This window comes from Lepidochelys kempii, chromosome 13 (assembly GCF_965140265.1).
Source record: "Lepidochelys kempii isolate rLepKem1 chromosome 13, rLepKem1.hap2, whole genome shotgun sequence".
Taxonomy (NCBI): Eukaryota; Metazoa; Chordata; order Testudines; family Cheloniidae; genus Lepidochelys; species Lepidochelys kempii.
Window position 1 is genome coordinate 12,705,299 of NC_133268.1, and position 288,358 is coordinate 12,993,656.

Here is a 288,358-nt window from a genome sequence, read left to right on the forward strand (position 1 = left end):
GGCTCAGTATAGTGGTAGCTGGATAAAGTTTTGTGGCCTGTTGTGTACAGGAAGATGACACAGTGGTCCCTTCTGGCCTTAACCTCAATAGGGAATATATGAAGTATCTTATTAGATAAATCCATAGACCCAACATAGAAGGAAACAGACATCTTCCATACAAGATATTCTAGAATGCTGCTCTTTGAACTTGGAGAGGTTTCAAGGGAGCTCATTTTGAGAAATGAGAGCAGGAGAAAACAAAGCCTTCTTTAAAATGAAATTGACAAGGAAAATGTACTCTATTGACTTTTTTCAGCTGGAATCAAAATGCACATCTAGAAAGATTGTCATTCAAAGATGACTTCTCTTTGTTACAGCACGAATTGAACTATGCATACTCTGCCAAACAGTACATGTAAACATTCAAAGTGTCTTCGTGCATAGAGGATTGGAATGGGGTTTTCAAAAGTTTCGAGGTACTGCACTTCTTATTTGAACAGAGCTCACCAGGCTTGGATGAACTGCAACAGTTCCTGGGCCTATAGCTATGTCGCATGCAGATTTTTAGTATATTCCACAATTCCTGATGCCCAGTTTGTTATCAATACATAAAACTGTGTTCCCCATCCAATTCAGAACTTCAGCATCCATCTAATTTCAAGTCTGGTAACCAAAAAAAAAAAAAAAAAAGACTACATGCAGAACTCCAGACACTTCACTTCAAAAAAAGTGGAAGAACACATCTCAGCTACTGCTGAGAGAATAACTCAGAGAATAATCTACCCTCTTCCTGCTCATGAATATTGCATGAGTGGATGGCAATTTCCCTCCTATTTATTATGAATAAGTGGCAACACATAGTTCTGCTGCCCCAGGAACAAGGTAGGGAACGAACTCTGAATTAGTCCCTGGTTCCATTCTTGCTCAAGAGACCAGGTCCTGCCTTTGACCAGTGCCAGCTTCACTGGGCTTGCTAGTGTGTTTGAGAGGGAAGAGTCAAAGCTCTGCCCATTTCCTGCCCATTTTCCCAGGAGGGAAAATAGCAGCCCTGTTAAGGCTACTTTCTGCCATTCCCCTGATGTTATGACCTGCAGCACAAATATCCCAAGCAGTGGCATAAAGGATCACTTTCTACGCCCTACTCAGGCACAAAAAACAAGCCACAGTCTTGTCCTATTTGAATGCATTCTACACATTAACGTTTTTTTTCAAATACACTCAGTAGATTGATGATCAGCTCAGGCCACTAAGTATCTGACACTTGGTATTCAACATTTGAGCAATGTTGCTTGTATTTAGGAAGATAAGTCACATAGTATTGTTTCCATTTCCCAACTAGAGAACATACAAACACTCCAGATGCTAATGTCCATGCATGCTTTTATTAATAAAATAATTTACATTAAGAGGAGTCAGAAGAAAAAGAATAATTGAGCACATGCAAAAGTCTTACCACCATTTGCAGAAGCCTGATGAAACTTTTTGCCAATCAGGGCAGGGACCCTGCCTTGCCTTCCTTTGAGTTTAGAAAGCATTTTGCACATTGAGTGCTACCGTGGTGCAAATATTTAATTACTATGTTAAAAGTCTGTTAAGGTTGCAAAGTTAAGCATTCCAAATTGGGCAACCTTTAATTCTAGCATTTCCTAAGCAACTTTAATTTAATCTTCTTGTGCCTACATATCATAGTGATACAATCTTTAATTATAAGCTCACATATTTCTTTTCCTCACAGGAGCCTTGCCTCATTCTCTTACAAAATGGACACTGCTCACTGAATAGATATCTTCATCATTCAGTGTATGATCCCATGCATTATTTGCCACACACCATCAAAAACCTGCACTGAATACAAATTGTCAATGTCCTCATTGGCTTTTAATGGTACTCATAGCACTGTAGTATCAGAATGCTTCAAAGACATTAATGAGTTTTATCTCCACAGCACCCCAGGAGATGAGATGGTATTTTACAGATGGGAAATTGAGGCAAAAATAGATAAAGGCCAAAGTTGTCAAGCGTCTATTAGTTTTGGATCCCCAGATTGACACCCCTAAGACCCGATTTTTTTTCAGAGTTCCTAGCTCCCATTGACATCACTAGCAGCTGTGAGCTTTCAGTATTTTTTTGTGAATCAGATCCCAAGTGTCTCAAGTTGGGTACCCAGGAAGTTAGAACACAGTTAGTGGCCATCTGTGAAAATTATAGGTTAAGCAACTGAGGTGAACATCCAGCATGGGACATTTCAGACTGAATGATTCAAGTTCAGCAAAGTTATAAGCAACGGGGTTTTATAATGGAAAGTGGTAGGCCACCTTAACTCACTGCCAGCAGCACCAGGACAATACCAGCCCCGTAAGAGTAAAGTCCAGCAGTCAACTCATGTCAGGCATATCAAAGCCATTCTAATAAAAACAGAAAGCCTGTCTCCAATCTAGAGGAAGTAATATATACTGTGCCTTTGTTTTCATTCAAATGCAGTATCAAATTCTATCAAAGTAACATATAATTATACAAAAAAGCACAAGGCCCTGGTTAGCAAGGGCATTTAGTTTTCTATGAAGATAAAGTGGAAAGAATTGAAGGATCATTCTCTGCCATTTTTCTTTAAATATTCACACCCCCCTCAGCGTGCTCTATACTCCATTGATAGATCAACAAAGTGACTCCCTGCACTTACCCTGCAAACTACTCCAGGAACAATGAGGAATAATATTTTGTTGAGTCTTTGGAGCAAACAACATGACTTCCTTTTCAATATCACTTACCTCAAGGTTGGTAGAGTTAGAAATAACTGGCACATTTACTGCACCTTTAGCATTCTGGATTGTGAGGGTGAAATTCCTGCCTTCAATTGGGGTGTGTATTTATCATTCCATTTTTATTAAGCCCCTTCACTTACTGCTTTTGTTTTAGACCAGACTCTAAGCCACTACAGAGCAATAAGTGTGGCAGAAGACTTGACCAGTTGTCAAGCATCTACTTCTCTAGTTCATCACCTGCACACACCTGCTAGTCAAAACTCTGCAGGACTCAGACACAACAGCCCATCACATTCCAGCCGACAGCCATTTTCTAAGGGCTAGTCTACACTGGCGCTTTAACATGGCTTGTGTAGTCACAGCAGAGTGCTGGGAGATAAAAAACCCACCTCCACAAGGGTTTAACATGTGGGTGCTGGATGATGTTGGTAGCCTGCGATATATAGGATCAGACTAGAGAATCTGCTGGTCCCTTCTGGCCTTAAACTCTGTCTCTATGGCTATTTCTGCAGCCCTAATTTTGAATCATCAAGGCTGACAGGGTTCTTGCAGATTAATAATAGAATTATCTCAAGTAGCTGTTCTTGTAAGTGGGAGATAAATGCATAAGCTACATTTACCTCAATTACAAAAAAACCCACTACAAATATTGTGTATATCTGTCTTAAATATTTACATGGTCTCCATTGTCGTAGTAGATGCAATGTATTTACCCTCACAAAAGCCCTGTGAAGTAGGGAAATACCTATTTACAGATGGGGATGCGAGGCACAGAAAGACAAATGACTTGTCAAGGTCACACACAAAGTCTGCGGCAGAGCAGGGAGTTGAACCCTGATCTCCCAAATGTCATGACCCCTTGGGCCTCAGGAGATTCCAACCAGACAACACATCCCTGCTCTCACCCAGTGGCTAGCTACAAACCAGCTGAATGTAGAGACATGAAACCTGAAACTACTTCAGGAAGCTTCCCTCTGATCGGTCAGGGCTTCATATTTAAATCCAAAGAGAGGCACAGGAAGTTATCCTCACAACTGAATGGATGACTGACTGGCTCCCATATCAGACCCTGCCTTCTCACCTGACTCCTGGTTACTGCTTTCCTGACCTGTTCCTGATCTCTGCCCCGGTCTCTGATTCTATCTCCACCTCTGTCCCTTGGCTCAACTCAGGCTTTGACCACTAGATACAACTGCCCAAGTCCTAGTTCTGACACTAAGTTCCATATTAGTGCCCTAAACACTGCACCATCCTTCCTTTGTGAAATATTTAGTGACGACTGTACTCACCTTGTCAGCTGGATGATTTTTATTCCAGCAAAATGAGTTTTGTTTTGTTTGTTTTTTAAATGAAAGATGGCTTTTGTCCCACTCCCTCTTTTTTAATGTGGGAAAAAAGGGTAAAAAAAAAACTGAGAAATTTCCACTCACCTAAACTGAAACAAATATTTTAACAAAGACCATCACCAACATTCTCATTTCTTTCAAAATGTCTTTCAATATATATTTACCTTTTCTCAAAGCAAGTCTAACCGTGAGTACCTTTCCTTCTGTTGTCAGAGGAACTGAAAATGATGCAGTTTTATTGTATTATTTATACTATTTTTATATCATTGGAAGTTATAGATGTCATATGACTCTGATGTTCTGCCATAGGTTGTACTGGCAAAAGTTACAGAAGTTGTTTCACAATATTCTGCTTCTTAAAATTTTCAGAGAAAGAACATTGTATCTACAGAAGGAAGAGAACACGGAGAACTCAGATCAACCAGTGTTACATTCAAATAATTTCTTTTCTAATCTGTTCACGCCTGAGCCCACTGACCTCAGCAAGCTTTGGATCAATCCCTTCGTTACCAAGGTTATAGTGACTGTGATCATCTATCTATTGCCATGTAGTGTAATTAAAAAGCTTTTTATACCATTTTAAATTTGCCATAGGAACCAGAGAAGGTGAGTTACATGAAACAATAAATGCTTCAGAGCAAAATCTTAATTAGCTCAGTCTCAGGCTTGTGATCTCACTGTCTCTCGCCTTTACATAGACAAGGTGCGCTGTTAGCCCATCTTCTGTTCGTAAAAGTGCCAAGCTTTCAAGCAACATGGGTCTCTCCTTTATACTCTTTAGGTTGTCTTTCCCGTCATATATTTAGAACAAGTCCAATATCACAAAATTCAACTTTTCACTTTTAAAAAAACCCATAAATTGGTCATTATATTATGTTCCATTTGTGGTAATTTTAACAGTTTGCTGGTAAATCCAAAAACTTTACCACAGTTGTAGCGATGACTAATCACAAACAGACATGTAGTCACAGCTGCCTAGCTATTTATTTCTTGTCTAAACCCAACTATGAATAACTTAAGAACCTTAATAGAAGTGGAATAATAAATACAGTCCAAATATAGGCAGAAATCCAATCCCGCCATCACAGCTCTCTTTTAAATCCTCCATCTTTCAACAGTGTGCTAGCTGCTAGAGCTCTTACTATTGTATAACAAGAATTCAGCAAAAGTGGAGTAGGGGAAGCTGGCATAGTTACCCCAGTTACAGCTTTCACCTAGTCTTTTGTTTTCTTAAACTGAGCCTACTTATGTTCGTCACAAATTCTTTCCTCTTTCGAAGTTATAGCTACAATGGGCTATGTGGGCGAGAACCGCCCCTTGCTTTAACAGGCTTGGACAGAGATAAATCAGATGTGGGGAGTGGGCGGTGCCCCAGGGTTGCCACTGCCAGCCTGGCTTTGGGTTTTAATCTCACTTCTAGTATAAAAATAGACTGCTATCCCATGGCTGTGTCACTCCACTAAGCACCCGATCCTGAAGTCAGGAATCTAACTTCCATCAGCTTCAGTGCAAGCAAGATAAGTAAACCATTAGTGCTCTGTGGCCATGCCCACTCAGAGAGAGAGACTGGAAATGTAAAGCTTTAGAGCTAGATTTCCAGACAAGCTGATCAGTCACATGAAGATCAATGATGGTTGCAGAGCATGTTTGAGACTCTCAGCCCCGGTCACTTAGGCCTTGCCTACCAGAGAAAATTGAACTGATTTAAGGAAAGGCGAGATTTTTAAACCAATTTGGGTTAAACAGGTACAAAGGGCTGGATGCACACTCCAGCACTGCCAAGCCCAAGCATTCAAAGATCGTGATTCACATGCCAAAAAAATATATCATGAGATTGGCTTAAAAAATGTTGTTGGGGTTTTTCTGTGTGTGTGAGGGGGGGAGGGTTAATATAGATTTGGGCTTCTCTATTTACCTTCTGGGTTTTGAGCCTTTAAAATGCATTTAGTTTATGTTCTGAAATTTTTCCTTTGCAGCCACGACATCTAGAAACTTAAAAAAAAGAAAAGTAAAAAAAGTAAGATCACTTTCTCCCCATAATCACATGCCTCCTGGAGCTGGGGCTTTAAAAAACAAAACACATACACCAAATATCACGACTTTCACAAGAAAACTGCAAGAGTTAGGGCTAATCTACACTACCAAGTTGGGTTGGCTTAACTACATTGCTCAGGACTGTGAAAAACCTTACACTGTTGTAGCCTCAAACATGAACCCAGGAGCATGAATATTTGGTGGCCCTGCCTGATACCACTGGCTGAGCTTTCACATCTGTCGATGTTATCCTGTGCATGGGGGAGGGTAGTCCAGAATCAGAGAACACCATGGCGGGCAGAGAGCAAATTCTAGTAGCATAATGACTATTGGGGTGAGAACAGAAACCACAGCTCCAAGGTTATTGCTGTCTGTGGACAAGGCTTTGATGGTGGCAGTCAGCTGATGAGGAGGAGACAGTATGTCAATGTTGCAAATAAACCACAAGTGACTGGGAGTTGGCTTAGGAATAAACATCAACTAAGTTGCAGTCCTATAAATTACAGAGCTCCTTCAACTCCCATTGACTTCAGTGGTAGCTCAGTGCCTAGCCAAAACTGCTCAGCTCTGCCCAGGATCAGGGCCTAATATAACACTATATTTAGGCTTACTCCCAGTAACTCTGGGGACATTTACCTGTGCCTGAACCTTGTCAAGCTATCTGGTCCTTGCCATGGACAAAGAAGAGTCCTTTAGGACCAGCTGTAAAACCATTCCAGCACCACATCTTGGCATCCTGCCATGCTCTCTCATGTCTCTTTATATAGTACATTTCTCCCTTTACACAGTTAACTCCAAATTGTTCAATTTGTGGAGCCAGTCCAGCCCCCGGGCTGGCTTGCCAGGGTCAGTTTATCAGATCTAATGAAGACGTTTATGGGTTGATAGACAGATGCTCGATTTTTTGATGGGATAAGGGTGTCAAACTGTTATATAAGAAACCAATAAGTGCCATTGGCTCCTAAAGCAATAAAACACTGCTGCATTTCCAAGTTAATTGGCAGAGGGAAGCCAGTTTGCTTGGTGTGTATTTAACCTAAGTCTACTTTACGGATTTCTATAGCACCCCACACCCTGCTATCTAAGAGCTTGAACAGAAGTGGTTGCTATTACAATGTATTATTTTTTCTTAGCAATACATTTTGGTCTCATATATAGCTAAGACAGCAAGGTGCACTTGGAGGCATTTATGCCTTTCCAAGGTTTTGCGCATGGGAGGTTGTAGAAGAGAGCTGATATGGAGGGTGTTCTGCAAAGTTAAGGGGGTTATTCCTCTCATTTAATTGGAGGGCTTTGATCTTATCTAAAATTCTAAAAATAGTTCAGGTTTTCCCCATAAAGAGAGATCTTTAATAAGCCATACAACATGGCCTGGCCCGGGTTGATGCTAGATGCACCATTTTTATCATCCATCCTATGTTAATCCAGGAGTGTTTTGTATTTAAACATTAAAACCTGATGGGGCATGTTTTATGGGTTCATTACAATGCACCTCTGGTGTGTTGTGAAGCATGAGACCACAGGCTGAATGCCTGAGACATTAATTAGGTGGCCCCATTAAACACCTCCTGGAGTCCTTGATTGCAGTTACAATATAGTTTTCTTTTAAAATGGTTCTTTTCTTCAGCTTATCCTTCCAGATCCTCTGGACCTGAAAGCATTATCCTCTACCACTCGCGCTAAGGTTCAGCTCCACTGCTCTGAAGGCAGTCATCAACTCAAACTCTACACATAGGCTAGCCACAAGGGAGGGACAGAGATCCCCTCTGCACTACATTAGCACAGCATGCAGGTTAGACATGAGGTGGTTTATGCCCCTAGCTTCTGCTCCTTCAACTGGTGATTTCCTCAGGTTGAAGCTCTCAGCTCTCCCCTCTTGAAACTTCCAGGACCCGATTCTCCTCCAGCTTGCACCTTGTGTCATCATTAACACCTGTGGGTCTAAAATGCTACTGCCGGCATACATGAGAGAGTGAAGAATCCAATTGGGTAGCATTTTACATTCACTTTGAACAGGCTCTTAATGATGCTGCAGAGTGCAAGATAGTGGCAAATCAGGCTCACAAAGTCCACCCTTGCTGTCCTGGAGGCAGCTTCCCTAAGGCTACCTTCCCCTCAGGAAGATTCCCAGATCCATCCCCATTCCCACTGAACCCACTGCATTATATCCTGTGACATGATTTGCCAATGGTGTTTAATTTTTGCTACCAGAGGAGGTCAACTGTTAGGAAGTGACAAGATAGAAGAAAAATTCAGATTCCACTAAATCATTCCCAGCGAGTTACCCTGTTGCTACCGAATTAGGCAATGTCAATCTATATTTTTAAAGGCAACCCTGTCTGTGTAGCAGAGACACAGAGAGATGGCAGTTGAGAATGCTGACTGGATGACAGTTTTTGGCAGCAGTTTCAGCTGTCTTGTTAGGTTTTTCAGATTAATCAACCCCTTTGGAACACTGAACAGATCAGAATAATCTTTCAATCCAAGATCTTTTGTGAGGGAAGAGAAGTCACCACAAACTGAGACAGCAGCATGAAAAGTCAGTTTTCTAAAAGAAACTCATATTGGCTCCTACAAGGGCCCATATCAAGACAGTATTTGAAGTTAATGGCCTGTCCACATCATCACCAAACATATTAGATATAGACAGTAGAATATTCTCTTTGCGATGGGTTTTGTTCAGCTCATTTCTGAAAGAGCATTTTCTCTCTTCCCTCCCATCTTCTCCTGGTTTGTTGTATGATTTTTGTTTACCCATTTCTTTTGTCAGAGGTTAAAAAATGCAGTCTCCCCCAAGCAAAATGTTCACACCCTACTATTTAGAATACTGCACAGCTGCTTGATTCACCTGTTTAAAGCACATTATTCTTTAATTTTCATTTTCATAGAAATCATAGAAAAGTAGGGCTGGAAGGGACCTTGGGAGGTCATATAGTCCATTTCTCCTGCGCTGAGGCAGAACCAAGCATACCTAGACCATCCCTTACAGATTTCTGTCTAATTTGACCTTAAAACGATCCAGTGACAGGGATTCCACACCCTCCCTTGGTAATTTGGACTGTCTAGAACAGGGATCGGCAACCTTTGCCACGTTGCCCGTCAGGGAAATCCACTGGCGGGCCGGATAGTTTGTTTACCTACATCGTCCGCAGGTTCAGCTGATCGCAGCTTCCACTGGCAGCGGTTCATCGCTGCAAGCCAATGGGGGCTGAGGGAAGCGGCGTGGGCCGAAGGATGTGCTGGCTGTCACTTCCTGCAGCCCCCATTGGCCTGGAACGGCAAACCGCAGCTAGTGGGAGCTGCAATCAGCCAAACCTGCGGATGCTGCAGGTAAACAAACCGGCCCAGCCCGCCAGCGGATTTCCGTGACGGGCCGCGTGCCAAAGGTTGCTAATCCCTGGTCTAGAAAAAATCAAGTAACTTGTATTCTCTTAAAAGCCATTCACCATCATCAGGTTTTCAGAAACTCCAGCAGTCTATCTCAACCCTTTGTTATTGTAGGAGTGGAACTATTTCAGATTCAGAAATTTAAACACTGTCTCCCCGAAATTCCTATCTATTTTCGATTTCCTTTATTTCCTGTCTGCAGTTCTTGAATGCTATTCATAGAATCATAGAAGATTAGGGTTGGAAGAGATCTAATCTTGCACCACAAAGAACTGGAAGTGAAACTGACTAAATACAAATATGAAACTGACTTAACTGATTTTTATCATCCAAGCTTTAAATAGTGTAAAGCGTAAACAGACTACAAATACTGACGAGAACATTAGATTTTCTACAATTCTTTCATTTTTAATTTAAGTTTCTCTTTTGGGGAACACCATGTGACTTAAGTTGGCAGTGACCTTGTAATTAAGGACGTTTAGTTAGTAAGAGACATGTTTGATCATTGAAGCTGGGCAAACACCACAGGAAAATTATGCAAATATTTGCTCAAATAAAAAAAAAAAGGCTTCAGTTCTGGCCCTTATCTGTGCACTTTCCATGAATATTTGAGTGACTGAATTTACTGGCAGGAATGGAAACGAATTTTTTTCAAACCCTGGAGAATATCCAGACAGCAAATTTTGAGCAAGGGTTCTGCCCACCCAACTAAGGAACAGAAAGAGTGCCATGTGGCCTGTTTTTCAGATTAAAACTAACCAATGCAGCTAGAATTTCAAATATCAAATAACTAACGGGCCAAGAAAGTATTTCCAGAACTTATTCAGCAAGAAAATAAAGTTGGGGGGAAACAAATGAGTCAGCAGCTAACCAATTAAGATCGTTCTCTTGTCATTCGGGCACCCGCCTGTTTGGAACAGGTACCACGCACTCATGGCAAGCAGCCAAAGAACAACAACAACAAAAGGTTCCTTGCAACAACTTTCAGTCATTAGCAATCCAGGTCAGATTCAAGCCAGCATCCTTAAATAAAAAGGCAGTCTATCACCTGAACCAGAGAGTCTCCCGCACAAGAGATAGGTGGAAGACTCCCATAAACTGTGAGCCCTCATTTCAGAGACTCCCTTTAGCCTGGACTGAGTAGCGAGACTTTTCTTAAGTAGAAAACCCCACCTACCATGACATTTACTGACGTAAAAACATATTAAAAGCTCATGGCTCCTGCCTCAGCCAGCCAGCCATGTGGTTTTCAGAAACTATCCTTGCGAACCTGAGACTTCAGAAACATAGTCGAAACCATTTCCCTGCCTATGGGGAATTTCCACTGGCAAAGTGCACACTATCCTTGCAATTTTAGTTAAAGGGTGGGGGACCATTATTAGTTAAGCACCAGGAACGCTCCTCTAATTGTAAAAGATACAAAATAGGGACAATTTCCTGGGAAGGGAAGGCTTACAGTCTGGTTCATTCATGACTGCGCCATCATAGGACTGCAGAACAGTTACGCTTCATTGTGTACCAATTTGAGCAACCAGAAGCCTTGGCTTGGCTGCCTTTAGGGTTCCTTTTGCAATATTTTCCCAGGAGAGTTTTATTGTTGCTTTTCTGACGGATTTTCTTTGGCGCACACACGCCCTTTATTCCTTTAATGGGTTATTTCCCACTGTATCCAAAAAGTAGGTCACAAGAAAGAGGGTTGTATTATTGTTGTTTTTAAATTGACTTGAGCCTCTTTGGTGTTGGTGGATAATTCACAGGTTTGTTTGGTCTGGAGCAATGATGGGCCCTACCATTAGGAAGGGGATTCAGAATCCAAACCGGAGTCCAAGTTTTGCAAAATGATTACCTATCTCCTTTGTGAACTGATCTGGAACCTCAGGTGTCAACACCCCCAAGCTCTGGGGTGTTAGAAATCTGGTTTCAGGTTTTGTTGCTAGTGCCCATCTCTAATTTGGTGCAGGATAAGGATCTTCATAGCCCTAACGTGGTGCACATAGGCTGTGGGTGAAATCCTGTGACCAAGGAAGTCAGTGGAGCTAGGATTTTGTCCTGTATGTCTTATGAATTTTCTATTTACTCAATCTTTAGATTGAGACAAGTTGGAGGCAGCTGCAGATTGTTAGTGATACAATGTGATCTCAGAAATTCAACTTTTGTTTACTTCTTTTGTTGTTCTTTTAATATAAAAAGGTCATTCTGATTGAGAATATAGGAGAATAGCTTCTCTTCTGGTACCAGAAGAGTACCAGAATGAGTTCTCTACTTTAACAGAATTCTTCAGAGTGACTATTAGATAATACAATCATTAAAATCCATCAGCATTATAGCAGGCAGATTTCCTGGCACCCGGGAAAGCCGTATGGCCAGCATGACTCAAGCAACTCTGTAATATGATTAGACTGAAGACAGAAGACCTGGGGTTTATTCCTGGCTGTGCTACTGCCTCACTGTGTGATCTTGGTTATATCATATCACCTCTCTGTGTCCCAGTTTCAATAGCTGTAAAATGGGAATAATACTTACCCATCTTCATAGAGCACTCTGACCATGTTTTATAAAGAATGTACCTTAGTTATAGATTACTTTATTATACCTGCACTTTCCTGAAATCAAATTAGAAGAAATACTGCCACGTGTGCACTATCCTGGACAGTATAACAGTATTTACTGCAGGTAAAAATTCATTGCTACAATTTACATATTTAGATCAAAAGTGATTTTTTTCAGCAGGTTTTTTTTTTATTTAATTTGATCCCCTTCCTACTTCTTTATAATAGAAACCATATTTTGGATTTCCACATATCTTAAAGCCATCGTGGAAAAAGATCTAATGCATAACAACTGCTATGAATAGAAAACGTGTCCTTTCGACAAACATTCTTGGGATGGTTTATTCCCAAGAATGCCATGGTGCTTGGAGTTGACATCCCAAATGAAATAATGATGCATTAAGGTTTTAATCTCCTGTAATTGGAAATTATTTCCAGAAAGAACAAAGGTGTACAAATAGCACCTCCTCAGCATGAATGTCTGTTACCCAGACAGATGTCACCCAGTTAATCCATCCAAGCAACTCTGCTTTCCAGTCAAAAAAGCAGGGCAGAGTTGCTTGGGCAGATTGACAGAGCGAGGTCTGATTGAGGAGCAGACATCTGTGCCAGAATAGTAGCCTGCTCACTTCGGCTTTTTATGAGCTATGCAGTTTGATTTCCTAAACACAAACCAAAAATTCAAAATAAATATAGCCTTAGCTTTCAGTAACACCCAGGCACACTTGCAAACAATGTGGTAGGATGAATAGTTATAGCTGGAGCTTTGAATAACAGGTTATTCACAAACCCTGCCATCCAGTATTCATTAACACTGAGAATGGCACAGATAAATCTCAGAAAATGGAGATGAAGAATTTACCACATTTGTCCATATTAAAGGGGCCAAGTACTGAGACTGACCCAACTGAGGCTGACTAGAAAAATCAACATTTGTTTCTGACACCGATCTGTGCATTGGAACAGGGTTTTAATTTAGGGCAGTTTACATCAGAATAACAACATCTGTCATCTACCGTGCAAGTGCAGTAATTACTGAATCTGTTACATGGGGAAGGAATACCTGATGTTTCGTTTACACAGAAAGATCTCAGTCTGTAATCCCAGGGACACATTTGCAGAGACAGACAGTGACATTCCCACATGCAGCCCCATCTCTGGGATCCTGCTACTTTCCATCCTCCACTACTAACTCACTAATTTCCACCATTCATTCTTTGCAAATGTTCTATACAAAAGCAGAATCTGTAACGACATGTTCCTACAACCTCAAAAGTAAACACGAGTCAGCCTGTTGCTTCCAATGTCCCAACTGACTTAGAATGCAACAATACACCATTTCTCAGTCTGCATGGCAAAAAGAAGTGGGATAGGCACAATCTAGGAATTCAGGAGACATTTCATTGCATTTACAATTAAAATTATAAATTAGCCTGCAGTGTAGAATTTGGATCCAAGCCCAAGCTTCCCCCCAAAATCGGGGGATTTGTGCATAAGGGGGTTTGGTCCAGGCCCATTTCTATTTAGATTTGATTCAGAAAGCTAGGCAGCCTACAGAAGATATGTAACACTTTTACTTGCAAATACACTGGAGTCTATTACAAGGATGAAACCCATAAAAGAAAACTTTCCATCAGATTCAAACATATGTAATTGCACAGCTGAGATCCTTTTAAAAGTATCAATTTCCTGATCCTTAAAAAAAAGTAAAGGAAAATTACATGTTTGTAAAACCGCCTGTTCCAGCCTGGACTATCTTGCGAGGCATGATGAGGCCAAGAGAAGCGCCAGTAATTCCTGCATAACCTCTCACACCTTGGAGTGCAGAATTGTTTCTGTTTATTGTGTTGTTTTTCCAATTGAAGAGGATGTGGGAAATGACTTCTGACCCTTAGGATTAAATAAATACTTTGAAACTCATTTCAGCAAATCGTTCCCCCTCTTATTAGCCAGGCCCGGCACAGGTTTTGCCTACAACTGGTTTGCATTCAAACAAGTGAACATGGATCCATTTTGCATGTACAAAATCTCATGGTAGCGTACACAAGTAGAAGGGTGTCCACTTCTCCAATCTGTATCTGAAAACGGCTGTTTGCCTGCATAAAGCTAATGTGTGCTGCAGTTCATTGTGTGCACAAGAGCAGGGAAGGCGGGGTTGAATATTTGGCCTAACGTATATTTTTTTTCTTTAAGCAAACCAAACATCAAATTTCATGGACCAATGAGTCCAGCTCCTGCTAGAAGCATGATTTTTCATATCCATGGGAAATGTATGGTAATGTGCGAACATTAAAGGCCCCAATTCAGAAAAGCACTTATCTTTAAACATGTGCTTAAAATCCCATTGACTTCAACAGGACTTAAAATGGGGATAATTTCTCCCATTGGCATAGGTAACCCACTTCCCAAGAGGCATCAACTAGGTCTACAGAAGAATTCTTACATTGACCTAATGCTGTCTACACCAGGGGTTAGGTCAGCTTGATTACGCTTCTCTGGGGGGTATGAATTTTTCACAGCCTTAAGCAATGCAGCTGGATCAACTTAACTTTTTAGTGTAGACCCAGGCCTAAGTCTAGGGTTTCCAAAGAAGCCCAAGGGATTAAGGCACTCACACACTTCTGGGGGAAAAAATACAAATGCAAACACCAATGGATGTTGAATGCCTCACTCCCTTAGTCTTCATGGAAAACTTCAGCTGAAAATGAGCCCTGAGGAGTTTACAACGTAGTTTAGAAATATGATGCATGGAATTGTAGTTCAGATTCAATACGAGAAGGTCAAGAAATCAAGAGTGTGCACAGCAAGAACTGAAAGCTTTGCAAAAGGAGTGGACTGTAAGGAGATGCTTGAAGGAAGATGACACTTCAGGAGAAGCTGTTCCTTGCATAAGCAAGGGGGCATAGACTCTAAAAAATTGGAGGAAGCAGACATCTTTTTTAATCAATAGAATTAGTCATTTTATATGGGTTGTGGTTACAGTCTCATGATGTGACTGAGTTTGTAGCTGCTTATGACATTTCTGAATGGATCTCTTTATAGTCAGCGCCACTGAGAATAAGATTTATACTTTGAGATTTAGAGGGGCCAACCAGTGGTTAAGGAGGAAGCGTGAACAGTGATGGAGAAATGTCTTATTAGTAAAGTATCATTTGCACCTGCCTTTAGAGGGAAGTTTTTACGTGTTCTTCGGGAATGGGATGGTGCGTTCTTTTTACACTACAAACCTTGTAGCATTTCCCCCAAGAAGTGTATGATGGTTAATAATTTGCTCACACAGGGGCAAATCCAACCATTTAAATGCAACTGAAGTCAGTGGAGTCACAGCCGCTTAATCCAAGACTGGCCATAGGCTTTAAAACAGGTAAATATAAAATGAAATACAAGTTAATTGACATTACAAACTGAGTCCTTGTTCTTACAAAATATAGGGCCTTAAGCAATTAAATTAATTTAGATCACCATCTTGCAAATTTTGCAAGTAAACACACACCTTAACCCAGGCATCCTCCAACTTGCAGACTGAAAGAACAGCTTCATCAGCAAACAACCACTAGGAGAGCCATGGAATAATGGTAAGCCAATTTCATTGCACTGCATTGCAATATTTGCAGCTTATCATACAACACACCATCACATAGACAAGGTCTTCAGCATGGATAATGCAAAGTCAAAACACCATGACTCTCTCTGATTCTACTCAATACAACATCACGTCCTTCTCACCCTTCTGAGAGCTTTCCTCTAGAATCCTGAACTCCTGGATGCTTGAAAGGGAAGTTAGGAATTTTGGTATCTCTGGTCTTTATGATCTGTATTGTTTACTTATTTGATGGCTTCCTCAGATGAATGGAAGCAACATGATCAGCACTGTGCTCAACTCACTCCATCTCTTCTGATATCGGCACCTGAGACAGACCCCAGGGTTGCAGTCTTGTCCCCTTCAAGAATCACCTGTAGCTCAAAACTGCAAGTGAAGTTTAGCAAGAAAAACTGATGAGGCAACAATAGGTTATAAAAGGTCACCTACCCGGGCCTTCCTTTCTCCTTTGAGTAGAAGCAAACAGGAGGTATTTCAGTTAGAGTAAATCCCTCATTCTTTGAAATGTAAAATTCAGAAAGATGCTTTTATGAAAATTCTGAGCAGATGCAGCACTGTGCTGACACAGCTCATCCCACTCTCTCATCTCATGTCATGACATGACTGATGAACATACCCATGTCCTGTTGCCAAAACTCCTGGAGTCAGTTAATGCGCTAGCAAAGAACACTTCAGAAAGGTAAGACAATACCTTTGTGTGCATTCACTCTGGAAGTGTCAATGATGTAGGTTTAAGGGATGATCTGCTTGCAAGTGAAGTTGGTTGCTCAACTGAGCACACACTGTGGCAACTTTTGCAATAACTAGCAGGACCTTTTAAATTCTTCCCAGGAAGGTTAGGATTAAGTCACACCCATTTGCGTGTAATCAATTACGAGACCTTAATCTTCTCAAACAGTTTCTATAACTCATTCCACAGGTTCAGGCCTGTTTCTTATACGGCAAAGTTTAAAATACAAAAATAAATAAATCATAGAATCATAGAATCATAGAATATCAGGGTTGGAAGGGACCCCAGAAGGTCATCTAGTCCAACCCCCTGCTCGAAGCAGGACCAATTCCCAGTTAAATCATCCCAGCCAGGGCTTTGTCAAGCCTGACCTTAAAAACCTCTAAGGAAGGAGATTCTACCACCTCCCTAGGTAACGCATTCCAGTGTTTCACCACCCTCTTAGTGAAAAAGTTTTTCCTAATATCCAATCTAAACCTCCCCCACTGCAACTTGAGACCATTACTCCTCGTTCTGTCATCTGCTACCATTGAGAACAGTCTAGAGCCATCCTCTTTGGAACCCCCTTTCAGGTAGTTGAAAGCAGCTATCAAATCCCCCCTCATTCTTCTCTTCTGCAGGCTAAACAATCCCAGCTCCCTCAGCCTCTCCTCATAACTCATGTGTTCCAGACCCCTAATCATTTTTGTTGCCCTTCGCTGGACTCTCTCTAAAATAATTTTAGAGAAATAATTATGCTATAAATATGAAGAGCTAATTTCTGTCTCTATTCAGGTTTTATGCCAGGACAAGCATGAATTAACACAAGACTCTGCACCCTTGTCCAGGCCAGCTTTAGGCTCCAGCAGCAATGCTGTCAACTGGGTAAAGAGGGAAATAATCAAACAGCCATAGGGAGAGACCAGCATTAAAACACATGGACCATATCCCAGAATACCTCTCCATTGCTCAATATGCAAAAGGATCTGCTGAGGGCCACTAGAGGTGGCTATTCTGTGTGGTGCTGAGGCCAGTCTGAATAGAAACTTGGCAACATGTGAATCCACCCTTATTTTGGTAAGCTCCAAAACCTGCCAAAATTTACCTCCAAATAATGCTAAGATTTAGTAGAAGACCAAAAGATGTTTACACAGTTATTACCTGCTCCCCCATGAAGTCAGAAGATCTCCGATCCTCATCTCAGATCTCTCATTTGAACCACAAAAAGTGTTGATTAGTCTTTACTGGGCATAGTTTGTGGTTTATAGCATGAAAAGTCCAGGTATTGTTTCATGCCAAAGAAGAGTTAAAAAGTCACATCTGTATTTGTTACTTGGATCCACCACTCTCGCAAGTGAGTCATCTCCACAAACCTTAAATTACTTTTCATCATACATCAAACACTGTAAAACCACAGTATTAGGGTATGTCTACACTACAAAATTAGGTCGAATTTATAGAAATAGTTTTTTTAGAAATTGATTTTATATATTCGAGTGTGTGTGTCCCCACAGAAAATGCTCTAAGTGCATTAAGCGCATTAACTTGGTGGAGTGCTTCCACAGTACCGAGGCAAGCGTCGACTTCCGGAGTGTTGCACTGTGGGTAGCTATCCCACAGTTCCCACAGTCTCCGTTGCCCATTGGAATTCTGGGTTGAAATCCCAATGCCTGATGGGGCTAAAACATTGTCGCAGGTGGTTCTGGGTACATATCGTCAGGCCCCAGTTCCCTCCCTTCCTCCATGAAAGCAGCAGCAGACAATCGTTTTGCGCCTTTTTTCTTGAGTTACCTTTGCAGACGCCATACCACAGCAAGCATGGAGCCTGCTCAGGTAACCGTCACCGTATGTCTCCTGGGTGCTGGCAGACGTGGTACTGCATTGCTACACAGCAGCATCAATCCATTGCCTTGTGGCAGCAGATGGTACAGAAGGACTAGTAGCTGTCATTGTCATGTCCGAGGTGCTCCTGGCCATATCAGCCAGGAGCGCCTGGACAGACATGGGCTCAGGGACTAAATTTGGAGTGACTTGACCAGGTCATTCTCTTTAGTCCTGCAGTCAGTCCTATTGAACCATCTTATGGTAAGCAGGCAGGCGATACAGATTGCTAGCAGTCCTACTGTACCATCTTCTGCCAGGCAGGCAAGAGATGAGGATGGCTAGCAGTCCTACTGCACCATCTTCTGCCGAGCAGCCATGAGATGTGGATGGCTTGCAGTCCTTCTGCACAGTCTGCTGCCAGCCAAAGATGTAAAAGATAGATGGAGTGGATCAAAACAAGAAATAGACCAGATTTGTTTTGTACTCATCTGCTTCCCCCCTTCCCCCATCTAAGGGACTCATTCCTCTAGGTCACACTGCAGTCACTCACAGAGAAGGTGCAGCGAGGTAAATCTAGCCATGTATCAATCAGAGGCCAGACCAACCTGCTTGTTCCAATAAGAACAATTACTTAGGTGCACCATTTCTTATTGGAACCCTCCGTGAAGTCCTGCCTGAAATACTCATTGATGTAAAGCCACCGCCTTTGTTGATTTTAATTCCCTGTAAGCCAACACTGTAAGCCTGTCGTCAGTCGCCCCTCCCTCCGTCAGAGCAACGGCAGACAATCGTTCTGCGCCTTTTTTCTGTGCGGACGCCATACCAAGGCGAGCATGGAGGCCGCTCAGCTCACTTTGGCAATTAGGAGCACATTAAACACCACACGCATTATCCAGCAGTATATGCAGCACCAGAACCTGGCAGAGCGATACCGGGCGAGGAGGCGACGTCAGCGCAGTCACGTGAGTGATCAGGACATGGACACAGATTTCTCTGAAAGCATGGGCCCTGACAATGCATGTATCATGGTGCTAATGGGGCAGGTTCATGCTGTGGAATGCCGATTCTGGGCTCGGGAAACAAGCACAGACTGGTGGGACCGCATAGTATTGAAGGTCTGGGACGATTCCCAGTGGCTGCGAAACTTTCGCATGCGTAAGGGCACTTTTATGGAACTTTGTGACTTGCTTTCCCCTGCCCTGAAGCGCATGAATGCCAAGATGAGAGAAGCCCTCACAGTTGAGAAGCGAGTGGTGATAGCCCTGTGGAAGCTTGCAACGCCAGACAGCTACCGGTCAGTTGGGAATCAATTTGGAGCGAGCAAATCTACTGTGACGGCTGCTGTGATGCAAGTAGCCCACGCAATCAAAGATCTGCTGATATCAAGGGTAGTGACCCTGGGAAATGTGCAGGTCATAGTGGATGGCTTTGCTGCAATGGGATTCCCTAACTGTGGTGGGGCCATAGACGGAACCCATATCCCTATCTTGGCACCGGAGCACCAAGCCGGAGAGTACATAAACCGCAAGGGGTACTTTTCAATAGTGCTGCAAGCTCTGGTGGATCACAAGGGATGTTTCATCAACGTCAACGTGGGATGGCCGGGAAAGGTACATGACGCTTGCATCTTCAGGAACTCTGGTCTGTTTCAAAAGCTGCAGGAAGGGACTTTATTCCCAGACCAGAAAATAACTGTTGGGGATGTTGAAATGCCTATAGTTATCCTTCGGGACCCAGCCTACCCCTTAATGCCCTGGCTCATGAAGCCGTACACAGGCAGCCTGGACAGTAGTCAGGAGCTGTTCAACTACAGGCTGAGCAAGTGCAGAATGGTGGTAGAATGTGCATTTGGACGTTTAAAGGCGCGCTGGCGCAGTTTACTGACTCGCTTAGACCTCAGCGAAACCAATATTCCCACTGTTATTACTGCTTGCTGTGCGTTCCACAATATCTGTGAGAGTAAGGGGGAGATGTTTATGGCGGGGTGGGAGGTTGAGGCAAATTGTCTGGCTGCTGGTTATGCACAGCCAGACACCAGGCCAGTTAGAAGAGCACAGGAGGGCGCGGTACGCATCAGAGAAGCTTTGAAAACCAGTTTCAGGACTGGCCAGGCTACGGTGTGAAAGTTCTGTTTGTTTCTCCTTGATGAAACCCCCCGCCCCTTGGTTCACTCTACTTCCCTGTAAGCTAACCACCCTCCCCTCCTCCCTTCGATCACCGCTTGCAGAGGCAATAAAGTCATTGTTGCTTCACATTCATGCATTCTTTATTCATTCATCACACAAATAGGGGGATGACTACCAAGGTAGCGCAGGAAGGGTGGTGGAGGAGGGAAGGAAAATGCCACACAGCACTTTAAAAGTTTACAACTTTAAAATGTATTGAATGCCAGCCTTCTGTTTTTTGGGCAATCCTCTGTGGTGGAGTGGCTGGTTGGCCGGAGGCCCCCCCACTGCGTTCTTGGGCGTCTGGGTGTGGAGGCTATGGAACTTGGGGAGGAGGGCGGTTGGTTACACAGGGGCTGTAGTGGCAGTCTGTGCTCCAGCTGCCTTTGCTGCAGCTCAACCATACACTGGAGCATACTGGTTTGATCCTCCAGCAGCCTCAGCATTGAATCCTGCCTCCTCTCATCATGCTGCCGCCACATTTGAGCTTCAGCCCGCCACCTCTCCTGCCGGTCATTCTGTGCTTTCCTGCACTCTGACATTATTTGCCTCCACGCATTCATCTGTGCTCTGTCAGTGTGGGAGGACAGCATGAGCTCAGAGAACATTTCATCACGAGTGCGTTTTTTTTTCTTTCTAATCTTCACTAGCCTCTGGGAAGGAGAAGATCCTGTGATCATTGAAACACATGCAGCTGGAGGAGAAAAAAAAGGGACAGCAGTATTTAAAAAGACACATTTTATAAAACAGTGGCTACACTCTTTGAGGGTAAACCTTGCTGTTAACATTACATACATAGCACATGTGCTTTCGTTACAAGGTTGCATTTTGCCTCCCCCCACCACGTGGCTACCCCCTCAACCCTCCCCCCTCCCTGTGGCTAACAGCGGGGAACATTTCTATTCAGCCACAGGCAAACAGCCCAGAAGGAACGGGCACCTCTGAGTGTCCCCTGAAGAAAAGCACCCTATTTCAACCAGGTGACCCCATGAATGAGATCTCACTTTCCTGAGGATAACACAGAGAGATAAAGAACGGATGTTGTTTGAACACCAGCAAACATACACTGCAATGCTTTGTTGTACAATGATTCCCGAGTACATGTTACTGGCCTGGAGTGGTAAAGTGTCCTACCATGAAGGACGCAATAAGGCTGCCCTCCCCAGAAACCTTTTGCAAAGGCTTTGGGAGTACATCCAGGAGAGCCGCGAATGCCAGGGCAAATTAATCCTTTCACATGCTTGCTTTTAAACCATGTATAGTATTTTAAAAGGTAGACTCACCGGAAGTCCCTTCTCCACCTGCTGGGTCCAGAAGGCAGCCTTGGGTGGGTTCGGGGGGTACTGGCTCCAGGTCCAGGGTGACAAACAGTTCCTGGCTGTTGGGGAAACCAGTTTCACCACTTGCTTGCTGTGAGCTATCTACAACCTCATCATCATCATCTTCTTCGTCCCCAAAACCTGCTTCCATGTTGCCTCCATCTCCATTGAAGGAGTCAAACAACACGGCTGGGGTAGTGGTGGCTGAACCCCCTAAAATGGCATGCAGCTCATCATAGAAGTGGCATGTTTGGGGCTCTGACCTGGAGCGGCCGTTCGCCTCTCTGGTTTTCTGGTAGGCTTGCCTCAGCTCCTTAAGTTTCACGCGGCATTGCTTCGGGTCCTTGTTATGACCTCTGTCCTTCATGCCCTGGGAGATTTTGACAAAGGTTTTGGCATTTCGAAAACTGGAACAGAGTTCTGATAGCACGGATTCCTCTCCCCATACAACGATCAGATCCCGTACCTCCCATTCAGTCCATGCTGGAGCTCTTTTGCGATTCTGGGACTCCATCATGGTCACCTCTGCTGATGAGCTCTGCATGGTCACCTCTGCTGATGAGCCCTGCATGGTCACCTGCAGCTTGCCACGCTGGCCAAACAGGAAATGAGTTTCAAAAGTTCACGGTTCTTTTCCTGTCTACCTGGCCAGTGCATCTGAGTTGAGAGTGCTGTCCAGAGCGGTCACAATGGAGCACTCTGGGATAGCTCCCGGAGGCCAATACCGTAGAATTGTGTCCACAGTACCCCAAATTCGACCCGGCAAGGCCGATTTAAGTGCTAATCCACTTGTCAGGGGTGGAGTAAGGAAATCAATTTTAAGAGCCCTTAAGTCGAAATAAAGGGCTTCATCGTGTGGACGGGTGCAGGTTTACATCGATTTAATGCTGCTAAATTCGACCTAAAGTCCTAGTGTAGACCAGGGCATAGTGTCCAGAAACAGGTCAAACCAAAGTGGAAGAATGGCTTGTGCTAGGACTTAGCACAGACAGCAGGGCACATACAGTGCCCATACTTCTTGGAATTTCACATACACATAGTGTCATCAAATCACAGTTGAATGGATCAAGGTGGGCAAGGTTAGGCTTCAGTCAACAAATAAATGTTGATTTGTGACAGTTGTTTGCCAACTGAGAAAACTATTTTGAGAACTGTATTGTAAAAGACAATGGCTTTTAAAATACATTGAAAGAACATATAACTTCTTTTAACACATTTCATGCCATGGGAACTAGAATTAGAGAATGTCAGGAAGATTTTCAGAGTGTAGATGTAGACCTGTGCAAATAATGGATTTTTTCGGTTTGCTGGCAATTATGAAAAATTCAAAAAAAAATGTTTTGGGTCAAACCAAACATGAAACATTTTAGCATTTTTGACAAATTGAATTTTATATATTTCTGGTCAAATGAAATTGTTTTGACACAAATCAAAACATTTTGTTTCATTTTTAACCACTTAAGGATGTTTAATTTTTTTGAAAAACAAAGGAAATTCTCAAAAAGAAAAGGAGTACTTGTGGCACCTTGAGAATCTAACCAATTTATTTGAGCATAAGCTTTCGTGAGCTACAGCTCACTTCATCGGATGCATACTGTGGAAAGTGTAGAAGATCTTTTTATACACACAAAGCATGAAAAAATACCTTCCCCCCACACACACTCTCCTGCTGTAGCTTATCTAAAGTGATCACTCTCCTTACAATGTGTATGATAATCAAGTTGGGCCATTTCCAGCACAAATCCAGGGTTTAACAAGAACATCTGGTGGGGGGGGGTAGGAAAAAACAAGGGGAAATAGGTTACCTTGCATAATGACTTAGCCAGTCCCAGTCTCTATTCAAGCCTAAGTTAATTGTATCCAATTTGCAAATGAATTCCAATTCAACAGTTTCTCGCTGGAGTCTGGAATTGAAGTTTTTTTGTTGTAATATCGCAACTTTCATGTCTGTAATCGCGTGACCAGAGAGATTGAAGTGTTCTCCGACTGGTTTATGAATGTTATAATTCTTGACATCTGATTTGTGTCCATTTATTCTTTTATGAAGAGACTGTCCAGTTTGACCAATGTACATGGCAGAGGGGCATTGCTGGCACATGATGGCATATATCACATTGGTGGATGTGCAGGTGAACGAGCCTCTGATAGTGTGGCTGATGTTATTAGGACCTGTGATGGTGTCCCCTGAATAGATATGTGGGCACAGTTGGCAACGGGCTTTGTTGCAAGGATAGGTTCCTGGGTTAGTGGTTCTGTTGTGTGGTATGTGGTTACTGGTGAGTATTTGCTTCAGGTTGGGGGGCTGTCTGTAGGCAAGGACTGGCCTGTCTCCCAAGATTTGTGAGAGTGTTGGGTCATCCTTTAGGATAGGTTGTAGATCCTTAATAATGCGTTGGAGGGGTTTTAGTTGGGGGCTGAAGGTGACGGCTAGTGGCGTTCTGTTATTTTCTTTGTTAAGCCTGTCCTGTAGTAGGTGACTTCTGGGAACTCTTCTGGCTCTATCAATCTGTTTCTTCACTTCCGCAGGTGGGTATTGTAGTTGTAAGAATGCTTGACAGAGATCTTGTAGGCATTTGTCTCTGTCTGAGGGGTTGGAGCAAATGCGGTTGTATCGCAGAGCGTGGCTGTGGACGATGGATCATGTGGTGTGGTCAGGGTGAAAGCTGGAGGCATGTAGGTAGGAATAGCGGTCAGTAGGTTTCCGGTATAGGGTGGTGTTAATATGACCATCATTTATTAGCAATGTCGTGTCCAGGAAGTGGATCTCTTGTGTGGACTGGACCAGGCTGAGGTTGATGGTGGGATGGAAATTGTTGAAATCATGGTGGAATTCCTCAAGGACTTCTTTTCCATCGGTCCAGATGATGAAGATGTCATCAATATAATGCAAGTAGAGTAGGGGCATTAGGGGATGAGAGCTGAGGAAGCGTTGTTCTAAGTCAGCCATAAAAATGTTGGCATACTATGGGGCCATGCGAGTACCCATAGCAGTGCCGCTGATCTGAAGGTATACATTGTCCCCAAATGTAAAATAGTTATGGGTAAGGACAAAGTCACAAAGTTCAGCACCAGGTTAGCCGTGACATTATCAGGGATAGTGTTCTTGACGGCTTGTAGTCCATCTTTGTGTGGAATGTTGGTGTAGAGGGCTTCTACATCCATAGTGGCCAGGATGGTGTTATCAGGAAGATCACCGATGGATTGTAGTTTCCTCAGGAAGTCAGTGGTGTCTCGAAGGTAGCTGGGAGTGCTGGTAGCGTAGGGCTTGAGGAGGGAGTCTACATAGCCAGACAATCCTGCTGTCAGGGTGCCAATGCCTGAGATGATGGGGCGCCCAGGATTTCCAGGTTTATGGATCTTGGGTAGTAGATAGAATATCCCAGGTCGGGATTCCAGGGGTGTGTCTGTGCGGATTTGATCTTGTGCTTTTTCAAGGAGTTTCTTGAGCAAATGCTGTAGTTTCTTTTGGTAACTCTCAGTGGGATCAGAGGGTAATGGCTTGTAGAAGTGGTGTTGGAGAGCTGCCGAGCAGCCTCTTGTTCATATTCCGACCTATTCATGATGACAACAGCACCTCCTTTGTTCTGAGACAAAGTAGTTTCAACCAAACAAAAAAAAATCAGAACAAAACATTGCTTTTTTTTTTTTTTCTTCACTGAAACAATTTGGCAAAACTAACACAAATTTATTAAATGCTTCGCTGTTGCAAAATTGATGTATTTTGCCCAGCTCTGTTTAGGTGTATAGTGCACGTATGCAAAATGAGCATGGAATATGTGCATCAAGAGCCAGGTTCAAAGCCCTATTCTATTGGATTTGGATCAGGCCCCCAATTTGCATGCACAGTCACCACAAGTGTGTGGAAAAAAAAGAATTTTATGCACAGAGGACCCAAACTGATTAATAGCTCATGAACCTGCGATTTACATGGGCAAATATGGTAATTGTGGGCTAAATCCGGGCAACTTTACTCATGACAATTAGGCCCTTAGTCCTCAAGAATTCATGCAGATTCCAATGGGGTTTCTTGCAGACTTTGGTTTTAATCAGCATGAGTGAGGATCTGAGTCTTAGGTAGCAAAGAAGGTGTGCAAAATTACATACAAAATTGAACACATTCTGCCAATACAGTTATACATCTATACGCACTGAAAAGCTGAATGGAAGAAGTCATTTTTTTAACCATATAAAAGGGGAAAAGCCAAGGAGCAGAGGAAATCTGCTCAACTTTTGTTCTATAAACTTTGGGTTTCATTCTAATTGGTAGGGAGACACATAATAAAGGGCTTTACTGTACATTTTCTTTTGACTATATCCCCAAAGCCACAAATAATGTAAACACTAGCATCTCTTTAGTAATTTCCTTACATTGGTAAACACTAAATTGCAGCACCCAACCACAAGCACAAAGAAAATAAGTCTACAATTGAATTTCAAGCTACATTGTTATTACACAGTTTGTGGACTATATATTTGATAAGTATTTTTCAGAAAGAAAATCTTGATAATTTGCTAAAGTTCCATTGCAAGGGAAAGCCCTAAATCCACTGCCCTGCCGTCGAATTGTCAAGTTCTAGGCTAGGGACAACTACACTCAGAATCCACATTAATGGACAAGAAAAGGGAGCCCACTATTTGGATTCCTATCCTATGGCATAAGTGAGATTAGAAACTGAACCACAGCGATTCTTGCTCACGTGCACAGGACTGAATTGATACCACATATGTGTTTGGCAAAGGAATGTCCCTCCTGCTGTATTTGCAAAGGCCTTGGGGTTTTCTCTCTGCACATGAGTAGGAATCTTCCATTTGGATCAGATGGACATAGATGTGATCAGTTTCCTGCTATGGTAGGGTGAGGAGGAAGGACCCACTACTTGTGACCCTTGGAATGTCCAGTCTTCTGTTTCTGCTCAGCTTGTGACTTATAAAGACAGAAGCCACTATTGACATGTTTGAGTGGTTTATTATGTGCCCCATTTACATGTAGTGCCTGGGTGCGCATACAAAAATGAAAAATAAATCTCTCTGGCCAAACAGCAAAATCACAATATCCTCCTTTGCTCCTTCTCTTGATCAGTAGGTACCCTACTAGTCCAGTAACCCTCCTTTTCTCAACCATCAATAATAAATCCCCTGCCAGCTTGAATGCCAGATTAAGTGGATATGACTTGCACCTCATCCTGAATGTTGAAGGACTCAGGTTCTGGTGGGGAGTGAACATCAAAGCCAAGGGCCTTCCATTGGAGCCGCCCTGCCACCAGGAGCTCAGCCCTCGGAAAGAAACAAGAGCATTCCACAATGGCATGTAAAAGAAAAGCACTCTTTCCCAGTGAAAAGTCACTGCATACAACGGAGCAAATCCTGGCTCCATCTCCAGACAGCCATGGAGCAGAACCAGTGTAGCAGGACTACATATGGGGGGCGGAGGGGGGAACCAGGGGATCTGTGAGCACACGCACTCACACTTAGTTTGGAGCGCCACTTGACCGGGAGAGGGGAGAGTGGGACCAGAGACTCTTAAGGCTGCATGGATTTTCTTTTTCTGCCTCCCATTGAGGATGTTCCTTCAACCACTCCGTGTAATTAGTAGAGCTGTGCAGGGGATGAATATTCTGTTGCATGAAGGATTTTGAAATTTGGCTTAATTCCAAATCAGAATGAAACTCAAAAAATTCCTAGGTTCTCCAAAGCAAAATTCCAAAAAATAATTATTTTCAGGTAAAACTGAATGTTTCAAATTCCAGCTTTCCTCCATAATATAAATATGACACAAAATGAAGAGGTTTTGAAATGAAAAGTAATTGCAAAACAAAAGTATTGAAACTTCGTTTTCCAGTATTTCCTCCCAAATGAAATGTTACCAAAATTAACATAATTTCACCAGGAGTTTTGAGTTTGACAGAGCCTGCGTTTCGCCAACAGAAAACGGTTCCATCAGAGTTTTTCTGACCAGCTCCAGTAAATTAATCTCCGTAAGGTGGCTCCATAGCCACTGCACAACCTGGGAGGGACCAACTGTTACCTGGTCTGAGCACTGGGTCCCAGGCAGGGCCCACCCTAGTCATTTTGCCACCCTGATCACCCGATGGGGAGAGGGGGGGAGCAAAGGCTGGATCATGAAATCGGATCTGTCTGCCTTTTTAAATAGAAGCAGTTCTTGAGTCCCTGTGTCTATGTATCTTAGGTACTTATACAGCCCCTCATCCCTGCCCTATGGGAGTACCTCACAATCTTTAATATATTTCCCCTCACATCACCCCTGTGAGGTAGAGCAGTGTTGTTCCCATTTGACAGAGAACTGAGGCGGAGAGAAATCTAAAGCCCAGCCCCTCAAAGGTGTTTAGAGTCCCATTGATCTCATTGACTTGCCCAAGGTCACACATGAAGTCTGCGGTGGACAATGAAATTGAACCCAGGACAATCCTAGGACAAAGAAGACCATCCTTCCTCTCATGGTCATAGTTCATAGGCTCATTGTGGTAGGGATGAGCAAACCGCAGTGTCTGGAGGTTTTGTAAACACCAGGTCTAGGTTGAAAGGATTGGAACAAATATCCAAACTCAAAAGAATTTTTAAAAAACAGTTTTCCAGTCACATCAAGGATTGTCCCTCCCCTCCCCCCAGTCAAGTCAAGGTTTTTAAAGCTAAAGCCTATGTATTCAAGATAGCCAAAGGCAAGGATAGCAAGAGTAGCTGCTAGACACAGCAAACAGTGCCTATGTGTCTCCTTTCCCCCTCCAGATTCTCTCTCCCCATGCCCTTCCTGCTCCGTACACACACACCCCAGACTCTATTTCACTCTGCCCCTCTCTGCTGCATTTTTCATTCTGCTAAAGGCTTAAGAGCTGGATACACCTCCCACTCCTAGACCTCTTGGATGATTTTTGTGCTCGTTCCCATTGCCTTTCATTTCTCAACATTGAATTCCTCCAGCTCCCTGTTGATCCAAGTCACTGAGTTTGATTACCCTCCTTTGTATTGCCTGACTCCCTGACCCTATAGGTTATGGTTAATCGGACCCTCTCCTTTCCATCAGAAGGCACTTCTCAACTAACATTAGAATCAATCCTTTTACAGCTAGTGGTGTAAAGAACCCTGGGAAAAAAGATCCTCATGGAGCACAGAAGCAATAGGTTTGTTCCGTAGCAATTATGATCGAAACGATGGATCTTGCCAGAAGTGTCCATTGCCGAATTTTTGTTCCTAACCCTGCCATAGGGTTTCCTTCCTACCCTTTAATTGCTTAAATCTTACTTAAGGAATGTGGTTCAAACAAACAAACCTAAAAAAGTTACAACAACGTAGTATGATCTTGACATTCAAGATGTCAGAACCATTATAAAACCTTTTATTCCAGAATGATGTCTTTTGTGCTTAGAGGCATGCTTGCTATTCATAGATCTACTGCTCAGCTGTTCCAGTTTTTAGTTCTGCATAAATGCCCACTCATTATGTCCAGAGGGTTTTGCCTGTAGCTTTGTGTTTGTAGCCTTGAGGCAAATGTCTTGATGGCTTAGGGAACTCGTAGCGAATGACCAAACAACATCGGATTTTCCACAGCAACAGAGCCATTATGGGACAGCATTTCTATGTAACAGCACCCTTCAGTGTGCAATCATTATAACTAAGGATTTAACCAGGCTCTGGGGACATAACAAAATCACTTTGAAGCCAAAAATCCACAGTGAAATGTTAAGCATCAGATTTCAGCAATGCTTCTCAGAACTGCTTGAGTCAGGCAGCTTTGTCAGCTACAGCAAAACCAAATTAAGAGAAGGAATCTTATGACCATCTTAAGAATGAGCCCAAATGTTCTGAACTGGATGTGCAAATCTGAGAGATACATGTGCATCATTTGCACACACAATTATCACGATTTTGTGTGGAGCCATAGTTAGTGTATGCACAAATAACCAATCATGTGTTTAACTGGCTATTTGCATTTACTGTGGTGGGGTTTTTTGGGGGGGTTGAACCACAAGTCATGGTAACTGCACACATTCTGGAGTTGTTAGTCATAGATATTTGAGGAAGTGCTTAATTAGGGTGTGGTGATTGCAAAGGCTTGTGGGAAAGGTTTGTCATATACTTTATTACAAGAGTTAGCCACATCCTAGCTCATACAAAGTATTTTACAACAAACATCAAACTTGTAACTATCTTATTGTTGCAAAAGTGACTCATTACTGAAAGGTCACAAGCAGCTGCTGACATACACTGGAACTGAGACTCGATAAGGTATCCCATAAGGATTAAGAACTCTTGTTGGCTTGAGACCATCACCAGTGCTATGTCAGTATTTTAACAATGCAGGTCTACTGAAATCATTGCTGAAAGAATCCAACAGATGAACAAAAAACAAAGTGTAGCAAACCACTAGTGGCCTGAGCACAGGACTGGGAGCCAGGCACTCCTAAATCCTAGCCTCATTTCCAAACTAATTTCCCTCTATGGCCTTGGGCAAGCGATCCTACCTCTCTGCCTTAGTTTTCCCCATCTGTAAAATGGGGATGACACATACCTGATCAGACTACTAATCACCTGCGTTTACTTCCGGAGACCTTCAGAACTAGAGCTGGGCAAATACTGTAAAAGATTGCATATAAATATTGGTTGAAGTCTGGAAATGAATTCACTTTTGCAATGCTCATATCACTGTTTGTGACCAAGCAGGCAAACAAATGTGCACAGAATCATTTTCAAAGCTGTAAGTGTATTAGCAGACAATGAATTTTAAGCTAATACGCGTGTCTGAAATGACCATACATTTATCCAGTCAGGAAACAGAAACAGCCCCATGCAGCTTATCAAGCCAAGAATTGCATCATGAGTTTTGAATATCTGTGATCAATCCATAGAATAAATAGTTCCAAAAATACAGCATTGAATACATTTAAGCAAACTGCAATTTACTCACCTATTCCATGAGCAGAAAAAGCTTGAACTCCTCACATCAGTTATTCAGCCTAGATTATTTATTCACCTCTAGGCACAGAAGTCTACTCTGCAGACTCAGCTGACCAAAGTCTTTGGCTTCCTTTTGTTGCCATTAATAATTCTCTTGTATAAGAATTATCCCAACATACAAACTGGGCATTCTGCAACCATCTCCCTTACCACCCATGAAACCCAGAACCCCAAATCCAGAACACTTCAACTGCCATATTCCCCATCTATTGATTAAGGAATGTCTGAGGTCTAATTTCCTGCTGAATTAGCTGTCTTGGTGCAGCTCCACAAATTGGTATGTGATGCAAACACTGGAAACATTTGTAATGAAAGGGCTCTGGGGCAAGGTGAGACAGGGCATATCTACACCACAAGGTGCGAATGTTGCACGAGTAGGCATAGCTAGATTTAAGGTAGCGTGGGCATCACCAGTGAAACAGGAGTGTGGGCATGGTGGCACAAGCTTCAGCCTGAGCTGTTCACTCAAGTACAAGTCAGCCAGGAAGCCTGGGTATATATTCAGGTGGCTAGCCTATGCTGAAGCCCATTTGCCTGCATCTACATTACCTGTGCTAGCTAGATTAAAGCTAGGATATGCTTCCCTGGACTACAGTCACACCCTCACTTGTAGCGTAAGCATAGTGTAAACGAAGGGCTGACTTGGTGACTTTGAGAAACCATTACTATAAGATCAAGCCCCTGGAATTAATGAATCTCTCTTACAGCGGAACGGAGACTATAGCAGATTTCAGCTTTTTGTACATTCGTTTTTCTCCAGACTGTGAAGACTTCTTTTCATTTGCCACCACCACTACATACAAAGGACAGTTTGCAAGGAGAGTCCCCTTGTGCTAACCTCTGTGCTTTCCTTTCCCTGTGTCCATTCAGATTGCCCTTGGGGTTAAAGCTGGAGAGGGAGATCATGCAGAAATGAGAGCCTGTTTTGATGGGAGGAGAGAAACAATAATCACGCGCAGACCAATCTGTGCAAGGCACTCAGTCTCCGCAGATTTCGTTCATGGCCTTCGTTAATGAGCTCCTAGTCATTACACATGAGAAACTCCGCTGGTGCTTCAAGGAGAGTAGTCTGGCTGTCAGCAGAACACCTGCCTTGTTGACATATGGTGGGGACTCTCAACAAAGACACTAAATAAAAATCAGATGAGGATAGAAACAGTGTTGGAGCACTGTGGCTTTAAGATTCCAATGCCCTCAATTTCGTGACACCAGAAGAGTAAGAAAGATTAAAGCATCAGATTCTGACTTGTTCCTTCCATTCTACTCAGTTTTTGCTAACTAGCCCACAATTTTACTAAGTACAAAGATCCGGGAAATAGAGGAAGTTAAGCTGGACACACAGTTGTGCTTCAGTCAATCCATGTAGATGCCCAAGGTAAGATAGGGGCTAAATTTGTGATGCAGAAAAGGTTAAGTTGCAACATGCATATGATTGCGCTAAAAATATTGAGAGCAAGTGCTAAAAGAAGCTATTCCATGGTAAAGAATGGGAGTGTGGATTAAGAGTTAGTTCAGGAGACAGGGAGCCTTTTCCCCCACACCCAAATGAATCCAGTATGGTAGAATGGCTTAAGGAGACTAATGGCTTTGGGGAAAGTGACTAACCCCAGTGCCCACATAAGCCCCTAATCCTAGGTACAGCATGATTTTTACCTCACTCTGGGCAATCCCTCTCTTCAAGGAGGGCAGATAGAGGCAGCCAGCAATGTCATGTTACACCAAATTGGTGCTGTCAGGGGAAGCAGTAATAGGAATAGCCTCTGTAAACAGAGGAAGCCAAACTGGTTCAACCCAGTGGCAGTTCTAGACAAAGTTTTAGCTGCAGCCCTGACTTGAGGTCCTGCCATTGCTGCTTTGGAGCCCGATACCCAGCACAGTGTGGTGCAATAGAGCAGCTGATCCAATATCTAATATCAATCCTTCATCTGGAAGAACAACTCTCGTGGAAATGGTGCACCAACCTGCGATGAAGGCAAATGTATTTTACTCTGAGTTTATTGTCACATCATTCTAAGTGGGTCAGTTCCCCAGCTACCCTGATGGCAGAAACACCTCCATATGTCTATCATCACAGCTAGTGTCCGGGCCTCAGCCTTCATGTAGAAGTCAGTGGCGTTGGAACAATTTGTATAGTGGGGATGCGGAAAGCCATTGAAAAAAACTGTAAACCCTGTATATGATGGACACCACTTCAAGCCATAAAAGGAAAAACTAAATAGATTCTTAGACACTGTTTCCTCATGTCTGGCATTGTGAGGAGCCAGCCACGCTTGCCCCAGCAAGAAAGATTTCAGTAAATATACTCTGGCAATGCATAAGAGGATAGGAAAAGAGGATCAGTTGCTCTTAATTCTTTGCCTAGTTCCTGACTTTGAGTTTTCACATTCCTACCCCAAAGACCCTGATAATGATTTTGTTCATTACTGAGCTATTGGCTGAAGTAGGAGTCACAATTCACCATGTCTAGAGGATAGCTAGGCTCCAGTACCACAGCTGGCTTTGTATGTTTTTGGGTTATATCTTGGAAATCTGAATAGAACACAAGATTTTGCTCAGCTAGGAGATTTTCAGCCAGGAGACACCAGATCCAGGCTCAGTGCTCACACCCAGCAAGAATAAAACAGCCTGGCTTGCTTGACCTGTTATTGTACTACAGTTTATTACATTCCTGGGAGAAGATACTCCACCGCATCCAGACTTTGATGTGTTATATAATAAGCATGCTCCACATTTCTGACTGGAAAGGTTTGGTGACACCCCGAGAGCCCTAAATGCTCACCAATCCAAGCAAGTCTCAGGTTTCAGGGAGCTGCATACAGAAACCACAAAAGAAGCATCTACTAAAGAGCCTGCTTTTCTTGTCGCCGCATGTCAACAACCATGCAATCTGCCCTGTTGATCCACAAGAAGAGATCTTTCAAAAGATGAAGATTTAGATACTGCAAAAATTAAGATAAAAAAAAGTCTGCAAATTAAAACAAGCTACATTACTGCAGGCTCAGAGTTCAGGTCATCCACTTCTTCCAGGCAAGTATTTCTTCCAACAAGTGAGTTTTCTAGGATTGGGGAAGGTGTGGTTTGGTTTTATTTTTGTTGTTATTTGTTTTTGATCAGCAACGGAAAGGCAATTAGATTTTGTCCCTGGGCTAGTAAGAGTTCATGACAATTTTGCCAGGCTGCTTTTACACACATTTATAAAAGATTCAATCATATTGTGGAAGCTCCAAATGAAAGCGTGTCTAACCAGTAAAGTCATGTTGCAGAGGGAAGCTATCTATGGTGCTTATATGCCCCTCCCGCACCATCACTGTAATACCTGACTACATCACTATATTTAGTGTATTTATACTCAACAACCCATGAGATAGGGCAAGCTATTATCTCCATTGTACAGATGGGGAACTCAGTCAAAGAGAGGCTGTTGCCCAGATTTTTAAAGGTAGTTAGGTGTTGTCATGCTCAGTGTTGCAATGCCTAATTGATTTAGGATCCTAAATATTTTTAAAGGATTTAGACACTTAGGAACCAAAGTTCCCCCAGCTCCTAAAGCAGTTAGGTGCTGCAACACACACATGAACTTCTCTCTCCCTCTCTCTCAACCATAATCTTCCCAGATGCAATTGTTTCTTGGCTCTCAGAACATGTACTACATCACACAGCAAGGTAGCGTGACCACCACTATCAAGCCCAAAGTTAAGCAGTAGACCACATCTCTAGGAGCCCTTTATGGAGAGGTTCACAAAGGAATTAGTGAACCAAATCCTACAATTCAGTTTGCAGGGTTAGCCAAAATGAAACCTCCCAGGAGACCTCCCTCTTTCCCTTCCTCCCCCAAACCTCTTCCCTGCAAGTCCCATGCCTACATTCATCCACCATCCACTACAATCCTCTGGGAGAAGCAAGCATGAGCCAGGAAGGCCAGATTTGTATCTGAACACAATCGAAGTCTGAGAGTATTTAGATTCAAAGTTTTGTTATGGGACCATCTCTAGAATAAGTAGGGTTTCTTGGATTTGTTTCTAGGTGGAGCAGCGACAGGGAAGAAGGTTCATTGGCTCCATGGACATAAGGACCGGGGAGGCCAGACCCACCAAACTTTCATGAGCACAGGCTGACATTTCACCTACACATCAGAGCCCAGGCTCAGCTCCACATGGGCTTTGTGGTTCTCTGTGAACATTTTGCTCATATCCACATATTTGTTAAATGTATTTCCACATGAGAGCATACAGCAGAGTGCTATATCCACAGAGCCCAAATAAAAGACTCTCAAACTAGTGTCCACTGCAACCTTTGGGCAAGATTTCACCTCTAATTCAGCACCAGTTAAGCCCTCAAAATATTATTTGTATTGTAGTAGTACCTAGGCACTGTACAAACACAAAACAAAAATGTGATCCCTGCTCCAAAGAGTTTACAGTCTAAGTAGGGTGTACGTGGGATTTAAGGGGCACACAAGCTGCATCTGGTATCTGCAACAGCGTAGCTTCATTCTTTGTGATTAAGGAAAAATAAGAAAGCTTTATTTTTTGATTTGCTGCTATTACTCCTGAGGTTGGGTTTGCAATTTAGGGAGATGATCCCACGTCATGACCCTAACTGCAACAAGGGGGTTTCCCTTCATGGAGCTAGAATACATTTAGAGTTTGGAAATGTGCAGTCTTTCAAGAGGGATGTTTTCCCTTGTTATTCTTACAATTCTCATGCTCTTTTGCTGCTGCTGGGTGCTTTTTAATCCATTCATGCCACATCAGATTCACAAATTTATCTCAGTGCCTTCCAGCACACCCAAATGCAGCAAAATCCCCTTTGAAAGAGCATCAAAGTCAATTATTGAGAGAAATTCTCTTTGGAAGAGCTGGGGCTTCAGTACACCAGTATGAAAGACTCTTTAACCTCCTTTCTTCATCCTCCCGTACAAAAGTGAGCCACTTCTAAAATAATTATGCAAATTTTAGAAGTTATGTAACATTATGGCCTGTGGCCATATTGCCCCTAGCTGTGATCTTGCCAGATCTTGCAAGCTCAGGCCTGCTCGGTACATGGATGGGAGACTTCCAAGGAGAACCCAGGTGCTGCAGGAAATGGTGGCCCTTGTCCATCTGCGTCAGCGATGAGGCAGTGCCTGAGCATGGCCAACCAAATACACTGGGCTCTTGCATATTGACGGGGATATGAGGGATAAGATTTTGATTTGGGTTGCAGAACTGAAGCAAATCTTCAGCTCAGAGCATTCTAAAATTGGGGCAGTCTGAGCCCAGATCCAAATTTTCAGCTCACCTTTATTGCTCACATTTTGAGATACAGCAGAAAAGCCCACATGACACAGAAACTTGCTCAGATCCACAGACTTCTAAGCCTCAGACAAAGCTTTATACCTAGTGGCTTGTCAGTCAGTTTCAAAAGGAGAGGAAAAGCTATTTTAGGGTATATCAGTTTATACCTCTCACTCTCAAAACAGATCTTAAAGCAGAATAGAGGACTTTATAATATAAATGTAATGCTAAGAAGTTTTTATCCTATGACTTTAAACATTTGTATTGATCTTCCAGGTTCTTCAGAAATATCAGTCTGAGACCATTCTTGTTTCAAAAATATTAGCATAAGCCACTATAACTTCTCCACATAATCTAAGCAAAACCACTTTTTTCCAGTTTGGATCTCAAATGTTACCACAGTCGGAGTTCAAATGGAAGCCCTCCTGGTCTTTAAAGAACTTCTCTATCTAACCCTCTCTCTGATAGAGCCAGTCGGATCTGTGCCAACTTGTCACCCTTTGCAGCCTACTCCACATAAGCAGAGAGAGATAAAACAATAAACATTGTGTGTAGTGGTTTGTATTCCAGGGTGGTAGGAAGACTGCACCCATTAGCTGTGTTTTATTAAAGACAGAAAGCAGAAATTCAGGCCCTAATTATCTTACACTAGGTTTTACATGGAAGCATGCAATTTTTTCCACAGCAGCATTTCCCAAAGCCTTCAGAACAATAGCTATACATATATACAAGATGTAGACTCTCTATAGCACAGTAACTCCTGACTTTACAGATCTATGGACTAAATGGTACAGAATTGCAATGGAGGGAGTATAGGGAGTCTTACATATGTCTGCATCCTGATTGAATAACAAACTGGAACACACAGACCTCTTCCTTACCTCAGCCACTGGCTAATACTAGTGATACAGCAAGGCCTGAGGGAAGCTGAGCTTATGATTGTAGGAGAGAAGGAAATCTACCCTTAAGAACAGCTGTTGCTTGACTGCTCATTTATATGGGGGAGTGTCTGAGGCAGAACTGAAATCACTACACCACCCAGATTGCATCTGACCATACCCACTGCTGCTGAGAAGGTATCAAAGACTAATTCCTGACCTCAGGTTTAGTGTGGACATCTGAGAATGGCATATGTGATGTAACTGTTAGAGAAACAGTAAATACTGCTTGTAGAGAGAAGGTACCTATAATTAATGCCCTATCCACTTTTACATCTCTAGTTAAGGCAATGTGCCCAGTTACAACATCGTTAAAAGGTGTAACACAGATAGGATTTATCTGTGTCTCCATAACCAGGTTAAAATCCTGAACAGTCCCAGGGTTTACACCTGTTATTAGGACATGGCCAGGACCCATCTATGCTAGAACTCTCAGCAGTGTTGAAACTCGGGCCTCTGACTTGGAGTTGTAGTTTAAAAAAAAAGAGCCTTGGGAACTTTTCCCATTATGGCCCTGATTCAGGAAAACACTTAAACTTGGTGCTTAAGCCCTGTAGGGTGCTTGAGTTTTAATTGGGTGTCCAACTTCAGATAGCTTAAAGGGGCATTAACTTCAGAGGGTAAATGCTTAGCATTTTCTGGAAATTGTGCCCTTTTGAGATATCTCAAGTTGGGTGCCCAAAATTTCAGACACTCAAAATCACCCGTCACTCTTGAAAATGTAAGACCTAGCCTTCTGCTCAAACCACTAATCCATTTCTCGGAATGTGTAGTTAATTACCTATAAAAACACGCTTTCCTGACATTTTAGGTATAAATGGCCTTCTTTTACCCATCTACTTTCCTTGGTTCAACAACTTTCCATTAAATATGGAGCAAACTTGTTGTAGAAATGTAGGGAAAATACAGAGTTTGATTAATTCAGACAATGTATAATGATTTCACTTAGCTCTGTATTTTAGTGCCTCATAGACGTGCTTTTCATTCTAGTGCATTTTCACACAGCGCACATTTCAAATCCCTTCTGTACATTATATGCACAAACAATGTGGCTAAATATATGGATAGGTGGCCACAGTGAAAAGTGCACTTTCCCTTTTAAGGGCTTACCATCCTTTTAAAAGGTCCACAACAAAAAGTTACACCAAACTCTGTCTTGAAGTCTACATTTCTCATAGGTTTGCTTTCTGGGGCACCATTGGCTAGAGGATAGGGCACTAGACAGGGAGTTAAGATGCCTGCCTTCTATTGTTGGCTTTGCTACTGGTCTGCAGGGGACCTTGGTCAAGTTACTTCACTAATCTATGCCTTTGTTTCCCCTCCTGGGCTTTGCGTGTCTTGTCTATTTAGATTGTTAGCTCTCTGGGGCAGGGACTGTCTCTTATTGTGGGTTTGTACAGATGAGCCCTGATCTCAGCTGAAGGCTCTAGAGGCCACTGTATTCTAGTTGATGACATGCTGTGCCCAAGCTCTACTGGAGAAAAGGGAAGGTCAAACATGAGAGCGACTGAAGACGTTGCAGTAATAGCTTCATTGTTCCTATTGCTTGAGTTCTGTTAGGGGTAGGTGTATTTTCTCAAATGTTCACGCTGTTATGAGAAATCATGGTATCTCCTCTGAATAAATCAAAGCATTACGACAAGGGCAACCTTTGGAAATAACAGCATTGCACAGCTAGCCATGAGGTGCTTAATAAAGCAATTTTGCACTGCATGCTCCAGTTTATCTTCAGAACAGTGTCAGATAAAGCACTAGACTGGGACGCAGGAATCCTGGGTACTCTTTCCTGAATCTGCCACTGGCCTGTTTGGTGAGCTGTATCAAGTCCCCTTTGCCACCCTCTGCCTCAGTTTCCCGATCTGTAAAAGAAGATGATGATACTGACTTCCTTTCTAAAGCACTTTGAGCTCTGCTGATGAAAAGGCTATATATAAAAGCTAGGCTTTTTTCTTATTGGAGCGTGGAGTTGAAATTCATAAACTCTGCCCTTCAACTTTCCCTCATGGTCAAGGACTGTCTAAAAGCACTCTTTTTATCACACCTATATGCCAAAAAAGGGGCTGCAAGTAGGCCCTTGCTCCTATGCTGCCTGCCACAAAATTAAAAATACTGTGAAAATGTGGGCTCTAAAACTTACCAGAAACAGTCACTTTCTTTCTGGGGTTTTATTTTTCACGCAGCTCAAAACATTCCACTGTGTTGGTAAACAAAACATGTGGCACAGTATGTACATGGCTATGGGGTTTAGATGTAAGATTACGGGTAAAGGTGTTGATGATCAAATGAGATATTCAGAGACTATGACATGGCATAGCCTACAAACAGAACCTCCCCTGGTTCTCAGCTAAGAGGGGGATTCACTAATGGAATTTTTGTGACTAAGAAGTTATGGTCAGCAGGCGGGATCAAACCTGGGACCTCTGGGGGTTAGTGCATGAGCCTCTACCACATGAGCTAAAAGCCAACTTGCTTTAAGTGGTCTCAGTGCCACTCGATGGGACAGAACACCACACCCAGGAGGTGTGTGGGTTACACTTACACAATAAAAACACATGGGAACTAACTGTAAAACCCTTGGAAGAACTGTAAGTACAGCCAATGAATTCACCATGACATCTGAATCTTGAACAAAGTTTACTTATCTAGTGCTCTGAAAGTGAAAATGAAAGAGGGAGGGAACCAAAGAAAGCAGATGATCCAGGATACGCCCCACTGCAAGTATCCACTTAGTAATACTGTTCCAGTACAGAGCCCAGGTTATTTGCACTTGTATATGCAATAATACATCATTAAGTAATGGGGGCAGTAACAAGAGCCAGTCACCATGAACAATACTTCTCTTAGATTCATGCAGCAGGACAGAGGTTTAGAGCTGTAGTTCTGGTTGAGATCCGGTGTGCTGCACTTTGATTAAGGCATGGAAGGTCAGATTTTACAAGAAAAACTACACAACTGCAGAACTCATGCAAAATACATCCAGATCCATTGCACCCGTTACACCCATTGTTTATCAACAAAGTCCTGCTTGCATGAATAAATGCAAGTTTGCGGACGCAACAGGTGCACATGCATTTTAGACAGCTACCGTCATGCTAAGGGACAGATTTCCAAAGGCTCCACAACCCACTCACCAAAGTTGTCTCCAGGTTTTGCCCCTTATGGTGACTTTGACAAGCAAACATGCGTTAAGGAGTTGCAGCCACTGCAGTAACACGACTGTAAGGTAATATTTTGTACTATTATTTAGAACGCTTTTTTACTGTAGTGGAACCCAAAGGCCTGACTCAGGATCAGGGCCCCATTGCACTAGGCTATGAACAGACACCCAAGGAGACGATCATGCCTAGAATAATTTACGACCTCAAAACATGCAGAGAGAAAGTCAGTCCTACTTAAAAATAACCATCTAAATATTTGTTTTATTTCTGTTACAAAAAAATCTTTGTATTAGGCAGCTGGAGAGGTTGCTTGGGTAAGAGAGGAAAGCTGGGAAAGTGAGGGAGATGGCAAGACAGTGAGCAAGTGTGTGTGAGGTTGGGCTGCCTCAGAGCTGCAGTGGAAAGAGAAGGGCGGAGTGAAGAGGAACCAGCCACAAGTGGCCATACAGCCAATGAAGGAGAAAGAGGCAGATTCTGAGTTTCAGAGCATGAGACTGGCTTAAATAGCTTAAAGGTAGGGAAATTATCAAACCATTTCATTTCAACAAGGTCATTTTGACTTCATTCATTTTTAATTAAATGTTTTGCCCTTATCAAAACATTTATAATGTCAAAATAATTTTCTGGAGTATTTCCTTGTGAAAAATTCAGAGATTTCTAATTTTCATCCTGATTTAGAATGAAAGAAAATTTCATAATCTCAGGATTTCCCATGGAAGAAGAAATCCTATTTTTCAAACAGCTCTGAAATATATATATTATATGGAGTCAACACCAGGCATAGAAATGTACAACCCAAAAGGAGAAATTCTGAGGCTCTCAGAACAGAGGAAGTCTGAATGTCAGCTATTCTCTAGGGTATTTTGTTAGCTGCTCTGACAGTGTTGTTTAGCAGTCAAGCTTCTTATAAAAGTTAGGGAAAACTTTACAGTAGTTTAGTAGACTAATAATTTTGGATGACAGATGACTTCAGGTCACACAATTTAGCCATTCTGTTGAGTCAATGTAGTACAAGAACAATGTGCTCTTCTATTCTATCATTGTGACTGCTGATTTGGTAATTGAGCCTCAAATAATGCAATATCTGAAATATACAGTACAACAAAGGCATTAAGTTAATGGAAACTCAACTTTCCTAATGTTCTGACATATAAATAGAACACTAGTCAGTCCGCTACACAATTGGCTGGTTTTGCTTGAATGCACATAGGAATAAATGGAAACATCCTTATTTCCTATCCCAGGGGGCAATTATTTCAGAGCTTGATTTTGTGCATCAATAAAAAGCAAGATTCCATTGTCTGGGAGCTAATCTAAAGCATCCTGCTGTAGTACGCTGAAGGGGCAGTTCTGCAGAAAAAAGATTAAACTGTGATGCCCCAGTACTTTGAACCAAAACTGGGACTCACAAGACCTATATTCTTTTCCCAGCTCTGCTAATGATTTTCTGGATGACCCAAGACAAAATTACTTCATGTTTTCCGGTTTCTGTTTCCCCTCCCACTATAGCGGATTGGGGGGGCGGGGGAGGGCAGAGTGGGGGAAGATTGCTTTTTTGTGAAAGAAAAAATAAATAAATAATTGGGAGGGGGGTGCTTCCTTCTTTCCCACTCTCCTCTCCCGTTTTTCATTGGAAAGCAGGGGAAGCCAGCAAACACACACACTTTTCCCCTTGTGTGTGTGTGGATGTAGTAAAATAGTGAGAGAAAGTGGGATTGTTTCCCCATACCCACTAGAACAAGGGGGGAAAAGTTGTTTCAAAGTTTTCAAAATATTAAGTTTTCATAGAAATGGAAAAATCTCATTTTAAAAAAATCTACTAAATTTAATTACTACAAAGAAGGCCTTTCAATTAAACACACACACACACACACACATGCCTCCGGCCCCCAGAAAAAAATTTGGAGACCTTTCAAGCAGCTCACCTCTCCACCATGTCTACCTAGAGTGCATGGTCTTTAGGGCAGACAACATCTTTACTCTGGGTTTGTGCCTAGCAAAGCAGGTCCCCCCCCAACCTCTACATTGGGACCTCACGGCACTACTATACAAATTAAATTAAGCATATTTTTGTATTAGGCAGCTGTTAAGCATATTTTCCAAGATTGCCCATCCCAAGTATTCAAAACTTCATGATTCAGCCTCTCCTCTGTCCTCTTCCCCCGCACCAAGAAAAAACACCAAACAAAAAAAACCACACAACACAACCCCATCCACCCTGAGGATTATTTGTTGTTGTTTTTAAAAGATGCATTTTGGGTTCTTATTTGCCGTCTGTTGAGCTGTTAACATGCAGTCACCTCAGTCTGGTGTCATCATCCTTCACTCTTAGTTCCATACCAAATCTTGCACTATCCAATAATCTTAACTAGGTGCTGAGGGTCTATGGGAATGTGTGAATATTCGCTTCCAAGATTTTTTTTTAAAACAAACTTATTCCAGTTTCTGCCGGACAGCTTTCATGGTTAAGGTACCACCACACTGACTCTACATGTTAAGGGTTCTGCTCCCAGTCCTGCCACAGGCTTCTCTTGTGACTTACGCACTCTAGCCAAGCTTCTCCAGGCCTCAGTTTCCTCCCTCTTCCCATCTATAAAATGACAGGTTTCAGAGTAACAGCCGTGTTAGTCTGTATTTACAAAAAGAAAAGGAGGACTTGTGGCACCTTAGAGACTAACCAATTTATTTGAGCATAAGCTTTTGTGAGCTAATACTGTAAGTCAGATATCCAGTTTCACATTCAATGTATTTGCAAGCATTTATCATTAAGCATCATCTGATTAATCAAATTTAATGTAAAGCTGCGTGGGTCAGATTTTTATGAAAAGGAAACCTTAAAATGTGGCTCTAGTTTAAATAGGCAGATGGCATGATACGGAGAGCTTAAAACAAAAAGTTCTTGGAGATACATGACTCATTTAATTGAAACCATTAGTTTTACTGGCAAACAACTACATATTTCTGTTCTGTTAATCTGAACAAAGTGCTGTAATTACAACAATACACAGCGTCCTCTCGTGTCCCATATTGACAAATTGTGGAAAGAAAACACTTTCCGGGTAACAAGACATTCAGTGCTTCTATCCAGAATACTTTTATTATATGGTTATCATATACATCAGAATTATATTGGGAACATATACAAATATGCAAAGAGTAGTTCAGAACCTCCATTATTCACATACACACCGTACCTCATGCACTCATTCTACTCAGTTCTCAGGCGAATGGTACACAAAAATTATTGCTTTGTAGAACATACCCCTCAGATTAAATCTAATCTTCAGTGGCAAGAATTGAGAATTTAAAATAAAATTAAAAAATAAAATCTTAAATACCCTGTATAACATACCTGTGCATAAACCTAAAGATGTATTTAGCTTACCCCATTACCTTTGAAATACTTACCAAAATTAAAATTTGAAACCCATTTATAAAAAAAAGTATTAAAAAGTTCACCATTATTTACAAATCCCATTAAATTACACATAAATAAATATGTACATTCAACACACTGTTTCCCTTAATACACATAAAGTCTCCCTGGAAATATATTTATATATATTTTCCCCTAAATAGGCAAACAATGTTTTCTTTAAAAAAAAAAAAAAAAAAAAAGTTACAGTGTATGCCTATTCTTTCAAGTTTTTTTTCTTTTTCAATTTAAAAACGAGACCAGATATAAATATGTGGATAAAGCTGCAACATCCTTAGACAAAGAAAAAGATTTTCTAAAAGCATTTATTTTCAGTTTGCACTAGCAATTCTTTAGGGGGCGGAGGGGGGGCGTGTTGTTTTTGTTGGTCTTTTTTTAAAAAGACAATATCCACTGTGGACAACTGCAATTTTTAAAAGCCTGAATATTTCCATTAAAAAAATATTAAAATAAGCATATCAAATGCATCAAACAGTTCTTTCATCTACACTGATTTCACTTTTTTTCCTACGGTAGTCTGAAAATAAAGCAAAACAAAATGATCTCGGTGTTTGTCATGTGTTTATAAAATACACCATGTACATAAATCTAAATACCATTGTTTAATACTGCATTATAGTTTTTGTTGGCTTTAAAGACTAAAAACCTGATGTTTTTCCAGATAATGAAGAGTATCCCATCCAAAATCCATATCTCAAAAAATATACACGGTCGCTGGTCACCACTAGATACTTAGATGTTTGAAAACTCTACGTCTCTCTTAGTATATTTCCACCAAAGACTTTATAGCACCACTTTAACAGCAAAGGATTTTAATACACTCACACCAGTACTTATCTTCTGGTAACGGATTCCACAGTTAAGGGAGGAACTGCAGCTTTAGAAAGACTTGTCTTACAGATCCAGAGGGAGTGAAGATCCTGAATAAGATGTTTTGTTGTTTTAAAAAGGGATGGGGGGGGGAAGGTGGCTGAGGGAAGGAGAAGGAGAAGTAACCAAATTTCTACATGCCCCGTAGGCAAGAAGATCCCAGTCTGTGTTTTGGAGGAACAGTTTGAAAGTCTGGTTTCCCTCATTTTACTTCCTGTGCTTATCCATTTTATCAATGTTTTTGTTGGTTTCTGCAGGACTTTGGTCGCCAGTGTTCATATACGTTTTGTCTGCTATTTTTAATGCTTCATTTAGGTAGTTCTGGACGGAGGTCATGGCAGCACAGATGGCAGCACTCCCAAAGCCATGTGTGATCAAGCTAAAATGAGTCAAACAGCCCTGGATGCCAGGGTCCAAGATTGGGCTAGGTCTAGTGTTTCCAAGAGGAGTTCTATCCTGAGTGAGGAGGTCTGTGAATTCCTTACATATCTGCCTGAAAGACACAAAAGGGTTCAGACTTTATGCTGGAAAGTGCAAGGCACTCTGTGAGAGGATTTAGCACTAAGAAAAGAAGCAGCAAGATACAGAATCCTTTAAATTGAAATAACCAGCGATTCAGACTGTGTAGCAATCACAAAGGGATTTCAGAACTCAATTACACTCTATTACACCTACATCACTACAAGGATATTCTCCAGTCTAATTATAGAATAAAGCCTGTTTTTTAGGGTCAGTGTTGGACAAGCTTTATATACATACACGTGTACACACACTTTCCAAAGGATAATCTTTTCTGCTTTGGTGTCTAGCTGGTTCTGCTTCAATTGCTCTATGTATTTTTTTTTAAATCAATTTAGGGATAGTGTCCGTGAGAACTTCCACAGATGCACTTAAGTGATTTACAATGGATAAAGCATCTGAACTGGGGCATTTAATTTACCCTCTTCATCAGAAATGTAGGCCCCCAATCCTGCAAACACTTATGCACGTAACAATACAACTTAACAATACACACGAATGGTCAATGGGCCGACTCAAGCACATAAAGTTACTCGCATGCATAAATGCTTGCGGGATCAGGGGCCTAAGTTTCAGATGTATTTTTAAGTTGCTTTGCTCATTTCATGTACACTGAGTGAACTTCACTGATTCAGCAGGATATACAACGTGATGCCCTTTAAAAACAAACAAACAAACAAACAAAAAACCCCTGTAATTGCAGAGTACAAAAAGAGTAGTCCTTACATTATCGGATATGGAGTGCTGTATTTAAGAGGTATTACGGGACTGATCCAAAGCCCACTGAAGTCAATGTGGTTCTCTCTTGACACCAGTGGGTTTTCATTAGATCCTAGATCCCTGCTATACAATATTAAAATTAGCCAGATGTAAAAATTCTATAGAAAAGATCTCCTTCTGTTTTAGTCTGTAGAGGTTTAGTGTCATTTCTATAGACCATGTAGGTTTCAACTATACCATAAGGGTTTATGCTGACTTTGGTATTACCGATTCACATGGACCTTTGAGGGGCGGGGGGGTTGAAGGGGTTGTTTTTTATTAAAAGCAAAAATCAAATAGTATTTTACAGAATCGCACATTCTTCCAGTAACCCAAAAAGCATTTTCTTCCCCCTTTAGCCCTCCATACTTACTTTGCAGCAAGAAGCATATTTTTCCTGTTAGCCATCTCATTACGACCCAAGTGTGGTCTGGTTAAATATTCAGCCACTGCTTTGGAAGGAAACTCTGTCTCACATACATAACCAAAGTCACGAGCAAGATGTACAGCTTCACCTGGGGTGGGGACATGTGATAAGGTGAATGTTTTAGATCCTATAATTAAACCTTCACTGTTAGAAGGTAAGAGAAATATGGGCAAAAACTCTAATTCTCAGAATATACCCCCCACTTTTGAAAAAGCCATTGTTAGTATGATCTTCCCCATACTGTTTGTTATTTCCTAATTAATAGATCATCTGAATTTGAGGAAGAGACACTGAGAAAAACCTGCATAACAGGTGCTACAAAAAATAATTGTTCTGGTTCCCTTTGTATCAGAGGACTATATATGGGTCTCTGTATCTAGCTATGTTGCATAGGTACAGATAGAATTTCACCTTAAAATGATTAAAGGGCATATATTCTTATCATGATCACACAGCTGGCAACTGATCTCCATTTGTCGGTAAAATTTTGAAGTTAAATAGATTTTGCACACTTGTGCAACTTATCAGATGATTGTATTATTGTATTAAAACTGACGGGCTACTGTTTAGTAGTTAATTAAAGCTATCTATTCAAACAAAAACCCTGAATTTTACTGTGAACTATTGGTTAGCTGTAGCGTGAGTGTAATACACAGACACACCAATGTATTAGACAAGCTTTCTCTCTCTTTTGTTGGTCTTCCAATTCTACCTTCCTATAAGGATCTAATAAAGTAAAAGTTAGAACAATATTTTGAGATAATGTAGATTAAAAAAACCTGACAGTGATATTTTCAAAGTATTGTTCACACTTAAATTGCTGCTTCCATTTCCATTAACTATAGCAATAACAAGAAGCTGCGTTTTTAAAAGGCCCAGCTAAATTAATACAGGGACCACATAACATGTTGCAAATTAAATGAGCTCCAGTTTCCTATCAGGAAGTCAAAAGCTGTAAATCTCACTTTATATGCATGTTTATTAGGAAAGCTTCTGAGGATGTGATTGAGGTAGGGCCAGTTACTGGAGTCTGCTGCTCCACTGCTTTTAAGCCTCCCCATAGGAAGTCAAACTCACTAATATATAAGACCTCAAAATTGGAAAAGCTTCCGCCTCCTCCCCCCGAAATATCCCTTCTCTACATACGCCAGAGACTAAACAAGCTAGATCCCACTGGGGACTTTGGAACTGCTTGGTATAAAGGAGTTGCTCTCACACCTGTCAATTTCACTACAGTATGGAAATAACTATGTAGAATTCCTTAGTTTACACAGAATGGCTTCCGTGAATGAAAACTGAAGTTAATGCAATGGTTCAGCTCCCTAGTCACAGTTCAGATATGATCAAGTTGAAAAATAACAGAATAATAGAATATAGTCAGATATCCCTATTTGATCTGAAGGATGGCATGAACAACTAGAGTTGAGGAGGAGATAAACCAAAACATAATTGCATTTATAGTAGCATTGGGAGGGCTAACAGGCAGCAGAGTTTGTTAATGGCCTGTAACTTGTTTTTTAAAATAGCTGTCTGTCTATCCTTTTTTCTAGGCTTGATCAGCATCCTGTCAGTGTTTGGATTACAGTTTATAAGCCTTATACAGAAAAGTCATTTTATTAATTTTTAAAAACCATCAAAAACACCCCCTCCACACACACACACACACACACACACACACAGGACTGACCTTCCACCAAAGATGTCAATAATGTCACATTTGCAGCTTTCCTTCTACCAGCTGGAAGATTCAAGCCAATTTTATCCAGTTTCTCCCTTAATGATCTGCCACCATTTTTAGATTTGGCTCTGTAAGTAGACAGACAGAGAGAGAGATGTGACCTAATTTAGCTTCAAGGGGACATACTTATTATTTTAAAAGATGGGAAATCAAGTTACTGACATTTAATGAGGTTCTTTTGGAGGGAGGGGAATAAAAAGCTGATTCTCTGTTTTTCAATGACCTACTTTTTTAAGGCTCTGCCACAAACCCCTCAGTGTAAAACACACATCAGAAACCAAATCAAATATGTTTTGCCTTTAAGTTTATACCATAATAAAAACATAGCTATAATAATGGGACGTAATATGAATTAAACGGTTTGCAAAAATAAGAAGTGGGGGAAATGTCTTATAAGACCACAAGATAGTAACCAAGACACTTCCACAGGGAGATGATTTGTCACTGAAAAAAGAAAATTCTCCTTGTGCAGTTCCAGCGATGGAATCAGATTTTAACAGGGAATGAGAATTTGTTGTGAGAACTGTTATAGCACTTCACTTTGGGAAGCGCCAGAGGTGCAAAGGAGTTTTATTTCCAAAGCCTATTAGAATTCAGTGTTATTTTTTTTAAGTTTTATAAAATGCTTTAGACACCAGTTATTCAGTTCAGTTTTATACAATGCTTGCAAAAAGGAACAACAAAAGACAGGATTACCAAAGTCATGGGGATAGGAGGGAGAAGGGTAGCCTACCTACCTTCTGAGTACTCCTCCTAGCAAGGAGGCATTTAGACATTCTGGAGGCGAGAGCCTTCTCTGAACCTCTGCTACTGTTACTTTATATTTAGATGTGGAACTCAGCAGAGAAAGTCTCCCCGGAACAGAACAAAACACTTCATTGGGGTTTATCACCACTCCAATTAATCCATCCTTCTGGCAGGGGAGACTCAGCGAGCTGTTTTTTGTTAATGAAATGGGACCTGTGGGAGCCAGGTGGAAAAGCAGGTATTTGATTTTTAAAAAAAAAAAAAGGAGAGAGAGAGAGAGAGAGAGAGGAAATTACAAGTCTAACACAAAACTAATGTTTAGCTCCATTTAAACATCCACCACTGGATCTTGTCCTGAGTAACTGATCCAACAATGCCACAGTTAGCCTCAGTACCACTAATAATGGACTGTGGCTAGTTTTGTTGTCACAGTAAATTTCAAGAGTTGCTACATTCAATTAAGAATATAACTTATTTTCCTTAAATGTGCAGTCAAAACTCAGCATGCACCAGGGACATAATATCCTGGAAGTTAGCAAGTTCAGGCTTATAAAAATGAGCATCAGGGCTGTAAAGCATGTACAATGGTAGGCAGGAACTAGTATCCTTCGGCTATCGACAAAAATCTCGTTCAAACCAAAGGCACAGAGAGGTCTCCCGTCCTCATTAGACCAGGGCCAAATAGGTATAATGGGAGTTAGGGGGTGCCAAGCAGCACTGAATTTCATCTTCTGCCTCCAGATATGGAGTCTCTGTTCAGAGAAGTTACCTCTCTCCCTTTAATTAAATTCCAGTATATTCCTGCCACATATTTCAATATCTACAGCTGAAAACAGTTAACACCATCAGTTTTGCTTTCGGTTATCGTTACCATGAGATGGGGCAACAGACTTTGCAAAGGGACATTAAACCTCAGTGCGAGCATATTTGTAAACCGATCATACTAATCTACCAACGAAATGTAGCCAGACGGAATCATTGCTATGGGCAACTAATGCAAGAAAGGGTTAAACAGCAAGGGCTGGTCTTGTTCACCAGCAAGGAAGATTCTGAAGTGGTGTCTCTGAGAGCAGAATAGTTCTCCCATGAGCTAATTCGGCAGTCGGCAGCGTTTCTGACAAACGCTTCTGCTTTCCCTCAAATAAATATATATCTGAAGTCCCACTTCAGTCTCTAGAAAAAACTTGCCTGATTTACAAAGCGCAAGTTTGTCTGCAAACAGGAAAACAAGACTGTAAACTAAGCTGAGAGTCGATCCGCGCTTTACGCTTGTTTAAACAGCTACAAACCATTCCAGTCCAGATAAAGTCTAACCGCTTTATAGGACCATGGAGTGCAAATGGCTCTGTGCTAGTTTAACTAATTCCTCGCTAGATTTTAAACCAAGCCCCTTCCTTTCTGTCCTACTACCGAAACAGCAAACGGACCCCTGCCTCACATTCTTAGCAAAACCGGCCCCCGTGTCATTGTATACACAAGGAATTTGCGTCGAAAATTAAATGTCAGATCTGCATTTAAATCCCGTTCCTGGATAAGTGCATTTGTTCTTTAGCTAAGGCGGAAAGCAATAAACACAACGGCATCGTTTTGCTCTTACGGCTACTTGTAGCACAAAGGTCCAGAATAAGAGATTCAGGTGTCAGCGACAGTCTGCTGGTGCCATTGATACTTAGGGCAACTCGCTTCCCATCGCAATGGAAGGTTTGCAAAGAGAGGCTTTCTTGTACTCGACATGCCAAAGGAAGCAGCGCAGTTTCCAAACTATCCCCACCATTAAATATCACCGTAGATAAAAACAGAGCGTTCCTCTATAGCTAAAGCCACCATGCAATAAAAGTCGGGCTTCCTGCGTTTAGACAGATCCTCTTAAAGCAATGGAACAAAGTATCAACTTGCCATACGTATCATCTACAAATCAAACTTCGTCTATGGAGAAGGAAAAGTAAATCAGAATGCCATCTACTGACCTTTTCTAATGACTGTCTGGTCATGCATTAATAAGTGTTGATCTTCCACATTCTGGAGAGAGAAGAGGGGGGGGGAATACAGTTCCTTTAGATAAAGTGACTCTGGAGTCCATATGGATCCCTCCACCCCCTGCACCCACTGATTCCAGCTTTTGACTGATGGGGGGGGGGTTAGTTTTCTCTGCGTTAAGAAAGATATCGAAGCTAAACCGCAAAGCGGGACCATTCCCCTTAGCAGCAGCTACAAAGCCCCTCAGACACACCAGGGCACCTGGCCTCCAGGGCTGATGCTTTCTGGCCTCTCTACTCGCATCCAGCCCACTCCACCCCCAAATGGGGCTAAGATCCCCCCCCCCCCCGTGTCCTTCACACCCACTCTAGAATGTATCCGCGGGGTTGGAGACCCTGGTTAATTGCTCTCTCTCAAGCCCTGCCGGCATCAGGCTCACTGCTCTGACTGGGCTCGGCCACCGCGAGTAGCCAGGACCCCAGACGGAGCAGGCCCTGCCAGGGGACTTACCGGCACCTCCTCCATCTGGTGAGCCATCTCGTGCAGCCCCAGGTTCTCGGCGAGCGTGGAAGCGTCCAGCCCGTGCCCGTGGGGCAGGAGGAGCTCGGAGCGCCTGTAGGTTTCCCGCCTGCCCCCGGCCGAGCCGCTCTCCAGCGCCGAGAGGTGAGGGACCAGGCCAGGCCTGGCATGATGGACCAGGCCGGAAGGATCCTGGCTTGGCCGGCTGGGCCAGGCGGCCGGCTGCTGGCTGGGCGGCGGGGGAGGAGGCTGGTGGAGCGGGTTAATGGAGAAGGGGTCCCCGAGGTGGGAGTAGGGATCGCTGGCCTGGGAGTAAGGCAGAGGCTGGTAGGGGGGCGGGAAGTAGGGGGGCTGGAAGTCGGACGTCCCGGAATGGGAGAGCTGGGGGCCCGGGCTGTACAAGTGCTGGCTGACGGCGGAGAGGTGGGGGAGCCGGGGGTTCCCATTGCTGCTCCCGTCGTGCCGGTCCTGGAGAGCAAAGGGACAGAACAGAAGCCCATTAGTGCGGGGAGGTTAGCCTCAGCCCCTGCCCATTGACAGCCAGGGGGTCCCCGCTCCCCATCGCTTGCCTTCCAGCGCCTGACTTGGGAACAGGCAGGAAATTCTGGCCCCGGGGGAGTCAACGGCGGAACTCTCCGCGGCTGGAACTAGGCCAGGAAACCCCCCCCCACACACACACACACACAGCTGCCTGCCCCACTCCGCACGGCCAGGTCACACACCCTGCGCGCCTTTGTAGAGGGAATCTCGGGGCTGGAGTCACCCTCTTGGGGGAGCGGGAGCAAAGAAAGAGAAGAAGCTCAACGTTTAGCAGTTCGTCTAGGAATCTAATTAACTCATCCCACAGCCGGGGTGGGGATAGTATGTGGAGCCGGGAATTAGAAGATTAGAAGATTCGCTTCCTAAAATAAATTCAGACTCAAGTCTGGGGAAGGAATCTGTAAAAAAGTGACTGTTACAAAGTGAGGAATTCTGGCTGCTGTAGCAGAGAAGTTTTTAAATTAAAGTTGAGAAACTAATTCAGAAGGTGAGGGAGGGGCGAAGCTCCCTTCCTTGCCTCCTGTCCAGCCTGATTTGAGGCCCCTGGCTTCAAAGTGTGTGTGTGGTGGGGGGGGGGGGTGTTCAAATACCCTGTAAGTGGTCAGTTGTGGGCGAGTTTAAACACAAACCCTTGGGCAAACGGGGCTGCGCTGAAGAACCCCATCAGCAATCGGGGGAGAGCGGCTAAACTGACTGCGAGCCCAGTTCGAACCTCTCTCTTAGTTGATTTTCCTTCTCTCCAAAGACCTCGCGGCTCACGTCTGCTCTGCTTTGGGGGCGCACCGCGCACCTGGGGGGTACGGGGGGGGAGTTTCAGCTCAGAGTCCGAATAGCTGTCTGGCCATTTAGAGGGCTAGTCCTACTACTCCAGTCGCCTCAGCTGAAACTCTCGGATTTAAAAACTCAGCAATCAAAGCTTAAAATGTCTCAATTGAATTGATCCCGGGATTTAGCAGCTTCTGGCTTCACGGTCATTAAAATAACAGGGCTGGTTAATAAGAGGAGAATGGGTGTCTCAATGGGGTCCCAATGGAGCGTGAAGTGGGGACTGCAGCTAATCTGTAGGAGCCAAACATACAGACCATGACCAATGGAGCAAAGGAGGAGACGCTGCCGCTTTCAGAGATCAAAAAGCAGGAGGTGGGTGGGGGAAGTTTCACAAGGAAAGAGGGCTGGGTAGGGAAACGTGGGAATAAGCCAACGCGGCCAGGCACCTGAGCGCTGATCTGCTAATTACCGCGGATCCCTCGCAAGGCTGCTCGACTCTCGTGAGAGAAACGGGCAGGTCTCGAATCAGGATTGAAAAGGAAGCCTCCCCACCCCATGCACCCCTTCCCCCAGCCCGGTGAGATGCTCGCCGCCCCCGATCTGGGATGAGCCCCAGGGAAGAGGTGGGAGACAATCATCTCCCCCCTACCGGGCCGTGGGCAAGTGGGAGTCGCTTGTACCGCTGGGTAAAGGGCCAGCGACAGGCGCTGGCTCCTTTGCGCTCCCGGCTGAGGCTGGCAGCTAAATAGTTTCCGTGCCAAGGGCGCCCACTGGCTGCCACGCAGCCCGGACCTCTCCTCCCTAGATCTCTCCCCGGCGGCAGCTCCCACCTGGCTCCCCATGGCGGTACAGTCCTAACCCTGGGTCCCCCTGAACCAGTCCAACAGGCTGGGGCACCCGCCGCCCCCTGCTCCGGTGTGCGCTCTGCTTTTACACCAAACTTTCCCCGTCTGGGGGCGCATTGCAGCTCCGAGACACACACACAAACATGGCCGAACTTTGCTTAACGTGGGACTAGTGCACGGATTTATCTGGGGAGCAGGCACAATCTGGAGCGGATTAAACACATCCGTTTGGTTGAGGGAAGAAGAAAACTCAGAACTCCTTCCCCCCTCCCACCCCCAGAGTTATTTGCTCTGCTCCCAAGCGGCGCTCCCGGACTGGCAGGATCTAAAGGAGTTTCTCCTGGGGATGGGGTGGGGAGAGAAATTGGTTTTGGTTTGTACTAGTAGGGTTTTGCTGTCCCTCTCTTTCAATAGCTCAGAGCCAGAGACACACCAATGAGGAAGCCTGACAAGTTTGGCAGCCAGCTAGACGGGGTGGCAATGTTGCAAGGAAAGAAACGTGGGGCGGGGGGACAAGAGACCAGATTTAAAGCCTAAAGGTGCACATCGCTTCCATTAACCCCACTCCCTATTCATCTGGGCAATTCCCAGCAGGAGAATCAGCGTTTAGGGAGATTATATAATCTGCGGCGCACCATCTAACAGGAAACAAAAAATCTTAAAATCCTCCGATTTGATAGGGAGTTTGTGACAGAAGCGGACTAAGAGCCCAATCCTGATGTCCGTTGGAAGCCAGGGGATCTCTTGCCCAAGCAAAGACTGCTAGATTGGCCCCTATTTATGTACAGATGCTGACACCCACACAAAGCCCCTTCTCCCTCCTCCCTCACCTACTGCTATTAGCTCTCACCTCGCAGTCCTCTTCATATTTGACATTATCTGCTAGTTTCCACAACATGGCGTCCAGTGTCCAAAAATATATGTATATAGTAGATCAGAAAAGATCCCCAGCCCCAAAAGCAGTAAATATCCAAGTCGGTGCTGGGGAAGAGCAGCTCCCCCGGGTGGATTCTGTTAGTTGCCAGGCATGAAGATTGGTTCGGGACTAATCTTCCCTCGAAGAGTCACTGAGGTTTTTTTCCCTGCCCAGACGCCCTTAATGGCAATAGTATTATCATAACTCCTCCCCAGGGATGGATTGGGAGACTGGGCATTCATTATGGGCGGCTCAGAGCCAGCCATTCAGGAGGCAGCCCGCAGCTCAGAGCCACTCCTTCTCTGCGCTCTGGGCTAGACTGGATCCTCTCCAGGACGCAAACGAATGGCTGGGGGAAGCTCCAGGCTGCCCAGGGCGCACACACGCGCGCCTGGCTGGGGAAGCTGCCCAGGGCGCGTTGCAGCTAGATTTCAGGCGCGGATGTAACGCTGTTTTTTTTATCCATGAGGCTCCCCGCTTCCCCTGAGTAGGAACACGCCGAGGTGTCTCTGGGGAAGTCCTGGACACAGCCCCAAAGCCATGAGATGCGCTCAATGGAACTGGGAAGCCCAGAGTCGTGAGGCTCGAGAGCAGAGCCGACCAACCTGTCTGTTGTAAAGGGTCTGCAACTGAGCGGGAGCAGGAGTGGTGGGAAGGGGTTTTAAATGCCTAGACTGATGAGCGCCATAATAAAGAGGAGAAATGGCTCCAGACATTCCAGTTCCACCTTCCCTCTTAAAACTGCTTTATTGCCCCATACAGGGACCCTCTCCCGCCGGCCACGCAAAGCTCGCGTTGGCCCGGGCTGGAGTAGAGGTAAAATTTAATAAATTGTATTAAAAGCACCACCTTTGCCATGCTCAATACGAACTCCTCATTCTCCCACACCCCAGAATATGCCCGTCTGTTAGGCACTATCTTCTGCGTAAGGGCAAAGGATGGACTGGTAGCCCGAACAGAACAGAGCTGGATGTTGTACCAGTGTACGTCAAGACAACAAAGGTTGGGTGTAAAAAACAAAAACATTTTGACAAGCCAGATCTTGTGGTGACTTGATTTCAAGCCCAAACATTTACCAAAAAGTCCTAATTTTAGATGAATCATTTTGCAAAGCAAACAAAAAGCTTTATTGCAAAAGCAAGAGTAGTAACTCCAGTATTAAATCAATTTGCATAATTGTCAAGAGCTTGAATTACTGATTATAACTTGCCAATGTTTAGGGTATAATTTAGTTAATTACCCTACACGATTATTGCAGTTGGCTAAATAACTTAGGTAAAGCAGGACACATTCAGCGTTTCAAATCTAACTGGCGTGTGAATTATGCCCCTGGTTCGAAATGTTAATGACTTTCCCCATGAAAATCCAATCTGTCCCGTCCTTTTGAATTATGCAAAATCTAGTTTGGGACCAGGTGACAAGGGGGACACACTTCGTTGATTTTTAGACAATCCCAGTTTTAATCTAAAAGTTTAAACACAGCCTTGCTAACTGGCTGCCTATCTGCAACCCGATCTGATCTATGCAGTTATGTTTGCCTGGCAAACTGAGCATTTGTTTTACAGCAACTCTTTCTGCTGGTGCTTAAGGTGCATTTGGATCGCTGCTCATTTGCATGAGAGAAGCAAATGTTTTTGTTTCTCGTGGCAGAGCCAGACATTCCCATCGAACAATGCTCGTTACGACCTCTCTGCTACCTCTGGCGCATGAGAGCGATTCGTTTGGTAGGTGTCGTTAAGGGCCTGGAGTAGGATCTCAGCTTTAAGATTCAGGTGCGTTAATAGCTGCTTTTTTCTTCTTTTTTTTTTTTTTTAACACTGACCAAGTGAAGAATCCGAAGATAAAGGTGAAGAGGCTGATTATGCTCGAGCTAACTGTTGAAGGCGTTATCTGTCTGTCTATCTGGCACGCAGGTGCTGATTCACGTCAGCTTGAATTCAGCAGCAGCAGGGAACCTGCATTACCATTCTTGGGGGGGCCCTTTATTTATTTATTTTAAACGACGCTGTTTTTTTCCAGGGCAGTTTCTTTGAAATGCAGCATGCGACGATTATAACGAGTGTGCTTGAGCAGCACTTGGCGTCATTAAGACTAGGCATCTAAATAATAAAAGCCAAGGGGAGCTTAAAGCTCATTTGTGTTATAGGGACAAGATGGATCCTAAAAAGAGAAAAAAATTCAAAGCATTTAGGTTTGGAGTCAATTCATCCGATCCCTTCAGGGCGATGCAATCGTCTATGTATTGGAGAGGCTGGTAATTTTGATGGTAAATGATTCCTTTATGCTAAAAAAATTAAATATTTGCTCACTGCGCGCAGCTCTGAATGGGAAGGTGGGATGTCCTAGCTCTTTAATACTCGAGATTTCCTGAAGTTCAGGGGAGGTCCTGGCCAGACAGTTTAGTTTTATCTTAGCAGCCAAGACGCAAAAAATTATATCACGTTTCAGATCCTTTTTAAAAAGGGGATTCGAAGAAAATATCGGTTAATCGAGTGAACAAGAAAAAATGTCTTTCAAAAAGTAACAAGTAAATCTAATCAGAGAGTGATATCCCGGGAGGGAAGGCTTTAATGCAACCTTGCAAATGCCCCCAAAACTGCCTCGATCTCTCAACCAGAACCAACACTTCAGGAGACTGGATCTTATCCCAGGCTCTTTGAATTTCATTCTCCGCTGAAATCTCGCTTCAAAAACCAACTGACACGCACTCTACCAACTTGCATGGTTTTAAAACAGTCCACGCGATGCATTTCTTTTGTGTCACCTGCTTCTTTGTAGCCTTTGCATTTTTCTCAACACAATTTCACGGGGGTTTAAATGAGACCAGAGTTTGGTTTGCTGTTAGTTTGCTTTAACTGGCCTTTTGTTACACCTTGACAACATCACCCTTTCTTCCGAATAAAAATCGGAAGCGTAAATTACTACTACTACTAGGGTACTTGTAAAGGGATCATTGAATGCTTTAAATAAAAAGTAAAGGACACGTAGAATGTTCTGATCTTTTTCGGTTCAGTTCAGGAGGGGAACAAATACATGTTTTAAAATTCAGATGTGGCACCTAGAAATATGACAGCCTACAATCTTTATAAAGGCGTGTAACTTTTTAAACACAGATAGCTTGATAATATTTCTTTTCAACTGCAATTGATTTGGGTGTCGATCTATCCAAAAATACTGTACCCCTCCTACACAAGACGACTATTTTATAACCAAAAGTTGGGATCCATTCTCCACTAGTCTAGCTGAAGACATGCAGGTAGGAGATGACACACAGTCACCGCTGGCACGGAGGGAGCTGTTACGGGACAATTTCAAACATTTAGCTGGAAACTTACAAAAAGTTCCATTCATCATGTCAAGAGCAATCAGTTTTAGCGAGTGGATCGAACAGTTCCACGAAAGAACAAGGGGCCGAAGAAGAGAAAGGCCAACAAACAGTAGACCCCAAAGGTGCGCTCACGGCTCCTCGCTGCTAGGCGCTTTCATTCCCTTGTTTTTACCTAGTATATAGACAGACATACTGATGCCAATGCAGTGAGGGCTGCTCGGTGCAGGGTTTCTGGCACTTCTGATGCGCACACGGTAGCTTTCCCTGTGGGTTTTTTTTTTTTTTAAACTGGGATGCAGTTTCCAATTAGCGACTGTAATGTTCACCTAGGTATGAAGGCTGGGTGAGAGACAAAGCCCTGTTGTTTATACTAATATTTAATGCCTTCATCTTTTCTATTCAGCGCCTTCCTCCCCCTCTATAACGTAGAGCGGGGATTCTAATTAACTTCGCCCCATACCAATCAAAGCCCGGTGTTAGCAATAATACAGATCACCCCGACAGGTCTGGACTTTTCGCTTGGGTAGTAGCTCCGAGGCAGGTCTCTCTAGAGCCCCAGCTCAGGATCGGGCCACTGGGGACTTTCGGTGTCACTTCGAAACACAAACTGGATCAAGTCAGCGTGGCGCCGCTCATCCCTCCCCACGCCCCCAGGCGAGCCGGTCTCCGGCAGGGGGGAAAGGTAACTAGTTGCTTCTGGCATCCCCTGGCTTTTCACAGCCTCCCACTTCCAGCCAGGCAGGCTCGGGTCCCATGTGCTCGCCGGGAAAGGGCGCGTCCCCGCGGCTGGGAAGAGAGAGGGAAGCCCTGCCCGAGGCAGCCCGGCGGTGCAGCATGGGCAGGCAGACCCCAGCCAGGGGTTTGCCCCGGGCGAGCTGGGCGGGGAAGGTCCATCCGCACCCGGGGCCCGGCGTGGGGGACAAACGGAACGGTACCTACTTGCCAGTCGAGCCTCCCCAGCAGAGCCATTAGCCACCCGGCGGGGGCTGCGAAGGGGGGAGCGGGAGCCCAGCGGCTGCCTCGTTAAGCGAAGCCCGGGCCACAGCGGTACACCTGGCCTGGCCTCCCGGCGGCGGAGCTACTGCGCGTGCGCGCCCAGCCCCAGCGATTCACCTAAGGAAACACATTCCAGCCCTTTTACCCCCGGTCCCTTCCTCGCTCCCCCAGCCAGTCCGAGCTCATTCCAGCGGCCGCCCCTCCGCGCCCTGCCTTCTGAGCGGCTGGAGGCGTCTTCCCAGGAGGGGCCCGCTGCTCGGTGGAGGCCTGGGGCGTCCCGACACCCGGCTGGTGAGAGCACGCAGAGCTGGTGCGAGACGCACCTGGCAAACACCTCCACCCTCCCAGCGCGGCTGCCTTCGCCTGCCCCCCTCGCCCCCGGCCAGACCCACGCCCTGGGAACCAGCGGTGACCAGGCGCAGGGCAGCGAACGCGCTTTGGGGCGGTTGTTGGTGTTTTCCCCAGAACAACTCATTGTCCTTAGCTAGGCAGAGGATTCCCCCGGCCCCTCTTGATTTCCTATATTCCAGTTATTAGGGGCATACGGCTGCGGGGCGGGGGGACTGCAAATCTGTCTTGGGTAGAGTATCAGAGGGGTACCGTGTTAGTCTGTATCCCCCAAAACAGGGGGGAAGTCCCCTGGCACCTTAAAGACTAGCAGATATATTTGGGCATAAGCTTTCCTGGGTGAAAACCCCACTTCTTCGGATGTCTTGGGTCGCGTTCTCCAGTGGAGTACACTGGTCAGAAATGAAGAAGCGTTTGATGTCCTTCACATAGATGTGAAGCATCTTGTCCACGCCGAATTAACTACAGAGATTGGAGGCGCTCCCTAGCTGCAATGTAGCGAGGAAGCTTTCGGGAGGTTTTGCCAAAATCCGAGGGTTACCTCCTACCTCCCCTCGCCCTTCAACCAGTACAAAGGAGAGACCGGTGGAATAAACTTCAAGTTATTCCCCCCGGTGTTTGCAAAAGGAAGCGAGGAGGACAATTATTTGTTCAGACGCGAATGGAGAGCCTCTCTCTCCTGTTGGGGGGAGGGGGGGTATTTCTCTTCCCTTAGCGAATGGGGGAAGACAAATATCTCAAAGGAGGTTGCTTGATGCAATGTTTAAAGGGATCGTACAGCCGTTGATATATCAATGATCCCCGCCCCCATCTACGTCCTTCTTTTCTTATTTCAAAGCTTTTCCAGCGAACCCCACTAAAGTGCCCACCCTGCCTTGTACATGTGCATTAGAATTAGATGCACTAGTCCCAATTTACCCGAGACCCGATCTTTTCTAGTATATGTGGCGGTTGTTTTTCAAGATCGTTAATTTCATGCTGATCTTCAGAAAACCAGATGATCCCCTTAGAATCACGTCCTCCTCCCAGTTGGGTCTGTCTTGTCTTGAGCAAGTAGCGCACTCTCCCTTTCCCTTTCAAGATGTTTCCCCAAAATCTTCCCGACGAAGTAGTTTCACCTTTGTCTTGCTGCTCACAGCCTTGGCTAAATTCAAACAGCAACAAGCACCCCAGGTCGTTCAGGTCTGCCAAAACGCGGTGGTGTTTCTTTTTAATTCAAGCTACCACAATCGCTAGTTATTTGCACAAATATTTGACATAGATCAGAGTGCCACACTGTATATTCGGAGACTGTAAACATCTCTTCCTTCTGATTACAGCTATTTGGCTACATCATCCGTTCGCATTTCTGCACAGAAAAGAAAAAGCCAACGAGGAACAGACTTGGAGCCGTTTGATTTGGAGCCTGAAAAGGCAAGACTCCTTTCTATTTTCCAGGTCATGAGAAGTTAGTTCTTGCACTCTTTCAAGCTCAAAACAAACTACCAAAATATAAACCAGGGACACAAAAGTTATAAGGAAGGAATAACAGTGTATACACTTATACAGTATACAACAGTGTATACAGGTTTCAGAGTAACAGCCCTATTCGCAAAACAGTGTATACACTTACTAGCTAACCTTTCCTAATGAGTGCTGTTTAGCAATGCTTCCAGCTGCCTGTATCCAGTGTAGCTATGTCAGTGTTACAGCACGCATTCTACTTTAGGCATTGGTCATCATTTGAAGGGCATATACAAAACCATATGTGTGTACAAGGCTTTACAGAGAGAATAAAGCCACAGACCCTAACACCAGGATCTTCCTCTCCAGGTTAGATATAATATGACAGACAGCGTAAGATGGCTTGAGGCATGTCTTAGAGACAAGGGAATGCCAAGCTGCTTGAAGGATCTCTGAGGAGTCCCTTTTTGGCTTTCCTCCCCACAGTGCCATGGCAAATGTCCTGGGAGAGAGGTGACCAAGGAAAGCACTGTGTAAGGAGGTATTTATTGCAGAATTGTTTTCTCAAATTGTTCTCCCTCAGAATTGTTCTCTCAGGGAGGTAATTGTGGTCTAGAGGCCAGAGCACAGACTTAGAGTCAGAAAGACCTGGATTCTCACCCAGCCTCTGCCACTGGTGCACTGGATGGTTTTGAGCAAGTCATTTCACCTGTCTGAATCTCAGTTTCCCCATCTGTTAAACTGGGATAATAATCCAGTGATGCCGCACAGGGAGTGCAAGTTGTCTCCAGTGCTTTAAACATTCAGTGCTAAATACTGTATTATAAGACTGTCTATTCGTTTAGCCCAGTGGATCTTACCTAAGGATCCAGGCCTTTGGGGGGCCGTGAGCAGGTTTCAGGGGGTCCACCAAGCAGGGCCAGCACAAGACTCGCTGGGGCCCAGGGCAGAAAGCCGAAGCCCCATGGCCCGGGACTGAAACCAAAGCCTGAGCAACTTAGCTTTCGTGGGGTGCCTGGGGCCCCAGATAACTGCTCTACTTGCTACCCCCTAATGCCAGGCCTGGCTTTTATATGCAGAAAACTAGTTGTTTTGGCACAGGTGGGCCGTGGAGTTTTTATAGCATGTTGGAGGGGGGGGGTGTCTCAGAAAAAGAAAAGGTTGAGACCCCCTGGCTTAGACCATTCCATTCAGTGTAGCAAAAGGATGGGCATGAACACACTATATCTAGCTCGCACAGGTTCAGCTTCTGCACCTGGAATTCCACTGACTCCCTCGGTCACAGCTTGCCAGAACGTTGCTCTGAGGAGTGTGGTGACTGTGAACATAACCCCGCTCAGCTCCTTACCTCAGCAGGCAGGCTCCACATTAAAACCCACATTCCACCGTGAAAGTACTACAGCAACAAATATGAACTCGGGGACTCCAGTATTTAGATTATAAATCCTCTGGGGAAGGGAGTTTTTCTTCCTGCTATCAGCAAAGAGCCTAATGGGCGGGAGATACAGCCTCATTTGCAATTTAAAGAAAAAAAATCAACCCAGGGTTGGCTCATACATTCCTACAGTTAATTTGTTTATGTTACAATCAGGATGACAGTCCTAACCAGAGACATCAGTCCAAAGAAAGAATTCCATATGCTGAATCAACAGTATTTCCTACTTCAGATATCAGACCAGAAATGAACATAACAATCACTATCATCCCCAGTTCAGCCATTTGCTAACATAACTGCTCCACTTACATACTCCCGTTCCCCCAGATAACCTACTTGTACAACAACAGGGACCTACATGTTTCCCAGAGTAAACGGTACTGATTCCTATAGCACCATTTCTCATCAAACTGCCCCTTTATAATTCCTTGGCCTTCAAGGCTTATCTTGCCAATGCATAAAAAGCAGCCTATTAAATGATGCACTAAAGGCCTGATCCACACCCAGTGACTTTGCTGAACATTGACTGGGGCTCTATATTGTCCCGGATTGTTTAGGGGGAAAAAGTCCTGCATAAGCATGGAGATGGACTACAAGAGCTAAGGGTCTTTTCCTCCTCCAACCTCTATGACTCAATAGACCTTCAGGGAATTTTTCAAGGGAGCATTTTTAAAAGATCCTGCCATGCACACATACTTTGTTTAAGAATATTAAAGTAAGAGTAGGTACATCAGCTTACACACTGCCATTAAAAGACGGATAGGTCAAAAACAGGATATAATCATTTAAAAATCATCCTTTGCTCTTCATTTTGCGGGTTTTATAAAGAATTATGAGATACAAAGACTGTCCTCAGTAGCAAGCAACTGGGTTACATTTAATTTATTGAGTTGATTATTTCTCCTCTAGACTGCTGGACTAAAAATCCCTTCCTCTTTCAACTGTACTGCTTCCAACTTCTTGTGATCTCATAACCCACTAGATTTCCAGTCATCCATGGCGTCCTCAAGCGAGAAAAGGTTAAACAAAACCTGAAATGTATCACTTTAAAAAAAAAAAGCAGGAATGACAATGTCTTTAAATACATTCATAGAAATCAAAGACATGTGAGGCTTTTTATGCATCACAAAGCAGAAAAGAAGAGCACAATCACACTGTTTTCCCTTGTGTATCACCTTTAAAGGATTAGCGCAGGTGTTTGTTTAATTGGGATCCTCTGGAAAAATGCATAGTTCTCAGTGGCACCATACAGCCTCCTTTGTGGCATATTGCTCCATTATCGATCCACTGGTGAGCTGTGACACTGGCAGGAAGAATCGGAGCTATGTGAAAAAATTTGCAGTGCTGGCAAAAATTACATCAATCAAAACTCTTCACCTAATGCACTCTGTCATTTATAATCACCCTAATCAGGCACCAGTGCAGAAGTGCTGTCAGTATCAAGCATCATACAATATCAGGTGCCTGCAGAAAGTCTTCCAACTCCTCCAAACATGCTTCTCACTGCATTTTCTAAACAGTTGATACTGCAGGTGTATTTGAAAATAGAGACAGATTTCAGAGTAACAGCCGTGTTAGTCTGTATTCGCAAAAAGAAAAGGAGTACTTGTGGCACCTTAGAGACTAACCAATTTATTTGAGCATGAGCTTTCGTGAGCCACAGCATCCGATGAAGTGAGCTGTGGCTCACGAAAGCTTATGCTCAAATAAATTGGTTTGTCTCTAACGTGCCACAAGTACTCCTTTTCTTTTTTTGAAAATAGAGACAGGAATTCAATCAATCACATCACATTGTTATTCCAGGGCAATTACATTAAATATATAGGGCAGGTTTAAGTGGCTCACTTTTTCCTGCAAAATTGTGTGCACAATTGCATGCAGAACTACTGTGACTGGATGCACAAATAAGGCACTCGAATACACATGTTAATTTAGGTTTCTAAACAATTATGCTGCTACCCCAATTGCATAAAAAAAACAGACTATTTGTGCATACTAATGTAGGTGCATAAGTCTCCATGTGACTTTGGATGTACAAATGAGTTTCCTTGTTTTGAAAAATTATCCCATGTTATTCAGTAGTTAAACTGATGCAACATCATGCAGCAAGCTTGAATTCAAACCCTGATTCAGGCATACATTCTGCAGGTCTGTACATTTTGTGCCTACACTAGTATTTCCCCTCCTTAAGATTTCCCAACATTGCTCCGTTCAGTGCAGCTATGCACTTGTGGCAGCAACTGTAGGAGCACTGCTCAAGATGGGCCGTCGCCGTTTTAACCCGGCGTGTTCTCTAACCCTGCTTCAGGCTGGGCATCTTGTCTCCGCCACCGTTCCTACCATTGAGGTAGAGGGAAACGTCTCATGTTTACAAGGCTTAAGAAGCCCAGCACTGCCACAGAAGGTGCCTGCCTGTGTCTGTAGAGTTTGTTGCCCCAGAGTATCCTCTGCCAAACCATGTGAGAAGCTGCTCATAGCAGCGATTACCGGAAAGAGCAAGATGCTGCTGTTCTGTGATGAAAGTCCAGAGCCACGCTGTGATTGCAACAGAGGGAGAGAACACAGGAAAGAACTATACGTAGGATGAAGAGGTACTTCTTCCTGTTCAATGTGGCAGGGAAGTCCTTCTTCAGAGAACTGCAGCTCAAGGGCCCACTTTGGAGGAAGAAGGAGCTGAAGAACACATGAAGGCAGTGAACCTGGTGTTTCACTTCCTTACCCCTGTGAGTCACACCAGTGTAAAACTGAGGCTCTGCAGTTAAAAATCAGGGTAGATGTTTAGAAAAGAAGCCCTCCAGTCTACTGAGTCTTGTTCCTCAGGCCTTACCTACACTGACTTGAGACATCAATATAACTACAATAATGCTGCTGCAGAGGTGCAAACCCCTGCGGGAGACATGGTTTCACACCAGGTCAAGTTGCACCAGTGCAAGTTATGGTTTACCCCAGTGAACCAGATCTACACTAAGGGCATGCACTGGTGCAGCTACATGACTGTAGCTAAACCCTGGTGTGATTTAGGCCAGGTCTGCATTCGGAGGGCTTTGCTGGTATAGCTATATCAAGTATCCTACACCAGCAAAAGCAATCCTACTGTGGATACAACTAATACTGGCAAAACTGTCCTTTTGATAGCATTGCTTGTTTTAGCCCACTACAGCAAATTAAGCTATGCCAACAAAAGCACAATTTGATAATGTAATTGTCTACACCAGGGGCTTTTGCCAGAACAGCTATGTTGGTCACAAGTCACGACCCTGGCTGACCTAACTGTGCAAGCAAAAGTTTGTAGCGCAGCCCTGGCCAGAGACAGGCCTAGCCCTGCTTAATAATTGTAGCATTTAAATAGCCACCCTGAAACTTTGAAGTGAATGGAGGGGAGGGATGAGTTCACACTTGCATCCACTATTGTTTGTCTGGAGATAGCTTTCTGCAAGGCTGGGCTAACAGGGTAACAGTCCATTGACTTGTCTAGATAACACTGTCTGCACAAAGGACAGGGCTGGGAATTTCATTTTTAAGGCCAAAATTTCTGGCCTTCCCCTCCAAAATTCCATGCCCAAATCTGTGCACAAAGTTGCTTGTGCCTGTAAAGCTGGTCACACACACACACACATTGTGCACCCACAATTACCTGCACCTGCAAATGCAAATCCTGTATGAACAAAACAGAAGGGTGCCTCATTTCACAGACACAATCAGTACTTTGCAAATAAGGAGGCTGGTTTGGGGAGTGGCTGAAAATTTGGCACTTGACATTTCAGCTTGGATTCTGCAGGAGAAAAACTTGGATTCTTCTTAAAACCACACACGCACAATTGCTGATATCCCTGCCAATGGGTGTGGTAGCAGCACCCTTACAAATTAAAGATGATTTTTGACTATTTTCAGAGTAGCAGCCGTGTTAGTCTGTATTCGCAAAAAGAAAAAGAGGACTTGTGGCACCTTAGAGACTAGCCAATTTATTTGAGCATAAGCTTTTGTGAGCTACAGACGAAGTGAGCTGTAGCTCACGAAAGCTTATGCTGAAATAAATTGGTTAGTCTGTAAGGTGCCACTAGTACTCCTTTTCTTTTTGACTATTGTATGAGCTAAATTGGAATCTGGTGAGAGGGAAACTGGCTCTATATATGGTACTTACCTGGCTCCCATTACCACAGTATCTGAGCATCTCACAATCATGCATTTATCCTCACGCAACACTCCTGTGAGGTAGGGAAATGCTGTTATCATATTATCACCCTTTTCAGATGGGAGCATTGAGGCACACAGACACTTAGGCCTAGTCTGCACTACAAAGTTTTAGCAGCATAGCTTTGTCAGTTACAAGTGTGGAAAAAAAATCACACCCCTAACCAACATAGGTAGGATGGCAGAAGCTCTAGTCTAGATGCAAACATATTGGTTAAAAAAAAAAGTACTTTTACCAGTAGAGCTTATTCCATTAAGGAAATTGGTTTATACTAAACTGCCAAATGAAGTCTTTTGCCAGAGTAAGCTGCATCTCCACTGGAAGAGTTTGTCAGTACAGCTCTATCAGTATATCTATATCAGCAAACCTTTTTAAGTAGACAAAGACTAAGTGTCTTGCCCAAGGTCACACAGGAAGTCTGTGGCAGAGCATAGAATAGAACCCATGTCTCCTAAGTCCCACTGGACAATAATTCCTCCCTCTGTATCAGTGGCATGTCTGAAAAAAAGTCTTCAGAGATACAGAGTTCTTGGAATATTTAACTTTGGTGGTAAAGTCCGTGGGACAGAGCGGTGTCACACCCTTCCTGCATTCACTGTTCAAGTTGGACAGGGTTCTGGCCAAACTCCAATCTGTCAATGGAAGCACAGAGAATGAGGTCTTGTGCCTAGCTCAGGGCTCCAATGGATTTACCCAAAACTGGATATGCAGAGATCGCTGCATTGCTGTGTGAGTGTGTGTTCCAGGACCTGTTGTGTGCCGATGCACAGGGGATATGAGTTGTCACAACCCCCAGCCTCAGAGCCTTGGCTCTTTAGCTCAAGCTGTGGCAGCTCAAGCTTTTAGCTCTGGACATCCCTGATTCAATCCCAGGTGCGATGCCAAGAGGGTGGCTGTTGCAAACGCTCAGGGCCTCCTGGGCTGTCTGTGTGCAAGGGTGTTCTGCACTCCTGGGGTATCCTCTCTCTTCCTCCAAGAGCACATGGAGGAGCTAGTTGCTGAATGCGGGGAACAGACCTCAGAGGCAAATCCCTTTTCTGCTCTGCTCTTCTCTTCCCAAACCCAGCTGCTGTCCAGGAGTGGTGGGATTGCACCTCAGATACAAGTGGCGTATGCAATAGGTGCGGGAGGGGCACAGTGACAAACTGATACAGACGTAGGTGGCAAAAAGAAAAGGAGTACTTGTGGCACCTTAGAGACTAACCAATTTATCTGAGCATGAGCTTTCGTGAGCTACAGCTCACTTCATAGGTGGCTGGCTGCTATTATCACACACTCCCCTACCAGGCAGGCACACTCCGGAGCATGTTGCCAAAGCATTTAGCCAGCAGTGAGAGACAGAACATGTCTTGGCCTCTGTTGAAGACTCAGGGCAACATTCTCCTCTTGGCCATCTCTTCTCTTGTATATCCAGCTGCAAGGGAGGAGAGCAGTAACCTACTTGCTTCTACCATGCTGTACAGCAGTGAAAGGGTTAATGTGGTTGGCATTTGAAAAGGCCATGCTTGAAAGTTAGCACTTGATTAAGAGGAAGAGTGAACTATAGAGGGGCTCCTCTGATATCAAATAAATAGGCACTATCTGGGCAGGACAATGCTAAAGGGAAAGGGGAGGGTCACAATCTGAATTGCATGCAGCATTATTGTAGCTGTGTGGGTCCCAGGATATTAGAGAGACAAGGTGGGTGAGGTAATAGGTCTTCAGGTTATTCTGTGTACGCTCAAAAGCGTGTCTCCGTCACCAACAGAAGTTGGTCCAATAAAAGATATTACCTGATATACCTTGTCAATCTGAATTGCAGTAATTCAAAATACAGATAAGGAGTTTAGGGACACCGACAATGCTGGAGAGAGAAGGATCAAACTCGGCTGAGCCTCTGACAGTGAATTATGAGGTATTTCAGGGGAAGGAGACCCTGTCCCCCACATGTACTAGGAAAATTCTGTAGTATTATTCCTGTCTCCAGATGGTGATCAGTTACGTGTGAAGATTGGTGCTCCTTGTAATTGTTAGACTACCTCATGACATTGCAAATGCTGCTCTTATTCATCTAAGTACAAATTATCTTTTGAACTTTTTACAAATTCTCTTGAATATATCAGGGAGTTCCACGAGTTCACATTGCTATAGGAACTTGAGATATATTGAGATCTACATTTCGTATCTACTTTCTTAAGTAATAGCTGGGAAATGACCGGTATGAATAAGAGAAAATGTTCTCAGGAGTACCAGATATTTATTGAGGGATCATTATACGTCCGAAGAAACACAGCCTAATGGCTAGAGCAGGGCGGTCTCTGCCTGGTGCTACTACTGATTCTGTCTGTGACCTTGGCCAAATCATTTAAAGAGACACAATCAGTTTACAATGAGTCAGCTTAAAAAACGAGTTAAAATAGTTTCAGGAACGACACCTGCCCGAGTCCCTTTGCTCATTTTGTGTTTTTACAGTCACTTGAAAAAATTATCCTGTGTTGAAATATGAAAGACCAACCAAATAACACAGTCAATTGACTACCCACAAAGTGCCATCAAATGCACAATTAATCTGAAAAAATATTAGCAAAAACTATTTGTCTTATGTTTCACTTTTGGTCCTCTTGGGTGTTACTGGTACCAGTGTTGATACAATTCTTTTCAGGCATAAGTGTGATTGTTAAATTGATCAATATCCAATTAATCCATGTGTGAAATGCCTCCTAGCGCTTTGTGATCTTTTAGTGAAAGGAGCTAGACAGCATGAAGTTCAGGTATTCCACACAGCTCGCCTGCTGTGGCCCAGGGGCTCTACTCAATAAATATTAGTTCTGGCAGCACCTACAGCATCTGTATGGGTCTTTTTCACCACATAATCTGTAATGGGGATGTTTGTACCAATGTAGCAAATCTGGTGCAAACTCCTAACGCATTGGTGTTGCTACATCAGTACAAATATCCCCTCTCCCCCATAGACAGACCCATATAGCAATAGGAATCAATGTATATTACATACACCTTACCTTCTATCTGAAGATATATGTGGTGTACACAGTTGTGGACATGCTATCCAGGTGTTAAATTCATTTATGACAAGGCTCTGCAATTTATCATCTACTTTTGACCACCTCACCTGTCTTCCACCTAATAACCCATCTTGCTGGGGCTTATTCTAACATTCCAAAGTTCAGAACAGCTTCAAACAGCGGCCTTTTTTAAAATGAACCTACTGGAGAAATGTTTCCTCCTTCCAAACTCTCTATCCACCTCTCATGCATGGAATTTTACCCTCAAGATTACTCCAGCCAGAGGCCCAGGACAAGTAAAATTTACTCCTGTACTAGTGACAGCTTTCCTATACCTATAATTGTCAGGACTTTAACCCCTGCCTTGAATCTCACATCATGGCAGAGCTAGAAATTGGAGCTTTATACTACAGGGAAGAGGAGATTTCAGCTTCCCAGTGGGACACAGCTCTTGCTTCTAGTCCTGCAAGGTATCAAGATAACATTATTTAAAGCTGTGACATTTTTATTTATAGAAAAGCTATTTTAGGACATTTTTTGAGGTTTTATGGTTCCCTCTGAGCCCTCTACAGTAGGTCACATGTTAATGAAGGCACCTGGCTTTACAGGTGTTGTGTAGCATTCTCATTTGGCTGACCTGACTAACTCACTCCTGGCTTCACCACTCAAGAGTAACATCCCAAACCTTATTAAGCTGCTCCAAAATGTTATCCCACCCCATGTTATATATGTGATATAACATGGGGTGGGATAAAATCTTGTAGCAGTGTATATATATAATAGAGACTCCAAACTGCATAGTGGAATATCAGCAGTTCAGAAGTTATTTACAACTTTGGAAGTGATATAAACTAAACCAGAAAAAAGAACAGGAGTACTTGTGGCACCTTAGAAACTAACCAATTTATTTGAGCACAAGCTTTCTTGAGCTACAGCTCACTTCATCGGATGCATGCAGTTGGAAGACGAGGAGGAGGAGGAGGTGCAGGCCATACAGAGCTTCAACACTACCCAGCAGAGTGAGGCAGAGCCCAGCCAGCAGGTGGTTGGGATGGAGGAGAGAATCCCCATCCCCCTCATGGACTATATCCTCAATGTGATGAAGTTCGTGGAATCCATTCTCAGCAACACCACCACGGATGACCACTGTCAGGAGTTCATCAGCCAGAAGGGGCTGCTGCCCCTGGTCACCATCCTGGGCCTGCCCATCGACTGCATGCATCTGATGAAGTGAGCTGTAGCTCACCAAAGCTTATGCTCAAATGAATTGGTTAGTCTCTAAGGTGCCACAAGTCCTCCTGTTCTTTTTGCGGATACAGACTAACACGGCTGTTACTCTGAAACCAGAAAAAGGCATTCTTGTTCTGGCATCAGTGCCCACATAGAAGGGTACCGGTATAGTAATGCTGGTATAGTTCTCCTTGTAGACAGGATCTTATTGCCTGGAACTTTTTAGTAAGAAAATAGAAGATAGCAGCTTGCTAGCTGGTTTAGTCTCCTGAAAGTTTTGATTCCATAAGATGAACACATCAAAGCTGGACAGATAGACTCAAAAGGTACAGCGAACTGTTTCCAGCTCACCAAACTCAGGGCAAAAAGCCCTTAAAAGCCTGTGAGCCGGTCAGTTTACGCTTGTTTTTTCTTCATTCGGTATCCCTTTTATTTAAGACAAAGGCCTATTCCAAATAATGACAGGTTTCAGAGTAGCAGCCATGTTAGTCTGTAGCCGGAAAAAGAAAAGGAGGACTTGTGGCACCTTAGAGACTAACCAATTTATTTGAGCATAAGCTTTCATGAGCTACAGCTCACTTCATCGGATATTAGTCTCTAAGGTGCCACAAGTACTCCTGCTATTCCAAATAAGACATTGTAAATAACATCTTCAATTATAGTTTCTTCATTTGTGGAAAAGATTTCTTCTTCTTGCTAAATAAAAACTCAATGCAGCTTGTGGTCACAAAAAAAGGGTGTAAATAACTTTTTTAATCTTATGAAACAGATGACAAAGTATTCGATTATAAACACCCCCTCCCAGCAGCAGTGTGAGACATTTCCTGAATATACAAAAAGCTTATTTTAAGATCTACACAGAGTTTTCGACAACTAACGAATAAAAATAATGTGGGCACTAAACCACTGGAGAACTTCTCAGAAGGACACTTTGGATCTTACTGCTTACTTCTTATACTTCCTTCATCTTGAGCCCAAGAGCATGAGGTGGGCTTGCAGTATTCACCAAACAGGGAACAGGAAGGAGGCTCTGACTAAGAGCTTGTCTACACAGGGAATTTGTTCAGAACAGCTATTGCAGAATAAACTATAACCATTTCAGAATTGCTACTGTGCTTTAAATTCGCACCCTGCCTTATTCTGGATTAACTTCCCCATTTAAACGAGCCCTTAGCAGAGGGGCCAAAGGAGATGTTAAATCATAAAAAGCCCTTCAGCTTCAGCCTCTCAGGTTGAGGTAAACCCTAGGCTCCCCAATAATCATAGAATATCAGGGTTGGAAGGGACCTCAGGAGGTTATCTAGTCCAACCCCCTGCTCAAAGCAGGACTAATCCCCAATTTTTTGCTCCAGATCCCTAAATGCCCCCCTCAGGGATTGAACTCAGAACCCTGCATAAGCAGGCCAATGCTCAAACCACTGAGCTATCCCTCTCCCCTCTTTACCTTGTTGTGCTACCATGTGTGACAGCTAAAACTGCCTCGTGTTCACTAGGATTTTACCTCCTGTTCATTACCATATGTTAGTTAACATGAGGTAAGAACACACCTTTTGCTCCAATGAAGACACACCCAACACAGCGCTCTTTTTGTAACCAGCTTTGTAACCAGTTCACCAGCACCTCTGTAAAATAGCCTGAATCCGTGGCCCTAGCTCTCAGCACCCCTTCACTGCAGTACCAGTGTGGTGGAATAGTCAGTGCTATCTGCTGCAATGGCTGGAATACTAAAGCATGCCGAATTTCCTTCCACTTGATATTACCAGCCTCTTGATCTGACAGCCCATGGGAAGAAATGCAAGCCACTTTTGTTTTACCTGGCTTCATGTTGATTACGGTCAATAGTCAGGTGAGGATTTTGGGTTTTGGTTTTTAATTGTTTGTATCTGATAGGGAGTAAAGAGAGGGGATGGTCTATTTCACACATATTTCATTGTTTGCAGAATTTTGTAACCTCACTTTGATACTGTCACAGTGAGTAGGATATGCATTAATTAAAAAAAAAAGTTTCTAGCCTTTGAGGTTGTAAAAATTTCCTTCCCAGTGTAAGCAAAACTAGAGGTGCCACCTTGCTGAGTCTGGTGCTAATGTCTCATTCTGTCTTGGCTCCAACAGAAGCATCAACTATCCCTCTCCATCTCTTTGGGCGTCTTTTAAATGCAAACACCGAGTACTTTGCAAAAAAACCCCACCCTCAAAACAGCCATTTTGTGTCATTGAAATGTATTGTGAAATATTTAAAGTTGTTGAATGGGTAATAATGACCAATGGGGAGGGCATTTCCTGGCTGTTTAGCTGAAACCTCCTGACCCCAAGGTCAGTATTGGTCAGTGCAAAATTCTAACAAAGAGGGGGAAAAACAGAGTAAAATCATTACCTTTTTTGGTGTTGCTCAAGGCAAGGTGCTTGTGTAACCAGTCTCTTCTCTTTTTGTTTTGTTTTGTTTTTTTGGACTCATGAAGTGTCTTTAATCCCAAAGAGGGAAACACAGACCAGAAGGATTAGTATAAACCAACAGACAAAAAACTTGTCTTTAAAACAAATTCAAATTCCATACAATGCCTAAAATGTCACCTTCTCAGTAGTCTCTTCTCAGCAGGTAAAGACCACAGCTTTTGTCCAATGGGAATTGCTTCACAGTGCTCTGGGCCCAACAGGCTCAAGAGAGTAACTGCTAAGAAAGTTGGACTTTATGCTTCCTGTTCCATCAGATTTATATTCTATGAAACAATGAATACCTCTACCTTACCAATTTAATAATGAGTCATTGCAAACATTCAGAATTTTGATATCAACATATTTAAGTGCTATCTCTGTTCAAATTTTAACTTGCTGATTAAAAAACAATGTCCTTTTTGGTCTACATGGACACTAAGGATCCCTTGGGACTTTTTCAAGGGGTAGGCATTAGCACCTCACTATCTTTGGCTTTCTCCTCTTCCTGCTGTGTAATGCAGATGGGTGCTTCCCCCCACCCCAGAGGTGGCTGCATTTCTGTGCTTTGAAGCACATCAGGACTCTTCAGGTTTAACAAGACTATCTGAATGCAAATGACTGTTATTCCTAAGGGGTAAATATGCCCCGTACTATGTTGTGTGTCCCTAGATAGAGAGGCACCAAGGTGCAAACTATCCAGAGTTAGAATATGGCTTGTGATACATTAACTTTCTCAGTACGGCCTTAGGCCAAAACTAAAACTGCTGGATCCCATCTGACTTAAGCCCAAGTAGTAAAAAATAGCCGCCCTTTGCCCCATGTAGCCTATTTAGGTTACCACCACTGAATTTGGCAAACAAGCAACTCTTCAAGGTATATCAGAATGTAATGGAACCAGCCTCCTCAGAGAGCCATAACGAAACACGTGAGCAGGCGGCATTGAAGAATGGAAACCCACTCCCTCCCTCTTTTTACTACTGGATGTTGACTGTTGTTGACTGTCAGGCAGGGTGTTGGCCCGTCCACCCCGCCCCGCCCCTTGATACATGAGTTACTAAATATTACCACAGCAAATATCTTGTCAGATTTGTGAGATCAGAGATCTGAACTGATGACTAGTATGTTAGGAACTTCCCCCTCCCCTACAAATTCCATATATATTTCGTCTGAACTTTTAATGCTGCTATAGCATGTCTTCTTCCAGCTGCAGGTTTTATGGAGGTGGGTTAGGACGGGGCATGGAAAGCAGTTTACCAGAATATGCAGAATATGCATATCTTTGTATATGGAGTCATTGTGGATCCTGTCGGTGTTTTGGTTTCGGGAAGAGTGTGGGTAGGTGCCAACATGGAGAAAGGCACCAGAGAGTAAAAGAGAAGTGTCAGGCTCAGAACTTTCAATGGGATTTGTGCTCCAAAGCCACTTAGGCACTTTTGAAAATCTCACCCTTAAACATGATTTTTTAAATAAGTCCTTTGTCCAGAGATCTAAAAATGTTTAGTTCACCAAAGTTCAATACACCTGCAAGTAGGTAAGTATTATTACATTCATTTTACATACTGGTAGACTAAAACTCAGACAGATGGGGGGCCCCATGTCAGGGGAATCACTTGGACTCTCCACCATGGTTAAAACAGGGAAATGTAGTATTAGATAGCACCTACTCAAGTTTTAACCATGCTCCCAAACTGGACAAAATATGAGTCAAAGACAGTGAAGTCCCATATACACTACAAGACAAGCATGTTGCAACCAGGTCCTTGAACAGTGATATAGCAGCAGACATGTCTCCTTAGAAAATGTTTGTGATTAATTTGTAGGTGGTGAGAATACTGCAAGATTGAGCCATTCAGGCAAATGACACCAGTTTTACACCATGCTTCCCACCCAGTCGCCCTTTGAGAAGTGTAGAGCACCTTGAGATGTGCTTCATACATAGTAGGATTTAAGATCCCTGCAATACCAGGTTTTAAAAAATGTGCTCAAATAAGAGACACACACAACATAAATCAGTTAGGAACAAAGGCTCTTACCAGACAGTTCTACAATCAAATTCTTTAAAAAAAATAGTCTATCCTGTCTGTACAAAAAGATGAGGGGAAATTTACAAACGTTCTAATTCCTTCTAATCCCTTACAATGGAGAACTGTGATCACACATGTTATTGTGTGATTATGTGTCTTTGAGTGCTTGTTTAGTTACTTATTAAAAGATACCAACTGACTTCTGGTGTATGAAAAGAAAAGATTGCTTGATACTTTTTTTTGCATTTTTGAAAGAGAAACTGAGCTTCCATTTATACTATGTAATGCAGTCCATCCAGTGTCATCTCACAGTCACAACTTTTTATTCATATTGGGAGAATTATATGTTCTTTCACATGGAAGGGACTATGGTTTCACATTTGCTCAGGTTGGGATTGCTTGCATGATGATGAGCATGGTACAGACAGATAATAACTTTTGTGACGGAATGATGTGAAATATTTGTGAAATAAACAATTAAGTAAGAGGGGTAGCTATGGACAAGCAAAGACGTATAAGTCTGGATACCTGGGCCCTAATTCCCAACCATGTGGGCAAATCTTTTCCGCCCCTTTTTGCCTCAGTTTCCTCATCTTTAAAAAGGGGATAGTAACGGATTACCCAACTTTGGAAAGCATTTTAGGATCTATGCATGTAAAGCACTACCTACAAACAAGAAATTCTTACATCATTTAGTGGTGCCTTTAATTAATGTTTAACAAACACTGACCATGTAAATTGTCTGATATTCCCATGTGAAGGAGATGACAGGGCAGAGTAACTCCCTAACTGATGATGGGTGTTTCATTAGAGCTGCGGTTGTTAATCCTTTTCCTTTGTGTCTCTTTTTAAATAAACTTATCTTGGGAAAGGTTGAAAAGGAATAAGTTTAATGCAGATATTGAGCAGAATTTGGTAACAGTGGAGAAGATTGCCTAGTGCAGGAGTTACAGCACATCCTTTAAAGACAATGGGTGAAATCCTTGCTCATCGATGGGTGAAACTGGTTCAATGGAGCCAGGATTTCACCCACTGAAAGACAGGTTAGGGAAGCTTATTGAAACTATTTTGTAGTACAGTGAATAGTATAGATGCTTGATATAGGGAGTTCTACTAACTCACCTAGAGAGTTCCTTTCACCTATGATTGCAAACCGGAGCACAGCAATATCAATACAAATGTTTATAGCACAAAATATATACTAAGAATGTGAACATGATACAAATTCAGCTGTGAATGTCTGGCCATAAGGTGTTAAAACTGTTTCAGCATGTTCTGGAGGAAAGAGAACAAGAACCGCATGTCAGAATGCAGTGATTTTCAAGGTAACGTTTGAATCAGAGAATGACATGGTGTAGAGGAAACAAGATGGCTCTTATGGTTTGTTTCTTGGCAGTCTTGCAATGCAAGCTAAATGTCAAAGCTTTTGCTGTTAACATGACTGCCTGTGGAGAAGCCCCATAGGCCTTAGGACTACAGCCAGTGAAACCATAGGCTCCATTTGGAGGGATAAGCCAGGTGGCTGGGGAGTTCTGGTGTGACCAAAGAACTATTCGTATAGTTTAAAAAAAATCAGCAAGCGTATAAAAGGGACAGCTTGATTAGAGCACTGGAGAATGAAAGCAGCTTCATCCCCAGAGCAGTTACATCAAAGGCAGGGGCAGTGCCAGATTGCCAGTTCCTCCCCCACACCCTTGTCTTCTAAGGGCAAGACAGTTCAATCCTCAGCCTCTGCTGTGATTGACAACAGGGGTAGCAACTGGGCTGAAGATACCTCGCTACCTGGAATAGGACTAAGGGTATCAGCCAGCCAACAGATGCTAGAGACTCAGCCACTTTGGACGTGGACTGGATTTGAACCATTGTTCTAGATGTAAAAGGCTCATTACTACATTACCCAGCCAGAGTCTCTTCCCCTGCTGATGCTGTTTAAATTACTGCCGCAGAATAATTTACCCAGGAAGCTCTGATTTTCAGGAGGATTGTAGCACCAGGGTGGCATGTGTCATAATTTGGGTCTTTTTCTTTATAGTTCTGACAAATCTACAACAATGCTGTCAATGACAACATGGCCTCCTTTGGGATAATACACTGTTATAATATACTGACTTTCAAGGGTCCTCCCATGCTGCTATATACCAGAAGTCTGTCTGTCAAGGGCTCTGACCTGCTCCATGACACCCTCAATAAGAACACTTAAGCAAAGTCTACCTCCTAGTACTACTATTGGTTATATTGTATTTAGTCATGGGGGAAAAGCATAAGAAGAAGAAAGGAAACACCAATACTTACTAATCTCTTCCCCCCTGCAATTGTATGAAATAACACACACCTCATCCTAACAGCTTTTGCAGGGCTTGAGCTTCCAAGCAAGTCAAATCTTATCCAAAATTGTTTTATGTTTGTGATACATTAATGCTGTATAATACAAATGAAAATAAATTCATTAGAGTAAACTTCCATCCTGATCCACACTTAACGGTACATTGGCATATTACAATTTAAAACCCCAACCTTTTTGTGTGTTACAATCCCATTATTAAAACTGAAATAATTTTATAAATCTAATTTGTTTTTCACTATTCATTTTTTTACATTTTGCTCTGTTTGAACAATGCAACTAGATTTGTCAGTTTCACTGTTGCATACTTTTTCTTTTCAATTTCACCTTTGGGTGCTCATGTAACAGCTAAATAATCTCCAATGTTTGGGCTGCCCATGCTGCAAAACATTTATATTTTAAAAAGAAAATCATTTTCAGCATGTTTTTCAATTTGCAAATGTTAATTTTATGAAAGATTTCTAAGAGGATTTTTAAAATCCCACATCTAGATTTTGGACCTAAACTACTTGATATGATCTTAAACCAAACCTAAAGTAGTAAAAATGTAGAGCTGGTTGAAACATTTTCAACAGTATAGTTTTCCAACAGAAAATGCAATTTTGTCCAAATCTAAATGTTTTGTGGAACTGTTTCAATTCACAACAAAATTTTCTGTGGGGAAATTTTGTTTAACTTTATCATTTTGATTCAACTTGTTTAGACTTTTATAAAATATTATCACACATTTAATATTTTTAAAATATAATACACAGTTCAAAAGGATTTAATAATCCCAAATCAAATTTTTGGTGGGGGATTTTTATTGTACAGATTTCCTATGGAGCCAAGATTCGAGGGCAGAGGGTGTATAGATGATTGAGAGTATCTTAACCTGCACATATCTTTTTAAAATGTGGACCATTAATTGCTGATCATTTTTATACTGCTTCACAGAACAATTAACATTGAGTCCCTGGCCATAAGAGCTTACAATGTCGGTAAAAACAAGGACAACACAAAAAGGAAACAGAGAGGAGAAGGGGTAGTAGAGAGAAGTTGAGTTGGTAAAATTAAACTCTACAATGCAGGGATTGTATCTTTCTCTGTGTTTGTACAGGGCCTAGCTAGCACCATAGAGTTCTGCTGGTATTTCAGGACTTGTAGGCAATACCATAATAATAAATAAATATTAATTACACCATCACCTGGGAGGCGAATGCACTCTCCTTATGGTGACACAAAGCAAAAGCTTTCCTGGTCATACTTTTAGCTGTAGTCTCTACTTAGGCAAGCCTGAAGAGGTGAGTGTGAGAGAATTTACTTGAGAAGGAGGAGGCATTGTGGACATTGTCAGGAAGGGAGTTCCAGGGCTAGGGGGTCATCACTGAAGTGGACACAGGTGGGAGAACACTAAGGGGAACAGCTGAGGGAGTAGCTTGCGCTATGCCAAGATGTGGTGGGACATGAAAAGAGACAGGGACATAATGCAGTAAATGCTTGTTAATTGGCTGTCAGAGTCTTGATAGTAAGCAGAATTCACTCTGTTGGGCACATTTATATTCATTCATAAATATAGACTGCAATGCAATGCTCTGCTCCCGCATTATGGAGGGTTTCTCCTCAGTTGTCATATGGCATGTCACTAATTACAGGCTTTCGCCTACAAAACGCCACCAGAACTGTGCTTCTCTGGGCTGTACTTTTGGTGCCACCAACTGGATAATGTTACCCACTGCAGCTCATGTTCTCCGTGATATTTTTGCTGAAAGCTGTGTAAAAATCATGTGACCTACTGCATCTCTTCTACACCCAAAAGAGGCTGATACACATTATTGAATTTCAGCCAGGGCTTCAACTACATGAATATTATAGCACCCAGAACTCCTAACCAGCCCCATTGGGGTGGCAGGTGTTACAAGCACAGACACGATCCTTGCTCCAAAGAGCTTGCAAACTAAGAACAGGTTGCGCTCGTCATGAACCAAGACGTGAGGGGTGGTTGGAACAGAGGTGGTTAGGCCTAGTGGTCGGAGCTGGAGCCGGCGGTCAGGGAACAAGCCGAAGGTCAGAGCTTGGAGTCAGGGACCAGGAGTCAAAGCCGGAATAAGGAAACAAGCAGGGGTGGCCTGGGCAGGACAGGAGCCAGGCTGGGACCAAGGCAGGAGCAAGGGAGGTAGAGAAAAGATCACAGCTGTGGGCTTGTAGGCTGAGCAGCCAGAGAGCCGTTGTTGCTGGTGGAGTTAAAAGCAGGCTTGCTAGCTTCATCAGAGAAACAGGTGGCCCTGCTGTGCTCATAGGCTGCCTGGAGACTGAGCAGGCACAGCTGCAAGCCCACATTCCTGACAGCAGCACTCAAGAATACAGCTTCACACACACTTCAGAGGATGGTACACAAGTAAACGGTGTGTAAGCCTAAATCCTCCCCCTTTGGGTCAAAGCACAGCTCACTCTGGGGATCTTTAAGCCCAAATATAATAGTAAGGCATGGCCGGATGTCTCACTTGCTTTTGGTGGATTTCCATAACACTGCAGAAGCGAGAGGCAGGTGTTCAGTAAGGGTTTTATTCTGCTCTCAGGTACGTACATGAATAGTAAGTACTTCATACTTAAATTATTTCCCCAAAACAGATGGAGGACTAAAACTGGCTGATCTTAGATTATCTCATCCTAACAGAACTAGAGAGAAAACCCTCCTCCCTAATTTGTCTCTGCAATGTTATTCCTCTGCTGCTTTGGCCATTTGAGTTATAAATGATTCAAATTATTCGGGCTTCCATCACTTCTCCCCAGGGAATTGTTTTACAGCATAGTGGACTTCAGTGTTAGGAGTTTTTCCTTGGCTCAATTTCAACCCTTTACTCTTATTTCAGTTTAACAGTCTCTCATCTCACCGAGCTGCCTTTTTAAATAGTCTCAGGTAGATCAACAATCACAGCAAGAACATCTTCCCATTCTTCAGTCCCATCACCCCACTCCATATGTTTTTGTCCAATCAGTGCTTCCGATGAAACTAATGTAGGTCATGCATTAACTTTAAAGTTTGAACAAGCAAGTGACAAGTGAACCTGAGGAAGCTAGCCATTTGACAAACAGCACTGGTGGAACTGCATCACAGAAAGCAACTAACAGGTAAGGAATTCTTCTTCCTGTGGACCAGTGGCCGCCTGTACAGACCGGATGGGGCATGAGTAGGGTTATGCTCAAAGGAGAGGGGAAGTAAATGACTTGTTAAATAGGTCCATCTAACCCAGCAGTGCAGACTGCTGCTCCTAATTCAAAGGCAAGCAGAACTGGAGTTTCACGCCATTAAACAGGAGAACTAGTTCAAATATTAAGAAAGGGGAGAAAGATGGTGTTATCTTCTAGGAACATAGGAATGCCACATTGGATCAGACCCAAGGTCCACCTAATCCAGTATCCTGTCTGACAAAAGCCAACACCAGATGGTTCAGAGGAAGGTATAAAAAATGTCTCAGACAGATGTGGGACGACCTATTTTCCTCCTCCATCCTGTTAGATTTCATCCTCATTTCTAATCGTTACAGATTTGCTAATAAAGGGGAATTAATACTTAAGGCTACATCTTATATACTCAATGAAAAAAGAGAGAGAATATTATATGTATAAAAGCTGGACTAGGCAATGCAGTATGTTGATGGCTCAGGTTTCCATCTCTGGAAAGTTTCAGAAGATATTTGCTTCAATTAAGTCCCCATTTTGGGAATTGCCATCATCCTCCAGTGATGGACATATTAGAAATCCATGTAATAAAAATAATTTTTCCATATAAATGTCACATGACACGGACGATGACCGGCAGTTTCTGCTCATGAGAGGTTGCACAGCTGAAGAGCAGACGAGATAGAAACTAGGACTCAAGCCCTGGCAGAGCTGAATGAGGTTAGCTTGAACTGCACAAGCATGCATTGTGCCTGGCTTGTCAGTGCTATTAATCAGCCCCATTCATAAGCACTAAAACTCCCAACATTCCCATCCCCCTTTGCCAATCAAAATCGTGATCTAATTATTACAAACACGTTTGTGTAACTTCAGCACTTTTGTCAGTCTGAATAATGCACGTTAACCTTCACATGAGTTAAATATGTTTAAACAATGAAACAAGCTTTAAAAAACTCTCAGGTTGTTAACTTGATACCACACTAGGAGGGGGAACCAGTTAGACCGTAGAGTTCAGCATGCTTTATATAACACATGCATATGTCCAGGTTGAGACCAAATATTGAAGATTAAATGTTTAAATCTGTTTTACCAGTTTGCTTAGGCTGAATACTTGAGCAAGAAGCTGTTTGTGCATTTCTTTGCTTGGTAGGAGAGTTGGAAGAAAGCTACCCCCATCCCATCCTATTCAATTCAGCATTAGATAGCTCACATGGTGCACAGAGTTTATCACTAGATATAAAGTGCAAAATGGATATTAAAGGATATCTAATTGGTTGTGGGGTTTTTTTTTAATTAAAACTAGCTCCGTGGGGATTCCTGCCATTCCTGACAGTCATTAGGGAAACTTAAGCTGCTAAAGTAGCAGCCATTCTATTTTAAGCTTAATCTAAAGCAGGTGCTTGTTCCCATACCCAATTAGGCCAGTCTTTAATGTTTAGTTTATGGAAAAGCAATCCTCCTTGTGCTGTCTGTAGTGGATATAATTTATTACAACTGCCTTTTTCAATGCAATAATATACATTTTGCATGAATATATTGCTCTTTCAAAGATTACAATGACTTCTTACAACATCCTTGCAAGGTAAATTTTAATGTACATTTTCCAAATGCGGAAACTAGGTACAGAGAGGTTAAGTGACTTGGCCAAGGTCACTCAGGGAGTCAGAAACCTGTCCCTATCAGCAATGGGGAGAGGACGAGATTTACAAGCAAATTCCCTGACAAACTCTACTAAAGAGACAGCTTCTCTCTTTGGAGAACCACTCAGGAGCAGTAAACTAGGAATCACCTGATGAACCAGGCTCTCAATCAGTCCAGGACTCCCACTCCTTTCCCAACCCATGCCAGGTCCAGGACCTGGGCTGGAAGGTGAAGAGAAAGTTAGGTCAGATGAGAGAGACTCCCCAGCTAGTCCAACAAATGCAGATTGGCGTGGCAACAGCACAGACCAAACATGATTCTAAAACCAGCATATCCCATTCTGTAGGCCCCCCCCCAAGTGGGGAGCCGGCTGAGGATCTCTGTGAAAAACAGCACTAGGGAGAGAAAATGAGCATTGGACCATGGAGAAAATGTCCGATACTGGATGTACCTGGTGGATTCTGACTGATCCACTTCTTGTCTTGGAAAAAAAAAATACGTAATAAGTAGAGGGGAAAGCTTATTCACTTGGAAAGCCTAAATTGTCAGAGAAGCCTATCTGCAAGAATTGATGCTCATGTAGAAGAGTATGACGTATAGTTATAGGGAGCCAAAGTGAAGTGAGACTGTCAGGTGAAATTTCAAAACAGGATGAATTTTCAGTTTTTCCAAGTATTTTCACTCAATATCATTGTGAAATAAATTATTCTCTGAATAGAAACTGGAACTGTTAAATTTGTAGATTGAATTCAGTTATTGAACTGTGAAAGGGGGATTTTAATCCCACTGCACGTGAAAAGCTCAACCTAATTGCAGCTATGGAGTTGCTTCCAATGCTTCCATAATATTGGTTAAATAGATGGATACTTGAGGTAAAACCCCAGCTCCAAAAAAAGTCAATGGCAAAACTCCCATCAATAGAGCCCTGTGTGGATACACAAATGTGTATCTAGATCCGATCCACTATCCACAAAAATTATCTGTGGAGTTGTAGGGCTCTACACTGGGGGCTGGGCTGAGGCTCCAAGTCATCCCCCCCCCCCCCGAGTCCAGTCAGGGAGAGCCATGTGGGGAGCCTGCGTGGAGTCTGACCCTCCACCTGCCCTCAGCAGGGTGAGGAGCTTAGGGGGGTGGGGGGAAAACACAGCTGGGGCTGCTCTCAGCACCCTCCCCCCACCCCACTGCGAGCAGATGGAGGGTCCGCCGTGGCTCCCCACAGCTCCTTAGCTGGGCTCCATGCTGGCCTGCCGTGGGGGAGACCTGTGGAGCTGCCCAGAGGCTACTCAGGCCCCCTGCCCAGGGCAGGTGGAGGGTCTGCTGTGGCTCCCCACAGCTACCCATCTGGCTGTTACCGTCGCTGGGCTGGAGCCGGGTTGGGTAGACCCGTGCTGGCAGCTGTGCGGAGCTGGGGTAGACCCGTGCTGGCAGCTGTGCGGAGCTGGGGTAGACCCTCCACTTGCCCTGGGCAGCTCGACAGGTCTCCCCCAGGCCAGGCCAGAATGGAGCCCAGCCAGGGTCCCTGCCCCAACCCCACCCCACCCAGCGTTCCTGCCCCTCAGCCCCTGCCAAATGTCCCTGCCCCCCCAGCCGAGGGCAGGTGGAGGAACCCAGGCTCCCCACAGCTGCCAGTGTGGCTCTCCCTGACCCAGCCTGGTCATGGTAAGAGCCGGGTGGGTAGCTATGCAGAGCCACAGCAGACCCTCCACCTGCCCTGGAAAGGGGGGCCCTCCCAGCCCCCGGCCCATGTTCCTGCCTCCCAGGGCAGGTGGAGGGACCCAGGCTCCCCACAACTGCCAGTGCGGCTCCCCCCGATCCAGCTCCAGCCGGGGGGCAGGCGGCTTGGAACTGCAGCCCAGCCACTGTAAGAGCCAGGCAGGCAGATGTGGGGAGCTGCGGTGGATCCTCCACCTGCCCTAGGCATGGGGCTCAAGCAGCTCCCCCCCCAGTGTCCCTGCTTCCCAGGATCCCTGCCCAGGGCAGGTGGAGGATCTGTGCCGTGGTTCCTCACAGCTGCCCACTTGTCTCTTACCATCAAAGCCCTGCGTGGATACAAAATTTGTATGCGCAGAAATGGTCCATGGATATCCACATCCATAGATATAAAGCAGATACCCATGGATGTGCAGGGCTCTACCCTTGCTTCCCATGCTTATTTTATTTTGATAGTTTCTTTGCCAAACCATGTGATGATGTAGCTATAAATATTTAGCATTATCCCATAGGACTACTACATATAGTAAAAAGGTGTGCTTGAACACACATTCATTTGTTGTTGAAGCAGGATTAGATTGCAGATAAATTGTCAATTTCTGAATTGTACCACACTGAACTCAACATTTGTGCTTACGTAATAAATGAAAAGAATGAAGAGGAAAAAAAAATACAGAACAGGAAGAACAAAGCTAATTGCTAACGCACCCACATTTTATATTTATGTTTAAGTACTTCCTTGAAACTCAACTAAACCTCAACTTGACTTGATTAGAATATTAATTGTATGTATCTTAAGTGTTAACATATTTGGACAACTGAAATGCTTATGTATGTTTCATGACAAATTCCCATGGAAATAATGCTATCAAAATAATTACAAAATATTAGTTGCATTCTACACACATGAATCAGAAAGACCACGTAGACAAGTATAAACAAATCTAAACTTCCAATTAATTATTGCTGATCATAAAGGAAGGCACTTTTCAAAATAAATTACAAGGCTAATTAATTGCTGTCACACAGAAAAGTAACAATGTAACATCGTTGTGCAGTAGCTTTAAAAGCCTACTACTTACTGTAACTTTAGCTTGGTTAGTTTGAACAAAGGCTATAACATTTAAAAAAAACAAAACTAAAGTTTCCAGCTTTTATTTTGATCAATTTAGATATTATTGGATAACAGTATCGAGTATTGTTAGACACTGAATAATTGGAAGTGGAAAGTTAACATTTAAAAAGGCCTGCTAAATTTCAAATAAGGTTAAAAAAAGGGCTCAGAGGAAGGCATATGACAATCAAAGATGACTAACATCTAAAAGTTGCTCTATTCAAGCACTGACATATGCTATGTAGGCTACCAGGAACCTTTATGGTCATATGACAAAACCAACCACTTACTTCAGTCAAAGTTACAGGGACAGACTTGATCAAAATAAGAGCAAGTCGCTGTGCCTTGCTGTACATGCACATAGTATCACTCAGTTCTACATAGGCAATACAGTTCTGACTTGGACTTGAATTGGACTGGTTAACATGTTCAGTTCCTGTTAGAAGCTTTAGGATAGGAATCAAGAAACATGGATTATAGACGTTTTGGAAGCAGCACATTTCAGTAACCTGCAATGCAAGAGTGCAAAGAAAGATTACCACTGTGTTTGAAGACACAAAGGGCCCAAATTTAAAATGGTCTTTATTAATGCACGCCCCCAAAGTTTGCAAGTGCATCTCTTTATCCACATAAAAGAATGCACACATCTGGGTGAGCATTTGCACATGTAATTACACTGTTTTGCTGGGCAAACATTTGAACTCAGAGATTGAAAGCACTTCTTTTGGGATGTCTGCAATTTAGTCCACAGCTTTTTAAATAAATGTGGTCAGATTCATCATGTAATTATTAAAGAAGAATAATCAAAACACTCTTCCATACTCTTGCAAAATGATTCCAAGAAGAAACTGAAGGACTCATTGAAATGTATAGATTGGACTTCCATAGTTTAGCCTGTCTAGAGTAAAAAGGAAAAAGGGGTGAAATTAGCAGCCATAGTGTGGTAAGAAGGCTTGCAGTTTCTAAAGAGTAGCTGGGAAATAACATTTAAATAAAATAGATTTCAGAAGTCAATATTTCCATACCTGGCACTATATAGTATCTGTAAACTTCCCCCTTAAATCAAAACTACTATCTGGCACAGACATCATTTAAAACATGTAAAAGTTTTCCATACATCTGGACTTTTTATATTAAAAACAAAGCAGACGGGCTAAAGGCAATTTTCTTTGCACAGTCGCAAATAAAATTTTTTTAAAAACTGAGTTTGATATTGATTTCTCCAAGGAGTCCTCGGTAGAATTCTTCTCTCTTCCACCCAAACCTTGAGTCAGAATCACCAATCTTTCAATGTGTTTAAACACACTGATATTCATTTTAATGTGCAAGGTTCATAAAACAGCTTTAACCAGATGAACTAAATGCTTCTCCAAAGTCTGAAAACATCAAAAGTTACGGTAATAAGTGAGTTCATATTTTTCAGTTGAGCTAAAAGGATTTGGATCCATTAATTTGTTTTAATTAAAGGCAAATTGCTGCTTAATGGTGTACAAAACCCAGCCTCAGTGCTACTTCAACTGCAAGGAAGAAAGCTCCAGCTCAAGTTTCAGCATGGTGTGATGCCATTATCCTCCACAGTTCTCCACCAAAAAGATGGAAGCCCAGACTTGGTATTTCTAATGTAAGAAGGGAAAAAAAGCTAGAACACTTTTTGGGGGGAACAACAAACAATTTTGGTGCCTTCTTTAAAAATAATTTAGCAGTAAATAGCAAAACATTTCCCCCACCTCCATTCTCCTTTGAAATGGAACAGAAGACTATTGTAAAAGTTTTTACTTTATTTCTGAGATCATACTGAGCTTTCTGAATGACTCCATCCTGACATATGTTAATTCAAAGTGATCTCCAGCACCTTTAAGAGAGACGTGTACTGGTTTTGACTAGAGTCAAATTAATGTAAGAGAGGAAATATTGTGGGGGGGTTTATTGTTAGCAAGCAGTGTCAGAAAGTTACAAACATTAAATTTAGTCTTAACTAACACAAAGAAGTTCAATTACAACTGCAGCTAAAATTGTGTAGGTAATCATTCTACATCTAAAAGCATAGAAGGATATATTTACTAGTAAGCAGATTCTGCAATCCTAACTGGAACTGCAATCAAGAGTAAACTACTACTCAGTGTAACTAAGGATGGCAGAATCTGACCCCAAAGAATTATATTTTTTGTAAATAATCTTTTAAAGTAAGTCACATTACCAGACATGGATTTTGGCCATCTATTTCTTGTTTAACAATAGCTGAAAACAACCTAAGTACACAGGTTATTTACAAGTTTATAAACAATTTGCAAAGATTACAATGAACATCCTGTATCAGAGTTACACAGAAAAAGCCTCAGGGAAGAAAAGCAGCAATGACTTTTACAATCATGCATACAATTGTTTCAGAAATAGTATGCTGTGTGAGTAATCCAATTGGAAGACTCCTCCTTCGAGCGTTTTGCTGAGCTGTGTGACGTAAAAATAGACTTGTATGCCTCTGATTTCTCCTCACTGTTGGCAATGGATCTCTTGGTGGTGCCAGCTGAAGCTTTACTGATTTTTTCTGATGCAGAAGAACTTTCATTAGCTTCTAGAGAAGAAACGAAAATTCAATTTCTCTAATTTGCAAATTTAAAAAGCCCCTAAGTTATTAAATCATTTTTGTACCTCTGGAAGATAAGTTTATTGATGGCTTGATTCAGAAATCTGACAGCTATGAATATCTTTCATGAATGTATGAGGTAGGTTCTAGTTTGTCATTTGTACCTCTTTCCGCACATACAAAATTGGCAACTAAATCTAGATACAGGAAAGTATGTCTCTCTCCACTCTGTGTGCATGTACACCCTCCCTTAGCCTTCTGCACTGCTTAACACAGTATTGACATCATCTACTCCTGTATGCAAAAAACAGAGCTCTGAACTCTGGTCTTAGCAAGTAAGTGTAGGAGGCTATTTTTCTTGATGAAGTGAATGCCAGAATCATCATTTATAAACTGAAGAACTCAGCCCTTCTTTGGGGAGAGGCAGGGATCAGACACTTTTATAATGAAAATACTCTGATTACTACACAAAAGCACTATTGCTCATCATATAACTATCTCTGGATTCATCAAACAGATAACTTTCTCTTCAGAAAATGTTGTCTTCTCTTACTGTAACTTACATGATTTTGAGTCTCATTTCTAAACTCTGACTGACCTTTACAATGTGCTCATTTTTATAGCTCTGGATAAAAAAAATCAATGTGAATTAGAGACATTAAATTTTGTCATATTACCTAAAGTCATACTGCTACTCTTAGTCTGGACTAATGGGTAGCCAAGTGTAATCTTAACTGCATGACTGCTGCTGAATATATTAGGTATGTCCTGAAGTTATTCTCCAGTGTTCTGATATGTAACAGAACAGCAATCAAGTTATTAAAATATCCAAAGCTGATTAGTTTCGTTTGAAAGGAATGTCAAAAGAGACTTGTCCTTCTTCAGATTTAATGGGAAATAACAATTTTTCTGCAAAAGTTATAAACTCCTCCCCAACACTACCAACCTTGCAAACTTAGATGGGCAAGAATATTTATTTTTACCAAGTTAAATCCTATAAAAACTGGAATTGGTAATGAAAACCATAAGGTGACCCTGTCTTATTTTACACTAAGTCCTCTATGATGCATTGAACAAATCTCTCACAGGGTCATATACGGGGGCGGAGGGGGGGGAATAACACTACTTTTAGCATAGCTGACGCTTTTATGGTTTGAGAGGAAATAGTAAACAATCTTCTTCAACTCCTAAATAATGGTATTAACACCACAAAGTGGAACCGATTAAGATACAATCGATAAAACAGACACATAAAAGAAAATATGGATGATATTAAGTACCCAATTGTCAGACCCAGGCTTCTGGGTGTGCATGCAAACATTGGACTGCACTCTGCCCACACGCTTGTGCATTTGGAAAGTTTTAACACCTCCATGTGTGCACAAATGTTAGAATTTTACCTCCAACTGGGCTTTATAAGGACAAATTCTCTAACACTCTGCACGTGCTTACATTGGAATTTTCAAGCATGTTTGCAACACGTGGTTGCATGGGTATGTATGAGCCATTTTGAGCACACACCAAGGGAGGAAGGGTAAAAGCCTGGTCAAAAATTTGGCCCCAAATAGCTTACAAAGAATCTCTAAAAATATCTGAACACAGGAAAACTGTTTATGAAAATTTTCCCAGTTAAACTGAAACAAAACACCAACCTGCACTCTTTGTGAAGACAATCTGTTTCCTTTCTCCAGAATTAGTGTTCATACCATCTTTTGCAGTCTTTACTTCTGATGGCCCTGGAGAATCTGCAGAAAAGGAAAAAAAAGCAAAAGCATAAGCTGGTTAAATTACTCAGAAGGTAAATGTAAGTTATAGCTGTGACGACGTTACCTTCAGTGGTGTCTTGTTGAGAGACTGATTCCGCTGCCTTACATTTCTTTGATTTCTGAAACAATATAAGCAGAAAACAGGTTACATTTAGAATCTCCATACTGGATATCAAATCAAGTGTGCATTTGATAGAAATTCAAGTCCCTTTGCTATGCTTATGTTTTTTCTACAATGAACTTGTTTCTTTCCATACAGCTGCTTTATGCTTTTCTTACTATTTTAGTATAGAAAATAATATTTGATTAGCTTGGAGGCATCTCAAATAACAACACATAGGTTGAAACTAAGCTGCCTAGAAGCAGTTTTTTTTCTTATTTGGTTTCATCTTTTTATTAATAAAATTAGTCTTTGTATTTTTTTTTAAAATGACCAGCTCTTCGGTAATTTTATTGACTAGCATTGAAACCATTTGGTGAGATACTACAGCTGTGCACAATTGTAATGAATAATGGCATTTCTGAACAAAAGAAACTTCAGCATAAACAAATAATTGGAATCCTTACTATAATTCAATCTTTATTTTTCTCAATTAATCTTGGTTTTAGCTGCTTTATATTTCCTAGTTTTATGAAGGCATTCCTTCTTATATGGATACTCACTTGAAAAACAAAGCTTAGTAGAACAGTTCATTTTAATTTCTTAGAAGGCTGAAAAAATATCAGTTCAATAGCATCTCTTGGCAAGATTTTCAAAGCCCACTTTTGTATGTGCTCAAATAAAAAATCTCTGTGTTAGACTATGTAAAAATACATTTAAAAAAACCGTATGAAAGTATCAGAGAAAAACAATGACAATATTTGATGTTTAAAGATTTGCAGATACTGTCAGCAACTGTAAATTTCTTCAAAGTGAAGAAATTTACTAACACTGCAAACAGATGACTAACCCCCATGAAGGTAAACGTTTAAAATATGTTGCTGAATCTATGAGCTTGCATACTGTCACAAGTATGATTTAATCTTAGGGGAAAAAGTGACCTAGCAAATGCTGCTCTTAGTCTTGTCCAGCAGGTGATGCTAAAAGACCACTATTATAAAGCCAGAAATAAATTACTCAAAAAGAAAGGGCATACTTGTGGCACCTTAGAGACTAAACTAATTTATTTGAGCATAAGCTTTCGTGAGCTACAGCTCACTTCATCGGAATACTCCTTTTCTTTTTGCGAATACAGACAAACATGGCTGCTACTCTGAAATAAATTACTGTGATTCCATCCGATGAAGTGAGCTGTAGCTCACAAAAGCATATGCTCAAATAAATTTGTTAGTCTCTAAGGTGCCACTAGTACTCCTTTTTGTGAATACAGACTAACACGGCTGCTACTCTGAAATAAATTACTGTGATTTCTTTGCAGTATGTGGATGTAAAGAGCACTCTTTTCACTATGCCTCCATCTTTGTGTTATGGACATGCAAGACACTGAAACTTACAAGAATGCTATCTGAGTGCTTCAGGAAACAGGATTTTTGTATATTTCAATAACCTGTCTGCTTCAAACACAGAACAGGCAGAGGGAAGGGATGATGTATCGGAAACGTCTTCGTTCATGGAAAAGGTCTGCACGCTAAATCTGACAATGGATCACCTGACAACAATTGAGGCTTTCACATATTAGTTCTTCATCCAATAAGCAGACAGAATTAAACTTAACAGCTTACAACAAAAAATTGCATTTTCAGGGTAGGTTTTAGCATTGAGTATTTCTTTAGCAGCCCAACTAACAAGCCTGTCACACTTGCCTGCTCTCCAGTTAATCCAGAGTCCAAAGTTCTTACTGACACCGGATAACCAATTAGAGGTGTTGAACAGAAGAAGATGCAGCCCTAATAATATTTACTGATACTACTGAAACAACATGGATTTGGGTTTTTTTTGGTTTGAACAATGCAGAATATCTACAAAAAACTTGGCATAAGACACGTTTCTCTCTTCCACATCTCAATTTTAGTTCTTGAAATGATCTTCTCATTTCTGAAGATAGATGAGGAAGCACTGTTCTTGAAATGTAGACCTAAATAAGAGTTTTGTTCATTCAAATTTGCGTATTTGGATGGTTGCTACCCAGCAATTCCAAAGACCAAGGAGGCTCCCCATTGAACCAAGGAGAAGCTGCAATGAGCACACAGTATTTATATTAAATACTTCTTGTATAATATGCTACTTTAATTCAGTTTGACAAGGATAAGAACAAGATGCACTCTACCCACAGGAGAAAGGATCAGCAACCAAAGACCAAAATTAGATTGTAAGAGAAGTTATTACTCAGACTGAGTGAAAATAAGTTAAATGTAAAAACTAGTGCCAGTAAAATAAGTGTTCTTTCGTATGGCTTGAGTAGGTAGCAACAACTACAAATTAGTAAAATATGGGTTACTAAAAATGGTAAGTTATTTTATTAAAACCTATTTAGAAAAGACTACCATGAGCTTAAGAAATGAATATAAAACATTGTAGAATGAAACTTGTATAGATCTTATAGGCAACCACCTGTTTCAAACAACTGTTCTAAAGGATTCTCAAATGTATCAACTACAATTCTGTTCCTGTGTTATTAGAAAACCATCTCTAAGAGGTCACTTAAAATAGGCTTCACCATAATATAAAAGCAAATGCAACTGAGGATAAGTGACACACAGAATAACTAATTAACACATTCCAATTACACATGGCTGGCCTCCAGCACAACAGCACTGAAGAAGCAATCCTATTACCCTGGTTGGAGAATTAATTTTGCATTCTGACATATTTTAGCTTTCTTTCCATTCAAAAGCTGACTCAAAACAGAAACAGCTGAAAAAAGCAAAACTACCCTGGGACTATTTCGAAATAAGTTGCTGCAGCAATTTAGACTCTTTAGGCCAACTATAATTCTTGACTATTTCATGAAACACAGTGAGGGGGAGTCTACTGGAAGCTGGGTGGTGTTCTCAGCACATATTCAGGGTGGTGAGATAGTGTTTCGGACTGAGGGTAGGAGAGAGGTACAGGTGCAAGGAGGAGCAAGAATAAAGCAGTTCGTATTTCAAGGATCCTACCAGTTCTGTAGTTAAAGTTATAGAAGGATTTTGGCATGACCTTTTCATTTGGATTCATTCTTGGACTCTACTGACCACATATTACTCTCTTGAAAAGTCCTGAATTTGTGTACATACTGAATACAAATTTAGTCATTTCCTTGCTTCAGAACAACTACTCAAGTAGTAGCTAATCTGGTACAGAAGCCAATGTTTATTTCTCTCTGATTAATTTGTTAGATTATAAATTACTGAGGTGAGCAGAGAGAAAAGGTGGAGCTATTCTGAATAATACAAGAGTTTAAACTAAAATTATGGTCGAAAAAAACCACCCCAAAACTGTAATTTGGTCAGCAGATACGGGTAACAACTTGATGCTTGTGAAAAGTACCACAAAATCTAATGACAAGAAATTGGGACCTTGGTTTTACATCTCCACCAGCATGGCGCCCCAGGTACTGTGGAAAGGGATTGGTTTTGCACCAATTTAGAAAAACAGTGCCACCAACTGCACCACCAATTGCCAAAATACTAGGTTCAAATATTGGCCAAGACTGACACTACTTAGTTGGTGAGATCTGATGATACCAGAGCTCGAGATGGGCATGGCTATCAATGTCTGTTAGAGGCTCACCACCCTGAACAAAGTTACATATCCAGGTGACTTTTTAAAACAGACTAGAATAATGAACTATAAAGTGATGCACACACTATCCACATACACAGGTGACTAGGAGAAATATTTTTCTTCCAGTAGCAGTGTCCCATGAGTGAGTTATGTACTTTTATTATGCACAATAAGGATCAATTAGATGTAGTCTTTATGTTGAATATCTGCAAAGTATGTTTCAATATATTTATTTCTATTGCATTTTTTCCCCAATTATCTTCATTATCCTTTGTATTGACATTACATTATGGTATGCCAAAGTGGCCGCCATACACTTGAACTGATGTTGGTTACTTTGGTCTTAAGCATAACAATATCTTTCCGGGACTTGGTCTGGAATAGACAGTGGAGATTACTGAATAAAGCCCCTACACTTCAGAATAGTATGCAGAAAATCAAAATGTTTTGCATCTAAAATGCATTGTCTTGCTGCAGGAGAATGCTGTAGAGAAACAACTAATACTTTAAAAAAAATTGTTCTGGATAAAACTGAAGCATTCAGATCAGTGCGTCCAACGTGAACTAAAAAGAGAGTTACCAGCAAGAAATAAAATCTGGATAGCTTAGAATGAATGTGGTTCATTCTGAGAATCAAGGAAGAATCTCTGTTTCTACAAATTGAACTTTCACCTATGAGATCTATTCATAAAAGATCTCATTACACACACACACACACACACAACTTCCTAGCATTTTTAAGTCTCTGTAAAATCATTACCTTTCCCACTTTACTCTTAAGCCTTCTCTCCTCCATTCTTTTCTTCAGCACTTCCACATCGTCTTTATTACCATTAAGTATAACCACATCAACATCTTGAAAGGGAACACCACACTTGAATAGAAAACAATGAAACAAAACATAACTTTTCAAGATTGGAAACAGATGTTTATGCTTGATGGATCTTTGTTTTAAAAGTACAGGTTTTTTTGAACACTCTTCAAAGAACTGCCACATCCTTATCTTTCCTTCCCTCTGCCTTTCCATTTTCATTTTCGCTCCCCATTTTTCTCAGTGTATATTTCTCTATTTTTAGACACTGATCAGAAACTGCAGCAGAAATGGCATTATACTATGGTCTTGCACAGAAGTGCTCCCACTCATGAGGGTGACTAAGGAATGAAAACTACAGTTAGCACTGGTAAAGCATCTGCATGGGAGCCCAATGTGATTCCATTTTGCAGCAGCTAACCGTGCAGGTTGCCTCATACTTGTCAACTAGGAAAATGGAGGCATATCCATTAGTCCTCATGCTTGATGTTTGTTAAATACTGAAAGTTAAACATTTGCACATATATTAACCCCAATTTAATCTAGACCAGTATCATGTATACATGTAAAGATGACATGCAAAGGGTTGTGCACTAATTTTGCTTCTTTCTGAGGTATAAATGAGGGCTGAAAAGAATTTTTTTAATGTTTTCCCCTTAAGCAATGGTGAATTTTTCAGACACCCTCTGTTTGTTAGGTGTTTGAGTTAAAACAAGAATAGTTTTGAACAGTGCAACCGAAAATTCCTCTTCTGTCAATTGTGCCAATATTCTCTCGGTACCTGTGTCAGAATCCTACTAGTTCTCCAGAGATTTGTAACATTTTCCACCAAAAAAAAAAAAAATCTAGACAATAACTGAATTTCTAATAGGAAACCAAAACGTCAAGCCCCCTTCATACCTCATAAAGAAGAAAACAGAGCCTAAACATTTTTTTTTGTTTTTAAAGCACTTTGAAGGTCCCCTTTAAAAAGGGGTGAACATGGGTTTTAGGGTTTTTACCACACAAAGTCCTTGAGTCTTTCTTGTAAATAATCACATTGTGAGAGAGAAAGCTAAAAATAAAAGTGAGCAATTAGTGTCAAATCAGTTCAGAAAGCTAGTTTAAATCAGTGCAGCCCTCTTATCTAGGCACACTTATATTGGTTTAAGAGTGCCTTATATTGCTTTAGCTCAACTTAAACCTGCAAGTCTATCTCCATTCAGCACCAAGCCAAAACCGTGACTGGCTGACAGTATACAAATCGTTTGGAGGGGCAGCTCACTATTGTATCTAATTAAGAATACACACACACACACAAAACACATCCTGAAGTGAATTTTGTTTGTGTTTTGATAGGTTAAAACTTTGCTGTAGCATAAACAGATTACTTAATTAGCTTTTGGCACAAAAAGGGAGACAAGACATTTCCTAAGTTAAAAGGCGCTGCTCTAATGGAAAAAAAGGTTGTGATGGGAGTCCACTCTCCAATTTCCAAGAAATGTAAATGATTAATTGATTAGGTGGACAACCTTATTTTCAAATATGGTTAAGGATGTGTCTAGGATTACATGTAATTACCAAAAAATCTTTTCATTTTTTTTAACATCAGCATTAATATATTTTGGAAAGTTAAGGAAATTAAATTTTCCTTTTTAAGGTGCCTGATGCATAGATTGAATTCAATCATCTACTACAACAGGGGTTAATTTTCTTGCCCCTCCAGCAGACTTAAAACGAAGGGGCAAGAAATTGCACGCAGCAGAACTGGCGACTGCACATGTGCAGATAATATACACTAAGTAGACCCAAACCAGCAGTAAGCACTACCGTGGTTGATTCATATCGTCTTACTGTGACACTGTTAGTACTGGTGTCACAGTAACCACCATTAACAGTTGGTGCTCCCTCCAAAAAGTCATTTGCTTCTGGATTCTGACCTTGCTGTCCGAAGTGTTTTCTTCACTTGGTGTGTACATGCAATGTACATAGAAATTAGTTCTTAATCTGGATTAATAAAGCCTTCAGCACAAAGGATAGTAATGGAAAAAACAACAGCAAGAGAGCCATAGTGGAAGGAATGTGATGCTATTGTACTAACTACTAATTTGTCTTAACAGGACAATGAGATGATTTTAATGAATGTTTTATCACTTCTAAATTTCCATCATCTACCATAATTACAATTGCTTTTCCTGTAATAGAAACTAAACTAGAAAACAAAGTTGGCAATATTCTTTTGTTCCATTACATCAATATGGGTAATTCTTATCTTACTTTTCCCCTCTTTTTTTCAATTGCTAAATCAAAAGGAGAAAATCTCTTTCAAAGTAGATGATCGGAAGTATTTTCTAAATACAAGAGACCATAAAACATAGCTATTAAACTATAGCCACCATGATTTCTAGTCAGTCGAAGGAAAAAATTCAGTATTTTGGTCTATTGCAGAAACAACCATCCCACAAGTACATCCTTTCAAAGGGATAATAAATACTGATGATCTTAATGGTGAACCATGCACTTAAGATACAAATAACTACATTTACAAGAAATTAATGTATCAATCTGCATAGAAAATTCTAAAAATATTCCAAGTGTATTAGAAAATTCTGAATTTGTACAAAACCCTATTCCATGCAAAAAGGTACAGAAACTGCATAGTTACACCACTATTTCTCTCTTCCCAGTAGTAATCTTACCTGGATTTTTTTTTTTTAATTAAATGGTACCATTGTACATTTTCTGTCCCAGTTGTAGATTTTTCTAACAGGTCCAGATTCTAATTTTCTTGCATAATCCATTAAAGAGGAAATCAACTTCATTTTTTTCTACAAATGCAACTAACAAAAGCACACTGGCATTTTTCCGCTGACTTGTTGCCTGTGAATGTATTTAACTAATATTTTAAACTATGCCAATTCTGCTCTGAAATTTGTCTCTCTCAACGGGGCAATATTTTAAAGTGAATACTTCTGTGTATTGATCAGAAACAAGTATAAAGATATCACCCTTTCAGAGGTTTATTCCAGAGAGACTGATGGGCAATTTGCTTTCCACAATGGCATAGCTATCAAACTGCAATTTTTTTGAAAGGCGGTTGTGTGGATAAAAGATGATAATGAAGGTAGTGGGACTTGTACAAGATATTAGAGTTGATATAATTTCTATTTTCCTCCTCTTGTCTCTCAACTACTGCATTCCTGATCTACTCTATCCAATACATGTAAGACTAAGCACTTACACATTGCTTTACAACCCAAATGCCCTGTATGTACATTGACTAATCTCCATGAGGTACAAAGTTTTCTTCCATGCATTTTTCAACTTAATTCATAGAAAGAACACTTACTTACCCTACAATAACAGTGGATCTTTGAAATGTTGAAGTAGCTTTGCGCAAGTTTGGAATCTTTTCTGAGTAAGTGTGTCAGAGCCATGCATGCACCCTGTGCTCCCATGCAAGGACATAAATGGCTGAGCAACCACGATCTTCCCTCAGTTCCCTCACAATCTGAAGCCTGTGACTGCTGAGAACCATGAAAAGCAGGAACAGAAGATATAGTCAGACTATATCCCATGACCCAACATCTCAAAGAATCACAACCGACTGTAGGGTCAGTAACTGGTTCTCAAGTATGTGTCAGTGTGGTCCAATTTTGGAGGGTTCTTGTCTTCCAGAGTCTCCTCAGATGAGCTGTCTTCTCCTGAACCATAAATACTACTAAAGATCCTGGATATATGTAAAATTGTTAAAAACCTTTAGATGGTACTTGGTGGTAGTGCTTTTCTACTAACTTTGAGGGGGAGGGAAAACAAAACTGGAGTGTGCTACAACCCCTTTAGCTGGGTCTATTATGTCCTGATTGATTGGAAGGGCAATTATTGATGGTCCTGAGGATGTCAAACAGCTTATGCATGTTCTCTTGGATCACCATTGTCTTGATGTCCAAGGTTTCAGTTATCCTCATGAGCAAGTTCTGGAAGGCCTTAAAATCATTTCAAGCCAGTGTCAGGACTGATCTGACTGTCTCATCAGGAGAAGATAAAAATGCCTTTGGTAGGGAGGGCAAATGAAGTGTCTCCAGAACCACCTGTGCCTAAAACAAGGAGTTTCCTCTAGCTCAGGTGTGAGGAGCTTGGTATGGCCAGTGAACCTGTGGATGCAAGGGACTTTGTCTTCTTCCTTGAAACCTGAGATGGACATATCGGAAGGTGGGCCCCCCGTAAGGCCAATATGACTGAAGTGGCAAGTTATAAGAGTACTGGCCAGATTGCAGTTGACTAGTCCATTGTCAATCTTGCATTGGTGCATGGCATGGGATGTCTGGAACTCCCTAGAGGGCCCTTTTCTGATTGATGCGAGCAGGTTCCCTTCTTGATAGAGCGGAGAAGGTATAACTTGGAGATGACAAGAAGAAGTATGTCCATGAACAGTAGTGCCATTGGATGCAGGGCTGCTGCCTGCTCAGATGCAGATGTGAGAGGTAATGAGTCTCTCTACTGAGTTCTCTCTCTCTACTAGGAAAGGTCTGCTGATTGATGCCATTGTCTGTACTGGTGCTGGTCTTGATTGGTACCAGTGTCACTATTTCCTCCACTTTCTTTTCAGTCAGTACCTTGTTCCCTGGGCTCAACGTTGATGAATATTTTGAGCTTTCCTTGCAAGATGATTCCACTGCATGCTCAGAGCTGTGCTTATGCTCAGCACTTCTTGAAGTAGATGGCATATATTCCAGATCTCTAGAGTAAGTGCTGATGCACTCGGCACAAACGCTGACAATGCCGAGGGTTCTGGTGCTCTGTTCAGTTTCTGAGATCCTGGCACTGGTAGCAGTGGCTCGGGTGCCCTTTTAGAGGATTTCTTCTCCCCACTGGAACTGGGGTATACTGTCTGGTTACTGGAAAATTTGCCATGGATAGTCTCCTCTACTCTGACTTGGTAGATCTCTTCTCCAGGCTCAAACATTACTTTCATGGATTGCTCAAGTAGATGTAATTTGAGCCCTAGTGTCTCTCAATTTTCAGATGTGGGACAAGAAGGAATGGCAGATTGTTGGGGATGTGTGCTTCCCCGAGGCACAATAGGCATCTGCCGGCTGTCAGTTAAGGGCATAAAAGCATCACACAATGGGCAAGTTTAAACACTGTCGGTTTAGAGTCTGCTATCAAGGTGTTTGGGGCAAAGAGCCTCACCTTGTGGTGTGGGGGCATACAGATTTAATAATTTTATTAAGATGTTAAAATAAAAGGAAAACAGTACAGAGTTTAACCATAATTTCTGGTTATCAGCCAATAAAGTACATATTATCAAGGGGTGCAAAGTTCACTTTAGGATCGGTTGGAGTAAGGAATACATAATCTGCAATATCCCCGATTGGGGTAAAAGGTTAACGGGTCAAAATTACAGACATTGATATATGGGGGTATGTTGTTCATATAATGGGTATGTTCAGGTATGGAGGATAATGAGTGGATACGATGATGAGGATGGATTTACCCTCATTTGGTGAGATTTAATGTTCAGTGAGTTTATAGTTCCAGTTCATATGGTCCAATGGAAAAAGTCTCTCAGTCCCTTTCTCATAGTTACTACTATTCTGAAAAGATTCTGGGCTCGTGTGCATGAGGCATATGTGAACTTACATTGAGATCCACAAGGACACTTACACTTGGCAAAAGACAACTTCAAAGGATAATACCAATGTTCATGTTTTTAAGTATTTTTTTTAAATTTTCACAGATTTTTAATTTTTTGAAATGTTCACAGTTGCAGGAAATATCGGGGGGTGGGTCAGACAAATTTAATAAGATACAGATTCAAAAAAGGAAAGCTTTATAAATGTTAAAATACAAACTGTCAACCTCACATGTCAAAATAAACCAAGTAAATATCATTAAACCAAACTCTAAAAAGTTATCAAGCAGCATTACTTACTTTGCCTGTCTGTAAATTTCTATCGACAAATATTTTTTCGATGGTTTGTGTGTGTATGGTGAAATCTGTTTACTGACATTTACCAATAAAAATCGAATCCTTCCAAGCCTACGTATACTTTAAGAACAATGTTTCATTGTGCGTATCCACTATCACTTGGCAGATGCTTTTTTTTTTTTTTTTTTCACACACACAAAGGGCAACTGTTAGTGGAATTTCCTTATCTAATCTCTCTCTATCAATTTCTGTCTTTGCATGTTCTGTAAGATGAAATGTTTTCGGCTGGCCAGGAAGATACTACCATGCCCATACTGCTTAATGCTAATTCTCTGCTTTTTTTCCCCTTCCATTCAAATCCCTTAATTGTCTGTTATTTAATTTATTTATTTCCAGAGGGGATTAACTGTTTGTCTAATAGACATTTCTCCCCTCTCCCCCCATGAGTTTATAAGAACATTTATGCAGTATTTTGACTGAAGTCTGTTTAATTTTTCTGTTGAGATGTAACCTCTCCCCTCCATAATTTCAAAGATGGGGGCCATATGGTTCAGAAAACTAATCCTAACACAGAAGGAAAAGAAACCTTGAAGGAAAAAGTAAGGCCTAGAAAGATATGTACCGAAAACCACTTTGACAGTAAGATAAATGTCTCACTAGTTCTGCTGCTCCTACCTACTTCATATTTCAGCTGCTGGTGGATAAGATACTACAACACTACCAACTTGTTATATTCTTATACTCTTGGTCATTTGTGATCCGGGACACCAGAAAGCTTGGCAGTCAAGACAAATATGTCTTTGTATTAAGTGGGGAATACATGGAGGTTACTAAAAATCTTTCCCTTGAGTCAGTAAAAGTCCTGTAAAAAGACAATCAAGTCCAGTTGGAGGCTTAGTAGGTAAAGAATCAAATACAGACACCCTTACACAAGGATGAACTGTTGTTTTTGGAAGTATTGCTCTCAGATGATCATACAAAATGACCCTATAATCCATTAAACCAGTGTTTCCCAAACTTGGGACGCTGCTTGTTCAGGGAAAGCCCCTGGCGGGCCGGGCCGGTTTGTTTACCTGTCGCGTCCTTTCGGTCATGCCCAGGAAGACAGATACAATAATTTTCTGTTCAGGGTTTACTGCAACCAATACATGCATCTCCATGACCCCAACCTTGTCACCGCAACATCTCCCAGTACCTTACTGCCATAGTACCTCATGGCATTAGAAGATCCTTTAAAAAGTTTTTCTCCCCTAATATTTTTCAAGTGTTTAAGTTACTGCTTGTGCCTTTAATTTTGCAATTATAACCACTAAATTTGCAGACAGGCACAATGTGAAAAATCTGAACAAGCAACCAGCTCCAGTTACGTTAGAGTGACCAAATTCTTCCAAGATATGGTAAAGTGAGGACAGTTTGAGAGATTGCACTTTTAAACAGCAGCACACTGCATGCAATGGAAAAACAGACTCCATCTTTCTCTACTGCTCCACCAGAAGCAGTTTGTTATTTGTAGTTTTGAACAAAAACATTGCATAGGTTTTTAAGTTGGCCGTGTCAGTGGACCTACAGCCTCACAAAGTTTTTTCCTCTGAATATTGCCTTCTGTGCTACAAAAAAATGATGTTTCATAACAAATCAGCTAAAATGTGAAAGTCTGGAATTAAAAAAATAAGGAAGTGGGATTCTACCAGTCCTTAAAGGAGGAGAACGAAGGCGAGACAAGATTATGATGATCAACAGATGGCTCAAGCAGTAGTGCTTTAAGGAGGACTTTGGGATATTTGACTACTGGGAGGCATTCATGGACAGAAGACTGTTCTCATGGGATGGCACAACTGATTAAAAGAGCTCTAAACTAGAAACTCTGGGGGAAATGGTTGGGAGATGCTCATGTAATCTCCATGCCAGATTTTAACATTGAAAGGGAGGAACATCAAGTAAAAGAGGATACCGCAATGGAGAACGGAAGAGCAGTGGGTAGGAAAATGTACATTAAGAGGAAAGATAGCTTCATTGGTCTGAGCACTAACAGTCAGGTAGGCGATACTGGCAATAGAATGACTACACCCAGCTGGGTGAGGAAAATGGGCAAAGCCAAGCAGCAACCATTAAAATGTTTGTACACCAATGCAAGGACCCTGGGTAACAAAATGGAGGAACTAGAACTATTGGTGCAGGAAGTGAAACCAGATATAGGGATAACAGAAACATGATGGAATAGCACTCATGACTGCAATACAGTTATTGAAGGGTATGTGCTGTTCAGGAAACACACAAAGGCAAAGGTGATGGTGCACTGTATATTAATGATGAGGTAGACTGTAAAGAAATTAGAAGTGATGGAATGGATAAGACAGAATCTATTTGAGCCAAAATCACTTTAGGGAAGAAAGCAACTAGAGGTTCCCTTGGGCTAGTGCTTTCTTAGTGCATTCCCTTGAGTATACTACAAACGCCCGGGATCTAATTTGGATATGGATAGGCACCTCTTTAACAATAATTTCATTAAAAACATGACTGGGAATTGTGTGGACTATGGGAGACTAACTTCCCAGATATAGATTGGAGGACAAGTGCTACTAACAATAGTATGGCCCAGATTTTCCTGGATGTGATAACTGACAGATTTCTTCACCAAATAGTTGCTGAATCAACAGGACGTGATGCCACTTTAGATTTGGTATTGGTGAGTACTGAGAGACCTCATAGAAGAACTGGTTGTAGGGGACAATCTTGCGTCAAGTGATCATGAGCTAATTAAGTTTAAACTAAATAGAAGGATAAACAAAAATAGATCTGCAACTAGGGTCCTTGATTTCAAAAGGCCTACCTTTAAAAAATTAAAGGAACACGTTAGAGAAGTGGACTGACTGAAGAACTCAAGGATCTGAATGTGAAGAAGGCTTGGAATTACTTTAAGTCAAAGTTGAAGAAACCATCTGAAGCCTGCATCCCAAGCAAGGGGAAAAAAATTGCAGGGAAGGGTTGCAGACCAACCTGGATGAGCAAGCAACCCAAACAGGTGAGTAAGAGAAAGCAGAAAGCCTACAAGGAATGAAAGCTGGGATGGATCAGCAAGGAAAACTACCTCTTGGAGGTCAAAGTGTAGGGATAAAGTGAGAACTGCCAAAAGACAAGCAGAGTTGGACATTGCAAAGGGAATTAAAACCAAAAGGTTCTATAGCCATATAAAAAAATATAAAACAAGGAAAGAAGAGGTGGGGCTGCTAAGCATTGAGGACTGGGTACAGATTAAAGATAATTTAGGCATGCTCCAACACCTAAACAAATACTTTGCCTCAGTTTTTAATAAGGCTAATGAAGAGTTTAGAGGGAGTGGTAGCATGACTAATGGGAACAAGGATATGGAGGCAGAAATTACCACATCTGAGGTGGAAGTCAAATTCAAACAGTTTAATGGGACTAAATTGGGGGACCCAGATAATCTCCATCCAAGACTATTAAAGGAACTGGCACATGAAATTGCAAACCCAATAACAAGGATTTTTAATGAATCTGTAAACTCGGGGGTCATACCCTATGACTGGAGAATTGCTAATATAGTTCCTATTTTTAAGAAATAGAAAAAAAGTAATCTGGAAAACTATAGACCTATTAGTTTGACCTCAATTGTGTGCAAGGTCTTGGAACAAATTTTGAAAGAGAAAGTAGTTAACAACATAGAGGTGAATGGTAATTGGGATAAAATACAACATGGTTTTACAAAAGGTAGATCATACCAGGCCAACCTGATCACCTTCTTTGAAAAGATAACTGGTTTTTAGACAAGAGAAATACAGTAGATCTGCCTGGAATTCACTACGGCATCTGATACAGTTCCACATGGGAAATTATTAGTTAAATTGGAGAAGGTGGGAATTAAACTGAGAATTGAAAGGTGGATAAGGAACGGATTAAAGGGGAGACTACAACAGGATATACTGAAAGGTGAACTGTCAAGCTGGAAAGAGTGTTTGTGGAGTTCCTCAGGGATCAGTCTTGGGACTAATCTTATTTAACGTTTTTATTACTGACCTTGGCACAAAAACTGAGTGTGTGTTAATAAAATTTGCGGATGACGTAAGGTTGGGAGGTACTGCCAAAACGGAGGAGGACCGGAATATCATACAAGATGATCTGGACGATCTTGTAAGCTGTAATAATAGAAATGGGATGAAATGCAGTGCAACGTCATGCATTTAGGGACCAACAACAAGAATTTTTGCTATAAGCGGGGCACATATCGGTTGGAAGTGACAAAGGAAGAGAAATTGGTGTATTGGTTGATCACAGGATGATTATGAACCACCAATGTGATATGGCTACAAAAACGGCTAATGCAGTCCTGGGATGCATCAGGCAAAGTATTTCCAGTAGAGATAGGGAAGTGTTAGAACCATTATACAAAACACCAGTGAGAACTCACCTAGGATACTGTGTGCAATTCAGGTTTCCCATTTTTAAGAAAGATAAATTCAAACTGGAACAGATGTAGAGAAGGGCTACTACTACTAGGATAATCTGAGGGAGTGGAAAACCTACCTTATTAGAGGAGACTCAAAGAGTATGGCTTGTTTAGCCTAGCCAAAAGAAGGCCGAGGGGAGATCTGATTGCCCTCTATAAATACATCAGAGGGATAAATACCAGGAAGGGAGAGGAGTTACTAAAGTTAAGCACCAATGTGGACACAAGAACAAATGGACACAAATTGACCATCAACAAGTTTAGGCTTGAAATTAGGTGAAGGTTTCTAATTATCAGAGGTGTGAAGTTCTGGAACAGCCTTCTAAAGGGCGCAGTGGAGGTAAAAAAAAAAAAATCTAACTGGTTTCAAGACTGAACTTGATAAGTTTATGGATGGTATGAGGAGACTGCCTATAATGGCATATAGCTGAGCTGTTACTGCTAGTAGCAAATATCTCCAACGGCTGGTAATGGGACACTAGATGGGGAGGGCTCTTAGTTACTTCAGAGAATTCTTTTCCAGTTTCTGGCTGGTGGGTCTTGCCCACATGCTCAGGGTCCAACTGATCGCTATATTTGGGGTCTGAAGGAATTTTCCTCTGGGTCACACTGGCAGAGACCCTTAGGGTTTTTCGCCTTCCTCTGCAGCATGAGGCTTGGGTTGCAGATTTAAATGGTGAATTCTCTGTAACTTGAAGTCTTTAAATCATAATTTGAGGATTTCAGTAACACAGCCAAAAGTTAGAGGTCTATTATGGGAGTGGGTGGGTGAGGTTCTGTGGCCTGCAATGTGGGGGTCAGATTAGATGATCATGATGATCCCTTCTGATTTTGAAGTTTCTGAGTTTCTTTGATTGTGCAAAACGTCTATTGACAATCAGGTTTCCTGTTAAAGGTGTTGTCTCAGAACAATAGAAGGCATGCCTTTATATAATCTATCTAGATGATGATGAAACTGAAACTGCCTACAACACTACTGAACACGTTTACCGACTGACTTTGCCTCTCTTTTCTCGTTAAAACATCTTGCAGAGAAGACGAATCAGAGAAAAATTGAAGGAAATTCCCATGGATAAAAACACAGCCAAATCAATTCTGATCGTATGATTCAAGTTGTAACTGCTGAAAGGTAGGACACTGAATACAAGCAGGAAATAGGCACGAGAATGAGCAATGTTACAGTTCAGTTGCTCACAATTTGTGTTCCTTTTCTGTAAGTACTCTAATTATAAAATGTGTCTAAATTTCTTTAGTCAAACTATATATTTGAAGTTACCTAATCTAAGATGGTTACATTAAACAATTATTTCAACTGTGAGAGCAATAGGCATCCAAAAGCCTTCAGAATCTGACTTTACAGATATGTAGATAGATACACATACACACGCTTTACTACAAAAATGGTAATTTCAGATTCTGAAGGTCTAATACCTATACAATTCAAATAATTGTTCAATAGGTACAGAAGATACAACTAGCTACACACACACACTCTGATTTCAGTAGGTAGCCAGAACTTAAAGTATAAAAAGAATAGCTTTTAGAATAAATGAAAATCTTTTAAAATAAGAATTGAGCTGATTGCATTGATATGAAAAAAATTACATAAGAAAAAAGCCTTTTTAGTACCAATATTTAACAAGTTTTCATTATACTAAAAATCTTCTCTTCCTGCCACATAACAAAAATCAGGGTTTGTACCTCAACTACTTAGACTATATGCTTTTTTAGGTACGAATCACCTTCTTGTTCTGTGTTTGTACAGTGGCTAGCACAGCAGAGTCCTGGTCTAAGACTGGGGCTCCTAAGAGCTATGGTAATAATAATAGGTACAAATGTACCTTTTATACCTATTAATAATTTTAGCTTTATACAATATCTTAACTTTAGCAAAGCTTTTAATACAGTCTCCCACAGTATTCTTGCCAGCAAGTTAAAAGAGTATGGATTGGATGAATGGACTAAAAGGTGGACAGAAAGCTGGCGAGATTGTCGGGCTCAACGGGCAGTGATCAATGGCTTGATGTCTACTTGGCAGCCGGTATCAAGTGAAGTGCCCCAGGGGTTGGTCTTGGGGCTGGTTTTGTTCAACATCTTTACCAATGATCTGGATGATGGGATGGATTGCACCCTCAGCAAGTTCGCAGATGACACTACACTGGCGGGAGAGGCAGATATGCTGGAGGGTAGGGATAAGGTCCAGAGTGACCTCGACAAATTGGAGGATTGGGCCAAAATAAATCTGATGATGTTCAGCAAGGATAAATGCAGAGTCCTGCACTTAGGAAGGAAGAATCCCATGCCCTGCTACAGGCTGGGGACCGACTGGCTGAGCAGCAGTTCCGCAGAACAGGACCTGGGGATTACAGTGGATGAGAAGCTGGATATCAGTCAGCAGTGTGCCCTCGTTGCCAAGAAGACCAACGGCATATTGCGCTGTATTAGTAGAAGCATTGCCAGCAGATAGAGGGAAGTGATCATTCCCCTCTATTCGGCACTGGTGAGGCTACAACTGGAGTATTGCATCCAGTTTTGGTGCCCCCACAACAGACAGGATGTGGACAAATTGGAGAGAGTCCAGCGGAGGGCAATTAAAATGATTAGGGAGCTGGGGCACATGATTTACAAGGAGAGGCTGAGGGAACTCCTCAGGGTTATTTAGTCTGCAGAAAAGAAGAATGAGGGGGGATTTGATAGGAGCCTTCAACTACCTGAAGGGGGGTTCCAAAGAGGATGGAGCTAGGCTGTTCTCAATGGAGGCAGATGACAGAACAAGAAGCAATAGTCTCAAGTTGCAGTGGGGGAGGTCTAGGTTGAATATTAGGAAATACTATTTCACTAGGAGGGTGGTGAAGCACTGGAATGGATTACCTAGGGAGGTAGTGGGATCTCCATCCTTAAAGTTTTTTAAGGCCTGGTTTGACAAAGCCCTGTCTGGGATGATTTAGTTGGTGTTGGTCCTGCTTTGGGCAGGGGATTGGACGAGATGACTTCCTGAGGTCTCTTCCAATACTTATATTCTATGATTCTATGAATTCCTTCCCCCAACTTTTGAAGGAGTCAAGAGGAGTGGCACAGTAGTCAATCCTTGCTCACAGACCTTCATGATGTATTTTGTGTTTGTGTGTGGGGGAGAATGAGGGAGAGGAGCAAGAAAACAGCAATTGGGGAAGAGCAGAGGCTTCAGATTTGTCAGAGGCTGATGCAAGAGAGATCCTCAAGAATAGTCTGCGGACAACACCCTTGTAAGAATCCCAGCATCTTCCTCTTCATGGCAGCTGGGAAAAAGTAGGTTGTGTTTCTCACTAAGATATTGTTCTTGGATCTGCCTGGTGGATCCCCATTTCCTCACATTTTTTATTGGCCCCTTTGGCCAGTAAGCTGCTAGCTGATAAGTGCCTGATAAATTTTTCAAGTGCTGCAGTAACCCAAAGTCATGCAGGAGTAGATAGTCACTTTTCCGTACAGGCCCTCAGATGGGTGAAGTGGCCTCCAAATTAATTCTAAGTACAAGCTCTTTGCTGAAAGCTGAAAATATATTTGGATAAGATTAACTTCTTACTGCTGAACAAACTTCTAGGGGGAAACATTTTCTTTGGAGTGGTCTTCTTCACTAGTCAATCCTATGACTAAACAGACCACCCAACAGTGACAACCAGTGGAACACTCCCTCCAAGAATACTGTGCTGACCCAGTCTGCCTGAATGTCGTCTGTATTGTGAGAAAGACAACATGTGTCGTTCTTGCAAAGGAGCCCCCCAGCTCTGCACAGGGTGCACAGCCTTCAATTCTAGGTCAATACAAAACAGTACTTCAAAGACCAGAAGCCTTGGCAAGACTGATTGCCAGAGAGTCTCTCAAGGAGGCTGACATCTGTCATTTATATCATGTACAGGACTAAATACCCCACAAAAGTCTTAACACATAATTCTTCCAAACTGTTCATCAAGGAGGTTGTTCAGCAAAATTAACTGGGTGGCAAAATGATTTTATTTTTTGGGGGGGCAACAAGAGAAACAGTAAAAACAAATGACAGAAACATGATTTAGGATACTATCTGAATTCTGCAGTTCATTTCCATAGGATCCATGAAGCCCTATGCAAATGAAATAGAGAGAAAATATCAACCTTATTTTAGTTATGAAAGGAACGGTCATCCAGCACATAACAATATTCACTGCAGAGATGTGATAATTAACACATTACAGCTTCTAAAACAATAGTGCTATTGGTTATTAAGGGCTCTATGCTGCAACTCTGTATACAGTATGCATCCGATGAAGTAAGCTGTAGCTCACGAAAGCTTATGCTCAAATAAATTGGTTAGTCTCTAAGGTGCCACAAGTACTCCTTTTCTTTCTGTATACAGAGCTTCCTTTGAAGTCAGCAACTTTCATTTTTGGAGTGCCTGCAGCAATTCCTTAAGATATTTCTAGGCCATCTCTGTACTTATTTCTGACCAACAGACTTTTTGTTCAATCAAAGTGACAAAAGTGCAGCTGTAGACCTACTCACACATATTATTTTTAGACGGCAAATACACAAAATATTTCTCTCTCTCTCTCTCTCTCAAGGTAGTTCTCATACCCAAAAGCTCCTCAGCCCCTACTGGGCTTATCTATTATCTTTTTACTTATGTAACAAGTGTTACATTTTATAAAAGCAGAAGGGAAATATTTAGATTAGGAGAATGCAAAGAAAGGCAAGTGTCTCTTCTAGGATTTTTGTTTTGTTTTTAAACTTCAAGCTGCTATGGAAATCCAAACACACCCCTCCATTATACTCAGTTGTCTGCTTAAATTGGAAAGTTTCAGCAGACAAAGAGTTAAGAGATGCATAAGGTTTTTTCCACATCATTCACAGTGCTGTGATAGCAACCCAGAGGTTAAAGCCACAGCAATACTATTTATAATCAGCTACAATGTAGTTTCTACAGATCTCAGACTGATTTTTACTTCCTTAAAAGGCTGCGTCAGAGCAATGACAAAACCAAACCAGAGAAGCTCAAGCTTCCTTTCATTCTTACGTTAGAGGACATTGCTGCTTCTGAATATTAAAGGGACTACTGCAGAACAAATATTATGCAGTTAAGTGAACTAACCAGGAAATCATTTCATGTTAATATTTAACTGATTTCACATGACAACATAAGGAACAAAATGAAGGACTTAGCCTGAATTTTCCACGAAGGACAATGGATTACACATGGGATTTCTTTATTAAATTCTGCTGCAAATATCTGGCTTCTCTTGTACAAGGTGAGTTTCCATAAGCAGGGTTTTAAGATTTATTTATTGCTACATCCCTTAAGAGAACTATAAAGAATGCTTTAATTTTGACCAAAGCATTACACTTAGTTTTAAAAGTGTTTTTCAATATATTGTTTGTCTGAAAAATACAGTTCCTGTTATGTATGTTTACGAAGAAAGATTATTATATGTACAAATCAAAGCTTTAAAGCCTTCATAAAATTCAAGATCTTGTAACTGCAATTTAAGGTTTCTAGCAAACAACTCATTTTCTTACAACTGCGTAACCCAGTGTTTTATAGCTTTTGTATTAGCATTTGCATTAAACTGCAGTGCTCAAAAATTTTGTGCAGTAAACAAACGAAGATAACAGCTAATATATTAGTCTTCATAAACCATTTTGATGTTCTAGGCAGTACGGATCCAGTATTCAACTTTTTAGCGTCAAAAGGATTTTAATTTCAAAGAAAGTATTTATTTGGGGTCCAATCTAGCAAAATTTTCATTTACCTCATTTGAGGATAAGTTCCAGAACAGAAGATGTTTCAAAACAATTTATTTAAAAAAAAAAGTCATAAGTAGTAAGGATATAATAAAGCGACATTCACTACTATTACTTTCTTTCAGAATGCAGGCTTAGACTTTAACATTTTCTAGAATTTTATTGCTCACTTCCCTATATAATTCTACCACCATCTGTTGTATAACTCTCTCTCTAATCAGATAAGCTTCATTTCAAAGTTTTTTTTAATATATATATGTACTCAGGTTAAGTGCTTTTTAACCTCTTGCTTTCTTTATAATATTTTCTCTTCTAAAGGCATTTGATTCACTGAATTATGAAGATGTGTGAACTAAAAAGTTTAACTAAACTTTAACTTTAACGAAATACACAAGTGCATATGCAGTAGCTGATTTAGGGATACAGTGATGTGGCATGCTACCAATAGTTCCCCCTCTCCCCCACACACATACAATCCAGAAAAGTTACCACATACAAACCTTGGAATTTTAACATATTAACCAAAATTTTCAATTGAGTGCCTGAATTCAGCACCTAAAATTTATACCAAACAGAGGTGCCAAGCACCCGAAATAATCATTGACTTCAGCACCTCTGAATCAAGACACATAGGTACCGAAGTTTGAAAGTACTGGCCATAACGTAACAAACTACTCTGAGTATCAGGTATATAACCATAATAACTCTTTGCTTATGATGATACTTGTAGATATTTTTGTTTTAGTATATGCAAATTCAAGTTCACCCAGGTACAGAGGGCTTGAGCAAAGGTCCTCCACACACACTGCCCCTTTGAGGGCAGATGGAGGTATGGGCAGAATGGCTTTGCAGGAGGCTCTCCATATTGGCTCAATATATTGCCTGGAAGGTCAGATAGGGGCTACAGGATATTCATATATCCAGTGGCCCAAACTTCCCATTGAGAAGCACAGAAAGAGCAACAGCTGTTTTTCCAGCTTTCAGGCTGGTATAGTGACTGTGGAGGGCTTGTGTTTTAGCCCCATGGCCTCATGATGGGTGACCTGGAATTCTGTATTTCCACAGAAAGCTTGCCTATTCAAGCCTTGTGCAGAAAGGAGGGAATTTCAACCTGACCATAATGCTCTACTTGCCTTTAAATGTAAGCATACTGAAGAAAGTTTGCAGTACCTTCAAAAAAATTAAGTAACAACTGGCACAAGAAAAATGAGATTATAGTGAAAATAAACCACTGACACCATCCCTATAATTTTAAACTAAATACAGTCACCTTCACTAAGGGGACACTGTCAAGTTAAAGACATCTAGGTAGATTGTTAGCAGAGACTTCTGATATTTATATATCCTATGTAAAACTTATGTATATTCTTGTTACTGTTCTCTTGTGTCCTTCCTACTCTCAATCCTTCCATGCATTTTATCTTTCTTAGACTGTAAACTCTGCGGCCTAGGACTTTTTTTGCTCTGTGCAGTACCTAGCACACTAGGTTCCCAATCCTGACTGAGGCCAGTTAGTGCTACAATAAATAAAACAGATTACGAATATTTCCATGAAAAAATGTTAAAGTGGATTTTTCACCATTTGTTTGTTTTTTACATTTGGAATTAAAATATTATGCATATTCCTAAAATGTCTAAGAAATATATACTGGGGAAGGAATCTTCTCTTCTTACATGTTTGTGAAGTGCTGTATATATTTGATACTATACAAAAACCAAAACTCTTTATAATGCTTAGCTACTACAGTGCTAAGCACTATAGAAAAACCCAAGACAAGTCCTAATAATCTCATGCAAAACCCCCTAGAGGATACTATTTATAGGTTTGACTGTTTTAAAGTCAGTTTAAATATAAGTAATAATAAACAGACTATAATTTGATTTCTCAGTAACTTCTCAGTTTTTAAATCTATCCATTAAGAAAAGAATTCTACCTCCTACAGAGATGTTGCATTTCCTAAGCTGGTTCTAAAGCATATAGATAGCAGTCCTATAAAAATGTATATGCTAGTGGATTTTCAATATCGTTTAATAACTTTGCATTTTCTGTCCTTCAATGCAATACTTATGCTGATGTCCAGCACAGTGAATGTCCCATGTGACACATGCCCTAGAGATCCCACCATTCACTGATTCAGAATTACTTCTTTGTTCTTTTTAATAATTCACTCATTATAAAACAGTTTTTCTGGCTCTAAGACAAAGCCAATGCCACCCTACTATAACAAACCCTCCACCCTGTAACCCCTTCTACTGGGTACATAATGTCCATTATACTAACCCATTCTTGGATCTGTTAGTCAGTTGGCAGCAGGCTACACTTCCAGTGCCTGTCACGTTTCATTTCTGCTGTGAAAACACTTGTGTCTATCTTTCAAAGACATTCTTCTCGTCTTGCTTTCTCTACAACATGAAAAGGTTGATGCTGGTGTGAGTGCTGAATTGTTCAGCTTCAAGAGATGTAATGGGCTCACTTAAAATCATGCTTGCATATATATGTTTACAAAGTAAACATATCCCTTATGAGCCACTAAGAAAATATTCTTCTGGGACCTGATTTCCTGATGTTGTTCTTAGGCCTGCGTGTTCAGTGCATACTGAAGAGTACTGCTGACTGACGCACAGTTAGGGCATAAAGCAAAATGGATGAATCTTCCGTCTAGATTCATCGTTCCAGAAAATGGATTAATGTGCTGAAGGGGAAAAATAAGACATTCTTCCAGCTTGAAATCCTGAGCTCTTTAGTAAGGACAATATGATAAATACATTATTTGCCAAAAATCTAATAAGATTTAAAGATTATATGTTATAGAAGATCTCCAATTTTCGACTTTGATTTGTGTTGAGTTGTGTTATCCTCTGTGTGTAATGCTTTAGAAGCTAGAAAACAACATTACTTTATTTGTCCTTCTATTTGAAAGACATGAGAAACTTTTGTTTTAACAAAAGCATGAATCTTAAGATTGCAAGAGAGCTATGGAAAGATCTAGGTTACTAAACTGCATTGATTTTCTTTGTTCATGAGATTCTAATGAAAAATTCTGATATCAAGTGATGACAGATGCAAAATATGCTATATTTATGTGTGAAATATCAATATTTTGCTACAAGCAGTTAACTTAAATAAAGGTTAAAAAAAGTATTACATAAAGCAGTAGAAAGCATGAATGGTCTTCACAATTACATGTAAAACTTAAAAGTCCTAAAATAATATTTATCAGATGAGATTCAGTGAAATTGACAGTCTTTTCTTTTCTATATATCCTATGCCAAATACTTCAAGGATAAGGATTAATGACTTTGGGAGACTGGACTGCTGTAATGTCATGCTTATGATCTGAGGTATCTGTAAATATATATATATTTTCACATATACAACATGAAATTCTAAACCGTTTTGCTGTAACAGAACTGAATTGACTGATCTATACATATTAGAAAGTAAATTACAGCTGTTGTCTTTTAAGGATAGGTTTAAGCAAGCTTAAAAACAAGAAAATGCATTGTGGTTTTAGGTCTTGTATTCAAAAGCACTAATTTAAAAGACGTTACAGACAAAAAACCAAATGAACCATGGCTCACTTTTTATTATAATGATGGTAACAAACAAACTATAGAGATACCTTTGTGGATCATACTGTGATCTTTGGCTCTTATTTTAGTAGTTTTTCTACAGCTAAAACATATCACAGAGAGAGATATGAAGCTTTAGTATTGTCAAAACATATCTGGTATGTCCTATCTACTCCTGTCAGAGGAGCATCCATTTAATAACAGCTGTAAAAAGAGACTAAAATATTAAATAACTCTTGGGCTGACAGAAGAAAAAACAAAAATACAGCTAATGTAAGTAATAATTGGAATCTATGGAAAATGCAACAGCGGATATGTTCAACTCCTTGTTGTCAATAAGGATGAACACAGGGTGGGGGAAACAAAGTTAAAGTTTATTTTAAAATGTGACACTTATTCCTAACTGCCTTCCCATATTGGTGCTTGTGAAATTTAGCACTTCTATGCAATACTAAGAATACAATTTCTGCATCTACAAATGCACAATTCCTTTAACAGGTTAAAGGAATTAAAACACTATTTTCCCCCCCTTTTAGGTAATTTGAAGTATGTTTAATTGAACTATGGTCAGAAGAAAGTTTCTAGAGAGCAAAAAATGAACCAACTTGATGCAACAAAATCAGGATTTTTAATGTGCATTGGACTCTGTATTTTCATCTTCACTTTTATCTATGTAAGAAACACATTTTCTAAAGAACCAAGTGAACAAAAATCCTTCCCAGATACAGCAGAATGTGGTGTTTATCCAGATGAGCTTTGTTCAGCGCTTTTTGAGGGGAAAAGTGCAGCACCTCAAATTGGAAATTTTTGTCAGATGATTCACCAACCTGAAATGCCTGACTGCATACGGACTCCATGCAATTGCTCTACAGTCTTGAAGACTCTGCATTTTATAACAAGACCACTGTCTGAAGAAGAAGGAAACTTCTCCTTGGCATATATCATCACAATTCATAAGGAGTTAGAAATGTTTGTGAAGCTACTCAGAGCCATTTATCTGCCTCAGAATGTATACTGCATACACATAGATGAAAAGTCACCACGGTATTATAAAATCGCAGTGCAAACACTAGTTAACTGCTTTGAAAACATTTTTATTTCATCAAAAAGAGAAAATGTTGTTTATGCAGGATTTTCAAGATTACAAGCTGATATTAATTGTATGAAGGATTTAGTTAATGCTAAAACTCAATGGAATTATGTTATTAATTTGTGTGGCCAGGATTATCCCATCAAAACGAACAAAGAAATTATACAGTACATCAAAAGTAAATGGAATGATAAAAATATGACTCCTGGGGTGGTCCAACCTCCTCATATGAGACATAGGACGCATCTTAGTTACAAAGAATATGTACATTCAGGAACATCCTACGTGTATCCAACCAAGAATATGAAAGATGATCCTCCACATAACTTAACTATATATTTTGGTACTGCTTACTATGTACTCACCAGAAAGTTTGTGGAGTTTACACTGACTGACGTACGTGCAAAAGATTTGCTTGAATGGTCAAAAGACACATACAGTCCAGATGAGCACTACTGGGTCACACTGAATCGTTTAAATGGTAAGACACATGTTATTTATACCATGAATTGCCTCCTTGTCCCACATTATTATGACATTTCACCCCAGGAGGGTGATGAGGTTCCCTTTGGAACCCAGTGGTGCCATTGTATATCACCTGCAGAGGTTATTTCCTGCATCCTCAGTGGATGTACTGCAGTGTCCACATCCCTGATGGTTTGGGAAATAAAAGATGGAATCTTGAAGTAAAACAAGTCTCACAAATGGCAGTGCAGACCACTAGTCACTGGGCTAGAAAAATGCAGCTTTTAAGCATGTCCCCTACCCCCCATCTATTAATGACTTGTTCTAATCGAGTAATAAATTGGGCAAACCTATTAGATACTTCCATTTTCTGTTATTTTTAATATCGGTATAATGAAGAAACAATAAGGCAATACTTTTAAAAGACTGCTTCAAAGAATCTAAATTATTTGTGTTACATAGAAAAAAAAAAACAAAAACCCACAAAACTCTGTTTGGCTTTGGTTTTTTTTTTTTTTAAGATGCTCCAGCTGCTACACCAAATGCACAGTGGGAAGGAAATATACGAGCTATTAAATGGAAAGATCAAGAAGGAGTTGCACATAATGGCTGCAAAGGTAATGTGATAACTGAAAACAGAACTAGGCCCTTTCAAAACATATTGTATTTATGAAATACCACTATCAGATAAATTGATGCACTTGCTCTAATATCCATTGCAGAATAATTCTTATGTTTCATAACTATCCATGAAATGTCTCAGTCATGGATATTTTATTTTTAAAGTATCAAATAAAAGCAACCATACTAAATTACTCTCTTATACCCAGTCCAACTATCTTTCGATGTCTTAGAATACTGCAGACTGTTACAGTACCTATTTAGTAAACTGTTCTTTTAACCCCCAACTAAGAAGATATTTTTATAATTAAGTGAGTTAATGACAGAGTTCCACACATTTTACGTTTCAGTAGCATTAAATCTTAAACTAGTGTTTTTACAAGCCACTGCACACTCACATAATTCCCACCTATTAAATGAGCGTGTATCCAGTGCACTAACCTTAGTAGCTCCAGTCTTAAACAGAAGAACAGATTTACTTGTCATCCATTTGACAAATATGCATGTTGAACGAGTGAGTGTGCATGTGCCCATAAGGTAACTCAGGGTTGGCCCATGTGCAGTCCAGAAAAATAGGCAAAAATGCAGAAATATAGTGATGTCTAAAGAGCAGTTTGACCCTGGTTGAGTATTCAATCACCCACTTTCATTTAAACCTGCAACTGCCATAAACTAAGCATACAGGAAATTTAGGTACAGGATAAAACAAGAAGAATGGATTGTTGTATCCCAGAGGAGAGCATGGAATCAGACCACCAACAGGTCAAGTGAGCAACATGAAGCACTGCAATGTGTCACTGAAGCAGCAAGTCTGAGTACAATGTACACCCCTTTGCCTAAAATCAATAACAGTATGTAGCCCCTTGTTTTCATAAGTAACTAAACAGTAATATTCTTTAGATTTACTTGAACCGTGCTTCATAAGCAGATATATCTATTTGTCCTTTATGTTAGTAGCACCTTAAAGTATTTTAAAAAACATCTAATTCATTATTCCCCATTTGTGTATCTTCTGCATTTCAGTCAGCTGGGAATTGTTAATATATTTACATTTTGTCTTTGCAGGTCATTACATCCGAGATATTTGTGTCTATGGACTGGGAGATTTACAATGGATCATTGAATCACCTAATTTATTTGCCAACAAGTTTGAGCCTACAACATATCCACTTGTTATGGACTGCCTAGAGAGACGCTATAGGCTTAAAGTACTGCAGCAAGCTGAAGTCCCACTAGAAGCCCACTGGCATTTTCAGGAAAGTAACTATTTTAACATGAAGTTGAATGTCTGAGCCTACTGAACATCTAAAATATTGAGGGGAAAGAATGGGAAGAAATTAACAACATGTCTTTTAACAAGTGCAGAGTTCTCTATGTAAATTATATTTAGGGAAGGTGATATTATCAATCCAGCTCCTGTTCTGTTGTTCACCAACTACCATCTCTGGGAACTACAAACTGTAAGAAAGTTCCTAACCGTGTTAAGAAACCCTTAATTACTGAGTAGAGTAGAACCACTATTACTTCAGTACAGACTTCTTTTGAGAAAGTTCTGAAGAATATGGACAAAAAGATCAGAAGACAAATTTTTAATAAGGGAAGAAGTGGCTTTTCCCCCTACACCTGAATAAACTACCATATGATTACATATGAGACTTATCAAAGAGAAGCAGAAAATTCAAGCTACTCCTTAAAATGATTCATTCAATGGGGAAATCATTGTTCTATATGTCCCTGAAGAAAGCACCATTCAAGTTGCTGAAACAGAAAATAAGAAGCACAGACTGAACAAAGACAAAATATTAAGATTTTAAAGTTAAAGTGGTCTCTAACTATATCTAGTAAGTAACTTATTTTGAATCAAGGGAGATGATTATGTACAGTAGTCTTAAAGGGACAGTGTAGGTTGAAAACATTCACGGAGTTGTTTTTTTAACCTAAGAGAGTTACAAGTAACGCCTAAATTTCTAAAACAAAGTCAAGTGTCAAGTGATATGTATACATATACATACACACACGTGCTATTTTCTCAGTTTATTTTGTGTATTTGTCAGCACTTTGTATATAGTCAATTCCACTGTTTTGTTGATGGCCTGTTGCACTTCCTGGCTCATGCACTAGCATGGCAACATCACTTATGCACTGCTCTGGTGGAAGCTTACATGCATATTTTTCACTGGAGGGTATTTATCAGTAGCAGAACTGCTGTTAGTTGAGTTTGGAGCTGGGGGTGCACTCTTTTCCTGAGATCTCTGAATGGAACTGGAAAACAATGGGAGCAGGGACAGGGCAAGAAGGTACAAACAGTACCTGGGGTTTGGGAGCAACTGAAAACTGGGCAACAGGCCCATACTTCCATTCCACAGGGTATGTGCCTGCGGATATATGCAGGCAGCCCAATTCTTTCCAACACCTAAACATAGCTGTAGAGTTCAGAGAATATCTAGCCACATATGGACATGCATACCACCTCCAAATCCATTTGTGGACTAAAGGAAGCACTGTTCTGCATCTGGAAGGTGGTGTCCCCATCCAGACCCTATGAACAACCAACAAACAGAGGCAGTAGCGCAAGGATTCCACATAGTTTTGGGCAAGGACTTGTCTTCACTTCCTGGGACTCCTCTACTGGTTCTGGGGAACAAAGCAGTTCTTCTCTCCTTAAGCCCCTCCTGGCAGGCCTTACCTCAATCCTGCGCTGAAATGACCAGGAGTATGGGGCACAAGTCTGTTTGGGTGTGTTGGTGTTCTCAGGCCAGCCCATTCTCCTTTGAGCAAGAAATCCACATCAGCAGAAGAAAAAAAACAATTCAGACTATGTCACTGATGAAAGGGATCTCTTGGAGAAACTTCCATTTTTTTAGGCCACTTAAAAAAATCCAAGTCATCAGTGTCCCCGGAAAAAAATGTGTGCAGTGGCACCTCAGTCCCATGACCCCAAATACACTCCTACATTACCTAGAAGTGAACTTTGACCTAATAAAATACATACTATTATTTACACATTGCACATCTAGAGACTTCCATCTAGATACTATTTTTTTTCTATGGCTGCCAATGGGTCCTGCTTCTTGAAAATTTTAGAGGCATTCAATAGACCTTTGCTGTGCTCTGCTATTTATTTATGTATGGTATTTAATGGACTTCTGCCATGCTTTGCCAAGCACTTTTAAAATCATCTGATACCACTCTCTGGAGTTCCTTTTTCACTCGTCTCAGTCTCCCCATATTATTTCTCTGGGGAGTTTATAGGGGCTGCCTTAAATTTAACCCATTCTCTAGCATGGTACTAATTTCTTCATATTTAAATTCTGAAACCCTTTTAATGCCATTTCCCTAAATGCTAGCTTATGACCCCCACACTAAGGGGTGTATACATTACATACTCTAGACGAGCGGATCCAAGTTATGGCACTACTATTTTGGGGTTCCCCCAAGGACTCAGTTCAACTCCAGTCTCGTCACTTAGCTTCCTTTGTCAGGCATACAGCAAAGTTGCGCTGAGTTGATCAGACTCAAGTGTCAGGGGTGGATATATGGCACACATCCAAAGTTACCCAGCATACCTCTTCTTTTATTTAAATTTACCCATTTGCACTGCATCATACATTTTGGGGTTGGCTCTGTGACTTTGAAAGAACAAACCCCTATACAGCATGCACTGTCCAAACACTACTGACTTTTTACCTCATTTTATATTCAAGGCTTACCTTATCCATTATGACCTTGTCCATTGTAAATGGTTCCCTGGGTGTCCAGACATTCTGTTTCCAGCTTGATGATCCATTTACCTCCCTAATCCTGTCTCTCAACAAATAAGGCCTCACGCATGTCCAATTACTCATGTCAAGTCAGACCTATACCTGTGAGGTAGCAAAGTATTATTCCCCCCTTTCCATATGCAAAAACTGAGCCACAGAGAGGGTAAGTGACTTACCTAAGGCCACAGTGATTTCCCTTCCTGAGGTTGAGTTTGGAGCTGAGCCATACTATTGAATGGTTTCTTGGCAGCATGGTTTATTTGAAAAGAACTTTAACATAAGCACTGAGCGTCTGTTTCCCTATTTATTTAGCAAATCAAGAAATTCAAACTCTGCCTCCATAATTATCCATGGCATAAAAAAAAGATCAGAATACAACTTAGTTATTTAAAAATACATTGCAGCATAAATCTTATGAATTTCATGGTTTAGAATCACAGGATAAACTAGCAAATGCCTTTTCTCAAGAAAATTCAATAGAAGAGCATTTTTCACTTTGTTTAGACTGATTGAAAACTAGGGATTTTTGTCATGTGCATCAGTCATAACAAAATTAGCTTTGAACCATCTCTTTAAATACCATTATAAAACATTAGGTGTATTTATCTGCTCTGCACAAAGTTTTAGAAAATAAAATGTAATGATCACAATCATTTTGTTATCAGAGCCACTATAAAGGACTCACAGTGCATAGCTTGCAAGTTAACAACCCAATCTGCCATCCTTATTCACAATGAGAAATATCTTTCTCCATAATTAATTAAATTAGTGGTTTACTTGTGTAGCAAGGAATCAATTAACATGTGTATGGATAGCAGAATCTGGCCCTAACAGAATAAAACAGAGAAAAAAGATTTAGTTTACAGCTGACATATGTACATAAAAAAGCCTCGTTAAAATAGTATTAAGGTACGATTTAAGAATGGGCAAGCCAAGAAGTTCAGAGTCAAGCCTGATCCTTCCTTAAATGGCTCTTCTATATTTTATATAGTTTAAATGCAAAATTCTCCATATAAAAAAATTGGGGGGAGGGCAAGAAGTCATCTAATGTCGACACAATGGGGCAGTTTAAAAAAAAACATTTCATCCCTAACTCTCAATTGGCACAATCTCGTTGAAGTAAAAGCCTTAACAGTATTTTAACTGAGTGTTTTCAACCACAATTTTAAAACAAGTCATTAATGTGACTGGGAGCTGAGAACAGCATTAACATATATTTACGGAAATTTATTAAATGCACATTATTGTTTTTTACCAGCAAATTGCTCAGGGTTGTTTTAGTCTCATGTCAATCTGCATTTACTGACTTTTAAAAACTGTTGACTCAATAAACTTCAATCTATCATGTCAATCTGATTATGTACAAGGAAACAGTATGCTGTATAATGTATCAGAGATGCACTGATTCTATGGATGAAAGGCATTTGAAACACTTCTGAAAGTTGTTGCACATGTGCAACAGCTGTGTTTTCAAGAGAAGCATATTTGTGTAGGTTTAAAAGGCATTATTTCAAATAAAGCACTATAGCAAGAGTGTATTCAAATTTGTTGAAAATGAAACATTTTCAAAATAAAATGTTAAAGAAATGCAAAAGATGGCATATAAAACCACCGCCTTCTATTTATTCACATTTACCTTACCACAGCTTATGATAAATGTTATATTTAAAAAGATGCCCCTGGTATCAGAGAGCCTGTTATATATTGCAAGGATAAAAATAGAATCTTAAATATGGTTTTGAAGAACATAATGAAACTTGTATTTCGCTAATTTATCAAATCAATGGAACAGAAGTACATTGTTCAAGGTTCTGCCCACTCTCCCATCCTGTCCAATATACATATTAATCCCCTTGGTCCCTTCAAGTTCAGTCTTTGCTCTGCAGGAATGCTTGAATAATATTGCCAACTGTATGCATTACAGCCTTCCTACTGAGTGCTTGATGAAGTTGTGATTGCCTGCCTGAGGTGGCTCACATCTCCATTTGCTCCTCCCACTTGTTATTCAGAGGGGTATAACCAAGTTAAGAATCTTGATTTCACTTTTGACCATGGCCTGGCCTACGGTTGCCAACTGTTTGATCACAGAAACCTAAACACCCTTGCTCCGTCTCTTCCCTGAGGCTCCCCTCACTCCATCCCCCCAACCCTTAGTCTCTCGTTCTCCCCCACCCTCACTTTCACCGGGCTTGTACAGAGGGTTGGTGTGTGGGAGGGGGTGTGGGCTCTGGGCTGGGAGGTGGGGCCAAGGGGTTTGAAGTGTGGGGGCGGGGCTCTGGGCTGAGCCTGGGGCAGGAGGTTGGGATGCAGAAGGGGGTGTGGGGTGCAAGCTCCAGCCAGGGGTCACTTACCTTGGGCGACTCCTGGGCAGAGGGGTTAAAGGCAGGGTCCCTGGCACCCCGCCGCTCCCAGAAGCGGCTGGCACTTCCAGCAGCGGCTCCGTGTGCTGCCCAAACCCGCAGGAGCCTCCCCCCAGGGCAGCAGGGACGTGCCAGCCGCTTCTGGGAGCGGCAAGAGGCAGGGCAGGCCTTAGCCCAGCTGCTCCGCTAGACTTTCAGTGCCTAAAATCTCTGAGTTTGGCTTCAGTGGCCCCCGGGAGATAGGACGTGATTCCGGGAGACTCCCGGTAAAACTGGGAGGGTTGGCAACCCTATGGCCCACCCATGGAAGCCTGAAACATATCTGACACTGTAAAAAAAGTGCTTTTTTTGGTTGTGCCATTGCATCTTCACCACTCGATGACCTCAAAACAGCAACACAGACCACAGACTATAGTGACAAGCCTGGTTTACTGTAAACCTCTCGTCAGTCCTCTCATTGTGGCTACTCCTTCACCCACAGTTTCTTCAGAATGTTGCATCAAAGTTGCTCCAAGGTTTGAGCTACCATGATCACATTATGTGCGCCCTGTATGCCTTATAGCTGGTGGCTACAAAGGAGAAAATTAAAAATCAGTAGTCCCAGTTTTAAAGTCTTAGACCCTAACGGCTTTGGACCCTGATTATATCAAGGTCTACTTACTAGTGGAACTTGTTCTAATGCTCTTACTAAATGCCTTTGAGATGACCATTATCAACTTGAAAACTAGCCATTTTCTAAAAAACAGAGTTAAAATAATTTCAGCTATTATACCTGTTGCTAAATCACCCTGTTAATCTCTGCAGCTTCACAATAGTTTCCTTTTTTATAATGTTTTTTCATCCCGGTTGCTACATGAAACATTCACACAAAAACAGTAGAATGAGTGACTACACAGGAAGAGTATGAAAATGTCCATTATATGCCAAGTACTAGCTCATCAGCTGGTATCAGTCAGGATAGCTCCATTAAAGTCTGTGGAGCTACAGCCTGTATAAAAGTGAAGATCATGTCCAAGTTGCTGACAAACAAACAAAAAAACGAGTCAGGAATTTTTCTTCCTTCCAACTCCAAATTTAGTAATCTGAGGTGCTATTTGCAACATTAGTAGGTGACACGATTCCAGATCAAAGTGCAACTGAAAGCCTTTCTTTTACAATTGCACAATTCCTTCTGAAGTTGACAGGAAATCATGCTGCTGTTCTGTTGGATCCTGCATTGTGGAACACACCTCCTCGAAACCTTCTCATTTTGTGTTGTCCAACCATCCGAAGGTGCTTCCTCCCTCCAAAAATGTTTCTGTTCTTCCAGTTCCTTTCTTTTTCCTCTTAAAGTCATATCCTGCCATTGATATTTTAGAAGTATGGCATCTTAACTGATATTATATTTGTTTTCTCCTTTTCTGCGGCAGCTCCAGGGTTTTCAAAAATACTATTCTGTATACCACTCAATCAAATGAAATGCTTTTTAAGTATTTAGGCCTATTCTAGAATCAGAGTCGCTCTGGTTTAACTATAAATTGGGTGAAAAACTGATTTAGTTAAACCAGTGCACTGTGGACAATCTTAACCCAATTCAAATCAGGTTTATATCAATTTGTCTTAAATTGATTACATTTAAAGGTAATTAATATAAAACAGATTAAATTGTATTGAGTGTGTCTAGTTTTTCCACTGGTTTAAATCACATCTTTGGTAAAACTGGTGCAAATTTTAACACACACAAGGTGTAACATTTTCGAAAGAACCTAAATGATTTAAGAGCCTAAATCTTTTTAAAAAAGAACAGGAGTACTTGTGGCACCTTAGAGACTAAATTCTTTTAAGAGGTTCTAAGAGCTCTCCTGCCAACAAACAGCAGCTACACTGTCTCGTTTAGTGGCACGGCTGTAGCGGCACAGCCGGGTCACTAAAAACTGTGTAATGTACACATAGCCGTAGTTGTTCAACAGGTTTCACATTTTTAACGGCAGCTCTGACTTGAATCCTAAAGCCGTAGGAGACAGAGGTGTGAAGAATGGAAAAACTGTGTAAAATCAACTTCAAAAAATTCTCAAATGTTAACCATTGCATAGTGCCTCTAGTAAAGGAAAGCAGCAATGACAGTTGCCTATTGTACTCTTTCCTGTTTTGTTAGCAAAACAAAATACAAACCAGGACTTAAAAAGTTTCCAGCTACAGCAGAAGAATGTAGATGGGTAATATATTTGAGATTTGCTTCATACAAGGTATTTGCTGGGAATTAATGAAGTTATTTCAGTGCTGGGGGACCCTTGTCAGAAAAGAAATGCAAAAACTGCTATCCCTTCCTTCCCTCCAAATGCTAGTGATTTCAGAAGCCTCTGAACATAGTACGATATGTATCTCGCTGAAATGAGCTGAGGCAACCTGAATTTTCTTTTGTTACCTTAAATCTGACTCAAACTATTCCCTCCCTCCCTCTCCTCCTCAAAAAAATATAAGGTTGCCCACTGATATGAAGAAAGGGAACATAATCAAACACATGACCTATGGGTTATGCTGTAATAAGCTTACATTTCTCCTACACACACACACACAAAATCCATTTAACTTTGCAATCAGTGTAATCACAAGAGCCATGCTAGCGCTGATCATTATTGCATCAGAAGTTGCTTCTTCTGAGAACATGTTCTCACTTATCTTTAAGATACTGGTTAGCAAAACAGAACGTCTTTAAATACATTCAGCTACACAACAGAAGCTGTCGCCATTGCCACTATTTAGAATGTAGCTTCCAAGACGTCTCTGTGGGAATTGGTAAAATCCAGAGTTCGACATTGTGGGAGGCCTTGTGCTCCGAGAGACAGCCTATACTAGATATTAACAAACAGTATTCCTAATAGTCAATCACTAATCATAGAACATACTGTCTATAGAAAATGACAGCTTTTTTACTTCAAATTCTCACATTCACTTCAGTTTTTAAATCCACTACTGCACAAAGAAAAAGACTGCACCAGGGGAATACAGCTAATTATTGCTTTCAATATAAACAAACCATTAACTACGAAAGCATAGAAACCAGCTCCCTAAGGACCCTATTTACTAAACTTCTATTCACCTTCTGTGCATGAGGCAACTGGATCAGAGCTATCTCAGTGTAGATTTCAGCGTTTCTTTTCTGAACAGTCAACTCTAAGTTCTTCAGTCTTAACCACATATCAAAGGAAGTGCAGACCAAAATATGGGGCCTGGTCTAAACTTAAAAGATTTTACTATGTCAGTTAGGGGTGGGATTTTTGTTTTTAAACCAACAAAGCTATGTCTGTAAAAGTCCTACTGTACATACAGTTACACCAGTATAGCTAATGTTGGTTTCCCGAACTCGCATAAAACTACACTGGTAAAGTCACTTATATACTGATACCAGTGCATGTAAGCTAGGAGCCCCCACCTCCCTCCCATTCTGCCTTTGTGCTGCTTCAAAAGGGTGCCCCCAGCATGGTGCAGTGGAAGTTCATACCCTACCCCTCCTCTGTCCCCCTAAGTAAAAAGTACAGGATTGGGAGTCAGGATTCTAGCTCCAGTTCTACCCAAACTAACTCTGAAATAGTATTGAATCAGTTAAAATTGAACCAGCGGAGGAGTTAAGACCTACTACAATCACAATTATACTGAAAGCGGTATTGAAACGTTAGCAGCAGCTATTTGTGAATCACTTTTATACAAGCATTCAAGGAGCATGAGCCTGTTCTGGGACCACCAAAATTCTGCACTATATTCAGACCTTGTATGACTTTGGACAAATCAGTGAACATCCCTGCACCTGAGCTTCAACATCTGCGGAACCAAGACAATGTCACGTAGTCACCATGCTGTTACCAGTTAAAGACTAATGCAGCAGCTCAATCTTCATTCCAGCAATCTATGAACCATGCATCCTCTTCTCTTAAATACTCCAGGACAAATACCACTAAAGCAAATGTGTAGGTCTATCTGCTAGATCTTGTATACATGAACTTTGTATACCTATGGTGCAGAATGAATATTAATTTTAAATCAAGACAAGCTGACATATGTGATGTTTCAGCTTTTTCTAGCAGCTGGTGTAATTCATAGATTCCAGTGCCAGAAGGGACCATTGTGATCATCCATTTTGACCTCCTGTATAACACAGGCCATAGACCTTCCCCGAAATGATAGCTAGAGCATTTCTTTTAGAAAGAGATCCAATCTTGATTTTAAAAATTGTCAGTGAGAATCCACCACAACCCACGTTTTCTAATCCTTTAATCATTCTCATGGCTCTTCTCTGAACCCTCTCCAATAACTCAACATCTTTCTTGAATTGTGGATACCAGAACTGGATACAATATTCTAGCAGTAGTCGCACCAGTGCCTAATAACAAGGTAAAATAACCTCTCTACTCCTACTCGAGGTTCCCAGTTTTTGCATTAGCCCTTTGTCCACAGCATCACACTCAGAGCAATGAAGAACACCCAACAAACAAAATTATCAATGGAATACCGTAAAATAAAGAAAACATTCTTTTTGAGCACACTAATGTCTTCAAGAACAAGTCAAATAACAGAAGCAAAAATAGAGTAAATAATTCTCTTGTGCATTCATATCATTGCTTCTAGAAAAAGATTAAAAGAAGAAAGAAAATCCATCTGCACCCTGAATTTCATCAAGAATTCACATCAGTGTTTATTTATGCATCAACACACAAGACTGTTTTACAATGTTAAAATCATACGCAGTAAGGTTATATATATATATATAGTGTTACTTTTTCCATCTCGTTCCAAGCAGAATAATTCAAAGTAACTAGTCTTTTACTGTAAGTATTAAGATTATTTAACTATTTAAAAATCTGGGAAAAAGTTATCTGATGTTTTAACATTATAAATGAGTCAAAAGATTTTTTTTAAAACAAACAGCAAATGGCAAGTATTCAGCAAATATAAAAAACAACCTTTCCTTGAACTGAAATTAAAAGACTACAGTGTTTGGGAAAATAATAAAATGAACAAAACATTTGATTTTGGAGAACAGCTGTTATAAAAACAAACTAACTTTAAAAACATGGGTTTTAAGATGTGCATTTTCCAAGACAATCACAAAGGAACTATTTAACTATCAATTCTGTTATAAGGCTATAAAGTATTATTTTCAGGCTACTAGAAAAGTGAAATCTTTGAGTTTTGCAGATGCAGCTTCAATTTGTATGTGCATCTGTTGAAATTTTTGTGTGAAGAAGCATTTGCAGCTGGCATAGCGTGTCTGTATATTTATGCGTACACCCCAACTATGGCCACATTTACTCCTATGTGTTTTTAAAGAAAAACAAGATTTAAAGCTTAAACTTACCCGGTGACAAACTTCTGTTTTAATTTCTTTAAGAGCACGTTCAGAGAACACACAGCCACAATTCCGCAAAAAACAAAACCTTGGGGAAAAAATAAAACCAGAGTAATTTGATTCTAACGTTTTAGAAAATTTAGTTTACCAGTAACAGACATTTTATTTTATACATGTGTAGTAAATAAATTAAATCAACACTTCAGATTGCAGCAAGTAATTTACCTGTTAGCTTTTTGTACACCTCTCTGTGGCTACTCAAAAGAAACACAAGTATGACATAGCTAATTTGCATTAATGATATTGAGACTCATTATAATTACTAACTGAACAAACAATAAAAATCAAGCATTCTGAATTATGCTATGTACTTCGTTAATTTATTCTGACTAGTCTAATTTGGTTTATTTTTATACTATTTCAGTGAATACTAAAAAGTTCACTACAATCTCTCAAAAATTTATGAATTCTTACAAGGCCTAGTATACTTTGCTACCGATCCATGTCGGTTCCTCAGATCCTCTGAAGTATCTAAGCACTAATCAAACTCTGGTATTTGTATGATGAGCACTTTGATGAGTGATGGACACTCTCCACCATGACTTTTCCTGTTGTGGCTGCTGCAAAGATCATATTCCTAGCCCATCACTTTCCCAACCTGTGTCGCCCCTTCCTTTGCACATCTCCACTGGCTCCACTTTCTCTATCACATCAAACATAAGCTGCTTGTATTCACTTTCAAGGCCCCTCACAGTCTATCCCCATTTTATTGTCTCTCATTCGCTAATGAGCCATCAATTGGCCCATCAGCCTCCTTCGCCTACTTGTTAAATTTTCAAACAAATTTCTTCATATATTTTTCATAGACTTCCCCTCACACTTGTGAGGTGCCCCCGTAAACATGCACTAAGCTATCTCATTATCCATCTTCAAAACCTCTCTCAAGCATTTAGGAAAAATGTGGACAAACTGGAAAGAGTCCACAGGAGAGCAACAAAAATGATAAAAGGTTTAGAAAAACCTGACTTGTGAGAAAAGGTTAAAAAAAACCTGGGCACGTTTAGTCTTGCATGAAGACAACTGAGGGGAGAGCTGATAGTCTTCCAATATTTTAAGGACTGTATATAGAAAGAATTGTGATTAATAGTCCTCTATGAAACTGTGACAAGAAATAACAGGCTTAATCTGCAGCAAGGGAGCTTTAGGTTAGACATTAAGAAAAACTTTCTAAGTATAAGGGTAGTTAAAGCTCTAGAACAGGCTTCCAAGGGAGGTCATGGAGTCCGCATCACTGGAAGCTTTTAAAAACAACTGGACAAACACCTGTCAGGGATGGTCTAGGTTTACTTGGTCCTGCCACAGTGCAGGGGGCTGGACTTGATGACTTCTCAAAGTCCCTTCCAGCCCTACATTTCTATGATTCTAAGATTCAATATGTCTGTGTGACACGGTGCTAAGCAGAAAACTGCTTAGCCTACCTTCTGTCACTCCAGCTCCAATTAAGGGAAGTGAATTGAAGCTAGGTAGACCATCTGGCCCTGATTGGGGAAGTTTGAACAGCTGCTGCCTCATCAGGCTGGGGCTGGATAAAAGCCTCAGGGGAAGGAAGCAGGGAGGGGGAAGCTGGAAAGAGAAAAGCAGAGCAGAGCAAAGCGAAGTGAGATAACTCTCCCCCCCCCCCCCTTTGCTGGTGGACTGCAAGAAGGGGACTACTTGTATGGTGGAAAGGTGGTGGGAGCACAGTCTGTAAATAAAAGCACCAGGTGGGCACTGCACGTAAAGGTCTCTATATGACTTTCTCAGCCCAGCAGGGGGCAGGAGCCAGGAGGGCCCTGCAGGGACTCTGCTACATATGGGGGCTCATCCGGGATTATGCCAAAGCAAGAATTTGGCAGCATGAGATGGAAGAGACCTCGCAGTGGCTGATCAAGCAGCAGGAAGGGCTGCAGAAGGCAGTACAAACTTTTCAGCAGCTGGAGAAGCAGGCCCTGCTCAGCTGGCAAGCTGAGCAGCAGAGGAGCCTGCAAGATTTTATTCAGGAGCAGATGACCATTCAATGCAGCTCCTTCAGAAGGTGGGAAGTCCCCCCAGGACTTGGGACTATGTAAAATGGGCCTGGCAGATGACCCTGATGCCTTTCTGGGCACTTTTGAGTGGGTATCTATGGGGGAAGGATGGGACAGGACAACCTGGGCCCTGCAGGTGGCTCTCTACCTGGCTAGCAAAGCCCAGGTTGCCTATATGGCCCTGCGTGAAGAACAGGCCAGGAGCTACGACATGGTCAAAGCGGCTGTCCTAGATTGGGTAGGGCTGTTTGCTGAAAAATATCGCCAGCACTTCTGGGCGGCAAAGTGGACAGGGGGTTTGAGGACCTGGGCCTTTGCCCAGAAATTAATGGACTGGGCCACCTGATGGTTGAGAGCTGGTGCCCAGACTGCAGAGGAGATCATGGATGCGCACATCCTGGAACAGTTTTTACAAGGCCTACCAAAGAGAACAAGGGTATGGGTGAGATGGCACCAACCAGGCCCGGTGGAGGCTGCGGTAAAGCTGACAGAGGAGTATGTGGAGGCAGACTCCCCCAGGAAGGAGCGGCACCCCTATAAGGACAAGGACCCTGGGAGAAAAATCCAGGAAAACCCTGACCGGGAAGGGTCTGGGGAAAAGAAGTGGGGAGCTCCCACGGGGACCAGGCAACTCATCTGTTGGCGGTGAGGGCAAGTGGGACATAAAAAGCAGGACTGCCCAGATATGGACTGCGGCTTTGTGGAATTTTTCAGGTGGACCAACTCTAGGGGACAGGGGAAGGGGCAGAAACTGTCCATCATTTCTGTGAGGGTGGGGAGGAGACCCCAGCAGGGTCTGGTGGACTCAGCCTCTGCCTGCTCTCTTGTCAGGAGGGGGTTGGTGAAGCTGCAGTGGATAATCCCTGGGGCCAAAATAAATCTGGAATGTGTCCATGGGGATGAGTAGCAATGGCCCAGGCACCCCTCAAGATTTGGGGCCAGTTCCGTTGGAAATGGGTCGGGGTGGTAGAGGGCTTGCAGTACCGACTAGGACCCCTGCCCAATAGGGAAATGAGATTGGGCTGGGGGCCCAAGGTGAGAGAAGGGAGAGACCTGTTTAGGAAGGGGGAAGAGGTCTTGGAGATAGAAAACCCTAGACAACAGAGCCCGAGTCAGGAAGGACGGGAGAAGGGAAAGGAGAAAGAAGATAGGGAGGGAGTATCTGCCCCTGGGCTCTCAGCAGAGCCAATGGGCCCAACAGAACTTTCTGAGGCAGACCCCCAGAAGACTAGGCCCAAATCCTGCTTGAGGGGTCTGGGGAAACTGAGGTCCTGGGTGCCCAGGAGGAAGCTGGGGCCAATTCTGAATCCCTGTCAGAGGTGAATGGGTGAAAGAAAGAAGGGCGCACTCAGGGGTGTGACTGGTGTGATGACCTCTGGGCGGAAGCAGAGCTAAGGGGTGGCCCACCCTCCACACAATGTGGTTTCTGCAGGTTGGGGATGGCTGAACCCTGCAAGGAAGCTCCAGCTGGTCACCCAAAAAAGGAAGGACTCCCCAGTAGGACCCCACCCGTTAGAGGAAGGAGGGGACCTGTACGGTTGAACCACGTGATTTGGAAAAAGCGGGGAGGCGTGTGACAGGTTGCTAAGCAGAAAACTGCTTAGCCAACCCTCTGTCACTCCAGTGCCAATTAAGGGAGGTGAATTGGAGCTGGGTGGACCACCTGGCCCTGATTGGGGACGCTTGAACAGCTGCTGCCTCATCAGGCTGGGGCTGGATAAGAGCCCCAGGGGAAGGAAGCGGGGGAAGCTGGAAAGAGGAAAGCTGCAGTAGAGGAAAGACAGTGAGGGGAAGCAGAGAGAGATAGCTTGCCCCCTCTCTCCTGCTGGGGGACTGCAATAAGGGGACTACTTGTATGATGGAAAGGTGCAGAAAGCACAGCCTGTAAATAAAAGCACTGCATCTAAAGGTCTCTGTATGACTTTCTCAGCCTGGCAGGAGCCAGGAGGTCCCTGCAGAGACTCTGCTACAGTCTGTCAGGGAGGGTTTAGATATACTTAATCCTGCCTCAGCACAGGGGGCTGCACTAGATCACCTCTTGAGGTCCTTTCCAGCCCTGCATTTCTATGATGCTTACAACAAAAAGCTGACAATCGTTAAGCTGCGGAGACCACTGTCTACCATGCTGACCAATATTGTCTGTTTCCTTGAACTCCCCAATCTGTATCCCTTTATTGTCTCTTGATTTATAGATTGCAAGATCCTTAGGGCAGGGATTGTCTTTTTTTGTTGTTGTTCTTGTGTGACTGTACAGCTCCTACCACAATGAGGCCCTGGTCCATTAGTAAGGCTCATAGGCACTACAATAACTCCAATAGTAAATAAATAATAATGTTGGGGCTATTCGCAGTAATTTTCACAAAACATTTGATTTGAAAATCAATTTGAGAAGTGGATTAAACATAACGGTCATTTTTTAAAATATGAACCTACGTAAAATGTAGAGTCTTGGTGAGGTTAGCTAAATTTATGATTCCTAACATAATTCAGTTTTCCAATGTTTGATATAAAATTTTAAGTTAAGACAAACATAATTCTTACCTTTATACAGTCCAAAATAACCATGTTACTGTGCATAAATACATAACAAATTTATTACTAAATGAGCAGTATTGCCAATGGGAGCTATATTCTTAACATTGTCTTTGTGGCATGAGTGTTGTTATACCTTAACTTTAGGAGATACGCAGAAAGGAAAAGAGAAAAGAAGTGTGTGACGGATCTGTTAATGGTTCTAAGTATGGTTTTATATGCTTTAGGAAAGAATTTCCTTTCCAACAACCCAAGGTGGCACATGCATAAATAAATAAAATACCAAAGCTTCAAAGTACCATTAAATAAGAGTCACCCCCTCCCCCATCCTGAAACACTTGCTGACATTAAAAGGAAAATAACAAAGCCTACATGAGCCAGTAGGCATTCACCTGTCTGACTGTTACAGAATACAGTACAATTTAAAATGGATTATTGGAATGAATAAGCATTAAAGAGGAGAACTTTTCTTGCCTGGGGTATTTATTTTGAGAGGCAGAATATTAGGTCATCATCATCATAAAGAAAATGGGTGAGGATATTTTGAACATAATTTGGTAGACTTCCACTCTAATTTCACAGATCCACCACTATTCCATTCCTCCAAAATAATGTGTTGCAACAGGAGGACTCCCTGGGGCTGACCCCGCAACACTGAAGTTAATAGAAGTTTTGCAGTGGGAGAGGGATTAGAGCCCCCTAATGAAGCTATGACAATTTACAGCTGCTCAGGATCTGTCCTCCCACTATTTTAACAGTTTCTAAAATATTAATTTGCACAGTTCTAAGTAAAGTCCAGTTAAAGTTACATGCACGATACTAACCGATGCCTTCCATTCATTTCCAAGCCCACCACAGGGCAAATAAAGCGTGCACACTGGATGTCATCATATTTATCACCTTTTGTGTTCCCTTTATCACCTTTCCAAGCTGGATTATCTGCAAGGTTCAGCTCTGTTACATTCTGAAAAAGACAAATGTAAGTTTTTAAGTTGTGTTCTCATGATGCTTGAGACATGTTGAAGTGGTGATGTGCCTGAAGATACATTTTCCTTTATGGCTTATTATATGAAGAAATGATGAAATTCAACAAAGACAAGTGTAAAGTACTACAGTTAGAAAGGAAAAATCAAATGCACAACTACAAAATGGAGACTAATTGGCGAGTGTATAGTACTGCTGAAAAGAATCTGGGGGTTATAGTGGAGCACAAACTGAATGAGTCAACAATGTGATGCAGTTGCATAAAAGGCTAATATTCCAAGGTATTTTAACAGGTGTGTCATCTGCAAGACACAGGAGGTAACTCTCCCACTCTACTCAGCACTGGTGAGGCCTCAACTGAAATACTGTGTCCAATTCTAGGCACCACACTTTAGGAAAGATACGGACAAACTGAAGAGAGTCCAGAGGAGAGCAACAAAAATGAAAAGGTTAAGAAAATCTGATATGAGGAAAGGTTAAAAAAAAACTGGGTATGTTTAGTCTTGAGAAAAGATAACTGAGGGGGATAACAGTTTTTCAATATGTTATGGCTGTATATAAAGAGAACTGTGATCAGTAGTTCTCCATGCCCACTGCAGGTGGGGCAAGAAATAATGGGCTTAATCTGTAGCAAGGGAGATTTAGATTAGATATTAGGAAAATCTTTCTAACTATAAAGGTAGTTAAATCCTGGAACAGGCTTCCCAGGTAGGTTGTGGAATACCAATCACTGGAAATTAAGAACAGGTTGGAGAAACACCTGTCAGGGATGGTCCAGGTTCACCTGGTTTTGCCTCAGCACAGGGTCCTGGACTTGATGGATTCACAAGGTTCATTGCACCCCTTCATTTCTATGATTCTATTTTATATTAGAGCTTGCCATTATAAATGTTATTGGAATGACATTTTAGGGTCACAGACACTGTACCAAGTTTTTATAAGTTCAGCCATACAGCAGCTCTGAAATTTTACAGCTGCAAAACTTTTGAGATACATCTGGCAGGGGAGACTCAGAATTCTATTCCTGACTGGCAGTGTTCTAACTGATAATTCTGTAGTACAGTATAAAGATTTAAAAATAAACTATTTACAAATTGGACATATTGGCTCAATATCAACTAGCCTCTTTCCCAGTTTAGCCTCACTGTGCCTCTCTTTACTCCACTGTTTAAAAGGTGATAATACCACCTATGTTACAGGAGTAGTATGGGATTGGTTATTTAATAGTGACATGCAAGATATCATGAACAAGGCTATGTTTTAGTCACAGGTATTTTTAGTAAAAGTCACGCGCAGTAAACAAAAATTCACGGCCCGAGACCTGTCCATGACTTTTACTAAAAATACCCATGACTGCAACTTGGGGGTCTGCCTGGGGGAGGATGGCCCAGATGGTGCGGGGGAGGGGCGCGGCAGCAGGCAGCCCGGGATCCCTGCTGGGGGGTGGGGGAATTTTGGCAGGGCCGGCAGGCTCCCTACCTGGCTCTGCGTCTCTCCCCCCAGCAGCAGCAGAGTTTGGGTGTGGGAGGGAGAAGGGTGTTGGGGCATGGGATGGGGTGAGGCGGGCTCTGGGTGGTGCTTACCTGGGGGGCTCCCCTGAAGCAGTGACATCACCCTCACTCAGCTGCTAGGCAGAGGCATAGCCAGGCAGCTCTGTGACAATCTCGCAGCCTTAATCATGAGCTATTCACAAAGCAAAGGGTGACCCAAATGCAGCTCTAAATTCTATGAGGGCAACTTATGTTTAATGCAGAAATGCAGCTTGTGAAGACAACACAGTACAGCATGCAATACTCCACTTCAGGGCAGGAAGAATGCCCGTTTGAATCAAGATGGAGTTTGGCAAACTGGGTGTGGTAGTTTCCACAGGTTGCACCCTCATAGTATAGAAGAAAGTGAGTGAAATCTGCTCCATTTTATACAGACTGGGTACAGACTTTGGCAATTTGAGAATGTGGCCATTAGTTAAAAGTATGAGTACCCGTACCTCTGCCATACAATATATCATAAAGAGCGATACCCTGCAATATAGCAACAGCGTCTCTGATATCGTAAGCAAACACAACTGCTACCAAAGTATCAAACTGCCTGGAAATGAGATGCTAAATTTACATGCTATAAGAATTTACAAAATTATTTGCTAAACTTTCCATTTTGAACTGGAAAAAGTGCGAGAACAGTACTTGAAAAAATAAGATATTAATTGGCTGCCTTTTAGAATCAGATTTAAATTTTGGCATCCACTTACCTTAATGCTCCTGATATAGGATGCAGCCTGCACAAGGGATTTATCAGATGACTTGTCCAGTAAAAATTCAATGATAGCATCTTTGTTATACAGCCTACAACATAAAATTTGCAGTCAAAATTCTGTGACTTTTATAAACTACATTTATTAAAAAATTAGTATTTTTATCAAGAAAGCTAAAGAAAAACAGTCATACCTTCCCAGCTCACAGGCTACAATTGGTCTCCTTAATTCTTCTTGACTCAGTGTGCAGTAGTACCACTGTGCCACTAATTCTGCATTTTTGTCAACCTGAAGGAAGAAAAAACATTGGTTTATCATTCATTTCAGATGGATTTTTCCAACTGGCAGGTTTATCGTTCAAACCTTTACATTTGAAACCAGCACCCACACCCTATAAAATGACAAGCAACCACCCTCCTGGCTCAAATTCACCTGATAAAATGCTTTTTCAAAACCTTTCAGTGAAGATTCTGCATATTTGCTAGGTTAGTGTTAGCCAAAACACTCGTTTCCCCTATATCTGACTTGGAGCCCAAACCTGCAAACCGTTACTCATGCAAGTAGCCCCACTGATTTCAACAGGACTCCTGACAAATGTGTAACTGCATGTGTAACCACTGCAGGATCAAAACATTAGATTATAAACTCAACCACGAAGATGTGGGGGAGGGACAGCAGGGGCAGTGTCTTCTAGTGCTGTGGTTTTTCAACCTCTAGTCTGCGGACCACTGGGAGTCTGAAGACTGTGTCTAAGGGGTCTGCGAAAAGTCGTCATTATCACAGAACAGCAGTTTTTAACCTTGGATCCACAGACTGTCTAAGACTTCCAAAGGGGTCCGTGCCTCCATCTGAAATTTTTTAGGGGGTCTACAAATGAAAAAAAAGTTGAAAACCACTGTTCTAGTGGTTCCCATCCTTTCTGTTGGAGCCCCTTCCTTGGGGTGGATTGACAAAGTAAATAGCAGGTGAGTTCCATGCTGTGCAATAAGTAGCACTCTCTGCCCGTTTTAATGGCATGAAGTTTAGCTTCATTCCCATAACAAGCCGTCACAAAAGAATGCCGTGTTCGCTTAGTGTGAGATAAAGAACCACCTCCACCTGGAAAAACACGCTGCAGCCTCACACTGCCCCCCCGGTGTCTGCAGAGGGAGAGAGAATCCAGAGGAGTTTGCAGTCGCCAGCTCCAAGACTCTGGGGCTATTTCCCTAAGAGTCACTAACAGGATTACAGCGGAGATCTCCAGCTGTTTTAACATAGAATATCAGGGTTGGAAGGGACCTCAGGAGGTCATCTAGTCCAACCCCCTGCTCAAAGCAGGGCCAATCCCCAACTAAATCATTCCAGCCAGGGCTTTCTCAAGCCTGACCTTAAAAACCTCTAAGGAAGAAGATTCCACCACCTCCCTAGGTAATACATTCCAGTGCTTCACCTCCCTCCTAGTGAAAAAGTTTTTCCTAATATCCAACCTAAACCTCTCCCACTGCAACTTGAGACCATTACTCCTTGTTCTGTCATCTTCTACCACTGAGAGCAGCCTAGATCATTCCTCTTTGGAACCCCCTTTCAGGTAGTTGAAAACAGCAATCAAATCCCCCCTTATTCTTCTCCTCTGCAGACTAAATAATCGCAGTTCCCTCAGCCTCTCCTCAGAAGTCATGTGCTCCAGGCCCCAATCATTTTCGTTGCCCTCCGCTGGACGTTTTCCAATTTTTCCACATCCTTCTTGTAGTGTGGGGCCCAAAACCGGACAGAGTACCCCAGATGAGGCCTCACCAAAGCCGAATAGAGGGGAATGATCACGTCCCCTCGATCTGCTGGCAATGCTCCTGCTTATACAGCCCAAAATGCCGTTAGCCTTCTTGGCAACAAGGGCACACTGTTGACTCATATCCAGCTTCTCGTCCACTGTAACCCCTCGGTCCCTTTCTCCAGAACTGCTGCCTAGCCATTCGGTCCCTAGTCTGTAGTGGTGCATGGGATTCTTCCATCCTAAATGCAGGACTCTGCGCTTGTCCTTGTTGAGCCTCATCAGATTTCTTTTGGCCCAATCCTCTAATTTGTCTTGGTCCCTCTGTAGCCTATCCCTACCATCCAGCATATCTACCACTCCTCCCAGTTTAGTGTCATCTGCAAACTTGCTGAGGGTGCAATCCACACCATCCTCCCGATCATTAATGAAGACATTGAACAAAACCAGCCCCAGGACCGACCCTTGGGGCACTCCGCTTGATACCGGCTGCCAACTAGACATGGAGCCATTGATCACTACCCGTTGAGGCAGACGATCTAGCCAGCTTTCTATCCACCTTATAGTCCATTCATCCAGCCCATACTTCTTTAACTTGCTGGCAAGAATACTGTGGGAGACCATGTCAAAAGCTTTGCTAAAGTCAAGGAACAACACGTCCACTGCTTTCCCCTCATCCACAGAGCCAGTTATCTCGTCATAGAAGGCAATTAGATTAGTCAGGCATGACTTGCCCTTGGTGAATCCATGCTGACTGTTCCTGATCACTTTCTTCTCCTCTAAGTGCTTCAGAATTGACTCCTTGAGGACCTGCTCCATGATTTTTCCAGGGATTGTGGTGAGGCTGACTGGCCTGTAGTTCCCTGGATGATCCTCCTTCCCTTTTTTAACTCTGATCCTGACCCTAACTGTTTTACTGGGGGAATCCCCTGGCTTCCTGTTCAAACCTCGACTGCAGCTCCAGCTCCCCCTCAGTGACCAGGTTTTCCACACTCCGGGTGGGGGTCCAATCCTCCCCGTGCCCCGCGGACCGGGCCAGCCGCCCCCAGACATGACTCCCTGGAGCACACTCCTACCTTCTCGACCTTCCGAGGCCCTTTCACTAATTCGTGTCTCTTGGGGATGGTCCCCCCGTCGCAACCCATCGTTCCCCTCCAAGCTGCACTTCCGCGTCGACCCCCTCCAACAACAAACGTACTTCCGGCAGGATGAAGAGTGCTTCCGGCGCACGAGGATGACGCACCAGGGAATCGGGTTGCTAAGGTCCCCTAGCAACCAGTCACACAAAGGGCGGGGGAAGGGGAGGAGGTTAAGGCTCCGGTGTTGAGCTCTGTGTCCGCTCCTGTATGGGTTCAGTGGCTGGTGGGAGCGCCCGTCCTGCTCCCACACCAGGGCCCTGGGAAACACGCACCGTACCACAGAGCCCAGCAGGGCCCCCACATGTCACCCCAGACCTGCACGCAAAGGCACCGGGGGTTGGGCCCTGGCACATGGGAATGGCACTGACATGCAGCCACATGGGGTGCGCTGACACCTGGGGATGAGTACTAACATAGGGGTACAAGGGGATGGGCACTAGGGTTGCCAAGCCTCCAGGATTGTCCTGGAGTCTCCAGGAATTAAAGATTAATCTTATGTCATGTGATGAAGCCTCCAGGAATACATCCAACCAAAATTGGCCACCCTAGTGGGCATTGAGATATGGGGGTGGGCACTGAGATATTGATGCATGGAGATGGGCCCTGGGCCACGGGGATGGGCACTGACATACAGGCACATGGGGATGGGCACACTAGGATGGCACAAACGTAGGGGGATGGGCACTGGCATGAAGGCACACAGGGACAACATGGGTGCCTTAGGGTTGCCACTTGCCCAAGTCTTCCCAGGATCATCCCTTTTTTGAGGTAGCTAGCCTGGAAATCTGTAAGGCTCCTCAGTATACACTGCCAGCTGTCCAGTTTTTATGGGGGTCAGGATTGTGCCGGATGTCGTGGGTTTTTGCACCTCAGAGGTGGCAACCCTCGGGCGTATGGGGATGGACATTGGCATAGAGGCACACAAGGACAGCACGGGCACATAGGCATTGGGGACACTGGGCATGGCCACTAGGTAACTCGAGGGGATGGAAGACCACAAGTCTCGATGAAGCCTCCTCGCACTAGGCCCAAGTGTCCTTGGCTCCATCCCTCCCCGACCCCCCCAAGGCATTCGCAGCAGTTATGCTGAGGATCTGCGACAATATGTTGCAAAGTCAGACTGCCTGAAACTAAACAAGGCCAAACAGGGCAGATATGGCAGAACAATGCTGAACAAAGCAGCTTTATATCTATAGTTTAATAGATGGTACAGAGAACAAGGGAACTAGCTGGTAACTGGATTGGCTGGCTATATGGATACTTAGGGCAGCTTCCTATTGGATAAGTATGCTGAAGAAAGGATGTATAAAAGCCTGTGTAACTTCCTGCTCTGGGTGCAGGATTTGAGATTCTATTCTCCCTGTACCTTCTTTGAAGGTACAAATAAATTTTTCTGCTTCTCCACCCCGTTGTGATTATTGGGTGATGCATACCGGGCAACGAACTCCTGCTGTTGCTTGCCTCTGGCACTGGGTGCCGGCAACATAGGGATGGGCACTTACATCTTGGCAAACTGAGAGGCACAGGTATAAGGGCCAGACACTAGCATGTAGGCACACAGGGACAGCACAGGCACAAAACACAGAGGACTGGGCACTGGCATGTAGGCACACATAGGCACATGGGGATGGACATTGGCATATTTGCACACACGGATAACACACAAAGACAGGTCCTGGCACACAGGGACAAACACCTGGGCCTGGGGACATGAGAACAAGTAAACAGAATGGAGTCATGCACTGGCAGGCATGAATGAAAGATGTATGTAAATAAAATGAGCCCTTTTCTGAACCTTTTTCAGATTTCATTGGCCAGCATCTGAGAACAGACTGCCTTTAGGGTCTCTCTTTTGTGGACCTTTGACCTTGATTTATGTGAGTGTGAATGCAAAGCAGCAATAGTGATGTCTCTCTCTCCCTGTCTGTCTCTCTTACACACACACTTCTCATGCAGTTCTTTTTACCTCCTCAATCTCCTTCACCTTCACAAAACAAAAAGGTCAAATTTTGCTGCCCTTACTCTGGCAAAATTCCCATTGACTTCAATGGGAATTTTTCCAGTGTTAAGATTGCAGAATTGTGGTCCATTGTGAGCCCTCATGTATCCATCCAGTAAATTTCTAGATCCATTCAGACCATGTCCTTAGTGCTGAGACTCTAAAAGGATGACAGTCATCATGTGGACACCCTCTCACTGAGAACTAGATTAAGACTAGGTTTCACATAGGCCACTGAAAGAGGCAGCAGAAAGGTTAAATTTAAACAAACAGCCTAAAAGTAAAAAGTACTATATCCTTCTACCAAATCCTGGGCCAGTCTCTTTAATAAACCATTTTCATTATATTAAGACCCTTGTGTTTTTTAGTTATTTACTCTTGTACTTGAATGTGATGCTTGCAATACTGTTTATAGTGCAATGAAATTTTCCTTTAAAACCCCACCAATGATTACTGTTGGATGTTGTGCAGTAAAATTACTTGCCCATTTTATATTTGAAAATCCCCACCTTAACATGTATCCTTTTCTACTCTTTCTTCGTTGATAAGAATAACAAATAGTAACAGTTATGTTGGTGTTCAGTTTCTTTCCAGAGAAAATACTACTGAAACTTCCACATCAAAGGGCCTACTTCTGCCCTGGATTTATACATGTACTATATTAGACTTCTTTGTGGTTGTTTGTTAGGCGCTCTTCACTAAGCTATAGCTCAGAGTTACAAAACCTACTTAATTGATACCATCATGTAAACTGATTCAAAGCAGGCTTTGTTTGTTTTTATTTTTTGTTTTGGTAAGAAGGTTCTAAAATTAAAATGCTTTCAGAAAACACTGTTAGGAAAATATGGGGAAATGAACAAACAACTGGTTCAGATATTAGTCTGAACTTAGAGGATCAATAATAGCCTCATGGCTACTTGTTCCTGTTCTCGCTCCCTTTTCTTGCATCAAATAACTGGAAAGAGATCCTAAACCAAATACCCTATCTTCTGCTTGGCCCAATTAAGTCTGTAAGAGAGTTGTTAAGGACATAGGCACAACATCATTTTTGCAATGGTATATTGATAAATTAAAACTATTTTTATCAATATGTTATTTATTAATGTTTTGTGAACAACAAAAATTGTAAAACTCATTTAAAAGGGAAAACAGAAGAACAAAATTAAACATCAGAAATGCAGAGAACAAATTTCTGCAGATATCAGGCCAGGCCAAAATATGTACAGTGTGCTCAAAATAAAGAACGGCTTAAATATTTTTTCTTTGCACTTCCATTGGAAATCTGTCTGAATGCAGCTGTTTCAGCAATGCATTCTGTTGCATGTTGGAACATTACACTGAGACTTAGCCAAATTTTCTTTACAGGCACAAATTGCACCCGAATTTTTGCATCCACAAATGAATTGCGACTACAAATGATGGCAAAACTAACTGCCTGCTTATCAGAAGCAAATTATACAGATAGAAGTTGTACCTACAAAAGGAAAACAAGACTTGAAAATTTAAGCCATATTTGAAAAAAAATAAATTAATTGGTAAAAAAAATACAAAACAACACACAAAAACCTATCTAGGTGTTTATATGGCCTCCATCACTGTAATAGCTGAGCACCAGAAGAGAGAGAAATCATACAAAAATCATTGGCTCAAATTCCTCAACTATGCAGAATTGTCCTCAAAATGAGTGCACATGTATCCTGCATTACTGTGCACCCATATTCTGGCCAGCAGCAACCCAATAAACAGATTATTCCTGTCTTGACATTCACCCTAATTTTGCATGAACAGCCTGCATGGATCTTATGTGTGTTTTGTGATCGTAAACATGCTGACCATGTTCCCTAAACTTTGAGGCCAATTCTGTAATGGTCCATTATAGCTTCTCCCATGGAAGACCTGTGAAGCAGTTGCTCCTTGGGTTTAGATGAGAGCCAGTATGGGGAGTCCAATCATTTCTCTATGGTGCTGGGTATAGGTTTTCTGTGGCCTATATACACATCATCTGCCAGAATTTGTTCCATACTGTGCTCATAACATTGTAATATGAAAGATCTGTAAATGACATTTTATTAAAAAATCTGTAGTTTAAAACAAATACGGTAAACAATCCCCTGGAAAAGAGAGAATGATGATGGCTTCACATAACAATGTATCACAATTTATATCTTGGTCTGTTATCAGGAAAACCAGTACAACACTTACATTTCCAAGTGAAAAAGAATAGAAAAATATATTTATCTGCTTTGTTTGGAAAGATAAGAAATCAGACAAATAATAAAATAAGTGTATAACCATACTCTATGGAAATTTTTGCCAAGCCATTCCAATGATTGATTGGAAGGGTTGACTCAGCATTTTCCAGATAGTGCTCTAAACTGTTGTGTGGAAAGTACAAATTCGATTCCTGGTCATAGTGGGTATCTCTACACAGCCCGTGGGAGTCAGCCTCCTAGCCTAGGGTGATAGACTCGGGGTAGCTGGCTTTCACCAGCACTCTAAAAATAGGTGTATAAACAGTGATTTGAAATTGCAGCTTGGGCTGGAGCACAATCTGTAAAGTCTAGGAGGGGTTGAGTTTCACATTCTGAGGTCCAGACCAAGCTGTCACTTCAACGTGCTGTCTATACATCTGTTTTTAGAGCACCAGAACATGTCCCACTAACCCAAATCTGTCAACCTGGACTGGGAGGATTGTTGCCGCAGCCTGTGTAGACATTCCTCAGGGCCTTAGTACACCTTTCATTGCCCAACAGCAACCTCGACAGGGTATGGCTGATTTAAGACTGGAATTTGGGTTCTTTGTGGAGTCCTGTCTTCCTCGGCTCTCAGGATACCATAGTTGAGGGGTTAAAACCCAGAAATCGGGGGAGATCCTAAAGTTTTCACCAGGATTCTCTTCTAAGAATGGAAAGGCTTCTTCATTCCATCATTGCCCTAAACTGCTGAGTGTATTTAGACAGCTCATCAGCTTGATTTTGAAGTTCCTGTATGGCACCTGTCTTTGGATACTGCACTGCTGCATTTTTGGTGGCAACAGCCAAGTTCTTCAGCAGGCTACAAAACTGGCTGCTGCTGCAGAGGATGTCATTCCGAATATCCTTTTCTTGAGTTTCCTGACAGAGAGAATCCACCAACTTTTGTCCCACCATAATGATCAGTTTGCTCTGTGCTATGAAGACTTCTGGCGGTTGATTATTGCTAAGACTACTGGTAAATACACTAATGGCCTTATGAAGGGCATCAAAATACAGTCTACAATTTTCTGAGAGAGTGATTTTCTTTGCCAAGTCCAGGTTGCTCTGAATATTATGCTTTTTTGAAGGTGGGAAAACCTAAAAAAGGGAAAAGAAAACAAGAAAGACATTCAGTTTGGTAACACAGAGATTGTTTCCTTATCCACTTTATCCTGTATTCTCCTGTAGTTTCAATTAAATAAATTATTCTTCACGTTGCTGCAGCTGATTTGCCGCAGCTCCAAAATTGTCACAGCCTGGAGACCTTTCGTAATTATAAAGCACTATTTCTAGCTTTGGTAGGCCATGAAATATCAGATCTTAAAATGATATGATCCTAATTGTAATCTACCTTTTGCCCACATACTTACACTTCACTTACAACATGATTTTAGTAGTGGATGTCACAAGAACTGTTGGAGTTAAAAATCAATGCTTTAAAAAGGCTGAACACTTGGAATTCTAGTTTTCAAATGCTATAAAGTATTTAGGCCTGATTGTACAGGGTATTGGCTTCACGGGAGTTGTGGGTAATCAGAATTCTGAAAATCAAGGGTTTCATCTCTTATTGTGGCCATTGAGATATTAGCTGGTTCAGTCATACTCAAAATAAAGTGAAAAAGGCAAGACAGTAAATAATGCTATGATTTAAAATTCCAGGCTTTCACGACATGAGGATTAGAAGCACTTCCCTAGACTAGTACAAATGTTTTCAGGACTTGTAAATTGTTCCAAGCACTGGTCCTGGACAAAAGATCAGTAAAAAAAAATCCCTTCATAAAAAATTGATTTTTCCAGTCAAATTCTAGCTTTTTAAAATGTTAGCAAGGTGTAGAAGCCATATATAACTTCAGGGACCGAAAGCCTTTACTAGCAACAATTTTCAAAATCAGAAATACCTTTGTTTTTAAATCTGCATTCTTCTTTGCCATCTCTTTAGCTGAAAGGGTTTTTTTCACCTGTTCCAACCCAGGAGACTTCTGAAAAATGAAAACACTTGAAATGATTTATATATTGTTTCAACATACTACGGGTTTTGTTTCATATAGCGCTATAAGAATTCCTTGTTTTAAAAATTACATGCAGTCAAAATGTTGCTACTGTATAGAATGACACCTGCTGTTAGAAACATAATGTGATCAGCTGTAATTTCTACTACAAAATTTAGGAGCTGACCCTGAAAGGAGTAGTAGCATCGGGCCCATTATCAGTGAACTACTTCCAGCTAATGTCAGTATATGTTACGACAGAGCCATTTGCTGTCTGATATTTGTTCTGTGTACTCTGTTCCCAGAGTAACTTCCAATATTGTTTAAGTCTAGATATTATTTCCTGACATTTGACTGAAATACTTTCCCTCTTTCCGAGTTTTATACTGCTGCCCATAGTATCTGAGTGCCTTCCGAGTAAAAGCAAGAGCTAGAACAATGTTCCTAGTGAGCTTCTTGGACTCTCTGGCATTTCTCCCTTTCTGGGAAAATTACTCAACTGACAAGCACCTGGAAAATTAATAAATAGGTCAGTTAATCTACAGTATGAGATTAAGTTGCTTAGACCATTTGGTTTGTGTGTTAACACCTTTTGTAAATTACCCCTAAACTGCAAAACGTTTGCTAACAAATCACAAACAGGGCAGCTGACATTTCCGGCATCTGGGCACCATAGTTGATGTGCACCGAAAACACAAAATTGTGCCATAACTATTAACGTTGAATATGCTGACACGAAACAAATAGCACCCTAAAGAAACACATTGTTTGAAGCTGGGCTGAAATTTTAGCCCTAAGCATATCTGGGTGGTGAGGTTCAAGATCTGCTCTCTATGAATGGACAAGCCCCACTTCTCTAGTCCTTCTATATTTGACTGGCTGTCATGGTTGTGGCTGCTGTGGCATTCGTAGCCATAGACCTCCCAAAAGCCTGGAGGTAGGCAATCAGGCTAGCAGGTGAAATTGAATATAAACCAAAGCGAGGTTTGTGGTAAAGCAAAGTTAAAATAGAGCAAGTAAACTTACCTGCAAACAACATGAAGCAGAAAATTGGCAGCAAATCATGTTATACTGACCTGTAACTGAACATAATCACAGTCTTCAGTGACATTTTCTCTTGATTTCTCAGAAGAGACTTTATTTTTGTTTGGTTTATCCAAAGTATTTCTTTGGAGTGAATTCAGTTCTATTCTTCTGGGTATTGGGATCGGTTTTGCCATTTTACGGTCTGTATCAATTTTTGGTGACTTCGTCTCTTGTTCCTTGCAATTCTTTTTGAAGAGAAGCTTCCCATTAGCTATGATGATAGAAACAAATCTCTTGATATCATCTGGAATTGTGCGGGCTACCATAACAAACCGATCAAGATCATCTGGGTTATTCTGAGGTTTCTTAATGACCAGAACTTCCAGTGACCAGTTGCAGTTATTTAGTGCTTCCCTTGTTTCTACCAAGATCTGGAATGAGTCTGTAAGAATTTTCAGCTGTGTTGTAATTCTGGTTTGAAGGTTATTGTCAGTGACGCAAGAGGCATTCACCTTGATGGCTTGAGCAAAATCCAAGAATTCTCCCAAAGATTCTTTTATGTGATCAATTGCTCTATGGATTTCCTCAAGGTTTGTCTCCAGGTGTTCCTGGAATCTCCACTTACTGCTTACAAAAATCATCAGACTTGCAACTGAACTGGATACACTGTGCTGCAGCTTGGTCAATGTCTCTATGGCTAAGTCAAGCTCCAATTTAATTTCTTTTGCAGGTTCTTCTGATGATGACATAGAAGAGGACTCAGCAGAAGTGCTTGATGATGTAGATAGGGTGCTGGTTCTATTGTCCACACTGGAAACTGATAATCTGTCTTGTTCTAATTTGGCATCTTTTGACAGCTGTGGAGGAATGTTGTAAGTATGGTTTCCAAAACTACTGTTGTTTTTTTCAGTCCCTTTCCTGTGTTGTAAAGCAGTAGGCAGCACTTTTGGAATATCATAAACATTTTGTTCAGAGTTCTGTTGCTCAACCCTTGGAGTCAGAAAGCTTGGTGGAACATGATAGTTACCGTTTTGCTGCAAAAGTAACATGTTACGTGAGGATGGTACATTATAACGAGGGATGTCAGGAAAGGTTAATTTTCTCTGGGTTGGTGGAACATCATACATTTGTGGATTCACTGATTTGCTTTTGATATTTGTTGGTGGAACATTTTGCAAACTAGAACCATATCTGGCTGGTGGTACATCATACAGCACCTGCTTTTCCAGGGAACGATCGGAAGGATCTTTTTTTAAACCCATTTTTTCAGGTGATACTGGAATATCGTAAGTCCATTCTGACTTCCGAGGATTTGGCAAGGTATTATAATGACCCAAAGATTTTATTTGAGACAAACTTTGTAGTGAAATGTCATGGTCTCTTGTGGTTGTGGGGGGGACATCATACACCTGGAAAGCAGTACACAAGGTTTACAAGCGGCATTTAGAAATATAAGGTCAGATGCAGAGGCATAGGTCAATGAAATCAATGGAGCTATGCCGATTTACACCAGGTGTGGCTCTGGCACCTAGTTCTAATTCTGCTCCCTCTCTGAAATGCACAATCACATTGCAAATAGGAAATATCTAATATTTTGACCAAGTATATTTTTGTCACATCCACAGATGATCAAACTGTAAGGTAATGTTGATCAAGGATAGTATTAGATAGTGCAGTGAACAAGATTTCATGACCCTCTTAACTAGCAGAACTGATTCCAATCTCTTTAATTTCCAGTAGTCATACAAACATATGCACACATGCAAATTAAAAAAAAATGCACAACTGACCACACTAAAATAATTGCACTGTGTTTACATTTTCAAAGGCTTCCTGAGATGCATACAGATCTTATTCAGTGGCATACAATAGCTGCTTGTGTACATCTGACCTCTACAGCTTGAAAAATGATGACTGATTCTGGTGCAATAAGGCCAGTAGTAAGAATAATATACACTTTGGGCCAGATGGTGCTTTGCTGCTTCACAAGGGTGGTGGGGAGGGAGTTCAAGATGCAACTGGAGTGTGCAGTCGCTGGGCACAATTGCAGCGTTTGTGATTTGCCAAGGTTTCCAGGGGTGCAAGACACCCTCAAAAGTGGCAAGGAAGAGGTGGGTCCCTGACTTTCCCCCCTTCATTGGACCATGTAGCTGGCCAGATATACAAGGTGTGGGCAAGCTGCACCTCTAATGGCTCCCCTGAACAATGGGATGCTCACTGAGGCACAATCCCTCCCAGAGTTTAAGCTGGGGTGTGGCGCTTAATACTACATCCAAAGCAGGCCAGTCCATGCATCACGACTGAGCCTACAGTTTTCACTTTTCACCCAAGGATCTCAAAATGCTTTACAAATACTGGTGAAGTCTCACCACATCCCCATGAGGTGTAGGTATTATGTATTTCAAATTGTAAGTTCTTTGGGACATGGATCTCATTATCTATTTGGCTATCCTTGTAAAGCTCCCAGCACACTTTTTGGCATGATACAATTATTATTATTAATAATATAATTCCTATTTTTAAGTGGATACACTGTGATATGCATAGATTAGGTGTCTTGCCCAAGGTTGTGCAGTGAGTCATTGGCAGAGCTGGATACAGTCATGTCGACTAGCTGTAACCACTAGACCACACTCTCATTTTACAATACAATGCAAGTTATTCGATTCTGTTTCAAGGTTACAAACATGCAGATATTCAAGAATATAAGAATCTGACATCACTTTTACTTACCAAATAGTTTCTTGAGTCACCTTTTTTGGTGACAATGTCACTTTAAATACAGTAAGCAAACAAATACAATGATAGTTCCATCTTCAGCAGGTATCCAGTATAACTAGTCTCATTTCTTACTTTAAACTTACTTAATATTAAAAGTAAGAAATCCACCAAATGTGATCTAGTTTAAATTACTATAAAATGGATGCACAACTGGCTGAAAAAACACACTAAAAGAATAGTTATCAATGGATCAATGGTTCACTGTGAAACAGGAAGGACATATCTATTGGGGTTCTGTGGGAGTCTGTTTTGGGTCAAGTACTATTCAACATTTTAATTAATGACTTGGATAATGGAGGTTTCAGAGTAGCAGCCGTGTTAGTCTGTATCCGCAAAAAGACAAGGAGGACTTGTGGCAATTTAGAAACTAACAAATTTATTTGAGCATAAGCTTTCGTGAGCTACAGCTCAGTGGAGAATACACTTATAAATTTCCAGATTACATCAAGACAGGAGGTGTTGCAAGTACTTTGGAGGACAGGTTTAGAATTCAAAATGATCTTGACAAATCAGAGAATTGATCTGAAATCTATAAGATTAAATTCAATACAAGAAAATGCAAAGTGCACTTAAGAAAAAAAAGCACAAATACAAAAATGGGAAATACAAAAACGGCTAGGTAATACTACTGTAGAGGAGGCTTTGGGGAGAGGGTTATAGTGGATCACAAATTGAATGTGAGTCAGCAATGTAATGGAGGTGCAAAAAAGGCTAATACTCTAGGGTGTATTAAAGGAGCATTGTATGTAAGACTTGGGAGGTAACTGTCATGCTGTACTCTACTGGAGTACTGTGTCCAGTTTGGGGCACCACCCATTAAGAAAGATGTGGACAAAATGGAGAAAGTCCAGAGGAGAGAAACAAAAATGATAAAACGTTTAGAAAACCTGATCTACGGAAAAGTTTAAAAAATGGGTATGTTTAGACTTGAGGAGAAGAAGACCAAGGGGGGATATGTTAAGGGCTGTTATAAAGAGGACCGTGATCAACTGTTCTCCATGTCCTCCAAAGGTAGGAAAAGAAATAATGGGCTTACTCTGTAGCAAGGGAGATTTAGGTTAGATATTAGGAAAAACTTTTCAACTATAAGGACAGTTAAGTTCTGGGTTAGGTTACCAAGGGAGTTTGTGGAATCTCCATCACTGGAGTTTTTTAAGAACAGGTTAGACAAACACCTGTCAGGGATCATCTTGGACAGGTGCACTTGACCCTGTCTCAGCACAGGGGGAGGGACTAGATACCCCTCAAGGTCCCTTCCAGTCCTACATTTCTATGGTTCTATGATATTAAAGAAATGTAACATTGACGTAGTGCTGTTTTTATGTTTATTCTTCTTGGCAGATTGATGGCACTTAACTATTGTGCTGGTGCTCCACCTCACATCAGAGGCATATACAGCATATTAGTATAACCATACACCCTTTCATGTGTTCTGCTGTATGAGTGTGAAAGTATTAATGAAAGATTATTCTCTGCCATTCAGTGAGTAACACTTACACTGCCCACTGGAGAGTCTTGCTGGACATGGATTTTTGCCTTTTCTGGGCTGGATGGGATGTCATAAAGCTGTTGCTGCTCTTCCTGGATATATTCTTTGAAGAGGATCGGCATAGAGCCCTTTCTGGCTGTGGGTGGAGTGGCACACCTCTAATAAAATACAAAAGTAAGGTTGACTTAAATACTGTTTATCACTGCACCAACTTGAAGACTTAGGGTCATAACTGCCTTAAGTTCATGCAAGTATTCTGTGTGTGTACTCAGAGCAGGATCCAGTTCTTAGAATCTACAGAACTGTTGAATAATATCATAATGCTGTAGGGAGGGGAGATGGGCACTAGGTGGCGCAGTAGGATGTTACAGTTAATTCTTGAGGATTTGGATCCAGATATATTATTTTAAAAAATGTATCAAATTTAAAAGAGAATCAGATTCTTATTGGGTTTTTTTAACTTTCATATAGAATTCTCTACCAATCTTTATAGCAGAGTTCAAACAATAAATGAATAAAAAAGTTATAATTTACTTTTAAATTTTATAACACCGTTGCATATGATAAGGACTCAGAAGTCCTGAATTCCAGTCCTACTTGATGGACATATTCAGTGACATGACAGGACTCACCTGAGTGAATAGGGCTATTCGGTGTTGTGGTGATGGAACATCATAAACCTCACTTTTTATACATGGTATGGAGGCCCGAGATGGTGTGGGAAGAGTAAACTGGTGCTTGAGGGGGAAAAAAGAAGAACGTAATGAGAAAGTTGAAGTGATCTTAGGGCATCTTTGAGAATGTGATGAGTCTCATGGCCATTGCTGGAAGAATTCCTTTTGGGGTGTTAATTAAAAAGCTTCTGTCAAATATTCACTGGCCCTAAACTTGAAAACTGCTCACTGTCTGCCTATTAAACAGACAGGGTTTATTTTTCCTATAATTCCCCTTTACTAGTATTTCCACTCTATTTCAGAGATGAATTATTGCCAGATTAAAGGCCTCACATATATATATTGCCTCACATATAGCCCAGGAAATATAAAAGATGTGTAGTGAATCAGTCCTGATCCAGGTACCAACTAGATCTTTTGGCTCCCAAAAAGTAAAACTGAAAAGAGATCCATGGGGTTTCTACTCCAGCTTTCCTATGGGTACAGGAACATAAGAACATAAAAACGGCCTTACTGGGTCAGACCAATGGTCCATCTAGCCCGTATCTTGCCTTCCGACAGTGGCCAGTGCCAGGTGCCCCAGAGGGAATGAACAGAACAGGTGATCATCAAGAGATCCATTCCCTGTCGCCCATTCCCAGCTTCTGGCAAACAGAGGGTAGGGACGCTTCAGAGCATGGTTTTCAAGTGAGAGGAGATTATAGTGGGCGGTAGCACCAGTATTTTTAAAGTATGTGGTGCTGTAAAGGAGGTTGGACTTCTCTCAGAAGGAGCAAACCTGTTGTTCTCACCTCTTCCTCTGGTCCTGTCCAACTCCTAGAGCACATGAGTCTGATGGGGGAGCTCTAATGCATAGACCTGTTACAGATTTATTTCATTGTTTGCTTGAAACGTTGTTTTAAGAGGCATAAGAATGAAAATACCGCCATGACGGGAGGCTGTGGATATGTTTAGTTAAAATGCTATCAGAGTGCAAATAGATATGAACACTGGGAAAAGGATTTTTCACCCACTCCAAAACCACCCTGAATTTTGTCTATTCAGCAATGAGACGCCCTTGAAACTGCACAGTGGGTCTATAAATCACAGAATCATAGAACATCAGGGTCGGAAGGGACCTCAGGAGGTCATCTAGTCCAACCCCCTGCTCAAAGCAGGGCCAATCCCCAACTAAATCATCCCAGCCAGGGCTTTCTCAAGCCTGACCTTAAAAACCTCTAAGGAAGAAGATTCCACCACCTCCTTAGGTAACCAATTCCAGCACTTTACTACCCTCCTAGTGAAAAAGTTTTTCCTAATATCCAACCTAAACCTCCCCCACTGCAACTTGAGACCATTACTCCTTGTTCTGTCATCTGCTACCACTGAGAACAGTCTAGATCCATCTTCTTTGGAACCCCCTTTCAGGTAGTTGAAAGCAGCTATAAAATCCCCCCTCATTCTTCTCTTCTGCAGACTAAACAATCCCAGTTCCCTCAGCCTCTCCTCAGAAGTTATGCGCTCCAGCCCCCTAATAATTTTTGTTGCCCTCCGCTGGACGTTTTCCAATTTTTCCACATCCTTCTTGTAGTGTGGGGCCCAAAACCGGTCATAGTACTCCAGATGAGGCCTCACCAAAGCCGGATAGAGGGGAATGATCACGTCCCTCGATCTGCTGGCAATGCTTCTACTTATACAGCCCAAAATGCCGTTAGCCTTCTTGGCAACAAGGGCACACTGTTGACTCATATCCAGCTTCTCGTCCACTGTATCCCCTAGGTGCTTTTCTGCAGAACTGCTATCTAGCCACTTGGTCTCTAGTCTGTAGCAGTGCATGGGATTCTTCCATCCTAAATGCAGAACTCTGCACTTGTCCTTGTTGAACCTCATCAGATTTCTTTTGGCCCAATCCTCTAATTTGTCTAGGTCCCTCTGTATCCTATCCCTACCCTCCGGCGTATCTACCACTCCTCCCAGTTTAGTGTCATCTGCAAACATGCTGAGGGTGCAGTCCACACCATTCTCCAGATCATTAATGAAGATATTGAACAAAACCGGCCCCAGGACCGACCCCTGGGGCACTCTGCTTGATACCGGCTGCCAACTAGACATGGAGCCATTGATCACTACCCGTTGAGGCAGACGATCTAGCTAGCTTTCTATCCACCTTATAGTCCATTCATCCAGCCCATACTTCTTTAACTTGCTGGCAAGAATACTGTGGGAGACCATATCAAAAGGTTTGCTAAAGCCAAGGAATAACACGTCCACTGCTTTCCCCTCATCCACAGAGCCAGTTATCTCATCACAGAAGGCAATTAGGTTAGTCAGGCATAAACCATTGCAACACCAAATTTGTGACCTGAAGGAGCTTCTACTGAAGCTTTATGTTGCAATAACCCATTTAAAAGTGAGAGGCAGTGTTCTCCACCACATCAAACTGTCACACCCACCAAATTCAGAGCAATGTGGTGGAAGGACATATTATGTGGAAGAAGGACAAGGCCTCAGCTTTTTATCTGCCTGTTACATGTTTGAGAAAGGCCTGGCTGACTAGTTTCTTGTAAGGAAAGGAAATAAATAAGTGAACGTGAATTCTGTTATTATTTTGCAAAAGAAGCCATTTCTCTTACAGGTTTCAGAGTAACAGCCATGTTAGTCTGTATTCGCAAAAAGAAAAGGAGTACTTGTGGCACCTTAGAGACTAACCAATTTATTTGAGCATGAGCTTTCGTGAGCTACAGCTCACTTCGAAAGCTCATGCTCAAATAAATTGGTTAGTCTCTAAGGTGCCACAAGTACTCCATTTCTCTTACAAACCATCTACACTGACAGAACTGTAAGAGAACAGGCTTTATTTTTCTGCGCAGAGCAGGTAAGAAGGTAAGTAGAGTCCAGCTAAAAGGTTCTGGTTTGGCCCAAATCTACTTTCAGATACAGACAATCTTATTTGGTTGGTAGTAAAATGTGAATCAGTGAATATCATACCCTATTACCCGATTTGCTACAGAAAAGAAATCGCTTTGTATATTTTCAGAGTCAAGCAAGCTAAGACAACAGATGGCTGAAATTTTTATTGGATAAGAAGTAAAAAAAAAATTACAATCTTTAAAGTGTAGGTGGAGCATGCACACAGGGTTTTTCAGAGGGGTTTATTTTTTTCAGTCAGAGTCCCTCAAAGACTGAGTAGCTTCACCCAGCTGCTCAGAGAACAGCTGAACATGTCAGAAGATATGCCAGTTGTCCCATACCATCTACATGGGGTAATCTAGGATACTTCAATTTGTACTGCTGTACTCAGATGGGCTGTCTACCTCTACACCTTTAAATGCATGTGTACATGTCGCTGTTGACTCCTGTGGTACAATTGTTCTTTTAGTAGCAACTGTGATGTAGCTCAGGCAAACCTGAAAGTGTAAATATTAGAAACATCTTAACGATTTTAAAGTGTTTTTTCTTTCCTTGTGGCACCTTAGAGACTAACCAATTTATTTGAGCATAAGCTTTCATGAGCTACAGCTCACTTCATCAGATGCAGTATGTAGTTCACGAAAAGCTTATGCTCAAATAAATTGGTTAGTCTCTAAGGTGCCACAAGTCCTCCTGTTCTTTTTGCGAATACAGACTAACACGGCTGCTACTCTGAAACTTTTCTTTCCCTGTTAAAGGAAACAGCTATAGCTGAACAAGGTAGAGTCAACATATAACAGCTTAGCAGGTATCACAGGGCAGCAGTATAGATAGATAGATAGATAGATAGATAGATAGATAGATAGATAGATAGATAGATAGATAGATAGCAAAGCCATGTAACTCTCAGCTTGTGCTCCTAATTCAATGGAAAATGGGTATGTGACAATTTCAGGGCCTGATTTTTTTAAAAGTTGGGGGCACAACTGCATATGCAAAATGTTCGTGCACTGTCATGCCCAGTGTGTATACGCCTTTTTTGCAAGTAGGTGCATAGATCAGGTCATTGCCTGTGCAGAAGGCTAACTATGTTCCCTTGAACATTCAGTTACACGCTTTGATTGTGCAATTATGGTAATCACACATGAAAACTGGGAATGCAATTTTGAAAAAATGGACCTCAATCTCCACAGATACACTAAGTTCCCTTGGTTTTTCAGCATCTGTTCACCAGGTAATACATAGAGCAACACTGTTGTCATGGTATCCTTCCTTTTGATGCAAAGGTAGGAAAAATGGCTAAAGGAGGTAAATGGAGCAACATGAGATGGCTCAGAGTAAATGATTAGATGAATCGTCTGCATCCTTTATAGACTGACTTAATATTTAAGTCTCTGCCTTAGATCATTTAACCTTTGTATCATAAGTTTCATTTAGGGGATGGTTAATGTGAAGCTCCCATACCCAAGGCCCCATGAGTCTGTGAGACAAAACATAAAGTAAAATAAACTGTAGTGAACTTCACTGATAAATTCCTGCTATTACTGCTCATTTTTCATTAGGAAGGCCTCCGAGGCAATTCTTTGTTACAGGGATGGCTGTTTTCAACTGCTTATGTTAGGGCACTCAATTCACATTTAATAAAAATAATACTTAGTACTTATACGGGCTGTTGGAGTGCCCGAGTATTGATGGGATCACCCAAATGTGAACTGGGTAATCATGCATCCAAGCCTAAAGAAAGGCGAGCAGAGAAAGAGAGGGTCTCTCACTGAGAAGCTGAAACAAGGGAGCAGTTTTGAAGTGACTCCTGAAATGGATAGGGACTCAATGGAGCTATCTGGAGAAGGAGGTGACCTGGTGCATGAGGCGACCGGCAGCAGCATTCTGCACTTATTGAAGAAATGGGAGGTGAAGAGACTAAAGGGAAGAGAGTTGCAGCAAGAGAAGATGATAGTCTGGCTGAGAAGTTCTATAACCACATTGCTACAAATTATCTTCTATAAGTGTCAAAACCAAAGGAATATGTGTCTGTGCCTCAACCACTAACGGATGAAGCTCTGGAATTTTATAGCTTAAGGAATTTTAGCATGTGTTTGTAGGAACCTTAAATTGCTATATTCCACCCAAAGCAGTTATTATATTCCTCTTCACTTCCTGTCCTAAATGATTGGGCAGTTATATAGCTGCCACTTACTGTCACGGAGGTGGCTGTTTTTCAGTGGGGGGTGATGTGATTCCAGAGATGACGATATGTGTTTTATGGGAATATTTCCAATAGAATAACAGTATTTATTCAAGTAGCCTAAACAAAGCATTGTTTACTTGGCTGACTTCACTGCAACTTTCAACTGAAATTCTCAAGTCCTTAGGAGTCTGCTGAAAAAGTAAAAACCATCAGGCTTCCCTTCCCCTCTCACTGGTATTTTCCAACACTTGAAACCTTAACACTTGCTTATATTCTTACCTGATTGGTTAGGCTTTGGATCTTTTCACTGAATAATTGTGCAGCTAAAGCTGGCACTTGATATATTTCTTGAGTAGGTGGAGAAGAAACAGAAGAAGGAAGTGGCTTAATCCAACTGTCCATCCGTTCATACGTAGGTGACAACGTGGAAGACTTGGGAGCTGATGGAACCTGGTAGATATTTTGTTGACTGATGGGCAATTCCTGAGAATCAGGCTCAGAGGAGGGAGACAACGTTCCTTCCTGGGAACCAGCAAGGAGTTGGAGGCGATTAGCAGGAGCCAGACCTTGTCTTCCATGGAGGGAACATTTCCACCATCCTTCACTCTCTAAAACATTCTGCTCAAGAACCGTTAGGATGTCTCCTTTGCGGAAGGCTAACTCATCTGAACACTCAGCCTTGTTGTCATATAATGCTTTTGCCAAGGTACTCTAGAGAGGAAAAACAAATAAAAAAGAACACATGCAGTAATATTTGCACTGCTTGTATTATTCAGAAGTGTTATATGGAGCTACCAGATTAACATTTCTCAGCACCTAAATTCATGCAAATTCAAAACTGCTAATATTTATTCCTAGGATCAGTTCTCAAGGCATTGGTTTTACGAAGTTAAACCTTTTGAACATATGCCTGCCATGTTTTAGTGTGTTACAGAAATAAATAATGCTATAATCATACATTGCATTTCTCTAGCACCTTCCATCGGAGGATCTCAATGAAAACATGAATTACATTAGCCTGATGAACACCCCTGGAAAGTAGGAAAGTATCATTAGCTGAGTTTTCTGGATAAGGGTACTAAGGCAGAAAGCTACTCAGGTCACACAGATAGACTGTGACCGATTCAAGAATAGAACCCACATCTCCTAACTTCTGTCTAATCAATCTATCTATTTACAACTCTATCACACCTGGTATCTGAGTGCCTTGCAGCTCCAAGTGTTAACCACACATCCATCCTCCCTCTCTTTTCACATAAAACACAGTGCTGGAGGTGTTATTATTCATTTCCTTTCTTAGAGCCAGATATAAATGAACCACCTGGTAGTCACTACCCTGAGGATTTCAAGAAAATAACCGCTGGTGCTAGCAATGATAGATATGGTAGCTGCTGCGGTTTTTACTGCTTTATCTTCTAACCAAGCCATTCTAGATGACAAAGTACAGTAAATACACCAGTGGCCAGCCTACACTAGCATTTCCACCAGTGTTAGTACTGGGAGAACAGCACCCAGTGCCAGCACGGGGATGGGGAGGGGGAGGGCGGTGTCAGAGAGAGATTTCCCTAAATATTCAGAGTAGGCAAGACCCCTGCTGTGAACATGAGATTAAGGACATTTCAAATCAATGAGCATAATAAGAGATCTGAGAATAGTGATGCTGCTAGTTACTTTATTGTGGAAGATAGTCTCCATAAGATACTTATATGGCTCCCATTATGATAGCATCCAAGCATCTTCTCATGTATTTATTCTCGCTGCACTTCCATTAGTTAGGAAGTGCTATTAGCCGCATTTTACAGGTGGGAACTGAGGCACACTACACATTTGTGACAGAGCAAGGACTTGAACCCACGTCTGCCAAGTCCCATACAAGCATACTAACCAGTAAACTATGCTTCCACTCTGTTCAATTATTTATTGTGATCATATGTATGTGGCTAAACATGTTTTGTTCTTAGAACTCAGGTTTTTAGTAAGCAATATCATTAAAATAGCCAAAAGTATAGCAAACGTGGCCTTCATCACTGGAAGAAAAGGAGTACTTGTGGCACCTTAGAGACTAACCAATTTATTTGAGCATGAGCTTTCGTGAGCTACAGCTCACTTCATCGGTCCGATGAAGTGAGCTGTAGCTCACGAAAGCTCTTGCTCAAATAAATTGGTTAGTCTCTAAGGTGCCACAAGTACTCCTTTTCTTTTTGCAAATACAGACTAACACGGCTGCTTCATCACTGGAGGCATTTTTGTACAATTTACTACTGCTGATAAAAGAATAAAAAGAAGTATCCACATACTATTTCACATACGTGGCTTTATTTTCAGCTTCAAAATAAGATCAGCCACTCTCCCCATGGAATGTGGATTAGGAAAAACAGTTTCTTATCCAGAAGTGCGAGTAATGTCCAAAGAGATAGCGTCTGCATTGGAAATATAATGCCTGATATTTTTATCCAGTGCATTTGCCATAAAGCAACAGCTGGTTTGAAGTATCAGGAGAAGAAAATCAATTTGTCAGCTCAGCTGATGAAAGCAGCCTGTTGTTGGTAATATAAATTTCTTCATAGGGATGGCTGGGAACAATGGCCCTTTTATGATACATGGGTTGATCCACACATACTGCACTAGCAGCTGTCAGAGATGGACAGCAACAGTCCCACTTACCTTATGTCATAGTTTGATTAAAATGTTCTTGTTGCCTTGTACGTGTCAGTCCCAAATTCTACTTTGACAATACCAAATGCTTGGGACCACCTGTGTTTAAGTGAGACATTCTGTAATCTCAACATACAGTATAACCCAGAGAGGGACAGGGCATTTCACATTGTCACAATTGTGAATAAAGGCCAGATTTTCCTAGTATCGTTAGCAGTAATATTACAATAGCAGTGAGCGACTCCAGCCAATACTGGGGTCCCACTGTGCTATGCACTGTATAAACACACAGTAACAGACAGTCCCTGCCCCTAAGAGTTTGTGAACTACATAGAAAGGATGGGCAAAGGGAATATTTATATCATCATTTTGCAAATGGGGGGCAACTGAGGCATAGAGCAATTAAATGACTTGTCTAAGGTCTCACAGGACACCTGTGGCATAACCACAAGACCATCCTTCCTAGTTGCGCCAATGTAAACGAGAGGTGATATCCATGGTATGACTTGAAAAGACATTTGGCTATCAACCTATCTGTAGCTAATTATTTGTTGAGAAAACGCTATCGTAAGAATTTTTATGCCTGAGTCTGCAATTGCAGTGCACATATCAGATTTCAGAAGGGTTGAACCGACTTACAACAGCTTTAAGCTTAGCCCATGTACTTTACTTGGAATCTCTACAATTAAGGACCATAAGTTATGGCCCATGTTATATGAATGTATGACATAATAGTCACATCATCAGTGCTTCAGTGACACCCAAAAGTGATTTCAGCAGGCATTTCTGGGGGAAATTTGCCAAGTACTCTCTAATCTCCTTGCATAGGGATAGATGGGTCTCCTTCTACTGTGAATGTATGGAGCAAGACAATCCCACTATCAGAGATGACACTAAAGAATCCTTAATCCCCATCCCTTTATTTTTGTATCTTAAATTTCATTCTACAGTGTTAGAGAAAAGTTGTTAAAAAGTGTTAGAGAAAAGTTTTATTAGACCTGTACCAATAAATGTTTCATCTGGTGAATCATCATCAAGATCCAATAATAACCAAGGGGGAACACAAAATTAGTTGGAGACTTAGCGAAAATGAGGCCTCATGTTTTTAAGTATAGGAGTCAGTTTGTCTCTTGATACACAGATATTGGCATTGTTAATAAAAACTGTAAACATGGCCCAGAGTGTTTTATAACTTGTAAGCAAACATTCATATATATGATTGCTTATGTTCTGTGGCTAAATTATATGGGTTTACATTTTCAAAAGTGGCCTCTATATTAGACACTTGTGCTGATGTCAAAGGATCACACATGCTCAGCACCTTTGAAAATCAGGCCCTAGCCATGTAAAATTGGGCACTCCAATTAGACACCGAAAATTAGAAGGTACTTTTGAAAATCTGACTCATGAAATAGCAAATCTGTTGTTCTCATGGATCATGGATCATCTTGCATTCCATTTGAGAGCTCCATTCTTAATAGATGAGCTCAATAGGTGAATGCAAGAGAAATGCCAGAAATTTCTGGAACAGCTTCCTTAAGCAAGATGTAATAATTAAATTGAACTAGTGAATGATTCAAGGAATTGGACCACACTGGGTCCGATTAAGTGACCGATTTTAAACAATGGTTTTTAAAAGCATAATTAGATTTGAGAAGGCAGTCAGTTTGGAACAAATAAAAACAAAGATGCCTTTACATTGCGTATATTGACATGTGGACTTTGGTCCCAAGGGAAGTAAAGTCATTGTGTCACAAATACCTTAGAGAGATTTACAGAAGGGCAAAGAGTAATTTTATGGCCATTAATACAACTATGCAACCTATAGTGATACAGTACAAGTTAAAGCTCGTGCTTCAGGGAGTATGGTCAGCACCACGGGGGTCAGGAGCCAATTCCTTTACATCCCCATATTCTGCATTGCACAAATCAGGAGATATTATAGGATTTCTTCCTGTGTCCTCTGGAGCATAGGTACGGGCCACTGCTGGAAGTCTGATTCCAGATTAGAGAGACCAGTAATCTGATTGGTATAATAAATCTTATGTTTGTAGGTGTTATTGTCTGCTCATCCGCTGGATGATATGATGTATGACATTTGTCATTGTATGTTCAAAAGGCCTGGAAACTGCCTGAGTATATTAGTGAGGATTTTAGACCTATTTGCCTTCCCACTCATATTTGAAGAGATTTTAGCAGCATGCAGAAACACTTATGAAACCTTATAAATGTGCTACAATGTTATTACCCAAATTCTAACTGTTTGTTCCTTTACTGTTGTTATTTTAATCTCCTGGCACCAATTCCTGCCATAAATTGTAAAGCATTTTGCATCTAGATCTTGTTGTGAAAACCCAACTTCCTCCCTTGAAAGGTTTCAGATTTCTGTGTATTTTCTGTGTTCAGAGTAATGAAGGATCAAGGGAAAACCACAACAGCGTATTGTTATGCCAACATCAGCAACACAAAGCCAGTGAGGTAGGTTGTTCTGCAATTAACCCCTGAGCTCCAAAAAATAAAGAAAAAAGAACATTTTTGCAGGGCATAAAAACGGTAAATTGTATAGCTTTGCCTTCATTCCATGCCTTGTGTTCTCCTTTGCCTATCTATTAATAAGTATAGTAAGTACCATTTTTTCCCTCGCATTTCCTTTCTGACTATGGTGGTTAATCATCATGACTCTTACAACTTTGACAGCTAGGGAGTGAGCAAGAGAGCATAATACTTTAGGTAGTACCTTTCATCTAAGGAACCTATACAGCTTTTAGCAGATATATTATCATTACATATCATTTGTATCACAGTAATACTTTAGAGCAGGGGTGGGCAAACTACGGCCCCCAGGCCGAGTCTGGCCCCTCAGGGCTTTGGATTTGGCCTGTGGGTTTGCCCCCGATGGTGTCGCAGGCCCGCGCCACTCTCAGAAGGGGCTAGCACCATGTCCCTGGGACCCTGGGGGTGGGCAGAGGGCTCCGTGCTTTGCCCTTGCCTCCAGGCACCGCCCCCCACAGCTCCCATTGGCCGGGAATGGGGAACCGTGGCCAATGGGAGCTTTGGGGGAGGTACCTGGAGGCGTGGCAAGGGCAGCACGCGGAGCCCTGTGCCCCCCCTCCCCCAGGGGCTGCGCAGGGACAAGGATCCGGCTGCTTCCCGGAGTGGCACGGCATGGGGCTAGGGCAGGCATGCAGGGAGCCTGCCCTGGCCCTGGTGCACACCGTTGCCACCCCAGAGCCGCTTTAGGTAAGTGGCGTCGGGCCAGAGCCCTAACCCTTCCTGCACCCTGCCCCGCAGCTCCCCGCCCTAAGCCCCCTGCCTGCACCTTGCACCCCTCCTGCACCCCAACTTCCTGCCCTGAGCCCCCTGCTTCACCCTGCACCCCTGTGCACCCCAACCCCCTGCCCTGAGCCCCCTGCTGCACCCCACACCTCTCGTGCACCCCAACTCCCTGCCCTGAGCCCCTTGTCCCACTCTGCACTCCCGTGCACCCTAAGCCCCTGCCCTGAGCCCCCTGTCGCATCCTGCACCCCTCCTGCACCCCTGCCCTGAGCCCCCTCTTGCACTCCGCACTCCTCCTGCACCTCAACCCCCTTCCCTGAGGCCCCTCATATACCCCGCATGCCTCCTCTGCCCCAATCCCTTGCCCTGAGCCCATTCCTGTACACCTCACCCACTCCCACACCTCGCACACCCTCCCGCACCCCAACTCCCTGCCCAGGCCCTGCATACAATTTCCCCACCCAGCTGTGGCCCTCGGCCCAAAAAGTTTGCCCACCCCTGCTTTAGAGCCCCAGTCTTGGGCCAGCACCCAAATGGGTGATGCACAGACACTTTGAAAATCATTTGTAAGTAAATGTAGTAGTGGTGAAACATGCTAGTTTGGCAGACTAAAGCCCCCTGTAATACCCCTGTGAGGAAGGTATTATTATACTAGTTTTATAAGTGACTAAACTGAGGTACAGTGAAATTAAGAGAGTCACTGACAGAACCTGGCATAACACGAGGAGCCCCCTGGCCTTTGCTCTGCCATTCACCAACACTCTCACAGCATAGACTCGTGCACTCAGATCCTCCATTCTGTGATTTACATTTACTCTGAGAAGTATAGTGAATTACTAAGCAGCCATTGCTTGCTCTAGTTGTTCCGAGATGCTTTACAGTAAGACACTGACTCTTAAAAGAGCTCAGCCTGGTACCTGATTTTGTGCCCACAGTAACTCTGTGCATAATTTTGTGGCTGCAAATAACTGCAGACCTATTTTATGAGATTTAAACGTTTGACTACCTGATCTGCCAGTATCGTCAGGCTGCAAGTGTGTTATCAACTGTATCTGCAGTTATTTGCCCCAAGATTATTTGTGGGTGCAGAATTGGGGGCACCAAACTTGAGCTCATTTTTCAAAACCAGGCCCCAAATATTCTTTCACACTTGCCTGGGACATGTGTAAAGACTCACTATCAAAGGCCCTTTCTGTTATTTGAGCAGAAATGCTCTCTGAAGATTGTGTGTGTGTTCATTAGCCAATCATTCCCACGATCACTGAGACCTCTGTGGGCTGCTGGGATAAGAGATAGTTCTGCTCTGAGGCCAATGGGAATTGCATTTTTTGTTTGTTTCCAGAGAACCGGAAACTGGCTGTCTAACACCATCAGCCACACAATGCTGACTAGGACAGCTGTATGCAGCTCTTGGGTAGTTTTACATGATCTCTATACTTCTCTTTAATGTGCACTTGAAATACTCAATGCACTATAAACACTAAAGCAGCAGAGATGAGATCAAAGTATGTTTGTCTGTGTTGTTTGTTGCTTCTTTAAAGGTCCCATCTTCCCTAAAAAAGCAGTATAGCAAGGACACTAACATTTTCCCCATAAACCCCACTGCTACCATAAAAAGATAAAGGAACATGATATATTAGAAACCAAGTCTCTAAGGTGCCACAAGTACTCCTTTTCTTTTTGCGAATACAGACTAACACGGCTGTTACTCTGAAACCTATCAACAGATGATGAGTTAATCATTCCCACCGCAAGGTAAATTTCAGATAGCCAATCAAAGAATTTAGGCCTAGAAAGTGACCATCATCCCCAAGCACCCCATGAGAATTTATTCTCCTCTGAATATGTATGCATAACCCCTATTTATAACCATGTGAGTTAATTACATAGTTTGAGAGGAGGAAAGTCACATTAAAGGCTGATAACAGAGATGGTTTAGCTGTCTAAAAGCAGCAGTTTTAGCTCCCTGGAACACAAGTTAGAATCGTTGTTCAGTCAACACAACCCTTCACTCTTCTGAAAAGGTAAATTAAATTCTTCCTTATCACATAATGCACCTGATCAGACAAAATCTGAAAAGGTGAGGTTTTGCACAGATATAGGTCCCATGATCTGCCTGGCTGCTAACCTCCACCCCCCAACCTGAAATGATTAATGGACATGCAGTACAGAATTTGGGAAGCACATTGGGAACCTTAAGGATGAAAGCTGCTATGTAATTGTATGTTTATTAATGAAAAATAGTTGGAAATAACGTGGTTAGAAGTCCACAAAGCTGACAATGCAATTATTTAACCTTAAGTAGCTGTAGCTACATATACAAAAACATAGCATATATTTAGAAATAAAGAAAAAATGTTATTTTACAGCATGATATAGAGTTAATATTTCCAAGAAATAAACGACACAACTATGTTACAGAAAATAAAATCTAGTAGACATATAAGCAAATGTCACTAGCAAAATATTGCACGTTACAGTAGTCAGCATGGTGGCTTTCCAATCAGAGAAGGCTGTCGAAATGTTGGCATTTCACTTATGGACACCTGCAACTTGTATTTGAAAATCCTTATTAATTATTAATTTTATTATTATTTAATACAATCCAAAAGCATGCTAGGCATTTGACAGAATCTTAATTTCTAAAGAAAATAATTCCAAAGATTTTTTCCTTCTATTGTCTTTAGTTTGCTTTTTTTTTTTTTTTTTAATAGCTATTTCAAAAGTCTGAACACAGTTTTTTAGTCATGGGAATTTTGTCTGCAGATTGAGATTTACATTCTTAAAAGATGTTGTAGCCACATTTTGAGAGTCTTTTAAAACCTTTAAAGTACTCTTTAGTGCAGGATAATATGACTTTAAATATTTGAGCAGAAGAAGAAGATACAGTTAAAAGCTGTGGATAGTTTGCAAAACAATTATGTTGATGTATCAGTAACACCTCTTGGCATGTTTACTGAACTGTTTCCAGTTAATCTATTCACCTCAGAAAAGAGCTGAACAAATAAACAATTCCACATGCCTTTTAAAATGTGGAATGAGGTTCCCAGATGAGTCCTTTTTAAATAGTCTAAATTAAGCCAATTTAATGTGACAAATTAAATTAACTGTAGACTGCCAACAGTTAAAATATACTAACACATGCAGAAGAAAAATAGAAAATCCTCAGATTCTCTGAAGTTTCCCTAAATATATGTGCCTTAATTCTGACTATGCCTGACCATATGTGTTTGCTCTTGGTATAGATGATATGTAACATTTTTGGTGGAGCACAGGTGATCTGAGATGCTTTCATTTAATCCGTGGATCTGTTTGTGGTTAATGTAACTAGAAAATAACAAAAATGTAGCAAGCATTAACTATTTGGTTTGATTTGACCCTTGTTCCATACACAGAAGTCCCATGTTTTTGCGTACGGAAATTTTTCAGGATTTGATATAAATAAGTGTTTGAGAGCTAGGAACGGAGAGGAACACTTTATCTATTTTATTCTCTATGCAAAGGGTTATCTAACTGTTAGAGGACCACTTAGGGATCTAATTAACTGTTCATTTCCTGTTTTTTAGTGGTTTGAGTGTTATTGAACTCGAGGTTCTGGAAGGCCATGAGATACCACAAGGCAACCATAGCTCTGCATTAATTAAGGGTTTTTTTGGTTAGCGAATCTAAGCATCAGGTTTAAAATTCCAAGAACTACAAATTTCAAATCCAGAAGGATCAGCTCAGCTCTTGGAAGGATGAAGATCTTTCCAAACTGGAAAAATTGGCTTCCATTCTATGGGCGATACCTTTTGGAGGAGACTTTACACATGGAGTCCTGTTTCCTCAGTACTGTATTACAGGGAGTTGGTAGCGGCTCTATAGTTAAGGTAGTTTCCTACTATAAATCTATTTTTCAACCCTCCTCAAATCCCGTCCCCTCCCCGACAAAACTGGTCAATTCCTGACTCCACTGAAGTCAATTGCAAAACTCCCATTGACTTCAATAGGGCCAGATTTCAACGTATTTTCCTAAAATTTCACATGCCACAACTCCTGCCAGAATTTTTCCAGGAAGTTGGGAATCAAAAATAATAAATGAGTTTTAAAAATACAATATTTTTTAAGAAATTCCCTGCACTTAATTTTTTGAAAACATTCATTTTTTTTCATTTTAAAATGTATTTAATTCATTTATGTATGTTTTGACTCATTCTATCTCCAAATGGTCTTGGTCTAAAGACTCCAGATGTGTTGGCTTGCTGGCCATACTGAGGTTAGCGGCCTGTTAATAGGTTTAGGTACATTTAGTAGGGAAATTACCAAGTTTAGCTATCAAGGCATATTGAGAGCTTTAGGTGGGTTGTATGTACCCATCACTAAAGTAGGCAACAAAGAAGATTGACTAGAGCAGGGGTTCTCAACGTTTTTCTGTCTGAGCTTCCCCCACATGCTATAAAAACTCCATGGCTCGCCTGTGCCACAACTGTTTTTCACCGTATAAAAGCCAGGTCCAGTGTCAGGGGGTAGCAAACAGGGCAATTGCCAGGGGCCCTGTGCCATAGATAGCCCTGCGAAGCTAAGTTGCTCAGGCTTTGGCTTCCGTCCCAGGTGGCAGGGCATTTCAGCCTCGCACAGAGTCTTCAGCTTTCTGCCCTGGCCCCAGTGAGTCTAACGTCTGCCCAGCTTGGTGAACCTTTTGAAACCTGCTTGCAGGCCACCTGAATCCCTGTTTGAGAACCGGCCACTGGACTAAGGGATCATTAAAGGAGGGATATAGAGAAGAGGCACAGAAAAGATCTCTGTCCTTTGCCCAGCCAGGAAACTTTGCTGGCCAGAAGGAGGCTGCAATAGGAACTGGAAGATAACCTTGTTACTGGGCTTCATCTAAAGAGACTTTGTAAATTAAGGACTGGTTGTTTTCCCCCAACTTTAGCCCCCCTGAGTAAGCCATCCTCTCTCTGCCACTGTGCACTACACCTTTTAAAAGCTAAACTTGTTAAAAAGTCTGGAAACTGAGCAGTAAAGGGATTCAGTCAGTGCCCTAATCCCATCTATTGTTTCCTTTATGGCCCACTTGATTTAGAGGAAATTATTTGCAGAAGTAACATTGTGCCATGTATCTAATTGCAAAGGTTTCATTTTAGTTGTTGCTATATTTTTCCCCCCTACTAACGTAATGGTGATTGCATGCTATCCCACAGGCTCATATGACATTTAAAATAGGATGATAGTGACTGTCTGAACTTGGTCAGAATTAAATTTGAAAGCCAAGTAAAATAAAAGGTAATTGGAGAAACAGGCTGAGAGAGGTTGTTTTGCCCATTCACAGTGAATCAGTAGCAGAATCAGGACTAGAGGCCGAATCTCCTAGCTCCCAGTGCCCTAATCCTTGACAGAGGTGCCAGAATATGTGCTCCCACTCCCCGCCCCATTTGGAAAATGTCAATGAAAAGAAAAATAATTGTTAAATTCCCAAGTTTTTGTTTAAAATTCCTCAAAGGCTTTGGTTTTCTGATTTAAAATTTTTAGGAAAGCAGGTACTTCTTGTGGAACTTTTCATTGACTTGAAAACCTAGCTTTTCCACTTAAACAAACAAACAAAAGCTGATGGAATTTTTTTGACCAGCCATAATCACTAAATCACACTTCCACCTACATGCAGGAAACATAATTAGAACATGTTGAAGCTGATGATGTTAGCATGCCCCTTATATAGTAACGAGGGGGAATTACCTCCTAAATTACAGTTGCCAGGGTCAGCTTTATGTGCTAGACAAAGTCCAAACACACAGTTTTCCATTTTGCAGAAGTTCTTACCTTTCTGCACAAAGGAAACTAATGCTAGAAGAAGTCATTCCACCTGGCATCACGGGGTTAATAGAAAAATGTGGTCTGTGGAGTGCGGTCTTTTTAAAGCAGGGGTCCGGTAATTTGGACAATGTTGTCTTCCCAGCTTGGCTGCTTTGTAATGTTGGGAAAACATTTAACTTCTCTGTGCCTCATGTTGCCCACTTATAAAATGCGGGAGCAAAATACTATTCACAAGATTTGCTGTGAGGACTGATAAATCTTTGCAAAGTGTTTTGAGATAATCAGATGGAAGGAACAAGTGCAAAGAATGTTCGTTACTAATATCTGTGGTTCAGCTTTCCATTACTAATGTGGAGGCTCAATTTTGAAATTTACAACCTGGATCTCAAGCTGGACATTTTTATATAACCTTCTGAGGTCCCTTCCAACCCTGATATTCTATGATTCTATGATATGCTGTTACAGCAAGCTTATATGTGCAGTGCTGAAAATCCAGACCAAAATATTAAGACACATTTATAACAGATATATGATCAGCGTTGCATGGGGTTGTGTTGTTTTCCCATGAAAAAACAATTGTATTCAAAACTTTCTAAAGACAGAAGGAATCGTACTGGCTATTTGCTCTTTTTCAGTTCAGTCATTACTGTAGAACAGTATTTTAGGATGTGTTCAGTCATTCTAGTGTATTTTGTCCTCTCTGCACAAATGTAACTCTTACTCATATTACTTAACACTTGTACATCAAAGGGATAATCTGCCCATAGGTTGTATTTGAACAGTTCCATAAATCATACATTTGTCTTCTACTACACCGCACAGACATTTGTATGGCTTCCCTCTTTTGAATAAGGAAAAGGAGTACTTGTGGCACCTTAGAGACTAACAAATTTATTTGAGCATAAGCTTTCGTGAACTACAGCTCACTTCATTGGATGCATCCGATGAAGTGAGCTGTAGCTCACGAAAGCTTATGCTCAAATAAATGTGTTAGTCTCTAAGGTGCCACAAGTCCTCCTTTTCTTTTTCCGGATACAGACTAACATGGCTGCTACTCTGAAACCTCTTTTGAATGAGATCCAAAATGAAGATGAGATGCAATCACTTGTGCTCATTAAAAATTCCATGGTAATTATGAAGGCAAATGGCCAATTAGACATCTAATAACCTGCTATTGTCATAAATGTTGCTTACCAGTACAGTATACTGTATCACTGTATAATTCTTTACTTACAGAAGAATGAGTCAAACCTAACTTCTTTAGACAGACACTCTCCTCCTCTCCTTGATAAAATAGAGTAGTATTTTTTCAGATAACTATGGATTGCATGTTAAAAATTAAGATTGTATGTTACAAAGTATCATGTTAGGAACTAATAAACAGAAATAGAGCATGCTTTAAACAGAGATTGTAGCAGATGCAGATATACATTCCATATACATTCTCACAGAAATGCGATGCCATTAAATAAAATACAGCAGAAGTAATAATCTAGTACTTACATTGACTTTCATCTTGTCTTTTCTCTATTATTCCATTACCTAAATGAGAACAATACACTCTCCCCTTCTCAAAGTGAAGTTCTTCAGCTCAGACTGAAGTACGGTAAGGTTTGGCTAGAAGCCTGGGTATTAGACTTTCAGCCTACACCTCCCAGTGCTGGACTTACTGTGAACCCTGCCGAGGGTGAAGTGAACAGCCACTGGGAATGAATGGAACTAATTACATAGTAAATTCTCTCTAACGTTACATGGCCTGCAGCTATGTTCATGCAAAAGAAGGAATGGCACTCGGTCAAGCCTCCAGGAAGAAAAGGCAGAAACCAAAATAGGAATTCTGATATTGTAGAGCTATAAGAACGTCACGTGGACACTGCAGTGAAGCTAAGACAGAGTGATTTGAGTGCATTTGGGGGCTTTTTCCCAAGGTAGTATCAGTTCTTCTTCCTCCTCAATTTGTATTTAAAAACACTTCGATTTTGAATTTTTCATGTTCAGGTCACTAGAAATGTCATGGCTCAGCAAGACCTTTACAGCTATATAAAACACTGCAGAAAAACCACATATTTTAAAAGCAGAGAATCTGAGAGACCAATGCAGAACAGTTCACGGTTAACATCTTCTGTTTTGTACAATTTTCAAAGGTTCCTTTATACAGAAATTATCTTGCCTCCATTCTGTTCCTTCCTCTTTCTACAGTAAGCATGTTCACTCTCTCTCCCCAAAACACTTTTATAATGAAAAACTGTGCCCGTGTCTTGCAGGGGGCAACAGTTGGATTTTTGTATTTTTCTCTCTAAATTTTAACCTTTTGCACTTGAAGTTGACTTGGTAATGCAGAAACATCCAACCAACCTTTCTAGTCATGCAAAATATCTGGTACAATGAAGCTCACTTGCAACAAATTCTGATCCTTTTCATGTGACAGGCATTGGTATTATCAGTTGTGAACGTGCAAGAAGAGAATTCAGCCTAGAGAAATTGCACAAATGTACCACCACAGACCACAGAACTTTTAAAACTATATTTTAGAAACAACAATGCAATCTGTTGCCACAGAGCTGCTCTAAATGTGGCATAATTGACCACAGGAAGACAATGCCGACTTCAATAACATAGAGCATGCATAAGGCCTACGCTACTCCACAGCTCCCTCCTATACTAGAGGGTCAGGGGATGGGATTTAGAGAAAGAGAGCATGGCTGCGGATTCCATAACGCACATCTGACTCCTGTTCCCCAAAGCTCTTGACAAGTACTGTAAGTTAGGCTATTCTAACTTGCTGCTGGTGGCTGACTGGCACATAGCCAGCTCAGGCACCGGATAGCTTAAAATCCTTGCACAATGCACAGCAGAGCCTGGGAGGTTGCTGTGGTTGCAAGGTGAGAGCATGCAACTAAAATTCTAAGCGCTAGGTGTTCTCCTCTGCAAACTTGATCACTTACTTGCAAGTATGCAATTAAAAAAAGTATGCGCATGTACTGAGCATTTGTTAATGAGAGAAATTTAAGAGTAAGCTTAAGCGTGTCTGACAGGAGCTTAGCTATCTGCATCTTTTTGTTCTCACTTCATGCTGCTGCTAGACAGGATCAACTTGCCAGCCACCCACCAGAACTCATTACTATAGGACAGGGCCCTGTGCACACGCTGTCTCCCTGCCCAACACTCTTTACTTTGTGCATATGCACATAGGACGCTGCACCTGCACACTGTACAATCAGCCCTCAACGCATATCCAAAAACATTAACAAGGTGTCCACAGAGCATGCGAATGCACTGGATTCCATTACAGAAGCAGTTTGTCCTGCAAAGGTCGGGGGGGGGGGGGGAAGTTGCTAATGATTAGCTGTGGCAATAACACTCATAGACCCTGGAGCTGGGGGCAGACGAGGTACCCAGGACATGGCCTTACCACTCTTTGGTCACAATACCACTCGCTCACATTTGGAGGGGGTGGGTGTAGGGGTTCATGGGCAGGGGAAGTGCCAGGAAGCTGGTGAGGAAGGGGGCTAAGAGGGGAAGAGGAGGGTCAGAGAGAGATGCAAATCTACCCCCCCCCCACACACACATTTAAATGATGCTCAGGAGCCCATGTTAACACTACTGTTTAGTTCTTTCATCATAATGGGAATTTCTGCACAGCCACAGCTGACAGCCACTGTGCTCCAGCTATAACAGGACTCAGTTTTTGCCCACCGATCTTGCCAAAGTGTTGCTATCACAGAATAAACTATAAAAAATGATGTAAGGCCATTAAAATGACATTGCCCGAGAGCCTCTGGGATAATGGGAACCAATAGGTCATTTAGCATGTTGCATCAGAAATTTGAATGGTTTCCTGACTTCTTACCATACTTCATCTCCATGAGATATGTGTATTTGTAGAAGGGCAGTGCTCAGAATTTACAAGTCAGGTTGATATTGCTAAATTCAGTCAGCCACTGCTAAACTATTTTGACTTCTGTGACCAAAATATCATACCTGGAAATTTGCTAAATTGAAAATAAAAGCATTAGGAGCCAAAGAGAGGGGTAATAACTTTTTAAAATATGAGTTTCAAAACATAAATGGATCAAGTTTTCTTGTCAGTAATAGAGAGGAATATGTGTCCCATTGTCTTCTGATGAACTTAACATGGAATAAGAGAGGTCAATTTTTTCAAACAGACCGTGACAGAAAACTGAACACAGTAAATGTTCCATGTAACTCCTATCAGGTGCTTTTCCTTACATTTCTGGTATCGAACTCCAACCCCCCCCCAATCATATTTACATGATCAAGGTCATGAACATTACACTGGGAGCCAAGAACTCCAGCATTCTCTTTGACCCTGACATACACTGACACTTTCTGCAAGTTATTTATATTGCAGTCGGGCCCACATGTTGCTAGGTAGAGTACAAACGCATAGACAAGTTCTCTTCTTTGAAAAGCTTATAAACCGATTTTGTAAGTCTAATAAAAAACCCTCCATAATTTAACTTGTTTTTTATCCTGCCTGTAAAATAGGGAACTAACTTATCTACCATACAAATGTGTTGTGTGGAGTGTTTAGTTAATAATAGTACATTATCATACCATCAAAGAGCTTTACAAAGCATTCTGAGATAGTAATAAGAGAGGTGGTACCTTCAAGACAGAAGCTGGGGCTTACTTAATTTTTGTCAGTATAATTAACGCTTCTAAAATCTCTTAGGTTTCCTTTTACTCAGAGTTGCATCCAAGGAGAATTTCTTCAGACACCAATGCCAGTGCCACAGCCAGGTCTCCAACAGCAGAAATACAAGCAAACATCCGGTACCTTAGCATCCAAACCAAAAACTCCCTTTCCACAATTAATTGGTAAAGATATAAAACATGCATGATACTAGAAGAGTTATTCTGAACTAAATATCTATCTATCTATCTATCAAATCACACTTACTTCAGCTCCTAATATTTTAAGTCATTAAATTCTGTTCTCATAAACCATCAACCTACCGTTGCAGATGTGTTGATTCTGCTATTTTTATCCATAGCTATCACCAAGCAGCCGTGCCACTTTGAATATTATAAATAATCACTGTATAACCAGTGTTATACAGAGCTCAGTTTTGCAAAGTCACAATGTGTCAGGAACTATTTCGCAAGAAAAAAAAAAAAAAAAGTCTGACAAGTATTGCCCTGAAAGTCTTTAGCTATACAAAAGGTTTCCCATAGAAGTCAATTTCTGTGACAGCAGACAAGATTAAAACAAACAAAAAACCCTAACAGCGTCTACAACGAGAATAACTGTCTAAAAAGTGGAATTTTCCTTGATCTGTCTGTCACAGACTTGTTGCAAATAACCACAGATACAAAAAACCCACGCTTCTGCTTTGCTACATGTTCCTGTAGTTCCTAATTTAGAAGCTTGATGGAAGAACAGTTTACTACAAGTGTTTGCACAGCACTTTAATGAAATAACTGACTGCCACAATCCTATGAATTCAGGATTTCTAGCCAACATTTTCCATATCTTGCAAAAATTTCTCACATTTATTACAACACAATTATTATAACTTTGTGTTGTAATAGCCTGTAAGCTCTATGGGGTAGGGAATTTGTGTTCTTACATACCTACAAGGCACCACCATACTACCATATGTGTTGTAAGGTACATTTTGTATGAAAGACACTGAAAAATTTAAGCAACTTTGACTCATCTCAGAAGACAAATTGATCAGTCTGGTCTCCTGTGATATTCCTCTACATTTTAAGAGGATGAGTGGTGGAGTATGACTCTCCCATCTAATTTACTCTCATCTGCTATCCAGCCACCTGGATTTTTTGTCTAACCCTTCGGGCTGGTGTCAACTAGGTGCAGCATCGGCACATAAAAAGCGTTGAGTTAGAATGTTTGAAAAGTATCTGTTCAACTAAACAAGCTGAACAGAAAATGTCAGAAATCTTAGGAAAGTACAGTTACTTAAACTGCACTTCGATTTGTGTTGTCCATATGGATTCTACTTTTGGTGTGCATGTGCCGTGTGAAAATGAGATCGAATTCATTTGGCCAGCAGTCTATATTTGGGCCACACCTGTGCCCTAGATACTCTGCATTCCTCCCCCCACAGGGGCCCAACTGTTCCTCAGTTCCCTTTACTAATACAGAATCCCACTGGTATAAGACTCTGTAGAAGCAGGAAAGGAAGGTGAGCCCCAGAATTCATGTGGACAACACTTCCTGAAGAACCAGTTACTGTAGGATAACCATTTTGCGCCTGCTCCCCAGTGTCTGTAATGTCCACATGGATTCCATTCTTGGTGGCTAACGAACAGTCATCTATTTAAACAATGACTGCAGGACTAAATGGGCATCCAATTTGGAAGATTCTGCCAAAGAGTAGGGACTTGTAAAGGTCTGGATTGAGCCCCACATTGCTGTTCACAGATTTTTGAGACAGACATTTTTTGAACAGGCTACCTAAGCTCTAGCGCCGGGGTGTCAAAGTCCCATCCTGTGGGACATCTGCGGCCCGAGAACCTCCCCCACTGCGGCCCACAGAGGAGAGACGCATGCAGACAAGCTGCAGGCAATGTCTGCTGCAGAAGCCACCCTCCACATCTCCTACTGGCTGGGAGAGAGGGACAGAGATACTATCACTAATCACCAGGCAGAATCATCATCATTAGTTGCCGGGTAGAGACAGCCATAGAGGCAGTGTTGCTTTTTTTCCCCCACAATGAATATAAACAAGTCAAAATATTGAACACAACTATCTGATGTCCACCTTGCTGCAATCCTGAAGGTTTCAACTGCTGTCACTGAGGGCAAACATCAACAAACTGACACAACTGAAGCGTTGCCAGGTGTCTGGCAAACACTAAAAACTCTCTGGCAGGTGAAGAATTGTATAAAGTTATATGAGTTTTATTATTTCTAAGAAATTCAAATAAATATTTTCTTTTCTGAACACCATCTTCAGTGACATTATTGGCTCACTGGGAGGACTGGCCCTGACCCTAAGGTAAATTGAGTTGGAGATCCCTGTTCTAGTGGAATGAGCTCTAACCCTCGCTAATTTAGAATATATTCTGATGTAGTCAGAATCCCACTTAGAAAATCTCTGATAGCGAACTTCTTCACTTCTGCAAAGGCCCCAAATGGTCATGTTTGGCTTCAAAATTAGGCGCAAGCCAGACCTCTAAAGGGAAGTACAAAATGTCCCCCAAGAAGTGCTACGTAGCTCTTAGCACGTAAGCTTTTACATAAGGGATACCTACATTTACAATGCTGTAGCAGCCCAGCTGCAGTGCTTAGTGAAGACGCTACCCATGCTGAGGGGAGAGCAATCATCAGGGGTCTGAATGGTTTTGTCCCATTAATGCAGAGAGTCTCTTACTACATTACATTTGTGAAGTTTAACTTCCCCTAGGATTGAATGAGATTTTGGAAAAAATTGGGAGCTGAATGAACTAGAATACTAAAACAAATATGGGTAGGAACTTGAGAGTGACCCTATCCTTACAAAATGCCATATAATGAGGAGCTGATGGGGGGCCCCAAATCTTTCCTACTCTTTTAGCTGATGTAATAGCTATTAAAGAGGCAATCTTCACTAGTAGGTGGTTTAGGGGAGACCTATCAACCCTGTTAGAACGAGAGAGGACACTCATCAACCTTGAGGAAAAACATGAATCAGGGCCCTAAGGAATCTTGCCACTGCATGGAAGGAAAAAAACATGGGGGTGGAAAGGCTGGTGGTGTGCAGATATTACTGCTAAACAGACTGTCGTAGAGCTGATAGAAAGTCCATCTTATTCTCCTAGCCATGAAACAGTCTGCTGATTTAGTAGGTAGAACCAGAGCACTCAGTAGGGCCATTACTGGCTTCTGGACTGTAAAAGATTAGCTTATGATTAGAGATGTGTAACAATCGTGTCTTGTTAGTCAGATGACAATATGGACTTTGGGATGCTGGGAGCCTGGTGTGGACTAGCTGTCTGTACACACCTTGTTGGTAGCTTATTAATATGTGTTGACCTAGTCTTTGAAATTGGACCAGATCAAAGCATATTAATGACTGTTAACGTATGCATTAGCACGATGCAGTTGGTCTAGGGTCTGTGATGTGATGTGTGTACATACGTATGTACGTACAGATTCACACTTCAATATGCCACGAACAAGTTCACATATACAAGCCCTGAGTGATAAGAGACTACCTAAGTCAAACAAAGACCAAATGCATGCTATACAAATTACATACTACCCGACATTTGTAGTCATGTCTTGGCACTGATGGGTTCAGGTCAGCTTGCAAGCCTCTATTTGCTTCACAGTTACAGCAGTTAGTTAAGAGAAATTCAAATGAAGGTCAGCCACCAGATTTCAAGTCTGAGCTTTAATATCAGAACTAAAACATCATTTGTTGAATTCATCTAAACCATTTAAAAATGGATGTTCAAATTCTTATGGCACAAAATTCTGGCTCAGAGCTGGAGAGCCACTGGGCCAATTTTTTTTTTTTTTAAATGAATAAAAAGATACAAAACCAGAGCTTTCACTGCACAGTGCATGAATCAGAACTGAAATACAACTTAAAGCTTCTTTAAAATATCTGGCCAAGTTCTGCTGAGAATTTGTGTAATCCATTCTTTAAAAAAAAAAACAAACAACTTTAATAGGTTTGCACAGACGTAATGGAGAAATTCTATACAGATTGAGCAAGATTCACTTAAATTACTAACATTTTGAAAATTTAGACATGTAAGAGCAAGTTTAAAACTATCCCTGTAGGAAGGATTCATTGTATTCAAGGATAATGGTTGACTACTTACACAATTGATGCCATACACACCAATAAGGTCAGTGAGTGAGGGAAAACTCAATCTCAGTACTTTCATCTTTTCCCACCATGTTTGACAAAGTTAAATACAGACATAGCATGGCTCTTATTTAGGCATCTGTTGGCAGTACACTTAATAGAAGATGGTATAATCTAGATAATCACTGTTTTATGAAACTGTCTTTAGTCTGTGGTTGACCTTCGGTACCAAAATCGAGCTCTGTAGTCATCACTGCATGTCATGAAACCAGGATTGGTAGGAGAATGAACAATACACCGGACAATGCTGTTATGCCCCAATGACAGAAGATTTCGCCGTTCTGCAGTTCTTGAGTCCCAGCAGCAGAGACTTATGGTCCTTTCATCAGGCAGTAACACATAGTCCTCTGTGTGGTTAAAGACTGCCTGTGTTCTGTGTACTTGTCGTCCACTCAAACCAGCTCCTATAATAGCAGGGACATGATACTCATTAAAGGTGCAAGTAAAACATGTAACCTACAGTAGCCTTGCTTAGGGGGCAGATTGTCAAAAGCATAAGGAGTCTCTTTTAGATATTACTTGCTAACGACCATCAACAAGGGCCAGCTTTGTGTTCACCAATTAACAATTAGAAGGGTTCTTTGACAAAACTGTGCTCTAACATTTCTCCTCTCACCCTCACTGCAGAAAGGCTATTTGCTAAAACCTCAGTAGCACTAAGGGAAGCAGCAATAGTCACAGGCCTGAAGAATGACAATTACGATAGGGAAAATGCTCTTGCAAATTGTGCATTTATATATATATATATATATATATATATATATATATATATATATATATATATATATATAAAGCAACACACGCATGCACACCTCTGTGTAATGTAATAAAAAGATTAGTATTAGATGCTGAACACAGCTCAGATTTGAGAATCAGATCACTAAAGTTCATCAAAACTTGCTGAAACTACTACTGGACCATCAGAAGCCAGAGGACTGCAGAAAGAACTGTGAAATGAAGGCACAACTTCATATTATTTTTTAAATCTTTCTGGGCAGTTACATCAAATCCTGACTTAAGGAATACGAGATGAGTTTGGGAATAAGGAAGAAACTATTTATTTATGATGAATATTTAGCATGGTGGCCAATTTCTACTCAAGGAGTATTTTAATAGGGATGCTGAATGTCTCGTGATCTGTCCAAGCTTACACAGCACCTACCCACTCTTTACCTGACTCAAAACCAACAGTATTAGTCCCTCATGTGCAGAAGCATTAAATTCGGATGCTCAATGAAAGTGTATGCTTATTTATAGAGAAAATTCATTATGTTACATCTCCCTACATAGTACCTATGCAGAAGTCACAACTATCAGTATTGGCGTCAGACAGTCTAGATGTGTTTTTGCTAATAAAATTTGATAAATTATTCATTTTTTTCCCCACACTTAAAAAAATACATCAGCGCAATCACTTACAACTACAAGTGACTTTCAATGAATTCGTTACAGTAGGTGTTTTTTTGGTGGGGGGGTAGGGGTGAAAGAGATAAATGGCACTGGGCACAATACTTTGCCATATTTCAGCCTCTATATAGGAAAGTTCAGAGAGGTGCTTGGAAATAAAAGGGTTTTTTGTTTGTGTTTGTTTATTTTTTTAAAATACGCAATTCCACATTGTACTAGTCAATACCACCACAATGTGAGGGTTCGTCCTTCAAAAACTATCTTGAGGAAAGAAAATCTATATACATTCCAACAAACGAGGTTTACCTGTGAAAGAATTCCATACTACTGTAAGTATTCACACACCATTTCATAGAAGTATAGAGAATACCTGAAGCCCTTCCTTCCTAACTGAATCAGTCAACCAAATCAAAAGACCTTCATAGAACACAGGGCATGAGCACAATGCTCCAACACCACTTCTCCCTCCAGTAGCATTGGTGAGAAACTTAGCACGTAGCAATTGGTAACTAAAACTGGAAAGAGCACAGCTAACAGAGGGAAGTGCAAGTTCTCATTATCAATATCTATAAATAATATATAAACCATTATCTAGCTAGGCCATTGCTCCCACTGTAGAAGTTTAGCATTAAACTTTCTTATAAAAATGTTTCACATATACTATGGCATACACAGACTTGATTTGATTAAATAAGAGAAACAATCAAGTAAAGTGGCTGCACTTTACAAACATTTTGTGGTTGTTTATGGAGGCTATGCTGCACCCTGCTGGTTAAAAATACTACCAGTTTATACTTTGAGCAACAAGATCACTGTTAAATTATACTGAGCTCTTTGCAGATTGAATCAAAGTGTAAGTTTCTGGTTTTGGCAGATCAAACTGCCCTAATATCTCTGGAATCAATTTCACAGTAACAAAATCTCCTGTGGAGGTTAGGGAAGACTGAAAGGAGCCACCAGTCAGCAACTTCTTGCCAAAAATATATATCTTGATAGGTCTACTTTTGTTTTCCTTTCTGGAGTAACTCAAGAGAGTTGTATATGATGATGCTTTCCCTTGACAGACAGCTAACAGCCAGCAAACCAGACAGCAGAATAGTAATACATCATCTGAACAAATGAAGTAATGATAGAAAGCTATCCAAATCCACTTATATTAGTGTAAGATAGTGACCAACGCCTAAAGACAGTCAAGAATGGAATGAAGTGACATATCTGTTACCTGTGACCAAGAAAAGAAAAAAAGTGGGGAATCCTAGAATTTCATCTTCACAGAAGAAAACTTCCAATTAACTTTAGAGGTTACTGTTCAACAGCACAAGGCTATCATGATCTTATGAGTAAATTCTGAAAAAATCTTTCACATACTTAACTGAGCGCATCAGACACTGGACTAAGCACTTAAAAATTTTGTGCTGCATCCAATATCATTCCCATCACTAGTTGATTACTGCATGAACAATTTTTGCCACATACCTGTATATTTGACCAGCGTTCGACCTGTGGATATCTCCCATAGTTTAGCTACAGAATCTTTTCCACTTGACAGGATGTACTTTGAATTTTTAGAAAAGATGGCAGAACAGACTTCAGCCCCATCATGTGCCTTCTCAAAAGTAGTGATACATCGATTTGAAACACCATCCCATAATTTGATGCATCCATCCTTGCTTCCCGTCACATACATGTTAGCACTTGCATTATAGTTTACTGAACATATAGCATCGGTGTGTTGATCTTGAGGATTGCAAGACACAAAACACTGGAATGTATTGATATCATAAAGCCGTAAGGTAGGGTGCTGGGTACCAACAAGTATGAAGTCACCAGAAGGATGAAAAGAGATGGAGCGTAACATTTCTGCTTCCTGTGTGATGAGAAATATATAAATCAATATTAATATAAAGAACCTATTTGCAGAGAGAAAATCCTGGTGGATTCACAAGTCTGAAGTTCTAGGATATTTTCATCTTTAAAAAAAAAGTAAGTTCAATTCTTAATTAGTATAGGGTTTAGGGCAGAATATAAATTGGAGAACACCATTCCCCTTTCCACTATATTGCAGTAACATATTTAGATCGATCAGGATTACACTTGAAGGAGTTCTCACAACAAATTTTTTGTTGGCCTCAAAGTGCGGCCCCCAACTCTATACATGTCCAAATCATTGTAATTTATTTATGAAGGATTTTTTTGCAGACTCAATATTAAAAATAATGTACAGTTGTCTCTATTCTTTACTGGACCTAAACAGAATAGAAACACAAATAAGGTGCTTTGCACTTTTTTTTTTTATCCCAAAAAGCAAAAGAAACAACAAGAAAAAAAGACAGACTTGCTAGAGAGTGTTTGTTAGCACTTTTCACAGCAGACTTAAACATCATTTTTCACAGCAGACTTACTCAGTCCCGGCAAACCTGGGGACACACTAAGCCCTGGATGGGGAGGTGGGTAGGGAGAGGGATGATGAGCTCAGGGACAGAGCCCACCACCACCACGCGGCCAGAGAACAAAGCTTTAAGCCCCATGACTGGAGCCCAACGACACTGCCTCCGGGGAAGGTGAGACAATCACTGGCTGCCTGCTCCTCTGTTTTGTGTGTCTCCAGAGGAGGGCAGGGCCCAACCACTACTGATCACCTCGGAGGAGGGGCTGATGCTTTGCGCCCCCCCATGACTGCCCAGAGGGCTGTGGCCGCAAGGAAAGCCCCCGGTGGCCGCATTTGAGAAACACTGCTCTAAGTCCTATATCAATTTTCAAAGCCAATTCATGGGGCAAGGGGGAGAGAGGAGCAAATTTTCCCCTCAACAACCAAAAAGAAATCCATAGAACTTCAATACTATTCATAAAGGAAATGCCAGAAACACCACTTCTAACAGATTCAGGTTTCCCCGGTGGACATAGAGAGAGAGAAGAGTGGACATTTTATGTACCTAAATTTGTATGCATAATCACCACAAGAGTATCTGCAAATTGGATAATAGCATACTCCTGTGTATCTAGCTATTTCTGCATGCAGACACAAATTAGCTAATTGCTATCATCGTAGTTGTAGACCTCAAACTTTTTTTTTTTTTTTAAAAAGACTATAACCTCTAACCTGGATATACTTGAAGGCTCTTTTGGCAGAAGGTTTTGAATAGTCAAACAATTTAAGTGTATAGTCCCTTGAACCAGATGCCAGGATCTGTTCTGTTGGATGGAAAGCTAAACATGTAACCTCATCCACATGATCATATAGCGTCCGAATAACAGGATGATTTTCCATGTTCTGCTGAGCTGTCTCATTCATCATGACCTATAGAAAACATTTAAAACAAGTCAATGGAGAGTGTTTCCTTCTTACAAAGAACGAACCATAAACCACTATCCAACTCTTGTGTTATTACTCTGGGGCATTTAAAAGATAGATACAAAAAACACCTGGGATCTCCTGGTAGAAGAGAAAAAGTGAGTTTTAAACATGCATCAATGCCTGCCTCATCTTCCAAACAAAGATTGTATTTTTTGATGAAAATCTATGCATATACTTAGAATGATAATCTCAAAGTTCTTTGCAAATATTGGTCATTAACACCCCCATGATAAGTATACAATATTCTTCTTTTACAGAGAAGCAAACAGAAACTGACAGAGGTTAGTGATTTGCCCAAAGTCAAAATGGAGTTGACAGCAGAAAAAAAACAACACTCAGTGGTCCTGAGTGTTAGCCCCTTGCTCTAACTCACAATACGACCGAAACAAATGTTGCACTTATTTTGTTTCCGGCAACATTCTTAAGACTGTGCACTACCACTAGCTGTATGCAGATTCCAGACAACAACAAAAAGGTACTTTTTTTTAAGTATGCCATCAGAGGCAGAACAAATGCTATTAAATGGATGTAGCATTTTTATCATTCACTGACTGATCATGATTCATGTGATACTTTACCTCGATGGGCATAGCACTTTTTGCCAACATTCTCTCTGTATCAAGAATTTTTATTGAGGCATCAGCAGATCCTGTAGCTATTAACTGCCCATCTCTGCTATATGTAGCTACGCGACATGGTCCTTTATGAGATGTGACGTAACAGGTCTCATATTCAGAAGCCTCGGGGGACATAGTCTGGACATCTGCATCAAATTCTAAGTCAATCCCTGTTCCTGGTGCTACTGTATCGGAGCGTCCAATTGCATACTGAACTGCGCTGTCATCGTTCTCCATACCTGAAGGATGAGAGATTAAATATATTTACTTTCTCCACAAAAAGGTTGACGAAGTCTTCATAAATATACTAGTAACTGCTTAGAATAGCCACGATTGTATCTACAGCCAGCTTTCACAGGAAATAGTAATGCCTGCATAGAAAAAAAATATTTTTTTAAAAAGGACAGCTATTTACAGAACTTTTTCCTTTGCAGCTCAGTAAAGAATACCCAAGAAAAAAGAGATTATGACTACCATAATCACCACAATGAAGCAGTGCCAGTAAAGGTCCCTGGTCCATGACTAGAGCTCCTAGGTACTACAATAATTCAAATAAGAATAATGAGAACCATTATTCCTCCATACACTTATATCTCATATTTAACACCTTCTTCTCTTAGTGGACATTGCAGCTTAAGCAGGTACAAGCTCAACATTTTAACCACATCATTAACTCTAGTCTGAACAGAGGTAAATGGTGTTCCCCGTCTACGTCACCTAACCCTGTTCAGAGTAGTGTTGGATGACATGGTGTTGAAAATGCTTGCTGTTACCATCAGTAGTAAATTAGAGATACTAATTTTCCTAGTTTAGATAGATCTAAAGCTTACTATATTTATACTCTCAGAGATGTGTGAAACACTATTTCAGTTTGCTATGCACCCTGCTATTACATTATTCAAGTAGATTTTCAAAGAGATCATGATGAAAAATAGCTATACTAAGACCTCAACTGCCTTAACACTGAAACGTGTAAAGTTAAATGCTGCATTTCAGAGCTCCTTGTAGTTACTGTCATTAGTTTTGTCTGAGCCAAAGAAAAGCTAGTTGACATGCTGAGATTCAAATCAAGACGTTACACAAAATAATATAAGAAGGCAGTTTGATCCTTTGTTGTGATTTCCTAGCCCTTGAGGACTGTTAAAGCTTACAATGCTTTAAATAGTCGTTAAATAATTTTACTCATTTGGTAGTAAATTTTGCAGCACAGTTTTTTGCCAGTATAAAAATTTTCTCCCCAGTATAAAATTTCTGCTCCATGGAAAAATCAGGAGTATTTTCAGTAAACAGGATACTTTTAGTCTCTGTCACTTTAACAATAAAGTGCCTCCAACACTAATACTGCAACACACACACACACACAAACCAGACTAGTGACAGATCTAAGCTTACTCTGAAGCTAAGCTACCACACTGCGACACAATACTTTTGGTTTTAGCAGATGTCACTAACTTTTCCATTAGTATTCTTCTGCCTAACTCAGTTACAAGACTTTCCACAATATTTTGTTGGTATCTGTTGGTGAATAAAATTACCCTACCACACATTATTATTATTTATATTCCAGTAGCATACAGAAGCCCCAATGATGCATGTTAAGAGGCACTACACACACTAAGAGTCTATCATAGTAAGAGACAGTTCCTATCCCAAAGGCCTTATGTAAATATAAGAGAAACAAAAAGGTTGAGAAAACACAGATGTATAGAGTGGTGAAGTGACTTGACCAAGGTCACAAAGCAGAGACTAAAACCCAGGTCTGAGTCCAAGTCCAGTATCCTAGCCACTGGACTACACTGCTTCAGTTACACCTGTTTAGAAAGTAAACATTTAACAGAGATTTCCTATTAAGTTCCATCCTCCAATACATAGTGCATTCACCTGCTTAAGAGAGAAATATGTTTAGACTTACACCATCACCCAGACATTTGTCAGACAATAAAAAAACTGAATTCTCATCTGACACGTAATACCAGTGTCAGTAACAAACCTATTACTATATACCCTGAAAAACCTGGGACCTACCTGCCTCCTCAGCCTCCCTCCCCCCCCCCCCCCAACATGAAAAAGTCCCTCTGACATGTGGCAACTGAACTGAAACCTCATAAGAGAGAGGGAGTGACTGGCAGAGCATTCTCTGTGAGGGTCCTGGAACTCTAAAACCCATTTCCTTTCTAGATCTGTAACAGTTTATTTATTTATCTTCAAGACACAATGCAAGGCCCACCATTTCTCCTGTCTGCGAGGAGACTGGTCTCGAGTAGGTCTACTAGTGTTGATGTGCGATTTGATGGGTCAGTTAGTTTCTATTATATTTATGGATTATTTGATTTTATCTAGGAGATCTAATAGCCCCATTTATTCCATGTACTTTTAGAAGACTGTCGAGGATCCAGGGCATTGGATAGGCACTATTATAATTTGAAAAAGTACAAATAAATAAGTAGATCCTAGAAAAGAGTTATTGAAAGACTTTCAACTGTACAGCAACATTAGTAGTTATCGTTATATAAGTGAATGAGAACATCTACTTTTAGATTGCACTGAGTCCACTACAGAATCACAGAGATGTAGGGCTGGAAGGGACCTCTAAAAGTCATCAAATCCAGCCCGTGCTGAGTCAGGACCTACATACCTGAACTTCATCAAAAAAGTCTGCAATTCCTAGTTTACGTACATGAATCCTGCATTACAGTTTACCTAGTTTAATCAGATGCAGCAGTTGTTCAGATGGTGCGCAGACTGATTGTGGTTTTATCTCATTTATCAGGCCATTGGCAATGTTTATGTATCCATCATACAGCAATTGACTAATAATCAGTTTGTAAAGTTGTTGACGATCTTTCAAGCTTACTTTTGTTCTATACATTGTGAGCAAGGAATGCCTTGCGGGTGCCTGAAACAAGAGAAAAAAATACTTACAAAACAGTTACATTGCAATGGTGTAATTTTTCAAACAGAACATCTCTTAACACCTTTCAACACTAAATTAAAAAGTTATTGTATACGTAAAAGAAAGATTTTCAGCTAAGATTCAAAACTAGATGGACAAATGAAAAGAGATAACAGAAAGCTGTTGCAGACAGTAGCAACTACAGAGGAGACAGACCACCAGTTACCAGCACTCAGACTGTGATTAAGGACTGCTACAAAGGTGAGAGAAAAGCAACACTGGCTAGCAATGTTTGCCTCCTGACAGTAACCTTTCTTTAATTCTATCAAGCAGGTGTGGGGAAATGGGCACACAGTTGTGAAGGACAATGTTAACACACACAATTTGTAGGGAAGCCAAGAGGCAAAACGTGTATTGTATGTTTTTCAGTGAAGCCACCAGATGAAAAAACATAACCTCCCTGCACCCAACACACCACCCCTCCCCCAATCCATCCATTTCCAGCCCCAAAGAACAATCGATTGTTATAAACGGGGAGGGGTGAAAGCAAACTCAGGGGCGGGGGAAGAAACTGTCTGGAAGGAGAGTGAACTGCCAGCGTTTCCTTGGGACCGCGGGCTAGAGGAAACGGCCTTCGGCAAACAAGCAGAGCTGTAAGCCGCTCAGCTCAGCAGGGCATGTAGGAAAGGAGTTGTTCACACCGCCCCGGCACCTACCAGCCCGTCTTTCTGCCTCCCTTGCTCTCCCCCTAAAATGGCGACTGGAGCCCTGAGAACATCGATAGATGCCGGAGGCGGCGGCTAACTGTATCCCAATCACTCCCCAGCGCAATGTGCAGCTTTGCGCTACTGAGCATGCTCGTGCACAGTGAACATGCTCACGCACATCTGCTCCTGAAGCCCGCCTGCTTCCCTAACTAGGATTATACAACGTCCTGCTGTTCCCGCAGCCGCGTTACAAGGAGACGGGGGACAAATCGGAGAGGTGGGATCTTACCTGCAGTGCAGGGATCCAGACTGCACACTCAAGGAAATCATGCAGCTAGTGGAGGCAGGCGAAGGAGAGGGGCAAAATCAGGCATAGGGAGTAGGGGCCGGGGTTAAGAGCCTCTGCCAGACAACGGGGGGAAAAGGGGGAAACTAGACACATAGAGAGTTTACTAGAAGTGGGGCGAGATGTCTGTGTGGGTTGCAAAAATAAGCTGTGCGTGGCAAGAAGACTATTGTTTACACTGCTTAGCAAAGGGGTATCTCACGGTCCGCTTACCAGGGCTGTTTTTAAAGGCATAGAGCATCTCAATGCCTAGAAAAGGCACCTCTTCCTTATCTGAAACGATGTACTGAGCAGCTAAAGAAGACTGAATACAGTGAAACACAAACAGCATTCCTATACATGCTTTTAGTATTTTAACGAATTCCTTTTCTGTCTATGTCTGCATAAAGCCTCAGAGCAGTTCACTAATTTGTTTTATCTACTGTTCCAGTCCCTGAATCAGATTCCATTTCTTGTAATCCACTGTCAAAGCTGTTTCCTGCCTTTTCATTATTTACTTTTTAAAATTGTTTTTATTACTCTTATCTTACACTTCATTTATATTAACATTGTGCAAACAGATGCCATTGCACTATTTAATTTATATTTTAATAGCAAGCAACTGAAAATATTAATAGTTGCTAGAGGTTAACAATCACATCTCACATTGTTTCTAGTAGAACACTTCATATGTTTTTACTGTGATTTTGCAGTTTGCAATTTTTAATTTTTATTTGCACAAGTGTTTTGTTTTGTTTCGTTTTTTAAATCAAATGACTTTAAGGCTGGCATCAAAACTTCTTTAGTTTCCCTTTCCTTTCTTTGATTGGCTTGAAATTGTGCCTCCTGGGCACTGACCTAAATTTGGGGCTATCTGAACAAGGGGTTCATGAGATACAGTACCTACTCCTCCCCCACCTCCCCACTTTTCTTAATATTCACATGTTCTGGTAGTGAATGTTTGATCACAGATAGAGATCAAACCAGGTCTCAGAGATCATCACACCAGGGTCTCAAATGCTTGAGAGCCACCTCAATGGAGTGTATGGTATCATACACTATATCCTTTTGGGGGAAATCAAATTACACTAGCAGCCAAGAACTTTAATTCTCCTGTTAGGAGCACCACTCTTTAAAGTGCTTGATAACATGCCACATGGATTATACTGAGCCTGCACAGAGAGAGAAGATAGCTGGAAACGACCTCTACATCACACATCTTGAATGGCTCAAGGGGGGGACTGTTATGATCACCAAACCTAAGCCACAGCCTGGTGGCAAATCCAGCCCAGGACAGAAATCCTAAATAAAAGCAGGAGATACAGTTTGCTCCAATCTGCCTCTGTCAAAGGGAGTTTTGGTTTTGTGGAAATGTAATCTAAGTACAGCAGAATATTCTGAAAGTGCTGAAACTTTTTTAAAAAAAGGAGAAAAAATTACACATGCAACTGCTCCCTGGAACGTGACTGGGGTGGAAGAGTAGGTGGGAACGGGGGTGGTGGTCTTAGAGCAAGGGAGGGGGATATATGGGACTGGGTGGGAAGGAGAGGGGTTGAGAGGGTTAAGTGATGGGGAGGGACACTGGAAAGATGGGACATGGAGTTATTGGGGGCTGGTAGAATAGGCAGACAGGGCACCTCTCCTTTCCCACGTACATGCCACAATCTAGAGCAGGGGTTCTCAAACTGGGGGTCAGGACCCCAAAGGGGGTCGGCAAGGTTATTACATGGGGGGTCGCGAGCTGTCAGCCTCCACCCCAAACCCCGCTTTGCCTCCAGCATTTATAATGGTGTTAAATATATTAAAAAGTGGTTTTAATTTATAAGGACGAGCACACTCAGAGGCTTGCTATGTGAAAGGGATCACCAGTACAAAAGTTTGAGAAACACTGATCTAGAGGGTCCAGCCCATCTAGAGAGGTGTGGACACCCCCATGCAATATGTGGTGACCTGCCTTCCAGGGAGTCTGAGCCCCCCCAGTGGTGTGTCTGGCCACTGTGTCTATATCAGGATCTTAGGAGTCCCTGCCCATCTATGGTGGTTAAGGCCCTCCCATACATGCCCCCCTTATGTGAGCCAAGTTCTGGAAGGGATTTGTTTGTGTAGGGTGGGGAGGAGTGTCTCACCCTATCTCCCTACACCTCATGCGAGTTAGGAGATGACTTTTTAGATGATATTTATATTCATAGTTAACATGCAGTATTAGTGGGATGCTATTTTCAATAAATGTGATTTAACAACAAGATCGGATTAATTTCCTGATAGCTAAAGATAAAAATGGAAACAGCACATATTTGTGCTCACTATTAAAAAGGGTGGACACTGAACTGGTAGGAATTGAGCATGTGACTGTTTCACTCAGCTTGGGCTCAAAACACTAATATTTAGCATGAGTATGAAGGGCTTATCAATGGCACAATAGCAGCAAATATAGCCCAAGACTCTGGCAGGTGGTATATGCATACCTTAATATAAAACCGTATGTGTGCGCATGTACTGATTCCAAGCATTTATTAAATAAAAAAGTAAACCATTACTAAATATTGAGAGTGACTTTATGAAAGCATGAAATACAATTATGAAGTCAGCTATTGGCTATTCATTTTAAAGTATAGATTCTTCCTCCACTGAGAAACTGAAAAATCTACTATGTGACTCTGGAAAACAGAAATCGTGGAACACAAGATACTAGAGGTTGGGCACACTGTTAGACCATCCATCCTAAAAGTGGTTAATGTCAAATTTTGACTACTACTTAGTTATGATGAGTTTTCTATTTTAAAAATGCATAAGATTCTAGAACTAATGTGGAAGCCACACAAGATATCCTATGTATATACAGGAGAAAAACAGCAATTCTCTTAATGGAAAAAATCAGGTATAGCTTTGTTATATATTCCTAGTGAAGTCAGAGTATACGGGAAGGTAAATAGGAAGAGTAGAATGTCATCATAGTTATTTTAATAAATGTACTAAAATGTGTCACAAATTTGGTACCCTAATGAAAGAAACTGGGTTCTCTGTATGAATATTGTGTTTAATTAGTGAAAAATAAAAAATGGTTGAAACCAAAAGAGCACTGAAATACAGTAGGATATAGTTATATCTACAAATTAACAGTTTAAGAGAAATAGATGAGGGTACCAAATATTATTTAAATATGACCCCCCGCACCTGAAAGGAAAATATTTGCAAATCGTTACTGTAGTTCTTGAAATAAGTGACATTTATTAATGAATCTATTTCTATTTATAGTTTCCGTAATTAGGAAATCATTTGATTAAATTATATTGATTTTGCAGAGAGCACAAAAGTCTACTGCTGCAACCCTGTCATATGCAAGAAAGAAAACAAAGATTGCATAATGCTAAGAAACTCAGAAGTGTATTAGAAACACATGCCATATGTTTGAGCAAGTAAGTAAACAGAATAGGATAGGTTTCAGAGTAACAGCCGTGTTAGTCTGTATTTGCAAAAAGAAAAGGAGTACTTGGGGCACCTTAGAGGCTAACCAATTTATTTGAGCATAAGCTTTCGTGAGCTACAGCTCACTTCATAGTGTTGCATCCGATGAAGTGAGCTGTAGCTCACGAAAGCTTATGCTCAAATAAATTGGTTAGCCTCTAAGGTGCCCCAAGTACTCCTTTTCTTTTTGCAGAATAGGATAGTTCATTGCACAAGAACAGAAGTTATGGCCCAGTATCTAGGCAGTTACATATAGCGCAGATGGAATAACCTGGATAAGGGTCAGGATTGTGGTAATAATTCCAAATTAATAAAAACTTCAACTGATATGTAACTAGAAAGTTAAAAATCACAGCAGAAGTTCAATAAATATTTTATAATTTTGAGTTAATTGAAATTATATTTTGCACAATTAGTGTAGTCATTTTTTCCATCTTTTTTTCCCCAAAAGGCACAGTGTGACTCCTGCAGGAGGTGGGCAACATGTGCTCTGCCTTCCACAGGGAACCAGTGAAAACATCCTGAGCAGTAAAAAAGAAACGTATACAAACTTTGTGCAATTATAGTTGTGATGTTTACAAAATGTGTCTACTGTATAACTTTTTAAAAGGTAAATATTTTGGTTTTCTTGCAATTATACAATCAAAATACAAATAATAATAATAGAGAAATTCAATTTTAATGTACACTTAGCTAGTCACAAAAATAAGTGTTAATTCTGTTTTTAAAAATAAGTTTAGATACTTTTTAAAATGTTGACATGTAAAGTAAGCGATTCTTGTTTGCCTTGCTGACAGCAAATTATGACAGATGGGGCACTGCCATCACAATTGGTTAACTCTATTCTTCCCATCCCCTGGTCAAGGGGCAGCAAATTGTGATGGGAGTTCTTCCCCTCAGTCAGAATATGCCACTTTAGACCAGGAGACAGGGAAGCATAGAGACAGCAAATTGTGACAGTGCAATAACAGAATACCTAGATGTCAGTAAGGGCTATCAGCAGCAAATTGTGCCAGGAGCATGGGGAGTACATGCTAAACAACCAAGAGCTGGGTGACCCGGTGCATGTACACCACAAAAGCGTGAGCCTGGGAGCATATACAGACCCTTGGCAAACGCCTACTTTTTGTGGGGAGGAAAGGGGACTGTAGGGTGGGACTAGGAGCATGGAAAGGCAGATTCTATTCCCGGTCTGGAAGCGCAGGAAGTTCTAATGATAACACCAGTCTAGTTCAGGAGAGCACAATTCATTTATTTCCAGCTCTAGCAGAAATAAGACCTAATGGTTAGCTCAGAGCATGGTAAACTGAGAAATGATAAAGAGGCTACAGAGATCAATGGCAGTATTCATTGGGAGGGGCCTGGAAAGGGGTTAGGGATTGAGTAGCCTAATAAGATCTGTAATTGAAATTCAGAACTCCTGGTTTCAATTCCTTTGATAGAGTGAGAGCAGTGGGATCTCAGGAGACTGGGGATTGGGACTGCTGGGTTCTACATCCCAAGCCTCGCTGGAAGCAAATGGAACTGAAAGTCACCAGGCCCCACTGCTGGGTGCTTCAGACCTCTGGGATGACTCCAGAATTTAGGAGACAACATGGTGGCACACTCAGACAAGGCACTTCAGGGTGCCTCAGCAGCAGTGCTGAAGGCCTGTCCCAAGAGAACAGACCCGCCCAGCCCACCCCCGCAGAAACGGCCCTACTCACCTCAGCCTCAAGGAAAGGCAGCCGCAGCGGCCGTGGCTCAGGAGCGGGGGAGACCACGTTACTCAGGCCCCGTGGAAGCGGACGTCTATCACACGCTGAGGGAACACGACGGCCTGACATCCTCCTCACACCTGTCCTCGCTGCCATCTATCACACGTCACCGCCACGCAGCCCCACACGCCGAGACCACTTCCACACTCGTCCCCACGAGCACGGTGGCAACGGGAGATGCCGCCTAGCTCACGCCTTCAAAGGCCTCAAGCCGTCCTCACGCCGGGCCCGCCGGTCACACAATCACACACACAATGGCTCGAGAGCCCCTTCACGGTTGTGCGTTGCGGCCCAGGTCCAACGGGAGCCAGCAGGCGACACGCCCGGCTGCTAGTGCAACAGAACGGCCCGGTGCCCCCCTCCCGCGTGCCCTCGAGCGCCCAAAGCCCCGCTGGTGCGACACGCTGGCCCTGCGCTCGACCGCCCGCTGTCCGTGGGCCCTGTCACTGACCACACGTCACCGCTGCTGCGACACGCTGGCCACGGTCCCACTCACGTTGGTGCTCGAGAGCCACAGCCCGGAGCAACGGCCGCGGATCACACGTCACCGACCGCCGGGGCGACCCGCTCGCCAGGCAAGAGCCCAGCCACCTTTCTCCGCCTGAAGCTAGGGACGAGCAGCTTCTAAGGCAGCCCCCAAGTCCTTCCCGTCCCCACCCCCCAGGCTCTGTGCGCACTCTCTGCGCCAGATCTTAATGGCCGGCGGTGAGGAACAAGGATGCCTGTTGATTGGCCTCTCGTCCGCGGCGCCGCCCGCCGATTGGTTCCTAACTGTTCCTCAGGTTGCCAAGCGAGCCTCTGAACGTCACGGGCACGACTCGGGCGCATGCGTGACCGCTACCCGCCGCGCCCTCCCGCCCTTAGCGTCGCGTTAACGCCGCTACGTGCGTTCTTTACGCGTCATCTCGCTCTTGTTTCCTCCCTACACTAACTACGTAGACCGACGCGTCAGTTACGGACTTTCCTCTTTTCTGCTTGGTCGGTCTTTCATTACGCAAAATCGCGTAACTCCAGGCCGCCCACCTGTGGCAGCGCAGTTATCATAAACGGATTTGGGCTTGTGATTTTCCCCAACTAGGATTTATTTGGGGGAGGGGGCGACTTCTTTTAAAATGGTTGCTTCCGACTATCAGCCCGAAGCGACAACCATTTTAAAAGAAGCCCCACCCCCCTCGGCGTGAGCGTGATCACGCAAGCACGTCGCATCCCCGCCTTCCGCTTAGGTTCGTCAAAAAAGGCCGCTGATCTTGTCACGTGGACTCAGGAGGCCAATCATCTGCCTCTGTTTTAAAAAACTCAGCGGATTATAGTAACTGGCTGCATTCCTTGTCACGTGGCCTCGAGAGGCCAATCCTGGGCCTCCGCGGGCGGGCGCCTGAAAAGAAATCAAATCATCACCGGCAGATCGTTTAATTATCTGTTGTAAGGTATCGCTTGCCCCTAGTACGGTGCGGGGGGGGAGACGTGTACCAGTTACAGGCTGTGAGAGTCTGGACCCCCCCCCCCTCCCGCAGGTGAGTGACTGGCAGTCACACGCCTCATCCGTGCCGCGGCGGCATCGCTGGGTACTGGAAGTGGGGTCGTGCAGCGGGTCGCCGCGTTTTGTGTCCCGGCGACATTGCGGGCGGGGGTGAGGCTCGGGGGGCAGAGGCGGGGCTCGGGAGGGGCTAATGGAGAGCGGCGGCGGTTTAAAGGGTAGCCCAGGAGGGCGGTTTGAATTCAAACAGCTCGGGCGGTCGGGGCGGTGGCGACGGTGAGGGGAGCACGGGGCTGTGGGGGATCTGGGAAGGGGGCCGCCTCGGGGCTGAGGAGGGCGCGAGGCGCGGAGTAGGGAATGAAGAGGCTGGTGGGAACGGGGCGTGGGGAGTTGCAGCGGGGGGGGGGGGGGGGGCTTCACGGGTGGGGAGCGCGTGGGCGGGCTCCCTCAGGAGCCGGTGGGGAGCGCGTGCGCGGGAGGTGCAGCAGGCAGGGGCTTCATGGGGGTGCGGGGCGCCGCCGGCGGGGAAGTGGGAGACCTGTGCAGTTGCGTTTGTGAGCGGGAGCCGCATGGAGCTGGAGGTGAAGCGTTGTAATGGGGAGAGGGTTGCAGGGGGAGCTGGATTTGAGGGGTATGAGGTGTGTCGCTTACAGTGCCAGGGGATTGTACTGGGGGAGACTGTAAAGGATACCGGGTTCCGAGACTCGGATTTTTCGGGCCAGTAGGAACCATTACGATCCTGACGGTAGTGGGAGGAGATTGTGCAGGACCAGATGTGGGAGTGGGAAGACTACATCTGTGGGTGGTGTGGGGGTTTCATTGGGGAGGGGCACTGAAGGTATGAAAACTGCAGCGGGGTGTGGGTTGATATAGGGTGTGGATGAAGAAAGCAGAGTGTGAGGGTTGGGGGTATGAGGAGGACGTGCAAGGGGTGATGAGGAGAAGGGTGCTCTGTATGGAAGATATTTCTAGTTAATGTCCCTGCATGAGACAGCTTTGCAATTAAATGTTCTCTATTTAGGCAATATGGAGAAAAATAGTAAAGAGAACCACAATGGGCTCCCTGGTCACAGTGTCAAGGTAAAGTGGTCTTGCACACTTATTAGGCAAATGCATTTTACTTGGCTTGATCATATGAGGACTGTAAGCCTCTATTTGTTCACTCCACAAATTATCTGTGATAATTATCTCTGACTCTTCATCAAATAGGTTCCGCTTTTTTTCGTAAAGACACAGGGAATATTCTCCAAGCTACTCTCAGTAGCTCACTGCTGTGGAGACTTAGCCACCTGGAATACAACTTCTACAGACTGCTTCTGCATGGTGTTAGTGTTAAAATGTTTTCTTGTGGGGTGGCAGCCATTTCTTGTGATATGGGTCTTTAAATATCTAAGACTGTGATCATCATGCTGGGATGTATTCTTAGGAATGTTGCAAGCGAGACACAAGAAGTAATTCTTCCATTTAGCATTGATAAGGCCTCAGCTGGAGTATTGTGTTCAGTTCTGGGCATCATACTTTGGGAAAGATGTGGACAAATTGGAGAAAGTCCAGTGGAGAGCAACAAAAATGGTTAAAGGTATAGAAAATAGACCTGTGAGGAAAGAATTGAAAAAATTGGACTGTTTCTTCTAGAGAAGAGAGGCAGATCTAAGCCTTCAAGTGTGTAAAAGGTAGTTAGAATGAGGAGGGTGATAAATTGTTCTCTTTATCCTCTGAGGACAGGACAAGAAGTAATGGGCTTAAATTGAAGCAGGGGAGATTTAGGTTAGATATTAGAAAAACCCTTCCTAACTGTAAGGGTAGTTAAACACTGGAACAAATTGCTTAGGGCGGTTGTGGATTCTCTGTCAGGTTTTTAAGAACAAGAATTCCTGTCAGGGTGGTCTAGATAATACCTAGGGCATGTCTACAGTATGAAATTAAGTCGACTCAAGTTAAATCAATGTACAGCCACTGCAGTAATTAAAGCAGTGTTTCATGTCCACATTATAGTCCTGTCTGCAGTGCACGTCCTCACCGGGAGTGCTTTCCACCGACTTAACTGCATGCGCATTATGGCACACTGACAGCCGGGCCCCTCGGCGATGTAAGTAACGCTGTGTCTACACGGACGCTGCGTCGACCTAACTTCATCGATCTAAGCGCTACACCTCTCATGGAGGTGGAGTTATTAAGTCGATGTATTGGGCAACTTACATCAGTGGAAACTACCTTTTAGTGTAGATGCTTACAGAGTTAGGTTGACATGAGCTGCCTTATGTCGACCTAACTCTAGTGTAGACCAGGCCTTAGTCCTGCCTTGGTGCAGGGGACTATCAACATTCCTATCAGTCTTGACATTTCTATGATTTTATGATATCCTCCTTTCTGTATGATTTACTTTTTTTAACTCTTAATGGGTATATTAATTGAGTGTAATGGAGCTAATTAGCTCATACACAGGTAGGAAAAAACACTTGCCTGCCTGTAATAATAAACGGACAGGCCCAAGGAATAAACTACAGGAAAAGCAGAACTTCTAGTATGTTGTACTTGCCTCTACTGTAATTAAATGTGTTGGGTTTTTTAGACTCTACCCACCATTGGGGATGGTCCAAAACGGCTCCCTGTGCATCAGCAGCATCCTCAGAATCGGATACCTGGAGGTGGAGTCCAAGCACAGCGTATTTTGTGTCCTTCAAATTTGGCTCAGCGAGTTCCTGTACAGTCACAGGCTCAAAAATCTGTGCTGTCAAACCAGAAACAGTCTCAAAACCAGCTGATGCAACAGCCTCGACCAACTTTTCTAGTTCAACCAAATTCTAGGCCTCAGGCTCCAAGTAAAAACAATGAGGAACCTCCACAGGCTTCACTATCTGGTAAATATAACTGTAAATAAATGTTTCATTTTCAATAATATGCAGTCAACTTCAGCATATTAACTAAATTGGCATGTATTCTTGCTGCATGCATAAGAGATTTGTCTAGTTTCACCTTGAACCATAATTCTTTTCTATTATTTTTATTATCATAGCACCTATGAGTCCTAATTATGGACCAGGACTCGGCTGGGTAAGGTGCTGTGCAAGCATAGAACAAAAAGACAGTCCCTGCCCAAAATACCTTACAATCCACAAGAGAATGCTTTACTAATGGGAAGACACGTTAGAAGGGTAGTTCAGACTTGTACAGAGTTTTCCTGTATTAAAAAAATCCCTTGTAGTTGTGATTTACTAGCTAGTGTGATGCTGCTTGCTTTTTTATAGGCCAGATTAGTAGCTTATTCATATGAGACTAAGATAGTGGTCACTGATGCTCAGATACCATGGTAATGGTTGCAATAGGAGAAACTAAATAGGTTCAGGCTGTCCATGGAGTCCGAGCCTGACTTGTATGCAAAACTTGGGAACTAGGTTGAGAAAAATCATTTTGGAAGCAGACAGTGGTGTTTATGAACTATAGTTATGAAGTGTTCAATTCTCTTTATGTGCAGCAAAAAGCCTTGAAGCAGAAGGGACATCTGTCCAGAAAAATGAAGAAACTAAAAAGTAAGTCCATGGGTATGCTGCCATTGATGTCTGTTGGGGCCAGGGTCTCTTTGTATTTAGGACTAAATAATGTAGCAATTTGGATGCGAAGTATTTTGTTGACTTAACCACAACTATTGGTTTTGAGCCTGTTTATTATCAGAAATGCTGTCTCTGCATTTGTAAATACCACAAAATATTTTGGAGCTATGAATATGAGATACTTTGATGAAGTTCTAGGAAATCTTTAATCTGTTTCATGACCTGATAACCTTCAAGAGCAAAGGCTTTCATAGCTTGTTTAAAAAAGAAAAATCTGCATACTCTTTAGCCAAAAGAGAACTATATGCTTTTCATTTAAGAAGCTATTCTGAGTGAAGATTTTTTTTTCTTGTATGGAAAACCTCAACTTAATGTTTTTTGTTTTTCCCATGAAGCTGGACAAAATTTTATATTTTGAAACTAAATGACAAATGCCTCTTTCCAGACTCTCAAATCTTCTGCACATATACATGAACATAGGAGGAAAATGTATTAATAGCATGTGCAAGACAGAGTTGTTATGGCTCAGCTCACAAGAGTATGCACACTAAATTAGGTGCATGCACTCTGATATATCCAAACCACTGATCTGTGCACACCTTGATTTGTGTGCACAAATTGGACATTTGTGTCCAGGCATGCTTTTACCTTGGCACATTCAACCTGGCCATGTGCAAAATTCCCTGCACAACTGAAGATTTGGATCCAGAAGTGTGAAAAGAGAACTGACCCTTACATGTTGCATTCCTTTTCCCAAAGATAGGTTTTCATTTCTTGGGTAACTGGCCCTAGAAGGGGGGAATACTTGGGGCCAGTTAATTTGGTATAAATGTGGAGTAACTCATTTGACTTCAGTGGAGTTATTCTGGGACGTTATCCCAATGTATCAAGAAATTCTAGTCCCTGGTGTGGCTTCTAGCAACTTAAAACTGTTTAACTTTCTCATAGAAGGCAGTGGTGTCTTGACGACTTCGAAATTGGCCGTCCTCTGGGAAAAGGAAAGTTTGGAAATGTGTATCTGGCTCGTGAAAAGCAAAGTAAATTTATCCTGGCGCTGAAGGTGTTGTTTAAAACACAGCTGGAAAAAGCAGGAGTAGAACATCAGCTGCGGAGAGAAGTAGAAATACAGTCTCATCTTAGGTAAAATTGATCTAAAACTACTTTTTTAGATATGCTTCCAGAGAACAGGAGAGACAGTTGGACTCCATTGTATCTCTTGACCCTCAATTAAAGGAGGAGGGTAGGAATATCTTGTGAAAGTTACTCTTTCGGGATGGCCTGGGCAAACCAGTCTCCTGTGTCACTTGTATGATATTAGGGCAGGCTCTCTAGTTTTTGTACGGTGCCAAGCATTTTCTTGATATCTAACTAAGGTTGATCATTTACAGACTATCACATGTGTGGAGCTTGCAATATGAATCTACAGGGCAGGTTTTTATGCTTTGTCACAGCAACCTCTCAAAACAGCAAGTCAATTGCATGTCTCTATATTTTATCCTGACCTTTATGCCACACAGTAGGAAACAATTAAAGGAATTGGCCTTAACAACCCCCCTCCTCCCCCCCCCGGTCAAATATTATATAAGGGGATTTCTCCCACTCGTTTTAGATGGCTCAAGTCTGTACAATTCCTTTAAATGTTCCTTAAACTTTCTAGTCTTCTACGTTCTGGAGTGGGGGGAAATATTTAATATCCCTGAGTCTATGGCTACACCACAGAGCTTACAGCGGGCCAGGGTAGCGCTGCTAGTGCTGACGCTGTAAGCTGACGGGAGAGAGCTCTTCCATTGACTTAATTATTCCAGCCTCCACAGGAAGCGGTAGCTATGTCAGCAGGAGAAGCTCTCCTGTCAGCCTAGCAGTATCCACACTGGCGCTTAAGTCGGTATAACTTGTTGCTCAGAGGGGTGGCTTATTCACGCTCCCAAGTGATCAAGTTCTACCAACATAGACTTTGATCTTGGTAGCATGGTTGGGAAGGCTGTCTAGAGAAGTGAGGTGCACAAACAAGGTGTCTCTGAAAAGTTGTATAAAGATGGGGGGCGGAGGGGAGCTTAAACAATCTTTGCTCAATTGAGGAAAAAGGAAAGGAAGTTAAAAATATGCACTCTAAGCTGTAGCAGCTCCAGAACTTTACTTACTAGCCTAAAGGCACTAAGATTGACGTATGAAATTGTCCTGCTGTATTTTCCACTGTATGCATCCAATGAAGTGGGCTGTAGCCCATGAAAGCTTATGCTCAAATAAATTTATTAGTCTCTAAGGTGCCACAAGTACTCCTGTTCTTTTTGTGGATACAGACTAACACAGCTGCTACTCTGAAACCTAAGTTATACAGTAGGCTTGCCAAACAGAAGCACTCTGAGGTGAAATGCTACAGAACTACACTGAAGAAATTTCTTGAATGCAATGGCTAGCAGACTTAAAAAAAAGTGTCTTCAAAATAAAATCAATCAAAATCACCTTTCTATACTAAAGTTGATATGTGCTTTGTCACTGGTATAAATTTTAGGGAGCGATAACTCCATAAAATGTTAGCTAGCAGTCTAGCTCCTCCAATGCATGAAACTCAAACTAGGTGCTAGTAACTACATAACATCTATATCGATGACCCCCCAAAAAATGAAAATGAAAATCAGTATTTTGTTTGTGTAGAGGTGTTTTCTGGTAGAAAAATATTCACTTTTTTTTTTTTTTTTTTTTTTTTTGCAGGCATCCCAATATTCTCAGGCTATATGGCTACTTCCATGATGCCACAAGAGTCTACCTAATTCTAGAATATGCACCTCGAGGAGAAGTCTACAAAGAGTTGCAGAAGCTAACCAAGTTTGATGAGCAGAGAACTGCTACTGTAAGTGTCTCTAGAGGTTTTTTTATCATCCACCAACCTTTTGCAAATGCAGTTAATATCTGAAGCATAAAGTTAGACCTTTAGATCAAAATCTGACATTAGGCACATGAGTGCATCTCCACTGAAATCAATGCATTTGGTAACTAAGAGCAGAACTGATTAAAAAAAAATCTTTTTAGTTTTGAAACTAGATATTTAGGAATAGTCTAGAAAGTTAGTTACTATGTGCATCATAAACGTTCGCTGTTGGCTGCCACTTTAAGGTCCTAGACGTCTCAAGTAAGTATAGAGGAGGGGAAGGTGCTGTAGAGTAGGGGTTCTCAACCTTTTTCTTTCTGAGCCCCCAACCTGCTATAAAAACTCTAGGACCCACCTGTGCCACAACAACTGTTTCCCTGCATATAAAAGGCAGGGCAAGCAATAGGGGGCAGCAAGCAGGGCAGTTGCTTGGGGCCCGTCGCCACGGGGACCCTGTGAAGCTAGGTTGCTCTGGCTTCAGCTTCAGCCCTGGGTGGCAGGGCTTGGAACCCCAGGCTTCAGCCCCATGTGGTGGGGCTTCGGCTTTTTGCCCTGGGCCACAGCAAGTCTAATGCCAGCCCTGCTTGGTGGGTCCCCTGAAACCTGCTTGTCCCCCTCCAGTGGGCCCTGGACCCCTAGTTGAGAACCACTGCTGTAGAGCACAGCACTAAATAGTCAAAGGGGCTTAAAAGGGTGAAATAACTTATAAAGTGTTAAGATAGACCTTATTGGGCTGAAACTGACAACACTGCCAATTTCATAATGGGTGTCTAGACACCAAGTTCTCTAACAGTTAAGCTAAGGAGGTTACTATGTCTTTAACATATACTGTCTCATGGGATCACTTTACAGTATATGACAGAATTGGCAGATGCTCTATCATACTGTCATTCAAAGAGAGTGATTCATAGAGACATCAAGCCAGAAAACTTGCTGCTTGGTTCAAACGGAGAGCTGAAGATTGCTGACTTTGGATGGTCTGTGCATGCTCCGTCATCTAGGTAAGAACTCAGACACTACGTACCCTATCATCTCTTGATGCAGCACAAAGCTTCATGGCTCTAAATAAAATCTTAGTATGTATTAAAGAACATACACCACTGTCACAGCACTAATTGAGGAAGGCTGATGCACAGAGACTGAATCACACAACTGCAGCTTGCCTAGAAATATGCACACTGTGTCATGAGAACCCCAAAACTGATTGGTTTGCCCAGTTTATTTACAGGTCTGTCCTACCTTCATCCCAATCCCCTTCGATGTGTTGGTGCAGAGTGTAGCAAGAAAGCACTGTTTTAGTGTATTTGGAGCCTTGCACCCCTCTGGGGAGAACAGAAGGGTTTCCGTCGTTAATTCTCAAGAGCAGGGATTCTCAACCTTTTTCTTTCTGAGTTCCTTCAACATTCTGTACAAATCCCACTGCCCACCTGTGCCACAATAACTGGTTTTCTGTATATAAAAGACACGGCCGGTGTTAGGGGGTAGTAGATAGTTCAATTGTCTGGGGCCCCATGCCACAGGGGCCACCTGCAAAGCTACATTGCTCAGGCTTCAGCTTCGGGTGGCGAGACTCATGGCCCCTGGCTTCAGTTCCATGCGGTGGGGCTTTGGCTTTCTGCCCTGAGCTAAGTTCCCTCTAAGCTGCGCAGCTGCCTATTAAGCACTGCACAGACGCTCAGGGCTGTGGCGGGGAGAGATGCCTCTCCCCAAGCCCCAGACCCGCCGCAGCACAGCACCCCAGCCCAGCCCCAGACTTGCTGCGGCTGGGGGACCGGCACCCCAGCCCAGTCCTAAACCTGCTGTTGCCTGGGGACAGGCGCCCCAATCCAGCCTGTCTTGGACCTGCCGCGGCTGGGGTACAGGTGCCTATCCCCTCCCCAAAGCCCACACTCCCAGCCGAAATCCTCACCCCATTCGCACTCCAACCCTCTGCCCCAGCCCTGAGCCCCCTCCAACAGTCTGAACCCCTTGGCCCCCCCCGACTCATGAATTTTATGTGCACCAATATGGAGGTGATGTGTCACACATCACCTCCATATTGGTGCATGTAACAAAATTCATTTCACACATGGGTGGAAATAAATTAGATGGAACACTAGCCCTGAGCCCCAGCAAGTCTTAACATGGGCCTTACTTGGTGGCCCCCCTGCGGCCCCCCCAGGGGGCTCCTGGTTGAGAACCACTGTTCAAGAGTATAGACCTGCCCCCTCTGTCATTGTCCAATGTGTGACACTTGAAGTGAGCTCTTTGGAGTAAAGGGAGCATCAACTACTATGTGTAATTCCTTGTGTAACTGAACACACCAAGTTATCAGTACAAATGTTGCCCTCAAGATGGTGTCTAAAAGTTAATATTCGACTTCTATACTTAACTATCAAGTTCATACGAGAAACTAGAATTTCTGGGTGGAAGCTGGTACTAGCAAAGTAACTGAGTGATTCTTAGAAATGGAGAATACTGCTGCATAAAGCCCAAACTACAGTTTCTGTATGAAACCATTTGTATGTGTTTTAGGAGGACAACTCTTTGTGGTACACTTGACTACTTGCCTCCTGAAATGATTGAAGGGAGAACACATGATGAAAAGGTGGATCTCTGGAGCCTGGGGGTTCTGTGCTATGAATTTCTAGTAGGGAAACCTCCTTTTGAGGCAGAGACATACCAGGAAACTTACAGAAGTATTTCAAAGGCAAGTATTGGGTCATTTTCACTTCTTCCTCCTAAGTCACCTATTCAGTGATATTAAATAGATATGGGGTGATAAAACTGAAATGTTGTTTTCTCAACTACTTAAAGGAAGGAAAATGGGGCCTCGATTTCCTGTGGTTTCCCATGGTTAATCAAAGAGCAGCCTAGCAGCTGTGATCCATCAGGAATTTTATCTAAATCAGCCTTTAGAGAAGGTTGGATTCTTCTCTTAATATGGGCTGTAACCCAGTGTAAATTAACGTACAAGCCACAGCAAAACTTTTACTGTCAGTGGGAGTTGTGCATAAAAATCAGTGTAGTAAATAACATTCAGTTATCTGTAACTTTTTGTTAATACACTGTTGCTACATTCATCATCCCTCTGAGGGAAAATAGTTACCTTTAGGACCACTACTTTCTGCCCTTTGATTCTCTTTCTTCTCCCACGCTGGGACTTCCCCTCTCTTTTCCCTATAGTAATTCCCATTTTTCTCCTCCCAAGGCTTCTCTTATCCTTTTTCCATTTCAGCTACTAGAAATGATAAGCAATTGAATAGTTGAATTCTGGCATTTAAGGTGCCATTGGTATTTAGTTACCCTAGTTTCTTTGCAGCGTTGTGTCGAATTTGTAACTTGGTCAGTGTTTCAGGCTGTACGAAGGCTTTTATTTGCTTCGCATATGAAAGGTTGCTTTAGTAATCATGAGTACAACAACATTTCTAACTCACGGTCTCACAATGAATTGGTTCACATACCACCTTCTTAAAAATCGTTGTGAAGTGAATGGATGGAATATGAAGCTTATGTACCACATTTTGGGGATTCCTGGTTTTACTCCTGGGGGAATTCTATGCCACTGCGCAATACAGAATTTTGCAGAAATTAATGTGCGTGCAGAATTTCCTTTCCCCCACAGAAATTGGCTGCAGTGCTGCTGGACCTGACAGAGCCCAGTTTGCGCATAGAAGACACTGCTGGGAGGAGGGGGAGGGAGCTAGAGGGTTCCCTTCAGCTGCACTTCCCCATGTGCTCTGAGGGAAGGAGACAATGGTGTGCAAGAAACTCCACACAAGCCTGGGTCCCACCATCAGGCTGTTTTTTCCTGCTGGATCCCTGGGCTCTGAGGGGTGGGGAGTTTCTGGGCTGGGGGTCCACAGTTGGGCTCTGGGTTATAAGAGGGTGGGTGTGGGGGCTGGGATTTGGTGAGGAGGAGGTGTGGGTATCTGGGCTGGGGGGGGTCCTGGCAAGGCTCAGACAGGGGGAGGTGGCTGGGTGGCTGTGGGATGGGGGAGAGAAACAGGAATTGGGTTGTCATAGGGGTTTCTTTAACTCTCTACTCCTGGGAAAATGGTGTCTATTGTTACAGACATACTTGCTCACAGGTATTTTGAAATCAATTACCAAAATAATTGAAAGTGATGTGATCATGTAGTGTTGTTTTGATTCTCAACATTTGCAGAATTTTAAAATATTGTGCACAGAATTTTTAATTTTTTTGGTGTAGAATTCTCTCAGGAGTAACCTGGTTTGCTTCTGTATAGTTGAAATGTGACGAGGCTGGGGGAAAAAAAAATCAGTCAGATCTCGTGTATGGGCTGACTGATAATGCTCTTCTAAACTTTCCTTTGGCTCCATCTACATCCCAGTATTCTCTGCTTTACTCCCTGTACAACTACAAACAATTCCTAACACCTGAAAATGTTAGTTCTATATTTACCACTAGAATAGTAACTTATTGCTTGTTTTTAGGTGGAATTCAGATTTCCTCCTTTTGTAACAGAGGGAGCTAAGGACTTAATTGTAAAGCTCCTGAAGCATAATCCATACCAGAGGCTGCCACTGAAAGACGTGCTTGCACACCCATGGATTACCACAAACTCTACAAAACAACCAAGCAGCCGGAAGAGTGAGGCTGCTACCAGTAACAGAACGCCATCTTAGCAAGGTGTCTGTTTCATGCTATAAACAATCTCAAATGAACTATAAGCAAAAGGAGAGCCCTGTAACCATGACTACTTTAATGCAGCCGGGAAAGGTTGCTTGCAATGAGACTTTAATAAAAGACCTGCTAATTAAAACAGACTGGGGGAGTGGGGAATGATTCAGTTGTGTGAGCTATTCACCATTTTAAACTCTCTTATTGTAATGGAGAAAATGTTTTTTTATATATATGTATTGAGAGCAGTTTGACAAGAAGTGTACTTAAAGAAGTTGATAGAATATTAGCCAACGTACTTGAAGCCCAGTTTGCATATGGGTCATATACATTGAGATGAGGCAAAGTTAAATGTTGTGTTCTTGCCAAAGGCCCTATAATGTGATCAGTCTTAATTTTTGGCTCCTACTTCCTCATAGCAAGAGACAGTTGTGGTTCTGGATATCTGTCATGGTCAAATAGTGCAATAATAAATCCTTGCGTTACCTACATTCTAACTTATTGGGCTGCTAAGGTTATCACAAATGTGCAGTGATCTGAAGATGAGTGGAAAAAGATGAATGTGCCTCTTCATAAATGTGTCCTAATAATTGTGTGCATTTCTTGCTTCTGTGTACTCTTTGGTCTGCTGTTGTGTGGAGGGGTGAGGCACTTGAAATTTGTTAAATAAAGACTTATTACATTTTGATAGGGTGGTAATGTTTACTGCACATACTGCTGGACTTATTAGATCTTAAACTAGAAAAATATAGCAAAATGTTTCAAATTAAAATGTAGACACTTCCTATTTTATGAAACATAAGAGTCTGATCTTAAAGATGTTAGTATACTTTGTAGAGCCTAATGACTTTACTGTACAGTTTCATGGAGGGTCATCAGCAATCACTTCAAATCTTTGTTTTAGCACAAGGATCTGCTAAATTATATTAGTATAACTGCTGTAAATCCAGTTTTGAGGTAAAGAATGAGGTGTGGGAATAGGCTAATGAGAATTCTTTTAAAACAAAACTAGCTTCCTATAACTACCATGGAAGCATTTGTACTAGTTAAAGTAACCCTTATACTACTGTAACTGTCCCCATGGGTCTGCATCAATTTAAATTATTTGTGTAAACAGGCCCATACACAGATTAAGGACCCACCTGTGTTTTAAACACAAGTTACTAAAACCTCTGCCCTAACCAGCATAGGGAACAGCAACAAAGGGGTATGCGTCAGCCTAAAATGTCAGGGTTTAAAAACGTGAATACAAGGAAGGTGGTTAGGGCTGAAATGTCAAACTTCACAAAGTTTGGTATCCTTAATCTAGAGGTAATAAACTCATGTTAATTTTCCTTTGCATATAGTCATGCTGCAAGGAAAATCCTAAACCTGGGGTGGAAAGAGGTTCTAGCAGCAGCCTGTTTAAGGGTCTATGATTATGTTGGTCTAAAGTTTCTGTATTGAATTAATTAAGGTAGTGAGCTGAAGCACTTTGAGCTTCTTTTTCTACTACTGTGGATACAGTAAACAAGACTTCCACATGTAAAGGTGAGCACTGAGGCACCTGAATGACTTCTACAGTTAGAAGGGGGCTAATAACATAAGAGGCCATACTGGGTCAGACCAAAGGTCCATCCAGCCCAGTATCCTGTCTACCAACAGTGGCCAATGCTAGGTGTCCCAGAGGGAGAGTGAACCTAACAGGTAATGATCAAGTGATCTCTCTCTTGCCATCCATCTCCACCCTCTGACAAACAGGCTAAGGATGCTATTCCTTACCTATCCCAGCTAATAGACTTAACCTCCATGAATTTATCCAGTTCTCTTTTAAACCCTGTTATAATCATAGCCTTCACAACCTCAGGCAAGGAGTTCCACAGATGGACTGTGCACTGAGTGAAGAACTCCCTTTTATGTTTTAAACCTGCTACCCATTAAAAATTAATATTTTGGCTTGCAGTCATCTCTCCTGTTAAGTTTCCAGTGAAGTGTCTCAGACTGCATTCACAGACAGGAATAAAAGTGTATTCTTACCTTGTTAGCAAGACAGTCTAGTTTTAATGTGTCAGTACATACAGAAGAACCCCTAGGGAGCCTGTGGAATTCATTATGAATCAGGGATCTTGTTTAAGCGTACTGCTGGGACATGCCTATACTTGCCCCAGCCCACATACCCACCCTCTTACCCTTCTGAGCCCAGCTTTGGCCCCCCACTGCCCTCTCAGAGCCAAGAGGAGAAACAGCCTGATTGTGGGTCCCAGGCTTGCATAGTTTCCTGCACTCTTCTGTCTCCTTCCCAGGGAATAGTAGCTGCCACAAACCCTCTGTCTCCCTCCCAGCAGTGTCTTCCATGTGCAAGCTGGGCTCTGCCAGGTCCAGTGGTAGCTACCAGCACTGCAGCCAATTTCTGGGGGGGAAAGGAAATTCTGCACACAATTCTAAGTTCTGCAAAATTCTGTATTGCTGTGGTGCAGAATTCCCCCAGGAGTAAATTGCATGTGATGGGCAAAATGGAAATAGAGTATTATAGGAAAATCAGGAAAAAAAGTCATGTTGCCACAGGATTGGATCCTGCTGTCAGTATACACTGGACCCTGTGTTCAATTTCAGGGGGTATCTGCAGTCACTGGTCCACACCTGACTGTCAGTCTTCACTTTTACAAGATGCAACTCTACTTAAGTGCTGCTGTTTCACATGCAATAATTTGCCACTGTACATTCCTTTGGTGTTTTGGAGTACTGCCATTTTTGCAATTGTATACATATGACTTAGGTTATAGAACTGCAATACATCCAAGCCTAAGAGATTTCTTACTGGAAAATAAACAACTAGAAGGGAAAAAAATATTTTATTGTATTTTCTACCAGTGTTGCCAATTTTATAAGGCCTTTGCTACTATTTCACAAACTAATTCTGTTTTCACATTTCTAAGCTTACACAGGAGGATTCAGAAATTCAAAATATATTTTTGATTTAAAATATATTGCAAAAATGTTCATCTAAACAAAGGTCGCAAATGACAGTTTTTACAACCAGATTTGTCTAATTCAGAGGTAAAAAATAGTCTCTCAATCTCACTTAAAGGGGACAAGTGCAGTTTAATTACAAATTAAATTAACTTGGCACGCTGGTGATTTTTAAAGTGAATATTGTTTCCAGAAACCATAAAATCATGACTGCATTACAGGAAGTAACAGATAGAAGGACTGGAATGCTATTTGTTTTTCTAATAGTGATAATAGAAAAATACACATTTTACTTAGAAATGAAAGAATAAAGTGATATGACCATTTGAATATTTTAAAAAGTAGGATTTTTTGTATCTTGCTATATCTTTAGTATCAAAGTGACTTCTCTGATCTTGAGTACTATTGCACTCTCTATAAAGCAATAGGGACCCATCAGAGAAAATGGCTCTATTATAAATAAGTATGGGAAAGGGAATAAAACCAAAAATGTTTCCTTTAAGGAAATTTAGACATTCTACTCAAGGTCAAACAGATTTATTTTTTTTAAAAGGCCCCGCAATGTTTTAGCAGCTAGCAAATCACAGGAGACTAGGGAAGTTACTGTTGTGAGGAGTTAATAATGCAACCACCACCACCACCTTCAATGGTTACTTTAAAAATATTTCAATTTTATCCAGAAAGTCCATTATTCAGTAGCATCACCAGAAGGCAATTTCAATTAAAAACTCAAAACATTCCAGCAATTAAACTAAAATGAAACGTAAACTCTGCTTGATAAGTTGATCACAAACTAGCTTACACACCATTGCAGGGATGTGAGGCACCCCATTTTGTCTCTGCACAAACTACCTGCATCATGGGTCACAATGCAAGAGGGAATGCAGCCACCTAGGAGCAGCTAACTCTCTCTCCTGGCCAGGCAGTGAGTCAGCCAGAGCAGCAGAACAGGCGCAGAAGGTGATTTAAGCTACATTAGAAAGAAGGCTAGCATCTTACATCTCCCATGGAGCAAAGAGGAAGCAGGGACCACACTGCAACTCTTAGTCACAATATGGCCCCTGCTCCTGGGGTAGTGCAGTTATATGCTGCCCCTTACTCAGGGCAGTTTGCAAGCTGCCAATCTAGCCTTAAGTCATCAAAATCCCTTGAGGTGTACACAATAGCTTATTTTGGACCCAGTCTTGGGCACTCTGTATTGCATGGCTATATGTACATACTAAATTCCACATTAGGATAGGAACATTGTCACAGTGATAAAATATTTAAGAAGTATTTTTCAACTGATTATTTAAAAGGATAAATAAGTTAGAATTGAATCATCATTGACACATCCTTAGTTCTTTGCACTTTCCTCAGCTTGGAGGATGTAGGTGAACTAGTCTGTTTATAGTCCATTTCACTTGCATTATGCTGCAGTGTTTGTTTCACCAACACTGCAGAGGAAAATCCAGATAAAGCTACTGAAAATATTTCTATTTAATTTCATAATTAATATATATGTCTAAATCTTGGGTCTAAAACTACCAAGTGCTCATTTAGGTCAATCTGACTTAGGGCAAGTCGACACCAGTGTTTTTCAAAGTTCAGGTAGCGACCCAGTACTGAGTTGCAGCATGTAAGGCTCTGGGTCACCTTGCTCAGCACCCAGGGACATTAAAAGTCCCATCGTCAGTGCTGCCCAGCTAAGGCAGGCCAGTGACTACCTATTCTGACACTGCGTTGTGCCCCCAAACCAGCCAGCAGCAGGTCCGACTTCTAGGCAGGGGGGCCACAGGGCTCTGCACACCGTCCCTGCGCTGAGCACCGGCTCCGCAATCCCATTGACTGGAAACTGGCCAATAGGAGCTGGGGTGGGGGGTTGGTGCTTGCGGGCAAGAGCCACGCGGAGCTGCTTGCGCACCTCTGCCTAGGAGCCAGACCTGCTGCTGGCCGCTTCTGAGGCACAGCATGGTCTGTGGTGCCAGGATAGGCAGGAAGCCTGCCTCTGCATCCCAGCTGCACTGCTGACTGGGAGTCGCCTGAGGTAAGCTCACACCCCAATCTCCTGCCCCAGCTTTGAGCCCCCCCAAATCCAGAACCCCTTCCTGCACCCCAAACCCCTCATCCTCAACCCAGAGCCCCCTCCCACATCCTAAACCTCTCATTCCCAGCCCCACCCAGCAGCCCTCACCGCAACCCTCTGCCCCAGCCCCAACCCCCTTATCCCCAGCTCTGCTGGGTCACGGGCATCAATCATTTTCTTCAACAGGGTCCCCAGACAAAAAGTTTGAAAACCACTAGTCTACACTACAGGATTAAGTCGACCTAAGTTACGCAACTCCAGCTATGTGAATAACATAGCTGGAGTTGCTGTTGCTTAGGTCGACTTACTGCAGTGCCTATACTGCACTGGGCGTAGAGTTTCTCCCATCCACTTAACTTATGCTTCTCATTCTGGAGGCGTATCGGAGTCGATGGGAGAGCAATCTGTGGTTGATTTAGCAGGCCTTCACTAGACCTGCTAAATCGACCCCCAGTGGATCAATCGCCGCAGCATCGATCCACAGTGTGGACATACCCTTATTGTGACTTCACGGTAATACTTCTGCAGTGCAAGAGCAATGTAGCACATTGGTAAGTTTTTGGAATTTACTGCAGAGATCAGAACTAAGCTTTTTTTTTCTGTTCACATTAAAATAGTTAATATGCACTCCATAGTAGGTAGCTCAGACCTGCAGATTTCTTGACCTGATGAATTATAGACATTGCAGCAGTTTGTAGAAACATGCCATATTGAGTTGTGAACAGCAAGCCAAATTGACAACTCAAACATCAAAGGAAATAGCACTTTAAAATGGTATCTGATGTGAGCTATGCAATAAAGAGTCTTAAAAGTATAGATCACTCCCATATTAAGTCATGTTAGTTTAATATAAGAATCAAGTGACTAGCTAGTGCATTGAACAGTCTGCAGAATTATAGCATATGGACTTCAGGAATGTATATGAGCTTCTTCTGCAGGGGCTGAGAACCTGCTACAGCTTGTTTTCAGTTGTAGATATGTCTGCTAATACAGGGCCTGATCCACCACATTGAAGCCTATGAGAGCCTTGCCACTGACTTCAATGGGCTTTGGATCATGCCCACAGACTGAAATTGTGGTCCCCTTGAAGTCAGTAACAGAACTTCCATTGATTTCAGGGGAATCAGGATTTCACCCAAATAGTCTACAGCACTCTAGTATAAATAAGATTCCAGTAGGGCCAGCTGCTAGTCAACCAGGAGAGTGAGCTTTCAAGTGATGCTCAGCATCCATACAACTTAGAAGTATGGAAGTACAGCATGGCCAGAGTGCCTTTTCAGAGCAAGAAATTATTTTAAAGGGGCAATGGATAAATACTAAGCACTGAGTTTGTGTATCAAAAGAGGCATTCACATGATAGGACAGAGTATGCTTCAGAGAATAATTAAATGGGAATTCAATCTTAGTTTAGTTCCTGAAATACACTATTATGAACTAGTGCTGCACTGTAGCAAGTGTGTTTCACCAAGAAAAAAGTAAGGCCCAAATGGCTGAGTTGTAAAGAGACTAAGATGTATGTTCTAAACAGTTTCCTCATTGGTAGGTAAGTGCTTATGTTATCACGGGCAGGAGTTTTCAGATACCATTTTAACAGGGAAGGGAAGGGGTTAACATTTTCCTGAAAGGACAAGCAAAAATGTGAGATGAGATCAGTATTAACATGAGTCCAAATAGGGCAACTGCAGTTGCCCGGCACCTTTAAAAGCTATATGAACATGACTTTTTTTTTTTAAAAAAAAAATAAGATTTCATCATGGGTTTGAGGCAGGAGGTTTGAAGAAACCAATCTTACGGAAATATCGGACAAGGAATGGCACAGAAACTAAGGTAATGCTGATTCGGACTGGAGCAAACACTTTGTGAATAGCATAGGCCAACACAAATGTGCTTGTACCAGCAGCCACTTTGGATTGCACCAATGCTTCATTGAATCCAAGTTTTAGGAGAACTGCAGTCATGTCCACACCACTGGGGAGGGAAAAAAGGAAAAAAGAATTTATTGTAAGAAAAAAATATATACATATCAAAAAGTTGTACCAGTTCCCTTATATTAGTAAAGAGATCTTTTGTTTACTTCGGATAATCTGTGTACTCATGCTCCTGTTCCCTAACCGAACACCTACCTTGGTTATTAGCAGAACAGTGTTAATGTTTATGGCATTACTTAAAAAGCAGTTAAACAGTGTGCCAGATTCTGATCTAACACAATGGATGAGTTTTCTAAAATGGAGCCACTCTAGGTTTATACTGCTCTCACTGAGATTAGATTGCAATCTTTCTGAAGATTCCAGAGGCCCATGCTGTTTGACATTTCCCTTTTTCTATGTAAATCAAAAGCCTAAAGCACAGATGCATTAAGAAATTAAAATTCCAACAAAGACACTAAACTGTGATTGACTTAAAGAGGCACCATCAACTAGAAATCTAATCAATTATAAATTGTAATTTGAGGTATTACATTTGTCTCTGAGCCCTCCCATACCTCCTCACCAATTTTTGTGGTTTTACAAGTTTAATTTTTCTCCTCTCCTATTGCTGTGTGAAAGGCCCACACAACATACAGAAACTGACAAAACACAAAGTGCTGTCAAATGCACAGTGTGATATTTTTGACAACTTCAGATGATGCCTGTTACAAGAGTAGGAAACAACTTTTCAGACTGAAGTGTGATATTTTTCCCCTCCCAGGTTGGTGTCCCTATAAAACCAAATACCTTCTCATTCATCCCCCTTTTCTCTGCTTTCACAATTGTATAGCTGCAGCGTCAGCCCAGTAGTCAGATATGTCCCTTATGGTAAAAAAAAAAAAAAAAAAAAGAGAGAGAGAGGGAAAAAAAATGTAGGGCTGGAAGGGATCTCAAGAGGTCACCTAGACCACCCCCGACAGGTGTTTGTCTAACCTGTTCTTAAAAGCCTCCAATGACAAGGATTCCACAACCTCTCTAGGTAACATCCCTGTTCTATTATTCTAACTTCTGAATTAAAAAAAATTGCAAGTTTGTAAATAATCTTTACAAGATTTAAAGTTTAACCAACATGCAAAATGAAACAGACGATCAGTAAATCTGACCTAGAGTAAGACAACAATACACCCATACATAATGCTGAAAGTTCGCTAATAGAGAAGTAAAAAGGCTGTTTGAATGCTAAACAACTTCTGTAAAAACAGACCAAAGGAAAGAAAGAGGGACTTGTCTCAACTCCTGCCATCCATCAGTCACATATACATTGTAAACAAGGAAGCTACAACTATTTTCAGTTGTCTAGAATAGGCTCTACATTCTGGAGTATTTCCTAAATGACATTGGAATGGTCCATTTTTCCCCACTGCACTTCTCGCACTTGGCCATAAATAAGGCTTAATAGGATTTGATTTACTTCCTTAGTCAGTGGTAAGCATCAATTTCACCTGACACAGAACTCAAACAAACAAAAATCCATCAACAGTTGGCAAATGCACCTAGCACCTACAGGAATCTGGTGTCACTGGCCTCACAGCCATGCAGAGAACCCTCTGCAGTCCTGGTGACTCACTCCCTGGCCAGGAGCAGGAGCCCGTTCAACAGCTGGGTGGCATCCCCCTAGCTGTGGGCTCCTTCTCCTCCTCATGGCTCTGGCCAAAGGTCTCTGCTCTGCCAAGCCAGGACCACAGCCTCTCCTTGCACCCTCTTGTCTCAGGTCTCTCAGCCACACAGAGAGCCCCCTGCAGCCTTACTGTCAGGGATACCCTAACCCTCCCCCCTTTATTTCCTACAAAAATGTGAAAATTAAAAAATAAATAGTTACAAATAAAAAAATGCTTAAAAATAAAACTCAATATTAATTGTCAAACTTACAAAAAAGATCAAATTCTGCTGTGCCTACATGTAAAGGTACATGAATTGTTTTGTAACAGGGGAGTTATGTTTGTGCAGTGCATGAGGGATCTTTGCTGCCACCATGTGCTCTGTTCCTGTAAATAATTATATACATTTCTAAAAATAGGACATGATCCCAGCAAAAGCCATGTACAAACTTCTCTTTCTCTCTCTCTCCTCCCTGGTTGTCCCCCTTCTGTTTATTTTTTTAATCCAGCCCTGTATTTGTTTTAATCCTTCTGCAGTTATAGGCAAAATTCTAACTGGTGCCTTTCAAGGAACCTACCAGCCTACATTATTCTTTTGCTCTCCTTCCTTGCATGCAAGTCCCCGAGTAGATCTCCAGAGTAATCAGGGCCGGATTTACACCTTACGTATCCCCAGGGACATCATCTTCAGCATGCCCCCTGCCTACAGGTGACCTTTGTGTTTTCCATAAAAAAAAAAAAAAAAAAAAACCTTTTAACCCTCTTAATTTTTAGGCACCCCTAGGCAAATGCCTACTGTGCCTAATTGGAAATCTGGCCGTGAGGGTAATCACCTTGTTTTGGATCCAGTTCTGTTTTTATTTGATTTATACTGAATTAAAAACACAACAATCTTCAGCTCCAGCACATGGCGGTGGCTCTCGGATCTCCACAGCTCAAGCCAGGGTTTCATTCAAACAGCACGTCCCCAGAACACGAACATAAACTGCCTTCTGGATGACTGCACTGACACACTCCCTATCCTCCATGCCCCCAGGTGCAGAGCAAGGTACATTTTAAATGCAAAACCTCATCTTTATTCTTGCTGGTCTCAATACAGACTGGTCCTAAATCTGCAGCTGCTCCGTACATGGATCTCCAGTTGGATGCCATGAGACTTCTGCACATAGAGCTGTCTGCTGTTGTGTCTCAACATTGGGCCCTGACTAGTCTCCAGAGTTAAGTATTGCCTCAAAAATCCCTGCCTACTTGATATTTCTTATTTTAAAACACAGGATTACCCAAGGCCAGAGAATCTGCAAGAAAACCCGCACCTTGAAACAGCCAGGTAGAATATTCCCAAAGACATTAATGAAATTCCAATGTGGAATGAAACTCCTACAGCGCCGTACTCTTTAAAAACTTTTTTCAGCTGCTGGGATTTGTTGGGTTTCTTCTCATCCTCATCACTGGGATCTGTGACTTCCTTTTCAGGGGATCTACTTGTGTCCTATCCAAAAAGAAAACGATGATTTAGAACGAACACTCACATGACACACAATGTCCAGGTTCCAGTTAATTGTCTCAAGCTACTTGTTAAGAAACAAAATAAAGCACAGAATGCTATGCCGTGCTGTTTTTAGGTGCTTTGGATAGGGGGCAAAACAAAGATGCACAGTATTAGGTGCAATTTACCCCATGGAAGAGAGTCCACACAAGGTCCACATGAGCCATTAACCTAGGCTTAAGGGATGCATTGAGCTCTGTGTGGACCCCAGCACTAGGGCAAGTTTTCCTATTACAGAATAATAAATATAGACAATCTGATCCTGAAACTGACTCAGTTCAGGCAGAGTTCCACCCACACAATCACCTGTAGGATAGGATACTTAGTTTGCATGCCAGAGTGATTTTGCTTTGTACCTCAATCCTCAGCCTCAGAGTGCAGATCCTTAAAGAGCACTGTATTGCCAAAGGCCAAGTGATTGGTAACATAGAAAGCTCATTGGACACCACATATTGAGAGATGTCAGCTTAAAATAATTTACCCCTGGATGAGGCCCAACATTTTAAACTCTTGTAAATCACGTTCTGTGCATCAGCAACACAGAGAAAGAACCTGAGAATTATTGCTGTAGCTTGGTAGCAATGAACAGCACTATCCTTCCCTGGCTGAAAAAATTATATGCTAGCACTGGTTTGGCTGCCATTGACAGACTTCTGCCTCAGCCACTGGGGAACCCATTTCATTTCTTCTTCTGGCATTTCTATAACAGAATAAGGTTTAAAATAGAATTTTCATATTAAAAGCATGTTTCAAAGCAACCTGATCCTAACCGTGCTAGATCGGACAGAGTCTTGGACTTTATCTTGTCTTAACTCCAAAGGAAATGTTGGCCAAGACAAGAGCGAAAAACCTTGGGACCTTTCATTTATTACTGGACAAAAGGATGGACAGAAGGGTTCCCTCTTCTTCAATTTACTTAATAGTAGGGGTGCCATTCTGACAGCCACTGAGACTGAAGCCCCCTGTTTATTTATAGCAGAGGCAGTGCCATTGGATGCTTCCCACCAGTCAATGTGCCTCAAACCTTGACCTGGATAGAGGAGAGAATATTTCAGTTTCCTTTGCCCATTCAGTCTTTTGACTCTCTCAACCTGCCAATGAGTAGGCCCAGTTAAGCTCCACATTATATATGCTTTCAATTTATCGTGCTAAAGGGTATCTCAGGCAGTCATCATACAATCAGGAGAGTGAATTTGTGTGGGGGGGTGGAGGGTGAGAAAACCTGGATTTGTGCTGGAAATGGCCCAACCTGATGATCACTTTAGATAAGCTATTACCAGCAGGACAGTGGGGTGGGAGGAGGTATTGTTTCATATTCTCTGTGTATATATAAAGTCTGCTGCAGTTTCCACGGTATGCATCCGATGAAGTGAGCTGTAGCTCACGAAAGCTCATGCTCAAATAAATTGGTTAGTCTCTAAGGTGCCACAAGTACTCCTTTTCTTTTTACAATCAGGAGAGGATTTTCGGGAACTCCAGGCTTGTTATATGAAAGCCAACTCTGCAAAACGAAATCACAGGATCTGAGATATAGCCTGTTCTTGTCACCCAAGTGACTTCCATGTCTTTCAATTTTGCTCTCACTAATCTAGGGCACTAGGCTAAAATACATGGAGGGAGCTTCTGAATCTGTATTGGCAGTGAGGCAAGAGATTTAGCCAGTACCATGTTAGCAGCTGTTTATGACGACTATCCATGTGGTCATGCCCTGTATATCTACTTGCTTAGTAAAGAAAGCTCAGAGAACAGAATTATATTCTATAACATCTCTGTAGAAAGTCTATTTTTCTTGGACCCAGGGAGTCCTGTAATGCCAGAAATCAACCCACCACAAGATTAAGGTGCTCAACATGTTAAGAATTCAGCAGTGACTGAAAGCAACCAAATGCACAGAGTTGGTCACAATCCTGGAGCTGAATCCCCTTGCCCTGGTCATGCATCTGGTTGATGAACTGGGGCCTCAGTGAGGGCAGATCCATATTAATGACATTTTATTTTTAGATTATTGTTCTGAGACAAAGGAAATTCAGTGTTTACTTGTAGAACCAGCCCTGCAGAAATGCAATGAATGAAAAAAATATTTAAAAGGCTTAGTTAAAAAAAAACAAACCAAAAAAACCCAAACACACACCATATTAGAGGGACTACTTTGAATTGAGCATCTGTAGTTATATGATGTTCTTTAGCAATACCAACAGGACTATTTCCCCCTAAACGAACACAATCTAACTGTATTAAGAATAAAAAAATTAGTATGGTCACAAAAGGGTCTCAAACAACAGCATTTAATCTGAAAAGAAAATACATATGGATAATGGTGCAGTCAGTGGGTGGTCTGATGCAGAAGAGAAAGCAGCTCATGTCAAGAACTCTAAGTGATGGTTCTCATTCAATTCTCATGGCATTGCTCTCTTCAGCATTTCTAGTGAAAACAGTATCATTACTTCCATATTTTTCAGGGGCACTGTACTCTGGAATTCCCACTGTTCTTAATGGGTACTAGCTGATGCAAAGCATCTCTGAAAAACCAAAGAGATGCATTTTTTATGGTTGACTACTTGGCCATAAAAATTAACCTGGAGCTGAACCTTCACATTTAGAAATTCTGGCACAAAGAAGTTTAAAAACACCCCTCCTCTCTCCCCAGCAAAAGAGAGGAAAAAAATTCCAAACACCCACATATAGTTCAGTCAGGTTGTGGAATTTTAAAACATTACACATTTTGTTCTAACGCACTCAGGTTGCATTCCTAACCAAGACCACTCCTTTTTATTTTATTTTTTTATTTTAAAGGTACGTGTATTGAACAGTGAAAATACATGTGCAGATAACTAAGGAGTCCAGACTCTGTCTTTGAACTGAAATAGGGAAGAGGATAAAAGAGATAAGAAAGACCGTTAGTCCCCCACCCCAGAACATTTTGAAGTGTCCTGCCCAGTGTAGTTTTAAGTGTCCCAAGTGACCGGGCCTCTACCATATACCTTGGGAAACGATTCTGCAGGCTAATAGATATCACTTGCTGGAACATTCAACCTAAACTTTCCAACTGAATTTCATCCCTTTTCTCTTGTGTCTTAACTGTCACTTCGGAAAAACTGGGTACTTGAGATCTTCTATAAAATTCAAAATGTGCAGTCAGCATATGGCAGAAAGCGAGAATCCTTCTCCTGTATTTTATGATGTACACACACATTACAAGTACTAGAACCATTTCCTCTATTTTAACACTTTCTGTTCTTAAAACCTATCCTACAAAAACTGAAGCAGCTTGAAAACAAGCAATGCTTTTGGCCAGTGTGTGCGGACAGGACATCATTATTATTATTTTTTTTTAAAAGAAGTTGTTTTACTGCCTGTTAAAACTGTGTCCAGTATGTGTAAGTCAGCACTAGCTATTACAACAATATAACTAGAAAGATTTCAAAGAACAAACAAACAGCTTCCTATGGGATGGAAGAAGAATATTTCCCGCCCTCAGTACCCTGCGGTGAGACCATCTCCCCAGTAGTGACTCCTTGGCATCTCTATTCCCTCAATAGATCTTGAGGGTGATGTAGAAAATTAACCCATTTTGGACAGAAACACTGTAGAACCTGAGAAATTCTGGTGCACAGATTAGGTCCTTATAGTTAGGCCAGGCACAGCTCCCTTGCCTCTCAGTGGGACAGTGCCCTCCCACTCCAGACCCCACGCAAGATGCAGCTTCATAAAGCACCCGTGGATTGCATGGAATGGGAGGAAGCCTGGGGGGGTATCCGTATGTGCCACTGATACACTGGCACTACAGAGAAGAGAAACTAAACCCACTTTGCAAGTTGCTGCTGACTCAGCCTGAGTCACCCTCACCCACCTTCCCGGAGCTGCCGCGGCTGCTGCTGGGGAAGTTGCTGGCAGTTGCTTGCAGAGTTATCTGGGGCTGCAGATGGCTGAACTCCGCGTCCTCTTGCACCTGCTGTCTGTATCCGAAGCCCCGGCGGGGGGGCAGATAACCCGCCTGAGCAGCTCTGCAGCCGGCCCGGCGGCTGGGATCAGCTGGGGGCAGGAAGCGGAGGGGGCTTTGCAGGCGCAGGTCCCCCAGGACGAGCCAGCTGCACTCCCGTCGGAGGCTGGGTCGAGGCTCCCTCCTGGGCGGAGCCGCTCTAGCTTCTCCTCCGCCGGGGACAGCCTGCACCTGGCCGCCTAGGAACGGCGGGGCCCCCGCTGCTGCTCTGGGGCTGCTGCGGCCGCTGCCCACCTTGCCCCAGACGATGCGTGCGGTGGCTTGGAGCAGCGCCCCGGAGCCCAGCGAGCGGTGAGCCGCCGGAGGGCCCAGGTGCGCCAGCCAGGGCATTGCTGCAACAGGGCCCCTTGGCCCGCGAGCCCGGCAAGGGAAGCAGCCCAGGCCCGCAGAGACTAAAAGAGCCACCCCCGCTCCAATCCAGGCACCCTCCTCCTTAAAGAGACAGCGCCCCCGCCTAGCGAGCAGGCCGGCAGCCCCGTTTGGAGCAGCCTCCTCCCCGGACCCTGGCGGGGAGGGAGACGCTAGGTCCCCTCCCTGTTCCCTCCCCCGCAGATCGTCCTCAGTAGAGCCAGGCCTGGCCGTCGCTTCTCTGCACCTCTTCAGCCCCCCCAGGGTACGCGCTGCAGATGGGGGAGGGCTCAGCCCGGACTGGGGCGGAGGGGCCGTTAGGCGTGGGGCCAGCGAAGCCCGGGTGGGTTAGTTATGCACAGGCAGGAGCGAGGGTGCTGAGTCAGCAGCTGGCTCAGCATACCCCGCTCGTCAGCTCTCCCCGGGCACATTAATGGGGAGCGGAGTGAAAGGCATGGAGTTAGCAGAGGGTGCCAATGAACTGAGTAGAGAGACAGCTAAAGGGCTAGCTGGGTGGAAAAGACGCCCCCTGCCCCCCCAGCTGCTAATACTATAAGCAGAGGGGAAGGAAAGGCTGGGGAGGAGAGTAGAGAGTCTGAAGGAAGGTAGGACTAGCAGCTAATAATAAAACTGGACCCTTTCCCAGAAGCAAGTGGGGGGAAGCTAGTCAATATTGTGTGCAAGTAATACTCTAGGCTCCCTGGCACAGTGGTGGGTGGCTAGAACGCCAGGAGTTGTGGTGATCAGGCTAGAAAAGACTCCCAGGGCCTGGGATTCCATGACAGCACATCTCATGGCTGCAGGAATGCAGAAGGGAAGCCCACAGGGTCTGGGGCCTGTCTACAGCACTCCCTTAATTCCCAGCAGAAAGCCCTGTTGTTTGGGATGGTGTGTGTGTGTGTGAGAGAGAGAGAGTCTGTCACCTTAAATGCAAACATCTGAATTTAAACATCACTGAGTTTGACAAAGAACATGGGAATAGCCTTACTGGGTCAGACTAATGATTCATCGAGCCCAGTATCCTGTCCTCCAACACTGGCCGGTGCCAGATGCTTCAGAGGGAATGAACAGGGCATGGTTAAGGACTCATCATTAAAGGTGAATTACAAAGGGGAAAAAACTGGCTTATGTCCTTTTTTGCTTCTTTGTGAGGTAGAAAGAAGTCCTGAAAAATATCTGCCTTAAAAAAAAAGGGGTGGAACAGAAGGTTTTGGAGAAGGGGTGTTGCTTGGTTTTACATTGGAAGTTTAGGTGGATGAGTCAATGGCAGCTAGAAATCTAGTGAATTTATGACAGTGCCAGAGACTGCCATATGAGTAGTTGACAGTGAAGAGGCTCATGCAGAAGTGCAAGAGACAGAAATTTCACAGCAGCTGGCCCTAGACTGTGGAACTTACTCCCACAGGAGACTAAAAATGACCTCACTTTCAGAGCTAAGGCCTCTGAGAGTGGACCTTATATTTTAGTTTTCTTTCAGTACATATACACATACCCACCCATTGATGTACACAAAGAAACATACATTTAAAAAAATCCTTTACAACCTTACCAAGCTATTTGTCCTACCAGACAGGAGGGAAGGAAGAAAGAGGGAAATATTGTTATTGTCATGTCTATATTTAAATACATGGGAGGTACCAATGGAAATGTACCTAGGTGAACAGGTAGATAAAATGCTCCTGCCCTTTCATTTCTGGCATGGGACGTCACAGTACACATGTATTATCATGAATATTTGCATTGTGGTAGCATCTGGGGCCCTGTGACAGACCACAACCCAATTGTGCTAGGCGCAGAATAAAAAGATAGTCCCTGCCCCAAACAGCTCACAACATCTTTGAGATCCCAGTCACCTCCTTTCCCAGCAAAAGCAGGGAAAATTGGACTTGACTGCCTAACTGTTAATTCTAAGTTATAAATATAACAAGAAAAACAGGAAGTAAAAATACCATCTAGGTGTTACATAGCTCAGTTGGAACCTTAGGTCCTGATCCAGCAAGTTATTCTGTACATGTGGAGGCCAGTGCCTGTGTGGATCTCCATTATCTTCAGTGGGGCTCTGCATAGAGGGGTGTACAAGGTGTGCATACCGGGGGTCTTTCCATATGGAGTAATTTGCAGGATCAATGCCTAAACTTCTGTGATTTTTAACTGTGCAACCTTAACTTTATTGAATATAGTTCAGAGCTGGGCTTTTACACAGCACCTTTCACCCTGGAGTCCTTCATAAACAGAAATCACATCACACTTTGCCCAAATGAATCTACCGCTGGGGTGAAAGTGGCTTCCAAATGGCACACACAATGCTGCTCCGAAACCCTGCATCACCATAAATTGTATGGAAAAACTTAATTAACCTAAGTGGTAAGCAGTGGTTCAGAAAGGTTTTTCTTCTCCCTAATGACCTATGTTCCCTAATGACCCATCCTTTCTTCCCTATGTGTGTTATTAGTTCTGTACACATACACAGCCCTGTACAAAAGGAGAACTGTGTCAAATACATAGGAGGTTTCCTGCCCAGAAAGGCTTGTAGTGTAGGAACACGTGCTGGAGCTGCACAGGACGACAAAGAATGCTACAATGCGGAAACAGCATGGTGGGTGGCCGTCATCAGTAGGATGCATCACAGAGCAGATGGGTTTTGAAGAGTCTTTTGAAGGAAGAGAGTAGGAGAGCTTTGCATATATTAAATGAGCATCTGTTCCAGACATAATGGGCAGCAAACACTGTACGAGCATTTTAGTCCTTGGTCCATAAATCTAGTCCCTTTCTGAGAGCTTGGAATATGGATCGTTTCCAAGACCACAACTGTTTTTCCTATCAGGTTTCTCTATTACTGCTCCAAAACATTTGCACATTTGCCCATCTACATAGAAGCATTTACCCTACGGGGGGACAGAGTTATTAACATGGTAGTGCCATCACGATTTGGCCTTACCTATGTGAACATAACCAGCTCATATTATAATGATGCCACTGAACTGTGGCAAAGCCCTGCAAATACCAGGGGCTTGTTTCTTATCTCATTACAGTGTAAATGAGAAGTAAATCTGTTGAAGGCAATGACATTTCATAGGCATAACCAAAATCAGCATAGAGCCCCGGGGTCTTACAGATTTGCTGCGTTACATACAGGCCAGGCCAAACCACAGCACTACCAAAGACTATTCTATCTAATCTTTTCTAATGATCAATCTATCCATCCCCATACATGTTCATTATCTATCTATCTATCTATCTATCTATCTATCTATCTATCTATCTATCTATCTATCTATCTTTGGTATTTTTATAGCACCTCTTACCAGATGATCTACATGGATCCTATCTGTGATATAAAAATTACAAGAGGAACCTTGTGAAGGTAGAACTTTTCTTTAATCCACTATTAAAACAATCATCTGTTTCTAATGTTTTGGTGATTACAGAAATTATTACATAAAGGGTCCTTTTATAGTTAAAATACTGAATTTGTGATGTTGAAAACTTTTCAGCTGACTAAGCAGTGCTCATACCCTCCTCTGGGGAGCTGGGGAACTTGTTGCCATTATGGAAAATGTACATTACATGTACATGTTATATGGATTGAGCCCTAGAACAATGAGAGTCTTAGCTAAGGCTGCTATATACAATGCATATAAAGGAAAAAGCCAGCAGAAATGGCATTGTGCTATGCAGCAATCTGCCACCAGATCAGGAATGGACACCTCTGACAAACTGTTGCACCCCCAAACACAGTCCTATCCTGGGTGGATCATACTTATATCTGACAGATACCTGAGAGATCTGCTTCGTTTTTACACTTTGGCAACCCTTCTATAACTTACCCTGCCAATAAAGTTTTACTGAATTGAAACTGAACAATACACTGAAAAAACAAGCATTCTCTTGAGGATGATGCATTCTCTTACTGCATTCACTTCTACTAAAGTGCTGCTGTCTCAGAGCAGTGCCCAGTATAATCAGGGGAAGGACCTTTGATTTGTAGGTGACAGTGGCCACATATTCATTGAGAGTGTGAATGGCAAAAGGTACTGCCTTCTTTGTGAGCCCAAGCAAGCTCCAGTCACAGTTGGCTTAGGAGTGAGAGGCAAGACCCTGGTTTCTCCAGTGGTAATTGAATTGAACCCAACAGTGTGGATGACACAAGGCACTCCCTGCTCATAGGTATGATCCCAGACTATGCCACTTCGGGGACAAGAGACTGGGATCAAGGATCAAGTATAGAACTGCAGTGTGGCTATCTAGAATATTAACCACAGGGTCAGGCTGATCCTTTTTTGCATAAAATAAAATAATTGGTGAGTCACTTTGCATAGACATTTCCAGACAGGGCACAATCCATGTACAAAATTAGAAACAATAACAGCAAACACTGAAAAAGAAACAAACATCCCAACATAACGTATCATAAAGCAAAGAGAGCACACAAATGCCAAGAGAAGAGATATTTGCTCCAGCCCTCTGGGAAGAATGGACCAAGAACATGGGGAGAAGACACACCTGTGAGAGCCAGATTAAGAATGCATGCCGACTGCTAGGATTTGCAGGGCCTGGCATAAATTCACATGGTGCAGCACCCATTCCATTCCCACATATCATAGAATATCAGGGTTGGAAGGGACTTCAGGAGATCATCTAGTCCAACCCCCTGCTCAGAGCAGGACCAATCCCCAGTTTTTGCCCCAGATCCCTAAATGGCCCTCTCAAGGATTGAACTCACAACTCTGGGTTTAGCAGGCTAATGCTCAAACCACTGAGCTGTCCTTCCTCCCATATGATTGCAATCTCCTTCCTTCATGTTGTCACAACCCAGCCTCACCTCTTTAGGCAGTCCTATAGCCTCTAGTAAGTGACCCTTACACCTGGGAATACTTGAAATCCTAATAGTGGACCTGAAAATTTTTTATCATGTGAGGAGGTAAGGAGGACAGTTAGGGGATTCACTCCCTGCTGTGCCTCTTTGATGAGCTGTGGAGAATGTGGTGAGCATGGCGAGCCTTGGAATGCAGGATGGTGCCCTGGCTGGCAGGGTAGTTGTGTGTGTCATGATGGGGCACTGGGAGAACAGGGCTGTTTTCAGCTCTGTTGGTTGCCTAGGATTAATGTTGCCAGTGCAGTGCTGTGACTGTTACCCAACCTACATCGGAAGTGTGTGTTAGTGCTCTGCAGTATTAGCATCTGAATCATCTGGTTTGATGTCCCTCTGGAATGCAGGGAGCATTGGGTCATAGCCTCCAAAGACAAGTTGTCATTGTTGGTGCAAAACCCCCAGGATTTAACTTTCAAAGTTAATCCAGGGGCACCAATCAGGAAAACGTTCTATGAAGCAGGCTTTCCAGCCTCTAAACACTAGGTGTGCTGTATCACAGATCATTAATATTTCATCTTTGGTTTGCTTTTATTTTAGTCCCTGTGTGTCAAAGACCCTCCTTGAACTTCTAAAATATTTACTAGCTGTTAGTATTACAGGTCCCATGAGGGAAAGATGAAATTGTATCCACTGCAGTGATTGTGATATCTACTCAATATTGATGAGAGGCACTTGCTTCTCTGGTTTCTGTATTCCTCCACCTCATGTAGAGGATGCAGCATGTTCAACTTCCATATAAACCAGGGGTCAGCAACCTATGGCACACATGCCAAAGGCGGCACGCAAGCTGAATTTCTGCTGCCGACCTGGGGTTCCATCTGTTGGCCCCCTGCCGGCCAGGGTCCCAGCCGCCAGCCCCGCTCAGCCCGCTTCTGGCCTGAGATACCTGCCGCCGGCCCTGCTCAGCCCGCTGCCTGCCTGGATGAATGGAACCTTTCTCTCCCCAAAGAAGATAATCTATTTACAGACATTGGAAAACTCAGCAAGGAAAAGCAAGGGCAAGGATTACATGAAACTGATAAGATCTGCATTTTAATTTAATTTTAAATGAAGCTTCTTAAACATTTTAAAAATCTTATTTACTTTACATACAACAATAGTTTAGTTATAACATATAGACTTAGAGAGAGAGACCTTCTCAAAATGTTAAAATGTATTACTGGCACGCGAAACCTTAAATTACAGTAATTAAATGAAGACTTGGCACCCCACTTCTGAAAGGTTGCCAACCCCTGATATAAACATAGGTTAGTGCTTACATCTCTGTTAGCTTTGTAACACTTTTGGTGTGGACATTTCTCAGGGTCAGCATGAGGACAGATGTAGGTAATTTCCATTTCCCCAGATTACCAAAAGTTCTCAGATTTGACCTATTGCCTCAGTGTAATAAACATGGGCTTTCCTAATATATCCATTCCTCAAACAGGCACCAGCACAAGATTTTCTTATATTTATGTATCTCTCTCTCTAACCTTCCTCCTCCCCAGCCAAGGCATTTTTCATACACATACTGTAACTATACCAAAGTATACTATTTACTATTTATATACAAACATAAAGCAAACTGAAGGAGTAGTTGCTCCATAAATCTAGCCAGATTTTTAACATTTTGCATTTTTGCTTTAGTATTTTTGCTGATAAAAACATCAACACCCACTCAAAATTGTCATGAGGTGTCAGTCGTGATTAAAATTCAAGTGCTTTATAAACTAGTTTAATGGGCTAATTTTCTGTTTTTAAACTAAGTGTTTTATTATTTTTAAAATTACACACATACCTACAAAAATACATGTTCATCTGTGTTTGACAGAAAGACCATGCCCCTGCTTTGTGCTCAGCCATAATACAAGAATATACAGCTCTTGCCGTGGATATGACTTTTGTAAAAAGTGCTGCAGTATGATGACACAGTGCCACACTTTAAAAAATTATCTATGATTTTGCACTGGCGGTTTCTGTGGCTGCAGTCAGCTGCTGGCACAGATTCAGTGTTTTTTTACAGATAGTTGATTTATGAGATTTATGGCTCCAAATGTCCTCTCTTGCGGGGTTATTTAATTAACATCTTTTCTAGAGGGCAAAAGGGCATAAAGCCCGATTATATTGTTGCTATTGTTTAAAAAGACAAATGAGGCAAATCCCATCCATAGAGACAATAATAAAATGTAAGGGATATCAAATGACTCCTAGGTTTGAGAATCTGTATATGACAGTGTATGGCTTTTGTTGTTTGGTGATGGTGCAGGTGTGAGTGCGTGTATGCAGAAGTCTTAGGCCTGGTCATTCAGTGAAGAGGGAAGTGGACAAGGTCTCTCACATTTTACTTTGCACAGGGCTGTATCAAGTTCAAGCTAAGATCCTTCACTGAGCTCCAAGTGGGCACAGGGCTCACATGCTGAGCTCAATGCAGGACTGATGTCTTTGGGCTGCCCTGGATTTTTGCAGTCCTTCCCACTGTTAGGGTTTGATCCTATACAGTGTTCAACGAGTGCTTCCTAATAGGTGTGAGCACACTCAACTGCCATTAAAGTCAATCGGACTTGAGGGCACTCAGCTCCTTGCAGGATTATTGGGTCCTCAGCTACATTGTTCAGAGTAATCAAAGCAATTTATAAATCACTGGTTTTATTTTTGTACTTTTTAAATCTTTTAAATGTAGCTATGATTTTCAAATTTTGTTTCTTATTAAATGAAATATCCTTTGCCCACATATGGCCTGGGTTGGGTTTTTTACTCCAGACTTTATTGAAAGATCAGAATAATCCCTAAACATCGCCTTTGACATTGAATGTCCATTGGCAATCATCTGCCCTCCCTTCACATCCTCCATCCCTAGGTGTTAGTGTGTAAGGCACACTTTTTCTCCCTGGTTTAGTTCCAGCACTAGAACTTGTTAGTCTGTGAATGCCATCTGGTGACAGAATGTTGCAGGTGCATGCTAGCGAGTCAGACTAACACGGCTGCTACTTTGAAATCTATTTATGATTTGTGGGCCCCTAAACCAGCAGAGGCTCTAACTGCTACAAGTATATTAGGATCTGAGTTGTCTCCTTTAATCCTTCTGCCAGGGGGTACACAGGACTTATCTATGTGTTGCCAAGTCTATTCAAGACGGTGGAGCCCTGAGTGGAAATTTGTGTTATCAATTGCCAAGGCTGGTCCTGTCTATACTACACCTCCTGTTTCCACCACTAAAAACTAGCTCATTTCTCTAGAGTGAAATACTAGCTAGTTCCTCTAGTAAATTCGGTCATGACACAGAAATGATGTGAGTTGGACCACGTTGTCAATAGTGATTTCTGATTTTGGGTGCCCCCATTTTTGATGCCAAACTGGGGACACCTTAGGCCTAGTTTTTCTGAGGTGCAGAGAACTCACAGCTCCCCTGGACTTCCACTGGAGTTGTGGGTGCTCAGCAGTTCTGGGAATCAAGCCCAAGATATCTCAAGATGGAGATCCAAAAATCCAGACACCCCCAGTTTCTGTCCACTTTTGAAAACTTCAGCCTCAGTGACTGCCAGACAACATTATTTATCTGCTGCATTCACCTTCAATTTATAATAATTCTTGTTTGCCTAGATTGAATGTAGCTATTGTGATTTCTAACCTGGAGTTGCTGTTGTTTTAGGATTACTACACTTTGCCCTTGGTAATTTTAATCTTTGAGCAGCCAGACGGCTGCTCTCATTTTATGCCATTATAATTATTATTACACTGTGATTATTTTTATCCATAATAACACATAAAGGAAGTAATTACAATATGAAATTGATGTACACTGAAGACCATGGGTGAAATCCTGGCCTCACTGAAGTCAATGGGAGTTTTGCTATTAACTTCAATGGGGCCAGGATTTCAGTCTTATAATAGTTCTCATTTAGATGGACTCAGAAATATTCTTCCTGCTTGTACTGGTGGAATAAATTTATAATCAAGTATTTAATCAAGTCAAGTAACATAGGAATATCTTTAACAAGATCTTTTCCTTCATTCCTGCTGGTAATCTTAGCGCTCATAAGTTTTTAATGCAAAAGTTATCTAAAAATTTAGTGTATTTTTTTTTGAACCAGTGAATTTGAAAAAACATCGACATCTTCCTCCATTTTAAGGGTTTCTGGCTCTTTAGTTACTGTTTGTAATTTAACTAGAACATGTTCTTCCTGTTCCTCAGTTTTAATGATTTAGTGAGAATGAACACTTAATGCATCCTCATTCATTTTGGTAGCCCCTAAAACGACTTCCAAAAATGCTTCAGATTTTTTAACCACTTTCCACAGTATCCCTAATCTAAGTAGAGTGGTGTTTTGCAAACGAGGAAAAGCTTACTATGTTTTTTTTTAAATTTCATAAAAATGCATGACAGCAAATTGAATTTACATTTTACAATGTTTTTGTATATGTTCATAATGCAGGGATTGAGAAACCAATCAGCCAACATATGATGCTCTTTAATGGGGAAATGAGTGAGACAGATCTTGCAGATGAGTGGGGGGTTATTGCATATGCATGACCGAGGCTGGATAATTTCACATTACCATTCATGTGTCATTAATGTAATGAGGAAAGCCAGGAGCTGATCATGAACCTCATTCAGAAAAGGAACTAGGATGGAATTTCTATAGAAATTAGGGGCCTGGATTTTTTTAAAGTAGAAGGAGAAATTGTTAAATGCTTTAATGGTGTGTTTTTTTCTCATCAGGAGACACAGGTTCCAACATGACTTAGGTCATGAAGCAAATGAGAGAGTGAGTGTAGCAAGCACATTGGGAAGATTAATATAGTCCCTGTTGCTAAGGTAACATACATGGAGGGAATCTACCTCTGTGCAGCAGAACAGCACAACGCCTAAGAGCCACTTATGTCCCACTTACACCCTATTCTGAGGGTCTGGGTGCTCGGGTCTTTATGCTGGCCCTCTGCTCAGAGGTGAATTATACCCTCTGAGCAGAGCTGCTTCTTTTCCATTATTCGCATTTTGTTGTGTCGGAAAGGGGGCAGTAAAGCGAGATGAAACTAAGAAAAAAATAAAACAAGCTTACTATACACATAGTAGCCTTCTAGTGGAGGGATGTGAGCAGATGAGCAGGGTATTTCTGTCTGCGTAGGGAGTACTGAGTTCCCACCATTGAGGAGGAAAACTAGTCCCTGCTGTGCCCTCCTTTTGTGCCTTGCTGGTGAAGTGCTGAAGAAGAGATTCCAAAATTAATTCCCCTTTCCATCAGGGTTCCCCACAGCACTTTTACGCTGTGGGGCTTTTTCATTTGGAGGGTGTGATGTACAGTCACTTTGTGTGTGTGTGTGTGTGGGGGGGGAAATCATATTTAATGGCTCCTGCTAAGTGCGGAACTGACATCTCAAGGAAGTACTTTATTTATCCACAGAACACATACAGTACAGGCATCAGCAGTCCTCCATGTGTCTTACCACTAACCTGGAGGGGAGTTCAGGCTCCGTGACCATTCAGAGCTCGGCCACTCTCCTGAAAGTGCCAACTGCGGAATTGTTTTATGATGCAGACATTGAACCAAGACCCACCAAACTCATTTCACATAAGCCACTAAAGAACCATCTATTGGGATCAACTCAGTCACTATTAATGTGGTCTGCATTTGAAGCAATAGTCACCAGGTGAGTGGCTCTAATACCCCATTGCCAATTCCCTGAGTCATCCAGTCCCTGTGCGTTCACACTTTGATACCTACTGGAAGCAGGTTTTCAGATTTATTTTACTGAAGTATTAGCTCAGTACACAAAGTAGCCTTCTTGGTATTCACCAAAGCTTCCCCAACACCCATGTAGAAGTTACCCTCCTCACACTGCAGTGAAGTTTGCTGATTCATTCATACAGCTCAGCTCTAACATGGCTGTCTGACATATGGATAAAATTTTATCTGTTTACTTTGCCATTTGGTTCAGTTTACATCTCGGTAAAAAGTGGAGTCAGATGCCCTCTTCAAACCTGTACCTCGGTGGAAAAGCAACCAATAAATTACATCCAAACTTTCTGAATGGATGAAGTCACGTAGCCCAGACAAACTTAGTTCCCCTCGGTTCATGTACATAACAATGGAAGTGATGCAAAGTAATACGGTTTTGTGAACCATTTAGGGTGTGTGTTGCTGTTGTGGTTTGGTGCGTGGTATAGAACACACGGAGCCAAATTCAGAGGTGTGTCTAAGCTGGTTACCCCTGCTACTTCTGGCCTTCTTAGCATTTAATTTACACAATTTTAGATTCACATACTTTGACTTGAAGGGAGTCCAGTAGACTCACCCAATTACTGAAGACTCCTTTAGTCATGACTTCTGAATTTTTTCTCTCAGTATATGTTGGTATTAGTTATATTTACATGTTGAAGGGATAGAAAGAAGATGTAAATTACATCAGTTTAGATCCTCTTAGGTTTATCTAAGGTAACTAACAGAATTTAGCTTTGTGAGAATTTAGGAAAACCAGATGAGAAGTAATCTAATGTATATATTCTTTAAAATAAGAATTTCACCAACTCCAAGTTACTTTCACTGAGTGGGAAGGCAATTATCTCTGCCCATTAAACTCCATGTGAATAGTTAACTTCGTTGTTCTGCTGTAATCTGTGGTTCAGATACAGATTTCCTGCCTGTTACAACCTGCTGGTGCAACTGTAAGGTGGATGTCAAGGCATTTATGCAAAACAAGTAACACTCAAGGTTACTAGTGAGGGTCCAGTCAAGCTATTTACAATGTGTGGTCTTCCCCCTGCGGTGTGCTCAGAGCGGTGGGTGTAAACGGCTGTATATTACCAATATTTGTACTTAGCCAGCCACCCCTCTAATTAGCTTAAACGTTGAGATCAGTGAAATTGCTCTCACAGTTTTCAGACAGGTAATCCAGGCAGTTTGTAGCATATCACTTACAGCTGTGCCAACAGTAAATAGCATGGCCGAATGAGTACTCTTGTGTTCATGCCCATGCATTGATTTATGAGCACAGCTTGCAGCTTTTAGATATGCAGCTCTGTATGTTATGGGCCATCAAGGAAGAATCCTGCCATGACCTTCCCTCTAGTTCTTTAGGATTCAATTCAGAAAATTATAGTAAAAGATGACAAAACATCTTAACACATTTCCCCCATCCCCCTTCAAACGTGGGATTGTTCCTTATTAAATACAAATAATAAATATTATAATACTTAGATATCGCATTTCATCAGAAGATCTCAAAGTGCTTCCGAATTGTTATAATTTCCTCCCCGTGAGGTGGATACTGTAGGAAATTATCGTCTCTAAAATATACAAATGGTGAAACAGAGGTAGAGAGAAGTTAATGATTTGAGCATGCTCACAGGAACAGAAATCCACAGTCCTTGCTTCCATACCCATGTTCTCTCCTTGCTTCTTTACTTCAAAGTATCTAAAATAGTTTCTCATTTAGGACAGCATATGCTACTAAACTGACTCCGATAGCAGAGTAACTTATATGCAACAATGAGCATTTCAGGGTCAAATCTCAATAAACTGCCTGGATTAATTCATTATTGTTATATTTCAGACAATGTCAGCTTTGGTTAGCACTCCCATAGTGTGTTAATAATTCTGGAGTTCAGGATGTGGGAGAAAGTTAAGTGTCTTAAGACAAAGCCAGTCACAAGCACCTGTTTTCATGTGGTTCTCCTGTTGGCTAGGCGGGTTTGTCATAGAGGCCAATTATACCTTAATACAGAGGGATGAACTACAAGACCAACGAGGTCTTTTCTATCCTTGTAGGATTCCAAAGGCCATTGCTTTGTCCCTCATGTAGTCATTTACACCTGTATAAAGCAAGGGCCAGATAAGTATAAGATGTCACCTTTCTGATTTAGTAGCATTCTGCACTCTCTTTTTACAGGACACAAGGTACAAAGCAGGGGAGAATCAGGTCCTATGAGTCATGGAATTTAAGGCCAGAAGGGACCACCAGATCATCTAGTCTGATCTCCTGTGTATTACAGGCCACCAATACCACTTCAAGGCTCACTAGTGGTCATGGGATTCTTTTTAGTTATTGCATTATAAAAGTTAGAAATGGAGAAAGCCAGTGTTCTCAACATTTTTCATACCAAGCACCCAATTTCCACACCAGGAGTTTCCAGTCCATTTAGTTGGGATCTAGCCAGGACCCCACCTCCTATTTAGCAAAATGGGAAGGCCCACAGCCCCCAGGTTGAGAGCCACTCATTTAGTCTTAAGATATAGACTTTGGATTGGATAGGCTTAGATATAGGGATTGGATAGGCTTTTGAGATTTTTGACTCAGAGGCACAAAGACATTTAGATGCCTAACTCCCATTGATTTCAATAGGAGATGGGTGCTTAAATACCTTTGAGTATGTCTACACTTTGAGCTGGGGATGTGATTCTCAGCTCAAGGAGACCTACCCACACTAGCGCCGATCAAGCTAATATGCTAAAAATTAAATGTAGCCACTAATTCGTGAGAATTGGGAACGGCTAGCTGCCCTGAGTATGTACCTAGCATCTCTAAAGGGTACACACTCGAGGAAGCTAGCCCCTCTCTGCCACTTTGGCTGTCGTGGCTAGACTATTTTTAGTGCATTAGCACAATAAGAATATGTGTCCTCGATCTGGGAATCACACTGCTCTCCAACTGTACTTTATGGTTTCCTAAATTAGTTTAAACTACACTGTTCAGTGCTGACATTTTACTAAATTTTTGTATGAACAACTTTCTTTCAAACTGTATGTTGCCTGGAGGTTGTTTTTTGTTTTTTTGTTGTTAAATAAGTAAACAGATTTTCTTAAATACATCTTAATTTTCCCAGAACTCTTAAATACTGGCTGCTTGAAACCTAATACACTGAGTTCTCTGACAGTTTTCATTCACTGTGTAGGAGGCAAAGAGGTATGTGATGAGAAAGCAAGCAAGTGGATACTACATTGCCAGTCCTCATTCCAGTCCCTTCTTAACACATTTAGGTGGATCCCTATCAGTGTTTGGGATCAAATAAAACAGGATCAAGTCCACCTATGAGGTTTATTAGAACAGTCTTTGAAGAAAATAATGGAAACCACATCATGAAGTCATATAAAGCCTGAAGGGACAAAGGCCCAGATCCCCTCACAGGGTACGCCTGTAGAAGTTAGAGTGTTCTACGACAACCTCTCATTTTCTGTGTTGAGAGAAAGTTCAGATTCCCTTTTAGGGCAGGTTTCCAGCTGGATGCAGGGCTGAAGATTGAACCCCAAATGATGGAGAATTTAATCAGGCACCTCCTACTGAAGTCCATAGTCTGAGTGAAAACTGAGGGACTAATTGCCTTTGGAGAACCCAAAGGAGAAGTTAAATGGAAGTAGCCTGGGAGTCTCCGTCAGTTTCTCTTTGTGTAGACTTTTTCTTAATTCCTTCGCACAGGGTTCTGGGATTGCCCTTCAACAGAACAGGCCATGGGACCAGCCACCGGGCCCCTCCTGGGGCCTGCCTGGATCTCTGGGGATCAGCAGGAGGTCAGAGCCATCTGCGTGGGAACCGGATATCCTTGTGCCAGATCTGTATCTCTTTCCTCTCCAGCAAATTGAATCCAGCAGAACTGCACTGACAAGGCTCCTACAGCTGGTGTCTGCTCTACTGACCCATTTTTAAGGATATGATAATATGCTCTAATTTAGATCTTAGTGGTGACACCTTCTTGTAACTCTTTATTCAGTCTGAAGTAAAAGGCACCCAAAGCTACAAGCATTTTTAAAGGTCACATTATAACTGGAACCTTAATTTTAAAATGTTTTGTAAATTATTAATAGCTGTTATAGGCATGTTGCAGACATGAGTAACGTATTACAACCCCATTGTTAGAAGATGTCATAGATTATTATAATATGCAGCCTGTTGATCTGTTGGACTTGCCGTTGGACTGATCTGTAACAACTGATTAATCATTTATTAAAACATCTACCAATCCAGTAGATAACCATTTACAACCTGTGTAGTAATGGGATGTTTCTGTATATAAAGAGTGACAAGTTTTTACTAATACCATGGTACTGTGTCTGGCTATGATCATGCATCATGGTGCTGTCAGTTGTGAGGGGAAAATAAGGAGCCTATTCTTTGGCTCTGGACATGTGGTCACGCTGCTAGCAGTCCTGTTCCTTTTGTCCCACGAATTAGCTGGCACAAACATCCTTCTTAATATTCACAAGTCAACAAGTGCAAGGGGAGTTATCCTGCCTGTGTGAGCGATGCCTCATCATAGGACTACCAATTGCTGGCTTCTAGAGAACAGGCAACACAGAAGTCCATATCCTGCCAAAGGCCTAGTTTGCTAACATTCATGTTTGTAAATTATCTGCAATAATAAGAAAGCATAAGGAGAAGTGTCATTTGCTATAATGTTGTAGTTCTAGCTGTCACCTCATAAATGTTTGTGTAATGCTGAGGAGTACATGCTGTACGACACACAGTCAATGGATGGCACTGCCGGCTCTTCTACAGCTGAACTGGCCTCAGGGGAGCTACTTTGGGTAAGGCATCTGTAGCTGTTTGCTCAATTTAAACCATGCTCTCGAACTTGCTGCAAAGTGTGTACTGCAACGGGTGTTCTGAGCACACAACTGACATCTACAGAGGGACTGATTTGCATTTCCACTAAATGCCCCTTTACGACACCCTGGCAGTATTAAAGAGTCTTAAAGTGTGGATGTAATTTACGTCCTCTGTAATAATAAATACCTAGCTCTTACATAGTTTTTCATGTGTAGATCCCAAAGCATTTTACAAGGGAGGTCAGTACCATTATCCTAATTTTTACCGCTAGGGCGACTGATGCACAGAGAGCGGCAGTGATTTGTCTAAGGTCATCCAGCAGGTCAGAGCTGGAAATAGAATACAAGTCTTGTGAGTCCTCATCCAGTGTTCTAGCCACTAGGCAACACTGCCAGAGCAGTGTAAAGGGGCCAAAGGTTTTGCTTTCCCTGCAAAAAAAAAAAAAAAAAAAGCAGCATGGTTTTTGAATAGAGCTCACTGTCTTGATTTACAGTTGTGAAGGAGACACTTTACAGGTCCTCTTGGAGGAGACATGGTACAGGTAGTCTTCACCTTGATGTAGCTAGTTAAGGTCAACCCCATTACTCCCTCCCCCCCTCACACCTCCCAAAGTCTTTCCCAGCATGCACTGGCTTCAGTTGTAAACCTGGACTAGATTCTCTTTGTGTGATGGAGGACATTATTGAAAAATCATAGGTGAGACATACAAAAGAAATGCCTAAGAAGCTCGTGGAAAACTTCAAAACAATTCTGTTTAAAAACAATTAATTTCATCTGTAATTGTTTTTCTTAATTATCTTTTAATATGAGGAATATTTGCATGAAAATAAGATCTTTGTTCCTGTACGTAGCAGTTCATCTGTTCTTGCTGGCTGAGAATAAAGAGACATTCTGTACCTGAGGCCACTGGGCCAAATTCTGCTTTGTTACACCAGTGTCAATTTAGAGTAACTCTAATGAATTGAATAGTGTTAAATGAACGGAAAATTTGTCCAGGTGACTTTAGATGGTGAATAAGCAGCAGGAGTGGACAACATCCTAAGCAACATCCTAAGAAAACATTTGATTTCATGCAAATGTCCATGATAATTCAAAGAAAAGAAGAAAATAAACTGAAAAATAGATGAATGAGAGAGAATTGTCTCTAAATAGAGTGTTTTTCAAAGTTCCTCAGCATGTGTGAGTGTGTGTTTTAAAAGGCATTACTATTGATCCAGGCTCAAAGGACTCTATGTAATGAAACTCAGGATCTGACTTCACCCTCATTTTCACTGGGTATAAATCAGGAGTAACTCCATTGAAGTAAGTGGTGTTGCGTTGAGGTAAAACTGGTATAAGTGAAACAAGGATCAGGACCTTAATTACTAATCGGCCATAACAGAAAATTCAGCCCAATGGAAATTCTGAGTGGCTTCCATGGTACACCATCTCCCATGTGCGAGGTAGTCATTTTCCTCCTGGAAATGCTTTTAGTATAATTATCAATTTACTACTTTTGCTTGGACTATTTTGCTTCCAATTGAGGACCCCAATTTGCAAAATACTGAGCTCCCTCAACACCACTGTTTTCAGCGAGAGTTTGAGGGCACTCAACATCTTACAGAGGCAGTCACTGTGTCTAGAGTTTTGTATTCTAAACTCACTTATACCGTACAACTTCCCATAAACTATTGCAAGCAATAGGATTATATGGGAACTAGTCAGGGCAGAATTTAGCCTTTTTTTTAAAAAAAAAAAGTATACACAGTGCCAACTTTTGAAATGTTTTGTGTCAGAAACTATAGGTTTTGGACGATCTCTCTCTGCAGGCCATGATCTATTTCAAAGCAAATAGTACCAGTTATATCCTGCAGTCTCTTCCCTGGAGGGGGATATATATGTGTTTACTTTTCAGCATTCCCTTCTGTAACTAAAATTTGAATGCTTGTATAGACTGGTGTTCACTAGCTGTTGCTCGCTCCCCCTTTGAGTTAAATGGTACAAATTGTCCCTCAGAGATACAATCCTGCACACTGAGAGACCTGGGAATCACAGCTGCACTGGCACAAAGACATTATTACTTGTAAAACTTTGCTCTTATGCCACGTTCCAGTCAAGGATCAAAGGATGCCACAGACATTAACTGAGTCTCACAGCTCCCGGTGAGATTGTGCCAATCTTGTAGTTAGGAAAACTGATGCACAGAGACTATATTAAAATTTTGGGGAAGCTGAAGGTGCAATTGTGCTCCTAACAGTGCTAATACTTAACATGTAAGTGTGCAGGGTCATTAATTGTCTCCTGCTATGCAGGACTGTGACTCTTGGCAATGTGCAGGACATAATCGATGGATTTGCAGCAATGGGGATCCTGAACTGTGGTGGAACAATAGATGGCATGTGTATCCCTATTTTGAGTGCCACAGAGTACATCAACAGAAAGGGCTACTTTTCAGTGGGTATGCTAGCATTAGTGAATCACCGGGTATGCTTCACTGACATCAATATTGGTTGGTCAGGAAAGGTGTATAACACTTGCATCTTTAAGAACACAGATCTGTTCAGAAAGCTACAAACAGGGACTTTCTTTTCTGATTGACCACTGGGAATGTTGAAATGTCAGTGATCTTGGGGAACCCAGCCTATCCTTTGCTCCCCTGGCTTATGAAGCTGTACATTGGTCACCTTGACAGCACCAAAGAAAGATTCAACTACTGGCTCAGCATGTCCGGAATTAAATGCACGTTTGGTAGATTGAAGGGGTGCTGGCGTTGTTTACTCAAAAGATTGGGATATTTTTCTCACTGAAATCCAATGGTTATATCTACCTGCATAGGCGCTGGAACAATTTTTGTAGCGGGGGGTGCATAAAGCCATTGAACAAAACTGTAAACCCTGTATATGATGGAAACCACTTCAAATCAAGGGGCGCCGCTGCACCACCAGCATCTCTTGTTCTGTGGCTGCTTGCTGTGTCCTGCAAAATATTTGTGAAACAAAAACAGAAAAGTTGCCACCGGAAGGTGGAATGGTTGTCTGTTGAGTTTGAACAGCCAGACCCAATGGTGTTAGAAGAGCTCAGTGCAGAGCTATGCAGCCCCATTATGTTCTGGTGCATCTCCCTCTCCTTTTCCTGCTGGGAATCCTGGGCCTTTTTCCTGTCCGCTCTTTCCTTCTCCATATAGTCTGCAATATTCATCCTCCAGGCCCTCTATCCACAGTCTGATGCAGCACCGGCTTGCAGGATCTTGCTGAACATGTCATCCCGAGTCCTCTTTTTTCTCCTCCTTATCTACCTCGGGCATTCCTTGGGTGTGGAGAGGGAACTTCTTAAAGCCGCAACAGCAGCAGCTACAGAGAAAACATTGTTAGTATAGTCAGAACAGAAAGCAAAAGATTCAGAACTCCATTCCCTTGCTCTCCTAAAGTTTTAAACAAGACATGCTTATTGACACATCTGCTTCAGAGTGCTTGTGCATGGTGCCACTCACCATACCAGCTATGGTGAACATGGCCCACCAGGAGTGAAGGAAATGAGGAGAGAATTGCTTGGTTGCATGAATCTATAAGTATAGGGCAGTGGCACTGAATACTGGCACCATTTTCCCCAAGCGGTGATGATTTTAGCTGATATCTTACTCCTGAGGGCAACAAAGGCACAGAAAACACAGATGCTGGTGGTGTCCTGAAGCTGCCTGGGCCCGTATGCTGCTAGCCTGTGTACTGCAATGGTGCCTGGCGAAGTTATCACTGACTGGCGTGGAAAGGTGTCTTACTGCAAAGGAAAGCTGCCACCCCGGAAACCTTTGAGAGAGGATTGCAGAGTACCTCCATGGAAATTTCATTCAGCTCTCTCAGGAGGATTTAAGGGACATCTCTGCATACATAACAAACTGCCCCATATGCCCCCTTCCCTGCCACCTAACTCTAGAGGGGAATGAAAAGCAGATAACAACTCTACCTCTCACCCGGGACTGACTGGACTGTGGTGGAGTCTCAAATAGGTTTTGGCTTGCAGCAGAGCTGGACCCCCAGGTCTCATGTCCCCCGTCCTCTTCCTCCTCCTCCTCCTCACTGTTGATGCCAGGAGCCTGTGACTCAGGCTTCTTGGAGGTATCTGTGGGGTGGCGGTGTATGGCATGCAGCTCTTTGTAAAAGTGGCAGGTCTGTGTCTCAACATCAGATCGATGATTGGCCTCCCCGGTCTTCTGCTGTGCCTGCTACAATTCCTTCGTGGCACTGCTGTGGGTTCCTGTCATACCCCTGCTCCTGCATCCCCTGTGCAATCTGCTCATATATATCCTTATTTCTGTGTCTGGTCCATAGCTGTGCTTGAACAACCTTTTCTCCCCACAGGCCCAGAAGATCCAATATCTCCTGTTGACTCCAGACTGGAGCGTGTCTGGAGAGTGCAGCTGGCATGGTTTGCTTGGCAGTTGCACACAACAATGGAGACCTGCGAGGTGTGCTCACCAAGGTGGACAATTAGGAAAAGGCAATTCAAAAATGTGTGGGATTTTAAAGGAGAGGGGCTTCCAATCTCTGTGCCCCCTGGGCAGTGGAGTTCACAATTGTGATGAGAGTGGTCAGTGTTGGGCATTTTAGGATAGCTGCTGAAGGACTGTTAGGGTCGACTTAGGTAATGCAGTGTCTACGTTCGTGCTGCGTCAAGCTTAGTACATTGACCATGTCTCAACGCCGCTGGGGAGGTGGTGTTACTATGTTGGCATAATGGAGATCTTATATCGATGGGAGACAAATTTTAAGTGTAGACACATGCACAACTAAGTTGATGCAAGGTGGCTTACATCATCTTAACTTTGGAGCATAGAGCAGGCCTAAATCTTAAATTGACTTAGCTATGTCACTCTGGGATATGAACAATTCACACCTTGAGAGATGTAGTTAAGCCGACTTAAGCCCTGGTGCAGACACCACAAGGTTGACGGAAGAATTCTTCCATTGACCTAGATACCGCCTCTGGAGGGAGTGGATTTACTACAGTGATGGGAAAACCCCTTCTGATGCTGAAGCGTCTACTCTATAGTGGCTGTGCTGCTGTCCAAAGTAAATTGCTGTCCAAAGTAAATTGGACAAAGACACATGGTGAGTAAGCAAGACAGCTAGGAAGAGAACCTAGAACTCTTGGCTCCCTGTCTCTTGCTCTGACCTGCAGACAACAGCATCTCCTTCATTCTTTGGTTAAAATTATTCTGATCTGTAGTGAAGCCTTTAGTGAGCTACAGCATATTTATAACTGAACTTTTGATTAGATCTTTCCACTACTCAGCAGTGTGTACACGATATATGGTTTCCGGAATGGGAGTAACAAATGTAAAGTAAGCAGGAGATGGGGAGAGATGCTAACAGTTTGATGAAATGGAGCAATGGCTGAAACTTGCCAGTGGATTTGGAAGACTTACTGAACATGGTTTTGAACTGGGATCTGCCACCTCTCCGGTGAATGGCCCAGCCACTAGCTTATGGGATATTCTGAGATGAGGCGCCTTCAATTTCAGCTACTGAAGTTGGTCTACTTTATTTAAATAATTAAATATTAACTGGGCCAGGGAAAGTATTAGAATGACTCTAAGCCTAGTGGTTAGGGCACTCAGCTGAGAGATGGCAGATCATTGTTCCAATAGCTTCTCATCAGGCGGAAGGGGGATGTGAACCCGGGGTGTCCCACATTCTGGGTGAGTGTCCTAGCCACTTGGCTAAAGGTTAAAAGAGAGGGTGTCAGCCTTCTCCTTCCCTCCCACCCCAGCTATTTCGTGTGAACTTATGTGCAGGGTCTGATCCAATAGGTGACCTCTGAGAGCAACATCTGATTGAGCCCCATGTGCAATTTTAGGCAGCTGAATGCCTATTTTCCCCTGGTTCATGAATCACAAGTAGAGGTAGGCACCTTCCTGTAGCTGGAATTCAGGTGCTGAACTCTGTGAGAAAGGCAGGACTTAACACACACCCCTCTTGGCAGCCTCTCCTATTGGCTAGCTTAGGTGCCTAGCATGCTGGCTTTGTGACTTTCTGTCTCTCCCCATTCATTATATAGGAGCATAGGTATCTAACTGAGGCTTCGTGGATCACAGTGTTGTTCCTGTGATTTTTCTAAGCACCTAAAAGTGAGACACCCTGTCACTTAGCGTCACAACACCCACGTCCCTTTGTGGAGCTAGGTCAAGGCTTTTAAGGTGCAGAGCCTAATGAGACTCAGCTGTGCCTAACTAGCTCCCAGCTGGAGCTGCCTCCCCGAGCCGCCCCTGAACTGTAAATCTATTCCACCAAATCCCAGCTCACTGTGTGGCTTGGCAGGACCTCTTGCTAAGGGCACCTTTGGGTTGGGATGCGGATGCATAAGAGTAGTGGGGTTCCCTCCCAGCAGCACCAAGAGATCTGTACATCCCAACATGAGTCACATCGTTAATATGTTCAAATTGTATAGGTAGGGCCCTACCAAATTCACAGTCCATTTTGGTTAATTTCATGGTCATAGGATTTAAAAAATCTTAAATTTCCTGGTTTCAGATATTAAAATTGGAAATTTCATGGTGTTGCAACATTGGGGAGCCGGCCCAAAAGGCAGTTTTTTGGGGGGGGGTGTTGCAAGGCTATTGTAGGGAGGTTGTGATATTACCACCCTTACTTCTGCGCTGCTGATGACAGTGGCGCTGCCTTCAGAGCTGCCTTCAGAGCCTGGGGAGTGTAAGCCACAGAGCTTCCTGCAGCCGGGAGAGGTTCCCTGAGGTGGGTCTGACTGACCCAGCCCCGGAAGCAGCCTGTGCTGGGGAAGAGGAAGTCCTGTCCCTCCTCAGCCTATCTGGGACTAGAAGCTGGAGCCTGGCACATAGTGGTGCCCCCAGCCTTGCCCTCCCTGGCTCTGGGCCCAGTGCTCAGGGTTAAAGGGGCCTTGGGCTGGCTGTGTGTGTCAGAGGGTGGTGACCATGTCCCCTCCAATCAGGGTGCCCTGGGTGGTTGCCCACATTGCCCTGGGCCAGCCCTGCCCATACTACGCCTCTCTCACTTCTGCCCTGATGCTGACTGTGGTGCTGCTTTCAAAGCTGCTTGCCTGCCCAACAGCCGCTACTCTCTGGCCATCCAGCTTTTAAGACAGTGCAGAAGTAAGGGTGGCAATACCACAATCCCCCTACAATAGCCACATTTCACAGGGGAGACCAGATTTCATGGTCCGTGGCATGTTTTTCACGTCTGTGAATTTGGTAGGGCCCTATGTATTGGCCATGTGCGAGATAAGCAAGAAGTAGCTATGTCGAAGAGCTGGGCCAAGTTTGCTAGTGACTTTGGGCGCTTCCATTTCCTGGGTGCCCAATTTGAGACACTTTAAAGGGGCCTGATTTCAGATGGTCGGCACTTTCTGCAAATGAAGGCTGTTTAAGGTGTCTCAAGCTGAGCACCCATAATCAGTAATCATTGCTGAAAATCATGTCCCTAAGCCAGAGCTATCTTCATTTTGATATAAAAGTGAATAATACAAAGAGAGCCATGAGAAGAATTTTGCCTGACACGTCGGCTACTTGCTGCTTCTTTGCTTTCAATTTGTGCAATGTTAGTCAATTGTTGACAGATTTTTCATCCATTATAACAGTAGAATTAATCAAGTTTAAGCCTGTTGAGCCACCATCCAGGCAGAGCAGTCACTCCTTGGGACATGGAACTACCCCCGCTGGTGGGTTTGAAATGACTGTGTCTGCTTGAACTCAAAGAAAGAAACAATTATTTTGAGATATTGACCGAGGCCATCAGACTTCTGCTTCTGCAAATTGGAACAGTAAATTGAGTATCTATCCAGGGAACATTTGTACCAAGGAGGAACATTCAGAGGGTTTTTGGTGGGCAAGGAAGGGATCCTCAACATTTATTCAAGGCTGAGTCTGTTAGAACCACTATTCCCTGTTACATAGCCGTATGCACCACAGGCTTTTGATATGTCAAAGCAATCATATGACAAATCTGATTGTTTGCCACTCAGATCTTCAGGAAACAGGGTGCTATTTTAACTGACTTGGCAATGAAAATTGTCTGCTGCTAAGCTTTACTATTCTAAGCAGATCCATGGTGTGCTGACTCATGCCACAAGTACAAATGTCTGTGATGGTAAACAGTCCATGTGAGTTCTGTTTTTAAATGCATCCTTTGGATTCAAAGATGTTCTTGACATCTGACTTCATAGTGTTTGACCTTGGAAACATTATGTACAAGGATTGTAAGCACAGTTTACCTGGGGAGTGTATTAAACAGTATTTACAGAAAGATGGGAAGAACAACAAAGCTTGTATAGCTTTCACAATTATTATATTAAATATTAATTTCAATAACTGGCAAAAAGGAATTTATATCTTGATACAGTAAGGCTTACCCTTGAGTAATTCTTCTGTTATAATGGGTGATGTGTCTATTCATAGGATAGCATGGTACAGATACTGTTTATGGTGTTCCAGAAGAACAAGCATTATGCATACAGCCCTGTGTCTGAATTTCCTTCTCACTATGTCTTAGTGACAGGTTTCAGAGTAGCAGCCGTGTTAGTCTGTATTTGCAAAAAGAAAAGGAGTACTTGTGGCACCTTAGAGACTAACCAATTTATTTGAGCATAAGCTTTCGTGAGCTGTAGCTCCTTTTCTTTATGTCTTAGTGGTGGATGCTGAACTGGAGAGGGAAAACATTGAAATCCCTCCTAAAGCAACAGCTGTGATTCAATTGAACTACCACTGGAAGAAAAGTCTCTCATTAAGTTAAGCGTGAGTTGAGGTAGTTAAACCCTAAAACATCACTCCCTTCACAATAATGTTTTAAAACACAATGGGAGGCAATATGTAGAAACGTTATTTTCACTGAGTCTCTCTCTCTGTCTCCAAGGAATTCATACGAGGAACTATTTTTTTATTTATTTTAACTTATTCATTATCACCAGCTCATGCTGAAGTTGAAAGTTCTGAAAGCATTTTAAATGTGGTCTCTAACTACACGAAGAGAGCTTGTTTTCAATTCACTTCTGAGTCAGAGAGCTCAGACAGGCTCTTTCCTGTAAAATATAAAGTAGGTCAATCCACGTTGGGGATAGAGCTGTAGACACAACCCGACTGCTGCATTAGTCAAGGAACCCAGTCCAACTCCCAGAGAAGTCAATGGCTGAGGCTATGTCTACGCTACCACCATAAGTCGACCTAAGTTACACAACTCCAGATATATGAATAACATAGCTGGAGTCAACATAGCTTAGGTCAACTTACTGCTGTGTCTACACCATGCTGGGTTGATGGGAGACATTCTCCTGTTGACTTACTTTCTCTCATTCCCAGTGAAGTACTGGGGTTGACTGGAGAGCGCTCTGCCGTCAATTTAGCGGGTCTTCACTAGACCTGCTAAATTGACCCCCGGTGCATTGATCGCCGGAACCTTGATCTTGCAGTAGTGTAGACGTAGTCCTAGTCTGTACTGGCAAAACCTTTCTAATATAGTAATGGTATACTTATGCTGACAGAGCCCCGTGGAGGGAAAGCTGCTTATATAGGCATAAAGAGACCTTTTGCTGGTATATAGTTAAACCATCTGCCCAAATGACATAAGTATACCAGCAAAAAGAATCTTTGCCAGTATAGTTGCATCTACTTAGGGCTTTTTTTTGCCAACAGAGCTGTGTTGGTTAAGGGTGTGGATTTTCTCACACCCCGACCAACATAGGTATGATGGCAAAACTTTGTATTGTAGACCTGGCCAATGGCTTTGGAAGTGAATTAAGCTAAACCTAATTAAGACCATTCTAATTCTGAATGAGAGTGTCCACACATGAATTTAAAGCAGTTTAACAAATCCACTTTAAATGCATACCTTTAGTTATTTCTGAATTAATAATAATTATTATTTGGAGTGTCCTTATGTAGACAACCCTAAATGAAGCCGTCTTCTGGGATAAGCCTTAAGGGAAAGAAGAACAGCGTGCCCTGGCCTATCTTCCAACACTCCCCACCAAAATCTGAAGCTCATTTAGAAAGGAACAGTATGTATGCTAGAACACTAACCAAAACTGAGGCCTTGTTTACACCTAAAACTAAGGTCAACCAAGCTAGGTCACTCAGGGCTGTGAAAAATGTCACACACTTTCCACCATAGTTAGGTCAACCTAACCCCCTGTGTAGACGTGGCTAAGTGAATGGAAGGATTCTTCCATCAACCTAGCTACTGCCTCTTGAAGAGGTTTATTACCTACATCAGTGGTCAACCTCTTCCATTGCTGTAGGAAGAACCTATGCTACAGTGGCACAGGTGTAGCGCCATAGTTGTGACACTGTAGTATAGACCCTGAGGCTTAGTCTAACTACAATTCTTTGCCGACATAGCTAGCCTCGCTAGGAGTTTGAAAAATCACCCCCTCCCCCACACGGCATAGCTGTACAGGCAAAATCCCTGGTACAGGGTATTGGTTGGTAACAGAAGAGCACTACTGTGCGTAGCTAATATTGTTCAGAGAGGTGATTTAGCTATGTAGGCAGAACTCCTTTTGTTGGCTTATACTATGTCTCCACTAGTGGGCTCTGCTGTTGTACCAGCAAAGACGCCATAGTGAAGACAAGCCCGAAATAACATTTAATATAGACTCATAGATCCTAGAGCATATCTTTGATGTTAATAATCCTTTTCTCCTGTTTTTGTAACTACATTCAGGGTTTGAAGAGCAGTAAAGTTGTTGCGTGTTTAGTGTGTGGCTGGACTACTATTTTCCTCAACACAAATGTTACCACAAGAGGCAGTCCTTTAAAAACTGGAGGAAGAACTCTGCTAAGATCATAACAAAATGCTTTGTCAGTTAGGGTATTGAGCAGAGGGCCTAAATGCAAACCATAGGTAAAATTATAGCCAATCTGCTTGAGTTGTAGAATTCTGAGGGTTACACATGCATGATATAAGGTGCATAAATGGAATATGAAAAGGTGTCCTTACCTAGGTAAGGTCTATACGTTACACCTTGGACGACTGATCCTTGCATGCCATGCATCAACCAAGATGATCCATGCACTTCTGTTGGTCTGGGCAGAGCTTCTGCATAGGAGGCAGGCACTTTGGCTGCTTATGTGCCAAGACTGTGGGGGTTGGGCAGGGAGGTGATGGGCTCATACATTCATAGACTTTTAAGGTCAGAAGGGACTGTTGTGATTATCTGTTTTGATTTTCTGCATGACACAAGCCATAGGATTTCCATGAATTAATTCCTGCTTCAAGTCCAATAGCTGGGGTTGAACTAGAGCATATCTCTTAGAAAAACATCCAGTGATGTAGAATTCACCACAACCCTTGCTAAGTTGTTCTAAGGGTTAATTACCTTCACTGTTTAAAAAAAATCATCTTATTTCTAATCTGATTTTTGTCTAGCTTCATCTTCCATCCATTGGGTCCAGCCACTGGTAGACCTGTGCCTGCTAGACTGAAGAACCCTCTATTATCACATTTCTGTCCCCCACTTAAAGATCTCACTAATAATGCATGTTGCCCAAACCTTTAATCATTCTTGTAGCAGGGACTGGATGGATGCAGAGCGGAAAGCATGGTTCATCCTCCAAGGTCCCTAGAGTGAGTTTCCCAGAGCTCCCCCCTAGGGTGGTGTGTCTTAGCCCTTCCCCAGCACAAGCTCATCCCTGTAAGGGTACTAGCTGGCCTCCAACCTGCTTCAGTGAGAGAAAGATGCTTTGATTGTAAAAGAGCAACTCTGATTCCTTTAAACCCATTATTTGGTTGCTAAGAAGCTGTAGCTCTAGCTTAGTTTAGCTCTCTCTATCCCATAGTTGAAATTAAAGCTAGTATTTGGCACAAGAGACAAAAACTAGGGGTATTTAGGAGCCTTTATATAAAGTACAGCTAAAAGAAGCAGCCAGGAAGACAAAGCTGTCTTTCCTCTGTTTCTTTACCCTGCTAAACAACTTTCAGTAATTAAGACTTTAACAGAGTGTAAAATGTTGGGCACCTTGACTACTTGCTTCAATGTGGAGAAAACCTTCCATGTTGAAAGAAAACTGTTCCATGCCTCTTTGCAATCCTTTTGTTTCTCCGGAAACCAAATAAACAAGGTATTTGTACCTTGCTGAGCTCATTAAGTGTGTGAGTGAGAATTTAAGGGGTTTAGCATACTATGTAATCCACGGGTTCTCAAACTGGGGGTCAGGACCCCTCAGGGGGTCGTGAGGCTATTACATGGGGGGGGCTGTCAGCCTCCACCCCAAACCCCACTTTGTCTCCAGCATTTATAATGGTGTTAAATATATAAAAACGTGTTTTTAATTTATAAGGGGGGGTCACACTCAGAGGCTTGCTCTGTGAAAGGGGTCACCAGTACAAAAGTCTGAGAACCACTAATGTAATACCCTGTAGCCTGAAGCTCTAGGGGTAGGGAGCTGGCTACTACCATCTGTTGGTGAACAGGAGAAAGAGCGGACAGAAGCTCCACAGGGAAGGAACTCTCTGCACCATCTATTGATGAACCAAGAGATCTATTTAAATGATCTCTATTTAAATCTATTTAGATCTATTTAGATCTATTTAAATTATTTCTACCCAGAAATCCTCCAACTGAGAGTGTGGGGAGACCCTAGAACTATACACAAATTTGGAGTTGAACAGAGAGGGAAGGGAGAGGAAAGGCCTACCTTGTGGCAAGGATTCTGCTCCTTGGTCCTATACACTATTTTGATCCTGCTCCAGAGAAGGCTTTACAGACAGACAACATAGAGGCATCTTCACAAGAAGAGATTGTGCAGAGTTGACTTTGTGATGCATCAGTGACGCTGTGGAGAGAGGTGGCTTTGTGGTGAAGCAGCTCTTTGCTGAAGCTGCAGACGGCAACAAGAGAGCTGAATGAACTCCCACGCGGATCCCCTTTCCCAGTACCAAATATAGCGGAAATTGCTAAAGTAGGGTTATATGGAGGAGCCTCAGAATCAGACCAGACAGCGCTTTCCCTTGGGTCTGGAGCCCCGGCTGCTTGACTGCTCTCTTGAACACTGGGACTATTCTAACCGTTGACATCAAACTGTGAGTGGGGTGTAATGGAGGGGGGAAGTGATGTGATAAAGGGATATTTGTTTATTGGATGCTTATTGGTGGGTGGGAAACCGAGTTAAAGGATGCTGTGGGGCTGGATGTTTTATTTAGTGATTTAATTATATAGCTATATTGTTGCTGTATTCCATGGTCCCCTAATAGTCTTTCCTTGTTTCCTATGCAGACTCAGTCCTTGCAAGTGGGGAAGTATTGACTCTGAAGTGTGTCCTGGGAAAGCAATTTGTTCTTCCCAGTTTTGATTTAAAATAATCCCAGGCCTCCTCTACCTTTAGATCCATAAATTCTTCAGTCCAATCCACTTCCCTAACTAATTTCCTTAATTTTTGAAAGTCAGCCCTTTTGAAATCAAAAACCCTAGCTGCAGATTTATTTTTATTAATCCTTCTGTTCAGTTTGAACTGAATTAGCTCATGATCACTTGAGCCAAGATTATCCCCTACAACCATTTCTTCTATGAGGTCCTCACTACTCACCAAAACCACATCTAAAATGGCATCCCCTCTTGTTAGTTCAGCAACTACTTGCTGAAAGAATCCATCAGCAATCGCATCTAGGAAAATCTGAGCCCTATTATTATTACTAGCACTCGTCCTCCAGTCTATATCTGGGAAGTTAAAGTGTCCCATGATCACGCAGTTTCCATTAGTATTTACTTTATTAAAGACATTAAAGAGGGCTCTATCCATATCCAAATTAGATCCCGGCGGTCTATAGCCCACCCCAAGCACTATCCCAGGGGAGGCTCTAGTAGTTTTCTTCCCCAATTTAATTTTTCCCCAGACGGACTCAGTCATATCCATTTCATCGCTTCTTATTTCTTTACATTCTATCTCATCCTTGATATACAATGCTACTCCTCCACCTTTACCTTTATTTCGGTCTTTCCTAAACAGCACAGACCCTTCAATCCCTGTGGCCCAGTCATGACGACTAGGCCACCATGGTTCCGTTACCCCTATGATATCTGGTTTCACTTCCTGCACCAGTAGCTGTAGTTCCTCCATTTTGTTACCTAGGCTCCTCGCACTGGTGTACAAACATCTTCATTTTTGCTGTTTGGCCTCGCTCACATTCTGTACCCGATTAGGCACGGTCATTCTACAGCCAGTATAACCTATTGTATCTACACTGCCCTTCCTCCTACCCACGGCTGTATCCACTCTTACTTCATTTTCTTTCCTCTCAATGCTAAATTCTGGCGTGGAGATTACCTGGACATCTCCCAACCATCTCCCCCTAATTCCTAGTTCAGATCTGGTGTTGCAGAGGTAACCTAGAGCTGGCGTCGATGGTTCCCGGCCAATGGGAGCTGCGGAGCACTCGGGCGGGGGCAGTACACTGAGCCTCTCTGCCGCCCGTGCGTCTAGGGGCTGCAGGGACCTGACGGCTGCTGTTGGGAGCCATGCAGAGTTAGGGCAGGCTCCCTGCCTTAGCCCCTGGTCCCCGCTGCACCACGGACTGGCCTTTTAACAGCCCGGTCGGCGGTGCTGACCAGAGCCGCAAGGGTGCCTTTTCGACTGGGTGCTCCGGTCGAAAACCAGATGCCTGGCAACCCTAGTGCTGTCTGCTCTACTGTAATGGGTACTACACATTGAATTTCTGATCTAGATCCAAACTTGTCTCAAAGCTCAGTGGGTTCTGATCCAGGGTGTTCATCCAGGCACGTCTCTGTACTTTAAAGATGATACTTCTTAAACAGATTCTTCTATGCTTCTTTCTTAAAAGCTAGTAGTTGAGAACACATAAACAACCATGTAATAATAAATCAGCATGCATAGCATAGCACCTGTGAGCATCTCTACAACAACAAACCAATGTGCACTGTGTAGCAATCAGGAGCACCCCTACAATAACAAACTAGCATGCACAGCACCAATGAGCAACCAAGCAAAACCAAACCACCCTGCACAGCCCTTTTGAGTGACCCTATGCTAACAATGAGCAACAGCAAGGCAGTGTGGGAGAAAAACTGCATTAAAAATATTAGTTGCAAGCTGGCAAATAGCTACTAATAACAGAGAACAGAAATGATGGATTTGATAAATTCTGAAAAATTCCTCATCGTTTTCATTCTGAACTAACCCAGGCTCACCCCAGGGTTGGAAAGTCTGAGGTGTTCCCATTTGTTTAGATAGAACTAATCTAATAACAAAAAGAAAAGGAGGACTTGTGGCACGTTAGAGACAAACCAATTTATTTGAGCATAAGCTTTCGTGAGCCACAGCTCACTTCATCGGATGCTGTGGCTCACGAAAGCTTATGCTCAAATAAATTGGTTAGTCTCTAAGGTGCCACAAGTACTCCTTTTCTTTTTGCGAATACAGACTAACACGGCTGCTACTCTGAAACCAATCTAATAACAGAATGTAAAACAGGAACTTGATTATAAAATAATACCGTGTGGATTATACCAAGTGCAGCTGTCTTTTAGCAGTGGTAATGTTTCCATCCAACCGAGACAATGAAATGAGTTTTCTCACATGCCACAGGCAGACATTGTCTCCTGGGGAGTCATAGACACACAATCATCAGGTTGCCAGTCTTAACAACTTTCTGCATCACCTACAAGCAACTTTATACATGTGAGACTGGAGGGAAATAGTCCTTGAGCTGTCAGCATCCTGTTCTCCTATGACTGTTTCCCAAGTAACAGGATCTGCACAATACACATCAGCATCTCTTCTTCATGGTTGCGTAGCTTTAAAGGTAACCGTTTGGTGTGCCTGGCTTGTTTGTGCCCAGCCACGTGTGTGTGCAATTTAGTATTTGCTTGTGGAAATCGTGACTTGCTTCTATGCATTGGTAACCAATAGGTTGGATATTGGACCAATGAAAAATTGCTTCTTTCAGAATCTTGCCCTTTATTATTGGGCAGATACAATAACCGGATGCTTAACATGCGTGAATTATTTTGCAGTCTGTATTGTTACTGGATATTTTGAGCCCAGTCTTACGGTCCATACTTGGACAAAATTCCTATTGAAATCCATGAGTGTCTGGTCTGAATAAAGGCTGTAGGATTGAGTCCCTAGGCTCTGACCTTGTTGTGATCTGTGCATTTCTTGCAAGGTGCTCAAAGCCCTCCTCCCCTGTCAATTCCTATTGCAAGAGGAACTTGTGAGCTCACAGGTCCTATTAGGATCTGTCCCGTAGTTTGCAAAGAATTGAACTAGCTGTGAGGGAATGAGAAGCTGATCAGTTCATAAAATATACATTAGTGGACACTGTGACGGGGTGTACCAATCCCACACAGGACCAACGGGGGTGGACCAATCACTATGGGCCCAGGAGGCCATGCCTCCTTCCCGGGCTGCGCGTGCTTCAGGTGGAAGAGCCAGATAAAAGGAGGCAGCCCAGCTCAGTCGAGGCGGTCGGCAGAGGGAGGCAGGACGTGTACTGCGGGTTCCTGCAGAAGTACCTGTGACACTCCAGGCGGTAGAGCTGGTAGACACAGACTACGTCGTGGATAACTCGCTGACTGCAAGGACTGATGGGAAAGCCGAGGCGCCGCCAGCTGTGGAGATGCCCAGGATGCAACTAGTGGTAGGAAGTGACCCAGGGCAGTAGTAGAAGTTGATACCCGAAACCCTGATGGGGAATTCTCTGGCTTCATAGGGCCCTGGGTCGGAACCCGGTGGAGAGGGCGGGGCCAGGTTCCCCTACCCTATCCCAAGTGCTATTGTTTGCCCCAGCCAGGAGCTGCAGGGCTCTAGACTGTTTGTTTTGCCCCACCCAGGGGCTACATCCTGACTGCTGGTTTGCCCTGCCCGGAGGACTGATTCCCCAAGTGTTACTGCCTGCCCCAGCCAGGAGGCTGCAGGGCTCTAGACCAGCGTTTCTCAAACTTCATTGCACCGTGACCCCCTTCTGACAACAAAAATTAATACACGACCCCAGGAGGGAGGACCGAAGCCTGAGCCTGCCCGAGCCCCACCAAAGCCCAAGTCCTACCACCCTGCGCGAGAGGCCTGTAACCCGAGCCCTGCCACCCCAGGCTGAAGCTCTCGGGCTTTGACCCCAGGTGGTGGGCTTGGGCTTGGGCCCCAAGCCCTAGCATGTCTAATGCCAATCCTGGTGACCCCATTAGAACAAAGTTGCAACCCACTTTGGGGTTCCAACCCACAGTTTGAGAACCGCTGCTCTAGACTGTTTGTTTGGTTTGCCTGCCCAGGAGCTACAGACCATTTGTTTGTGACCCCATCAGGGGACCGGAACCCACTTGGCTGCAATCACCCACTTAACAGGGAGTCCCGATGACTGGCTGATGGGGTGTACCAACCCCGTACAGGACCAATGGGGGTGACCCAGTTTGGCACGCAGGGCACCCGTCACAAACACTACCAATGACATTGAAATTCTGTGCCATAAATTCATGCCCTGCAGTATTTCTGAAGATGATAGATAAAGCTAGCTGGAAAAGTGATTGCCATCTAAAACTGTTGCTTGGACTATAGCACCTACAGCTGAAAAAATTCATAAAAATTCCTTTCTGAAATCTTCTAAATGGAACTGACTAAAGATAAAACAATTAGGAATAATTTGCCCCCAGTCATCTACAGTATATTTGACGTGCTATTACTGACATCTGAATTACATTGCTGAGGCAATTACCACGTGTGCTTGAAAATTAGGACCCCTTTGCAGGCTTTTTTTTTTTCTAAATTATAAAAATGCTCTCAAATGAAGCAAATGCTTTTGTAAGAGAAAGTCCTCATCCCCCAAAACTGCTCTTTTTTCTGTTCTGTTCTATTCCACATAGCTTTTTATACCACACTTGTCAGTGTAGTATCTGAGTGCCTTCCAGTCGTGCCTTAAGCAACGTGACTTCACATCTGTCACATGTTATTTGTTCTCTCATCCTTTCTCCAGAGAAAGAAGTGCATGCAGTGGAGAGTCTTGTTTTGGAAGGTTGTTTCCAGTATACCTGTTGCTATGACAGGCTGTTCTAAGTAGTAAAGTGTAATTACAATGAATACTAGAGTTGTGAACATTCTGTAAATGTAAAATTACCTAAACATAAATAAATAAATAAATGATCTACATTATAAGAATGTTAAGGTTCAATTTTATCACTCAGAAATTAGGACATGCCAGACCTGAGGTTGCCTTGCAACCTTAATTCAGCCCCCTTGTGCATATGCATTATGATACAGTCGTTAATTACATGATTGCATACTATTTTTCTCATAGGACTGCTGCTTTATTCAGTTCACAGGATGGATTTGCTCTGGGGATACATCAGGGCTGTGTAGTGAAGGAGGCTGTTGTCTGTAGGACCCCTACTTCATTTGTAGTAGAAGGAGGAAGGTGTGCAGTAAATGAGGCAGAGGACTGAAGGAGGAAAAGGGATGGTCTCATGGTTAAGGCGGTTTAATGCTGCCCCAGAGAACTGAATTCTATCCCTGCCTCTTCCAAAGAATGCCTGTCTGGTACTGGGCAAGTGACTTAAACCAAACTTTCACAGGTGTTCACTAATTGTGTGTTCCTCATTTTCTTGGCACCCAGAGACACTTGGGGCTAGAATTGCAGAAGTGCTGAGCACTCACAACTGTAACTGAAGTCAATGAGAGTTGTGCTTGAATACATAAAGTGCTATCAAAATGCTAAGTACTCTGGGAAATCAAGAGTAGGCCCTAGGTGTCTTAAATTGGGTACCCAAAATTAGTGGATATTTTTTTGACAATTTTAGCCTCCATCTCGCTGTGCCTGAGTTCTCCATGTGTTAAATGGAAATAATACTGCCACTTAATCTCACTGGAGGTGAAGATTAATTCATGTTTATGAAACATTCAGATATTAAGGTGAGAATGCCACAGAAACACTCAGGAGGAAAGTAATAATTGTGTATTTGGGGCAGGGAATGGATGATATAAATTAACTAAGGTCTGTGGCCACACATTGAATGAGAAAGATTAAGAGATATTGAATAATTGCACTGAATGAGACAGGGGTGATGTAGAAAAATAGCATGTGATCATGTAGACAGCATACAACATAGGAGTTGAATGCTGCCTTCTAGCTGTTGCTTTGACACTGAAATGTAGTGCAGGTCTTTGCTTGCCAGCTTCAGGAGAGCGAGGCTCATGTATTTCAACCTACACTGTAATGAGATCCTGAATTTTCATTAAGAGGATTAATTAGGATAACTATCATGATTGACCCTGAGAAGAAATCCTGGCTATGCCTGCATGCAGCTGACTTAATTCTGGGTTAAACCCAGTTGTTGGTCTCAGGTTGTGCTTATGAGCAGATCTTTACCTGGGTCCATTCCATGGTCCATTCTATACACCTGGGTTCCTAACAAGGTGCATATCACTAGGAAGGAAGCATCAGAATCAGAAAAGTATTCTGTTCCTTTAACATCCAGCAAATCTGTGATGTAAACTTTTGAATGACAGTTGTGGTTGCAAAGGACCATTATGCTTATTCATCCTTTCTCAAATAATCTGCTATCTGCTCTGTTTCTCTCTTTGAACGGAGTGGAGTTGAAGACATAAATCAGTCGCCCAGAGGACATAGAACTTTGGTGGAAAAAGATTATTTTGTAATTAATTCAATACTCTTAATATTTCCCCCCTAGAGACGACAGACATCCTTGGCACAATGGTTGCTCCAGTTTCTCAGAAACAAATGACACCAATTGTTATGATCTGTTTAAATGGATTATTAAAAAGAACATTTTGGTAACTGGGTATGTAGATCAAAATCTGGTAGAGCACTGCTCTCCGGGATGTTGTCTATTGACAGGATGTTGGAGCTTACGTAGCATAGCCAGAGCAGCAATTAATTTTTGCTGTACGGTTGTAGCATGTGGACTGTAAACTGTAGATGGAAGTTGTTTCAAGGTGGACACTGAAAATCAGAGGCTGCTTTGGAGATGGCTGACACTAATCTTTCTCTGTCTAAATTCCATGCTTGTAAAAGGGGGATTATTATTTATATTGCAGTAATGCTTAGAAGCCTCAGACACGGACCATGACCCCATTATACTAGGTATTGTACAAATAGAACAGTAAATAGTTCCCTACCTCACAGGGGCATTTGTTAATTCACATTTGAGAGATGATTAGACACTACTTTAATGAGCCTTACAGAAAAGCCTGTAAGTGCATTTTTTTCCACACAAAATATCCTCCTTTGCACAGCGCAATGGAGATGTTACAGGTAAAGGTACCTCTGACCAGAGATGCATCCTTTGGAGATGTATAGTTTTGGGAGTAGTGGAGTGCATTTCATATGGACTTATTTAATAAAGTGTGCTTGAAAAAAATAGGACCAGATCCTCAACTGATGTGAATTGATGTACCTTCATTGACTTCCTCCAATGATTTGTCCCATAAAACTAATTTTAAAAGTTCTGGGTTATACATTTTTCAATACTTTGTTTCACCAGCTGGATATTAAATAGGTGAAATGTTCAAAGCTGCTGGTATTTCCGAGTGTCAGCTTCAGATGTACAGGTTGGAATTTAAGATCTGAGATAGATAATGAGTTTTAAAATTAAATAAATCATGAAGACCTGAGCATCCTGAAAGCGGATAGCACAAGCTGTGGACCTACAATGAATTTAATTGGAAATAACTAAGATTTAAATGGCTTGTGACCCTGGCATTTATTTTCAAGGATTTCTTGCTAGCCGTCTTCTGACTTTCCCTTTAGGTTTTAGGTAAGGATATTTTATTTAATGGAATTGTCAACCTTTACGTCCTGTCAAACATCAAATATTTATAATACAATCTGCAAGATGAGGAAGTGGGTTATTTATTGTTTTTTTGCACACGTGATATCCTCAAGGAGGAAATAGTTCAGGGCCTGATCCTGTAGCTCTCTTTGCAGGAAAACTCCATCAGGCCATAAGTTCTTGATGAAGATGTCACCAACAAGCCATATCCACACTTTACAGTCCCTGTTATTAATGGATGTATGTGTGAGATGTCTAATCTGATGTATAGCTGGGTGGGAGTTTTTCCTGAAAAGGGCTCGTATTTATTAGTCTTCCACATCAGCAGAGGATGGTTCTCAGCCTTACATTTCAGTGGTGTAGGGTTGTTTGTATTTATGAACAGAGCTGGCTGAAGCTGGATTTCTGGTTCAAGGGGAATGTCAATATTTTTAAATTTGGTTTTGTTCCAAGTTGTTTCTGATGTTTTAGTACTGACAGCATGAGGCCTCCAGCATATGTCACTCAAACTGAAGTTCCCCTTGATCACGCAGTTTTTCCTCCCTGTACATTGTAGATAGGTGCCTAAGGAGCTGCTCACCCTTTTCCTTAGTGTGATTTGGTGGTCTGTAGCAGACACCACGTAATATCCCATCTTGTGCTTGATCTGTTAGGATGATGATCCATAAGCACTTAAGATCATTTTCTTCCAAATAATCAGTGACTTGGAAACAGGTCATGTAATTTTTGACATAGAGTGCCACTTCCCATTTTGCCCACTCAGCCCTTTCTAAATAGGTTATAACCATTGATTTTAATATTCCAATTGTGCGTATCATCCCACCAGGTTTTAGTAAAACCAGCTAGATCACATTTATGCTCATAAATGAGTAAATCCAGATCCTTACCCAGGCTCTTAGCATTGATGTGTAGGCAATTGAAGAATTTCTTCTCTTCATGTGCTTTGGTTCCTTGATTTATTTTTTCTCAGCATCTTGATTCTGTGCTAAATGAGTGCTCATACCTTCCCCTCTTTTTATCATCCTCTTTTGTTATTAGTTTAACGCCATTCTGACTACTCTGACTAGCCAGCCAGTCCCTGAGGAGATTGGTTCCCATTCTACTGATTTAGAGGCTATCCAAACTCTACAGCCCATAGAATGTGGACCAGTGTTCCACAAAACCACAACCCTCCATCCTACACCACTTACCTAGCCAGTGGTTCACATCCAGAATCTTCTGTCTTCCTTTGTTCACGGGACAGGAAAGATTTCAGAGAAGACTGTGTGAACGTTCTTCTTTTTCAGCACACTTCTGAGTTTCCTGAAGTCCTCTCTCATCTGTAAGATATATTAAGATGTAATGTCATTAATGCTGATATGAACCATCACTAGTGGATCCTTGCCCAGCAATGTCAGAAGCCTATCTAATCTTAGAGTGACATCTTGTGCCTTGGCTCCAGGCATGCAGCACACTATCCTGTTGTCCACTTGTCCCTTGCAGAGTGCTCTTTGGATCCTTCCTAGTATTGAATCCCCATCAGGGATCATCTATCTTGCTTAGGTGGCTGGAGAACTCTTTGTGGACAAACTTGCTTTTCTTACAGGTTGGGCTGAGCTGCTATCTACAGGTGTGTCTTATACGTCTCTCCATTCCCTTGGACCAGCTAGATCTTGAGAGGTATTATCCACAGTTTCCATACTGAGAACCTGGTATTGATTGGAGACTTCTACGTGCATGGAATTCTTCCTGGTCCTCTTTTCTCTGGTTCCAGAGCCTTCCCATCCTCATCTGTCTGCAGTTGTGAAGAATGTCAATGTGATCTCTTGTTTCTAATGGTTACAAACTGCCAGACCTCCTCTCTGACTTCCTGTTTCTCCAACTCCTTAGTGCCAGCTCCTTTCTTTCTTGAACCTGGGGTACTAGTGTTTCCCAAACCTGACTGTCTAGGAACTTTTCAGCTGCTCTGACTCTCAATAGCATCTCTACTTGCCTCCACAATCCAAGGATCTTTTCCTCCAGCACACCCACCAAATTGCACTTCATGCACAGAAAGTCACTTCTGGCTTCAGGCAGGAAAGACCACAAGACACATCTGTTGCAGGTCACCACCTCTGTTCCATCACTGGCCATCTTGAAGTCGCACATAGAGCTGAACCTGGAAGGAAAGCCTCTCACACTCCCTCTCTCAACTCCCTGTTCTTAATAATCTTCAATGATAGAAATTCTACAACTTCTCTCAGTAATTTGTTCCAGTGCTTAACTACCCTGACAGTTAGGAAGTTTTTTCTAATGTCAAAATCTCCTTTATTGCTATTTAAGCCCATTACTTCTTGTCCAGTACCCTGTAGTTAAGAAGAACAATTTATCACTATCCTCTTTATAACAGCCCTTTATGTACATGAATACTGTTATCATGTTCCTCCTCAATCTTCTCTTCTCCAGACTAAACAAATCCATTTTTTTCAATCTTCCTCATAGGTCAGGTTTTCTAGACCTTTAATCATGTTTGTTGCTCTTTTCTGGGCTTTCCCCAATTTGTCCACATTTCCTGAAGTGTGGTGCCCAGCTGAGGCCTTATCAGTACTAAGTAGAATGGAAGAATTACTTCTTGTGTCTTGCTTACAACCAGTTAATACCTCCCAGAATGATGTTTGGTTTTTTTGTAGCAGTATTACATTGTTGACTCATATTTAGTATGTGATCCACTATAACCCCCAGATTCTTTTCTGCAGTACTCCTTCCTAAGCAAGCATTTCCCATTTCGTGTTTGTACAATTGATTATTCCTTCTTAAGTACAGTACTTTGCTTTTGTCCTTATTGAATTTCATCCTATTTAATTCAGACCATTTCTGAATGGTATAGTATTTTCCTTGTATAAATCTCAAAAATCTTTATCCCCATTGTATAGATGGAGAAATGGAGGCACAGAGGAAGGTTAAACACCTTGCCAAATTATCACAGCAAGTCAGTGGCAGAGCTGAGAACAGAATCCAGGTCACTAGAAACATTCTAGTCTAGTATCTTAACTGCTGGACTACTGTTCTGAGCCAGGTGAAACCTTGTTATGGGTTAAGTTAAAACCTCATTGAGACTGGGTGTGAATGCAACCTTCAATTAACGTAATTGTCAGGATGAGTTAATTAGAAGCCACCCCCAACATAAGACATAAGTGGGTTCTGACCCCCTGTCCCAGAAGTTTGGACTGAGTGGAAGGAGATCTTTTGCTGAATATTGTGTGTGTGTGTGTGAGAGAGAGAGAGAGAGAGAGAGAGAGAGGGCAGAACACCTACAAACTAAGAACAGACAGAGCAGAGCAGAGACACGCAGAGGGAAAAAGAGCTTTTGGGTTTGTGGGCTGAAGAGGCTTGGGGCTGTGTACTAAGCAATTGCTCTTCTTGTTCTCAGTATCAGAGGGGTAGCTGTGTTAGTCTGTATCCACAAAAACAACAAGGAGTCCGGTGGCACCTTAAAGACTAACATTTATTTGGGCATAAGCTTTCATGGATAAAAACCCCACTTCTTCAGATGCAGCCTTCAGATACAACCCCAAAGTGGGTCCTCCTTGTTTTTCTTGTTCTTGGTTTCTCCTGTGTTTGGAGGAGCAGGAGTTTGTACATGCCTTGTAAATAAACCAGATTGCAGCAAAGAAAATACCAGGCTATGGCCAACTTCTCCTCCTAATTGGAATGTCCCCAGGGCCCCAAACATTGGCATGCTGCAGGGGTCAAAAACAGGAAACAAGACCTACCATAAGAAAACTCTGAAGTGAGAAAGGATGTGACAATTGCACTGCACACATTGTAGTGATTCAAAACACAATTTATGTGCACAAATTAGAGTCCTTGATTCTAGTTGTCTGATTTGAACCCACAGTCACGTAGCGACACAGGTACACGGATTTGCACTCACGGCGTGTGTTGTGGCCAGAAATTGTACGGACCAGAGGAGACTGAGTGCCTTTTCAAAATGTGGGTTTATAACCTGAGTTTCCTGCAATTTGCTATTAGTTTAATTCATTTGAAAATGAATGAGGTACAAATTGATTGCTTGACTTTAAATGTATTAAACCTGTTGATCCTACCAGGGGTCTATCAGAGTCAACATCTATCAACAATATTGGCAAACTGCCTTCATCTATTTTCCTGTGTTCATTCCCTGGTCTTCATCAACATTAAAAAAATTTTTTTTCAATGTGATTTCCTCAAGGAGAACTATTCATAAGGTAAATCCAGATTAAAGTGTGATCAGTAGTTTACTAGGAAAGTGCAATTCTTGATGTAGCCCAAGTGTTTCTCTTAATGCTTGGGAAAGAGCTTTTTAAAAATATGATTTAGGTTCAATTTTTCAGTCTGAAATCAGGCAAAATTCCCAGTGAAGTTAAAAGGAATTTCGCCTGAATAAGGACTAAATGCTGTGGGTTTTTTAATGAAAAGAAATAGCATGAAATCATGGCCCCAGTAAAGTCAGTGGCAAAACTCCCTCTGATTTCTATGGTGCTATGTGTCTCAGTGGCCCTGATCCTGCAAGCCATTCATTATGAGTGGATCCCTGTGCTTGTGTGGATCCCTATTGACCTCAGTGAGGCGCTGCACAGGCTCAAGGAATAACTTGCAGCATCTGGGCCTATGGCAACAGTCAGGAGGAGGCTGGTTAGGGAACTAGGAGTTACAGAGAGGGAATCCCTATAGTGTTGTCCAGAAATTACTCCTGGCAAGATACTATTTTAGTATATAGGTATCTACTTATCGGACCCTCATCAGAATAGTATCTAAGCACCTTCTCAGATAGGTAGTGATTCTTGCTACGTGCTTTGTTAACTTGCTGTTACATGTCGTTTTATTGTCCTACACCCATTAGTGTTTTGCTTAGAATGGAAATATATCAGCTCTGATGGTGAGACCAATCTTTGAACATGGGAGGCTTACCAGGACATCTAATTCCAGTGCTGAGCCGAGCATCCAAATGTGGGATTGTGGATGTGCTGGTAAAACACTCATCTTTGCAAATATAGCCTAGGGTGTCTACGAGGCAGTGTTCCTAGTGGTGCGATTACAGGACAGTGAGACAGGAAGACCTGGATTCCTTTCCTGGCTCTACTGCTGATTTACCACACAACTGCAGGGAAATCGCTTAATCTCAGTGTACCTCAGTTTACCTAGCTATAAAATGGTCTAAATAATAATTACTCACTGGGATAGTATGTTGATTAGATAATGTACGTAAAGTAATATGAGATCTTCATGTGAAAGGCAATAAAGAAGTACAAGATAATAATATAATCCACTACTACCAATCCTTGAACAACTTTATCTCTTTCCCATGCTTTATTACTGTAGTCCATCAACTAATGCCTCTTGGCTTGGGATTCAAACTTGCTAATATTTTTAAAAGCAAACATTGCCTCTTGCCTGACTCTCAGGCTATGGGTGGGTCGATAGCTTTTAACTAGAGATCAAGATGAAATGTAGGCACTGAGTCTATTTTTAAAAAGCATGATCTTTCCTGACCCTAAATCAAAACTGTTTTTGGAAGCGTCACCATGGTAACACACAACTAACTGCATCATCACTGGGTGAGTTATCAAGAGATTTACTGCAAAATCTTGTGATAAATATGATATAACACTGTGGTGTGTCATGCTGCTTTAGAGCACAGGCTTACAGTAGGATGTGATATACTATTTATCACAGTCCCTCAAAGAAAGCCAAGGCGTACTTATCATAAAATTAAAAATGTACAGGTTTTATTTCCATTTATGCCCCTGCCAAATATATGTATGCAATTTATCATAGTAATTAGGTGCTCTAGCTAAAACTGTGCCTTTCTAAAGCACCAATGGGAAAAATGTTTTGCCAGTAAACTTCTGTTTCAGAAGGCTGGCATCTATCTAGCTTCTAGAAGTACCTTCAGTATTACTCTTTTCCTAAGAAACTCCCTTGGATTCACAGTGTGTTTTGCTATGATGCTATTAAAACATATTATTTTTAATGAATGTGTTATTTCATTTCCATTGTGAAAGGAGCAATCTCTTGTTATAGAAAAATACGACCATTTCAATTCTGGGCTAGGTCCAACAAAATTGCCACGGATTCAAGATGTAATGATATGTGCACTGACATAAATCAAAAATGTTTGATCACATTCTGCTGATTATTATGTAGGCTTCCCTTTTATGTGGCTAATTTATTTTACATCTTTGTTAGACCTTTGTCTTGGGTCTCAAATTTTGATCAGTTGGTCAGAGTGAGTTAGGATTTCTACATGCCCCCCACCCCCTGACAATGTATATAATTGATACATAATTTCTTATACCTCTCATTGAATATGCCCAACTTGGAATAATATATAACTTGCAAACTTTATATACTAGGCCTGATTCTACCTCTATTGAAATCAGTGGCAAAAATCCATTGAGGTAAATGGTGCAGGATCAGGCCCCATGGGTGAAATCCTGGCTTGCCACTTTACTGAAGTCAATCGGAATTCTGCCATTGTTGAATTCTGTCAATGTGGCTCAGATTACACCCCAGGTATATACCCTGCATCCAGGGAAACCAATTGCAAAACTCCCACTCCCTTCCCTAGGTTCAGGATCAGGTCCAAAGCTTCTAATGTTTTAAATATATAAAGCCTAACTGTCTGATCTCACTTGAATGTGTGTAACTCTATTCATATTACTTCTGATTTACACTGGTGTGAGAGCAGTCAGAACCATATATTTTAGCTTGCCTGTCATCATTAACTTCAAAGTATTTTGTAATTTACTTTCCAAATTCATTAACAGGAATTAAATGGCCATTCAAGTGCTAATGTCCTTGATTGCAGAGCTGTGTTAATAGTACTATTAGAAAAATCAATATTATTTGAAAGTACCTCTAATTACATATGCCCTTATATATTTGGCTTTATTTCTGACCAGCTGTAAGGTTGCTAAATTGTTTTTTTCAGTTATGTTGATCAGTTCATTCATATTTATCTCTGTCATTTTGCTCCGTTACGTATGGTAGGTTTTAAAATGTTGATATTTACTGCACATTGTTAGACTTCCAAGAGGCCTTAGGATAAAGGTGCAACAGTCTACATTTCCTCTGCAAAAGTAGAATGCAAGCAAATAGAAATGGTCAATGTGGTTGTCATAAATATCAAGGGAAGGGTAACCACCTTTCTGTAGACAGTGCTAGAAAATCCCTCCTGGCCAGAGGCAAAACCCTTTCACCTGTAAAGGATTAAGAAGCTAAGGTAACCTCACTGGCATCTGACCCAAAATGACCAATGAGGGGACAAGATACTTTCAAATCTGGAAGGGGGGTGGGGAACAAAGGGGTCTGTCTGTCTGTGTGATGCTTTTGCCGGGAACAGATCAGGAATGCAGCCTTACAACTCCTGTAAAATTAGTAAGTAATCTAGCTAGAACATGTGTTAGATTTTCTTTTGTTTAATTGCTGGTAAAATAAGCTGTGTCATTTTGTAACTTAAGGTTTTGCCTAGAGGGATTCTCTATGTTTTGAATCTGATTACCCTGTAAGGTGTTTACCATCCTGATTTTACAGAGGGGATTCTTTTACCTTTTCTTTAATTAAAATTCTTCTTTTAAGAACTTGAGTGCTTTTTCATTGTTTTTAAGATCCAAGGGTTTGGGTCTGTGTTCACCTGTACCAATTGGTGAGGATTCTTATCAAGCCTTCCCCAGGAAAGGGGGTGTAGGGCTTGGGGGGATATTTTGGGGGAAGACGTCTCCAGGTGGGCTCTTTCCCTATTCTTTGTTTAAAATGCTTGGTGGTGGCAGCATACGGTTCAAGGACAAGGCAAAGTTTGTACCTTGGGGAAGTTTTTAACCTAAGCTGGTAAGAATAAGCTTAGGGGGTCCTTCATGCAGGTCCCCACATCCGTACCCTAGGGTTCAGAGTGGGGAAGGAACCTTGACAGTGGTTTTCAGGGGAGACTACTCAAAGATTTGTAGGAGACATACTGGATAATGCCTGGGAGTGGGACTCAGAGGCCTGGGTTCTATTTCCAGCTCTACCCCTTGCCTGCTGGGTGACCTTGAGTAAGTCATTTCATCTCTGTGCCTCAGTTTCCCCATCTATAAAATGAAGATAATGATACTGATTTCCCCTATAAAGCACTTTGAGATCTACAGATGAAAAGCCCTAGATCAAAGCTCGGTATTATTGGACAGAAACTTGCACTGGAAATGGAGAGAGGCAGGCAAATAAGGATCATGAGTAAATTGCAGCCTGCAGGGGAAAGTTCAGGGCAGAAGTAACCATGCTGGGATTTAAAGGTAATCAGAGTGGCTCTGGGTAATAAGAAAAATAAAAAAATACTTTTACAGATACATTACTGGTAAAAGCCGAATACTTCCAAAGAGAAAACGAGCAGGGACTCTAACATCACTCTGGCATCTAGGCTGGAATTTCAGCCTTGCTATCTCTTGCAAAGGATGCACCTGACATTTGCTAGGCCATTACTTAAATAATGGAAAAGATTGAAGACATTATTTTAGGATTAAACAGGACATTTATCTCTACACTCTTAGTCAGAGGATGGCTGGGCAGCAAAGGCACTCATGGTAGTTCTTATTCTCTTACCAATCACTTGAATTTAATTTTTAATAATTGTAGAGCTGGATGAATAAGCCAGATTGCCTTGTAGGGCTCTGAGAACTCTTAATTTAGGAGAGCTCTTAATTTAGGATAGAAGCATTTCTCTCAGACAGAGAAATAATTCCTCAACCCTCTCCTTTTTCATATCTACCCTTAAAACTTGCTGCTTCTACAAGGCCCATTAATCCCTTTCCCCCACCACAAAGTGATGGTGAAAAAAATAATGAAAATGCAACAACAAAAACCCAAATCACAGGGTATATGATTGAGCGTTATTGCTCGCTCGGTCATTTGTTTCGGTTGCATACCATACACTATCTGTGTACATGATAATTCTTGTACATAAACTATTATTTGGGGGTACACAGCAGATTGACACACAGGGCTTTCTTTTCTTGGTCACTTAATATAATCTGAACCAGGTTAGTAGAGACTGAAAACAATAATGGTCTTTGTAGTCTTAGAGAGACAAGGTAGGTGAGGTAATATTTTTTATTGGACCAACTTCTGTTAGTGAGAGAGACAAGCTTTTGAGCTTACACAGTGCTCTTCTTCAGAACTAACGATAGAGACACCCAAATTCAGAAAACGCGCACCAAAAAAACTGGTACATCCACACAAGCTTACTGTAATCTTCATGAAAAGGGCTAACAGTATAGATCTGTGCCAGACTTATCGAGAGAAATGTCAAATTAGCTGCAACACATCTGGTTTAAGGCCTGATCCTACACCATGGAAGTCAATAGGAGTTTTGCGTATGGAGGCAGGATTGGGTCCATAGTTGGAAAGCTGAAATGTGCATGATGTTTGCAAAGCTATAGATGAATTTTACTAGCTGAATTATCATTACTCAATATTCAGTTTATGGTTTTGGGTGGAAAGCAGAAGAAACTCAATGGTTTTGGCTCTTAGAAACTGGAAGAAACTCGGTAGTTTCAGTTTTCAGAGTAGCAACCGTTTTAGTCTGAATTCGCAAAAAGAAATTTGCATGACTGGATTTCTTATGGCATGTCGACACTACAATTGGCGGTATGTTTGTGCACAAGTAGACATATTTGCATGAGCTTTCATCTAGTTAGCACAGTGAAAACTAACAGAGATATGGTAGCCTAGATTTTAGCCTTGGTTAGCAACTCAAGTACATACCGAGGGTCCCTGGCATGCTTGTACAGACTGTGGTGTTCAGTAGAGTGCTCCATCCCACTTGGACTATGAGTCACATTCTATGTTGTGGATTCACCTTCTAAATAATTCTCCTTCATACACTGGCTTTGGAACATTTTTTCCCTGTTGCGTGGGAATGAGTTTGGGAAAGTAGTAAAAGGCAGGGTATATGTTTTGTTTGTAGAGATGCTGACTCAAACTACTCCCTTTGAACAATATTTTAAAGCAAGGATACAATCTGGATTTTTCTTCTTCTACTCCGTTACAAAGTGATGTAATGGACATAACATAGAAGTGTAACTTCCGAATCTCTGAGCAGCAGTACATTGTGTGAGTGCAGAATCCGATGAATTTCAGTGGGAATTGAAGAGTATTCAGCAATTTGCAGGAGGTACTTTGTATCTCCTAGAACTGAGCTCCTAACCTGTAGGTAATGATTCACAAAATGAAATGCAGATACATAGCCAAAATCAGCCCTAGAGTGTAACTAACATCCGTAGCTGGTAGCTAAAGTTAGTCAAATAACATTCATTGAATAATATATCTGATGAATTTTTGCATTTAAAAATTGTCAGTGGTCAAAGAGTTTTGGGAAAATCTTCAAATAAAATATGAACAGATAGTCATCTCCACTCTTTACTGAGCTCATTTTGTAGCTTGGGGGCAGAGATATACTGTTTCACCCATTGGTGAATAGAAACCCCATGGTTTTTGGGAGTGTACAGATTTTACTAGCATCCACGATGTCTCCAGTTTATCACAGAAGAGACAGGTACACCTAAGTATTATCCTTTCATACTGGTTTTACGCTGATGTAATTCTCTTTACTTCAGCACTTATTGCTGGTTTGCATCTCTAGGACCTCAATCTTAGAATCAGGTTCACTAGCAGGGACCCATCGAGAGCCCCTTTGAAATCATTCGGGGTCTGCACAGGCGTAGTTGTCTACACTAGCAGATCCGATTGTAAGATCGGGGCCTGCCTGATAGAAGAAAGCTCAAATTGTTGAGAGAGGGTTTTAAAATACATTAGAACAAGCTCAGGGTGGCTCTTTTGTTTCAGATGTTTAATCAGTTTGCTGCATTGCTTGGGAACAGCTTCAGTGTCAGTCATTTCCTGAGCAGAAGAAAACAGACACATTCTCTGATAATGGGCAATGCAGCCTTCAAAGAGAATGGTCTCATGCAGTGGGTTCATTAGGAGAACATCAGCCCCTCTAACCAACCAAATGCCAGCTAAAATATTGCTTTTCTTTTCTCATGTAACTGAAAGGAGCAATGCTTTTGAGAGGTGTGGGGAATGCTATTCTGCCTCGTAACTCTCAGTCTCTCACATATGGTGTCTGCAGAGCAACATTCTATAGATGCAGGTGTAGGTCCATAAACCATTTCAAGGCCTCCTTTGTTATGCTATGGTTATAATCCATTTCACCTTTTTATCCATATTTGGGGCAGAGCATTATGAGGTGTGTGATGGTTTGGATGTTCTCACCGCAGTCGCATGAAGGGGAGTCTTGGATTTTCCAGTTGTGCATCATGTAGCCGCATCTTCCATGGCTTGTTTGGGTGTGGTTCAGTGTGGTCCAAAGTCTGTGTGGCAGGTTGAAACAGGGAGGGTGGCTTCTTGGGTCAAGTGATCATGTGCTTGTCTGAATGGTGGATGAGGTCCAGACACTTCACCATTCCCTGGGGTATTTTGTGTGTGTGTGTGTGTGTGTAAGATGTCAACCTTCACACAGTCCACCCCGTTAAGTGGAAAACCACAACTAACATTGTCAAACCGGCAACTGGACGTTGACTGTCAAAATCCTGGTCAAAAGAGCAAAAAAAATAATGCCTCTTAACTAGGAAGAGTCAGTGATGATACTGCAAACACTTAGGCCATGATTACACTAGAGACTCTTGCTCGTATACTAATGTTGGTTAGAGGCGTGATTTATTTATTTTTTAACCAGCAAAAAGTCCTAGTATAGACACAGTTATACAGTACCAGCAAAAAACAAACAAATAAAAACACCCAAACCTATTCCCAGTATAACTTATTTCACTTGGGGAACTGGTATAAACTTCATCTAGACAAGGGTTTTTTGTTTTTTTTTTCTGGCAAACCCTTTCTAGGGTAGAGTAGACCTTAGGCCAGGGGTTCTCACAACAAATTTTTTTGGTGGCCTCAGAGTGCGGCCACCAACTCTTGCTGATGGCCGCTCTCACAATTTTTCCTAAAATACTTATTTAACTTTAGGAAAAACAAATACATATGCACATATACATGTCCAAATCCTTGTAATTTATTTATGTAGGATTTTTTTTCAGACTCAATATCAAAAATAATGTACAGCTGTCTCTATTCGTTACTGGACCTAAACAGAACAGATATGCAAATAAGGTGCTTTGCATGTTCTTGTCTTTTTTCTTGTTTCTTTTGCTTTTTGGTTGCTTTTTAAAAGACTTGCTAGAGACTAAGTCTGTTGTGAAAAGTGCTAACAACAAACATAGAAATATCACTTTTCACAGCAGACTTACTCAGTCCCTGGATGGGGAGGTGGGTAGGGAGACAGTGGGGGTCGGGGCGATGGGAGACTGGGGGATGCAGTCTGGGGGGCGGATGAGCTCGGGGCCTGCCACCGCACAGCCAGGGAATGGAGCCTGAAGCCCGCTACGCACCAGCCAAGGGGAAGGGGAGGAACTCACTGGCTGCCTGCTCCTCCAGCTTTTGTGTCTCCAGAGCGGGGTAGGGCCCAATCACTACTGACAGCCCCGGAGGAGGGGCCAATGCTTTGCACTCCCCGACCCCATCACTGCCCAGGAGGCTGTTGCTGCAAGAAAATCCCCTGTGGCTGCATGCGAAAAACACTGCTATGCATCTAGCTGAACTGAAGTCAATGGGATTACTTGTTTGAATAAGGGCAATTTATGCATGCAACTGTTTGCATGATCAGGCCTCCATAGCTCACCTGCACATGTAAGTAGGTAGCACAGAGTCTCTAGTGCTGCACCGTAGTGTCGCCAATTCAATAATGTTAACTGAAAATTATAATCAAAGGAGACCCTGTGTTTTTATCACCTGAATTTAACAAGAAGTCAATGAATAGTCTGAAAAATATTCAGTCTGAATTAGATTTTGTTTTAATCACAATGATGCATTCGTTGGATCATATAAGGAAAGCAGTTTCGTGAAGAATTTTAAGGACACACAGTAATAATTAGATCATTTGAAGAGGGGGGAGTGTTTTCCATTAGTAAGAGCAAGCACATAGGACCAGGACACTGTTCTCAACTCTGATGCTTTTCTGTCTTTATATACGTTCCCCATTACTGTAGTATCTGTGCACCTCACAATCTTAATGGATGTATCTTCATAATATTCTCGTGAGGGAGCAAAGGTCCCCATGTTCACACTGAGGACTAAGGCATGAAGAGAGAGATTAAGTGACTTGGCCAGTGTCACACACAGTATGTGGCAGAGTAAGGAACTGAACAAATGTCTTCCAAGCCCCAGGCTAGCCCCCTAACGTCTGGTCCATCCTTTCTTTAGTGAGCTTAATTTTTGGACCTAAGTTGTCCTTATCCCTACCATATGTCCTTTTCTTGCAGGGTTTTTTGAAAGCTAATGCTTGCAAAATGCCATAACACCTACTGATTATTCTTTTACTGATGTAAGCGCTGTCTATGGTTGTGGCACTGGGTATGATGTCACAGGATGAACTTTGTTTCCATTTTTTTCTTTTGCTTCTCTAGCAAACTTGCATCTCAGATTTATTTTTAATACTTGCATTTTTGAGACCTTGGTAACTTTGACCCCCATTGTCACCCAGGGACAGGGCCCATCTTCTGTCAGTTGCACTAGAGAAGTTCTGATGTTCCCAGTGGGTTTGCACCAGTGGAAATTTGACTCTGGGGCAATGTCTAGGCTACAGCAACACAATTACAGCTCTACTATTGTCGTGTAGACACTTCCTGTATCAGTGGAAGGGATTTTTCCATTGATGTAATTAATCCACCGACCCAAGAGGCAGTAGCTAGGTTGGCAGAAGAATTCTTCTGTCACCTAGTGGCGTCTACAGTGGGGGTTAGGTTGACCTCACTCTGTTGTACAGGGTGCAAAATTTTTCAAAGCCCTGAGCCATGTTGCTAGGTCGATCTAATTTTAGGTGCAGGCCAGGCCAGGGTCTTGGGGGAAAAAGTGGAATTTTGCGGATAGTTTTTATACAGAGCATAAATAATATAACTGGAGCAAAGTACGGTACTTGCTTTCCCACAGTCCTATAGTAGAGAGCTAGAGAACCCAAACCCATTATTCTATGCCACTTGTACTTGCTACGTACGGAGTTAATTGCTAAGCTTGTAGTCAGTAGCACTTACTTTATAATTAGGTTTATCATCTTTTTTTTGGGGGGGGGTCCAGAATTGTTTATTCTAAATGTATACAATGGAACAAAAAAGCTTTCCTGCAGTAAGTGATTACTGCAAATGACTTTGATTGCAGACCACTGTTATGCCATGTTCCACATGGTGAGCACAGGACATGAAAAGCATTATTGCCTGGAATTTGGGCTTCATGGAGAAGAAGCACCTGTGAGACCTGGCATAGACCTTTCATTTCACAGATGTTTCATCCGCGGATGCCTCATACCCCCTCCTTCCCCCCCCTCACCCCCCCATCCACCCCCCACACCAATGGTGGATTTTTTAGAATTTACCAGAGTGGTACATACCCAGGAGAGTGCATCAAGCTGCTACTGAAGAGAGGTTGATATGCGGGTGAGTAAAGAGCAGTGCTTAGAACAGATCAGTTGTTGCTGCTGTTCCACTTACTGGTGGGAAGGTTCGGATTCCTATTAGCTACCCAGCCAGGTACCAGCTCCTCCTGTGCATCCACTTCAGATTCACCTGCCCGATGAATCTTCACTTTCACCAGCCAGTAAAGAGGCAGGAAGAGCTGGAAACCTTCATTAGCAAGGTTCTTCCTAGCCAGGAAACAGATAGGAAAGAGGCGGGCTCTCTCTGCTTTTAGTTTAACCCCTGGTAAAGAGTGATGCTCTCATTCACAGGCTGCAGTCTACAAAATAAGTCCCAGCGCACACCAGGTAGACACCAAAATCAGGCTCCAATTCAGCGTGAACAGTCAGTCAACGCTGGTAAGGCTGGAATCAGACTAACCAATTTTGCTTGGGTTCGTGGCTATGCTCATCCATCTGGCTTATTTATTATGGAGGTTAATTTCCCTGTGTTGTGTAACAAAACAAAATTGCTAAGACTATTTGCACACCTTTTAATTCTCCTGTGTTTAGTGAGATGGAGCCACACTGAGGAAGTGTATTGTCAGGGGAGGGGGAAAACTACTTGCATGGGCAATTTTCATTGTTTCTATTTATGCAGAGCAGGGCTCTTGTGGAATTAGGGGAATAACTACAAGTCATTAAATTTGACACTGGCTAGACACTAGGGGGTTTCTGGAACTGCTACAACTGAAAAATGGTTGCTGGTGATTTATTCCAAGGGAGTATGGGATTCCTGGCACATCCTGACAATTAGTCAGAGTTTAGACTGTCACCAGGGAAAAAATCCAGGCTGGAGTTTCTTGCCTATTCTAAATACATTCTAAACATTCACCTAGCCCTAGAGCCATTGTAGAATGGCCTTTTGCTTGTCTTTGCAAACCCTCACAGCAAGAGCCCCTCTTCTTTTCCAGGTAATGACTACCTAGCCAAGTTAGCCAGGGTGAAAGGAAAATCCCAAGGCTTTCATTCACATCTTCATTTAGGGCCACTTTGTAAGCTCCTGTGCATTCATTACTGGTTTATTGCTACCAATCTGCCTGCAATGGCTGAGAGTTTCACTATCAAGAGTCAGAGGGGTAGCTGTGTTAATCTGGATCTGTAAAAGTGACAAAGAGTCCTGTGGCACCTTATAAACTAACAGATGTATCAGAGCATAAGCTTTCGTGGGAGAATACCCACTTCGTCGGATGCCTGTAGTGCAAATTTCCAGAGGCAGGTATAAATATGCAAGCAAGAATCAGGCTAGGGATAACGAGGTTAGTTCAATCAGGGAGGATGAGGCCCTCTTCTAGCAGTTGAGGTATGAACACCAAGGGAGGAGAAACTGCTTTTGTAGTAATTTTGGAGCCTCTGACGACTTTCAGTTTATGATGACTGTGGAAGTTGGATACTGGCCACTTAAAAGCTGGGAAAGTGACTCCATGTATGCAGTTGAAAGGGGCAACAGTTATTGAACACCCACAGACTTCATTAGGCATTATGTCAACATGCACACTGCTATGCACTAACCATTTTATCCCCAATCTGTGGAGTAGGAACTTGATTTAGAATAGCCTCTGAGAGAGAGGATGGTAAATGAAGGCAGAATAAATGTAATTTTTCATTTGAGGCACAAAAAAATTGCCACAGATCAGTATTGCAAAATAGCCAGTTATATGTTTTGCTTCCTAATAGACCTTTCCCTCCAAAGTTTGTTAATAAAAGTCTTACAGCACCACCAGCACACTGTTTTTTGTTTTGTTTTGTTGTTTGTTTGTTTATTGCCTATGAATGTTTCTGATCAGGCAGAGTGGGCAGCTTTGTATAGGGTCTGTACCGGTGATGAACTTCGTTAGTCTTCAGTCTCTTCTGTAGAATGGTTAGTGTTGCATTTTGTGAATCGCTAAGACTCTTTCGCTGGTTAATCCTGTGCAGCAGGCTGGCTTGCGCTTCCTCTCAGGTTGGCTTTTGTTGTTGAAATAACAACCCAGCTCACTGACAATGGCCAGACTTGTGATACCTAATGGTATCAGAACAAAGTATAGTTAAATTTCTTGTAGGGAAAACAACCTTTCCTACATATAATGAATGGGACAAAACAGATGAGTGGATGGGGTAGATAGACATTCAATTAATTTCCAGCTTTTCTCTGAGTCTCCAGGGACTGGACTAAAATAAGCTCCTGAAGCCATCTAGAATACAGGTGTTTGTCCACAGAACGTATGATGACAACCAAGTTTTTAATTAATAAACTGATCTTAATTGTAAGCTGGAAGAAATGTGCGGAATTACCCGGTATACTCATGCAAATGTAGGAGTTTAGTCTCATGCCTAATACCAATGATGCAGGTATCACTTAAGCATGCACCTACAAAAATGTGGTCTTTAATTTTATAGCAGCGAATAGCCATAAATGGTGAATGAATGTTTTGCCATAAAGGAAAGACTATTAATATTGAAAGAAAATAGCTATGTGAGTATGAATGCATAGACTGAAAGGAGATAGACCACACTGAAAGTAGCACCACTTTCTTCACATTTGCTTTAGCCTAGGGATGTATGATCTTCATTTAATCAAAACAAACAAAAAGACACAATTAGGACACTGTCAACTTGAATGTTTTGAAATTGACTGATTAGCAGTAATTGCCAATTACTGATGGAACCAGCTGCCTTTACATACAGCCACCTTTGGTATGTCTTTAAGTTTTAGAACTATTCTGTTAAAAATATTTGATTAGTCTTTCAGCTCTTCAGCTGTTATATGCAGAATCTTTTAGCAAGGGAGAAACTGAATGAGAGCCTAATCCAAAGCCCATTGTAGTTAATGGGAATCTGCAATGAATTTTGGAGTAAGCACTATCTGATTACACAGGTATTGAAACTATCAGCAAAGAGCTGCCATAATGAAAGATCCATAATGTAAGCAAATACAAGAAAAGAAGAATTTTTTTCTAACTTCATTCTGTTATAGCAGCATTGCAGTGTTAAGTAAGGGTGGAAATAGTTAATAAAATGGCTATGAAGTTTTTATACTATGTCATATTTTCTATTCAGACATTGATTTTTCAGGAAACATGATTACTTAAAGATTTTTGAAGCAATTATTTTGATCCTGAAGGCCATTCAGTGTCTATAGTGCACTTGTATTTTTTTAGATGATTTTTCTAAACATTGTATTGTATGTTTTGTTTTCAAATCTTCCATTAAAACATGAGTGCTGATATTATATCAGTCAGATTTTATTTTCAAAATGATAATATTTTGATATTTTTGATAATTGGGAAAGCTATTTTCTCTTTTTTGTTAAATTAGCCATTATGTAATCAATTAGGAATAATTGTCACATTAGCAGAAAAGTATTACTTCAGTGAATCAGAACTATTTTTAAATAAGTGTAGCCACAGAGGAAAATAGATAAAAAGGAGCTATCACATGGCTGTAATAATCTGGAAAGTTCTATTCCCTGAGCCAAATTCTCTTCCCCTTAACTCTATTTACATTAGTAGAGTAACACCAGCAAAGAGCTGCCCCTCCTTATTTCTAACCAGAATGTTGGAGGACATAAACTAGAGCTGAGGTCCCCTTCCAGATTTACAAGCTGTCCAGTACCCCCTTCCAGTTCTACCATTGTCCGTGTCTCCCTACCCTTCTCATCACTGATACTTTGTGTGTCATTAGCAATCTGTCCATATTTCACTGTGACATATAGATATAGTCAGAGCTAGACACATACAACCGGCCCTCGCCTCCCTCCCCAACTAAGTTCTGAGCTCAGTTGGACTGGACAGTTGCTGGCTAACTGACCCTGCTGTGTTGATTGGAGGTGAGGGCTTTGCAGATCACTGTCTCTGTGTATCTGTGTTCTCACTGGTACATCCTGAAGTAAATTGACTACTGTGTTTTATATAACAAATTCCCTCAGAGTTTTAAAGCTTAGTTTGAGTAGCCTATTATGAAAATGCAATAAATAAAATAAACAAAATTCACCATTACACAATTTCTCCTGCATATCCATCCAGAGATGTCTCGCACACGTGTACCACAGTTTGAGAACACCTGAACTAGAGGGCCACACACTTCATTGCTTATATAGGCCAAGTTATACACCCTATGAGAGAGAGGAGTATATTAAACTGCCGCCTTTGATATGTGTAGGCATCAGCAGGGGGTGGCAGAGATTTCGTTATCTGCAACACCAAATAGGCATGGCTACACTGGAAACTTCAAAGCGCTGTCGCGGGAGAGCTCCCGCAGCAGAGCTCTGAAGTGCGAGTGTGGTTGCGTGCGAGCGCTGGGAGAAAGGTCTCCCAGCGCTCCTGGTAATCCACTTCCATGAGGGGATTAGCTCCAAGTGCTGGGAGCACGGTTTCCAGCACTCGGAGCCTGTTTACACTAACGCTTTAAAGCGCTCTGACTTGCTGCACTCAGGGGGGTGATTTTTCACACCCCTGAGCTAGCAAGTTAGAGCACTATAAAATGTAAGTGTAGCCAAGCCAAGGGTCCGATTTTCTTCTCTCTTACACCTGTGGAAATCAGGCTTTTGGGTTTTCCAATATTCACCAAAATCTGTAGGGTTCTGCCCATTGAGACCTAGAACATTGCCTGAAATCTTGGAATTGATGGGATACGGTATTCAAAAGTTATTGCACAACAAACAGATGGACAAACAAACAGAGAATGCCATTGAGTTGAGCATACGGCCTTGCTTTGCTTGGCCAACCAGAAAGAGAGACACCAAAGAATTATCCATCCCACTAGGTATAACATAGGATCCAGTGCATGCTGGTAGGAGTAATTTATGGGGTTCTTATACAGCTATCCCAACCAACAGAATATGTTTAATGTAGTCCTATCCAGACTAATAGAATATATTTAATGTAGTTTTTCAATTGACTTCAATGGGCTGTGGAGCAGGGCCTACATCTCCTAGCTGTTTACTTTAGTATGGAATCTAAGCATATAATTTTAGACCAAATTTTCAATGGTACAGGTTTATGTGTACTTGACTTTTGACAATTTAGAATTTAAATATTTACGTTTTTGTTGCTACTTGGTCTTGATAGCTTGTAGTAGGACTCAGTATAAATGACTTAAAATCCCTGTATTCTGACATAAGTTTGGGGACATTTTCAGCTTAGTTGTTCTATGAACCCCCCCAAGATTTGAGCCTATTTCTTGCACAAAGTGATGGTGAAGGTCTCACTGCTTGAGGATACTTCAGTCTAGACAGGATAAAGCATTAGGATGGGATTTTCAAAAATGCCTGAGGGAGCTGGGCATCCAAACCATATTTAAAGTCAACGGGAGTTTGGGCCCTAACTCAAATAAGCATTTCTGAATCTTCCATCCCTGGACAGTATATTACAGTCAACTGTCGGAGGAGGTATGTGTGAGAAGGGGATGGACTAAATAACTTGGCAGGTCTCTTAAACCTCTCATTTATATGGATGCCCTTGGACATACACACACCTTCAGATCCTGTTAAGTGCATCTGATAGATTTATTTCCAACCGCTAGCAGAAAACATTTCTTTGTACTTTTGAAGTCATGAAGTCACTCTGACATGTCACTTAATAGAGAGATCTTCTACAGTACTTAAAGCAGAGGGAGAGGAAGTTGAGGCCACTACAGTTTTAGTGAGTATTGTATGAAATGACAAAACTGTATTGATTGAAAGATGGCTGAGTCTATTTTTTAGCTTGGAGAGCTCTGACCTTTCCTTTGGTCAAGGATAAATCATTGTTTAAATGTATGCAACATCTTTTATGCTATAATTATCATTTTTTACTTCCACATCTGTATGATTTTCTTTCAACAGATGTCATAATTAATTATTACCTAGCCACAGAAATTCAAACCCAGTCTAGTGCCTGTGTAAGAAAGTCATGTTAATTGTGAACTGTGAAATATTACTCTGTCCAGTGTAGTTTCCATTCCTTTTAGCATTTCACTCAGAATTTACCTTTTTTTTTTTTGCAGAGATTTGAACTTTACAGTCTGATGTTTTCTTTTGTCTTCCTACTCACCTATTTTATAGTTTTAACTTAAGAGATGTTTTTGAAAAACAAAAGGGTTTATATGCACTTTAGGAAATAATAGCAAACAATGCAGTAGCTTTATCATATGCATGCAGTGTTATTATATGCACATAGTTTTACTTATAGCATGGGATTTCTTAAAGGGTAAAAGAAATGTCTGTTTTATAATATCTGTGCTATCAACCATACAGATGAATTGTTCATTAATAAAAGAGCAGAACGTTTTAATAGTTGAAATTTAAAACACTCACACACATATACCCTTACGTGCACTCACTCACTAACCCCCCTTCAATTTTAAAATGTTCAACACTGCTTCTTCCCCATATAGGAGTTTCTACTTTCTAGAAGACAAGTTCTACTTAATTTAAATCAATGGGTATTTTAGCTTCAACTTAATTAATGGCAGGATTTGGTCCTTTGACTTGGCATTTTGGCATTGAGGATTGCACCCTCAGCAAGTTTGCAGGTGACACAAAACTGGGAGGAGAAGTAGATACGCTGGAGGGTAGGGATAGGATACAGAGGGACTTAGACAAGTTGGAGGATTGGGCCAAAAGAAATCTGATGAGGTTCAACAAGGACAAGTGCAGAGTCCTGCACTTAGGACGGAAGAATCCAATGCACTGCTACAGACTAGGGACCGAATGGCTAGGCAGCAGTTCTGCAGAAAAGGACCTAGGGGTTACGGTGGACGAGAAACTGGATATGAGTCGACAGTGTGCCCTTGTTGCCAAGAAGGCCAATGGCATTTTGGGATGTATAAGTAGGGGTATTGCCAGCAGATCAAGGGACGTGATCGTTCCCCTCTATTTGACACTGGTGAGGCCTCATCTGGAGTAGTGTGTCCAGTTTTGGGCCCCACACTACAAGAAGGATGTGGAAAAATTGGAAAGAGTCCAGCGGAGGGCAACAAAATGATTAGGGGACTGGAACACATGAGTTATAAGGAGAGGCTGAGGGAACTGGGGATGTTTAGTCTATGGAAGAGAAGAATGAGGGGGGATTTGATAGCTGCTTTCAACTACCTGAAGGGGGGTTCCAAAGAGGATGGCTCTAGACTGCTCTCAGTGGTAGCTGATGACAGAACAAGGAGTAATGGTCTCAAGTTGTAGTGGGGGAGGTTTAGGTTGGATATTAGGAAAAAAATTTTCACTAGGAGGGTTGTGAAACACTGGAATGCGTTACCTAGGGAGGTGGTAGAATCTCCTTCCTTAGAAGTTTTTAAGGTCAGGCTTGACAAAGCCCTGGCTGGGATGATTTAATTGGGGATCGGTCCTGCTTTGAGCAGGGGGTTGGACTAGATGAACTCCTGAGGTCCCTTCCAACCCTGATATTCTATGATTCTATGATTTTACTGATTTTTTTCCACATGCTGTAATCTATTTTGTTTACAATCAATATAGATAAAAATTATTGGAAATAATTCACTTGTGTAAATTTCTAAAATAGTCTAATAAGCTTGGTTTAATTTTTTAAATTACATGGGTGTGCAAAAATGCCCACTTAATTTGCACATGCAGTCATACCAAATGAGCACCTGAATGGCCATTAATTCATCAGTCTAGCTGGACCTTTGTGAGGTCATTTACAGAAATCGCAGGTGCAATCATGGTAATAGTATGAGCCATTGCACTTACAGTTTTGCGCATGGATTTTTGAATATGTGCATCTTAATTTTTAACTTTGAAATTATAGGGAGAAATCATCCCATTTGGCCTACAAAAGCACAGAAGGGGGAAGAGCTGTCAAATGATATTCAGAAAATGGGATGAGCTGTTTATGCTTGACCATCTTAATGAGCAGTGTGAAAGTTTCCCTGGGCACAAGGAAGAATGGCTCTTAGCTGAAAGACCACACTTTGTGCCTATAAAAGGATACATCTGATCCATACATAAAACACCTTAACTCAAGTGTGGTGGTGTTTTTGACTTGAGTTGGCTGGCCTGAGAGGGGGCATAAGGTACAGGCTAAAACTGAAGTGAGCACAACTCGGCAGGTGCTAACATGACCACTCTGACATGTGGACTCAGGCTGGGGTCACCTGAATGCCTCTAGTCCTCCTACACCTTCCCACATTTCTCCCTGCCTGCCCAGGAAGGACAGACAAATTCTCCCACAATACTGTGCAAAAGAATTCGTAGAACAGCTTAGCTTACTGCAGCTCCAAGAATCATGGTACATGCCCCCAGAAGTCTTAGTGCCTCACATGAGTGAATACAGCCCCAGTGTGGACAAAGCAACTCGAGCTAGGCTAACTCAAGACGAAAAACTCAAGTTAACTCTGCAGTGAAGACATACCCAGAGAGACTAGTTTGGTATCTGCTTGTGAAAGCTCTGCTCCCATTGAGGTCTCCTCGTCTTTTCCTCTGGTAGGTAACACCCTGACCTCCTTTTGCAGCCAGTACCACCGTGATACCCAGCTGCTTCCAGTAACTCTATGGATAGTAACATTTCAACACACGGCAAAATGCATACGTCTGAGCTCGAGTACAGCAAAACAATGCCAGGCTATCTCATATGAGAGGGAGGGAAGGATGCGTCATAGGTTCCTTTTCTTTTGTCCATTGTCTGTTGTCATGTGGCAAACCCTTTTGTTAGTGATAGGCTTTACTTGTGAGCATCATTCTTGTTTTCTTTATCTGTATGCTCCCGTGCACCCCAAACTGCTCTCCTTTATCATGCACATTGCAACTTTGGCAACTGGAATTGGAGTGAAACCACTAAGTTTATTTCACATGATCCTCTGAAGAGCTGTCACATGCTAGCAGCTTTCAGTTATTACCAAACTAGCAACCTAGATGAAAGGATCCCTACCCTGTTACACCTCTCCTGAGTCATCTAGTCCCCGCTCTATAAGAAACCAAATTGGATCTTCAAACCATTCTTCCTTCCCTCAGCAGAACAGATGTAACCCACACACCTCCTGGGTTTGGTGCTCTGTTCCCTCTAGTGGCACCGAGACCCATAGGCACCAATTCCGTGGGTGCTCCAGGGCTGGAGCACTCTTGGGGGGGAAAATGGTTGGTGCTGAGCAATGGATGGGGCTGAGCTGCCCCATCAGCTCCCCTCATCCCCCACCAGTGCCTCCTGCCCGCCGGTGGGCCCCGCAGATCAGCACCTCCTCCTCTCTCCCCGCACCTCCCGCCTGCCACAATCAGCTGTTTCATGGCAAGCAGGCTCGGGGGTTGGGGGAGAACTGAGAATTTGGTGTGCTTGGGGCGGGGGGCGGAACTGGGTGGGAAGAGGCAGGGACGGGTTAGAGCGGGGGGGCGGGAAGAGGTTGGACAGGGTGGGGCCTTGGGGGAAAGGGTGGAGTGTTGGTGGGGCCTGGAGCAGAGCCAGGGGTTGAGCAGCCCCCAGCACTTTGGAAAGTTGGCACCTGTTTCAAGACCATTTAGAGATTAATGAGTCTGCTACAGCCTTAGCTAGGGGCCATGTAGCTTTTAGCTCATACAGTAGAGGCTCATACACTAAGCTCCAGAGGTCTCAGGTTCAATCCCGACAACTGGGGTCTGTTGATGTTGCACAGACACAATTTTTGTCTGCAAATGGAAGAGATAATGCAGATTATTCTCCAATTGTCGAAAAATGCCTATTTTTTGATCATTTCTAAAAGTTTGTTCCAGACAAACCCACACACATTTCCTTTTTATCATTTCCTGCCACTCAGAGGGCTAATTAACATAAATTAAATCATGCGTTGTCTCAGTTTCTCTCACGGTCCCATAGCAAAGCTAGAAGAAAAAACTGAATTGTAAAAACCCTTTGCAGGAAGTTTAAAGACTGGAGTTTCACAGTTGTACTGTAATTTTTGTGTTTGTTTGCCAGGATTGTATTAAAAGTGATGGTGGTTGGCCACTCAAATGATCAGTTAGGTGTCAAACTGGTTACTTGTACGTGTGATTATCATAATTTCATGCGTGAGCACCATAATTGCATGCACAGTGTGTGTACACAAATGTGTAGTTGTGCAATCACAATTGAGAAACTCTGGCTCATAGAATTTTGTGATTCAGCTATGTCAAATTGCCAACCTGAAAATATAAGAACAGGGAGTAAATGTGGAAATACATTGCCTAAATTTTAAGAGCATAGTTTGCATCCTTTTGCTATGCTGAATGACACACTTTACTGTTTAAATATTTGGCCACATCACATTACAAAAATGTACTGTAATGGTCTGATGAAAGACACCTTATAGTAGTGATAACGCTTTGTTTAGCTGATTACTGCAGAATGCAGAAGGATTTCTTTTTTTATGGTCCGGATTTTCAAAGCTTCAAGTTCAATAAACTCTGACACTTGAGTGGAAACCCTGACTTGTGCATGCATATAGGTAAATTTGCTGTGAGGGCAGGCCTTTCTTACTCTTCCTTACTTTCTAACATAGGTACACAATAGATTTTGAGCTCCCAAGGATTGCCTTTAAGTTGACATTATACATAATGTGGGGGAGGTTTAGGTAGGATATTAGGAAAAACTTTTTCACTAGGAGGGTGGTGAAGCACTGGAATGCGTTTCCTAGGGAGGTGGTGGAATCTCCTTCCTTTGAGGTTTTTAAGGTCAGGCTTGACAAAGCCCTGGCTGGGATGATTTAGTTGGGGATTGGTCCTGCTTTGACCTCCTGAGATCCCTTTCAACCCTGATATTCTATGGTTCTATAAAGAATTGTAGAAAAGTTGATCAGAAATATCCTTGTTTAGTGCCCCTAGGCCGTTGAATAGCCTGAAATTATAAACTCTTTGTTTGAAGTGTTTTGCTAGGCACATGCTCCACAATGTGAAAACCAAGGCTTTACCAGTTAATAATCGGCAGCTAATGATTGAATAACAGTTTACAGGGATTGTTCTGGTCCTCTGCCAGTACAATGATCATAACCAGTCTCTATCTGAAAGAAGAGCTATTTACATATCATTGCTCTTGTTCTCAGAAATGTAAGAAAATTACACTAGTAGTTGACAGGGATTGTGAAGAAAGAGGGATACACTTATTTTAAATTGCTTCAGACTTTACCCTGTGTCAATTGGTTTCTGACTTTTTGTTGTCAGCATTCAAGAGTTTCATTTATTGTGGCTGGGTACCACAAAGCATGCTGTCTGCACCTCATCCACCTTCCTGGCCAATTAAATATTCTTGAGTAGCTTTTATGAAAGCTTGTTTGAACTCTCTCTCTTTCTCTCTTCGCCCTGGTCTACATTGCGGGTGGGGGCGGGGGGATCGATCTAACTTACGCAACTTCAGCTATGTGAATAATGTAGCTGAATTTGACATACTTAGATCGACTTACGGTGGTGTCTTCACCGTGGTGAGTCGACTCCTGCTGCTCCCCCGTGGACTCTGCCTGCGCCTCTCGCGGTGCTGGAGTACAGGAATCGACTGGAGAGCGCTCGGGGGGGGGTGTTGATTTATCGCGTCTAGACTAACCGTGATAAATCAATCCCCGCTGGATTGATCGCTGCCCGCCGATCCGGCAGGTAGTGAAGACATACCCTTCCTCTTCCTTTTTCATTGAATAACATATCATGACATACAATGACATTTTCTTGACATGATACAACATGCCATATGATGTGCTACTACCCTGACAGGTAAAGAAATAATGTAAAAATGATAAAAACAATATAAAATGGGGGGAAAGCACAAGAAAATATATTTAAAAACATAAATTTCATTTTGAAATGAATTTTTTCTGAAATGAAATTTTCCAAAATGAATTTTTTCAGTTTGTTTTTATTGAAATTTTATTGACATTTTATTGAAATCATTATTTTTCAAAAAAGTTTAATCCAAACAGTTCTTTCTGACAGCAACTGTTTCAACATTTTTTTGTGACCAGCTCTAGTACCTCCATTTTACAGATGTGGAACAGAGGCACAGAGAGACAGATCAAAAATATCCACTAATCTTGGGTGCTGAATGTGAGATACCAAAGACCAGATTTTTTCAGAGTAGTTAGCACAATATAGTACTTTAGATATTCAAGCAAGCTCCCATTGACTTTAGTTGCAGTGTGAGTGCTCAGCACTTCTGCAAATTAGGTGCCAAAGTCGCAAGCTGGGCACCCGTAAAATGAGAACCATAGAAGTAGTGACCATGTTTGAAAAGTTTGGTTTAAGTGCCTAGCAAAACATTTCAAACAAAGAGTTGTCCCCAAATGTGAAATAGTTGTGGTTGAGGACAAATTTGGGGGACAATATATACCTTCAAGTCAGCGGCACTGCTATGGGTACCCGCATGGCCCCACAGTATGCCAACATTTTTATGGCTGACTTAGAACAACGCTTCCTTAGCTCTTGTCCCCTAACGTCCCTACTCTACTTGTGCTACACTGATGACATCTTCATCATCTGGACCCATGGAAAAGAAGCCCTTGAGGAATTCCACCATGATTTCAACAATTTCCATCCCACCATCAACCTCAGCCTAGACCAATCCACACATTTCCTGGACACTACTGTGCTAATAAGCGATGGTCACATAAACACCACCCTATACCAGAAACCTACTGACTGCTATACTTACCTACATGCCTCCAGCTTCCATCCAGGACACACCACATGATCCATTGTCTACAGCCAAGCTCTACTATACAACCACATTTGCTCCAATCCCTCTGACAGAGACAAACACCTACAAGATCTCTGTCAAGCATTCTTACAACTACAGTACCCACCTGTTGAAGTGAAAAAACAGATTGACAGAGCCAGAAGAGTACCCAGAAGTCACCTACTACAGGACAGGCCCAACAAAGAAAATAACAGAACGCCACTAGCTTTCACCTTCAGCCCCCAACTAAAACCTCCTCAGCGCATCATCAAAGATCTACAACCTATCCTGAAAAACGATCCCTCACTCTCACAGATCTTGGGAGACAGACCAGTCCTCGCTTACAGACAGCCCCCAACCTGAAGCAAATACTCTCCAGCAACCACACACCACACAACAAAAACACTAACCTAGGAACCTATCCTTGCAACAAAGCCCGATGCCAACTCTGTCCACACATGTATTCAAGTGACACCATCATAGAACCTAATCACATTAGCCACGCCATCAGGGGCTCATTCACCTGCACATCTACCAATGTATATATGCCATCATGTGCCAGCAATGCCCCTCTGCCATGTACATTGGCCAAACTGGACAGTCTCTACGCAAAAGAATAAATGGACACAAATCTGACATCAGGAATCATAACATTCAAAAACTAGTAGGAGAACACTTCAACCTACCTGGTCACTCAGTAAAAGACTTAAGGGTGGCAATTCTGCAACAGAAAGGCTTCAAAAACAGACTCCAATGAGAAACTGCTGAACTAGAATTAATATGAAAACTAGATACCATTAACTTGGGTTTGAATAGAGACTGGGAGTGGCTGGGTCATTACACATATTGAATCTATTTCCCCATGTTAAGTATTCTCACACCGTCTTGTCAACTGTCTAAATGGGCCATCTTGATTATCACTACAAAAGTTTTTTTTCTCCTGCTGATAATAGCTCATCTTAATTAATTAATTAGCCTCTTACAGTTTGTAATGCAACTTCCACCTTCTCTGTATGTGTATATATATATATCTTCTTACTATATGTTCCATTCTATGCATCCGAGGAAGTGGGCTGTAGCCCACGAAAGCTTATGCTCTAATAAATTTGTTAGTCTCTAAGGTGCCACAAGTACTCCTGGTTTTTTTGCAGATACAGACTAACATGGCTTCTACTCTGAAACCTGACAGAGTAGTTGTTTTTCATTCTCTCTGTGGAAGCGGGGATGGGACATACAGTTTGCCATTGGGTTTTACAGATATTTGATAACAGCAGAGGAACGATGAGGAGACACAGGAATTTTGGGTTCCATTCCAGGTTCTGGAGAGGAGTGTGCCTAGTTGCCACAGACTCTTCTGCTTGGTCTGCCGAAGCTTGATTCTTTCTGCCCCGTGCCCTCTAACCAGTCCCTGTCTCAGTCCTATCTCATCCTCACCTCTGGCTTCTTGTCCCAGGCCCATTCTCCTCACGTAGCCAGTCCAGATTCTACTCCTCAGGCTTCTCATCCCAGTCTCCTTGCCCAGCCAGTCCTAATCCCCCCCTCAAGGATTGCTGTCTGAGTCCCAGTCTCTCCCAGTCTCTTTGACCAGCCAGTTACAGTCACCTCTCCCAATCCTTATCTGATCTGTCTCTCCCCTTCTCCTTGACTGGCTTTCAGTCATCCAATCTCATCCTCCCCCACCTCCTCCCTAGCTCCTTGTCCCAGTCTCTTCCCCAAGCCAGTCCTACTTCTCCCCCTAGTACCCCAGCTCTGTCAGATCTGTCTCTTCTTCTCCCTGTCCCTCCCACTCATTCATAATTCCGCTCTCCTTGTTCAGCCAGTACTAGTCCCCACCCAGCTCCTTGTCCAATTTCAGTGTTCCCTACCACCAGCCAAATGGCTTCCAATCCATCCTGCTTCCCTCACTGGCTCCTAATCCCAGTCTTTCCCCCACATGGCTCTCAGTCTCTTTACATCACCGGTCCCAGAATCCTGGCCCAACTAGTCTCAGGCTCCCAGTCGTAGTTTTCTTGCCGGCCCAGTCCCAGCCCATTGGTTTTGACACTTCAGTCAGTGGTTGGTCTTCAGCAAGTCATGTGACCTTACTGTGCCTCAGTTTATTTATCTGTAAAACTGAGATGATAATTAATTTAAATAGTTTAATTAAACTATGTTGTAAACGCATATTGAGATCCCTGAATGAAAGTTGCTATGGAAGGGCAAAATGTTATTACAAATACCTGCTATCCTTTCAAAAGCCAAACGCAAGGTACTTGTTCCATCTGTTTTTCTCATATTATTATGGAGAAAACAGTGCTGTGTTGGAAGCTGTATTGAGAAAGTGTTCAGTGTGTTTGCAGTTAGAACAGCCCTACAGGGGCCTCCACAGCTGTTTGTTTTAATAGCTGAGGAAGCACTTTATATCCTAATCAGCTAATTCTGAATCCTGATTGGATGCTTTTCTTGGTATGCAGCTTTATTCCATATACCCTGACATTCATGCAGAATCCTAACCAGGCATAATATGAAGCCTGGATGAGATGCATGCTAATGAGCCATTTTTCCTTCTTATAACCACAATAACTCATGCAGAGTCAGCTGGACTGACTTCTTCCGAGGCACCTTTTCACTGGCTCAGTTACCAGCTCATTTTTTGTAGTGGCTTCTTTGGGTTATGTTGCTCCCATATGGCAGCGTTTAAAGATGGACAAGCACTTAAATACCCAGGCTGTCTGATCCTGAGATTGATGTGTTCAGTAAGCATACTCACACAAGAAATCATGTGACAGCAGGTGCATGTGAGCAACAGAACAGCTGTCATTCTGCATAGTTCCAGGTAGGTGTTTCTTTACTTCTATGTTACTGGACAACCTAAGAAAAATTGGTCCTTGAGGAGGGCTCAAACTAGAGGAGCATAGTAGGGGTCCTTTTTTAGGCAGAGGATTACAGACACAAAGGATTTCTCTGGTCCTCTGCCAGTTATTAGAATTAAAAGCAGAAGCTTGTAACACAGCCTGATAGATACTTAAAAGGCTGTGGATCTTATACAAAAAGACTAGCTGGTCAGCAAAGCAGCAGCTTATAAATCATGAATCATCAAAGTATTTAAGCACATGCTGAAGCGAATGTGTGAGCCATTGTCCTATTGGAATCATTGGTGATATTCCTGTCCTTAAAGGTAGGCCACTTTGAACAGTGACAACTAGCAAAGATCCAGAACAATCTTGAAATCAATGAGACTAACCACCTGCTTAAAGTAAGGCACATGCCAAAGTATCGTGTCCAAATAAGTCTGTTGCCACACATGTTAAAGCCAGACCGATGGATAAAGCTCCCAGACCCTACCTAAAACATATAAGTTTAGATTGTGGCACTTATGCCACATCCTGGTATTGGGGGTGGTGTGGATCTGCATAACTCCAAAGAGTTAGGGGCCTCAACCTTGCCTCCCAATGGTAAATAGTTCCCTGGATGGGAGCAGGCTGGCCATGCCAGGGCCTCTTGCAATGTGGCACATGGACACTGTAAAGAGTGCACCTAGGGCTAGATACATATTGGGTACAAAACTGAAACCCCAGTACTTTTTCACAGACTGTGTAACCAGACTGTTGAACTCATTGCCACAGGAGTTGTTGAAGCCAAGATCTTAGAAGACTCAAAAGGGGATTGGACCATTTATATAGATAATAAGATCCAGAGTAAGATCCATAATTACTAACAAACATTTTGGAAGGGATATTAAACATCACACTTCAGGGTGTAAGCCGATCTCTAACTATTAGAGATGAGGGTAAGACATAATGGGGAAGGGGTAAGATTAGTCCACATCTGCTTATTGCAGGGTTCTTACACCTTTCTCTGTAGCATCTGGTATTATTGGAACCAGCATACTGTACTAAACAGATCTCAGATCTGATCCAATACAGCAGTTCCTTTGTTCCTCTATTCCACAATCCTCACTGTCTGTGATTTCTAACCTACTTCCATTGGTACATGGGTGGCTTGTTAGCAGTATTCAATGCTCAGATATCAGTGGGAGGCCTTTTAAGTATCTGGGTAGACAAAATGATAAGGTCCAAATCTTGTTGTCATAGTTTCAGGGCTAACTGCACTTCTGTCCCCTCTTGGTCTCTCTGGTGCACCCCCTCAGGTGTCAGCTTTGCACCTTTCCCTATTCTGAAGTGGAATTCCACAATTCTTCCACTCTTAGGGTATGTCTACACTAGAAAGGTAAGTCAACCGATATTGACATGCAGTAATTACTGAGGGGGTGTATGTCCACGCTACGCTCCTTGGGTCAGTGGTGCATGTCCTCACCAGGAGCGCTTCCACCAACCTGAGAGGGGCAGTGTGGGGAGCAGAGAGCCTGGTCTCTAAGCTCCACTGGCAGCTCCCTGCTGGGAACCTGACTGCCCCACAGGCTCCTGGGCTTCCGGCAGGCTGCCCCTCCCCCGCCTTTCCCCATTCCCTGACTGGAATGAGGAGGAAGCCGCCTGGGGCTTCTCACCTTCCCATTCCCTGCCAGGAACGGGGCTGGGGGAAAGCTGCCTGGGGCTTCTTGCCCCCCCCCCCACTCTCCTCCAGGAGCCAGGCAGCCTTGTCAAGGGGCGGGGCGCCACCTGTCTTGTTGCCCTGGCTCCCAGACGGGAGTGGGGTCCAGTTGCCCAGCTCTGCAAGGGAGCCAGGGGGCAGCTGAGCTCCTGCTGTGAAATTGACAAGACAACCAACAGCAGATGTAAGTAATACAGTGTCTACACAGACACTGCTTTCCTAACTCTACTGACATAAGCTTTATGCCTCTCATGGAGGTGGATTTATTATGTTGGTGTAGTAGGGCACTTACATTGGCAGGAGGAAGGTTGTAGTGTAGACACCGACATAAATAGGTCAAATTAAGCTACCTTATGTTGATCTAACTGTGTAATGTAGACCAGCTCGTAGGCCCTGGGCCACAAAGCCCCCTGTGTATCAACCATACTTATCCAGCAGGTCCGGATGAGTTTGGTCCCTGTGGTTCTTCCCTTCAGGAGTCTGCGACCAGTGGCATTCAGTGATCAAACAGCCTTCTGAAAACCAACCTACTGTTTAGTTTATAGAAAGCATTTATAGAAAAAGTATTTTAAAACAACATACACACATCATTCTTACCTAAAGTCTTACCAGTGGTATCTCAGTCTGGTTCCCGCAAACAACCAACCCCCTCTCTTGAGTGAAGGACCTTTTTTTATCTTGCAATAGTTCCTTTGTCCTTCTGTGTTCATGGGTCTTTTTCCTGGCCTATCCAAAACTAGCTTTGTCGGTTAGCTGGAGAGGAAGCAAATCATCGCACCTAATAGTTCTTTCATTGTCTCTTAACAGCTCTTAAGTGTTTGCTGAGACGAGGCTTATCTTGAGCCATTCTTTTCCTTCCTGTCTTTTCTTCCAGACAGACGACTGTAAAATTAAACCAATGTAGTCCAATAGTCAGGTCAATATGCATTATCCATAAGTTATGGGGGAAGAGAGCAGAAGGAGACTCCACCAGTTGAAAGGCATAAGATGCACTGTCCTAAGGTTGGGGGTTCCACGACCACCACTCCCAAGAGAAGGAGGCGGGTGGTGGTGGTCGGGGATTCTCTCCTCAGGGGGACTGAGTCATCTATCTGCCGCCCTGACCAGGAAAACAGAGATGTCTGCTGCTTGCCAGGGGCTAAGATTCGCGATGTGACGGAGAGTCTGCCGAGACTCATCAAGCCCTCGGATCGCTACCCCTTCCTGCTTTTCCACGTGGGCACCAATGATACTGCCAAGAATGACCTTGAGTGGATCACTGCAGACTACATGGCTCTGGGAAGGAGGATAAAGGAGTATGAGGCGCAAGTGGTGTTCTCGTCCATCCTCCCTGTGGAAGGAAAAGGCCGGGGTAGAGACCGTCGAATCGTGGAAGTCAATGAATGGCTATGCAGGTGGTGTCGAAGAGAAGGCTTTGGATTCTTCAACCATGGGATGGTGTTCCAAGGAGGAGTGCTAGGCAGAGACGGGCTCCACTTAACGAAGAGAGGGAAAAGCATCTTCGAGAGCAGGCTGGCTAACCTAGTGAGGAGGACTTTAAACTAGGTTCACCGGCAGAAGGAGACCAAAGCCCTGAGTTAAGTGGGGAAGCAGAATACCGGGAGGAAGCACAAACAGGAGCGTGTGAGAGGGGAGGGCTCCTGCCTCATACAGAGAACAAGGGGCGATCAGCGGGTTATCTCAAGTGCCTATATACAAATGCACAAAGCCTGGGAAACAAGCAGGGAGAACTGGAGGTCCTGGCAAAGTCAGGGAATTATGATGTGATTGGAATAACGGAGACTTGGTGGGATAACTCGCATGACTGGAGTACGGTCATGGATGGGTATAAACTGTTCAGGAAGGACAGGGAGGCCAGAAAAGGTGGGGGAGTTGCACTGTATGTAAGGGAGCAGTATGACTGCTCAGAGCTCAAGTATGAAACTGCAGAAAAACCTGAGAGTCTCTGAATTAAGTTTAGAAGCCTGAGCAACAAGGGTGATGTCATGGTGGGAGTCTGCTATAGACCACCGGACCAGGGGGACGAGGCGGACGAGGCTTTCTTTCAGCAAGTCGCAGAAGCTACTAGATCGCACACGCTGGTTCGCATGGGCGACTTCAATCATCTTGATATCTGCTGGGAGAGCAATACAGCGGTGCACAGACAATCCAGGAAGATTTTGGAAAGTGTAGTGGACAATTTCCTGGTGCAAGTGCTGGAGGAACGAACTAGGGGCGCAGCTCTTCTTGACCTGCTGCTCACAAACCGGGAAGAATTAGTAGGGGAAGCAAAAGTGGATGGGAACCTGGGAGGCAGTGACCATGAGATGGTCGAGTTCAGGATCCTGACACAAGGAAGAAAGGAAAGCAGCAGAATATGGACCCTGGACTTCAGAAAAGCAGACTTTGACTCCCTCAGGGAACTGATGGGCAGGATCCACTGGGAGAATAACATGAGGGGGAAAGGAGTCCAGGAGAGCTGGCTGTATTTTAAAGAATCCTTATTGAGGTTACAGGGACAAACCATCCCGATGTGTAGAAAGAATAGTAAATATGGCAGGCGTCCAGCTTGGCTTAACAGTGAAATCCTTGCTGATCTTAAACACAAAAAAGAGGCTTACAAGAAGTGGAAGATTGGACAAATGACCAGGGATAAGTATATAAATATTGCTCGGGCATGTAGGAATGGAATCAGGAAGGCTAAATCACACCTGGAGTTGCAGCTAGCGAGGGATGTTAAGAGTAACAAGAAGGGTTTCTTCAGGTATGTTGGCAATAAGAAGAAAGCCAAAGAAAGTGTGGGCCCCTTACTAAATGAAGGAGGCAACCTAGTGACAGAGGATGTGGAAAAAGCTAATGTACTCAATGCTTTTTTTGCCTCTGTCTTCACGAACAAGGTCAGCTCCGAGACTACTGCACTGGGCAGCACAGCATGGGGAGGAGGTGGCCAGCCCTCTGTGAAGGAAGAAGTGGTTTGGTACTATTTAGAAAAACTGGACGTACACAAGTCCATGGGTCTGGATGCGTTGCATCTGAGAGTGCTAAAGGAATTGGCAGATGTGATTGCAGAGCCATTGGCCATTATCTTTGAAAACTCCTGGAGATAGGGGGAAGTCCCAGAATATTGGAAAAAGGCTAATGTGGTGCCCATCTTTAAAAAAGGGAAGAAGGATGATCCTGGGAACTACAGGCCGGACAGCCTCACCTCAGTCCCTGGAAAAATCATGGAGCATGTCCTCAAGGAATCAATTCTGAAGCACTTAGACGAGAGGAAAGTGATCAGGAACAGTCAGCATGGATTCACCAAGGGAAAGTCATGCCTGACTAATCTAATTGCCTTCTATGATGAGATAACTGGTTCTGTGGATGAAGGGAAAGCAGTGGACGTGTTATTCCTCAACTTTAGCAAAGCTTTTGACACGGTCTCTCACAGTATTCTTGTCAGCAAGTTAAAGAAGTATGGGCTGGATGGATGCTCTACAAGGTGGGTAGAAAGTTGGCTAGATTGTCGGGCTCAACGGGTAGTGATCAATGGCTCCATGTCTGGTTGGCAGCCAGTATCTAGCGGAGTGCCCCAAGGGTCAGTCCTGGGGCCGGTTTTGTTCAATATCTTCATTAATGATCTGGAGGATGGTGTGGATTGCACCCTCAGCAAGTTTGCGGATGACGCTAAACTGGGGGAGTGGTAGATACGCTGGAGGGTAGGGATAGGATACAGAGGGACCTAGACAAATTGGAGGATTGGGCCAAAAGAAATCTGATAAGGTTTAACAAGGACAAGTGCAAAGTCCTGCACTTAGGACAGAAGAATCCAATGCACTGCTATAGACTAGGGACCGAATGGGTAGGCAGCAGTTCTGCAGAGAAGGACCTAGGGGT

The 288,358-nt window shown here is 42.1% G+C and overlaps 7 protein-coding genes across 16 annotated transcripts; 2 read left to right on the top strand and 5 right to left on the bottom strand.

Annotated features, from left to right (window-relative positions):
- Nucleotides 1-43,656: 43,656 nt before the first annotated feature.
- Nucleotides 43,657-54,063, bottom strand: TFAP2C (transcription factor AP-2 gamma). Of its 2 annotated transcripts, XM_073308855.1 has the most exons (7): nucleotides 54,016-54,063; nucleotides 51,004-51,480; nucleotides 50,484-50,535; nucleotides 48,507-48,729; nucleotides 47,719-47,837; nucleotides 45,978-46,119; nucleotides 43,657-44,819 (listed from the first exon to the last, which is right to left on the bottom strand). In XM_073308855.1, exons 1-7 carry the CDS (start codon nucleotides 54,061-54,063, stop codon nucleotides 44,534-44,536), a joined length of 1,347 nt encoding a protein of 448 aa, XP_073164956.1. In that variant the 3' UTR covers nucleotides 43,657-44,533. The 2 variants fall into 2 exon arrangements, with proteins under 2 accessions (XP_073164956.1, XP_073164957.1); XM_073308856.1 differs by lacking the exons at nucleotides 45,978-46,119; nucleotides 47,719-47,837.
- A 32,177-nt stretch (nucleotides 54,064-86,240) lies between these two features.
- On the bottom strand, nucleotides 86,241-137,465 carry RTF2 (replication termination factor 2). Of its 2 annotated transcripts, XM_073309300.1 has the most exons (9): nucleotides 137,324-137,463; nucleotides 134,694-134,788; nucleotides 134,498-134,591; nucleotides 132,090-132,229; nucleotides 126,677-126,755; nucleotides 93,297-93,410; nucleotides 88,895-88,949; nucleotides 88,717-88,809; nucleotides 86,241-87,052 (listed from the first exon to the last, which is right to left on the bottom strand). In XM_073309300.1, exons 1-9 carry the CDS (start codon nucleotides 137,390-137,392, stop codon nucleotides 86,865-86,867), a joined length of 927 nt encoding a protein of 308 aa, XP_073165401.1. In that variant the 5' UTR covers nucleotides 137,393-137,463; the 3' UTR covers nucleotides 86,241-86,864. The 2 variants fall into 2 exon arrangements, with proteins under 2 accessions (XP_073165401.1, XP_073165402.1); XM_073309301.1 differs by lacking the exon at nucleotides 93,297-93,410 and having other exon boundaries at nucleotides 137,324-137,465.
- LOC140897036 (beta-1,3-galactosyl-O-glycosyl-glycoprotein beta-1,6-N-acetylglucosaminyltransferase 7-like) lies at nucleotides 108,655-120,578 on the top strand. 3 transcript variants are annotated; one of them, XM_073309297.1, is made up of 5 exons: nucleotides 108,655-108,981; nucleotides 112,758-112,816; nucleotides 113,584-114,618; nucleotides 115,124-115,219; nucleotides 116,289-120,578. In XM_073309297.1, exons 3-5 carry the CDS (start codon nucleotides 113,643-113,645, stop codon nucleotides 116,513-116,515), a joined length of 1,299 nt encoding a protein of 432 aa, XP_073165398.1. In that variant the 5' UTR covers nucleotides 108,655-108,981; nucleotides 112,758-112,816; nucleotides 113,584-113,642; the 3' UTR covers nucleotides 116,516-120,578. The 3 variants fall into 3 exon arrangements, with proteins under 3 accessions (XP_073165398.1, XP_073165400.1, XP_073165399.1); XM_073309298.1 differs by lacking the exon at nucleotides 108,655-108,981 and adding an exon at nucleotides 111,101-112,218; XM_073309299.1 differs by lacking the exon at nucleotides 112,758-112,816.
- A 1,829-nt stretch (nucleotides 137,466-139,294) lies between the features above and the next one.
- CASS4 (Cas scaffold protein family member 4) lies at nucleotides 139,295-174,599 on the bottom strand. 2 transcript variants are annotated; one of them, XM_073309302.1, is made up of 7 exons: nucleotides 171,359-174,599; nucleotides 154,934-155,365; nucleotides 149,536-149,640; nucleotides 148,912-149,061; nucleotides 144,684-146,042; nucleotides 143,518-143,598; nucleotides 139,295-142,717 (listed from the first exon to the last, which is right to left on the bottom strand). In XM_073309302.1, the coding sequence occupies exons 1-7, from the start codon at nucleotides 171,392-171,394 to the stop codon at nucleotides 142,304-142,306; spliced, it is 2,577 nt and encodes an 858-aa protein (XP_073165403.1). In that variant the 5' UTR covers nucleotides 171,395-174,599; the 3' UTR covers nucleotides 139,295-142,303. The 2 variants fall into 2 exon arrangements, with proteins under 2 accessions (XP_073165403.1, XP_073165404.1); XM_073309303.1 differs by lacking the exon at nucleotides 171,359-174,599 and adding an exon at nucleotides 167,882-170,528.
- Nucleotides 174,600-174,725: 126 nt separating this feature from the next.
- CSTF1 (cleavage stimulation factor subunit 1) lies at nucleotides 174,726-190,395 on the bottom strand. Its single transcript, XM_073309304.1, has 6 exons — nucleotides 189,703-190,395; nucleotides 183,307-183,502; nucleotides 180,568-180,845; nucleotides 179,735-179,932; nucleotides 178,111-178,501; nucleotides 174,726-175,631 (listed from the first exon to the last, which is right to left on the bottom strand). The coding sequence occupies exons 1-6, from the start codon at nucleotides 189,847-189,849 to the stop codon at nucleotides 175,372-175,374; spliced, it is 1,470 nt and encodes a 489-aa protein (XP_073165405.1). The 5' UTR covers nucleotides 189,850-190,395; the 3' UTR covers nucleotides 174,726-175,371.
- Nucleotides 190,396-191,072: 677 nt separating this feature from the next.
- Nucleotides 191,073-202,962, top strand: AURKA (aurora kinase A). 5 transcript variants are annotated; one of them, XM_073309308.1, is made up of 9 exons: nucleotides 191,073-191,267; nucleotides 192,252-192,310; nucleotides 193,803-194,091; nucleotides 194,706-194,760; nucleotides 195,730-195,921; nucleotides 197,494-197,632; nucleotides 198,503-198,651; nucleotides 200,165-200,339; nucleotides 202,088-202,962. In XM_073309308.1, the coding sequence occupies exons 2-9, from the start codon at nucleotides 192,257-192,259 to the stop codon at nucleotides 202,277-202,279; spliced, it is 1,245 nt and encodes a 414-aa protein (XP_073165409.1). In that variant the 5' UTR covers nucleotides 191,073-191,267; nucleotides 192,252-192,256; the 3' UTR covers nucleotides 202,280-202,962. The 5 variants fall into 5 exon arrangements, with proteins under 5 accessions (XP_073165409.1, XP_073165410.1, XP_073165411.1 ...); XM_073309309.1 differs by lacking the exon at nucleotides 191,073-191,267 and adding an exon at nucleotides 191,275-191,383; XM_073309310.1 differs by lacking the exon at nucleotides 191,073-191,267 and adding an exon at nucleotides 191,425-191,506.
- A 4,424-nt stretch (nucleotides 202,963-207,386) lies between these two features.
- FAM210B (family with sequence similarity 210 member B) lies at nucleotides 207,387-216,923 on the bottom strand. The gene is made up of 3 exons (XM_073309311.1): nucleotides 216,250-216,923; nucleotides 212,167-212,342; nucleotides 207,387-209,256 (listed from the first exon to the last, which is right to left on the bottom strand). Exons 1-3 carry the CDS (start codon nucleotides 216,727-216,729, stop codon nucleotides 209,040-209,042), a joined length of 873 nt encoding a protein of 290 aa, XP_073165412.1. The 5' UTR covers nucleotides 216,730-216,923; the 3' UTR covers nucleotides 207,387-209,039.
- Between the last annotated feature and the right edge of the window lie 71,435 nt (nucleotides 216,924-288,358).

What these genes read in the sequence shown, in the direction of transcription:
- FAM210B (XM_073309311.1), bottom strand. Translation starts at nt 216,729, where the DNA reads ATGCCCTGGCTGGCGCACCTGGGCCCTCCGGCGGCTCACCGCTCGCTG. An exon ending in GCCGCGGCAGCTCCGGGAAG is followed by an intron (nt 212,343 to 216,249) that starts GTGGGTGAGGGT and finishes CTTTTTGGATAG; the next exon opens with GACACAAGTAGATCCCCTGA. An exon ending in TTCTACCTGGCTGTTTCAAG is followed by an intron (nt 209,257 to 212,166) that starts GTGCGGGTTTTC and finishes TTCCCTCCCCAG; the next exon opens with TGGTGTGGACATGACTGCAG.
- AURKA (XM_073309305.1), top strand. Translation starts at nt 192,206, where the DNA reads ATGTCCCTGCATGAGACAGCTTTGCAATTAAATGTTCTCTATTTAGGC. An exon ending in GAAATACAGTCTCATCTTAG is followed by an intron (nt 195,922 to 197,493) that starts GTAAAATTGATC and finishes TTTTTTTTGCAG; the next exon opens with GCATCCCAATATTCTCAGGC. An exon ending in GTGCATGCTCCGTCATCTAG is followed by an intron (nt 198,652 to 200,164) that starts GTAAGAACTCAG and finishes TATGTGTTTTAG; the next exon opens with GAGGACAACTCTTTGTGGTA.
- TFAP2C (XM_073308855.1), bottom strand. Translation starts at nt 54,063, where the DNA reads ATGTTGTGGAAACTAGCAGATAATGTCAAATATGAAGAGGACTGCGAG. An exon ending in CCAGACAGTCATTAGAAAAG is followed by an intron (nt 48,730 to 50,483) that starts GTCAGTAGATGG and finishes TGGCTCCCACAG; the next exon opens with GTCCCATTTCATTAACAAAA. An exon ending in ATTGACATCTTTGGTGGAAG is followed by an intron (nt 46,120 to 47,718) that starts GTCAGTCCTGTG and finishes TCCCCACCCCAG; the next exon opens with GTGAAGCTGTACATCTTGCT.
- LOC140897036 (XM_073309297.1), top strand. Translation starts at nt 113,643, where the DNA reads ATGAACCAACTTGATGCAACAAAATCAGGATTTTTAATGTGCATTGGA. An exon ending in CACACTGAATCGTTTAAATG is followed by an intron (nt 114,619 to 115,123) that starts GTAAGACACATG and finishes TTTTTTTTTAAG; the next exon opens with ATGCTCCAGCTGCTACACCA. An exon ending in TGCACATAATGGCTGCAAAG is followed by an intron (nt 115,220 to 116,288) that starts GTAATGTGATAA and finishes TTGTCTTTGCAG; the next exon opens with GTCATTACATCCGAGATATT.
- CASS4 (XM_073309302.1), bottom strand. Translation starts at nt 171,394, where the DNA reads ATGGATAAAAATAGCAGAATCAACACATCTGCAACG. An exon ending in GAATAGCCCTATTCACTCAG is followed by an intron (nt 149,062 to 149,535) that starts GTGAGTCCTGTC and finishes GTATTTTATTAG; the next exon opens with AGGTGTGCCACTCCACCCAC. An exon ending in AAGACTCTCCAGTGGGCAGT is followed by an intron (nt 146,043 to 148,911) that starts GTAAGTGTTACT and finishes ACTGCTTTCCAG; the next exon opens with GTGTATGATGTCCCCCCCAC.
- CSTF1 (XM_073309304.1), bottom strand. Translation starts at nt 189,849, where the DNA reads ATGGCAGCGAGGACAGGTGTGAGGAGGATGTCAGGCCGTCGTGTTCCC. An exon ending in TGCCTTTCCTTGAGGCTGAG is followed by an intron (nt 183,503 to 189,702) that starts GTGAGTAGGGCC and finishes CTCTTGTTTCAG; the next exon opens with GCACCCGCAAGGCATTCCTT. An exon ending in AACGCTGGTCAAATATACAG is followed by an intron (nt 175,632 to 178,110) that starts GTATGTGGCAAA and finishes CTGCTATTATAG; the next exon opens with GAGCTGGTTTGAGTGGACGA.
- RTF2 (XM_073309300.1), bottom strand. Translation starts at nt 137,392, where the DNA reads ATGGGTTGCGACGGGGGGACCATCCCCAAGAGACACGAATTAGTGAAA. An exon ending in GTAGCCTGTGAGCTGGGAAG is followed by an intron (nt 134,592 to 134,693) that starts GTATGACTGTTT and finishes TTTATGTTGTAG; the next exon opens with GCTGTATAACAAAGATGCTA. An exon ending in TTAAGAGTAAAGTGGGAAAG is followed by an intron (nt 88,950 to 93,296) that starts GTAATGATTTTA and finishes ATATTGTTTCAG; the next exon opens with AAATCAAAGAAATGTAAGGC.